The 288,358-nt window shown below is 29.3% G+C and overlaps 2 protein-coding genes across 2 annotated transcripts; one reads left to right on the top strand and one right to left on the bottom strand.

The window, feature by feature from the left end:
- The first annotated feature begins 80,005 nt into the window (after positions 1-80,005).
- On the top strand, positions 80,006-213,683 carry LOC147067097 (octopamine receptor beta-2R-like). Its single transcript, XM_085954269.1, has 3 exons — positions 80,006-81,031; positions 211,792-211,903; positions 213,470-213,683. Exons 1-3 carry the CDS (start codon positions 80,068-80,070, stop codon positions 213,681-213,683), a joined length of 1,290 nt encoding a protein of 429 aa, XP_085810395.1. The 5' UTR covers positions 80,006-80,067.
- Positions 117,675-120,110, bottom strand: LOC147067098 (uncharacterized). Its single transcript, XM_085954629.1, has 3 exons — positions 120,037-120,110; positions 118,297-119,637; positions 117,675-117,779 (listed from the first exon to the last, which is right to left on the bottom strand). The coding sequence occupies exons 2-3, from the start codon at positions 119,620-119,622 to the stop codon at positions 117,675-117,677; spliced, it is 1,431 nt and encodes a 476-aa protein (XP_085810755.1). The 5' UTR covers positions 119,623-119,637; positions 120,037-120,110.
- Positions 213,684-288,358: the final 74,675 nt, after the last annotated feature.

The raw sequence follows: 288,358 nt of genomic DNA, 5'->3' as shown, positions 1-288,358 counted from the left end.
ATAAGAAGAATGTGAAAGGATAATTATTGACACTTCAAAAAACGTTTCTAGCTATTTCATAATGAGAATATGGTAATCTTAAAATATTATAATTATAAAATATTTGTTATATTGTCTATTGAAGTGTTTATAAGAATACTACAATTTTCATATGTTATAATGGGTGAATTTTATTGAAATTGGATTATACTATGGTTTATAGATATATGGGCGTAATCAAAACTAGTTTATATTCAAAGAATGATTACAAAAGCAGATATTTATTGCGACTATATAGGGAAAAAATGTTGTTGTAACCACTTGACTGTTGAGTGTAACTGACATGGGAGGTTGTAAATCATTTCACTTAAGCCTGTGGTGTACAGTAAAAGTCTTTTATCAGCGCCCCCAGCGATGTAATAAATTCGTATTTTGTTATTGGATAGGAATTTTATGCATTTTTTGTTGTGAAATTAGTGTTATAAACCGTTAGTGATTAATGTAACATTGTTTTTATGTAGTCTGCGATCACAATATTTTTGGCATCAAATTAACGATAAATGGGGAGTGATTTGAGACACAGATAATTAAAAAAAATACTAATAAGAACACGTAGGTACGTATTATTCAGGTTATATGATAGGTGTATGGTACTTGTTATATGAAAATACTATTTTTATTCACAGTCATTCATTTTGTGGCTAAAAATAATACTTACATGGTATTTTATTATTATATGAGTGAAATATAGTTGGTAGTTAAGGGGGGACATGCTCGTCGAAGGTCAAAATTGAGTTTTTATTGTATTTTCAAACCATGATCTTGGACACTTCTTAAACGTTGTAGATGATCTATTTATATAATTTTGAAGCCTTATTATCCTTTATAGTTATTTTAAACATTTGATGACTGCATGAAGTATTTTTGTTACATAAAATAGTATTCTTTTAAACCTCTCGCTCTAATGTTTTAGAATATAGTCATATTTCGGTACATAACTGTGCAGTGATGTTAAGATTTTTTACATTTATTAATTTTTAAACGCATTTATAAAACCATTAGCATAATTTATTACGAGATAATTTTTGTAAAATATTCACGATAAAAAATTATATTGATAATCTCTGTGATCCCAAATTTGACAAGAGTTAGGCATTTTATTATTCAAAAAATCGGCAAGATTAACACATTTGAAGATGATTCTAAAGATATTTATTATAAGCTATGTCTTTGACCATTCAAGTGTGATAAACATCTTATGAATAATGATTGCTTTATAATCATTATTGACCTAAGAATAAGGTAGTGTTTTTTTGAAATACTGTCACGTTGTGGATACGTACCTATACGTAATTTGAGAGTAGGTAAATTCTCACCGATAGAAGAAGAAGCAAGATCGATTCTCTTTCACACAAACCCCCACCCCGCGGCCGTTGCTGATACCTACTTGTACTTTGGCGGACAGGAGGGTTGCACCTTTATCGATCTCGTTCACTTTTACCCTGACTTCTCAACTGGATGGATCTTTCAACTTAACCTACTTTTTGTACATGGCCGGACGGACGCCGGCCACATAAAAATCAGTTTTTCTTTCACTTTTATTGAACTTTTATTAACATTAATTTCTAAAATTCAGTGTCTACAATTTGAAGGGATGCAGAGCAGATGAGTACCCTATTATTTTTTATTTATAATGTTTTTTGTAGAATAGCATGTCTTCGCATAAAAAAGATCACCGAGTCTCCTTAATTTCAATTGTTATACTTGTCAAAATAAATTTAATGTTTTTTTTGCCTATAATAAACAACTATTGTTATCTCTAAATCTAGTGTTTTCTTTATTTACATGGTATTTAATTATGTACACACTTAGACAGCACTTGGCGCCCTTTTTATCAATTCAATTTTATCACACACTAATTATAAGTCTCTTTTATACATAGTTTCTCAGTCTATTTAAATTCCTTTTTTTACATATTTTATAGATGCTAGTTCTCTGTTAATCACATACAATTGTCAGCGCGATCTCATGGCCCTGAATAATTCAATTATCCGATTTTACTATTCACGCTAATCTAATCATGCTCTACCTTTAACTTGCAATTTCTACAATTTATATTTTTATTCACACATTCTCTCCTCTATTTTATTCAATATTTATTATCCATTTCATAGCAAATATTTGATTGTTGAACTATTTTAACATCGATTGTCAATTATGTGTGATTTTTCAGTGGAACTTGTATTTAATTTAATTGAGGCTTTCTCAATTGTTTTATTCTCTTAAATTATTTCTTTCATTCTTATAAAAGGGATGATACGTGATCTTTGGCTTGCGGAGATAGATATTTTAATTACTATGTTAGGTTATTTTGTAATCTATATTTTTGTATATTTATTTCAGCAGTGCTAATTTTTTCGCTTAGATATTTTCTATGTTGTATTTTTTTACTAATGCATTATTACATGTTATCATCATACTAGTTTTTAATCAGTGTATATATAATTTTGTTGGGAATATTGTAGTTTATAAGGAGACTTATAATCTATATTGTTAGGTTTGTTAGTCAGAAAATTTTCATGTCCGACGGCATTTGACTCTAGTTATTAAATCTGTAATAGTATTTTTTCATAGTGAATTGTTAGAATTATGAATATCAAGAAAGTCCGTTGAAAAATGGAATGTTTGACAGCAAATCCTATCTAAACATAGTTTTTGGTTCTGTGTTTTCTCAAATTTTGGTTAGAAACTATTTTAAAGATGCATTAGTTTGTATTCTATAAATAATGCTAGGTTTATATATTTGTTCTTAGCCAAAACTACTTAATTCATGTTATGTTAAAGTTAGTGCTTTGTATTATCTTCGCTTGATTATTTATATTAATTACATTGTTCGTTTATTTTCTAACATCCAATTAAAAGTACATAGATAATATCAATAGTTCAGTGAAATTCATATAGGTAGTTTTGTTTGTTGAGGCCGTAGATGCTTCGAATGCAGATTTTTAGTTTCTCCACATGGCACTGCATTTTTACTGTATATTAGGTACGGGGCAGTTCGCATCTTTCATTTCAATCTTACCTTTCGAAGTGTCAACATCTAAGAACTTAATTGTGTTATACTATCTATACCTACTCTTTTATATATTTTCTATACTAGCTTCCATTGTACTCGTGCTTAGTGTCTACAAGTGGTTTGATTTTTGGTAAGTTTTTGAACTTTTATTTTAATCTTATGTTTGAACTTTATATTCTTTTCAGCAATTATTTTTCATAAAAAGTGTATGGTTTGTGGATAGCTTGCGGCATTGTTCATTGCAAAATCTGCTTGGTAGTTATTTTTCTGGTTATTAGTTATTATTTTAAATCAGTGATTGTTTTATATTATTGAGTGTCATATTAAATTAGATAAATCTTCTGTTTGAATAAGTTTAATATTTAAAAGTTTCAATTAAAACTTAGTTATTAAAATTTTAATCAATTTTAGCGTCAGTGAGGGTATTGTTTAGTGATTTGCAGATAAGAATATCTACTAGACCTAGTCTTTTCTCAATTAAATATTAGATGAGGTTATAATCAGAATTAATTTCATCGTCTATTATCTTTTCTTGCTGATATTCTATTATAGAGCATGATCAGTAGGTATTAATATATTTTTTTAAATATCCAATTTGTTACAAATGTTTCTAATTTGACTTTTAGTAAGTTTCAATTTAGTGGTAGATTTGTCTACATTTAATTATATTAGGAATTATTGTCATCGCAAGCTTTATTTAATATAATATCATGGTTAGATAGCTTTGTTGTAATGACGGATTGTCAATTCATTTTGATTATTTTTCTCTTATAATTTTTACTCTAATTTTTTTAGACAAACTATGTAGGTAGGTAATGAATTTACTTTCCCGCGTAAGTCTCCGAAAATCTCATTCTATTTTTTCATAAAGTTTTTGTTGTTAAGGCAATGTTAAAATTTAATAACCGTCATTTTTGTCAAAATGTGTAGTTATGAAAACATTCATGTAGGTATATTCCTATTACTTCCAAAAACCCATTTCAGGTATAAAACCTTCTTAACATTTTGTTGCAAGTAGTTAGGCAGGGACAAAATAGAATTATATAAATATAGCAAACAAGGTCGTTACCTACTTTATGCATTTCAGAGTAATTTGAAACCGTCATTATGTATTTTACCCTTGGTTTTTTTTTCCACACTTAACAATTGTTTAGTTTTTGTATCTCTCACTTAAATAATATTATTTATCTGCTTTCCAATTATATTTACGGCACTTCGGAGAAAAATTCTTTGAATTCACCGCATTTATTTGTTATTGTTTAAAATCTTTACCATTTCTAGGTAGTGGGTTTATTTTTATTAGCCTATTGTCACATTTAGCTCTAGACCCTCTTAATTGCACCTCATTTAGTTTTCGACTTTTACAACTTTATTGTTATTGCTTTCTCTAAATATTTGAAACGGATGTGTTTTTATTTAAAATGCAGTTTATTTTGCACAGAAACACATTAACTCAAGGTTTAAAACCCTCGGTTTTATTACGGGTATTTCTTAGCATTCTGGTTTTGTATTGTTTTTATTGCAGTTCGGAGAAATTTGCTGCATTTTTATTGTTTTGAACCACTTAATTAGGTATCGATATTTTATTATATTGTTTACTTAGACCTTTTTTAATTACCCCTATTTAGGCATTCGGTTTTTCTTTTGACCATATCCGATCCTAATGGATGTTATGGGCTTTTACAAAACCCAGTTCTTGTTAATGTTTTATTAATATTCTTTTAAGCAAATGTCTTTACATTTAAAATACATTAATTTTATCTACCTAGTAAATACATAAACCTTTGTATTATTCCTAGTAGATTTTAAATTGTTTTTTGTAAACTTTAGTAACTTAAAATAAGCTAATGGTTATATTTACCTACTGTTCAATAGATACTGCTCAGTATAAAGTTTCAAGCATTCTCATTACTATTAAAAAAATATAATTATATTATGCAGTGGTTATACCTACTTTTTGTAACCACTATACTCTGCTTACAATGATTCTCAGGAGAGTTTTTTTTCTTTCTCTGCATTCTTATTAATTATCATTTAAAATACAAGCGTTTTATTTAATTTTTTTAATTTGCTTATAGTTTATTTCTCAGATGGGAAGCTATATAATGCTACAACATTATTACTCGAACACATCTTTTAATTTTATTCAATTAGAAAGGAAATAACATGAATATTTTTTCAGATAATTATTATGCCGCGTGGGCATACATACCTCTGACTCGATTGCATCATATGGGATTCTGATGAATGCTTCAAAGAGGATTTTAAAAAAAATCGAGATTGTCTTCTTCAATCTTGGGAGGACAAATGTCTGGTCTTCGACATACCTTCTTCAATATATCACAGAAGATATAATTGAAAAGCTAAGTAACTGGTTAAATCATCACTATTTCTTTTCAGATGTTATTAATTCGTTGCCAGTGATTAACTTTTACTATGTTAATCTTTAAAATAAAATAGTTGCAGTTTTTAATCTTAAATCTGAAATTCATCACTACTTCAACAACTATTTAAATAAATACTTACTGTAGTTTTATTACGTCTGCTTGATTTTTTGAATATTTTCATCTTTTGATTAAATTCTATTACAGATTATTATTCGTCATCTTTCATACTTGACTTTGCTCATAATTTTATCATAATTATTCTTTCAATTTCAAGTATCGGAGATTTTTTTTTTTACACCTAAAGATTCGTAAATTTCTCGTTCATTTTAGACAATTTTACTTATTATTTCAATATTTTTTAATTTTTTATTGATTATCTCGATTTTTATTTTTCGACATTAATTATCGTCGATTAGAACCTCGATATAATTTTTCAGTAATATTTCAATATTATTTTTTTCTATCTAGATTTTTATTACTTGAAAACGATTGTCAATTGTCTAGGAGCGAGCTCAGTATTAATTTTTTTTCAGATTTTTTTATTTTTTTTTCGCACATTTTCTTATATCTCTACAAGCTTATCTTGTATATTATTTTGTTTTTACTCTCTAGCACTCTCTGTGCAATTTTATTATTTTCACGTAAAATATGGTAGAGCTCAAATCGTAAAATTTGAAATAACTACTTGTTATTTGTTTATAAAAGTTAGATACTTATAAATTAATATGAATGTCCACTCGTCACAAAGAGACATCATATACAGGAAGAACTTTGTGCAATCATCAGCAGCTTATTATTTTTCTAGCAAACTGGCGCCGAGATTCATGGAAAACGTTGTTTTAAAGAAAATTTCGCCTTTAATCTACTTGCTTGGAGATAAAAATCTCAAACCAATAGGGAAATTTCATATTAAAGATATTGCCAAATCAGCATAATATTTTTTAAATTACTATTAATCTTTTCATTCAATCTAAATATAACTTATTTTAATTGCACATTACTTTTAAATTTCACTTTTTGTTAAAATTGTACAATACAATTTAAATGATTTTGACAAACTACTTTACATTATTTTTTTTTCTTAAAAGCTAAGATTCTACTTAATTGTGCTTGTTAATATTGCTACCATTTTCTTTCTTTTTTTTCAACATAATTTTACTTTTGGGTAAGCTAATCACTTAGTTTGCATTTATTAATCTTGGAATTACCATTGTCACTCAAAGACAATAGAAAATTCTTTTTTTTTTCAAACTCATTTCGAAGGGGGTGATTCTACCCATTATCATGTCTAGAAACTAAGTTTATTCTTATCTATATCTATGTTAATGATTCCAATGTCATATATTTTTTTTTTTTTGCAAATTTTCATGAATCATGATTAATTATGCTCTTATTATATATCGAAACTGATATTTACAAATTTGTTACTCTATAAAACTTGTGTTTAAATTAGGTATGATGATTTTGTAATTTTGTATTGTAAATAATATACTTAAATGACGTATGACATTTACTTTTTTTTTCTCTTTTCCAATTAGTTTTATCTTTTAGTCTTATACGTTACATCTGATATCGAGATTTCTTTTGTTCAAAATAAAGATCAAAATAAAATCTTACAAATTATATTATATGTTTTCAAATATTCTTTCAACATGTTGTGACAATTTTAATCTACATAATTGTTTTATCTCATTCAAGGTTCACAACTACAACACTGAAAAGCTTTTATTGGATGAAAAGCAATGTCGGCTTGCAGAGATTTGTGTCGCAGTATTCCAGTGGTCAACAGCCAAATGCAATCCTGTTTTTTTTTTAATTGTGTCTATTACTTTATGGTTGAGGACGTTCAACATCTTCAATCTTAAGTTTTGCTAGGTTGTGGTCATGAGGGCTTTTACGCAAATGCTTGCAAGGACAATTCAGTTTTCACGCTAAAACATGTTTTTTCTTTCTTTTTTATTTCTCTTTTTACAACTGTACTGTGTACAGAATTTTTCTTGTAATTTATTGTTACTTGACTATCTTATTTGTTAAATCAATCTGCAAAATGGTTTGGTTTCACTTTAGGGTTATATATTTTTTATTTTTAGTATTATTAATTAATTTTGTGAAATGAAAATTGAGCTTGTATTTGATAGGAAGTAAGTGTTAGTGACTATAAGTTCAGAGGTCTAGTTTTTTTTCAATCTTACTCTATTGTGGATGATTTCTATGCAAAACTTTAATTTTCATACATCTCCATACTCTCTTTAACTGCCAAGTCGCGGACATTTAGGATTGGTCCTTTACTTTGTAGTTTATCTGTGTCGCTCACAGATACTTTGATTTGGGTCGGGAACATTTAGTGAGGAGCTTTACCCAATCACTCTATTTAGTCATTAGTCTTATGGCATGAGTTTCATAAGCTATTGCACTACTATTCTTATTTAAGGTTGAGAAGAAGCAGATCTTATGAATGAATTTGTCACGTAACGGGCTCTAAATTCAGAATGTTTTCTTTGCATGAAAGCATAGTGGTTGGCTTGTCTAGCTTAATTCTCGAAACATGAGTAAATTCTTTGTTTTGTTATGGATTTTACTTAAATTAGTAATTATCTATAGATATCGTTGGTGGTATCTAACAGTAATTTCGCACTAGCTTACGATGTAGTTTTTGATGTGGCTGTGTTGCAGCTCTCGTTTATTATGATTTCTTAATAGATTCGTTTATTTTGTAATTCTCGCACATTTTTGTTCATGAATGGTCTCACATTAGGTTAATTTTAGTTAGTAAAAAAATGAGTCCAAGAAAGGGCATATTTGTCGTAATAAGAGAAGTCTCTTTGTTTTTCTTTGCAAGCTTGATGTCCACTTCTACCTTGCAGTAATTAAGTTAGAATTAAATGTGAACCTACCCTTGGTTGTCTCATGTAACATGTCAAATGATTTGTGCATGGAACTTCTGATGGATATACAATGAGCAATAATTCACAGTTATGTGACTTGTATAAAACTTAGTGTACCCTTGAAGAAAGAATTGTTGAGGTGTGGCATCAGGAGAGCATTGAAACGCAAATAGCAGACATTAAAGCCAGAGTTTTTTTGATTAGATTTTTGTTTTTTTGTCAAGAGTAATCGTAATTTTTCTTTATTATTAGTTCGCTAATAAGCCTAATATTATTTGTTAGTAGATTCATGTAGAGAAATCATGGTAGACAGATTTGTGACTGGATATTTCTTAGTGCATCATTTTTCTAAATAACGTTTCGTAGAAGATTTCCACGCATTATCACGCTGGGTTAGTATCCTCATGGGATAAACAGAAAAGTCTGCATACTGATCTGAAATTTCAATTGTATTTAGTTTAAATTATAAATGTACGGACTGCTTACAAACAGTGAGATAGTATTATAACCGTTGAGTGAAAACCTTGAAGTGAACACCATTCCAGCAACTAAGAAATTCATGGGAAGTAGAAATTTTATTTGTGGCAGTGGCTTGTATTCTTTTTATGCATTTCATTGTACTGCTTCAATCTTTTATGTTATTATTTTTTCCACCTGTTATCCTTATGTGCTTATCGCAGGATCTACTGGTTATTAATAACTAATCTTTAACGCAATAATTGACTTGGTCGCTTTCTGTTTTCTTTTATACCAACACAATTTTTTTGCACTAAATCTCACTAAATCAACTTCCCAAGAGTTATCTTATCTTTATCTATGCATTTCTCTTTGTAAAATATTACTTATATTATCAAAGAATTGTAACTTGATACTTTACATCTTTAAACTTTTATGTTGTATAAGTCATCATTATTATGATGTTGCTTGTGCAATACTAGATTTTGTATTATTTTAAATATCACATTGTCTACTTAATGTAATTAAAATGATATTGACGCGCGTGTTTGAACATGTACCGTTTAAAAAAAAATAAAAAAAAATTCTGTTAGGTACATGTTCAAACACGCGCGTTAACATAATTTTACTCCCTACTTTAATTATAGTTTGCCATTTTATGGCTACGGCCGTATGTTATAGCTTAACTACTAGGGAATGACAAAAGAAATGGCGTATTTCAAAAAAACACTACCTTATTCTTAGGTCAATAATTATTATAAAGCAATCATTATTCATAAGATTTTTATCACACTTGAATGGGCAAAAACATAGCTTATAATAAATATCTTTAGAATCAACTTCAAATGCGTTAATCTTGCCGATTTTTTGAATAATAAAATGCCTAATTCTTGTCAAATTTGGGATCACAGAGATTATCAAAATAATTTTTTATCGTGAATATTTTACAAAAATTATCTCGTAATAAATTATACTAATGGTTTTCTAAATGCGTTTAAAAATTAATAAATGTAAAAAATCTTAACACCACTGCACAGTTATGTACCGAAATATGACTATATTCTAAAACATTAGAGCGAGAGGCTTAAAAGAATACTATTTTATGTAACAAAAATACTTCATGCAGTCATCAAATGTTTAAAATAACTATAAAAGATAATAAGGCTTCAAAATTATATAAATAGATTATCTACAACGTTTAAGGAGTGTCCAGGATCATGGTTTGAAAATACAATAAAAACTCAATTTTGACCTTCGACGAGCATGTCCCCCCTTAATTAAATATATATTTTTTGAGATGTAGTTTAAATAACATATTGAAGTATTATAGAAATGATTATTATTTTTAAACACGAGGCTCATTTTCATTTTACTGAGCAGGTCATGTAGGTGCAAGTTAACAGAGTCCCAAAATATTGGACAACACTGACAATATAGACAAAAATAAAACTAAAAATGAGGTGGCCTAAAAATCATATTAAAATCTAGAAAAAAAGACTGTTGCGATCTGGAGATGTAAATCTGAAGTTATCGAGCTCAGTAAGAAGATACACATTTAAATAATAATAATATAACGTCAAAAACAATATAAGAATACAATTCTCATCTGTATTATCTAGGGATTGCAATACCGGTATTTAAAAACCGGTATTTCGATACCAAAATACCGGTTTTAAAAATCAGAGAATACCGATATATTCGGTATTGAAAGTGGATATGAAATGTATTAATTAATATAAAAGGTTAAGCAGGACTGTATATTTTTGTTAGTCTGGTTTATTTCCATTTGCCTTGGACCTTAGAGACCAGTACGAACACGTGCAGATTGGCAAAATACATTATTATATTATAGGTAGGTACCTAATTTCCTGATTTTAATTTTATCCATATATTTTCACCAGTCACCAGCGGGTCTTATAAATTGTCAGGTCTATTTTTAGATGTACCTATCTGAAATTGCGCTTAAATACCAACCGACTGTTTGTTTGTACATTCATTAGAAACCTCAGCCCTAGTAGGGAATATTAAATTATAGTATAGGTAATACGTAAATAGTAAGTCTACTATATAATGGACTTGCCTGTGCCTAATAATTTGATGTTTATATACTCAATAGTAGGTTATGGAATAATAGAGAAATATGTATTTTTTAACAAAAAAGTGATCAATATTGTGATCAATATTGTGTTTGGTTTTACTTTTTATGGGATAAAAGTAAAGAAGTAGTGAAGTGTAAAAAGTGTAACGAAACATTAGTTGGAATTACCTGTGAGGTATACCCAAGAACACTTCGTAAAATAAATTTATTGAAAGATCATTCGAAGAAGAAAGTACCAATAGTTCAAGGTATTTTTAAACATCAGTATCTCTACCATAACTTGCCTTCACCTATATTTACCTATTATATTATTACATACATATAATATATGTCATTATTTAGATATTTTTGCTTTAAAATACCTACAGATAATTAATATTTTAAAGAGATTTTTATATCTATATTTATTGTTTTCTGTTTTTTTATATTTTTTAGGAATACCGGTATTAATGCCGGTATTCAATTAGCAATTCAATAATTCAATTCAATTAGTAATACCGAAATGCCAGTATTGATATTGTCATTCAGTATTGTAATCCCTAATATTATTCAAAGAAATAGATATTACTGCAGTCAAATTGATACTTATATTTTATAAATATATATTAAGGGGGGACATGCTCAGCGTAGCTCAAAATGGAGCTTTTGTTTTATTTTAAAAGCAAGATCCTGGACATACCTTAAACGTTGTAGATAATCTATTTATATAATTTTGAAGCCTTATTATCCTTTATATTTATTTTAAGCATTTGATGACTGCATAAAGTATTTTTATTACATAAAATAGTATTCTTTTAAACCTCTCGCTCTAATGTTTTAGAATATAGTCATATTTCAGTACATAAATGTGCAGTGGTGTTAAGATTTTTTACATTTATTAATTTTTAAACGCATTTATAAAACCATCAGTATAATTTATATCGACATAATAATAGTGAAATATTTACGATAAAAAATTATATTGATACTCTCTGTGATCCCAAATTTGACAAGAATTGGGCATTTTATTATTCAAAAAATGGGCAAGATTAACACATTTGAAGATAATTCTAAAGATACTTATTATAATCTATGTCTTTGACCATTCAAGTGTGATAAACATTCTACGAATAATGATTGCTTTATAATAATTATTGACCTAAGAATAAGGTAGTGTTGTTTTGAAATACGCCATTTTTTTTGGCATTCTCCAGTGGTTTAGCTACAACATACGGCCGTAGCCAAAAATTGACAAACTATAATTGAAGTAAGGAGCAAAATGATGTTAACGCGCGTGTTTGAACATGTACCGTTTAAAAAAAATCGGTTAGGTATATAAATAATGTAATGTAAGTATATTAATTATTTGTGCTAAAAAATCTGTAGATTTATCTGTGAAAATGAGCAGTGTTATTTGTGATATACAATATACATGATAATCGATTAGATTAGATTTTCCATAGTCTCGAGTTTAAGAGTTATTGTCATTTTCATCATATATCAATGACAAATTTAATCTACCTTCAAGGACGGCAAGTTCATGGTCATAGTCTGCATGTGAGTGGTGGAGTTACCACTTAGTGCTATCGACCGAAAACAGTAATAAATTAGTATTGCGAAGAGGCCTCGGGATAAATATATGGAGCCATTTTGGAATAATTCATGACTAAATTGCTGGGTATATCCGTTTGCTTAGCATAGCGATACGCAACTATAGATATTTTACATACAGTATTCATAACCTTAAAGACTAATCTATTCTTTTTTTATAAGTACTTCTAATAATATAAATAGATAAAGTTGACATTCTCTTAAGATTCTGACAAGTTATATACAGAATATTTTCAAATACTTATATATTTTTATTCACATACTTTTGGTGTCAATAATTTTAGAATATAAAATCAAGATCGGTTCAGTTTTCGGTAAACAAATTTCTCATCTGGTTTTTGTATAAAGTTTGTTTAACACTCCCGTTGCCATGAAGAACTCGCACTTTATTTAGGCCCTTAAATCATGGATACCCCATTTATTATTATATACAGAAAAATCTACTTTTAGCTATTTGTAGATAAAATGCTTATGCGTAGAAATAAAAATGCACAAGTAGTTTAATTGAATGTTTTCTATATAAAATTAATCAATTTCCAAAGTCTGATCGATATTTTGATAAGACAGTGATAGGGCTATGTAAAAAGATATACGTTAGAGAAACCCACATAATAATTTTGTAAAGTGAGACACTATTATAAAATGTTATTTGTTAGAACAGCAAAAGCAATTTATGTGTTTGTTCAATTTAATTATATGACTGATGCGTTCGTATAAAGCCTCCCATAATATAACGAACCTTGAAGTTTAAAATGGTCAATGCATCTGACGATAAATGCCAAACTAACCCTTAATGTAATGTTATTAGTGTTCATTTTATCATGTTAACTTCGCTTCATAATGCATTTATTCCTAAACACTTACCGAAAATTCCCGGTATCTCGGGCAGGTCATAAAAACCTTTTCACCCAGATTTAGAAGAATACAAACCCTTATTACAAGGTCTGTAAAGTTTACATCAGTTTGTGGAACATGTGCATTTGAAAATATACCTACCTCGAGTGACCTGCACAAAAACGCACAGCAAGCGGTCGGTTTGCCTTTGTGCCTATGAGTACTTGCATATTCTACCTCTATAATAAATTATATTGCAGTTATAAATTACTAATAATAACTTATGCCCGAAAAGAATATATAGTCAGGACATGCATTTCAAATACAACTAGATAATCTTTTGTTTATGAAGTATGTAGGTATACAATAGTCCCAAAAAGTATTTTTAGTATATTCAATAGTATACACGACTTTCTCGTGGTACGAACCACTATGCTTTCTTTCAGTTGGTGTCGTCTAATGAATAATTGCTTACTTATATTTATTATTATCTTTTTTATTTTATACAAAATAATATAAGTGAGTTCATGTCTAAATAATTAATTATAGTGAACCTGTTGCATTTACATATAGGTATTATACTATAACATTAACTCCATGTTATTATGTCCCTGAATTCAGTGAATTTTAGTTAGGTAGGACTAATACATTTAAGATTACCTACTAATTATTAATTTTGCTTTTAATGTCATAAGTACCAAATAATATTATTTTATTATAAAAATGTTATCATACTCAATCTGATGTAGGTATAAACATAATATAATATTATTTCTCTGCACCCCATGTCTGTAAAATCAATTCATTTTATGTTGGTATAGCATTTTGGACATAGTCCGTACATAATGGTATTGACTAAATTTAATGTAAATTGCAAAAAATACCTCTATCACATGTATAAAATGTTTTTATGTATTTTGTATATATTATGTAGGTAATGTTATTCTTAATATTTTGCATTTCAGAAAGTGAGTATTTTTCTTAGAAATATAATAGTAGGTAGTTTTATTATTTCGGTTGTTTTATATTATAATATAAAGTTATGAGTCACCATTTAAATTTTAATTAGATAATATTATGTAGATATATTCATTTGTAGTTTGTATAATATGTTATGCTTAGAGAATTAAGTTAAAACGTAGTACAATGATATAGGCGTAATGGGAAAACCACAGATTTAAAAAAACCCCGCAATTTAACTGTACCTCCACGGTGGTGTGGAATTCAGTACAATTTTTGAAGTAAGGGGTCTTTCACACCATTATCTTCTACCTAAGTAAATCTAATGATTGTTTTATTATATGTAGGTAAGTATAATGTTTAGTATCTACAAAAATACACAAGTATTAAATTACGGTTCCTATCAAATACATCAGTGATTTCTAAACGTAATGTTATTACGCCTCCTTTTTTAAAAAAATCGAAACTTGGCGCCTCCCCCCTCTATTTCATTAAATAATTCAGACACCTTTTTAAATAGTCAAAAATGTAGGCACTAATACAAAAATGAAGAAAACTTAAATATATAAATAATAAACAAGGTTTTACTACTTATATTATATTTATTCATTTTTAAATTAATTTGATTTTCATGCGATTGATGTGTAAAAAAGATTTTGCGAAAAGCGAGCCCCTAGGCCAGGATATTTGTCGGGCCCACCTCCCTATATCTGAGGTTAAGGGCAGTGTGGTACTATAATGTAGTGTTTCCTAAATTATACACATACACGGGAGTTATCATTACATATATCAATCATGATATAGGTATCACATCAAACGTACAACTACCTACATATTTAATATATCATAGTTTTGAAATCAAATGATTTTTTTTTCTATTAGAGTAAATTTGTGAAATAAATAATCTTAGCAAACTATCAAAGCGCTCAGTAAATAGATTTTTGTTTGCTTCAATATATCTGGCGCAAAATCATTTAAAAGTGGAAACATGACGATTTTTTTTTTAAATTTTGATTTCCAAAGCTCCATTTTTTATGTATGCCTTCACTTTGTCTTTTTAAATCAGTCAATGCATTAGTGGTCCTTGCATTGATTTATTCACTTTTTTTTTAATTTTAACTAAATAGACAAGTTTGACAACAGTTATCACTCGTAAACAAATTTGCCTCAAATTTCAATATTATGATTTGATCCTTGTATATCATTTTTTCACGAGATTGCCAGCACACTCAACAATAGTATAGAAGTGAGGTATTAAAAAATTAGTCTTATCTTCAGACAGGTTTACAAACAACGTTTTTAAGGACTGTTTTTATGTAGTTTAAAACTAGCGGCAGTTTTATAAACTTTATTTGCAAACTGTAATCATGACGTGGCTTTATTTATGTAAAACTTTTCGTGCCTCCCTTCGCAACACTGCGCACCTACCAGTTTGACAATATATAATATGTATGAAAGTACATTTTTATGGAGATACAATATATTTATTTTAACATAGACTAGAAAACCTCTTGTTATGAAATTCTCGAAAGGTGGGTATATTATAGACTTACTACGTGCGTATAGATACACATAGCGTAGTGATTTAATTTTTATAATGTGTAATTATTTCAGCATAATAAACATAACATTAAATAATTTTAGTGGAAACTATAAGATTGGATTATTTTTGTTTTTAATTATTCTTATATAAATATTTAACGTGTTTTGAAATCCGATTTTTAGGAATACTTAATTACATGATACAATAAGATCAGTGTTTTCAAATTATATTATAGGTGAGATATTCGGCTTCGCACAGGGTTGCTTAGTGGATACATTTACCTTAGATATTTAAAAAATAATAATGAAATTATCTTTTTAATAATAAAATATCTGTGTAATACAATATGACAATATGAAAGTAATTCTAATAGGAGAAAAGGTCAAACAAAAGAACAGTAAATTAAAATCGAATCCAAAATATGCAAACGTTATTAATAGTATTAATATGTAGTAAAAAATTCAAAATTGGATGGAACAAACAAACAACAAACTTTGTATTTTATTTAATACTAACCATCCCAGGTGTGCGAACAACAACTGAGAAAAATTTCATCGCAATCTGATGAATGTTATAAGAACGCATACGAATAGAAGAAGAAGAAGAAGATAATTGTACTAATTTAGAAACCTTCGCGGGTGTTGGCACAATTACCGACGAAAGTTTTATTGAAATCGTATAAATGGAATAGGAACGCATACAAATAGAAGAAGAGGAAAAATATTGTTGTACTAATTCAGAAACCTTCGTAGGTGTGGGCACAACAATTGACGAAAGTTTTATTGCAATCGGACGAATGATATAGGAATCATACGAATAAAAGAATATAGAATAAAGACGATGAAGAAGAAGAAGACGGTTGTACTAACTCAGAAACCTTTGCATGTGTTAGCACAACAACTGACGAAGGTTTCATCGCAATCCGATGAATGGTATAGGAACCATATGAATAAAAGAAGATATAATGAAGAAGAAGAGATAGTTTTTCTAATTCAGAAATCTTCGCGGGCATGCGCACAACAACTGATCAAAATTTCATCGCAATCGGATGAATGGCATAAGAACGCATACGAATAGAAGAGGAAGAAAATGGTTGTACTAATTCAGAAACCTTTGCAGGTGTTACCACAACAACTGACGTTGGTTTCATCGCAATCCGATAAATGGTATAGGAACCATGCGAATAAAAGAAGATATAACGAAGAAGATGGTTTTTCTAATTCAGTAAACTTCGCGGGCATGCGCACAACAACTGATCAAAATTTCATCGCAAACGGATGAATGGTATAAGAACGCATACGAATAGAAGAAGATAGAATAGAAGAAAAGGTTGAAGAAAATTGTTGTACTAATTCAGAAACCTTCGCAGGTGTGGGCACAACAACTGACGAAAGTTTCATTGCAATCGGACGAATGGTATAGGAATCATACGAATAAAAGAATATAGAATGAATACGGCGAAAAAGAAGAAGATGGTTGTACTAATTCAGAAACCTTTGCGGGTGTTGCCAAACCAACTGGCGAAGGTTTCATCGCAATCAGATGAATGGTATAGGAACCATATGAATAAAAGAAGGTATAATGAAAAAGTAGAAGATAGTTTTTCTAATTCAGAAACCTTTGCGGGTGTGCACACATCTTCTTCTTCTTCGATGGCGCTACAGCTCAAGTCAAGCCCTGGCCTCCTCCACCGCTGTCCTCCAGCCGGAACGGTCCTCCGCACGTCTTTTCCAGTTCCTGATTTTTAGTATCTGGTTGGCATCTTTTGTAACCCCATCGTGTGCGTGGCTTTCCCACTGGCCTTTTCCCTCCTGGGTTTCCTTCGAGGATCTTCTTCGGTATCCGCGACTCAGGCATGCGCTGGACATGGCCTGCCCAGTTTAGCCTCTGGATTTTTATGAAGTTGGAGAGTTTTGAATCTTGGTATAAGCGGTATAGTTCCGTGTTGTACCTAATTCTCCACTCACCATCATCATTCATGGGTCCGTATATCCGCCTAAGGATCTTTCTCTCAAAGCAATCCACCATTTCAGCAGCTTTCACATTTAGCGTCCATGACTCGCACCCGTAGTGCACACATCAATTCACCAAAATTTCATCGCAATCGGATGAATGGTATAGGAACGCATAGGTCAGACAGACAGACAGACTTTCATTTTTATGTATAAGATATAGTCTATAATCTGCGCGCAAGTGCAAGCAATAAGTTGACAAAGTCTTATCGCAATCGGATGAACGGTATGGCAGCGCATAAAATACGAACAAACAAACTAACAAATATTGATTTTTATATTATAGATTATAATCAGAGAATCGATATTGCAAAATTATAAGTATTTTTTTTATATACTAGGTTATACTTGGGAAATTATCTAAAAGTAGGTAAGATATATCTATAGTCTTAGAGGTATAGACTTAATACGTGCGTATAAGTTCAAGTAGCGTAGTGATTTATATTTATTAATGTGTATTATTTCAGCATAAGAAACATGATATTAAAATATATTTAGTGGAAACTATACGTTCAATCGGAGTATTTTTCTTGATTAATTGTTCTTATGTAAGTATATTATTTTAATGTGTTTTAAAATACGATTTTTAAAAATACTTAATAACATGATACAATAAGATCACAGTGTTTTAAAATTATATAGGGAATCGATATTGCAAAATTATAACTATTATTTTATGTGGTGTACGTGATAACGCAAGTCCACACAGATGTTATCCTACCTAATAACATCCCTCGTTCGCTTCGGATGAATTAGCCACCCCCACTCTCCATGAAATGGCAGCGCATGTCGGTTGTTCCATTTAAAACAGACCGAGACACGCCGTGGCTTAGATATGACGTACTTTTATCGATGTCCGATATTATACACGATTATAAGATAATTGCATGTAATATACACAGAATAAAATGTTAAACGATGACTTAACAGTATTTAAAAACATACTTTACCTTTTGAAGCAATCAATTAGCTTTTAAAATGCCTTAAAATGCCAAATTTCTATCGGGACACTGAGTGGACGGCATGGGAACGGGCGTAATTTTTTTACCATGGTAAGGGAAAGGTTAAAACAAACAACAATGGTCGTGGTTTGTATTGTAAAGTATGTGGACAAAGTATTGTATACATTGTTTTATTTAATATAAAGGATGGTTTTCTACCAAGAGTTGACAGTAAACCACAGTAAACTAGGTAACTCATAATTTACCTTCTCACAAGGAATGTGCTAAAATATAAAGGTAGTAATAAATTGTTTATTTCAGAATTATATATTTATATTATATTGACATAAATGTCAATAATGTTGTTAATTTATGCCTATATTACATTATTTCAATATTTATCAACATTCTGACAATTTCTGACATATTTTGATAGTTTGATCTTGATTGCATATCTATTGAATATTAAATTTATGCTATTACATAGTTAAATTTTAAAATTACACTTCCAAAGCTATATAATAAATCCTTATGAAAAATTAATTTTATCGACCGAGGGTACTTAGTAGAGCGCATAGTAGTAAGAACCAGGGGTGGATCTAACCATCCGAGCCCTCTTCACTACACCATTTGGGCGCCACCACAGAAAAATTACATATTATTATTTTAAATGAAACAAAAATATACATTTTTTTAAATTGACGTAATAATAAATATCATCAGAGTAAGTACTTCTTTACTCATAATTTTTTATTGCTCAAATTTTTGGGTTATCAATATTAGATGACATGAAATAGCTCTAATACGAAATTGATTGAATGTTTTCTCTTTTCCAAATCTACAACTAATGTGTTACAAATGAAATGTTTATATTTATTATTTTTGTTTTCATAATATTTTTTTTCTTGTTTAAAAGGTTCCGAAGTCATTGGACGTATTTTTATGCTTTGCTATTCATTAATTGTATTTTGAATAGTATGTGTAATTATTTATAAACTCAGTTAAATACATTGTATCTCTTTTTAAAGTCTTTTATTATAATTCGACAAAAAATATTTTGAAATAATATGATAATTTATAATATGGATATCCATGCATAATTAATGATAACTTTATTGAAAAAGATTTAGTTATTTTTAAATATTATAAAACATATAAATGGGCCATAGTTTTGCGCACACTCAGGGTACCAGTAAATCTGACACTGGTAAAGAATATTAAGTTATATAATTGTTTTTTATTAGTAATATGGAAAACATTTGTATTCGGCATGAGGTGTGGTATTCATGGTTATGGAAGAAGAGTGCGTGTCTAAAACAGTGTAGGAGTAAACTTATTACTGCTGCTTTCATTGAGGTGTTTCTTCAATACATAATTACTTTAGTTTACCTAGCACGCCATTCTTTTCAAACCTCACGAGTTATTGGTAATTTCGTTATTTAAGTATTTATGCTCTACATATTTACACTCGGCTGGTACTAAAAGTTCATATAAAAAGATAATCATACATTTAAAGACATATTTAGTAAACTAAATAAGTTTTAAAGATAAAGAATGGTACTTAGATAAAAAAAACTTTGACATGTGAGTAGGAATAATTTATGTAGTTGATACATAGCTCAAATTTCAAACCTTTTATACATATCGATACCTTTCTTAGTCTATATAGAAACTATTCAAAATATCTTGTTCTGAGATAATGGCGTTTGAAATATTTAGACAAATTCTCATTTCAATGTTAAAACCTTAATTTTTGACGGAAATGTGTTTATTTTTTAATTAGTTACAACCCATATAATTGATTTAATGATTAATATTAGAAATGGTTATTTGATGTAATGACCCGTTGAAGAATTTTTTATTATTTTGTTAAATTATAAAGAAAATACCCTTCTACATCGAATGGTATTATTAACTCAAAACCTTGAAATTTCGAGTTGTTTCCCTATAGAAATAGGGTATCGATATAATATTTTTTTTTACAGCAAAGGCTTTTATACAGCGAAGGTTGTATTACTTCATTTTTTTGACACAGATTATCAATTTATTAAGTATTCGTCTTCATGAATTATTTTATGGCATTTTTAATACGTAATACGGTTAAAAGAGTGACTATATTATTATGACCACCAGCTTATTATATAAAACAATTGCAAAAAAAATACCTCTAATATTATTTGTCAAAGTTTGGACATAAATCAAAATGCCAGTCATGCTGTATATTTTGTTGAGATTTTCTTTCATTTTAACATCTTAACTTATTTGTTGCTATATCGTACTCAATTTTTAATTTGAAATAAAGTAATTGAAAATTGTTACAACATCTCGATGATAATAATGTCATGTTAGTAGTGATCAGTTTACAATATTTTTACCTTTTTTATAATATTTATTTTCAACATACGTGTAGTGCACAACAAAATATGTCTTGACAAAACAAAACTCTATTGACATGGCCATTACAGGTATAAAAGCTTTGAACGTAATTTTGGAGTATATATGTATACTGCAATATACGTACAATCCATTATTGTGTGCGGCCGTTCGTGAAAACTGACAATGATTTGAAATTGGATTCGACAATTTCCCGCAAATTTCGTTCGTCGCTAAACTCGTGTTTGCAATTCACCGCGGTTTAGATCTCTGAACAAATGAACAAAATGTGCGAGTTCAATTATTTACCTTTCAATTTTAATTTAATATACATGAATGACGCTTTATATAGACGCCAAGAATCAAACATAAGTTTTCCAATAATGTTAAGAAGATACCATTTATATACCCAGATTTAACGCATTTACGTATGGTACAATAAATTTATTGGTATAGCGAGTCTGGCTGATGTATCAAGGAAAACCGTGATAAACGATTCGGAAATCGAAAAAAAAACGACCATGGTCATCTTTAAATCACCAAAATATTGTTGACAGTCAAGCGGGCTGCCAATTACATGATTGCGGTTATGCCAAATGTGGCAATTTTACACTTTGTACGCATAACTTTGAGGTACTTGGCAATGTGCATAAGGTGAATCGCTTTGTTTTTGAATTAGCCGATCACTCGTGTGAATCTATCGACACAAGCCATAATAAATAGTATATAATTTTCCTCTTACATAGGTATAAAAATATACTACAAAGGTCGTACACATAGATGATGAGTGTGAATATCCAAAGAACCTTAGTGGGAGTGAAAATGGGATATTGTACAGCGATGACAACGATTCCATGCACAGTTGTGATATATTGACGATAACTATATTGAAAATGATGATAAAGTAAAATTCTATATCTTAAATAAAGTTATGATTAATTGCAGGAGTGCCACTTGGATGAAAAGATTAATAGAAATGAAAGACAGTAATCTGAATCTCGCTAATGTGTAACGTAAAAACCTTGATCATAGACAAACTACTTTCAAACGTCTAAGAAAAGTCACAGTTTTGAATCCTGTCAAAAATTTGTGATGAATCACATGTAGCGCTCATAATAATTATGTATTATATTTTAAGTAACACAATATTCCGCAATGTATAACAAATGAAAAATAACGACTTGTGTTGACTATTGCGTTTCGCCCTCTAAATTATGGCAAAATTAACCGAAATTTTTTTTTGGTGAATTGATTATTTGACTACAAATTACAAAAACATTTGGTGCCCTTGCTGCACAGCCATATGAATTACGTTACTGGTTTCACCTAGGGCGGCAGGTTATGAAAGTATGGTGAAGTAGGCAGGTTATATAAAAGTATGGTGCGGCAGGCTGGTAATCAAGTTGCGGCAAAACTACCACGTTAACATTATTATATTATATATGTACGTTGTAATGACGATCAAAAGGCCAAATTAAATCTTCCGTGATGCCTTGCATTTTTTTTATCGCGTCGCTATTTCTCGTAAGTTGTCGGTTATTGTAGGCCTACTTCATTCAGTTGTATTAAGTAAGTATTAGTAAGTATAAGTATTGTATGCTGATTTCTTGTCCCTCTTTTTATTTTAATACCTCTATAAGTTTCACCCTATATCAATACTACAAGAACGATCTATAGGCCGAAGGTTATTCATGAGAGAAAGCGCGAGACGTGGCAGTGAAATGGCGTGACCTGCAGCATGATAGAGTGAAGAGAATGAGTAAATATTGTTAGTTTGATCATATTATAATAAATTAAGACATATATAAATTTCGAACAGTGACGAAAAATGCATATTTATTGGAAGGACTTCTTATTATGATAGTAATTGACAAAAACTTCTAAAGTGCCACAATAATAATTTTGCTAAAAAAAATCATTATATCTGCCATTAATGTCTCAGTAAATAGCGGTTTGTACTAATTACGTAGGTAGATGCATACTGTATTATTGCTAAAAAAATAAACGATTTCCTTTTTACCTTGTATACAACTTCCGTATTTTTACACAGCATTGTGTATTTTTTGTATGTGATTTCATTGTTACAGATTATGTTCTTGCATGATTCTATCTGCTAAGGATATTCATTTACAACTAGTAAAATCTATAGAGTTATATCTGATTTTTGATAATAATGAATTTGATTAAATCATAATAACACTATTATGCTAAAATGACTAATAGAGAGCTATAATATTTAATAAAGTCAACATAAAATATTGCAATAAAAATACATTTTCTAAAATAAATTCAGGAGAGTTAAGTGGTGTAATAGATATTCATACAGAATATTATTTTTAGTTAACGCCAGATAATTAAATTTGGATACATTAATAGACACAACAAGGTCAAAACATTGTCTAAAAAGTATTGTATATGTAAATTATAATTATGTCAGCAGCCAAAGTGGTGATTTCAAATAATTTAAATGTTCAATTTTGCAGTAATTTGATTTTTTCATTCCGTCCATGTCTAATCCTAATAGGATCATATAGGCTCTCCACAGAGACGAGGTTTGTATTAACAGATTATGTTTTTTTTTAACGAGAAATGGATGTCAGCCACTTGCTCAACCTATTAGGTCCATACTCTGACTCATACACAAATTGAAAAACAACATATGTACTTGCCAGACCCAGGATTCGAACCTGGGACCCATGACGATATAGGCCGACGCTTAAGCCATACGGTAAATAATAACTAGACACTCATTTTGTAATGTATCTTCGTCATTGGTTTCAAAATATTCCAATGTAATTACTAATTAGTTTCGCCATGGAATATAGTATAAAAACTTAATTTTTAGCATGACTGTCAATTCAAATATTATTTAATGGGAAGATATTATAATAACGGTATAATATAACGTAGGTACTATAATATACCTATACAATATAATAATGATAAATTATTGTAAGATATAAATCAAATATGGATCAGTATATATATTTTCGGTAATAAATAACATTGCAAAAATATGATATGGTTACCGATATCAAACAATAATTTTGTATGATTGTAAAAAATATTATTACTTTCTTGGTTTTCATGCATCATTTCATAGTCAAAAATAATAACAAAATATCATATGACGGATTACTAGAAATAAAATATAGAATAAAATAAGCTGAGTATAAAACACTGTTTTTCAATATAAAGGTTCATGATGTTGACGATGTATAAAAAAACTGTGACAGATATAAGGATAACGGATTGACTTATTGTTCCTTGCGGATAATATACTTTTTTTTATTTTGATTGATGAACACAACATACAACTTACTCCAAGTTATCTACCTACCCTTTTTATCATATTGGTGTCAACGTTTTCTATTATGGTAAGAAAATATCACACAATCTTTCGTTCTGTTATATGGCTTGAAATTCTGTATATCAGGGTTGGCGAACCTTTTTACGTATGCGTGCCAAAATATTATTTTTCGACTGTCTGAAGTGCCAGCCAAGTTATTCATGGGAAAAAATTAAAAAACATTTTTTAAAAATGCTATTAAATTTTTTTTAAATTACAATTATTGAGTTCTGGAGATTACATTTTTCAGCGTGTTTCTAGCCGAATGCATATCTTTTATCCTCTGAATATGTTTTTCCTTGTTTTCAAAACTTTCAAAGAGATCGTGGAATCATTTTAACGGCACGGCTTCCCCGTCACCTGATGAGCTCAGTGCGATAATATTATGTGACATTAAACGTAATGCTTATTCATGAAGAGTATTTGCCTGCTATTTGTCATTTAATTTATGCATGAATTTCGTTGTTTCCGATTGCGCATCGATTGGTAAATATTATTGGTAAAAATAATATTAAAAACAGAAGAGTCGTAATTATTTTTCAATATATTATTATATATATTTAAGTATTTGCATTTTTTTTTAAATTATTGTACTTAGTTATTTTTTTCTCTTCAAAATAAAACATTCGCGTGTCATGCAAAATCACCTCACGTATCACTAGTGGAACGCATGCCATAGGCTCGCCATCACTGCTGGATATTCACGTTAAGGCGGAGTGTAACGTTTTAAGAGTCACCTTCAATTTAATACAGTGTACTGATAACTTTAATTTTAACTATCTATGAACATTAACATTTTGGATTTTTTTTGAGGATTGATGAACAAATATTAAATTTTAAACATGAATTAAATTGGAAAATGTATGGTTTGGGATGCTACTGTAGTGAATACACTCACGGCATATCACCTGAATAAATCAGTTCAATTGGAAATTTAGCCTATTTGTATTATAGGTATTGTTGTTGGTAGGATTGGCTTAAACGTTATATTATACTCGTAATATTACCTTCAGGTCCGTGACTGAGTGCACAATGGACGTATATATATCTAAAACTTTCTCTCAACAATTGCTCTTACTCAGATTTTTTGCATCTTTCTATCTAGACGTCTGTCTAGCTTGACCGGGCGCGTTCTACGATCTAAATATTTAGTAGGATTATAGAAAGCTCTAGTTTTATTGCATATAATATTGAATTTATATAATATCTCTATATATATAAAAATCTCGTGTCACGATGTTTGTGGTCGAACTTCTCCGAAATGGCTCGACCGATTTTTATGAATTTTTTAATGTATATTTGTTAGATATGAGAATAGGTCAACAAGTTTATTTCATATCGCTAGGTGATTAGGGTATCTCTATCCAGAAAAATTTTCTTTTTATTTTCTGACAATTTTTTTTTTGTATTTTTTTTTATTATTTGGCATAAAAAATACCTGTAACCCCAAATTTTCACTCTCCTACCCCCACCCTATCATTTTTTAATCGCGATTTTATTATTTTTGTATGAACAAATTTAACCGTCGTTCGTATTTCAAACAGAACGAAATTATTTATGTTGTTGAATGACAGATGGCGCTACGTCCGAGAAGAATTCAAGAGAAGCGTCGCGTCATTTTGACATTTCATTCGGCATATTACAACGCAGTGCGTGCAAAATTTTGTACGATTTATTTTAATTTATCTATTTTTATGTGCGTGTATTACAGTGCACAATGCCAGCAAGACGCAAGGGGGGCCATTTGGGCCGTCGAACGAATAAAGCAACAGACATGCGAAATAGTAGAGCAGAAAGAACAGACGAACAAATCCAACAAGATAACAAAAACGTGCGTGTAAGCATGTTGCAATTGCGTGCATCTCAATCACAAGAGGCACGAGCTGAACGAAATCAACAACGACAATTGGAACGGAGCCAAGCGCGCCGGTTCGTAGTTAACACACGCAGAGCAAATGACCGACAACGCCTACAAGTACATCGAACATTTACATCCACTTCGTTCCTTCGTCTCGCATTCGAGTACGAGCCAGATATTGAATATTCCGCTCATCCGAAAGTGCTGATTGGTGCTATGGACAAAGAATGTCCCCATTGTCATGCGCTCAAATTCAAACATGAGTCAGCCGGGATGTGTTGCGCATCAGGAAAAGTGCAACTACCAGAAATTGAGATACCATCAGAACCATTGAACGGCTTGCTCATCGGCACGGTTCCAGATTCAAACCTGTTCCTGAAGTCCATTCGCACATTCAATTCATGCTTCCAAATGACTTCGTCCGGAGCAACAGAAATAGTTCACAACACTGCGGCAAATGGTCAACGATTCCATTCTACGTTCAAAATCAAAGGCCAAGTATACCACAAAGTAGGCTCATTGCTGCCAATGCCAGACTAACCACATACATTTTTACAAATCTACTTCATGGGCGTGGCGGTGAGGACATCAATCATGTGGATGCACGTTGTGGCTACAATAGCCTCAATTCGCCCAATGCCAGGCGCATCGTCGGCGAACTGGACGCCCTGTTGAATGAGCACAATGAATTATTATAATTCTTCAAAGCACACATGCATGAATTGCAAAGTGACAATCACGCTATTGTCATCAATCTTGATAAAACACCAGCTGGAGAGCACGTGCGTCGATTCAATGTGCCTGTTGTTGACGACATTGCTGGAATCATGGTTGGCGACCGCACATCGACGCGAGAAATCGTGATTCAAAGAAGAAACAATAATCTGGAGTTCATTGCTGACACACACCGCTCATACGACGCTCTCCAATATCCGCTAATTTTCTGAAAGGGACAGGACGGATATTGCATAAATATTAAATAACGAGATCCTGTCACAGGTTTTTCATTCATTATGAACATCATTACTCATTTTGAATTGAGAAAATGAATGGTTGATGTTTTTTTGTTTTTATCGGCGGTCATCGTCTACAGCGCTCTATTCCTCTTTCTGTCATAGATCCCATCCCCACACACTTACGATACATTCGTTATTTTTTATTTAACAACCAAAATATTCACTAGAAATAATTTATATGGCAGAACAACGTTTGCCGGGTCAGCTAGTAATTTATATAAGTAGCAAACTTATCATTCTGTTTTTTTTTGTATGACCAGAAAGTATCGTAGTCTATCTCTAAAGAAACTGATATTATGTAATATTATATCAATAAATTATGGATGCCTACCTCAATATTTTCGCTCAGAAAAAGTCGCTAAAAAATCTTTAACCGACACCACCGGTTACAAATCGAAAAACATCAAAGCGATTTTGAAAGAGCCGTCGAAAAAATCCACCAATCACTGATCGCAAAGCGTTTCCGAGCGCCATTTTATTATTCTATAATGGTTTTTCTACCACCAGTAAAAGCTGAAATATCGCTAACCCGTTCCCGCTGGAATTGGGATATGTATGACCCTATTACCGACTGTATTTTCTACCTCTTTCCTTTATGATGGCATGGGTACAATAATCACGCATGTTCAGTACATATTTCAAAGGAAAAAACATGTTTATGGTGGATATCAAAAATCCATAGCACTAGCAACGGACGAAAGAAAATCATCAAGATCAACCTTGAAATCTATAATAAACATAATGCTTACATGTCAAAATTGGTTGCCATCGCTTTTTGAAGATTATTTTTCTCTTTTACTGATTGTAAAAATAATATGAAACTATTTTCAAATAAAAGTAGTTTAAAAATATACATCCTATACTATTGACGTTCACGATATTCAAAGATTAGGTCAGAACTGGTAATCTGGCATCCCTATAAGGAGTTAAATTCAGTAAAGTAATGATATTTTAGTTTTTATTTTATTTTAAGGTAAGCTTTAAAAACTGTAAGTTGTAACTATTTACCTGTCAATAGGTCTCTGGCCAAATTTCAAGAGGGGAAAACGAATGTACGAGTATCATGCCATTTTCACCCGATGGGATGGATCGAAGATTGGGCCTGTTACTGAAATCGGCTCGATCGTTATCACTTCTCCAGTTTAAATTTGTTACCTCAATTTGTTTTAATTCCGCTACAAAATTGATAATTAGACTTACTATCCTATGCATGCATAGCATCATAATAAACAAACAACGACTTAAGACCCCGTTCTATAGAAACTTAATGATTTATGACATATGATATATATGATAAACTTTATGACTTAATTTTTTTTTGTAAGGTGAATAGGAAAAGTTTAGACAAGTTCCAATATTTTCATTAGAAATGGAGGTAAATATTAATTGCACATTACGTGCACGTATCTAAATAGACTTTTTAATGAGTATTAGTTATTAGTAATCTGTTCAACGCAAATGTTATTAATTAGAATTGTTGAATAACGACTATAAATTTATTAATGTAGATTAACATTGCTTTCAGGTTAAAAAACTATTTTAGAAATTAATATAAAATAACTTAAAATTCATAATATGTTTTCATTGATAAGCAGCAACAGCAGGATATATATTTTCAGTTGGTTTTTAACCTCATTCAAGGTTGTTTTTATAAAATTTGAGTAAATTTCTGTTATATTATTATATATTAAATTTAGTATAAAGGAAAACCACTTCACTGATTCGAATCTCTTTAAATATTACAATAAAATCATGAGGGTGACTATTATCTCAAAAAAGCTTACGTGTTTATCTTTAATCATTTTTGTGACAGCAGTATTATTACATTAAAGAGGAACAAGCAAAAAAATGGTGACATCTTTTATTTAAAGACTTTTTTAAATTTTATTAATTTTGATGACTTTAAATTATTTTGTGTTTATGATCAATCATCTCAAGGTCATAAGTTAAAAATTTTTTCACATAGTAAATGATAAATAATTGATTATTATTAAAAAAAAATGAGAGATCTAGCAACAATCTAACATATTATGCTTTATTCTTTTTATATTCGACATAGCAGAATTTTGATTAGAATATGTTTATTATTGAGAAAGTTCTTTGTTTCATAATTGGTCGTAATATATTATTATAATCAATAGTAAGTTGTTTAAAAATATATTCTGCAAAACCACATAGACTGCAAAACATAAATAGTACAGTTTATCTTAAAGGTGACTTAAAGCTAACATTGTCTCTAATATGGTACGCGGAATTAGAAAACCATAAACCACATGATTTACTTAGTCTCTAATGAAACCAAGAGTAATATATATATATATATATATATTTGTATGTGTGTACATGTTTGTCATTTAATTAATAGTAATATTTGTCGGATTGTGGTTAAGTATTCCACATTATTTGTAAGGGTGTATTAAAAATAATTGGATTTAATTTATATTGCCCAAAACAATGAATAATTATTAAAATGTCATTATTATTTTTTGTGAAAAATATTATTGTAATAAAACAGGTGGTAATTAATCAGTAATTAAGAAAATTGTTGTTGGGCTGAAAAAAAAAGATTTATATCACTATTACTATAATTTAATCCCATAAACGAATAATGCAATCCTAAATAAAATGCCAATATTTACAACCCTATTTAAAATTAATACATCTATTTTATATGCTTATTTTATCATTTCTAAACAAATGACTAAACAACTAAACATGTTGAATTCTATAATGAAATTCACATTTTCGCGAACCATAAATCACAACATTTAAATGGTAATTATGTATTTAGCCAAGCTTAAAAGATTCTTATTGGTGTTGACAACCCTATTGAAAAAAAATGTAGTTAAAGTCTTCTTCTTCTTTTTTTCTACTCGGCTTGGAAAAATAGTAAAATGTAAATAGGATATGTTTACTAATTTTAATTAAAACTGAGGCACTGTAAGATAAGAAAATTCAACTTGTAAAGTAGTTGTATTTATTTAGTGTGCCCTAAAATTGGTTCATAGCTAATTAAGATATGTAAAAAATAGGTTGTGCTTTAAATATTAATGTAGAATATGGTGTCCTGATAATATTTGTCGAAGAAATTATAAAATTTGTGCTGAATTATTAGAATTAATGCGATAAAAAATTAAGTAAAAAACATCAGAAAACGATAAAAACGGTTAAGGTCTAAAATGTTTAAAACTGTATTCTATCATAAAGTGTTTAAGGATTAAGTTATACATATATTTAATTATACATACCATGTATGTTTAACCGACGTTATACGAGATAATTAAAATATAAATTTTATTTAAATTATACATAAAATTTAAATACCAAGCCACTTTTTTTAAATATGAGGGTGATATTGTTTTCTGTAGTTTTAAAATAAAGGTGAACTAAATTCCAAAAGTGTCTATTTTCAAAAAATCGTTAGTAAATTTTGTAACAAACGTAAATTTAAAACAAAAAAATCAGAATACAGTAAATTTTTTAATTTTCGTTTAATTAAGTATATAGAATTTTGAAATAAAAAAATAAATTTAAACATAGATATGAAAAAGAAAATATTAAAGTATATAGAATTACAGCTATTGTTAGTATAGGAAGGTTTTGGTATGTATTTTTTTCCGTTGTATGGATACGAATTGCTAGGTTTTTGAATAATTCTTTTTCTAATTAATGGACGTGTTGGTAGTTTTCTACTTAAGGGGGGACATGCTCGTCGAAGGTCAAAATTGAGTTTTTATTATATTTTCAAACCATGATACTGGACACTCCTTAAACGTTGTAGATAATCTATTTATATAATTTTGAAGCCTTATTATACTTTATAGTTATTTTAAACATTAAATGACTGCATAAAGTATTTTTGTTACATAAAATAGTATTCTTTTAAACCTCTCGCTCTAATGTTTTAGAATATAGTCATATTTCGGTACATAACTGTGCAGTGGTGTTAAGATTTTTTACATTTATTAATTTTTAAACGCATTTATAAAACCATTAGTATAATTCATTACGAGATAATTTTTGTAAAATATTCACGATAAAAAATTATATTGATAATCTCTGTGATCCCAAATTTTACAAGAATTAGGCATTTTATTATTTAAAAAATCGGCAAGATTAAGACATTTGAAGATGATTCTAAAGATACTTATTATAAGCTATGTTTTTGACCATTCAAGTGTGATAAACATCTTATGAATATGATTGCTTTATAATAATTATTGACCTAAGAATAAGGTAGTGTTTTTTTGAAATACGCCATTTCTTTTGGCATTCCCCAATGGTTAAGCTACAACATACGGCCGTAGCCATAAATTGACGAACTATAATTAAAGTAGGGAGTAAAATTATGTTAACGCGCGTGTTTGAACTATATAAATAGGCTTCAAAATTATATAAATAGATTATCTACAACGTTTAAGGAGTGTCCAGGATCATGGTTTGAAAATACGATAAAAACTCAATTTTGACCTACGACGAGCACGTGGGCCGTTAATACTACCTCTCATAATAGCACAAACAAAACGAATCTTGGCATCTTTTGATGCATGTTGAAACACCAACACTGTGTCGGTAGATGGAAAATATTTGCCGGCCATGGGTCACACAACGCATATGTAGCTCCTTCACAATGGTGGGCACCAGGTGACTACGTACATTTGTCTGACTTGGTGAGAGTAGTGGTTTTGTGTAATCATTTGATTTGAAAGAATACTTGTGAAACACTTTTTCGTATAAAATAAATTGAAATGGTGGCGCCAGCAATATTCAAATATTATTACTATATTGTGTTTCAAATCGATGTAAATTAAAAGTATTGTAAGAGCTGGGTACTTTAACACTCTCTTCAACCGAATAGAAATACAAGTTTCTATCGAATAAAGCTCTTTCATTTGAGGGCTGTAGAAACAAAAATGACTAATTCAAAGTTAATAGCAATGTCTTTCTTATAAAGTAGATATTTTAATAAAATTATTTTAATATGCTTAGAAGATATACATAATATAAGAAAAAAATTATACATGTTTGTTGACATACCATCATTTTACGAAAACGAAAACTACCGTTTTTATAATATGACAAATATTGAAGTACCGATTAAATATACGAAATAATTCAGAACTGTCAATAATGTCAAATTAGTTAGAAAATATCTACGATATTTATTATTAAATTTATAGAACGTTACAGAACTATCAATTTACTATATTAGAAATCATTCACTTAATGTCTAGATCTTGAGTGAAAGATACAAACCAATGGTGATTATTTGATATAAAAAAAAAACACAACCAATACGGGGAGCCTTCTGAAATAGCCCCTATTTATAAATGATATGCATCGTATCGTCTATATTATTATACAATGAAGATTATTTGATACTTGACGCTTAACATGTAAAACCAAATGTGTAGGAATCCCTGAAAATCGTTAACACACGAACCTTTTTCTATGTAAATGTAGATGTCGCTTGCCAATCAAAAAGACGATCAATCACCGAAGAAATAAGAAAGAGGGGAACAAGATCAAGTGTACTTACGCGAGACACTTACCAAGAAAGGGGATTTATGTTGATTACATTTTTGGAGAAAAAATCATTTATTCTGAAAACTGTATCTAAAAAAGTATCCCATTGGTTTGAAAAATCTATAGGTTTTTTTTTATATTAAGTTTTAATAAAAATTATGACGGTAAAATGTGTAAAAATAATTTAGGTATCGTTATTGTACCATAAAATAATCTAATTATTATCATCATCAGCCAAGACCAACCAAGATAAAAGATGAGGTTTCATTTTAAAATACCATTAGACATAAAAAACCTCTACGTATCATAAATTCCCAAATTTTCAAAAAGTAGCTCTTAAATAGATATTAAAATATTACTTATTTATTATAAAATTAAATTATATTTACGATCCCTACAAAAATTTAATTAGTATTGATTGTTTGAAAACTCAGAGGCGTCCCTTATAATTATTTAGTCGTCATTTTAAAATATTATATTTGATACTGAGAAATAAACCAATAAAATCCTTACATAATTATATTATTTATTCTTTTTCTTATTTCAGGATCGCGTTTAAATTATTTTATTTATGTAAGGGTTTGCTTAAGGAAAACGTATTATAAACACTTTATTATAAGATATTTTAAACACAACAGAAATAAATATCATATTACAAGCTATTCGACAACAAGAAATCGTTGAATTTTTATGATTTTTAGGTGCCGGATACTTAGGGTGTCAAATTTCAAATAAGTGAAATACAGCAAAATACATTATCCATTCCCCTCGTTAGATGCCCTGGATAATGGGTAAACTATTTGGATATCCATAGGAAAATACTTAACCTACCGAGACTAATTGGAATTATTCAACTAACCTTTTTCGGCAATGTTTTATAGTAAAAAAATCGAATCTCAGGGTATAGAAAATATGTTTATGCTTCAAACACATATTTTAAAAACTATAGCTGAGGTAGGAAAGGTGTAGCTGAAATGAGATATATTTATTAAAATTAGAAATTACAATAAGTACCTACTGAATAACTTGTGAGTAAATTAAAAAAAAACTTATATTGTTTTTCAATGTGTATTATAACCCGGAGCATGGACCTAATACATTGTAAAAGTAACTTACATGTATTTCTAGTACAAAATTAAAAGTCTGTGAATCCTTCACCCCGTAGAGACCCATATGATATTCTTATGAGCGACATGGTTAAAAAATTAAATATGTACCTAATGCTTAATTTCTGTTTGACTGGATTATTGTTGAATATTGTATTTTGTACTTGTAATTAATGCAGAATTATTTTATGCCCATTAATAAAAAGTGTGCAATATTATACGTAGATTAAATAATAGGATTGTGAGATTTTTTTTATTGTTAGAGTTAAGTTAAAAAAGGCTTCGTTAATTTAAAAAAAGTTCAAAGTTTTATTATGTTATGTTTAAAAGTTCATAAATAATATAATAAAAGTAAAATTAATTAGGTATTATGTACTCATAGGTATATGAAAATAGTCTTTATATCAAAAATTTATATATTTTGTGTTCTTTTCAGTTGGTGCAAATAAAAAAAACTGTGGAAATCATTCAAAACTAAAGGTAAGATATTTCTTTTAATTGTATTAGTTTGTACTTACTTATATATAATTTAATTTTTATGATGCAGATAAACAATCAAAAGATTTAGTTTTTTATTCGGTAAGAAAGTGATCTAAATGTGACAATTAAAAACATCAAATGCTTTAAAATGTAAACTAATAAAATAATGATATTTAGAAAATCTTATTTTTAACATTATTTAGATAAAAGAGAAGTGAAACCACGCCAATGTAAGCAGATTAAATATAAAAGCTTTTAAAAAAAATGCCGGAAGATAGATGCAAAGATGAAAATTAGTTGCTAAAATAAAATTATGAACAGTAATTTTAATATTGGATGTACTAAATTACACTCATTCATTTATGGAACTACAACCCTTGGCGGGTCTTGGCCTCCTTAAAAAACTTTCTCCATCCTAGACGATCCAGCGGCGATATTCTTTATAAATAAATTATATATAAATCTACTGTGGCGCAGTGTATATTATTATCTATGGGCGCAGACCAGCCATCTTAATTTCGGCAGCGCAAAATCTTCTCTAGCTCTCAGGGGTTGCGTACATAGCCAGCCTTGTAGGTATATCCTACTGCATTCTATGAACGTGACCGATCCAGCGCAGTCTTTACATTTTCATACGCCACGTGATCTTTTCGCCTCTATACAGTGTGTACAGCTCTATTAGCTCATCCCAGCATTATAGCTTATATTATAATATGCATATATATATATATATATATATATATTATATACTACTTAACCAGTATTTTATCACATTAAATTAATATAACTCACATAATTAAGTAAATAAATACATATGTAGGTATATATATATTTATATTGTTTTTTACACATCCAAATACCGTATTTTTCTAATATTGTTAGACAGAATATGCAAAAGTCGTACCAAAATAGATTAGTTTTTATTCAAATATTTTATTGAATATTTCAATGGTGAACTTTTTTGTTTTTCCTTGACAGATCTGTAAAAATGAAATTTATTCTCAATTTTCGCTGTGTCATCGAGTGTCACTGCCATGTGTGCCATATAAATTTCATTTCTTGGCAAGCTTCATATTTTTATTGCAAAATCCATTATTTACGATAAATACAATTTGATACTTAAGTGAAATAAGAAAAATATATTTTAAAACAGTTTTGATGAAATTGTATTTGTGCAGATTATCTCGATCGTAATAAACGTAAAAAAGAGAAACTAACAGTATATTATATACTGCACTAGTTACAAATATTTATTATTTTTTAATCATATTTCTCCCTAACCAATCTCCAATTCTATCTTTTCTATATCATTCAAGAATAATATTAACACAATATTATATTTTTCAGTTCATTTAAATTAGCATAAATTTTTTATTGCAATTGGATGTATCGATATTTTGTTAGTAAATTTAATTGTACTCAATAGCATACTTAAATTGTTTTAAAAATAAGGTTTTATGTTATAGATATTATAATATACCAAACTCAAATACAGTAGAATTATTATAAAAATCAAACCATTATAATGAAGACACGGACATGCCTGCTTAATTAAATAAATAATACTTATATAATTATATAACCCTGTCATTTTGTCATCATAGTTTAATAAATATTATGTTGGTAATTAGAGCATTATCGATATATGTATCATTCAATATGTAAATTTATTACCTATAACAATACTTTTTAATTATCAATATATTACATACAATTTAAGATTGTTTTATTCTTCATTGAACACATATAATTCGAAATCCTCAGAAACATACCTATTCTTTCAAGGTGTTCCAAATTTTGTAAAGTTTATTTTGATAGCAAGGCTATGTAATGTTCCATGTCATATCATAGTAAACTTTGGTAGTACCTACAAAAATGAATGGTTTATTCGAATAGTCAGAAATTTCGTTTAAAATACTTCACACACAAAGTTCGTTGTAGTTTGAATTGTGTCTGAAATACGACTATTTATCTTAACGGCCTCAGAAGTCACGCAACGCACGTTTGCCGTATAAACTCCATCCCTTGAAGTAATTTCTAACAATAGACTCGAAGACGAGGACTTTTATACTTGCATAACTTACAGAATTCCAAGTCTATGGACCTTTATTAAATTTTCTAGATTTTATCAATGAAGTGAGTTGATGAACGTTTGCAGACGCATGTTTTAATAGTAATATATTATACTGAAATGTAATCAGTTGGTAATATTAAACAGCTGCCATTAAGAAAATTCAAAAATGAAAGTTTTACTGTATATGACCTGCTTTCCCTTTCATCATCCGACAAGTTTTTAAATCGGTTAAGTGAGTATCCACCAAAATGGTAAAAAACACTGGAAACTATTAAAACAGTGATCCAAGTACAACCTATCTGAAAAATAATATTATTGGTACCCATGCACTAGAGCGCGTTTATTCAGATTATAATTATTTTAATATAATATAATAAAGCTGATACCGTATACTAACTTAATAACGCTACAGATCATTAGTTATATGAGCAATTGTAAAACCGACCTCCAGGCTATTCCATATTTGATTTTTTTAACCGGTTCAAGTATGCATTTTTCATATAATTACTAGAATAGCTTTTCTGTATAACTATGTGAGGCTCCAGATGTAACACTCATTCATAACTATTGAAAGGTTTGCGTTGCATCGTTTTGAAAATCAACGCAAATAAAAACAATAAAGTATAATAGCCTTTTCTGATCCTGATTTCTCCCTTTTTAGCTAAAAGAAAACCATCAAGAGTATCAACAGCTTTAAATACTTAGAGGTCAAAAATTACGGAAGATAGAATTTTGCAAATAGAGCTCGCTATTCTAATTGAAATGGCAAAAGCAACATGCAACTCGTTACAAAATTTCTGGGACTGTACTCGATTAAAACGAAATACCGCCTATTCAACGTTAGAGTTATGACGGTGTTGCTTTACAGTAGCGAGTCATGGTATAATATAAAGGCTTTGAGCAAGCGTCTACGGAGATTTGATCCTTTAAGAATAGAATTTTGCTGCGGATACTGTATGACGTATGTATAACCTCATTAATGGCAAAAATGTGTATTTGGACCAAAAGTCTGTACTTAATGACTTGAACAAGTGGTTAACATACTGTATATTTAAAGCTAATGATTATAATGATTGATTAAACTTAAATTCTGAATTGTATACAATCATTTTCGTTGATTAATTATTGAAATATAGATAGTTCTACTTTTGATTCTATACAAAGCAATTAAAATAAACAAATGAATGATGTTATCAATTGTTTTAAGTGAATGAGAAAGTTTTTGTACTTTCGGTTCAAATTGATTCTTGACTAATAACAAGTATCGTGTATTTGGCACCAAATATAAACTTTTAAGAAGAAAGCATAATATAACAATATATTTTATGTTTCAGCAGATGCTGAAATGTAAAACAAAAAGTTGTAGCATGAAAAGTTTAACGCGTTACATCTGCATATAAAATGGAAAATATTTTTTAACTGTTTCAACGATGTTATTCAACACGGTGGGAAATTTGTTTTCTTTACAAGTATTATCCATTTGTTATTTTGAATTTTTTTATTATAAAGCATTTACATTTTTTTTAATGGAAAATTGAATGGTTTGAAGAAAATAACCCAATATAAATGTATTCCAAAACCATCGATTAAAGAAATTGAAATATAGGGAATGTTGAATATTTACAGCTTATTCCTTATTTGAATCAATTAATGAATATATACATTTTTAACAATCAGTTATTTTTATTATTTAAAAGTTTATTATTTTCGTAGAAAAATTAGACCTTCCCGAAAACATACTTGAATAATAAAATGTATCATACAGATGGATTCATAATTGTAATAAAAAACGCTCCGTAGTATTGGTATAAATAACATAAGTATCTATGGCATTACAAAACAACCCCGTTCTACTGAATAATTTATTTCACAACAAATAAAATTATAATTAATCAATAATTCAGATTGAATAATATCATTTACAATTTGAATAATTCGAGTTTTCTGCCAATTAAATTAGTCATATCAATAGATTTTACTTTTTATTTATTGATTTACAAATACAGTAACTGTAAAGTTACATACACGATAGCTGAGCTTACAATGCCGTGGGTCTTGGGTTTGACTCTCGGGTCTGGAAAATAAATCCCATGTTTTTCAATGTGTGCTTGAACACTATGGACAAAATAGAATATGGATCTGTTTGGTTGCGCAAGTGGGTAATAGCCATTTCTCGTAGAAACAAAAAATTGCTAATACAACTACCACTCTGTGGAGGCCCATATTTTGATCTTGTTAGACTCGGACATTTAAAAAAAAGGAAAAATATTTGTCATTAAAAATCATTAAATCAATATAAGTATGTGTCCCAAAATTTATTACATTTGTTTTTACTTTTTTTGTGTTATTGAAAAACAAATAAAATAGTTTTGTAATCAATTATTGAACCGCTCAAAGAATGCCAGTTTGTGCCAAAAATACTTTGCATCAGCGTCTTCCATGCCATATTATTATATCAACAAAAATGAGTTATAAATTGTAATTAACGTGAATAGTGTTATAATGGTAGAGTAATTATTATTGAACTTTTTGATACCAGCAGTGAATAAGTTTAAATTGGTTAATACGTTCGCCGGATTTCATAGCCTCAGACGGTTCATTAGTGTAATCCAAATACAAAAGTGTAGATCAACATCTCAGCAACTTTGCAAGATATGAGGCAAAATATAATAGCCACTCGTCATGGAATTTATTGTAGAAAAGGCTGGAATCTGTGTGCACTCCAATTAAGGATATTTTGTTTCATGCTATTTTTAAAACTAAAAAAATGTTAAATTTGCATATTATTTCTAGTTTACAGTTCGACTATTTTTTCCAGTTCTCAAGTTAAAATAAATAATATAGGTTGATGAATTTATTATACACTGATATATTGTATGCGATCAATTTTTTATATATATTTTTCATGACAATTTCAATAGCTGTATTGTTATTTTTATGACTTACTTAAATGACTTTTTACTCGAACGATTGTAGAATGAAAACTCATCTTGATATTATATTTAGTTATCTGGTAAAACTTGTACTGTATGAACGTTAGTTTGTGTCTACCTTTAAATTGGTTGTTAAATAAAAGATTTCGGTAGGTATGTTATATGAAAAAAAAGTAAGATTGATGTATAAGTCAATACATCAACATTAAAGCGTTTGATTTATATAATTATCAACATGCTTTGACATTTGAAAAATATTAAATACAACATTTATTCAAAAATAGAAAAGAAGGGCAGATCAAAGTGTTTTTACCTAATGAAATGAGTGAACATTTCAACTGATTAGTGAAACGCTTACTTTTTGAAAAGATTTCTGTTTATTGCGTACCTACCTAATAGAATTCTACCTTTTTAAAGTAAAGCTTTTGACTCTCCCACGAATGGCATTGTAAATATTCTAAACATTAACATTCTCAACACTTATAATTTTACATTGGGTTTCATCAATATATATTTTTAATATATTATATAAATTTTGACATTAATTTTCAAATATAGTCACATTGTTAATAAAATTGATGAAAAATCATATTAATTTAAAATACAAATAAAACGGTTTTTGAATTTTAATTTTTTACTAATAGCTTAAGGTCTTATTTAATAAAGGTCTGTATTATATTTATATACGTGAGGTACCTACATTATAATTTAAAAACTTAAAACGTAAAAAAAAAAGTTCGTTGTTTTACCCATCTTAAAAGAATGATCAAGTAAAACTGGACACGACTGCATGTGAGCAAGTCAGTGGATAAGTTTTGAAAAAATATATGTGTTTTTTGTCGTTTTGTATATTACGATCCTGAATTATTATACTTGTTTAGAATATACAATATTTTATGTCATTTCCAACGAGATGTAAAAAATAATTCCTTATTAAATAATATAATGCTGAATAACTGCTTAAAAAAAATCGTGTTAAACACAGATCTGAAGCTTACTTTATTAGAAATATTTACACGTATTTTACCAAGGAAAAAAGCGAATAATTGACAAACGAAGAAAGGTTTTGAGAGGAAACTCAATTTTCCCCAATATTCGTCAGCGAATTGAAACAGTATAAAATGTGATTCCTAACGTTTTCCTTTACACATTTTTTTAAAAATTATTTGAAATTATATTGATCCATACAATATAAACATATAATATATAATGAGTCATCTTATCTAAAGCAGTATGTAATTAACATACAAAATTTGAAAACACAAATATATGACTACTAGAAAAAATCTTTCTGAAAAAAAATACGACATCCAGTAGGATTTGTACCTGCGTCCACTAGATTGGCGTCAATGTGTCTACCGACTAAACTATGTGCGTCCCATTGAGTTTCGACAAATTTAACTAGTAGCTTTATTATACCTCTCTGAAGCGCTTCACAAATTACGCTATTTTTGGCAGACGGCTTTTGTATTTTAACTCAAAGTATTCATTAACTTAATAACTAACCAGCGTTAGGATTTCTCCAAATTTTAGTGATAACCTACTTACACTAACATTTGAAGATCGGTGCAATTATTATCAATATAATCGATATGGTAACTGTTTGGATTTTAATTATATCTTTTGTTTACCATTAGTAATTATGATTTTTGTTTTTATGTACGAATAAAATAATGAAATAGTATAGTTATTTGATTTTTTTTAAGAAATCACTTAATACACTGTTCTATTTTGACATTTACGTATCATTGTAGAAGCCAGTCTCAGCCTTTGAAATGAGCTTAAAATGCCGTAACACATGTAACACTATAATTAGGTATAAAAATATAACAAATAATAATCGTAGAAATCGAAGAAATTATTAAATTTAATAATGTTGTACCTATAAGGTAAATTGATAGCAATTTTCATGTTCATATACCGTTAAAAAAAGTAAACCAAGTTTAGTTCTTTATTTAAAAGAGTTTTATTAAATTACTACAACTCAAAATTACTTAATACAAATGAAAAGTGCTTACAATAAAAAATAATTTTTAAATAATTTTACGTAAACATTTTAGAAACCGTGAATCACAACATAATACGTAGAATATAAGATTCTTATTTTGCGTTCTTTATTCCGTACAACGCCTGTATTTTTTGGAAAGTGAAATATTTTATTCGTCAAAACAGGAAGCTTGGTTATATTAATTCTATGGTTATTTTGCAGGACAAAGTATTATTGACACATTTAAAAATGATTTGAGTTTATTTTATTTTGATGAGTGATGCAGGTTAGTGATTAAAATAAATGGCACGTGTATTTAAAATGTACACAATCGATGATCACTCGGTGAAAAACTAGTCGAAAATATCTCAGCCTGTATCAACAGTTTTTTGCAGTCTGTAATAGTAACAAATATTTTCCTACCGATATTTGTCGTATTTTAAATTATTTTTAACATACTGTTAAATTAATGCTCAAATATTAATCATTGTATTATGTGTGATGTGTATGATAACGTAGAGACTGATAATTATATAGTAAGGTAAGCACTTCATGTAACAACAACTAGTTAAAATCGTCGTAATTAACTAAGATACCCGTAGTTTAATTGAAAAATCATACTGACGCAAATCCAGCAGATACAGGTTCAAGTTCCGTCGGGTGTTTTTTTCTGTGTGTGTATATGCATGGTATGTTTTCAAATTATGTAGGTATATTCAATTATAATATAGTCGGTAGTTTTTGATAAATAGAGGAAGTGAATAAAATACGGGATATGCTATCCGTAGTGAATTAACATAATATTCTGATAAACAATTGATGCATATGCTTATATCACGTTTTAATTTGACCTGTTATCGATTGACTACTAAGGACGTGCAAACATATTTACGACCATGACTTTCCATCAAGTATACAAATATAAAAACTGCCGATACAATAGAGTGAGGTATAGGTTGTATATAACGTAACGTTGCATGTTGTTCTATACTTGAAACTCCGGTCAAGATTGACTGATTATTATTTTGTCAAGGTGACTCGACCGAAATTGAAGGACATTTCTATTATGAATGCGAGCGAATTCATTGAGCTTTTGTATGCTTTTCTGACATTTGAAACAAATGATCTCTGAAAAAATTAATTAGTAAGATACATATTACTTATCTACGAGTTTGATGCTTGAATTTTACTAGTAGGTAACTAAATTGATACTTCATATAATATCAATAAAGTTATCATTGTTGGCTTCTTCCAAAAACTGGTTTCTATCCCAAAAAGACATTTAATCTCTTATGGTGCATTAAAGTCATCTCAATCTCGATCGTCAAACTATGCACAATATACAGTCCGTCTTGCTAGTGGCTCCTCTGGTATTTTATTAACTTATAAAGTTAGTGAAGTCATTGTATTAAAAGATACCATTTTAATATCGTACACTGATGAAATACTAAACAATCTAATAAAAAGATAAAATTGTCACTATTTTTTTCCAATTTTTTTTAATTATAATTAACTGTAGTACTTATATAATTATAGAAATAGTATATAACCTGGTTCAGGATATTGTTTTTTTTCTTTCCCTAATATTTATAGACAAATACAACCAAAAAAGTGTTGGCGATCCTTATAAAACACTAATTTAGCCACCAAAATTATGGGTAGATTATCAAATTACGAAGTATCTTTGTACATAATTTAAATTTTGCAAATTATTTCTGGGTAGGTACAAAAGATTTTTACTAAGTAAGCAAGTTAATCCTTATTATTTAAACCGAGCCAAATTTAAGCAAAAGAAAAAACAATAGACATTCTTAGCCGCTCAAAATGGAGGTGATTATTTTGATTTAATTACAAATACAGGTGAAAGGAAAGTTTCAATAGATTTGGGTAGCAGGGGCACTTAGTCGATTTGAAAGAGATTTACACTCTCGACCGAACAACATTATTTGGATGGAACGGTGTTTCGAAAACAAGTACCAGAAGTTTATCCTTCAAGTTTATTATTATGTCTTATAATGATAAAATATGAATAGTGATTGGATGAAATGATAACTATTATATAAATGGAGAATATTATTTTCCGTTATTTGCAAAGGTGCGTATACCAACGCAAATTTTGACACAATTGATATAATTGACAATATCACTAAGAGAATTAGTGAGGAATATTGTAATAATACAATTCTCTTGGAGGGTCTCTCGGTACAATCTTGTAATTTCAATTTAAACAGATTAACCGAACGACGGTTAATACGAGAACATACGAAATAGACTACGAAAATCAATAGGAAATTTAATTAAAATATTTAGGAAGTAATGTGTGTCGTAAATGTAATAATATTATAATCATTAAACATGAGTTAATAACTAGATCATTATTATTATAGATTACTTTTGATCCTACTCATGAAGCCGTGAGTCATGACTTCAAGTCAGTGACTATTAAAAATGCATATTATTTATTTTTTCAATATGTATAATATTTTGATTCCATGCAAGAACCATAGGTGGTCCATATGGTATGCTTACCAAAGGTGATTTTTTCACGTTTTTATAGTATTATGTTCACTAATTTAAGGCAAAGAGTTTTTGACCGTAGAGAGAAATTTGATAGTCTAATGGGGGCGTTTTTATTTTTTTTTATTTTTCGCTCATTTAGTTGGTGGCTCTGACGCTTTTTTGTTACATATCACCCAGATTCACTCTACCGGCAACTTTGCTATAAAAAAAGTTTCACCTCAAAAACATTGCAAGAATTCAATTGAAATACAATACAAGTATAGGGTTGGCGTGTGCAATTTACGGTGAAAAATAGTTCTAGTGGATTAAAAAGTAAACTCAGTTCGTATTAAATAGCTACACGCGGCTGTGTTTAATTTAAACCGGATTTTTGGCGATTACGATAACGATAAAGCCCTGGCATTGTTTTATTATACTAATATTAAGTTTACACCTATTATTAAAATGATTATAATGAACTACTAACCTTAAAAATATTGCTTAATTACGTATAAAAATGTATTTAATCTATTTATTGGAACTTATGGTATAAAGTATTATTTTTCGTATACTTTTGGTTTTCTTTAAAAAATCTTACTCACCTGAACATATTCAAATAATTAAATAACGAAAAGTTTATTTAAAAGAACTTTTTGACGTGAGTTTAATTATTATGTATACTTTTCAGTTCTGTTCTGAAAGATTTATTTTCAATTAAATACACATACACTTGGGATTAAACTGGCTTGGATTTCTTGAGTATACGTTCGGTAAACATAAATCAAATGCAAATTATCTAACGAAGCATACAGCACCATAAGTTTTAAGTAACGTGTGCTTTAAATTGAGGTAATAAATTTACATTCGTTATTTAGTTATCTTAATAATATTACAATATTGCTTATCTCGTTCGTGAATATACCCTTCAAAAAGGTTGAGAAAATTGTGTACTCAGTGAAAAAGGATTGTATGGTTTCAGAAAACTTAGAAGTATAATATATTACCTTAAGTCGTATAAAATAATATTATACGTACCTAATTATTTAAAGCATTACCTTTACGATACACCATGATGCTAGTGTATATAACATTTTCCGATACAAATTGCGTAATTCATGAGATCGAAAATAATATTACACTTACAATATGTATCTATTGTAAATGGTATTTATTTGTGTGTCAGTATACCATTTTATTTCTGTATTACTTATTTCAATCCTATATATTATGATGTAATAATTTACTATTAAACCCGTTCACAGTTAGATATTTTTAGCCAATAGAGTTTGCCTCTATTAATTTCACGACGCCTTAATCACAATGAGTAGTTTTCGGCTTCAAAAGAAACGGTAAAACAATACAAGTTGAATTCCTTTTCCTTTTGGCATTAGTAACTAATGTCTTTAGTAAGACCCATTTTCCCAATTACTTCGTTATTAGTTAGTTCGTTGCTCAGACAATCGTATAAGCCCCGTAAAACATATAAATTATTATCAACATTAAAATCATGACACAATAAATAGTAAGGCTTTCCTTCTACGTTCTTAATATTTGTTCTTAACATTACTCATATGGGTAAAAGGTTACAGCTACGTTTTCTATATCTAGTTGGGTTAGTTAAGATTGTATGAAATTATACACTTAACTATAAGTATGTAATTTTTTTATATTGAAAAGCACTGATTTTAAAATCTAAATCGGTAGTCATATGCTTAATTATATATAATCTAATATAATATATTTTTTATATATGGTTTTATCATGTTAAAAACGAGCCTTCATTTTCACTCGACCCGCTTTGTGCTTCCCTTTTGAATATTTTACATTGGCTATAATAATATGATACGTTTCATCGTACTATCTTTTTGAGCGCATCTATGATTTCTCTTCATATCATCAACTTCTCAGAAGTGAAGCCAAAATATGATTATATCCTATTCTCGCTAACATCTTTACGATAAATTCACAAAATGATTACAATATCTAGGAACGAATACGAAAAAGAACATAGTATATAATTAAAAAGATTGATACTTTTTAGTACATCAAAAATTTGAAAATTTACTATTACTTTCTATTATTGGATAGAGTTACAAGTCACAAAAAAGAAGAATTTTACAACAAAACAAGAAAACTCAAAAACAATTTTACACAGTTAAATACAATACTAATAGAAACCGTTAAACACAGCGTTAAACACCGTTCGACAGTTAAATACAATTAGAGACTGACAAGTTTAACGTGAGGCTCCGTTGTATAGCTGCCGCGTTGCCGGGGAGCCTCACGTTAAACTTGTCGGTCTCTACTGAAAGAGATGGTTTTAAAATAGGTAGTGTTTTTCTTAACATAATGGCAATGTGATTTTAGATGATTCCATTGTACTCGGTACATATCAAAGCAAGCGTTTTTTGTATTCCTATACTGTAGCCATTTTTGGCTTTTTAATAATTTGAAAATAACTCACGAAAACTAATTTTTTAACAATCAAACGAGTTATATAATGTTAACTAAAATTAAAATTCAGTCATAATAATACATCAGTTAAAAACCTTTACTATAATAGTCATTACGCTATAAATACTCAGCATATTATTTCGCTACGTAAGTACATAATAAAAATCCACCAGGTATATTCTTTCATACAATTTAAGTATACAACTTCATATTGTGCCGTGTTAACTGCTAACCTTGCAAGCTCAAAGCAAGTCCGGCAGTATCATCATATCATTTCGGCTTGGCCGCGCAAAATATTGATTTTTGAGTCGAGCGTTCGAGCGCCGGTTTATTTATTTCACGATCGTTTACTGCACCCCATTCATAAATAGCGACTGAAGCCCTAAGATAATGATCGGAATTGACCTTTAACACTTACGAAACTGATATAACGAGAAAGAAAATTGCTTACCAGGCCAATCAATAGCGATTCTACATAATTCTACATACATATCAGATTTTTTTTTAAAAATGAAAATAATATATTTGGAATAAAATCTACATTATGTTTCCAGTATATTTTAGAAAATCAGGACATCAAAACACACATTAAAAATGTTTGTATTTATAACACAAATGGAATAATTAGAGCTTAAAATATTTATATGTATTTGATATTCCAAACATACCTACGCACAAATATGGGAGAATGCTGTACATAATACAATGTTGATTTAATCAATAGGTGTTACATGGTGTCGATGTTCACAAACAATAAATTATCTTTATACCCATAGGTATGATCACACCGTTTTTTTAATTTTGCGCCACGCCATTTGTGTCAGAGAAAAATACTTTGTAATCAATCATCACAAATAATGTTTGTAGGTACATAGTGAGAATTGTTATATATTATATGGGAAGTATTCGCTATCCAAAATTATATTCTACCGTTTATACCAATCTTACTCTGTCGCGTTTATGCAAAAGATGTGCCTAGATTTAAAGTGATTAAAATGTCTTTAAACTTATGACCAATAATACAGCGGGATAGATTGGGCAAAAAGATGAGCAGTTTCTTCGTCGTTACATTCGCAGTTTGAACGATCATCGGAGTATCCTCACTTTTTCATATTGTTCTGATTCTAATTATTACTCTGTTTGAATTCGATTAACTGTCCTCTAAACTGAAAAAACCTGTCTCCCCCTTCTCATAGGGCACCATTGAAAAGATTTTGATGTCGCATATCTTACTCCACTTAGCCATTCTATCTACCACAGACGGCTCAAAAATCTTCTTGGATGACCTACGGAAGTTATTTCAAATATTTTAGACATACGTAGGTATGCCGGTGTATGTCTGTATAGTATGTAATTTTTATCAAATATTTGGGCATTGCGCTGTACATCGGCGGCTACTCCTTTACAAACATCCAGTAGTGTGACCCCAGCCAGAAGGTGCACTTTTGCCACAGGAATCGGTTTCAAGCAACCCGCTTGTATAATGCATCCAAATTTCTCACATACCGTGCGTACAAATATCGCACATATTCATTATTAAAACCAGAATTATTTAAAACCAATAAATCGCATGTACTTATAATAAAGTAGAAATAAGATCATGAAGTACCTACGGATCTAGCTTTAATAAAAATAGACTAAAAGTAAATTATAATTAATTCCAATGTGTAGTCCTAATATTATTATATATCTTTATATTTAGGGTTGGTGTCTCTTCGTATCATTTGCCTCATTACTGAGGATATTGATCACTGAAATAACAGGCATTGTCAATAATCTCACCATTCCTTCACTATCTTTGTCTTTGTTGACGACGCTGAGTTTTCATTAAACTCTACCTCAATATTATTATCGTAAATAAGTAGTGGTAGTATAATTAATTTTCTCTCTTTACACTATTATATGAATATGGTAATATTAATTACGGATGATTTGATTATGTTACTAATTGATTCGGGGAAATTATAACTGATGTATAAATACATAAAATATTTTTATAAAAGAGCTGTGCTTTTTTATACTCAATTAAAATTATGTAAATATAGAGCTCCTGAAAACATCGTATCATTCAAAATAAATTAATGTGTTATAATGTTAGTGTGTTTTAGAGGGTAAATTTATTATTTGCTCGCAATTTTCTGGTCAGTTATTTTCACAAAACAGTTGTTTTAAGCATAATTTTCTCTAACATGAAATTATGTTTGAATACCTACCTAATTAAATAAAAAATATGTGTACCTACAGTTTTATCTTTTTAATATACATTAACGAATAAAGTTGTTTGAGAATTATTTTTATCTGCGATAAATCAATGTTAATGATGAGAAAGTCAAATTTATACAGTTTTTCTGGGAAATAGTTTTTTTGTGCAAAATTAAAGAAAAAAGAAATAAAGTTATTTATATACCCCGGTAAGTTAGTGAGTAGTTTTTTTAATAATTTTTTCACATAGCGTGATCGAGTCGCCTAAACTTAACGTTTGTACCTACACAACACGAATGGCAATTCTGATCAGTCCTTGGACTTAGCCGTTAAATTTAATTTAGTTTTGAATATAGGCACATAAATATACTGATATTATGTGATAAAACTGAGGTTTTGGTTTCTCTACTATGAAATATTCTCTAACACGAAGAGCTCGGGATTGGTGAATGATAGAGAGTTCACTTTGATTCATCATTGTTGAGCTTATGGCGGTCTAGTGGTTTTTGATACCAAAACAGCGAAAGTTATTGGAGAAAAGCAAAAAAAAGAATCTAAATATTTGGTAGACGACTAAATAATTGTGAAGATTTAGATTTTGGAGTGAATTTTGAATTAGATTTTTCAAAAACGAAATTATTGTTGAAGAAGTAAAAAAGCTTTCGACACTGATTGTGATCGGAATTTTGTGCATAGATCGGTAAAAAAAATCTGGCAGAGATTAACAATAATTCTTTGGCATGCCATGCACTATCATAGATATATATTTTTAATAATCTTGCATATTAGCTTAAACATATTCACCAACCCTGATCCAATGTACATACCTAATATCTTTTCGTAAATAATAAAATATAAAATTTAGAAAGACGACCAAGATTCAGAAAATTAAATATACCTAGAAACAGCTTTTAGAATAAAAAAAACTTTCTCTATTTGTTAACTAATTAATATTCTTATTGTACTTGATGATGGCTGTTGAGATATTATACTTTTTGAGAATGAAAATATTTTTTAATTATACTAATATGCCATATGTATTATGAAGGTACTGGTTATAATACATATTTAAAATCTTGTGGGAAATAATACTACATGCAATTAAATAACAATACTATGTACATTGATTTATTTATAATTTATCACAATTTAGTTATTTTATATTATGTGATGTTATTAAATTATAAAAATACGTTATAATTATAACAACCTATATAGTTTAGGAAATAATATTGAAGTATTTGTATACCTAAAAATATTTTAAATAACATTGAAACCATAGATATGGGTGGTTTTGTTATTTTTCAATTCAATTCAATTCAATTCAATTCATTTATTTTTTTTAACATATTGTGGACATTACAAATTATAAGTTTAAGACGTTCACAACATGACATTTAGAAAGAAAGATATATAAATATAACAGTATTACATAAAAAAAGAGATATATCAGTAGATGAATTAGATAGGTACAAGGAAGTACACCGGATGAGTTAAGCAGACCCTATTTTAAGATTTTATAAAACAACATCCACCTAAACTCATTCTCACGTAGGTGGAATATATCAACACCCGAAGCAATTTCGTTGAACATAGTTATCACTCTCCCAATTGGCATTACCAGTGGCAGTTGGTTCTGTACCTTAGTCGCCTCCCGTAGAGATTATTGACAGATTTTTATTAAGAGATATTGATGTTAGCCATTTGTTAAAACTATTAGGTCGATACTTTCGATCTAGCCATCCATTGAAATTATCATGTAAATTTGCCAAAATGTGATTAATTATACAAAAAAGTATAATATTTAATAACAAATAATGTAAATAATAATTATTTGCAATATCAAAGCTTGTTATAATGATATTTGGAAGATTCCTGACGCTAATCATGTTACATCTTTTGGCCGAATATTAAATACATAGTCTAGTTATTAGCAATAATTTTTATGACTCATCGATGAAACAATAGCTTAATGCATAGGAGCACTCACCCGGCTAGTGAATGATGTGATTTTGTTTAAAATTCGGTAGTTTTTCTTAAGATTTCATCTAATAAATTTAGTTCTGATAAATTTATATATTGTTAAGTTTCCTTCTACTTTAATTCTGTACCTCAGAGGCAGACGGATGCAACTCCGTTTTTGGGGAAAATGATTTATTAAAGAATCGTCATTCTAAAGGTTTTATTTATTAGAGACAGAGAGATGAAAGTCCTAGTTGCTATCATAAAAAAATAGGCATAATATCGTAAAGATGCAAATGCCATACCTACCTTGGAAGCAGAAAGATGCAAATCCAATAATCCACTAAGATAAAAATTCTCTCAAACCGTCTGCAATATATACTAGACGAGAACCAACCAGGAGAACAAGCTTTAGAGGATGATACAGCACTATGGACCATATCCAAGTCATCAGAGAAATCAGAGCGGTAACAGGAATACAAGCTGCCGCTATCCATGGATTTTATAGACTATAATAAAGCGTTCAATTCCATAAAGAAATTTTCAATACACAATGCACTCAGAAATCAAAGAATCCCCGGGCGCTATTTAAATATTTTCAATAATATATACAGTAGCGTAACAACATCTCCATAAACCATCGCGCATTTCTTATCAGCAAAGGAGTCCGACAAGGTGATACAATCTCACCTAAACTATTTACAGCTACCATTGAAGACTAATTCAGGCAACTTGACTAGAATGACAAGGGTCCCCATAAATGGAGAATACGTGAGTCATATGCGCTTTGCCGATGACAATACATAGTAGTTTGCTCAGACTGCTAGAAGACTCAGAATACCTACCTCCAAAGCAGAATGCAGGAACTCGCTGAAGTAAGAAACAAAGTAGGCTTGAAAATAAATGTATCAAAGAAGAAAGTCATGTTCAACTGCTTTGCGGGCCAAAAAGAGACCCTCATCAATGGCATTCAGCTCGAACAGGTAAAAAACTACATCTATCTGGCACAACAAGTGTCTATAGATGGATGTATATTTGATGAAATTGTTCGCAGAGTAAAGCTAGGCTGGAGTACTTTTGGCCACCTGAATAATTTATTCAAAAATGACCTCCTACTGTACCTAAAGTGCAAAGTGTTCAACCAGTGTGTGCTTCCCGTAATCACATGCGTGTGAAACATTAACCCTAAGTAAAAGAGAGATCCAGAAACTTACAGTAGCACAACGTGGTTGGATAGGTGCATGGGTAAGTGAGGCGTAGGCATGAGGTGCGAAAGGAAAAAAAGAAAAAAGAGGAGTGAGTGAATAAGGAAGCAGACAAGAGTTTGCGATTTAATAGAGTTCATTAAAAGTCTCAAATAGAGATGGACTGGGCACATAGCTCGAAGAAGAGACAATCGTTGGACAAATTTAGTCATCCAGTGGTATCCAAGAGGTACAAAACTTCCGCAAGGTAGACCTAGAGGCCGCTGGATCGATGAAATGATAAAGTTCTGCGGAAAAACTTGGCAACGCAACGCACAGGAACGAGAGAAGTGGAATCAGCTTGGAGATTAGCGAGGCTTTCATCCAGCAGTGAATAGATTCAGGCTGATGATGATGCTGACATAATAAAATTAAAAAAAAATGTGTTTTGCTTTGTTTTATTTATATCTATAATTTTTTTTAACTTATAAATTGTTTTATTTTGGCTAGGTAAATAAGATACAAATCCACATTAACAAAATATCTTTAGAGGCAGAAGGATGTAAATCTACACTACGTTTTTTATTTTATTTTTTTAGATATAAAATTGTATTATATTTATTCATTTCTTACATATTCTAGAAGTACTTTAATTGAATTAGAATACAAAAAATAATGATCATTCTATGTATATTTTCTTGGAAGTTATTTCCATTATTGGAGTATTCGTTTAAAATAAAAATTGTTTTTTGGCTCTCCTGAATAATTGGGTATTTGGGACTTGCATCCGTCTGCCTCTGAGGTACAGATATTTACTTTCAATATATTTACCCCATTTGTTGTTAAAACGTATTTTTCTGTATTGCAAGTTTTCTTCATTACTAATTAGAAATATTGCATACTTAATAATTCTTGATGAAATGTCATTAAATAAAATAAAAAATAATATATTATAGTAAATTTACGTGTTAATAATAATAATGGTTGGTTTCATCGCCTAAGAAGAATAATTGTCAAGTGATATTTTATGTCAACAAACCTGGTGATATACGTAATTCAAGTACTGCATATATTTCAATTTAATTACATTTGGATAAGTATAGTATATGTAAATGAAATCAAATAGTATATTTATAGCTTGATTTAGGTGCACGATTCCACAATATTAATCAAAAGCTTCTTTAATCTAATGATTCTCTTAAGCAAGTAAGCAGTCTAGCTATAATTTCTACGTCACTAATGATTAATTGAATTAGTATAATTAATTTGCGTTGAAGTATGAGTGACATTCTCTTAGTTAGACCAAGGATCAGCAACCTTTTTATCTTCGAGAATGCAATATAACATTAAGATCTCTTCATTTTTGATATTATTTTTTATGAATCATTTTCCTATTATCAATATTACTATTTTTATAGAGTTGTCAAGTTTTGGTCCATATTTATATATTGAATTGCATTGTAATATTATAATGACTCCCAGAAATGTAATATATTATCGATAAGTTTATTATATATATATAAAACATTTTTTTTACATTTATCCATGATAGGATTTTAAATTACAAATAAAAAATATTATCAAAATTTTATCAATAAATATTAAAGCATTGCTATTAATTATAATGATCGATTAAACACATCACAATCGAGTGCACAACCATTTATTGCGGTGACCATATTGCACATAATAAAGTGATTTTTAAATTATAATTTATTTCTGCATTTATAGTTTTTAAATTATCATGACAGGTGTAGTTAAATTGTAATATAATATTATTTATAATGAAGATTTGCGCAACGAATAGTTCAAGCACATTAACTCTGTTGAGTACGTCGGTGTACAATAAAGTATAATTATATTTCCATTTCGTAAAATTTAATACTTTGTACTATGTTGATTTTGTTTGACAACTAAGAATGTTGATTTAACATACTTAATTCAATTTTTAATGAAGCGTGTAACAAAAAGTATACATAATATTTTAATTTGAAAAAATGTCATGTCTTAACATATTGTGTCGGGAGTGCGAGCATAATATACCCATATGAATAATTTATAAAACAACATCCACCTAAATTCACCATCACACAAATGGAATATGTCAATATCCAATCAATTTGGTTATACGCAGATATTATTTTATCAATCATGAACCGAATTTGGGTGCAATAAGGCATCTACTCCAGCGCATGTGTGACTGCGGGACCCGCATTATCAACCCCTGTTTTAGATTCTTCTACTCTAATATTATGAATGAGAAGAAGTTTGTTTTAGACACTTCGGATAATTTCTCTAATTTTTTTATATGTGAAAATTCGCTATGCATATATCAAAATGAAAACGCATTGTCAAAAACTATTAGGCATTCACTTAATATGAACGGTAAAATAAATCGTGAACAAAATATTGTAGGATCACGTTCTCTCTTAAAATATATGCTCTCGTATATGTCAAAATTTAAAATCAAACAAATATATAGGTATATATTTTTTAAATTTAAATTTTGGCTACCACTCTGGTATTTTATAGACTTCTAAACGAGAAAAGGACAAGTTTTTGGCATGTCTACATCTCTAAACTGAAATCAATAATGTTATACCTACTTATAATATATTCATAAATATTCTTTTCAGCTATGAGGCCCAATGACAGTAGTGTAGTGAAATACTATGCTTTGTAAAAACATAACTTTATTGTCACCTCACCGGAAATATAGTCTAGAGCCTTACCTAGGTAAGAGCCCAGTGCCTTACGTACTGAACCACAAAGGCCCGGATAATATGCCAAATTATTATACCAATATTCATACGTTTATACAAAAGTGAATATTTTCTGCTACGCCTTTAGACTATAAAGTAATTGCTATTTTAATTATGTATAATACAAATTGTCTAGCACCTCTTCTATTAAATGTCTCAGATGTCAGACTCAATCTATATACACAGTACCTATATTTAGTCATACCATAACCTTCTAATATTATCGAATTCACGATCAAATGAGAAGTGTAAACTATTGAGTACCTACCTACATACAAATATAATGGCAAAGATACTAATTCAGTGGCAATAACATCAAAATACGAAACCATTTGTTAAAGCCAAAATACAGAGGAAAACGTGACAGAATACAATTTTTCCTCATTGTTACTTGTATAGAAAAAGTAACGAAGGTAAAACTGAAAAGATCGCAACACCGCGGCGGCATTTTATTCCAAGCACGTAAAAAATCCATCTACGCCTAAGGAACGTTGTATTTTGTTAGGGAAAAATGACATTCGGTGAGATAAAAATATCTCGATTTATATTACTTTGAACCTATATTTTTTGTGTGTGAAAGCAATTACCTACTCGAAACAAATTTTTGCAAAGAATCGGTATGCTAAAAAAACGAAAATCATGATGTAATAAAAAATGTTAAATTCAGTAGGTATACTTAAAAGAAATAATAATAATATCAACTTTCTTTTATATTACACATTTTCTAAAGTTTTTAGAACAATATTAGTATGATAAACTATTTTGTTTATCCAACGAGTAATTCCCAAAATTTGAGAATGTAATAATATTAATTTGAACTGAAACTGATTTATTTGAAAACACCTCCGATAATCAATTTGCTAGCATTTCTTTATTAGCAATTATTGGAAGTCCATTAAGACAAAAAATTAAAGAGATCCGTACTTTGTATTCAATGTTATCAATTATTGGTAGCTTGACTAAAACTAGGTATAAAAGCCGATTTCCAATATTTTATGGGAATTGTTAAGCGCTTAATATGTATTTAGGTAGGACGAGTAAAACTCAATAATCACTAAATCACACTGGCCGGAATCTCATATATGTGGGTTCGTATCCCACCCGGCGTCTATCTAATATATCTCTGAAATGTTTTCAAATAATAATAGAAATTGGTATGGTTTAGTAATTGGTATGGTTTAGTAATTGGTAATCTTAGATAATTTAGTTGGCAGGACTGTTTGTAAATAAAAATAAAAATAGCGATTAGTTTGCTTTGTGATTTTGTTACTAACTGATGTAGTATTGTTTTCTATTTTATGTGGTTGGTTATCTAAATATTATTAAAAAATAGATTTATTTATTAAAAAAATACTATTGTACCTACCATTAATGAAAGATATTTTTTTTGTCTGTGATATAGACAAACAAACTCTCAGAGAATTTATGTAATTAGTGTGAACCTGTATGAAAATGAATCAGCAATGCAAAATGACTATTATAGAAAATTTACAGCCTACAGACCTATTTTGGTTAAATCTTTATAAGGAAGGTTTTCTAAAAATAGACAGTCCAGTGAAAATGCCATTTTCATTAATTTCTATACACATGACGTACTAATCCAATGCTTTTAATAGTAGAATTCTTTTAAAATTCACCATCGAATTGTTTAGAAGGACTGATATTCTATAATTAATTACAATCTTTTTAAATAAAGCTTTTATAATTTTGGTATCTTAAGTGATATTTGATATTAATCAAAAGCAATTAGGTATGTTTTTACGATCCATTGTATAATTCAATTTTATTTATAAAGTTTAATTTAAAAAAATCTTTATTACTACACGTGTTACCAGTAAATGATATCAATTCAATTTTAAACGAATAAAAGGATTCTTTTATAAAATTTCCTGAGTAAACATTATTAATTTCTACAACAAAATGACCTATATCAGAATTCTCGATTTCAAAGAGAGCTCTTAGTAAGACGTAAAATATCCCAAAGCTCTAATGAACGTTTGATTATTGTACAAATACAGCTCAATCTTTTCATTCTCGAACAATATCGTCTGACAGTGTACTCTTGTAATGAAAATATCTTAAGTTAAGGAGCTTAAAGTGAATGGCAGTGATTACAACAGTTAAAAGTTTATTAAGTTCATACATTTTTTTAAATTGATAAATTGTGGTAAATGTTTTCTCAACTTAATAAATTCATGCTTTGAATCCTAATAGACATAGTACAATTAATTAATAATATGTGAATTTACAAATGCACGGTTCGAACATACAAAATATTTTTGTTTCACAGATATTCTGCAGCTCGACCATCGCGGGGTATTTATATATTAAATATATAAAATAAATATTAGCTATGGACCGAAGTGAAAGCGAAAAATTAGGAATTTCGGGTATCTTCGCGAGTTTAGCCTAGATAATCTGTAGACTTTGTAGGACAACCGTATACGTATGTCATTATGATATTATCTTGTTTCTTCTCATCTTAGAAATTAACGATTAATAACCACAAAAATATATTATTACCATAAAAGACTATTGTTGTAAACGTCATATTGTTAAAATGAAAGCCATATTTGGTACATCAGGTGTCCGTTGTTATAATACTTTTTCAAATTGTTATTTTGTTATCTTCAATTTTCATCAAATTTAGCAGATTAATGTAAAATATATTTGGTAACATATTCAATAGGAATTGTACATAACTTCTAAATTTAGAAAAATTGTAATATTTTGCGTTCCGTATTTTCCTATATATTTAATGATATTTTTATATATTATTATTCCGAAATATGATTTTATGCACATGTATTTTCATCAGCGGTCTATCAGTATTTGGATATTTTCAGATAATAATATGTTAAATCTCGTTCCACTATCAAACCATATATTATTTTATAATAGAACTTTATTATTATTAAATGTGAACAAGCCAAACATGCTTTAATTATATACTACTTGATATTTCTATTAATTCATATTTGATTTTGTCACAATCTTAATAAAATATATCTGATATAAAAGAATAGATTATTATTTAACACGAAAGAAAAAAATTCACTTCATTGTCCGTAAAAGTGAAGTATAATATTGTTATCTATCAAGTCATATTTTTTCACGAAAAATAAATATATTTTAGCCAGTGCTTATACCACGTCAATCATCTAAGAAACCCCTGAAAACTGTTTAGAAATTTATCGTGATCGCCATTTTTTTTTCCAAGAAAAAATCGGAGATGTCACCGGTGGCACAGATTGAAAGAAAGGGTCGCGCAGTAAAAAAGTTATTTGTATATACAGAAAAGGAAAAACTGTCTATTTTTGTCATTGCAATAACAACTGTAATATATTATCAGTTTCTATAGGAAACCATGCAGTGATATTGAAGCACTAGTACTCATGTTTTATATGAAAACTATTAATAACAATATGAAGTAGGTAATAGATTATGTTAAATTGTATCAAAGATTAACAATTTGTTTCTGTTTAAATAAATTATTCACAGAAAGAGACGGAATCATCTTTAGTATTTTATAAGAAATATAATATATATTTGTATTAATGTCACATATTTTTGAATAATAAAGTTTTGGGAGAAAAAAAATGTTCCTAAGCAGAGTTTATAGACCTCCAGTTAAATATTATTATTATTAATATTTTTTTTATTAGTTAGTCATGAAACTCATTGAATTCATATGCACGTACATAGGTACAACAAAATATGTATTTCTTTATCGAGACGCCGGATTGACCGCGCACACCATGGTTTTGTGGCGGCTGTACTAATCATTTTACTATTCTTAGTCTATTCTTAGGTTTTTACATGGTGTATGATATTATAATTTATTTATTTTTTAAATTAAAATGAAACAGAATTAGTACTACATAATTATTGAATTGCTTATATAATGAGAAGAGTCGGGTTTATCATATTAGAAGTTCATTAGAAAAAAGGATTGTGCAAATAGGTAGTAAAAAAACTTAAAAACGTATGTAATATTGTATAATTTTTGATCTTTTTGATAAGCAGTATTGAAAAATTATAGAGAAATCATTGTAAATGAACACCCACGAAAACATAGTAGCTACGTGTCAGGTTTATAATTTCGTGGATCCTAGGATCAAATCCTGGATCTGGGAAAGTTACATGTTATTTCTTAATGTGTGTTTGTACCGAGAGTATGGAGCTAATAAGTACATTTTTTTAAGTTAGGATTAAGTATTATATTTATGAAGGGAGGGAAAATTTGTTAGAAATGGTGTATTTTGATAATCGCATTTTTTACTGGACTTGAATTAAAATGTACACAATTTGGGACAGCTCATAAAAATATATATTTTGAAATAATATTGGTATAGAGTGGGGCTAAACTCGCATTAATTGGATATCAATTAACGTGTTTTACAAATAATGCTATCTGTGCCATTTTTTATCACGAAATTAACTATAAAAGCTATGTGACTGTAGTGTTTTCAAAGAATTTTTGTTAATATTGGCAACCATTAATAATTAAAATAATAAATCATTACCAATAATTATATAGCTATATTATTCATAGACTTTGCCAGGATCTCATGAAATTAAAGTTTTTCAAACGTACCCACTTACCGTTACTAATATTTTTTGTTAAAACAAATATTAGATCGGTAAATCATGTTAAATAAAACAAGAAACGTTAAATTAATGCTCAAAAAATTGTAGAAAATTATCTAAATTCCAATTCTATTGTATATTATAAATAAAATAAAAATAGTGATGGATTCCTTTCATCTCGTTAGCAGAATTATTGCGTATATTTTTATTTCCACGGCAATAAATTGAACCACCAGTATATAAGTCAGTCGATAAACTCGAGGGAATTTACTCACTATAGTCAATAGTCTAGAATTCTTTTTCGTATGATTGGATAGACTGGAAAGTTAGTCCACATAAAATAAGTCAACATGAAGTAGTTTAGAGTCATCGATGTTTCTTTTTAACTATTTGTTTTTTGTTAGATTGAGTGTGATCAGAAAATGAAGTGTATAATGAAACTATGAGTAAGACTAACATTTAATTTTATAAGTGAAACCTATATACAAACCAACTTAAAAATAATATACCTAATATAAAACGTATTTACAATTAAATAGTTGAAAATTCATAATTATATGAGATTCGTGTATGTTATGGTGCCTAATTATATGCAACTTACTTATTTATAGTCACCGGACATATCGTGGGCATAAAGTGGGCATAATATCGTGCCTTTTATCTTGGTCCAGCACCATGTCCCACCCTTTTATAATCAGATCTGCAGCATATAGATTGCGTAAATCTTGCAGTAGAGCTGCATGGTAAGATGTAGTCAGCGTATCCACGCAGCTGTGGCATAAGGCCGACAAGCATCGCCCAGTATATACTTAAATTTAGTAATCAATTTTTTAAATAACTCAACTAATAAAAGTAATGAGTATGTTATTTTATTTTAAAAATGTTAATATTATATTATACACTAAAATTATTGTAAAACACAAATTATGTGAAAGGAAATTGATACTTACATCATTTAAATTATACAATATAAAATTAATAAATAATATAATATAAAATTAAATCCATCTATATATCATAATTAATAAATAATATAATATAGGTATGCGAATACATAACTATATATTATACATCTGAGATAGTATAGTAGGTGATATAGAAATGATTCCTCGAATAAAGAGAAAACTTTGCGGTAAAAGTTAAAGTCAAAATGAAGTAGAAACTATTGGCACTAAAGTTATATAAAGGTGGAATAGGGTTTCGGCCTATCTTATTCTCAAAGGAACGCGATCGACCCAAGCTCATTTAACTAACAAATACTTAAGTTTAACTGAAATATACCACAACACTTTTTTATCAGTTTCAGGTCTCGGAATTGGTTTAGACTGGTAGTATTTACTTTCATGATATTAACAAATTAATAATTAAACATTGAAAAAAAACTGGGCAAAGAGATTACTAATTGTTTTATTATTTCTATTAATAACCTTTTTACTAATTTAGTACTTTTCTCATTCTATTTTTTAATGTCCTTAAAAGATGCAGATTAGAGGTTTGTTCTGCAGATCTTACTTTAATTTTTGTTAATTGCTTCCTTAAATCTCTTTAGAGTGGCAAAATAGAAGAAAAACAAAACAAAAACAACACATTTAGGAACAAATATATAACACAAATCAATTAAATTTAAAACAAAATATATAAATTATTTTAACAAGATTGCAATTGATAGAGATTTCGGAATCATCTTAGTGCATAATGCTAGTAACTTATGATACACTAAATAAAAATACTTAGTATGTAATTTGGAAAAACTTCAGAAATCATCTAAAATAGAGCAATATTCTCGACCAACTAAATTACCGGCTCGAAACTATGCAAACAATGCAATATATTCACTTGGGATTTTATATAAAATTTCGTTATTATTGATAGTTATCTTTTGTAATGTTTTAAGATTTAAGGCATACTATCTGAGGCTGTCCCAAATTATTTAGGTTTAATTTTGAATAATACACTATTCAATTTACGTGTTTTGTTCAGTCACAAATAAAAAGATAATCGTACTGAAAAATACATTCTTTCTATTGTAACATAAAAAAAAAATATTCGACCGTCCGGTTTATTAAAATTTACATTTCGATCGCTGGCCGGATCTTCACGCATTTTCATCTGTATGCAAAGCGTTTTTATGAATTGAGAACAGGAAAAGATTTGAATTACAAATGTTTTTTTGAATTGCACAATGAAAATTTTACGACGTGAATTCGTGTTTTTACTGTTTTATTACCCGTATGAATAATGCGTAACACAACTCATACAAAAAAGTAATTTTGTAGAATGTTAAAAAATGTATTGTATTATATAACACATACAAAGTTCAAAAATTAATTCAGGAGTAAGTATAAAACTATGTATTAGTATTAACATAAAAGAAGATTAAACGTGCCGGTAAAAAAAGTGGTAGGTAAGACAATGAACAAAAAATATGATTATTTCATTTGTCGACTCAACGTTGTGAGTAAAAATAATATATACCTAGTTAAAAATACATAATTTAAAAAAGGTCAATTTCATGATATTTACTAGGCAAGACTCCTGCATCAATCAGTAATAATTAAATATAGCTCGTTTGAATGAAAATAGATTTACTGATGGCAGTAAGTATTGTCTAAAAATTCAATGAATAGATACATTTTTGACGTCCATATGTACAATATTTTTTGATAATATGTAAATTTGTCACATGTTATAGTTATACCTAGTAGTGTAGTGTTTTTTATATGCTGATGGTTATAATGATAAATAAATTACCAAATTCCAATTAAACGTGTTACCAAAAAATACAAAATACATGATATCGCTGAAGGCTTAGTTGACACGTTTTCTTTTTTGTTTTGATTTTTTTCCATTGCGTGGGAAATGTGGTAATAATATTTTTTTAACCAATTGAAATGAGGTTTCGTATATTAAAATAACAGCAAATGTTTCAACATTTCACATAAGTTGTGAGATGTGACAGCAATATCCTTATCGTAGAGAATAGCACAATGTAATCACGCCAGGATAGAAAATAATATCTTTTTCTTTGTTCATTTGAATTATTATCGTTGTGTCATCAATCAGAGTAGGTAATGAAAAGTCAAGAGGGCTGAGAACAATATCCGGTCGAGCTAGACTTTTACCATTATGAGGCCTCTGTGATGGACATTTACAGTTAAATAAGCTTTTATATCTACTTTAAGTTCACTAACAAATATCTAAGAACGCATGAAATTTAATTAAATAATATAAATACACTATATTAGTGTGAAGTTCGATAATTTTGAGCGCACATAAGTCATAATTGGACCCCCGTTCAGCGAGAGGAGTGGTGGAATACTCTCGATGTGAAGTTAGGACTAAAAACCATTACAATAATCAAATGATTGTAACCAAATGTAATTCGTGCGCACCAGAAAAAATCGTAACTATGCATATTAAAGGTTCAATTATTAGACTAAGTATGAAATTTAAAAAATACTCATTTATTTTTGTACCATATCCATTCTTGGACTTCGGCGGTTCTCCCTCTCCGTCACTCTTTGTAAATAAATAGAGATAGCGTGTTGAGCTCCATCCAGTCCATGAGCTTCTTGAGCCTCAACGTTTTTTTTCTACCAAAGTCTCGCTTACCGCAGATTTTCCCTTTATTGATAACTTATACTTCTAGTTCACATTAAACCAAGTAAGGCGAATGTACGCTGTTACTATTGTGTAACTAATAAGCGACATATGCGTTGTATGGGTCACAGGCGGCATATTATGTTTGTCGTACTTTGACACAGTGTCGGTGTTTATACATAAATAAAAAGGGTGCCAACATTCATCTTACTTGGTCCATTGTGAAGAGATAGCATTAGATATATTATGATAATGGTTACTTAAATGTAATACAATGAATAATACATTGTTTTTTTTAATGCTCATTGCACAGAAATACAACATATACCTACAGTATTGTGATATACTGAATTAAAGATATTTTATACAATTGAATACATAATGACCTTCTTTGCCCACTTAATAGTGGAGAATGAGAATACTACACAGGTCTTTGTGGATTCCTTCATTTTTTATACATCTTCTAGGGTAGCCAGCATCCCATAGTTTTGACGTAGATACCCTGTAGATGCTATTTAGCGGCATTTAGTATATCAAAATTCAATTGGATTAATAAATAGCAGGTTAGGTTGCGACATAGCACGCGACTGAGCCAAGTCCAATGACGGAACTTCATCTTTAATATGATGAAAGACTGCACGAGTCACTTTATTATCTATAGTGATTACCTTTAGTCTTCGTAAGGTAACATAACTACATACTGTAAAACAGTGTAGTCAGACTACATGCATTGAAGACAATTGTTATATAATATTTAATAAAATCTGAAAAAATATATTTTTTAATTAATTGTGCACGCATCTTTATATAATAATAGTATTAAATTTAAATAATAAAATACTGAAAGCTTGGTCTTTAGTTATCGCATTAAATATTGCTACGAGGGTGGGTCAATAATTCCTTAGAAAAAAGCATTAAAACAGTTTTTATTTTTGTATTTTTTTTTTATTTCTCAACATAATCTCCTTGGAGCTCAATACACTTGGTTAGACGTTTCTCAATTTTTTTTAAACCGTCAGAAAAATAAGTTTTCGGAAGGTCCTCAAAATAAGCATTTGTCCGATCGATGACTTCTTCATTTGAAAAAAAAACGTTGTCCACTTAGCCATTTTTTTAAGTTTGGGAAAAGGAAAAAGTCACTGGGGGCTAAATCTGGCGAATACGGTGGGTGGTCGACCAATTTGAACTTCAATTCTTCAATTTTAGCCATTGATCGTAAACATGTGTGAACACGGGCATTGTCCTGATGAAAGAGGATTTTTTTCCTGTTTAAATGAGGCCGTTTTTCTTCAATTTCGTTTTTTAGCTGGTCCAATAAAGATGCATAATAATTCCCTGTTATTGTTTTTCCTTTTTCCAAATAGTCAACGAAAATAATTCCACGTGCATCCCAAAATGCAGTAGCCATAACCTTACCAGCTGATTTTACGGTTTTCGCCTTCTTTGGACATGGTTCGCCTTTCGCAATCCACTGCTTTGACTGTTCTTTCGTCTCGGGAGTATAGTGGTGTATCCATGTTTCATCTACAGTCACAAAGCGACGAAAAAATTCATCCGGATTGCGTTGCATGAGCGACAACAGGGCTTTAGAGGCCACTACCCTATTGCGTTTATTGTCGACTGTGAGCAAACGCGGCACCCATCTTGCAGAAATTTTTTTCATGCCCAATTTGTCATGTAAAATAGAAATGACGCTACCTTTTGAGATCCCTGTAACCTCAATTATCTCACTCAACTTTAATCTTTGGTCACTTAACACCATATCGTGGATTTTATTGATCATTTCTGGTGTAGTCACCTCTACAGGACGTCCTGAGCGTGGTTCATCCTTTGTTGATGTACGACCACGTTTAAATTCATTTAACCAGTTATAAATAGTTGCAAGTGAAGGAGCAGATATGCCGTGAACTAAATCCAACTCATTTTTTATTTCCTTTGCTGTTCATCCTTTGTTGATGTACGACCACGTTTAAATTCATTTAACCAGTTATAAATAGTTGCAAGTGAAGGAGCAGATATGCCGTGAACTAAATCCAACTCATTTTTTATTTCCTTTGCTGTTAACCCTTTTATATTAAAATGTTTAATAACAGCTCTAAACTCAATTTTCTCCATTTTCCATTTTTCCATTTTCCACAAGCAATTTTTTTTTAAATGTACGAGAAACACACAACAACCCGACCAATCTGATTGAAACTTCGCAGCATACTGAATCGGTAGTGCCGCTGCATGAAAACAAACCGCTTACAGTACTAGTCGCGCCACCTGTCGGCTTTTCTAAGGACTTATTGACCCACCCTCGTATTTTAAAATATTTTTAATAACTAACGACCACTCACACTCATAACTACACAATAATGTTAAGAAAAATACAGATTTAAGCTACGTGTGATAAAATAACTACATATTCCAAATTTTAAAAGTGACTGTTGATTTTTGAAAATGTAATAATAAAAATAAATTTAGCAGTTGACGGTTTTTTGCTACAGCTACGCTGTTACAAAAGTTTTTCATCTTATTAAATAATGTAGATAACATAACTGCGAGATTAAAATATTACCGTTTACGATTTTTCATTCTACAACGGTGAAAGAAAAAAAGTTCTTCAAATTGTATTTTACCATTCGGTTATGACAAGTAAAATATAATTTTAAATTTAGAGTCATATCTTTATTGCTAGGTATAATGATATAATAAGGAATCATTATATATCATTGTTTCAGAAAAAAATAATTAGTTTTTCAATTTTTACACTGTAATATGGAAACCTGACTTTATAAAGCTTTTTCTACAACTAGTATGATAAAAAAACGTAATTTTCCAGCGAGACATCTAAAAAATATGTAGCTGGAAATATACTGGTTAGAAGATGGAAAAAGGATTAAATAGTAAACAGTATACCCATTTAATGTTTTTTACATTAAAATATCCACATTAGAAGCAGTTGATTGAGAGATTCCAAAAAACAATTAAAGTCAATAGTTTGGGCAGGAAACAAAAGCGTCAGGGCGAGACAACGACGAGAGAAATGCTTGGAAAAATTCGAGATTCTCGAGAAATCAACGTTATTATGAAATTAAATCTTCTTGACAAAAATTATGTTTGTTTATTGTGTGTGTTCCATTCCAGAAATTCAGAGAAATGAGAATTCTCGAAATTTTGAAAAAGTGATTTCTCGAGATTCGGGATTTTCTCGATCACAACCTGTAGATAGGCTCGTAAAGCTCATAAATATAGTGACGCCATCAGATCCGAGTATTGTATACGGAAACGGAATATGTACTTGTAAGATTTGAGGATCGTTGATAATTTGTATGCTTATGTTCACATAAGCGTACAATATAATATATTCATTAATACCAGATAGAGTTGTAAAATTATTGCTGTAACGAGAATTAAACTTTGTATACTATAGTGATCTCGAGAAATTTAGCCACGGTACAGTGTGTTGGCAAAATATTGTCTTAGAATGATCTATCATCTTTCATACATATTTCGCTCACATCGCTTGTATTCTACGACAAAAATAAAGTAGGAAAGATGATGCTATTACATTTTCATTTGACATTTTTTGCGTGTCATAAACTTTTGTAACCGGCAAAGTGTTTTCTTTATATGAAAAAAGTTATTTACGGCCTGCGGGGTAGCGTAGATGTTTCAAATTCTAAAGAAACAAATTTTGGTTCATTTTCAGAGCAATTTGAGAACTACAAATATATATTTATATTTTATCTATAATATATCCTTCGCAGTATGAAATATTAATTTTCACACAGCGACATTATGGATACCAGTCGCTTAGTATAATAGTCAAAAAAAGTTTTATTGAAAACAATTAGTGTTTTTGGACTATCGACTTTTTGGTTTCAGAAATTTCAGGTCTTTGTTATCAATATACCAACAAATCTAAATTGTCTTGAAAGATTTCAAACTTTGAAATCTTTACATAAGTACATAATCTGTACCTACTTAAATATATTTTGCAGATTAATAAATATTACATACCATTTTCAGAATTTAGATAAAGAAATTTAAAAAAAGTTTCTTTATATATAGATTTTGTATATATTATTTTATGTATAGATTTCATAGATTTTGAGCTATTGTAAATATATCTGTATTTATTTTATTAAACATACATAAAATATCTTGTTTACAGTTTCAGCACCTAAGAATAAATTCTTTTATTATGTTTATTCAACCGAAGATAAGTAGATGCTTCTTAACTTACAAAAATATCGAAATTTTCCATTAGTAAACATTTTCCAATAAGTAAGCACCCTTACTTACTGATAAAGACGTCAACAAAGGGAAGGTTTCAGCACGTACATAAATGCTTTTAAGCTTTATTCGCTGGGGCAAAAATTTTGCTTACCCTAATTTAGGATCGAACCCAATTATTCAATTATCCATCTTTTCGAATCATCATGTGAACCTGCTTTAGTTTTCTTAGTCAAGTTATCGTTAAAAGAGAATATTTTTAGAGGTGAAACGAAATACGTCATATCATTATTATGAAGGTACTCAGGAACTCAGGTATTCCAGAAATAATAATTTTCTATTTTTGAGTAATAAGTATTTAGGTAACCATTTTCAGTAAGTTAACCTCAAAGTAGCAAAGTAGTGCAATACATTCTACATAATTGTTTTAAAAAAACTATAAATTAGGTATCGTTTCCAATGATCGTTTATTAACATTTTATGAAATTATATTCATATTTATTGATGTTTTTTAGAATAATTATAAGTGCAGTTTTATTACAATCGTGAAGATCTGCCATGTGCGCAAAATTTCAATTATAATTTGGGTGCATTAAATTTAATAGCTCTAAAAATAATAGCACAGTCGATGGGTCTGCATTAAATTTATACAGAGTTTTCAAAACTACATTAAGAAGATATGATTTTTAACAACTAGGATAATGTTGACGTAGAGCTAATGAGTTTACTTCCTTGCTTTAAAAAAAATAATGAAATAATCTAATATAGTAACATTGCCGATGCCCTTACCGTATGGAGTGGAGATAGCGAGAGACTAGCGACTTGGTTGGGGGGAAAATGATCAGAGAAAAAGAACACCATTTTAAAATCCTTTCAGTATTTACTAATATATATATTATATATATATATATTATATACCTTTGTAATGAAACAAATGATATGCTTTTGTTACATTGGTACCTAAGTTATAAACTTATTTTTTTGGTCGTTATCACGTTTTTCATCTTTAAAAATTGTCAACTGATGATATTATAATAATAATATGTCACCTTATGTTATGAATGTATATTTTTACAAAAAGTCTAAATGGCGAATGAATGAAATTCGGGAAATTCATGCTGTTCTTTTGAACGAAGTTTTGATGAAATTCATGCAAAAGCAACCATAAAAAGGTGCCTTACAAATTGATCGGCTTCCGCATCAGGCAAAAAAAATATTAGTTATGAAAAGTTTTGTTTTTAAACGAGGTTTTGATTTTTAATTCTGAAAATAAAAATAAATATGAACTTTATAAATAAGGAAATGCAATAAAAAATCGACTTCTTTTCAATTACTTAATATTACTTAATATTTTTTATAAAATATTTTTTTTTCTTTAATGTAATACATAGTTACAAACAGACATATTTCGTAATATATTGTAATGAGAAAAGCAAACAGATTACCGATAATTTTATTGAAAATTATTAGCTAGGAGGTACTAATAGTACATATTATATCTACTATTTTTAATTTGAGTGTGGTTACTGATGGATTTTGTCATAGGTATAAATTACATTATTTATCGTTTTATGCTATTTATTCTTGTATTTAAAAGATACTGTATTTAGAAAAAAAATACTTTTGTAATGAAGTATAGAGTAGAAAATGCTAAACCGCATATTCTACGATATTAAGAAAATCTTTCAATTCATGGCCTTGAATTTCACACGAAAAAAGTTGATTCTGGAAAAAGAAATACGACTCTGGAGAAAACAAAGAAACGACTTGGGAAAAAAAATAAAACAAATTGTTTCACGTTTCCGAAAATTACAGATCGCGATTAAAGGAAGGCTCACAGCGTGAAGAAATGTTGTATGAGAACAGCATATTCGATAATCTGAAGAACATAAAAATATTGTACACAGTAAAAACTTTTTGCAATATTGGTTCGACTATGTGTGTAGAAAAGTAAATACACACGTAATAAATTATATAATGAAACAAAGATCGAAAACATCCTTAAAAATATTTCAATATAATAATATACTCACTTAAAAATAGTACAATAATTGTATAAAATAATTATTTGTATATTTATAACGTATATAACGTTATAAGTAATGTATATTATTTTATTTTTTAATCAAAAATTGTACAATAAATGGTATATAGCATCTTCGCTATTTACCATTAAATAAAGTATACTTATTTCAGGTTTATAGTGTAGTATACTGCCCCCATAAGCAAAAACATAGCTAATGGGAAAAAATGAAAAATTAAAGTAAGTATGAGGTGACATACTAGATAAAATTCTGAACATAATTGCATAACAAAATAAACTGGAAATCATTTATTTTAATATAGAAATCATCATAATGTGTTCACTACTTTTGCAAAAATGTTAGGCTTTTCAAAACAACAAAACAGTAAATAATGATTCATAAGCAAAAACACAGCACATCTATCGATTTGCTGTGTTTTTTGCTTAAAAACGCTTGCTTACTGTTTTTTTGTTTATGATTCTAGAATTTTTACACAAACGTAATACCGCATGTAACTGGTAATAATGAGATAACCTCAAATTAATCATTCACTTACTTCATATCGCCCTACATTTTTATTGATATTTTAATACTCAAATGTGATTAAGTTCTAAATTGGATTAAGAATCGTGAAAAAAAGAATCTCAACTTTATTTTGGATAGTATGCAATTGGATAAACTTGATCAAAATGCTGCAAAATCCAATGAAATTATAATGGCAAGTAAAATGCTAATGACCAGTTCATTACTTTTTAATAACCACATTTAAATATCATGTTAATTATATCTAATGGCCAACTACTGCATACGCGCCAGCCCATTGTTAGCACTAAATGGGTTATTAATTTTAATCTTAATCTATCATAAAACATATTTCGAACTATCTAGTTTTATTGAATTAATTATATTTGTACTTATGTCTCTGAACATTTGATATTTAAAAATAATGCAAACGGAAATTCCTCAATATTCCTTTTTTCCAATGCGAGCCGCATAACTGCTTCTACGTTTACATCTGTCAACTGGCTTCGATATTTGTTTTTTATGAAGTGCATTACACTGAATAATCTTTCACAGTATACAGTAATAGGAAAAATTGACAATAATAACTCATTTAGTGCTGACACTGCGACTGGCGCGTTCGGCGCGACTGGCCATTAGATATAGTTAACATGATATTTAAATGTGGTAATTAAATATTAATTAACAGGTCAGCAGTATATGGATCATTTTTGAGCGTGGAAAGAAAGTCATATGTATTCAACCAATTTCATAATTTTATAAATACATTTTTGAAATATTATTCTGTAAAGCGCTGGTGGCCGCATGCGGCCACCAGGGCCACACATGAAAACCACTGGTGAAGACCCTACATGAAGGACATGATGATTGTCAAAGCCGTCAGAGGCAATAAAGGAAAAGAAGAAATGCATAATTCAAAAATAAGGAAGAGTAATGCCTACAAATAGGATGACGTTTTGGGAGTCTTCCCACCAAAACTGACGGATTTTTGTATATTTAAAAATACATATTGTCATTCCAATATTATTTAATAAATAACATACCATTACAAGTATTTAATTTTTCAAAAATATCCATTACAATTTAAATTATAAGCAAAAAAACATATTTACTGTTTTTTTCCTTATGAAACTGACATTATTCCATTCAAAATCATAAAGAAAAAGACAATAGTGAAGTTTTATAATTAATATTTTTGTAATTTTGCCATTTTTATGTAATCAAAATATCAATTTTTAAATAATCTATTATAAACCGAAACATTTATTAAAATTGATTAACTTTTAATGAAGCAGCAATGAAAAACATGATAACCTCTCTTTTTTCAACATTGAATTTTGCTTATGGGGGCAGTATACATATATAACTACAAAAAAGAAAAAAAATATCATTCAAAAAATCTCTCAAAGTTTGAGTAAAAATATCGCACGCTCAATAATAAAGTGACATAACTCAAAATTTCGAGTTTTTGGGTTATAATGATAAACCGACTTAATACAATACCATATATTGGGCTAAACTGTAAAAAGACGGATTCTTTCAACGAAAGAGTGAGATACCAATACATGGGTCTCTTTCACACTGCCCGTTTTCATCACCTGTCTGCGTAATAAAGTGACTCACTACTGTTTATGGCGTTTTTCTAAAAAAAAAGGTAAATTTAACATGAATATTTCATGCTAAAGTACTTATTAAGTAATTATTCGTACTTATGTCCCCTTTTTTACAAAAAAAATGTTCAAATTTATTATGACTAATTAAGACATAAGTCGATATAATACAAAATATGAGATATACATTTATGTTTTATTTTTATATGGGTCGTTTTAAAATTTACAACGTTCAAAACAATTTGGAATATTTTGTAATAAATTTACCTAAAATAATACCTTTTTTTCTAATCCCTAAAAACAATTTAATCAACAAATACTATTATTGAAATTACTTCAGTATATATCCCAATTTAACAAATTATCATTATAAGCAAAAAAACTATGGTAACATTTAAATAAAACACAAAACACAAAAAAAAAACAAGTAAATCTGTTTTTTGGCTGTCCTGAAAAAATTGCATTTTTTGGATTAGGTCACTTTATTATTAAGCTTAAACATAATGAGCAAGTTATTTTGTATGGATCGTCATTAGCAGGCCCAGATTTATGCTTCATGGGTTCCTGGGTTAACCTTCCATTTACGACACTAATAAATTCCATCCGTTCCGATAATGTCACCTTGGGTTACCATACGAGATGGACATTTTTACGGTAGGTAAAAGGAAAATTCGTATTTTGGCAACATAAATAAGTTAATAAATTAGTAAAACCCACGATGGCCGAGCAGCTTGAGCATTCGGCTATAACGTCGTAGATTCCAGGTTTGAATCTTGAGTCTGGAAAAATAGATATTGTTTTTTTTTTAATTTGCATTTGAGACAGAGTATGGACCTTATAGGTTGAGCAAATGGCTAAAATCCATATCTTGTAATAACAAAAATCTGTTAATAAAAACCTTTACAGTACATGGAGGCTAATAATATAGTCTTATTGGGGTCGAACATCATATTATATAAAAAAATGTCTAATAAGGTTTTACCAGCATTATTTTTGTTTTATCTTTAAAATGATGAAAAGGTATCAAAACCGAATTCATACGAGTAATTCTATATATTCTTACAGCCAACCAGTCATAATACTATCTTGATCTCACGCCTTATTTTAATATCTCTTTCTCACAACTGAGTACGTCGCATATACTTTTTAAATTATCTTTTTTGTTCATAAATGAATGCGATGCTTTGTATGCAATGTACATTTATAATTATTTATGATAGGCTACTACCAATTTTATGTATTTACTGGATAATGCTATCGATTTTTAAAATAATAACACTTTAATTACCCAAAATATGAAGATGACGAAATGCATAGTAGATGATATATTTGCAGTTTAATAATAGGCTTTGTAACCTAACGTGACATTACAGTAACGGGAGTATTAATAAATTTTGGGGCTCCTAGAAAACAACTTATTAAAACGTATTCATAATCCCAAAATCATTCTGGTAACTACCTATCATGTAAGAATTTATTGTCATTGGTTACACGTTGGCTAATGTTGTTGAATAAACATTTTTTAATTAGTTATAAGTAAATGATTTTTCATATCATACATTAGTGCAAGGTATGCCTACAGAGAAAAATAGTTCTCAAAGCTATTAGAACGTTTAGTAACGTTGCTAGAGTTCGTCTCCCATTTTTTGGACTTTTGAAATTATTTGAACTATTTTTTTCTGTTGGGCGTTCTTTGTTAATAAAATTGTTCAAACTGATTCCCCAATAAATCAATTTCATAATTTTATATTTCAGTCTCCAAAGCTTCCGCTAATTTGGCCACCCTACGCTATAACTTCTTCAGTCTTGTAATAATTTTTTCTTTGGTCATTGGTTCTATAATACTGTGTAACTATTGACCACCCATTGTCAAAGATACATCTACCAAATAGAATGCCTGGCGATGTAACTGACTATTGTCCGGCAACTTCATCTTGGCTACGTGGCAAATCTGTGAACTACGTACAGCTAATCGAACTTCCGGTTTCAAATTAGGAACGCCCCCAAATTTTTCATTACATTTTTGACACTTCGTATTGGACGCATCTATCAATTTACGTAATTTGAAGCTTTTTATATTCAAAAGATGTCTAACACAATACGAAATGATGTTCAAATTATTATCAGTAAACTTTTGATTTATTGCGAAGAAGAAAAAGAGTCGTATTTAAAAGGTGAGCCTATACAATACTTTCAACAAGCCCATTTTACGGGTTCCTGTCATGTCAGGTATGTCAAAATTCAGTGTTGTAATACTAGAAATATTTCCCCAAATACTGGAAATTATGTTTGTATATTATAAAGTTATGTGTATCGTAATCTATTTTATTAATATTTTTAGACGTATAATAATTAAGTATAAATGATCATTAGTTAGTTAATGAATTGTCCTATTTTTTCCTAATTTTTAAACCGATAAGTAGGTACATATTGTTTTAAAATTTATGTAAGGTGGATATAATTTAATTTATAGAAAATTATTTTCACAGTATGTGTTTCTACAACAATTTTACTAAAAATACGATGTAAAGACATCATTTGTAAATTATAAAACATGTGATTGGGTCATCAATATAATATTGAATATGTTATATCTTTCACTTCTACTTTTTTACTCATAATTTGTGTTCTAGTTATTTAATTAATAAATACCTGCAGCAATATTATCAGTTAATGTGGGTTCAATGATACATTTCCTTCCAAATTCAATAATTACGCTGTAATAATTAACCTAATATAATAGTAATAATTAAGAGGTGAAATTATTTGAAAAAAAATTCTATTGATATTTATTGAACAATAATTAGACTTATAAATTAATGTACTTATAAACTTACTGAGAATAGAATTGATATAAACTTAAAACCTAATTTCGCGGGATATGTTTTCTCAAAAAATGACAACACTGTGAAATATTCTATACGCGATAAGAGCGACTTCCTGTTGTTGCCTAAATAATGTTGTCGTACAGTAGATAAAATCAGACATGTAGAACGTCCGTGATCATCCCAACATTCTGATCCAGTATAAAACTGATGAGAGTATTTTAGATTTTTACCCATTTTTGATTTGTTTCTTGCTTTGATTTGTAAGTCCTTCTTCATCGTACTAAATTTAACTACGTTTCTTAATTTTATAAAATGAAACCGGAGGTTGATTGTAAGACGTTTATATTCATTAGCCGCCATTTTTCATATTATACTGCTAATTGTAAGCATGATTAGGACTTTTATTTCACCATTAGCATTTTCTAATTGTTTACATGTTTGCAAAAATAACATATTCTATTTGCAGTTAAAATGTGGTTGAGACGGTTTTTGCAATTATCTCACAGTGACGGAACATGGAGGTTACCAACTTTGAAACTAACTTCCTGATTTGGTTTTACTTCTGAAATCCCTTAACTTAAAGTATTTTGGTAACCATAGTAGAATTTGTATTGTAATAATATATAATGGGAATTTTAAACAACCTACATAATATTATTTTTATAATAATATGTAATTATTGATAATTCATAAACGACAAAAAATATGTATTTTTTTTATAATATTGGTTGATATTTAAATGGAACACATTGTTATATTTTCCACTGATAGTATTTGAAAAATAATATATAATTTTTTTAGAGTAAAGCACAGACAAGGATAGCACATAATTAATAGTAGAACTAGTCATAACTGTCTACATTGAATCAAATACGTAAAATATTTAATGTATTCACTAATAAATTGCAATATCAATAATCATTATTGCGATCGTAATAATCATTACAGCCTTTACTAGAGCTTAAAGGCTTTAAAGTTGTATTGATTACTGTCTATTTACTATTTAATTGCGTGTGTTCAAATAAAAATAATATCATTGTTATAAAATTACATAGATACTACCTGTATATTATTTTAGTTGCATGCTTTATTTACCAGTTGCATGATCGTATAAGTAATTTATAACGGCGAACCAATTAAAACTTCAGAAGTACCTAATTTTTATGGAAAAATAAAAAAAAAAGTTTATTAGCATTAAGTAACTATAAAAATATAATCGTTGAAAAAAGGTCACACATTATAATATATAATGGAACGTTATTATAATATATTTATATACCTAATTAATGTTGGTTTAAAATATAGTTAGATTGTTTACGAATAGCAAAGTCTCAAGACATTTTTTTTCCAATTTGATAATAATAATATATTGTGTATATAGTATATAAATTTTAGAGGTGATCCACTTGAATTCAGTTAAAATCAGAATAAATATAGCATATTATGTTATTATCATAGTCCTTACAAAGGGGGCTGTCAGGCCTGTAACTTGGAGGCCCGGGCTTGGCATGTTGGCCAGTGAAGTGTTATAAGCAGAAGACAAAAACGACTAATATTTACTTTCGTTTTGTCCATCCAACTATTATTTTATTAGGCACATTAAATCATCCCCTTGAGTCATCTTTTTAACTAATTTATTGTATCTAAAATTATATAGAGCAGCGTTTTTCAATTCAATTTAGTTGCGAAATAAAAATTACAAGATTTTTTTCTTATTTATGATATCAGGCTCTTTCTTTATCATCATAAGGTATTTGAAAATCGTTTTCCAAAAAATATTTCGACTAAATCTAAATCTTATAATTGGTTCCCAACCCATAGGTCACGTGATTTCTAGTGGGTGGTTATTTACTAAAATAATATTTTTATACACTATTAATTTATTTATTCTCTGAATAGTAAATTTATTTCTCGTGTATTAACATTTAAATGTACGTAGCTACGCGACTTCTACTACTCATTCTTTGATTTTTGATTATATTATGATCGTTAGGGTTTCGCGGAATACCAGTTAGGAAAATGCAGCTATAGAACATCACATAGCCCTTAGAAATTGGTATGGGGGTGGGGGGCGCTAAAGATCCTCACCTTGTGGTCCGTGTCAGGCTGTGGGGCCATAACCTATATAATTATATTATAATTCAAATTTTATATTTTTTTTTATTGTAATTATTACTAAGATTGCTTCTACTATTAATTTAATTATTATGAGAATAATCAATACGTAATAATACAAAAACAAAACTATTTAAAAGACAGAACTAGTTGGAATCGAAGTATATATTTCATTGTTCGGGGGTGAGTGCTCTCGTATCATCAGATGTATTTCAAACTTTAACAGAGACAACTAGCTTTGTGATAAAAAAAAATATAGTCATCCAGTGCTCCTCAAAAGGTATAAAATATCCGAAAGAAGTAGAGCACAATGGATTAACGATACTATTAAGATGTACGAAAGAACATGGATATGTAACATGCAGGATGGAGACAATTAAAATTCTTCATTTGGCAGTCGATTGATCCAGGCTGGTAAAAACCTGTTAATCTTTAATTGTTTTACAATTAAAAAAAACATTATTATTTTTATTGCCAGAATAGTGGAGAATTATGTCGATAAAATATTATTATTATTGAAGAAATAAATTACTCTCTATGAAGTAAAAGAATTCAAGTTGGAGCGGCGAAAACTTCCGAACTTTTAACTGTTAAGAATGCTTAATGGTTCCGAGAGACATTCCGTTAAGCTAAAAGTTGTTTATTGACGCGAAAGACGCTATTTTTCATAAAAATATGAATTGAATTCACGAATTAATAATAATTGAAAAAAACATTTTTTAGAATAATTTGTATTGAAAAAAGAACTATAGAAAAAATTATTAAAATATTTTTTGTAAGGCAGTTTTTTATAAAAAAAAATATTTATAAATTCATCGATTATTATTAAATATATATTCAAAGGTAACTTTTGTTATTCATTATGTTTGAAGTAGATACGTATATAATGTAGCGATTGAAAATATTAAACGTTTTTGGAGTTAATCTATAGAAATTTAGGTACATGATCAATTGTATGTACTTACTGGGAAGTAATATTGGGGCGTGTTTAATCAACTAGCTTTGGGTGAATAAATTCAGGATATCTGATTGAGGCTACTCGTGTCTTAGTAAGCCGCATTATATGTTTAATCAGAGAATTTTCACTAAATATATATTACGCATTTGAAGCTAATAATAACAGATTGTTTATTTGTTAGGAAGTAAGACTATTTAGACGCTATAATGAGAGTGAATTAATGTATTACAATATCTTACTGTAAACATTTACCATTAGCTTAGTTTAGTAGTTTAAGTATATAATATTATAAGCTATTGAGCAATATATTTAGAAATTGCGATAAAATTTACACATATTTAAGAGATAATGAGAATTTTATCTTTTACTATGTTACTAGATGAAAAACTTATCCAAGAACGGATGACAACTATATATATATATTTATATATATATTTTTTTAATTAGTAAGAAATGTATGCTGACATATATAATTTAGAAACGTCCCTTATGTGAATTAATAGAAAATATTAGCTGTTAGCAGGTATATGTCTAATCCCATTGTCATTTTTTTAACCACAAATGTCTTTTAACGATTAATAATTAATATGGTCATCCAAATAACCAGTATAAATTAATTAAAATATTACATCATAATGTTCGATCCTAAGAGAATCATATGGGTCTCTACGGAGTATAGATTGTATTATCAGATTTTTTTTTTACGAAAAATAGATATTAGCCACTTGCTTAATCTATTAGGTCCATACTCTGGGTTCAATTACACATTGAAAAACAGCATGTAAATTTTTCAGAGATTGAAACCCGGGACCCACGATATTATGAGCCAACACATTACCGTTCAGCTCTCTTCGGTGCGTTATTTCTTCTAAAGCCTTCCAATAAATATTTTTAATGCTTTGAAAAAGATTCCCTATGATTTTAACGGTGAGGATGATGTTTTAAGTCACAATAATTATTAATAACTGCACAAATTTTCATTCTTATGAATGTTAACATAAACATAAATACTATTGTTAAATGATATTATTTAGTTTGCTTTAAATTGTAATCAGATTAATTCAAAACTAACACCAATAATTCAAATTGCGTTCGATAATATTCAGTCAAATATGTAATGTTCACAAAATCTGTTTGGATGCTGAATACGTTATGAGATTTCAAATGACTAATCAATGAATCGCATTTACGCGTTAATAAACCAACATTGGTTATCGTAATTAGTACTATCCAAACACATATTCATTATTCGAAATGGTATTCCTGGCATAGGTTTAGAGATAGTAGTTACTTGTATTATGTTTCGAATTTATCGAAAATTAAAATCTCGGCACTGTTATAATAACACTGATTCCAGATGTACCTATTCATATATATCTTGCGAATATCTGCGTAGATTTTGAATGAAAAAAGACAATACAAAGTTTGTAAGAACGCTATAATTCTGGTATAAATCCGCTGTTTAAATATTTTTCACTCGGTTTTTTATTGGAACAAAGCGGCGATAACAAATTAAGTAGCATTTAATAACCATACTGAAAAAATGATAAATAAAATATTATCTGTAATCAAAACAGAAATAGAAATTAACTTAAGTAATATCATGTATAAGATATTAAAAAAAATCATTGGTGTTTGCAATTCACTCATAGTTTCTGAGAAATTGCATTTTTTTCATTCTGAATCTATACACAGTGACGTCCCGTAGGGGTAGGCAGGTCATGCATTGCATAGGGGCGGCGCATTGTAAAGGGCGGCAAATGAAGTTACGGATACAAATAAAACAAAGTATCAATATTTCAGTTTAAAAATAATCGAATCATAAAAATCCCTGTCAACATAACTATTATTGTATTGTACTAAGTATCCACTGCGATAAATATTGTAATCGCACATGCAAAATTTTCACGATTTTTCAAACCTATCAGTGCGACAAACCTCCACGCACATAACACCACCAATGTTTGAGAGTAGATTTCGTAGAAATATTATTAATTTCAGTATTTATGGTGTGTATGTTCATTTAAGATTTTTGGTGTAGGTATTTGTCTTTTGAGATAGTAAAGTTAGCCAAAAATGAATACTGCTGATAATAGATAAGTAGGTACCTAATACATTTTCAGACAGTTTGGAACTAACAATAAAAGGGGATGGCACTCTAAGTTTGTTTAAGGGCGGAATTTTGTCTAGGGACGTCTCTGTCTATATATTATATTATATTATATTGTGATTACGTATATAATATATTATCTTAAGGCGAATTATAAAAGAAAAAAATATGTAAAATGACATCATTTATGATTTCTTTTGTATACTATACGTTTTTAATTATCTATTATCTAATGTTTGATTAAATGAATTATAAAATGTTTTTTTATTTGTTTTCAGATGATGATGCTGTGACAGTGTAAAAATATCAATCATTAACAACAAACTATTAGGCCATACAAATAAATTAAAAATAATACATTTCGAAGTTCAAACTGAATTTTAAATTATAAAATGAAGATATTTCAAGTGTGAAAATAAAATCTGCGATAAAGAAAAGTTTAAAAGTGGTGATTAACTAAGAATCTTAAGTGATATACTTGGCATTTAAGATGGTGTTAGAATTGCAGAAGAGAAAGTATTCTCCTCACAGATAAAATAGTAAACTTTATTAAAAATTCCCAAAATGCTAGTTAACCTTTTGACCCAATTCCAAACTACAGCCACGCTCACGACAGACCTTTTGGTGTCACCATCACCTACTCTACCCTACAATAACTTTACATCACAAAATGTAACAAACGTTCTAGCGCCATCGAGCGCGTATGAATTTCGATCTGCCTCAAGAAATGTGAGCCCTACTCACTTTGACCCTCAGCATAGCTATAGCAACTCCTTACTAAACGCTACTACTGTTGAAGTTATAAACCCTAATTGGACAGAATTACTTGGATTAGTATTAAAAGGTTTTATATTTGGGACTATAATAATTAGTGCTGTTCTTGGAAACGCTTTGGTTATCATATCAGTTCATAGACATAGAAAATTAAGAGTTATTACCAATTATTATGTCGTCAGTCTGGCAATGGCTGATATGCTTGTTGCCTTGTGTGCTATGACATTTAATGCAAGTGTTGAGTTAACTCAAGGAAAGTGGCTTTTTGGATATTTTATGTGTGACGTATGGAACTCTCTCGATGTGTACTTCTCTACCGCGTCTATTTTACATCTGTGCTGTATTTCTGTCGATAGGTATTACGCTATAGTGCGACCGTTAGAGTATCCAATAACGATGACACATAAGACGGTTTGTTTCATGTTGGCAAATGTTTGGCTTTTACCCGCATTGATAAGTTTTACTCCGATATTTCTCGGATGGTACACGACGGATGACCATTTAGTATTCCGAGAAGAACACCCACACATATGTATATTTGTAGTGAACAAATTGTATGCAATTATTTCTTCGTGCGTCTCATTTTGGATACCTGGAATTGTTATGATAACGATGTACTGCAGGATTTATAAAGAAGCTATTAGGCAAAGAAAAGCATTGTCTAGGACAAGTTCAAATATATTGTTGAATGCTGTCCATATGCAGCACACTTCACATGCAATGCACCATTCACATCATTATCTCCATCCTAGCGATGGTGATATTGGATTGACGATTCAACAGATCGGTCAGCATACAAATTTAGGAAATGTAAGCCCAAATTTAAGTGCATTTAATGAAGCTGCTGTGGAAGAAAAATCTGAAGAAATAGTTCCTACAGAGCCTGTTGTGAATTTTAGTGATATTCTTGAAGTGGCTGATTTTTGTGCGGATAATAAAGAAGTCAGTCCTCATAAGTCTGTAAATATTAGCACGGATACAGCTTCCAGTGGATACTATTCCAGTGGTTCCAGTAACAAGAGGAATTCCAGTGTTGGAGTGACTGGAACTCATCGGAATAGCAGACAGAGTACGAGTTCGGCTAGTACAGCAGCTGGTGCAACATTGCAGTACAGAGATTACTGCAAAGCTGCTACGGAGTTGAACGCAAATGGTGAGATACATAAAATCTTATTATTATTTTATGCACAGTTAAAATATTTATTAGCGAGTTTACCATATTTATATTTTAGAATCCAGGACAAAATAAATTATATAATTTATTAAGAGCAACATTGAAACGTGTAAGATATTAATCATTTGATTTCGACCTCTTATATATACTTCTTGCTGGCTTAGACACTAGTTAATTTTATTAACAAAATATTAAACCTTCAACTAGTAATGACATTATCTTATCTATGTATTTATCTACAATAAATTTTGGTGATGATAATGAATATAATTGAGATATAAGTAAGAGTACTTGGTAATTTAGTAAATATACTCCCTGGCTGAACTAAGATTATACTAGAATATTTTAAAATTTAAATATTAGAAAAAGTTGAATTAAAAGCCTGACCTAACTGTAAAAAAATGAATGAGGATAATAATATATGTATATATCTAATATTCCGAAATGTGTGGTATGATAACAATTATTAAATACAATAATTAAACTTTATTAACTATGTGGATAGTTTTTAAACAGTATCGTCTGATACCACATTAGAAAAAAAATAACGAAACTTTAAATCCTGTTAAGTAATAAAATAAATAATAAATTTAGTTTTGGTTTGTTATTTTTCTAATAATATGTATAACAAACACAATGTACAAAGAAGATTTGGTAAATTAAACAACGTTATTTATTTGATAAACGGATGAAAATAAAATTAATTCATGATGTAGAAAGACTATACTGCTTAGAATAAACACCCTGTTTAAATATTTAAATTTAATAATCATTTAAATACGGCGCAAGTTCATTTGATAAATTTGCGCAAGGAATTATAATAATAAGATCTCTAGGAGTGTTTGTATAACGCAATCCTTTTTAAGGTCTGCACGCCTTTTGCTCATTAACTTGACTTGGTACGTGCCCCTTTTATCTGGAGGTTGCTCGTGACCTACCAGCTCATTGTTCCCAAACATTTGATTGTCTACCATGAGACAGTTAATCTCAAGCCAAGGGATTTGAAAAAAAAGTAGTTTTCGGTACTAACACAAAAAACCTTTTAAATATATTATATACATTCTTTTGTTAACGAAAAAAATACTGTAATAAATTATCTAGGTACTATTTCTGCACAGTATTAATTAACAATATAACTATCCTTATTAACAATACTTTACAATAATTAGATGAGAAAAGTTATTTATTATACGATATAAACTATTACATACCTAGTAACCTACCTTATTACTTACTATTGGTTATATAAAATATTTTTTTGTTAATAAGCAAGCATATGGATTTAAAAAAAGTGGAGAATTGATTACAAATAAACGTTATTCAATACATACAGTGGGTTGTTTATCTAGATAAAACACAATTTAGTACCCAATAGTAAAACAGTCGCATGCGGTGCTATTTTACTTCAAGAATATTAGTATTTTATAAGTGGTTGTGCAATAAAATTTTTGATTATTATTTGCCGATACTTAACAATTCCATAATTAAAGTGGATTTATTCTAAAATATAAAAAATCGCTAAAAATACACAAAATACTCTTAAATTTACCTCGAACATTTGAAAATGCTACTGTATAGCATCACACTGCCCTAATCTTAGCAATAAATAGAGGGCCCCACTAAATACCCTCAGATATGTTTTCGCTTCAGGACGTGGTGGCCATGGCAGCCACTCTCTGTAATGCTCAAATTAAGACAAATACAGTTTTTATTTTTAATTTAAACAATTATTTAAGTTTTTTATTAAATAAACTATATTATAATATTACAATAAAACTTATGATATACGTTAAACCTCCTCAAAAGTACGTAATTGTTTTTATCCGTATATCGCAATATATGGGTGATGGAGAGAAGCCCTTTTATTTTTAACCTACTCATCTACTAATTACGGATACATATATTTATATTTTATATATATATATTTTAAACTAATATATTAAATTATGGAAAAAATATTTAGCCAAGTCAATGTTAACTACCACTTGTCAAGAATCTTATACAGTGAATTCGACGTGAGAAGTAATTCAAAGTAGAACGTAAGTTTATAGATAATAGATATAATATACTATAGTCTGATATACTCGTATGTAGTATTATAGATTTATGTATACTAAATAAATACGTGGATGTACATAAGATTTTCATAATAACAATTGATTTATTATTATAGTAAAATAAATAATTTACTTTGTTTCTAGGCAACCATTATTAAAAAAACAAAAACTTATAGCAACTATAACTACATCACAGTTTAACTTTGAAAGAAACTTAACAACTCTGAATAAATTTTAGTAATATTAAACTAAAAAGGATTTGAGTACATATATTTTACATATTGATGGAGTGCTCTAATCATTAAGCTACCGAACCAAGTATCTTTATTGTAGATTATTCATAAGATTTACATAGCTGAGCATAGTTCTCAATTCCGTCAATAAATGATAATCATCATTGTAATGTGCATCACCTCGTTGATGTACATTGCAAACATAGCTGCCATCTGTTGACGAAATATCCACATTCTCCACAAGTACATCAAACAGTACACAAAATTTATGGTTTATTATATAATATATTATAAAGTATATATGAATCAACGAGTTTTTTTTCACTGGTTCTACAGTCTGATGTGGATTTTGGCCGAATCGTGACGAAGTTTTTGGATGTTTTTTTATTAATATACAAGGCCTCGTACTAAGCTTCACTCGAAGTTATTATTTGCAGTTAAAGTATTTTTACTGTTCCATATCCCAAGTCTTCTTAAATTATAAATATTATTTTAAGTTATATTTACTTAAATAAACAATGAATGTGTGGTTTGTTCTCTTGTTCAGAGTGTCAAAATTTTAAAACTTTTAACCATACCTAAAATTCTTTTGTTCAAAATTAATCTTTCAGCACTTGAGGAAAAACAACCATTTCAATTATTCACACCTGTCAGTAGATTTTTAAATTTTCCACTCATTATATTGCTACACCATAATATTGACCATGGGAAAAGCATTCTGTGAAAAGCGTTTTGTTAGGTTTTGTTGCCACATTGAATACCCTGTAAGTCAGAAGTAATTGTCATAGTAAAGGCAAAGTGAAAATGTTTCTGCCACTCCGTGTCTAACTACCTTATTACTCTTCCAACTCATAGTATTGATAAATTGACTATCCCTTATTAATAATTTATCATAACTAAAAAAGCGATTTGGGATTGTGTCAAATCATGAAAAGGGTTTTTGGTAAAATGAGATGTTTGCTTTAATCTTGTCAATAATAAATTTTTTCTTGAAATTAATGATCATGTTTTGATAAAATTCAACAGAAAAGATAACATGTTGACCGTTAATGATATTATCATTTTATCATTGCATGTTTGCTATACTTTGTACCAGAAAACCGGCTTACGTTCTTTCAAGATTTTAGCTTTTCCAATTATTTTGTTCTTAGAATAAGGTTGATTATCAGCATTTTGGAGATACTGTCTTCGATTATTACACAATTATTGCAGAATTATTGTAGATTATAATATTATCGGTAATTTAAAAATTTAAATGTAGATATTTTTGACGTTCATACAATTTTATCGTTTTGTTACTAAGATTAACGATTATTGAAGGATTGTAAAACTGAGTAGGTATTTACTTTCATATATATATTTTTTTAATATATATATTCCATTTTACTGTTTTTTATTATATTTATTCATAATATGATAATATATGAGCAACTTAAATTTTTTATCATCATCAAACCATACAATTAGCTCAAACTATTTGCGTTGACCTACATATCGGTTAATGAATCTTCAGTAAAAATATCCTAAAGCTTATGGTTTTGAAACCTTTGTGTTTCGGATAATAATAAACGTAGTATATTATAGTACGATAAAAATTATATAGTAATGAAATAGACTAAAATTTATATAGTAATATTTTTTTTTTAAGAAAAGTGTAAAGTTTAAAATAAATATCGTTTTACTATATAATTAATGTATTCAAATCTCAGATGTCTCAAACTGGGGATTTGTGAATAAATTGGGTCCACGAATATCTAATAATTTTTGTTGTACAAAACTGTAATCAATTTATTCTAAACAAATTTCAAACTTTTCATTCAAATTAATAATTGAATAGCAGGGACGGGAAAAGCCCAACAGAAAGCTTTAAGAGTCCCTAATTTTAATTTAATAATACGAATTCCAGTTCCAATCCTATTTAATATAAATTGGGTTGAAAACAGAAACAATGCAATAGTTGTAATTGGTTTTTAAAAAAGACAATATTGATTATTAAATCCCACATGACTATTTTTTTTAATATTCTATATTTATGTATTATAATACTTTTAAAATTGGGAGAAGTCACAGAAATGTAAATATTGGTACCAATTTAATGAAAAAACCTTTGAACAAGTATTTTTTGAAACCATATCTATCGCATGTTAGGTGAGTGATTTATAAATTAAGCTATCAATTTAAGTACTATACATATAAATTATAATCTACTAATTGCAAACCAATTCTGATGTGTTTTCAAATTCCACCCATAACAATAACATTGATTACCATGTTTGTAATTTTAAATACAATTGTGAGATTAAAAACAATATTTTATAATTTAATAAAAAAAATCTAATATTGTGTGTATGATTTGACAGCTTAGGATTAAAAGAAGCTTGCGCTGTTACAAAGCACTCAGTCTTAAAAATAATTTGGTAGTTTTTTTCAATTAAGGATTGATGTTGGCTCTAAATACTAAAGCTTATACATCGTATATAATTTGATTAATACAATATGATTGACCATTTATATACCTACCTACTCATTTATTATTTAAAAGATCAATATAATGATCAATTTAAATCTTGGAGTTATTACATATAGTGGATAACTTCAAAGGTTTAGGGTATTTTACACTTTTTGGTGTTAACGTTTTTGTGGTAAAACTCAATTAAAATGGTTTTTCATCAATTATAATACAATTATACGTATGTTATATACAATTATATTTTTGGATGTGGTTTAGTTCTGCATCTGACAAACTATTATGGGAGTATTTATTTGTTTTCTTTCACCACCTGATAAAAAATCAATTTTCAAGTTAGAATTAGCGTTGACGTATTTCTGTTTTTTTACCTCACTTAGTTTAATAGATGCTCTCTCCTACACATTTACATAATATGTTTGTTTTTCATGTGATATAGACAAATATATTAGTTGATTATCGATGACCAAGCGACGACATGTCAGCTTATAAAATGTCGTGGATGTTGTTGTTCGTCACTTTCCGTCGGGATCACCATTTTATTGTTAGTTCTGCTAAGTTTCACATTGTGGTTACAATAATTTTATAGTTGTTTATAAATGAATATAATACACATTTTATTAGGAACACACGGAACTATATTTTTGGATGATATCCTTATTGTTTTACTGGTAAGGACCGACTTTATTATAAATTTAAATATTGAACATACATAATTTTGAAAAAGACTTCTGAGAAAATATATTATAACTAATAGAAAAAATCTTTTTGAAAAAATTAAGACACCCAGCAGGAATTGAACTTGCATCTTTTGGGTTTACGCCCTGTTGCATTTAGTATGTCACCTCGTAGCATATTGGATAATGCGTGGACGGGGCGTAAACCCAAGAGATGCAGATTCGATTCCTGCCGGGTGTCTTACTTTTTTCAAAAAGATTTTTGCTATTGGTTATAATATATTTTTTCAGAAGTCTTTTTCAAAATTATGTATGTTCAATAATTGAAATGGTACATTCTTATATCTTGGCATTATTCGTTGAATAAAAGAAATAGTTAATTTAAAATTTAGATATATTACATATTGTAGTATTATGTTATATAATGATTTAAGGCTAAGTACTTAGTTTTATATAACATTCAGATGGACAAGTCAGTTTGTGTCAACTGTTCGGTGAAGTGTGACTTTGCTGTCGACCAAGAGAGTTAGTTTACTTTTATTGACGATTTATGTTACTATATGGAGTTCGAATCTTGGGTATGGCAAATCTAAATGTTGTTTATTAATGTGTGATTGTACCTAGAGTATTGGCCTTAATATCTTGAGCAAGTGGTAAACATCCATTAAATGGTTTTCGTAAAAACAAAAATCTGATAATCTCACCCTCCAATCTGTGGAGACCCTTATTATGATGCTGTTAGGATCGAACATTACATATGTAATACTATTTTAGACAGTTTTACTCTAGACAGCAGCTATTTAGAGCTATCTAAAACCATAAAATAGTCAAAAATCTAAACGTTAAAAAATTCAAAACTTAATAAACTATACTTTAATAATAAATATGACCATACAATATAATGTAATAATAAGATAGGACGCAGCAATAAATTCACATTTTATTACATTTTTTTACAATTGTAAGTTTATCTTTGAGCTAAAAAAACTTTTTAATGTTTTCAGATACATATTTATTAATTAATACAGTTGAAATAAAATTGTAGATTATTAAAAAAAATGTCTCAAATTGCAAGCTTCGTATTTTTTCGCTAGGTGCTAGGTGGGATTATGGATCCCCCTTAATCTATCTCGTATTCTTCATATAGTAAGCTGTTGTTTATTGACAACTAACTATGCCACTGTTAGGCATATTTTAAAAACTATACCACTGTTTTGTTAAGGAAAAAAAATAGAAAAACACAATACAATCTTATTTTATATCTAGATTCAGACGTTTAAAATGTTGAGTCTGAGTTTTTAAAAATTAGTTATCTAAATCAATTAAATATTGCAGTAGTAATAAAAAAAAAACTAATAAATCATTGTGCGTATTGATTTCGTTATAATTTTATAAAGAGGTAAAAGTATTTTAACATGATACCTTTACTAGCTCTAAAACTACTGAGAGCCAATGTCCAAACTATAAGATTTCTAATAAACAGAGTTAAGTAACCTTGTTACTTGTCACAGGAATGGAACTTTGCTCAATCAACACACACGTACACCGGCTGCCTTGTGTAATTATGGATTCCCTCTTGCAAGGTATATAAATCATTTGACTTGCAAATTATTTCGGTAACTGGATGTTGCTCATGCAAAACTAGTAACACCTAATCAGAATTATTCATCAACGATGGAATAAATCAATTGAAACCATCTGGACGTGCCAATAAAACAATTTTGTTTTCTAGGAAAGGTTTCGTGTAAATGGAAATAATTTTGTCTTAATAAAGTACAGTAAAACTCAGAAATTTTATTAAAAAAAGGCACACAGATAATATGCCTATCAAAATTATATCATAATAATATCAATTTTAATTTATGATGTGCTGCTTGTGTAGTAATACTTAATTTTCTGTAAAATATATATTAACAAACATACAATAATATAATATTAAAAAAGAATACAATTTTAATAATATTTTTATGTCGAGTGATAATTTTTGTTGTGTTATTAACATCAAAGATTTACACTGAGAATTATTAAAACCAAAATAATTAGAAAAAAGGATGTCAGTGAGTATTAGTGTAACATAGTATATATAAACTATTATTTATAAAGCTCTTAGTTTCCTAGGTGTACTTATTTAGTATTTAAAAAATATTTTATAATGCCCTGAATACCTCAAAAACTCAATACATAGGGTGTACTATTTTTTTTAATTTGATTTATAAGCTTATTCGATATCTCAGATACTGAGATTAACAGCACTCATGTGTTTTATTGGTTATTTATATAAAAATGATTTTTAATTTACTTTTATTTTTAGTTACAATACGACTAAGATTGATTACATCAAGTTGCTTATATTTTCAATGATTTCAAAGACATAGAGGTATTTTGTTTTATAAACGTATTGAGATCTGTAGTTTTATAATACATTATTGTAGATACATAAAATGTTAAAAAACGTATAAAACTATAGACATTTAACATTATATTTTTTATGTTAAAATTAAGACATACACTTTATTGGATTTTCCTTTGAATATGGCAAAATACAACAAGAGGGAATTCTTAAAGTTGCTTTGCTTAACAAATTGTTCCAACTCTATGTTGATAATACACCTTTGGGTAAAATGTCACTCAACATTTTCTCCTACAGCAAAGAGCTTTTGCATTATTTGACAGGTTTTCTCTCTGCGAGTGAAAATTCTTTCTCACCTTAAAGATATAAAAAAATAAAAAAATGTGGTAAGACAAAGGCGTACTAAATTTTTGACTGAATTAAGGACACCGATGGTTAGACAAGTAAATTAAGTAATATACTCTAATGTGTACATATTAGTAACGGAATAAATAAATGTAGGTACAATTAAATATAATTTAGTGAAAAATTAATTTAAAAAGTAGTTTTATTAAGCAATAGGTATCAGTGGCGAAGGGTGGAGGTAGGCTGTTAAGATTCGCTATAAATAGTTCACACTAAACTTTTTTAGTCATATGTATTTGTTTTTATTGAACTAAGACTACAATTTACAGACGATGTTAGTTAGTTTTTAAAAATCAATTAAACCATGCCTAAATGAAACCATAATAGTTTTGGTCTAATTTGGGCAATATGACAAAATTGAGCACACTTTTTCTTTCATAGTTATTTGTTTTCGTTGGATTAAAAATACATATTACACATTTTGTTGGTTATTTTTTTTAATTCATTAGGCCCTGCCTAAACCAAACTATAATAAATAAAAAATATTATTCTATATATAAAATATTCAAAGTTATGTATGATTTAATTGTATAATGTTAGATATTTTATAGATAGACATGTATTTTTTGACTATTATCTATTATGGCTTGGTTTCTCAGGGTTTAATTAAATTTTAAAAACTAACCAACACTATCTGTAAAATGTAGTCTTATTTCAATGAAAACAAATATGTATGTCTGAAAAAGTTTAATGTGCACTGTTTATGACGGATTTTAACAGCCTACCTCCACCCTTCGCCACTGATAGGTATATAAAAACATTAATGTAATGTTAATTTAAAATAAAATAATTTTAATAAATAAATTTCTGGTTTTAATATACTTTTTAATTAAAAAAAATATTTTTGTAACTATCAAAAAATTATTTACTTTTGATTGAATAGGTGGGTATCTACATGACTTTATTCATTTTTGACATCAAGTTTCAGTAAATCATATTTTTAAATTTAACAATTTTATCATTAGATATCTCTAATTACTATTTAACTCCACCTTAAGTAATATGATACATTTGTAACATTGTACTTTTCTCAAAATAGTATACAAAAATTCGAATTATTTATGAATTTTTTATTTTTTTATTTATGTTTTATTATTTTTTATTTTTATTTTTGATTTATGAAAAAAAATATGAAAAAAAAACTGTGTAGGTTTTTAAAAATGTAGATTTACAATAACGTATATTCTATAAACTTTAATAACATATTCGTTCCATTTTTTCAGTTAACCATTAAATAATTTAAAGATACATAAACCGTTCGAATAATGTTTGACTGAAAGCTAAACAGACAAAATTATGAGAATAAATTTTAAATAGACGCTCATATTGGCTGACCGCAAATATATGTATTTATTCTACGAGCTTCGTATGTTCAAATAGGAACTTTTGAAAATATATACCTTGAACAATGTTAGCATTATCTCCGAAGAACATACAGTCATTGTAGCAAACAGGTTATATCTATATTAAATATAATTATTAAATAATCGTATTTCAAGATGTATACATACATATATTTATTATTAATTATAAAGATTTCGTTACTTAAACTAGACGTACGAAAGTAAATTTTATTATTAACGGCCCACATGCTCAGCGTAGGTCAAAATTGAGTTTTTATTGTATTTTCAAACCATGATCCTGGACATACCGTAAACGTTTAAGATAATCTATTTATATAATTTTGAAGCCTTATTATCTTTTATATTTATTTTAAACATTTAATGACTGCATAAAGTATTTTTGTTACATAAAATAGTATTCTTTTAAATCTCTCGCTCTAATGTTTTAGAATAAAGTCATATTTCAGTACATGAATGTGCAGTGGTGTTAAGATTTTTTACATTTATTAATTTTAATCGCATTTATAAAACCATTAGTATAATTTATGACGAGATAATTTTAGTAAAATATTCACGATAAAAAATTATATTGATAATCTCTGTGATCCCAAATTTGACAAGAATTAGGCATTTTATTATACAAAAAATCGGCAAGATTAACACATTTGAAGATAATTCTAAAGATACTCATTATAAGCTATGTCTTTGACCATTCAAGTATGATAAACATCCTACGAGTATTGATTGCTTTATAATAATTATTGACCTAAGAATAAGGTAGTGTTTTTTTAAAATACGCCATTTCTTTTGGCATTCCCCAGTGGTTAAGCTACAACATACGGCCGTAGCCATAAATTGACTAACTATAATTGAAATAGGGAGTAAAATGATATTAACGCGCGTGTTTGAACATGTACCGTTTAAGAAAAATAAAAAAAAATTCGGTTAGGTACATGTTCAAACACGCGCGTTAACATAATTTTACTCCCCACTTTAATTATAGTTTGTCAATTTATGGCTATGGCCGTATGTTGTAGCTTAACCACTGGGGAATGACAAAAGAAATGGCGTATTTCAAAAAAACACTACCTTATTCTTAGGTCAATGAAAACTATGCTCTGAAACGAAGCAGCAAATCATTCTTCAATTCGATATAAATCATTACTGCTGGTAACTAATATACGGTCAAATATATAAATATATGCCCAATTACTGTGGCTACAAATATATTTTCAAAGTATCGAAGTGGTTTATCAATTTTTATTGAATAATTGTAGATTAAAAGTGGATATATATTATGACTACCTGATTATTTGAATTAACTTAGTTTATTATATATATATATATATATATATAGAGGTATATGTTTTTATTAGAAATTATCAAATGCATAATAATCATTGAATACATTTTAACCAGGCCATGCGATATCACAAAAATATAATATTACATTCGAGTTGGGGATTATACAATGGAAGGACTAGCCGTAATAATAAACTTAATCGCTATATGCAATATTATGAGGAGTCAGAATGCTCTATTGTTGAAAATAATCGTATATAGATTTTATAGATCTTTCAAAACAGAGAACTTCTATTGTGAAGTTAGTCTGCATTTTTCTTTTCTAAGATTTTTACATTGAGTGGCAAGACATACAAATTTCAAGCTCCGTCACACTTTTCATGTTAAATTTGTAATTATATTTTTATATTGAAAACGTCAATAAAGCACAGAACTTGCGTTGTGAAATCAGATTGCATTATTTTTGTATAATATATATTATACAACTGAAAAAAATAATTGATTGATATTGGCATTGAAAGAATTTGTAAAAAAAGATTGATTTACTATTCATGAATTACAAAAACTTTCATATAAAAGATTCACTCAGACTTAAAATAGCTGTCTTGAAATACAATACGTTAATAAACCCGATGTTTTTTCAAATAAGTTTTGAAATTGCGATTTTTTTTTCACATTAAAATATTCCTGAAGAACCACGCATGGGTACCAAAAAACGACATATTGTTTACAGACCTCTGTATTTCATATGACAGTGTCTCATCTAATCCATCACGAATTGAAATCTCTTCAATTCAAGGAATACAATTTGCGATGACGTCTTTATTAAAACACACCCAAAAAATTTGAAATTTATGTGACGAAACCTAAATGCAATACTAACTTTTAAAATTACACCGAGTTGATTAATATTAATAATACTGTCAAAGTTAGACACTTTAAGCACCAGCCAAATTACACTTAAGTGCAGGCATTGCCCAGAGATATTCACATTAAACAAATTTAAATATTATCTTACGTGAGAAGTTCGGAGTTTCTACATTTCCCGAGGCTTTCCGTTAAAAACAGAAACAGGGAAATTTTAAGTACACGTATTTAAATGGAGTAATACTTATGATATAATATTTACAGTTCGTATGGTGTGAGTATTAAGTGCTTGTTGTAATAAATTATCACGACTGCCATGTTAGTTGTTTATAAAAACACTATGAAATGCGTAACAATGACAGAAAAATCTCATTGGTAATTATATTTCTCCGATGTACCTATATGTTTTTAATGTTATCGTCTATCTTAATATTTACGAAATATTTCAAAATATTTTCAAAAAACCTAATTCTTTATTATGAAATTATTTTTTATTAAACTGTAATCACAGAAACACTAAGACATGTTCATATCAACAGTATCTTTCAGACGTCTAAGTCTTACATAAATACGGCAGTTCCAAAAATCCCAGTCTATCTCCAATCGTCGTCTATGTTCTCAGGTTATACCAGTATTTCTCTACAATCGATTGCATACACTATATATTATGGATAGTAGTTTTTGGTCTTCTAGGAAGTTACTATTCAATTAACTTGAAGAAATAGAAAGCAGATTGATATTATTTTGTGACATTCATAGTAAGTACCTAACTCAGAGGGGTCTAATCTTGCTTATTTTTTGTTTCCTTGTTTATTTGTTTATCACATCTTTGTGTCCGTAGAACATATTTATTCTTAAACTTCAGCATATTATGGTTAATCTGAGTCTTTGTAAAGTATTGCAAAGCAACTCATGATATACCCGTATTTGAATACCAAAGATCCTTGACAAATCACTTTTTTGAAGAATATTTTATAAAATATTTTAGAGTGTTATAGTAGGTATCGAATATAAATGATAATATCATGATATTACCTGTGTACAGGTATATATAGTATTTTGCAGTAATTCTATGTGAACTTATCAATATATTTTGTATACGTGTTATAGAATAACATTAAAAGAAATAGTAATATACAATATGTATTCTCATGTATATATAATAAAAAAATTTACTCTGTTTATGTTCTATCTGTCTATTTCTCTTAAGAAAAAAGTCTGAATTGTGTCGGATTTTATTGCACATTACACATTACACATTAGTAAACAGTTTATTGAATGTACCTTTATAAATAATATGGATAGAAAAGTCACTTATCATTACTCTTAGAAACCGTCCAACAATGGAGTACTTCAAAATAATGGTAATCGGTTTATTAACCTCACCACTCGTTAGTCTTCGGAATATTATTAGTATTATTACATATCACAAGCATTATGCAAAACAAATATTATTACTGTAAAGTACCTTTAAATGTCTAGTGTAAGTGCTTAATATTATTACTCTGCAAAAGTTTGCTAGTTAGTACCTTCATAGCGTTAGATAAAATGGAAAGATGATAAGAAAACGTGTTCTATTGTAACACAAAACGTATTCCTAAAATAAATACAGTATTTGTTATGATTCTACTATTTTGAAATCCTATGATTTCAAATAAATACTTAACTTAATAGTTGTATTAGTAATGACATAACAAGAAAGTAAGACCAGAATCGAGGCTTTTTTTTAATCGAAGTCGAGCGCTTTTTTCTAATTTTTATCATTTTAATCCAAAATGTAAAAACATTTTCGAAGTTTTTGAATGATAACAAAAAAATCGAGCAGTCCTGAGCGGATCCGCAACTTCCACGCGTTACCCCAGGGTGCTGCAGGACTCATTTTAAATACGTCTTCAGAATTATTTTAATTATATTACCTTTTAAATAACCTATTTGTAAATAACTTACCTTAATAAAAATATTAACTAACTTAATAAAAATACCTTTTAAATAACATAATATTTCATTCCACTTCGGAAAGATACCAATTTAAGCCAATTGGGATATGTACCCACACATTTCAAAATCCGAGTACCGTGTCTTATTGTTTAATCTATCGTACTTTACTAATAATTACAAAGTCTCTAAATAAAGTATTTTGAATCTTCCGTTATTATTGGCGAGAATTATTAATTTGTAATTTTTAAATCAAGGCACTAAAATACATAGAATCTCATAAAATACACTTGCTTATAATTACTAGTAATCAATGAAATAATTGCAAGTAAATTATTAATTTCATTATATTTTTTTTAATGTTACCAAGAATTCGTCTAAAATATAAACTGAAATTAAAGTTAGAAACAAGTGAAATAATGAAAAGAATGAATGCCAAAAATATTGCATTGGATTGTAATATTTTTTAATTTATTATGTTCGGCTACATTACAAAGTTTTGTCTTTGGAAACAGCACTGTCATTATAAGTATTTGAAATGATTTTCTTTCGTTACATTGTTTATATAATTAGAACTCTCGATTTAATTTAAACGGCAAAAAAGTTAGATAATACAGCTCACGAAACAAAAGAATCGGATTAAAATAAATCTTTGTCGTCGACACAATCTGAAAAGAACAATGCTTATCTCTTAACAAAGTAATTTCATTAGAGTTACTTATCAAACGTCTCTTTCTTTATACAATGTCACCTGAAATATTTCTCAGAGCTGTTTTGGAAAATTGAAAATGGTCCATACTTTTGATGAAATGAGTTTAACTAAATCAAAGAAAGCTTGATAAGCTTGATAAATAAACTTTTGAAAATTCCAGAAATATTTTTTTAGGAATATAATATACTAATTATTGTATTATACAGTAAATAGAAATCAATCATATATGCCGCCATGAAAGAACTAAATATATCACACATGCTCGTGAATATGGTCAAATTAAGCATGTAAAGGGTTGAATTAAGTATGAGGGTCGAAAATAAACTATTATCACCTATACTTACAAAACGGATGCACTAGCCTGCCGAATATTTAACATGACCCTTGAAAAGATTATACGTGATGCAAAATTGGAACCCAATAGCATAATATTCCATAAATCAATTCAAATATTGCCATATACCGATGATATTGATGTCATTGCACGGTTCACAGAAGCCTTCGAACACTATTTTGATATCCATAGGTTTCTAAAGAACAAGAAAACCAAAATAACTTTATATAAAACTCTTATGCGTCTAGTATTAACGTATGGATCAGAATTCTGGGCACTCAGCAAACAGGATGAGAGAAATATGGATATCTTGTATGAAGAACTGTATACACAATGGGATTGAAAATATTACGTGGCATATGAAAATGCGGAAACTGCGCTGGATCGGTCACGTGCATAGAATGTCAGAGGATATAACAGCAAGACAGGCAATGTACGCAATTCCCGAGGGTAAGACAAGACTAACTGGAGAGCCGAAAATAAGATGGCTAGACTACGCCACAGAATATTTAAGAATGCTCAGTCAAAGCAACCCGATAGTGTCGGCGCTCGATCGTCCAGGATTGAGGAAATTTTTGAAGGAGGCCAAGACCCGCCAAATGTTGTGCTATAAATGAACATTTTTTGTTATACATAACTTATTATTATGTAATAATAAACAATTATTTTAATAATATAAGCAACACTAACTAAGATTAGAAATCTTTTTTTCGAAATTATTTCTAATATTTTTGAGTTAAAAATAAAATAAGAAAAAAATCAAAAATGTAATATTAACATTTATATTGTATTATGTATAATGAATTAAAATAATATGCATTAAATAGGTATCTACACAATTAATTATATACTTAATATTATTATCTGTGGAATTTTTACTGCTCACAATACTTATTTTTCTTATTATAAAATAATATTAATTTAATTTGTAGTCTTCAAAAAATGAAAACAAAATTACTATATTCAAATAAATAATTATAATATACAGCGCCAATCAAGTTGTATAAAGAATAAGTTTTTTGAAACTCGATTATTCTCATATTTTAATGTACAATTTTAATTATTATCTATTAATCATTCATAAATTACTTATATGGCATTACATGAACCCATTGTTAAAAGTACTAATCAAAATATATATTTTTACAAAATATATTCTAGGCGAGTGTAACGCATTTTCATCCGAATTTATCCATTCGACAGCGATATTAAATGAATGCTTATGCGTTCAGAATACGATATTTTGTGACAAAGAACGGGAAATATAGAAAATTTTACTCACGTAAATTTAAAAACAGTAAAAAATCTATAATTGATTTATCAAAAAAAATCATGACATTATTGAAGAATACTTTTTGAATATTAAAATCCAGGCAAAGATAATATTATACAGATATATTTATAATAGTATTCAAAATACAACGTAAATCATGATACTCGTATTACGTTAAGGATTTTCAAATTTTCTTTCATTATCTAAATATTATGGAACTGAATGTATATATTATCTTAAATTTAATCAGTATCACAATTGAGTTGAGTAAAACAAATACACTAGAATGAAAGGAAACCTTTTAGACAATCTATCCGAAGACTTTATGGACGAAATCTTTATTGACGAGTTATTGTAAGCTTTGTTAATGTAGTCGTAAAAAAATAATTTGTTATTAAAAACATTTATTCTTAAATAACTAAAAATAGGAAGTCTTTTTGAAATTTCATTACTGAAGTATTACCACATTTCACTAAAATCATAATTAATTTCATATACTGTACGAAAACATCTTCTTGGCTACGTTTCCAGGCGCTCTTATTTACTAAATGGGAGGAGCTTATAATGGAATTGCGGTAAAAATGGGCGGAGCATGTTAGTTCACAGTTTTAACACTTAGCCAAGAAAATGTCTTCGTACAGCAGGATATATTGTGCTTTACTTTAAGCATAGGAACATTCATTCATTTAATAAATTATTATTAAAATTTATTTTTATATTATACTATAAATTTGCGTTAATTGACTACATTTTAAAATGAGTATTGGCATTCTGATATGGTATATTATTATTTAATGATTGTGTACTGCAATGGATATTAGAAGCAGTGAAACAAATATCCCGAAAAAATATTTCAATATTTTAAATATCGTTTTTATAAAATGATAATAATAATAATATTTTTATCAGTACTCATTCGGTCTTGGTAGGTACCTATCTACGAAGGAATTCCTCTCTGAAAGAGATTATTGTCAGCTGGCTGTGGCAAGTTTTTCCGACACGAAGAAAAACTTTTTCATTTCATAAATATTTGAGCACTTTAGTAACAGCTTTCGAAAGTCCAAAAGTTGTGAGTCAATAATCAATAATTCTATTCTAAGTATTTTTAGAATGTTACAAAAAATATTATTTGTTAAAATTTCTGTTCTTCAGTCATTGGTTTGATCTTTTTATCTTATAATATATAATTTCTAATTAGTATAGGACTAATTTTTTATTCGGATGTAATATCCCAAACCAAAATGGAGTTTTAGTAATATAAATGCTAATGGATACTTTACACTATTTATTGATAATGTTATTTGTAGTTATATGTGAAGAAACATCTAATTATTTTTCTACTAAAACTATTAAGTATATATATTTACCTTTCATTAGTATAGTGTAGCCTAACAATAGCCATTTAAACGATCTCTCGTTATTATTATAGATCCCAACTAGATACCTACGAGTAACATAAAAGGGTCAAGTTTTTTTATTAGAAAAATCTTGAAAGAGGAAATCTCTTTGTACTCAAAAAACACGTATAAATTTACAGTATACGTAATAAGTGGTTCCCACAAAAGAGATTTCTAAAAGTTGAGCTATGATCAACTAATGGGGGGAAAATATATTATGCTAATGTTGAATTATCAGTTATGGGTTATTAGATTTTGCACTAACAAAATAACGAACTGTAATATTTAATTATTTAAATAACAGTACGATAACATAATATAATGAAACAATATTAAAGTATGCTTAATATAAAATTATTTACTAAACATATTTTACTGGTGCTCCCTTTATTAAATCTAGGTGCGAATTGAATTAAATCGTCAAAACTTCAAAAGGTCATAGCCAAAAAATATATATTAAACGTGATTATTTTATTAGTCGATATTTCACCAACTGATGGATATTTATATCGACTTTGCAGTTCACATAATATACTCATTTTCCCCAATTATTATTGACGACATGATTTAAAAATATGTAGAAATAGACAAAAGCTTATTTTCGGGAGATCAAGTTTAGCATATTATATTTACAGTACTTTGCTTTACATTGTATTAACCATACAAACGAGAACTACGAGTAAATGAAAGCTAAAATAATAAGCAAAATGTAATTATTATTTAAATTAAGAAGACAGAGTATTCATTTGTTTTGTTGTTATAACAAAGGATTAGAAAAAAATCTGTTGTTTATTTGAAGCGAAGATTAAAAGGATTCTACATTTTTACGTTACATTTACATCTGTGCAAATCTGTTTTTTAAATGAAAAAATAAACAGCATATTTTTAAACGGCAATTTGCCTTTTAAAGTATTTATCAAAAACAAACAAAAATACTAACCTTATACAATCACCAAAACATGAGAAAATAGGAAGATTTTTTAACTGGGAGTGACCATTACTCATTGAATATGATCACAGAATATGTTTAATAATAAAAATTACGTTACATTTTAAATTAAATTACGTCATAATCATAGTTGAAGGCATTTATTTGCATTTTGTACCGTTTTCAACTTGATATTTTGTGTGGTCATGGTATTTTTTATTTAATTGAAAATTTTTATAAGTGATAACCCAATGTACGCAATTGATAAATTATAGCATTTTTGTATTCATGAAAACATAATGTATAATTATATGTCACATATTCCGACCATGTTTGATCTTAATAAGATTATATCATATTATATTACTATTATAACTTAATAGGAAGAAGAATTTTATCAATATATAATAATATTATATAATTACATAGGCTACATCCTACAACTTTGATGTATAAAAAAGCTTTCAGCACTGTAGAAGTTCATGTTCAAATCGATTATTTTATCGAACAGGATACATATTATGTGAAAACTTGGCTTGAGTTTTGTTCAATACTCCAATCTGATCTTATATTTTTTAAACACGCAATGTTAAATATGCTGAGCCTCTTCGAAGCTTTTCATTTCGAAGTATGAGTATGTATTTGCTTTCAAAATTTATAAAAAAATTGTAAATTCTATGGGTAGATTATAAATCATACAATGATTAAATACGTATTAAAAATTTAGTAATCGCAAATCGAATACAATGTCTGTGTTTACTATTCAGTATTTAACATTGTATTACCTTTATAATATTTAATAGTTCTCGAGAACCACGGTAAAACTTTTCTGAAAAGAAACTGAAATTTCATATAAAATGAGAGGTTATGGGAAAAAAAATCGATATGAGATATTAAAAAATATATTTAGGACTTTATCATTAGAAATTATAAAATTAATTACATATTACAAATAATCTAAATGTGCAATATATATATATATATTTATATCAATCATTAATTAATTATTATTAAATACTTACTAAGAAAGCTTAGCAGGCCTTGGCTAGCAGGCGTTGATGTATTGGCCACCCAGGTTTTTATTGCTATAATAAAACTCAGCAATTATGACAGTCATATATTTTGATTACATGAAATTTATATTGTCATGTGAAATTTTCAAAATGAGCAGCTTAAATCTCCATCACTTTCACTGTTCATTATTATTTTTGAAATCACAATTTATAAATGTTGTGATTAGTAGGAAACCTCTATATAATTATTTTTGGTAAAGGCTGAAAATTAATATTAACTGAAATCTCCTAAAAATATTTTTAGCAAAATAGCCGAAAAGCTCGTAAAAAGAAATATTTACGACATATCATGCGTTCGACAAAAAAGCTTCGTATTAAACCACCTCCATGACAAAAATTATGTTAAGTATCTCTATGACTACATAGTAATTCACGAACCAGAATGTATTTTTTATTTTTTCCATGAGACGGACACTAGCGTCAATGATTACATTTAATGAATCGGAGCTATCTTGGTCCGCTCCGGTCCATTTCATACCATGCACCTACTTCAATCATTGCATCTTCTTTTATTCAATAGCGTTGAGTAGGTTTTTGACCATTAGGTTTTTGGTTTAAGGTATTTGACAGGAGAGTCAATATTGATGTGAAATAAATCGCATCTATGTGAAAAATAAAGGATGCAATTTTTTTAGTTTTTATAAATATATATTAATTTATTTTATTTTTTTAACTGTCAATTCATGGTGGAACTGCATTGTATTGTTGTTTTTATTTAATAAAACGAAATTTTTTTGCAGTACTTATTCCACTTTTAAACAATATATTAGAACCGGTTTCGTCTGCCTCTGAGGAGTTATATTAAATAAAAACAACAAATAGATATTAAGTTGAGGTCGCGTCGATTTTTTGCGTGCTTTGGAACAATGTTGAAAGTTAAAAGTTTCGAAAGAAAAATTCCATCGAATTTCATAGAGCATTTCTTATGCTAATGACTAGGTGAGTTGATCAAGAAGTATCTTTGAAAGTTGAAAAGTTTTAAGTGCTGTCATTGTCCGAATGCCATTTGCGCTTACCTCTTTGCTTTTTTGCTGAAACAAATACTTTTTTAATGTAAAAGATCATTATTATAAAATACCGCCCTAAAAAATAAACGACACTGAATATAATTTAGTATTTTAATTAACCTTGTGGTGTCCCGTTGAATTTTGAAATAAGGGATAGTCGGGAATGGGACGATTTGGCACCGCAAACTGGCCTCCGCCGATTGGCCTCCGGTAATTGGCCGCCGGTACAATCGGACGCCGGCCCAATTGGACGCCGACCCAATTCGACGCCGACCCAACTGGCCTCCGGGAGATTGGACGCCGCACAGTTGAATTAAATGCGCAAAGGAATAAACGTACGTTACGATTTGTTGGAGTAAATAAGCAAGTCAGTTTAATATGCTTCTATCTTCTCAGTAGGTGTACCTTATATATTTCGCGCTTGACACATTTTTAATATATATTGAGAAAAATTATTATGCCTGATGATGTTTATTAAAAGAAAATAATTCTTCCCTCGCTAAAACTTAAAGATGTGCATAATCAAATAATTTATTGTCTATACATGGGTACTTATTTATATTTACAACAAATATTTAAAATAATGTTAGATGTTAGAATGAAAATTACATTATATTTCAGCGTTTTATCGACTTAATATTATAATAAAGCTTAAATATGTATATTATTATGCATAAATGCGTATTTTAAGATAGTATGAAATTACAAACAAAATATTAAGTAAGTTATCTGCTAAGTATAAATGTTTCAGTAGTTTGATTGATAAACTACTTAGGTACTGGATGCCGGATGAAATCCCGAAGGCCGAAATCCCGAATGCTGAAATCCCGAATGGCCAAAATCCCGAAAAATGAAAAAATACAAACATCAATAATTGCGCAATTTTTGCAAGAGAGACAAAAACCCATTTTTTGTGGAAATATAAAAAATGTAAAATACAAACATCAATAATTGCGCAATCGTGAGCGCAATTTTTGTAAGAGAGGCAAATCCCATTTTTTCGGAAAATGGGTTTTTCTGATTGCGCAATTTTTTTCAGGAGAGACCATTTTGTAGAATGAATGGATTTTGTGCATCTTACAAAAATTGCGCAATTCACGATTGCGCAATTATTAATATTTGTATTTTACATTTTTTTTATATTTCCACAAAAAATGGGTTTTGTGTCTCTCGCAAAAATTGCGCAATTATTGATGTTTGTATTTTTTTCATTTTTCGGGATTTCGGCCTTCGGGGTTCCGGCCATTCGGGATTTCAGCGTTCGGGATTTCGATATTCGGGATTTCGGCTTTCGGGATTTAGGCTTTCGGGATTTCGGCCTTCGGGATTTCGTCCGGCACCCAGTACCTAAGTAGTTTATCAATCAAACTACTAAAACATTTATACTTAGCAGATAACTTACTTAATATTTTGTTTGTAATTTCATACTATCTTAAAATACGCATTTATGCATAATAATATACATGTTTAAGCTTTATTATAATATTAAGTCGATAAAACGCTGAAATATAATGTAATTTTCATTCTAACATCTAACATTATTTTAAATATTTGTTGTAAATATAAATAAGTACCCATGTATAGACAATAAATTAATTGATTATGCACATCTTCAAGTTTTAGCGAGGGAAGAATTATTTTCTTTTAATAAACATCATAAGGCATAATAATTTTTCTCAATCTATATTAAAAATGTGTCAAGCGCGAAATGTATAAGGTACGACTACTGAGAAGATAGAAGCATATTAAACTGACTTGCTTATTTACTCCAACAAATCGTAACGTACGTCTATTCCTTTGCGCATTTAATTCAACTGTGCGGCGTCCAATCTCCCGGAGGCCAGTTGGGTCGGCGTCGAATTGGGTCGGCGTCTAATTGGGCCGGCGTCCGATTGTACCGGCGGCCAATTACCGGAGGCCAATCGGCGGAGGCCAGTTCGCGGTGCCAAATCGTCCTAGACCCGGGATAGTCAGGGGAAAACGCAGGCCAAGATTATCAAAACAAACCATTTAGTTGAAATTATTTCGACAAACTATTCTCACGATTAGCTACTATTACCTAACTATTTTCGAATTAAATATTGATCAGCTTACAAACTTATTTTTTCAAAAGTGTATTTTTTGCAAACTTTATATTTACTATCACCATCTTTAGACCTGTGATAGATAAAAAATTCTTTTAATTTATTCAATTGCTCTCATACTTAAATTTAAATAATGGTTATTCCCTTTTCTCTAGCGCCATCCCTATCGAAGATCGACCACCATAAGGGCAATGTTTACTCTATCTTAATATGACACCCAGAACAGTTTAGTGAAGATGCACTCGTATACACCATTGAGGTTATAAAGCCATGAAATAGGGCGTCTTCCTATACTACGTTTAATGCTAATATTTTCTTGGATAATGAGTTGGAGAATATTGTACATGTGTCTTTTCATAATGTAGCTGAGATACTGTAGTTCTATCGTATTGAAATATAGAGTTTTTTGGTTCTTTAGGTACTAACTTACAAAATTATTAAAAAATGAAATTGGTTGATTGATGGATATTTATATATGACTCTTGTTTGACCTCATACAAGATAGTATTATTATACTGCCATGTCGATTTTAAAAACCTCTGGAATCTTAAAATAAAGGAAAGTAATTATAGATACACCAGAATGTAGGTGAATGTTAAAGTATTATAAGATCTGTATCTGGTTGTATTGCCAAGAAGAAACTTACCTGATAAATAATTAAAGATACACTTTTTATTGGCAATAGCGAAGAAAACTAATGCATTTTAAGTTGTTGAATGTAGGTGAAATTATGCAAATCCAAAATATGTATATTTTTTTTTGAAATTTTAGAGAATAATTAATATGTCAAAGTTGGAATATTTATTATTGAGTTGTAGCAAATTAATTATAACTAAATTTGTGTCGAAATCCATTGATACACTTAGTTTCAGTGGTATAGTTGTAAGTTCTAAGTAATCTATAACTGATAGATCTTAAAAGTAGCTTAAATATAATAAGATATTAACAAAATTTTGTAAGTTACCAGCAATAGTTAAAATGAAACATTAAGACATGTCTGTGTCAAGTGATTTTGTTTGAAGAAAAAAGTTATTTTATTAGATTTTTTTTCAATGTATAGTCCAGTTATCTAATTATAATTAAACTATGTAGATATTTACTGTTCATCAATTGAGAAAGTGGAAAATAGTAAGTGTTTTTATTTATTATAATATTGGTAATCAGTATAACTAACTGCGCCTACATAAGTTTTTTAAAATTTTGAAAATTAGGTCTTGTCTTCAAATACTGAATTATTATCACTATTCCAAGAAAAATATTTAGAGTATTTTAAATACATTAATATAAAAATGAAAACAGTATATCTATGTTCATGTGACGTAATTCAATCTTGGGAAAAAACATGTAAGTATGTAATGATGTGAAAATTATACTTACCTCATTTTTAATATTTTTCTGTTACTTGTATACCTTTAATTCACGGTAAGTACAACAATTAAATATAAAACATAATTAAGTTTATGTCGTTAAAATACATAAATGCCTAATATTAAAAAATGAGGACCGTATCCTACAACAGGTTGTAAAATATGAATCGTGTGAAATACAGGCTAAACTAAAGGAGCAATTTTTCATTAGAATGAGTTTTTTATGCAAAATTGTGTATATCCAAAACGAAAGCATCTCATTCAGATGAAAAAAAAAATATTCAGTGGGCATTTTTTTTAAACTGTCTGCGGAAAATTAAGAGTCCTCACAGTACTGCAAGATGACTAAGTGACTTCTCTATATCATATAATAAAACTGCTTTTGACAAGTTAAACGTGGGCCACAAAATATATTATTTAGTGCGCAAAAACTTAATATTGCTTACAAAAATATTGTGTAATGTATATGATAATATATTACCACCAACAGTCACTATTTATTAAGTAAATTATTTCAAGCTAATTAAAAACGAATTCTTATTTTCATAGCAATATTGTTATTATTTAACACCATGTTCAGTTATATAATCACTTAGGTATATTCATTTATTACAGAAGACACGGTTATTCTCAAGATGAATGTATTTTTTAATTGATGTTTACGTCATGCGATAAATCAAAGAAAAACACGCAAAACTACGAAAAATATTATTTTTAATTAAGATTGAAGACGCCAAACCAAGGTCAAATTTAATCAGTTTTTTGTTGAGAATTTAGAAATGATCAGTCTATGTAGGGTATTTTTTCTCTTCTACATATTTGGTTACGCAAGTGTACGAGAATCACAATATATAAAACGCCTCTAACGCTTCCGCTCAAAAGATTTCTACGATTTTATTAAATTTTGAGCGTTTATTCAGGATATGTTATTTTATTAACGTTTTTCCTAATAAAATACCATGTGAAAAAGTTATTCCTGAATGATTAATTACTGTGGAATTTAATACATTTACAGACTTATTACCTTGTACAGTATTCTGTCTTTTTCCTTTTCTATCGCACTGGAGTAAAATTGAACAGCAAGTTTCAATCAAAATCTTCCACTGTGCTTGATCGTGCAAGTTGATATGATAATTGCTTTGTCCATCACTCGTAGGTTTCATTACACTTCGTCCATTTAGAAAAGTCGCGGTCTTCCAATGCTTAGGAGTACAAACTGTAATATTTATCAAGCATCATGAAAACGGTAAGTTTTGATGTTGGTGCCAATATTTGGCTCATAATAAAGCTCATAGTTGTGCCAAATTCAACATATGTTATCCTTAAAGGAGGAGGCAGCAATCTTCCATAGATTTTCTATCCTGAGTCCTTAGACTTCTGATCTACATTATAGAACTGGTGAAACGAGGATTTGTAGAAAAATATCTGTTATAGTCCGTTATATGTGGGAGAATTTAAATTTGTTTATATAAATTATTATAATACGAGTATATACGGTGGCCGCGCGGCATAAGCGTTGGACTACAAAGCCGTGGGTCCCAGGTTCGAATCCTGGGTCTGGCAAGTACAAAAATTGTTTTTCAATTTGTGTGTGTCAGGGTATGGACCTAATAGGTTGAGCAAGTGGCTGACATCCATTTCTCGTAAAAAACAAAATCTGTCAATACAAACCTCCACTCTGTGGAGGCCCATATGATCCTATCAGGATCGGACATGGTCGAAAAAAAAAAAAAAGTTTTTATTGCTGTTTACAATTATTTGTGTACAATATTTTGAACGTTTCCTAAAAATATTATAGATGCGATGATACTATAGTACATAGTTTTTCCGTATATCCATTATTATTAGTGTGTAGTTTTTATCGTAATCTTTATATATTGATGACTTGAAAATATTATAAAAGAGTAGGTAGTTAGTACTACAATATTTATCTTATGTGTATTCTTATTATCGTAAATTTATGGTTTCAATTGGTTATTGCGTCGGTAGCGGTTTAATTTTAATTCCTTTTAAAAGGTTTTATAGCCAAATTAAACCATTTTATGTTGTTATGGTGTTGTCAACTTATGTGTATATAATCTTTTAGGTACCAGTATATAAAATAATACCCAGTGGTTTCTATTCACCGAAAGACGTGTATTCTTATTTATTGGTTTGCGACACTTTTTACTCGATTTTTATTGTATACTTTGAGTATTGTGGCCAACATGTATCTCTCAAATTAGAGTATAGTGACATATTATATAACAGTTGTAATATAATGTTAAGTTTATTGTTGACGCGATCGATTTAACTGCATTTGATGCGGATCGGTTTTGTGTCAGTCCAGTAGTTTTTAGTATTATTTTACTTTTAAATTAATTCAGATTTAGAACTATACATTAAAATCTAGATGAAAAATGAAATATAAATCTTATTAATTATAAATGCGGGAAAATAAATTATTAAATTTAATGGAAATAAGTATGTAGGTAGATATTTAAATAGTATTTTAATATTAATATAATATGATAATGTTTATGGACTTACGTATAATTTTGTATTTTATGTAAGTATGTATATACACACAAAATTTTATGGCCGCCCTCACAAATTTCGTACTAAGCGGTGGTGAAAAATTCAAAATAATTAACCCATAGCAATTTCACCCTACGTTCTGATATTTTTGCGCAGTAAAATGCTGCTTAATTCGGAGCGTAATAATACATTTTTCATGAAATGAACGATGTCATAATTTAAAGATATATATAATGCAAACAATATGGATAGTAAGTTATTTCCATACATTTATATTTCCTATATCAAGATATTTTTCTACATATACGCGATTTATCACAGCGAATTAATTTTTGATAAATAATATGATGACGTCAAACTCATTACAGAGTTTTGAAAGCTTATGCTCACATCCACATTGTTGAATATTATCATCGCAAACAATATACGAAATGATTTGCAAGGTTTGAATAGCAATAACTTATGGGAGTCGCTGATAGTTAATATGATATTATATCTTCGAACCGCAGCACAATATTTTTCTCAACTATGTTTTAAAAAAAACTCTATTTTTGTCTGACGTGGTATTGTATTGTATTTATTAAATTTAATCGAGTCGTGAGTTATTTATGTTAAAAAATAATAATATTTAGCACTAAAAATGTATAGGTTTACATTTTTGAGATTAGACTACGCGATGTAAATTATAATAAAATTTAAGATTTATCGCCACATTCAATCCAAAATATAAAATCTTTTAGATATCATTATTCAAAGATTATTGGGTTTTATTCTCAAAACACCTTCGTTTATAAATTATCAAACATCTAATTTATATATTCACTTTAATGTTTCAAAAACATAAAAAGTACATAATATTTCTTTATTATTGCCATATATTTCGGAAACATAAATTTTAACATTGATACTTATGTATTTATTTGTTTTTATATATATATATAAGTATGCATTTGTTTTGTGACAGATGATCTGATATCACGTTCACATTTCATGAAAAGAGCTTTTAGAGTGTGAATTTATGAGGGTAAAATGAAATTAACCACGTATGGCGTCAAATTAAATTAAGTTAAAAAAAAGTTACGGAAAGCTCAAAAGCTGCTACATCAGAATAATTTGTAGCTTATTTAAAAATTTTATGAAATAAGTTTTTATAAAATTTTCAGACAAAAAAAGTGTAGTAGTAGTTATTTATCCCGATTGAAAAACAGCCTAGTAAACAGATCTAGTAAATACACAGATGGAGTATTGTATACCAAAATGCCAAAAGAAATAATCTGATTTGAGAGTCGTTGAGAATGTCGGAATACGTTACTGTGGACTTTTTTTTATAACGATTGATTCATCACAAGATTGTGCCAGTCAATTTAATCGGAAGATTAAAAATTGTCTCATTTTTAATCGATTTATTCTTTGTGCTTGGTATAAAAGTAACATTGTATGAAATTATAATAATGAAAAACCTAAGCCTATAGGATTTTTTTGGAAAACTTTCTTAATTGATTGGTTTATATTATGTTTTATAATTTTCATAGTTGTTCAGATTCCGTAATTATGTTATGTGGTGATATGAAAACTATTAGTATTTTTCTTAAATTTGAATATGTTTTATTCATTAATTATAGACATTTACTTTCTTTGTTTCCAAAAAGTTGTTTGGCAATAATCATGAAAATAGTAGAAATTAATTCCTTCATTTTTAAATCCACAAATCTCGGCAAAGGCAAAAAAAACATCAGCATTGTAGAATTTGGGATATCTTATGACTATTTAAACATATAAAAAAATGTTTGTAAAGTTACTTATCATTTAAAGTTTTTGTATTATATGTATTTGCATATATACCATGAGTCATTAATTTATTCCAAAAAATCATTACAGATTAAATTTATTCAACCAATTTTTTTGATATTTTTAGTTAATACTTGAGTTACATAATATTTTAAACTCAACGTAGATACAGTTGCATGACTATTATTTATACTTCTACTATGTATCAAATGAAATATTTTTACAAATTTTTTTATTAATTAGGTGCATACCTACTCATTTTATTATTTTACAAGTTATTTATCGTATCGTATATATATGGCTAAATGAATATTAAAGGACATATAATTATTAATAAAGATATTATAAATTAGTGAATAATTAGGAAAAACACAACATAGTTGAATAATCTAATCGAGTAGGCTATAATAAAGTCTTGACTATTGAATCTCTTCCTAAACGACATTTTTTAAAGTCAAACTGATTGAAATTCCATCAAAAATATTACAAATTTTTAATGAAATTTAATTAAATGCTCGTTTATTTTTCCAAATAGATAAAACTCAAACTTGATGGATTAAAAAGTCAAAATTTCCTTTGAAAAATGACTTTAAAATAATATCTTAGTCAATACATTCTAGCCAAATCATTGCTCAGTGGTACGAAACAGGGAAGTGTTTTATATTATATACCAAACTATGAAAACAAAAATTAAAATTACTTATGTATTGTTTAAATACCTACATGAAAGTATTTAAGATAAGGTTTTTCATATTTCGATATTTTAAAATTTTTCCTATTGGTCGTAAAATTCATTCAAATGTATGTTATTTTTAAATTCTATTTTTCTTGTAGGTATAATTAGTATTTGTTGTCATTAGTAATTAAGTATTTCCTTTAATCTAAGTCATGGCTACTTTTTTCTATTTGTATACCTACCTATGTTGTATATTACATTGTATTTGATGTATTGGGTAATCGCTATAGTGTTAAATTACTCTTTTTTCTAAACAAATAAATAATCAATGAAAAAAAATATTCAAATTAAAACTTTCGACAATAATTTGTTACCACTATCGCTAGAGACATATACTGTGAAACATGAATGATGTTTAATTGACCTTTTATCTTTCTTACTAAAGTTGATTATAAACTACTATTCGACTGATTTAATTTTGATTTGGTCATATATATGAAAAATAGAACACTAATATTTATTATGACTCAACCTTACTAGATTCGAGCCTGTCTGAAAAATATAGAGTGAAAAGTTCACTGATAAATTCAATAAAATGAATACTCGAGTACTTTGGAATATGTAATAACTTGAGTAACTTAATTATTGAAATTAAATAAACACATACGTCAATCTATGATATACACGTCCTTGAATTTCATTACGACTAAGAAAATTTTAAGCTCTGCAGATATTTTACTTTAGAAATATTGAATTTAATACTTAGTTAGTAGTTACAATAGTGTGGACTTAAAACTATTTAAAGTCTTTTATATTCAATAAAATGAGAAAGAATTAGTTGAAAAAATTTAAATAAATTTATTTTTAAAGTAGGTAGTAAAATAGCCTACGTATAATAAAGCGATTTAAAGAAGGGTTGACATACAATTTGCCGAATGAAATAACGCTGACAATGATATTCATGACGTCATAAAATTGTTGGTTTATTATGTGTATGTTTTTAAAATAATGTTTTATGAGATGTGCGACCTCTGTTCAAGGCAGCATATTTTCGAGAGTACAAAACTAAGGGTGGGTTCAAACCCTGGCGACGTCACTCACCCCCCAAACCTCCACCATTGTTCGGTCCGCCACTTTGCGAAAGCATTTTACTTCATAAAGAAAATTTATGAGGCTTCGCTGCCATACAAAAGTTGTTGGACGAGGATTTTCTGGGATTTATCGCTCTGCAGCTAACTGTAGATTTTGTGAAAAAATAAGTAGCCAAAATGAAAAGAATATTATTGTATTAGTCATCGGTTTTTTTAATCTGTCACTTGATCGAGAAGTTTTATTAGATTGCAAGATGCTATTTCCAATTGTTCGATTTAATGACGTATTCAGTATGACAATACATAAAATCTTTTATATAAAAATCAATACAAAATGTCTAGATTGTACCTACTAGTATAATAATATGAAAAAAATAAATAAACGCGGACAGATAAAATACGGATATTATCTTTTATTACTAATATACATATTATGTATATTAGTAATTTGTATCAATTTATGTCGTTAGTTAGTTTGATGATTTATTTTATAAAAAATATGAATAAGTAGGTTAACATTTATTTCTAATGTATGTTTATTCTGTTTGATAATATATATTATTCTTATAGGAAAAGCATACGTTATATCGATCATATCAAAGGGTAAATGACACCATGGTAAATAATATATTTCACACTTAAAACTTATTAACCACTAATAATAGTTACCTATACCTACTAATACAATTTGCCAGTGTGTGTATATTAACTTAATACCCATCACTGAACTCGTGGTTCACTTGTAAATTGCAGTATGTATTTTTCCAAATGTAGTTCTGTAGAGAAATAACACAATGAAACAAATGAATGGCTAATAACTAGTACTTTTATTTACTTTTTGGAAGAGTATAATAGAATTTTTTAAATGCTGGATATGATTTTTTATAAAATTTTATAAACTTTGGACTCTCTATTGGACTCGTACCGCTCCACCTCTTTTCTACAGTGGGAATTTTTTATTTATGAAATGTAGACTCTACCATAGATAAAGAACTGGCCGTAAAACATTTGTTGTTACTTATATTCAATATTTTTATATGTAATTATTTACGGTGACATTAACCCTATTTATCATAATATATACTTAAGCTACTTGAAAGTATTGGTACAAAAAGAAAGTAAAAAAATAAATTACAATACTTCCCCCTCATTCATGTATACAATATTATCCAACTTATTTAGAAAATGTGAATGAATAGTGAAAAGATTGAATAAAAATTGCGGATAACGTCATGACGAAGCTTTTAGAAAGCTTCTGGCACAGAGGATAGACGCCGCGACGCCTAAGTGGCGCCGCAATCTCTTCCGACGCCATTCAGAAATTTCGGCGCCCCCTAAAACTCAATCTGCCGCACAACTAGTCGTATCTTGCGCATTTTATAAACTTGATGCTGCTTTGACCTTGATCTCGGTTTGCCTGCAACGAGAAAAAGTTTCAATTTACTACTGTCATTATGAAAGAGTTTATTTTAATGCACATAACTATCATATTGGTAATTTGTTACTATTAAGATGGAATATTTAATATTGTAACTTTAAAACAGAACATATTATTGACCTCCACATAGAGAAGCTTAATTTTTATTTACATTGGATTTTAATTTGGAAAAAAACACGAATTCTGCTGCATTTGAGCCCGCAGTATATGAATTCAAATCCAGAAACTGTTACTTTTCTACTCTGGGCGTTTAGGCATTAATACATATATATTTTTCAAATCTAAAATAGGTAATGAAAATAATATGTTTGCCAAACTCGCTTTGTAGTACGTACTTAGATATGAAGCGTTAAAGATAAAACAAAAAAAACGCGAATACGAATGATCAGTGCCAATGCTTATTCCTTATTTAATTTCATTAAACGGTTACAATTATACTGAATCAATACGGATAAACCATAACACACATTGACAACCAGATTATCGTCTATTTCAATCCAATACCAAATATGAACAATGAAATTGGCGACGAAGATACTGGCTGGCTCACACGTGAAGGCTGCTACAGACCGGTCAAGGGCAGGGGAAGGGGATATAATTTTACAAAAGGGTGGGTAAGCTACATTCCCGCAATCATAATATTTCTGGATGGTAAAGGGGTATTTAACCAGTAGTAAATGAAGTAATTTTACGCAATATGAATTATGATTTATTTGTTGAATTATAATATTATAGATTGATAATATTATTTAAATCAACATTGTGCTCAACCAAATTTTCCCAAGTCAGACTATTATCTATTTGGTAATAGATAGAGACATCTGATTAAATGAAGTTTTAGATACTTGGGGTTATACATCGTAGGTGACTGAGGTGCTCCCCATTAATTGGAACACCTTTTTTTTATCCCAATCAAGTTTCCTAAATAAGAGTAGCGGTGAATAGTTTAGGTGAAAAGGTATCACCTTGCCGGACACCTTTGTTAATGGGAAATTTACACGACCGTTTGTGGAGTTTCACGCATGCTGTGGCATCACTATGTTTATGTAGCGTCTGGAAATTTCTTGGTTGATAAGGGCGACTATAATTGAGAATTTTTTGATGGAATCAAATGCCTTTTTTGCTCGCCGAAAGGATGGCCGCTGGACAAATGCCGTCATCTGGTGATACCCAAGGGGCACGAAACGGCCACAGGGTCGCCCTAAAAGCCACTGCATTGACAAACTGGTAAAGTTCGGCGGAAATACGTGGCAGCGAACGACACAGGACCGAGAGAGTTGGAAGAAGCTTGGGAAAGCCTTCATCTAGCAGTAGATTGACCCCGGCTGATGATGATGATACATCGTAGGGGATTGTACTTCACAAATGGAATTTTAGAAAGTGAATGGCTCTAACAATATTTAAACTCAATTTTTTAATGTATGGGACTTCGAGTTGTACTTAAAAATCAAATGCCACCAGTTTAATATTTGCTGTCTGACTGTACAGTTTTATACATTGCAAAGAATCAGAGAAACCTTAGAGAATAAATGATTGCTACGGAAACCTTAAGAACGATAAGATCTGTATCATGTATTCTTTTGTCACGTTTAAAGCGAACCCTCAATCTGGCCTACCTTTTATGCAAGCCAACAGTGTTTCCGGTGACTTATTAATAATATTCCTAAATTGGTTACGGAATTGTTAATTTTTTTATAGTTTGCTGTGTTAGCTTATGCACTTAAAGTAATAAAAAATATTTTTTTTTATCAAAATTCTATTTTCAATATTTTAATTATTAAAAAGTGTACCTATTTATTGTGTCTGGAAGTAAATTATTTAGGTATATTTTTTTGTACTAATAATTTTTAAAAAACATAATAATCAAAATTAATTAATAATCGGTAATCGCTTGGCTGACAAAACATGTGAATGCCGCGCAGCTGAGTACTTGAGGCTCCATATGAATATAGAAATCCAAAAAGTTATTCCGTCGCTATTTTGAGTAAGTTCTCTTGAGGTATCCAGGGCCTGGATGAGATATTTTGTATACCTGGCATGTTTAAAGTTACATAAAAAAATTATAATATATTTTTATTTTCTATTTTATGTATCAATCATACTAACTAAATGTTACATTAAAAGCACTCAAATAATTATTAATAATTGTCTATATTTTTATTTAATAATAATTATTACATACGATATAAGAATGTAACATTCTTCATTGAATTTTTCTATGGATATTATTTCAGTCGATTTAATATAATTGCTAAAGATACTCACCTTCATTACGATATTAGTTCAAGTTCCATTTTTGGTTTCATATGATGTTTCTAATGTGAGCATTTCTGACATTGTTTCAAATTCAATATGCATAATACGAGTATAATTATAATAGTTATAAAGCAACCAGTATATTATTTGATCGTGATAATTATATTAAAAGTGGTAGTCAAGATATAAAACCCCTGAATTATCATATTATTGTGAATGAGAAAAAGAACGTAGGGATGATAAAGTTTTGTGATTTATCGTTTCTGTAACCTCCGTTGGACTGGGTGCGACTGCGTGCTGGCTTGTTTGTTGACCATTTATGGGATTTTCCCGGGAGAGATTAGGTGGAGGACTAAAATATTACATACTTTTAAAAAACTACACGATTTGAGAATTTAAAAAATTCTGGATTTATACATTACTATTGATAAATATTATAAAAATATGTATTATACACAATCCTTTAGAATAGAGATTATTATATCGCATAGCTTAAGTATAAATAACTAATACAAAAGTGCTTAATGACGTTAGTTATTTTATTTTTTGTACTATTTCTACATTTATGTATTTATTTCAAAACCGCTTTAATCCTTTAATTATCACAATCAGATTACAGTGTTATCAACAAAATAACCCAGGGATTGTGATATTTTATGAATAGTTTTATCATAATAGTGAAGTATTATAAGTTTTTTAGAATATCGACTAAATGATTTTGGAAAAATTAATGAATTTTTCTAATTTTAAAATATCGATTTTTCTAGAAAGTATTAGTGAATATAAATAACTTGAAATCTTTTTATTTACATCAATTTGAGCTTTGCTAATATAATTGCATACAGCTGAATTCGATATAAATAAAAATATGTATTGTATACACGTTTTAATTTTTTTATAGTAGTATTTTTAAATTAAAAAATTATTTATTACCTTTTAACTCAAACTGCATTGTAATGATACAAATATACTTAAAATACAATGACGTGCTAATAAAACTATAACTTTATACGATTATTTTTCAACTAAAAATATTGAAAATTTTGCCTGGATAGGTATGTCTTTAGTCTTTCGATTTTATTATATTTTTATGACATTTAGACTAAAAATAGTAGGATTTATATGAGATTTTAGGATTCGGATACTTCTAGTTTCACGATTCTAGAATATAAAAATAAATTTACAATTATAGAAAAAACGTGCAATTGAATACAGAGATCGGTATAAAATATAATAAAAAGACGCAATAAATGTAAATTAATCATAATACATCAATTTTAATTTATGGTGGTCTTTAATCTCAATCAATATAATTTAATAATATGTATAAAAAACAAGCATTTTACGGAAACACCAAAAAATAAAAATATTTTTCGTTACAAAATAACATCATTATACTACGGAACGTACCCTTTAAAATAAAGTTTGCATAAAAAATATCATCATCAAAGCATACACAACAAATTTTTTATCTGTTTTTGTTTGAACACATTATACTTTGAAGGTTATTTTTAGTCATTGACAAATCGATTTCAGAAGCATGAAAGTTGCAAGACTATAATGTTGGCGTTCAAAAGCAAAGGTTGTGTTCAGGCGCCGCCTAGTCTAGCCTTGTATTTTTACAATGGCATCTATCTACCCTTGAACGTTGCAGCTGAAAATTCCTGAAAATCTTCAAACCGGAAACTGTTAAAAATAAGAAAACAAGACGCAAATCTTTTGTTTCAAAAGTAAACATTTCACTTTGTTTTATTATTATTTGTTCTTTCTTACACTATTATAAATTAATTTAAATAATATCAGTGATATAATATTAACTTTATTAATATAAAAATAAAATTAACTCAATCATTTATAATTATAATATTTATTCTATTTTTGTTCTTGTAGTTTATTTTTATTTTTATGTATTTTTGTAAATCATATTTTTATTTTGATAATTAATATCAACCCTTGACCAATTTCTACCACATAACGAAACCGCTGAAACAACATCGCATGCGTCAGAACTTAAAAAATCGGTGTATGTACTTATGCACGTGCGTTAGAAGTTATACTTCTTTGGCGTAACAAAACAAAATTATTGGACGAAAACTCATCTTTGCCATACAGCGGTTATAATAGATTCAAAGTGCCCATGATGAATTAAAATTATTTAGCAACTCAACATTCACAAAATTTATTTATTTATTGATAGGGTGAAGCACCCAATTATTGGCACTTTAAGGGAACTGAGCAGTTCAAGTTCGCACAGTATTCTATCAATTATCTTACTAAGTTCCTATGTTTCTGATTTAAATAATATGTTTACTTAACTTTTATTTGAATACTTCCAATAACACTTTTGTATTGTGCATATGCACACAATTGTGATATTTCCTGAGTTTGGCCCTTACTCCAATTATTGGCATACTTTTTCCTATTATTGACACAACCTTTTCCAATTATTGGCACAGTTAATAGAGATCCAAAAAAGTGTATTAATCATGCAAATTAAACACGTTTTACACTAGTATTCATACATTTATTATTAGGTTACATTATTTTTAAAAAACCTCAAAAGAAATAATGATTATATTTAAATAAATTCAGGAACTAATTGAGATCAAAAATTCTCAAAAAATATTTAGGTGTCTAAAATAAATTACGTAAGTTCTTATGATGTTAACCGTTTAAATATTTAATCATCATCATTTAAAATGGCTTCAAGTTCTTCCACCGTGTATGATTTCTTACGACTGCTTAAAATTTTATCAAAAGGATCTCTAATCCCATCATTTTTCTTGTCTTCATCAACTATGAGATTCGAGACTTGTTGGTTAACTATTGGCACCAGAGGCTTGTTCAATCTTATATCGGCCAGTACTTTGATTCTTTTCGTTTCGGGTATCATATTCTCTTTTTTTACATTAGGTTCTCTTTCCACTTGACATTCTCTTTTAGTTGTATTTTGCACAGGTCCGAACTGCACTTTCTTACTCTGTTTATTTATTAACGTTGCTGCTGTTTTTTTTGTAAGGTTTTTCTTTTCTCCTTTTTTAGTTTTCACTTCCTTTTGTTTTTGGATTCTCTCCTCTTTTCTTTTCTTGACTTGTTCTTCTTTAAGACTTTTTTCTCTCCGTTTCTGGGTTTCCTTGCTTTGCCATTCGTCTGAAGTTAAGACAAAGGAAACTCTTCCACTTTGTTTAACGCCTTTTCTTTGAGGTGTTTTCGGTTTTACTAAAACGTCACTTAATTTTACAGGGGTTAAATATTCTTTCTGTTGACTAATAATATCCATAATCTTGCATTCTTTAACTACATGTTCTTTGCACGTTGCTATTAAACCACTTTCTGGAATCTCCATTTCGTTTTTATCTAAAGTAACTAAGTCACTTTCAAGCAAAGTTTTGTGTTCTTTTCTTTCAAATTTGTTTTTTCCCATTTCTTCAATAGATTTCTGCACAGTAACTAAATCAAACTGTGAGTTATCAAGGATATCCATAAATAAAATTGGCATCTCTTCTATAGTGATTTCTTCTGTAAGGTTGTCCTCATGTAATATTTCTGATTCTTGGTGCTTTTCATCATGTTGGAAATAGTTCAAAAGCTTTTTCAGGATTTTGTCACTGTCTATTAGAAAGTCTTCGGTAAGAGTTTGTAAGGCATTCAATTTTTTCTCTCCCACTATGTTATAAAACGTATCTTTTGATAGAGACTTTTCTTTGAAATTGTCATTGTTCTTCTCTTCGGTATTTGAATTTTCAACAGTTTTCTGACGTGCTAGGCATTTGCTAAAATTGATTGCATCACAATTCCATGGACATAAACCGGTGGTTCTAAAACCATTTATAACAGTAGAAGGCTTAATGCCGTTTACGACAGCTTCCTTGAGCACAGGAACAAAATCTGTTTTTGTGAGTGCAGCTAAGGGGTTTTCACGCCTCCACTTCAATACACTTTCTTTCCAAGCTTGCTTAAGTGGCCTGAATGCTGAAACATCGGCTGGCTGCAATAATCTTGTTGCGTTTGGATATAAAGCTACCAGAACTATGTCCAAGCTTTTACACAGTTCACTCACTTCCAGAGAGAGGTGCGTTTTGTGTCCGTCAAAAAAAAGTAAAACGGGGAGTTGTCTTTTTGTTTTCAATAGATAAGGGTGTAAAACGTTTTTTATATAATCATAAAATACCTCTGCCTTCATCCATCCCGAATCGCTCAAACCAATACCCCAGTCTCCTGGCACATTTAATGTTATATCCTTAGGCAACCTTTTATTCGGAAATATGATCATTGGAGGCGTGGTATCTCCATTGGCAGAAAACGTGAATAGAACTGTTAGAGCAGATTTGGCAGATGCATGGTCTACTTCATAAACATCCTTCTCACCTCTCATTGCAATAACCTTTCCACTTTTTGGGCATAGCTGAAAGTTTGACTCGTCACCGTTGAACACGCGACTTGGATCCGAGATAATGGTAAAGTAACTGTTGTCTTTTAAGTAGGTTTCAATTCCAATGAACCAGTTTCTTATATCTTGCTCTGACACTGCCGCACTTGATGCTGTGACTGCCTCGGGTGCACGTATACTTAATCCGGGATGACGATACAAAAAGAGTTGGTACCATTTATTACCAGGTATTCCATCTTTGAATGGATTCTTTCTATTTGCTTTCTTTATGAAATGTGCAACACTCAATTGAACATCTAGTTTTCTTCTAGGGAATCCTTTGCGGCAACAGTCTTTAATCCATTTCACCAAAGTCTCTTCCTCGTTTTTGGTTAATACTGTACTTGGTCCTGGAAGGTCTTGATGATCTACTTTCCGTAACCTGAACTGAATAGTTCCTCTCGGTACATGAAAGGTTTTTGCGGCCAGTTTTTTACTCATACCGCACTTTACAGCCTCAAGTGCTTTTACCAAGTTATCATGGTTGTATATTTTTCTTTTTATTATTGTGTTGTCGAGAGTCTTCTTCTTCTCTTTCCTCTTTTTCACATTAACTGGATCCATTTTGAATACTTCAGTCTGAAAATAAAGACACAAGCTATAATTTAACCCTATTATTGGCACAAGCCAAAACCAATTATTAGCATGGGGCTAACATTTGGAAAAAACGAGTGTAACATATTTTTATCAATGGAATTACTTAGAACCTTAATGATTTAGGCTATAGAAATTAAAATCTGTTAAAAATAATACTTTATCAAAATAACCAATTATTAGCACATGTGTCAATAATAGGAAAACTACTCAATCACGATACCAAATGTTGGCACCCTTTAAACATAGACAACGAACAATTAACCTTAAATTAAATTTTAAATTCAAATGCCTGGCTCTATCCCGCAATCATTTAAATCGTCAGTTTATTGATAAACACTTAGATGTAGACAACATAGCAAGGCTATTGAAACATTTTCTTACCGTGGCAGAAAGAAAATGGCGGAAAAAATCACAAAACACAACGGAGCACTTTTGACGCACTATTTTCTCGCTATTTTGTTAATCCTGGTGTGATGAATGTTGCTTGTCGTAAACAATATTAATTGCTAAACACATTTTTTATACTTGGCAAACTTAACTATGCTTACATATCTTATATTTTTACGTTAACTTGAAGGGTGCTGATAATTGGTGGAGTGCCAATAATTGGGTGCGTCACCCTTTATAGTTTAACTCATAAATAATACTTACATAAATATAGCCTCAAATCTTGATACACAAACTTTACAATGAAAAATAAATATACACTTTAATATAAATAAAGTTTTATGAATATAAATTAACAGTGCAGAATGTTTGTCTCCAGAAATTTGTTTATAAACAAATATATTTTTATGACACAATATTGGTTATGTTTACAACACGTGCTCTTTACTTGGTTGTATTGAACGACTAACTAAATGAAATTATGCGCATGCGCATATATCCTTGACACCGAAATCATAAATTATGTGTTACATACGCCAAAAATACACTCTGATCTGTTTTCCCAAACGCGCCAAAAGAAGTATAACTTCCAAAAAATACTACTCTATCTGTGAAAACTTTGCTGATTGTAATATTTTCACTTTTCTATTATACATAATATTAATTAAACTATAGTGGTTTGTTTTCACAATACAAAAATTGTAATAAAAATGAGATGTTTTTAATAATTATATATACTTAATTGGATAAAGTCGGTTACGTTATAGTGGAAAACGGCTTTACGTTTTCAATTTTCAAAATATTTATATTTCATATAAGAACGAAACGTCTGGTATTTGGTATTTATAATCGAACAACAAATTATACTAAAAATATATGTTATTTTTAGTATAATTTGTTGTTTAATTTTTAAAAATTTATGTTATAAAAATACTTTATGCAGTCATCAAATGTTTAAAATAAATATAAAGGATAATAAGGCTTCAAAATTATATACATAGATTCTACAACGTTTAGGAAATGTCCAGGGTTATGCCTTGAAAATACCATAAAAGCTCCATTTTTACCTACGCTGAGCATGTAGGCAGTTAATATTTAATTATAATATCATGGAGACAATTATTTGATTAAATAAAATAAATAATGAGTAGATGATAGTTTTTTGAAGAAGTTTGTTCATATCATATCAGAGCTTACAATTTTTCTTATGGTAAAGAGTATGGAATGTGTATCTCAGTTAAATAAATTTATCAAATTTAATTTACTAGTAGTTATTGTCAAAAATTGTATTAATTCATAAAATATTTGTATTATTATGAATTTCTGTGTGAGAAACCTATTGTACGTTACATAACATTTAATGATGTAAATTTTCCACCGTGTTTTCTCTCCGTTAGTCCTTTCTTTCACTACCGTAAATCGATTTGTCGGGACTTCCCCGCTATCCATGGACAACATTTGGCGCATGAAAAATCAGCGGAGAGCTTGGCGTAACATTCGCAATGAAACTGTTTGAAGGCTACGTTTTGGCGCCAAAAAGTCTCGACTGGTCTCGCTGGCAGTGCCATCTACGTAACCTTGATCGCTCCAATCGAGATACGGAAGAAGCCCAAAACGAAAGGAAAGTTTATTTTCGGAGTTGTGGGAATAACAATAATATTCATCATTACAATGGGCATCGGTGTATATGAAAAAGTTTCATATTTCAATAAAAATATTATGAGTATATTATTATATATTATTATGTTAGTAAAAAGAAACTTGTTTACACAGTTATCCATGAAAACCTTCGTATATTATTGATAAATATAACTTCTTTAATAATATTATTTTAATTAAACAAAATCTGTACAAAACGGGAGTAAGCGGGTAAATTCTAAATTAAATATTTAACAAAATAGGTAAAATATGGTTAAATTATAAAACAATATCGTTATAGTTTGTTTGTATAAATAAATAAATGAATAAATTATTGTATAATTAAATATAAAATCATTCCCCTGACAAGTTGTTTCTTGTGAAGTTACCCACTTATTCACGGTTGGTACAGAAATTTTGTCACACTAAAAATAAATTGATTTAAATATAAAAAAATTGTTATTTTGGAATAATTACTAAGCAATCAATAGGTACAAATAAATATATTAAAGGTATTATATGTAGGTATATTGAATTAATTTTGAGAAGCAAAAGTTTTAGGTACCTAGGTATTATCGACATAAATATACTAACTAAGCCATATTTAAGAATTCACTCCATGATTTCACCCGTATTGGAATAGATGTCAATATAATTGTCTTGGCATGAGTCTAGTATCAATCTCCGTAAAAAAAACTATTGAGTAGTCATCTCCATATTATTTACTACATTTATTAGGCCGGGGTAAATATTGTAAATAAATGGTGTTTAGTAAAGGGATTGACGATTAAAAAATATTCTGGTTTCCGCAGTGTTAAAATATCACGGAGTTTAATTTAATCATAAGCGATGTGACATTACGGGACTGTCACACCAAGCATAGCTGTGTGACTTTATGTGTGTTTTATGATACAGTATTTCTATTTCCTTTGTCATAAAATAACTACCATAATATCAGTTGAATAATTCAAAATAAACTGGTGAAAAATAACTATATTAGAATGAAAAAATCATAAAAAATATCGATTGATTTACAAAAAACTAATCATGTTAGTATTTTATGATATCAGTAAATAAAGAGAATAATATAATATATAATATAACATATTATTATGTTCTGTAAAAGTTGATAAGATTTTTTTTAAACAGAATTGTGGATAATATCATCATTATAATATTTACTTTTGAATGTAACAGGTCAAGGAAATTTCTAGATGAAAGTAAACTTGTTTTCCTTTAGTAAGTAAAAATGTTTATGTTCCAAGGGTTACTCATGAAGGCTGCCCATTAATAATATTTCACTGTCCATGAAGTATGAAGAAAATAACCTGTTTTCAAAACAAAGCCATTAATATTATAATTCTTTATCTATAAATTTTCATATTTATCTGAGTAAGCTAATATTCGAATCAATATATTATTTTGATTAATATTATTCTGTATAGAATTTTATAATCTGAAATTTAAAAAAATATAAGTATAATTTATTTATTTTATATTAGATCGGAAGCATTTAAATGTAAAGTACAAAATTTTATTCCCAATAAAATATTCATCATATTTAGATGACAAAGCGCCTGTACACGTGCATGGATTTACTTGCACCAATAGTGTGTATTTTAATCTTAATAATAACTGTTTACACGTAAAGGTGCTGACTATCTCTACAATCTCATTCTTCAAGTGCAAGCGAGACGAGATGTTGCCATTGCATGGTGCTATTTGACAGATACAGACAGGTAGATAATTGGTAAACCTTAAAATGTTCTTTGTATTGTAGTTCGTATTTCTCCCGGCAGGTTCGCCACTATTGCTCTACTGCGCATGCGCACCGCCAATTATTGCGTGAAAATTCAGAATCTTCTAAACGTTTTTGATCCATACATGCAATTTTGTTACTTGCACAATAATACGTGTTTACACGTTCATTTTCTTGTTATGGCCGCGATAATACGTACTGTCAGCAGTAAATCAATGTACGTGTAAACGAAGAACTATGTTCAGTATAAATTTTATACTGACTTCAAAAATTAATTATTAGGTACTTGTTGCATTGCGACAAAAATCAATATTACTATTAACGGATGGTTTGGATTTATTATTACATCCATAGCGATATAAACTTATGTATTCTCTAAAGCAATATCCATGAAATCGTTGATAAAGAAGATTTTTATTGACCAATTCAATCGTATACGATAGTAGCTATATAATTTGAAAAAAATAAAAATCAAAAATTTTCAGATATTCATAAAATTGAACCAATTACAAAAAAGATTGCGTATCCTTTTGTAAGTGATTGGTTATATGGAGAATATTCCGATAGGTAATTTATTGTTGTCTCAAATTTTGTATGTTTGGTGATAAAAGAACTTTTTTATAAAACAGTACAAGTATGTACCTACCTGATATTAAAAGGACTATTTCTATGAAAATGTTATGCCTAAATTTATATGTACTTCCGTTAGTACATGTCTTCTGATATGAAATGTATGAATAATAAATAGGAAATAATTTCACCTAACTATGTAATCAATTACTAATGATAACTTATAATATAATATAAGCGTTTAAATTGTTATCTGCTTTAAAATTCTATGCTCTGTGATTGGTTTTTAATTATTTACTGAAATCTAATAACATTTTTTTTATATCACATATTGAATTACAACACCTAACTTTTTGAAATTACGAACTACTGCTCTATGTTCGTAGTTTTGAATATAAAATTTTAATATTATATTACCCATATACTATTCCAACAATGCTTTCGTACTTACGTCAGAAAGAAAATCACATTTCACATAAACTTCAATTAAATATACTTGTTGATATAATCGAATTCTAGTTTGCTGATATAATATAGTGTTACTCGGATATTATAATATTCTTTTGTGCGGTGTATAATTTATTATAATAATGAAATTTCTTTAGAAGATAATACATAGATAGCAGAAGTCATAAAAACTCAATGAAATATCCTTACATACTTCAACGGAACAAGAGATAAATCCAGTTATAAACGTTAAATTCAGGAACCGTACTTAACCTTTAGTTATACTAAGCTTTTCAAAAAAAGTATAAAATCAGATAAAGTTTATGTGTGTCCTTTAACTTCCGGTTTCTGCGCGATGTAAACATCCGGACAAAAAGGACATCCATGCCGTAAATCATGGAGCTTACATGGCTCAAAAAATATTTCACAACAATGAGGCCTGTATAAAAGGAGCGTTTTATTTTAGCAAGTTTTTAGGGCATGTTGCATTTAATTTTAAGTAAGAGCTTTTTAGTTTCGGAAACATATTTTTATTCGGCAACTTTTTCAGGCTGGTTACTTTAAGTATATGTGCTACCTTTTTCGTATGCTTTTTATTGTTTTTTGTCATTATTATTTTCTGATCGAACCGATAGATACGTAATTGGTAAAATTACATAAATACTTTCCTCAAATATCTAGTAAATTAAGAAAAAAATAATAATATAATTGTTGTTTTTAAGTGTTACACCTTTTACTATTGTTTCTATATGGCGCTGTACTTTCTGTCTTTTCACCTTTCTTTATGGAGGGTTTTTTCCAGCTTTAAAAATATATACAAAAACCAGATTGTTCTGATTCTTTTATGATGAAAAACGTTACGCATTGAATAAATTGTTTTATGTTAGAATGCCTACATATTCTTTAATATTTTATTGAAACTCAACCTCTGAAAGGTTATTAATAATTCAGCAAAATTGTAAATTACAATTTTCACACCCGTCCAAACAAAACAATGTGATGTTATATTGCGAGATTCGCAAGTCCACATTGATTGCCTCAGGCTTCATATCTGACGGTTTTGGTTCAGAAATTTATCAAAAATAATCTTTTTTCATGCTGTTCTTTGTTTGGTTTATTTTATAAATATAGGATGTTTGCAAATCTTAAATATTAGCCATCTGTATATCTTTTATATTATCATTTTAATTAAAATGTGTTTTATAAATTATTATTTTTGATTAAAAATTGTAACATTATAATCAAAATATACTTAGCGGGAAGGCTTATTTTATTATGATCACTTTATTTTTGGAAAAATATCTTGCTACTAGACCTTTTATATTTTCGTTCTAGGAAAAGTTATTTGATAGACTGTGGAAAATTTTAGCCTTAATAAAATCACAACAAGTAGATAAAAATAAAGCTTAATTGTTACATACGAGTATTTTAATTTTTGTATATTCCATAAATATGAATATATTCGGTATATGAGTTAAAAAAAAATTCCGCTGATGAAATAAACATTAATTTTATTGTTCTCTTTGTTTTGGTATTTTAAGTTCAATAAATAAAATAAAAATACTATTCTGACTCATTTACGTATTTATTCAAAAATTTAAAGGAAAAAAACTATTTTCGCTATTTGTACGGAACATAATGGTCAGACACAGTGGTGCACACTCTTTCTTGAATATTAATTTATATTAATATTGCAGTGAATACATCTTCTTCTTTTTATTGTGCCCCTATCGGAGGTCGGCCACCATCAAGGCGATCTTAGCTTTGTCGTCTGCTACCCGGAATAATTTAGTGGAGCTGCACCAATCACGGAGGTTCTTAAGCCACGAAATAATACGCCGTCATCCGCTATGCTTACCATTGATCTTTTCTTGAATAACAAGTTGGGGAATACTGTACTTTTGTCCTCTCATAATGTGGCCGAGGTACTGTAGTTTTCTGCTTTTGATACTACGTAGAACTTCTCGGTCCTTCCCCATTCGATTGAGAACTTTAATATTTGTCACCCGGTCAGTGCAAGGAATTTTGAGGATGCATCTATACAGCCACATCTCGAAAGCTTCAAGTCTCCGTGACATCTCTTGGTTTAGCGTGGTTTAGTGCATAATAGTTTTATTTAATAAATCATAAAATGTCCTTGGGTGCAATTATTGAGGGCGATCAATTATCAGGGTCCGATGAACAGATGTCTTTTCAAAAATAAATAAAACCATGAAATATTGGAATTAAAAACCCAAAGAAATGAATTTTATGGAAAATATGAATGTGTTATAATAGTGCCTTGTCCTTTCTCAGAAATGCAATCAATATGTGTTCACGATCAAATTGGTGGCATCAAAAAGTAAATTGTTTTAAATGATATTTAAAATTATGAATAGGCAGGGCTTTTTTATCATGTAACGCGATGGAACGGCGTTCCCGCACCATTTTTCACGGTAGTTTCAAAACCAATTAGATAAAACAATATTCGCACTTACATAGTACAAGTTAATTTTCCTGAATCATCTCACATGAAAAGACATATCCTGAAAAATTATCGCGTTTGATAGATATATGCATTGAATTCTTATACCATTTCTTCAAGTGAATGTAAACGCGAATTTTTGCAAATTAATCTAATTATTACCCCGATAAGAGCTTCGTTGAAGACCAAAATAGTTTCGGGACCTTTGGTCATCAAACTCGTTGGAACACCTTGACACTATTCGATCCTTCAAAATACGTTGATCGGTGGTTACTCGGTCGAGTCAAGACATTCGCTATAGACTCTAGCACTAAGAAAAGGAATCGAGACGCTTTGCCAGAAGAGAATTGGACTGAACTTTGGAAATCACCACAATCTGACAGAGTTCTAGTATGGAGGATCGACCAGATAAGTGAGATAAATTTGCTCCAATAGTAAAAAAAATTGCCTGCGGAACTAATTTCCTTCAGGTGTATTAATATTTTAAAATTAATTTTAAAACCATTTAAAAAACGCTACTATAGAGCGTCACACTGCCTTTAACTTTAGTGATAGATAGGGAGTTCGCCATAGATCCTAGACTGGGGGCCTGCTTCAGGTTGTGAGGGCCATGGAAATCACTATATACCTACTTTTATTCAAATATATGATGTTTTTACAACATTGGTTGTTTATTTGTGTTTGTTTAATTTTTATGCGCTTTGTGGCATAGGAAAAGTTGCTTTAAATGATATTTGAACATAATTTTCTTTAGTAGGTAAGAAGTTTGGCAAGAAGTGAGTTCTTTGTTTAAAAAAAGCCCTGTGAATAGGTATAACTATTATATTCCGTTACATAAGTAGATATTATATACCTAGCACTTTTTTAAGTATCCTTTAAACAGCATGCATACCATGCATTTAATTTTGTGTTTACTTAATATTATATATTTAAATATATTCAGTAAAATTTTCCATTAACTAGAGTTTACAATTCAATGAGAAAGAATAATTTTTATGATATTATCATGAAAATATGAAAATTTATGTAAAGATTCGGCAAATATACTTAACGATATAATGTCAAATGAATTTACAAATAAATGAGTAATAATGCACATATTGTAAGAAGAATAAGATGAAAAGTGCTACTATTACCATGAATATTTTATGGTTTCATTCCCAATTTTAGAAGGATGGTATTTAAAAGAATACTCTTCCATGCTATTCATATACTATAAATCAATATCTTGAAATGTTGATTTCATGGACAAAAAAGAGAGGTTGTCATAATAACATAATTATATCATGTAATATCGATCATTATATAGTATACATTCTGCAGATTGTTTAGGATTACCTCCCAAAGATTCTTCAAATTCTTCATTTTCAACCGTATATGGCACGTGTGCAATAATAAAAATTATGGATTTTTTTTTAAATTTATAAAGACTTAAGTAGGTACTTTTTTTAGTATTTTTTTTATATAAAATGAAAGTATTAACATCACCCTTGGTATTAAGTGAAAAAATATTCTTTCTATACGGCGTCATTTTTTACACGGAGATTATTTTGCGGGAGAGCGCTGTCACGATCTTCACAAAGATAAAATAAAATGACTGGTGTTATATTTTTGCCGAAAAGCATTTCTAATGTGAGTTTTTGCTTAAAAATATATTCTATGCTCTGACATATGTTGGAAATATACTTTAATTGCTTTTTGAGTTACATTATGGGTTGGTATTGTTAATGTGATAATACTCAACCGTGTTTGTAAAGTATGCCGAAAACAAAACGAAATGGAAGGACTCCAAAAATGAAATGAAATAAAGTGCTACCTTCAAATGATAACTATTGTTATGATATTTATCAATCCATTGTTTTATATATGTTATGTTTTTTGTTTTATAGTAATAACGTATAGTAGAAAATTGCGTTGTGAATAGAAGCGTTATAGGGAGAGAGAAAATAATTTAATATTTAGATTGCAAGAAATGAAAATATAAATAATATTAAATTCTACAGGTTTAAAAAAAATGGTTTTGTCGATAGCAATTTCAGTTGTAACACCATTGTCAAGACTATTCAGATAGGCCGTATGCCTTTGCTTTAATACTATACGTATAGATAGAGACATAATACATTTTCTTATTCGTTCCAACAATATTATGACTGTGTAACATCAATACTGTGAAAATCCAAAGTTAGATTTTTTATAGGATATCAAAATTTACAAAGTAACCCACTTAGGGTTTTCAAAGTATTGATGTTACACAGTCATAATATTGTTGGAACGAATAAAAAAATCTATTCTGTCTCTATCTATACGTATAGTATTTAAATTTAAGCGAAGGCAAACGGCCTATCTGAATAGTCTTGACAATGGTGTTACAACCGAAATAGCTATCGAAAAAACTTTTTTTTTAAAAAACCTGTAGAATTTAATAATATTTATATTTACATTTCCTGTAAAATGGAATTTTACCAAGTAAATGCTAGCTCAATTAATTATTAAAGATTGCATTATATATATATATAACAGTTGAAAATGGCAGGTTTTCATAAAATAGACGAGGAGGTTGCTTCTTCGGAAAGTATAAAAGTTGTAGTAATCGTATTTTACACAATCTGAATTTAAACATCAACCAAAGAATAAATATAAAAATATAGAGTAAATAATATGTTTTTATTTATTTTGTTTAAATCCTACCATGGTTATGGACAAATAATGTATTAATTTATTTAAATAAATAAATAAAAATAATAATATTTAATTGCCACAAGTTTATAACCCAATTTTTCATTGACACTGATACAATGAGGAATGAAAATTAATAATGGTTTTCGTTGTTGTTTTACTTATAACACTTTTTGAAATATTATACATATCTATATGTTTATCGATTTATTGACAAAATATTTATTTTAGTTAATATCTTATTACATAAGAAAAATAATGATATTCGATATTGTTATGATTTATTTTTTATGAATTATTATACAATTTTCCTATTAAGTACCAATATTATTCCGTAAAATAAACAACCTAAATCGTTTGTCAATCAGCCCAAGGGTGGTGTCGATATAATCTACTTATCTGAATTATACAAACTGCTGGATGCACACTGAAAACATCAAAGCCGAGGCTTTGGAAAGATTGGTTTAATCCGGGGCCAAAGAACCAAGCAAGATGCTTTTAGACTTAACATCACAAGGGGGAGACATTTTGTCAAGATAAGGACCGTCTGGATTCAATGATTTCTCCATTCTGGGTACTCTGTTGACTGTAAACGATAGAAGCAATGAGATAAATGTTTACATTTATTTTCGTTAGACTACTTTAGCTAACAGGAAGTATGCAAAAGAGCTTAAATAAAATTTACAATACATTTTATTGCGATTACCTTAAAATGTTTATCTTTATAATACCTAGTCGTGAACCAGCATAAGCATAAATAATGATTGGTTGTATTAAATTTTATATTAAGGTATACTGTTATAAAAATATTACTATTATTTTTTTTATAATTTAATACCTACTTATGTACTTGAAAATATTCAAGAAATAAGTGGTGTTTGATATATTTCTTATGTTATAGTCATTCTAAATTGTAATGAAATTAATATGTTTAAATTAAAATGAAGCATAGTACTATGACACAATGGAAAATCATACATAATTTGAAAACACCTCAGATATATATATAACCGCTAGAAAATATACATAAAAAATTACGATATATAGTAGTATTCGAACCCGCACCCATGTACTCTACAATGTCTTTAAACAAATAATGAAAATTTGATAAGTACGATATATGATCAGGTTTGAAAATCGTCCTTTAAAATGAAAATAATATCGGTAATTTAATATAAAAAACTACATAATGATGATTACAGACTTTATTGTTTCAATTAATATATTATTTCAATATTATATTTAATCGTATCATTTGCTTGTAGGTGATTTAATCAAAATTTAAATTATGTCAACAGCAATTTTGCTTGTTGTTGCAAAAACAATTTTATTGATGAATTTTGCTATGAATTTAAATACCAAAAAATATTTTTATTAAAATGTCCTACTATTATTATATAATCGGATACCCAAGAAGTAAACAATCACATATTTAAAATTTGATAAAAATACAATCTACTGTGACGATGTGTGTGGTAGTATGATGCTTAGAAAATGAAAATGAAAAACCTAATACCAATTTAATTATAGTTAAGAATGAAATTTAATTAAGTATAATATACGAATACCTAGTATAAAAAGTGTATATTATGAATTTAATTTTTTTTTATAGTATAGGTATGGTCGATAATTATTAAAGAATAGTAAGTACAATGTCTACATTAATATTAAACCAGAAAAATAAATATGTATACCTAATATAGTGTACTTATATATTTTTTTCTTAAGACTTAATGACAAAACGGTATAAAATATTTTTGGATGTCTAAAACAAGTTAAGGGGAGTATTAGGCGACTAGAAACATTTGGTGATTGAATTACGAAACATGCAATTTAATAAAAAAAAATTGAAAATGTGTTGGGTGTTTTAATTATTTAAAAACATTAAAATTAAATATAAATGTTAAATTATTTTTTTGATTTTATGAAAATAAAATATGCATTTGTTGAACGTTCCATTCCATTGAAATGCAGTTTCATAAATTCTCTAGGGCATACGAAGAATTTTTAACAATTTTATTGATAGCTATAATAATGTGTTTTTTGAAATTAAAAAAAGTTTTCTGGAAAATAAAAATGTGTTTAACTTGAAATCAGTTTTCTTGATATTTAATCGAGTTTTCTATTTTTCGGTAGGATTTATTTATGCCAACTGAAAACATAACATATTATTATCAAGTGTAATTTTTACATTTAAAAAGGGTGTGATCATTATGCGACAATTTCGAAGAAATGTTTAAAATAGAAAACTGGTGGAATATTTTATAATGTACTCGTAGATCCGGTCAGCAAATGCAATGAAATGTATAATACGACAATAAAGTAAGAACTTGAGGAAATCGCCGACCATTTTTTTTTAATATATTCAATAATGTAAGTCTTATATACCTAATTATTACGTAATTAACACGAATTTAAAATAAGCAATAAAAAATATTTAAATATCACATTACAAAATAAAACATACCTTATTCGTGATGAATTTTTCAATCACCGATTTAGCGGGGTTGTTAGAAATTGTTTTATTTTTTTATTTTATGCATTTAAACAATATAATTTAATTAGTATACTAAACTAATACATTTATCAATTTTTAGGTAACATGTTATTTTTCGTTTAATGTACCTAATATGAATCTGTATTTATTCAACTTTAAAAAAAAATATTTTCTCTACAAAACATAAGCATTTGCGCATAATATGCGCAATTATATATATTTGTATAATATGTGAATAAATAAATTCATTGAGTTACTTGTTGTAATCATAATATAATTGTGTGTATATTATTGTTTCCTAATAAATGTTGAACATATCAGATTATATGATATTATATTATTATATATTTGTATTTTATATATTTTTTCTTTCTACTATTATATACCCATTCTTATTCAATAATACTGGAGAAAATATTAATATTATTGTAATATATTCAGAAATCACACTCTGGTCAACTGAGACATGGCCATGCCGAGTTATTTCCAAAATAAATTCGTCTTCAACAAAACGTGATGTAACAGATGGCACTAATAGCAATAGCTTTCAATTACACGCAAGACTTGCGCCTTCGCTAATTACGTAAGCCCCGAGCTTTCTCGAGATATGGAGAGAATGAAGCTCACCCATACAAATCGCGCAAATTTTTTATGTTTGTTTTCCAACTGCTTCCAGTCACGATAGCTTAGACTTATTTATGTTTAACTCGGAAGTCACCGTTAAGAGAATTAATCACAATTTATATCCAGTTCCAAGAATAGAATATAATACACCAATTGAAATGATTCTCGCGTAAATATAATATTTCTGATTTTTGCCTTAACAAAGAGTGCAAATATTATTTTTATTTGAGAATAAATACTATAATAAAGAAATTATATTTCTCCAGTAATATAGAATAATATTAGTGGCTTGATAAAATTGAATAATTATTATATGCCTTGGAAGCATTGAAGCACATTGTAGGTGCGGTTTTTTGTGTCCGTTTATCTAAATAGTTTAAATAATAACAGTTCAGCGAACAAAAAAATATTTTATGCTTGTAATACTAATGAAAGTATCCTAAAAACATTATAAAACAGCATAAACATGTAATATTTTCAACGGAAAATCTGTAGTGGAAAACTACGTATATAAACGGGAAATTTCATCCCATTTTTTCCATTTAACTTCAATATATTTAGACGTTCTCTATAGAATAAAGTAGTTTTCTTAAATGCATTAATTATAGAAGATAAATATCGACAGTTTGAGACGTTAATATAATAAATATTATATTATCATCTGTTTCAATAAATTGGATGTTTAAAGAGATATCGAAGCGTGTTGTTCTTTTATATACAATAAATATAATACTATAAATCACTATTTGGTAAAAAAAAAGTGTTTATAATAAAATAGATGCATTAAATTGTCATGTATCATTTAAACCACAGATGTACTGTATGACTTATGAATAAAAAAGTATGTATTTGATATTTTTTGACTTTTTAAGGACGTATAACAAATCTTCTTTGCGCCCAAAAGTGTCACGAAGTGCGTAAAGAGAACTCTAAAGCTGTACAAATTTGTATTTTCTGAAAATCTTCTGTTTACGGATCATTTGTTTACTGGTTCAGTCATGTCCGTAATCCAATTATTCGAGCAAAACATATGTGACACTGTTAAAAAAACATAGGGTGCGCCATAAAACAACTGGTCTATATCATGGACATTGCACTTTGGTAATTGTGAGAAAATAAAAATAACGTGTTGTAATATTGCGGTGAGATGTCAAGCAAAGTTTTTATTAAATATTTATATTTAAAATAACAAAAAGTGGGTACTATACAATTATATTATAAGTAAGTATTGATTAATATGTTTTTTTTAATACAATTGTCACAGTATTTACGAAATGGAAAATTAATTGTAAATATGAATTATTAAAAATAACAGTTACAAATTCTAAATATGTAGATTAAAATATTGTGTTTTATTTAAAACTTATAAAATAAAATAAATTAAATTAAAAATAATCAATATTACCTTATTATAATTATAATTATATAAGACAAATTAATTTTAATGGTGTCAATGATATTTACCTATTTTAATATAAAACTGTAAAATTGTTATTTTTTTATATAATTGTATTTTTTCATGTATGGGTATATATAATACAACTACACGTCCTATCTATAAAAAAATCATTAGCTACAATATTTGTGATTTCGTCTGTTTTTATATTATATATTTATAACAATATAGTCGTTTATTTTTGTCAATAAAACAGTAAGTAGGTACATAATATATTGATTAATTCGCTTCAGCGTAGTGAAAGTACGATGTCATCTATTGTGAATTGATGCTATATCTTATACCTATTTAACTACTTTTAATCTTGTAGCTGGTAGATTGCCATTGTAGCACCCGTAAAGAATAAGCAAGACTCGGCCATGATAATGATTTTTTTTTAAAATATTTGTAGTAAGGTAATGGATAAGCATTATTAATGAATGAGAATGAATAGAGCTTGAGATAAATATATCTCGCACAATATTCCGTCATCAAATTTAAAAGTGCAATAAAAAAATTATTAAGTACATTTATTTCAATATTATACCTATTTAATGTAAAAACATATTAATCATTGATATTTTATGAAATACTTATACAAAACTCTTTATTTTACTCCTTTTAAAGTAATTCTGTTTATATAACAAATTAAAAAATATACTTAAACACAATTCAAACAAAAAAATTAGAATAAGTAAAGATTTAAAAAATATCGACTCATTCTGTATTGTTCTTTAAATAAATATCTTTGGAAAAATATACTTCAGCCCAAATGGTGGGCTTGTCGATAGAAGAGTACCTGTGATTTTAGATAGGTGGTTCCATCTATCAAGTGTCTGGCAGTCTTGTGTGAACATTTATGTTAGAAATTTTGTACACATACTTGGTATGTACTTAGTTAATGAAATCATACAATAAGAAAATTAAAATATTTATGGGTGAATGAATATTTATTTTTTCATACAATAAGATAATAATATGTATTTAGGCAACAATCAAAAAATATAATTTAGTTATTATTATAATAAGTATTGTAATCATGAACATAATACTTTATCTCAAAATTTCAGTATTATTATTTTTTATATTTCAGAATTTCAGGGAATATTTGTGCCAATTGATTAATTATTGAAGTGTTGAAAAATGAAAAATTAATGATTAAAAAACGTAGAAGTTATCATTTAGTAATCTTATTATAGATTATTATATATATTAGGTTTGACCAGTTAAACTATTCAAGAATCATTAAGGCATTGATACGTTAGTTTGATTCGAGATTTAATATTGATGATCATATTATTTACAAATTCATTATTATAATATTAATTTGATACGAGATATACATACCTGAAATATCAAAAATAAATATAATAATCATGTAAATAATTGATAAGAATTTATTTATTGACTTGTTTAATATTTTATGAAACATTTGCTATTTTCTTTTATTGCTATTATTGAGTTATCAAAGTGGGTTATTTGTATATCATTATATTATTATATATATTATTAAATATATTATTGTAACATATACCGTATATTTCAATATCGGAAATAATAATTATGTAGATTTATGAATTTTTAAATACGTCTAGTATATCAGAGAAAAAAGTGAAGCTTACCTAAAAGCTGTGAAACACATACCGGCAGGTTTTATTGTGTGACAAAGGCAGAGAGGTCACAAAAAGTCTGCTAGAATAGGAAATAAAATCTTTTTCTAAGCCATAAAGGCTGTATCCATGTGAATGAAAAATTAATTAAAAGGATTTTGGCTTTTCTTTATTTACACAATCGTCTTGATTACACCAAAATGAATGGGTAATTACTGTGGCTTACTTTGTTATTCAGTTTTAATATATAATTAATGAGGTATTTCATAAAAAAAAATGTTGATCACATCACATAACGCCTTATTATTATAGATAAACATATCGTATCGACTGAGTTACCAACTGAGAAAATAAATCTAATATATAAAAATTAATATTTGTTTGTTTGTTTGTTCGTATTGTATGCGCTGCCATACCGTTCATCCGATTGCGATAAAACTTTGTTAACTTATTGCCTGCAAAGAGTATAGGCTATATCTTATATATAAAAATGAATGTCTGTATGCCTGTCTGTCTGTCTGTCTTTCTATCTGTCCCGTATGCGTTCCAATACCATTCATCCGATTGCGATGCAATTTTGGTAAGTGGTTGTATGCACATCCGCAAAGGTTTCTGAATTATAAAAATCATCATATTCTTCTTCTTCATCATTATATTTTCTTTTATTTGTATGGTTCCTATACCATTCATCTGATTGCGACGAAACTTTTGTCAGTTATTGTACGCACACCCGCAAAGGTTTCTAAATTAGAAAAACCATCTTCTTTTACTTTTTCTTCATTATATCTTTTTTTATTCGTATGGTTCCTATACCATTCATCCAATTGCAATGAAATCTTCGTCAGTTGTTGTGGTAACACCCGCAAAGGTTTCTGAATAAGTACAACCATCTTCTTCTTCTTCTTCTTCTTCATTATATCTTCTTTTATTCGTATGGTTCCTATACCATTCATCCGATTACAATGAAACCTTCGTCAGTTGTTGTGGTAACACCCGCAAAGGTTTCTGAATTAGTACAACCATCTTCTTCTTCTTCATCTTCCTCTTCATTATATCTTATTTTATTCGTATGGTTCCTACACTATTCATCCGATTGCGATGAAACCTTCGTCAGCTGTTGTGGTAACACCCGTAATTTTTATATTCTTCTATTCATATGCGTTTCTATTCCAATCATCCGATTGTAATAAAACTTTCGTCAATAATTGTGCCAAGCCCCGCAAAGGTTTCTGAATTAGAATAACCATCCTCTTCTTCTTTTATTTTATCTTCTTCTATTCATAATGAAACTTTGGTGAGTTGTCGTGCGCATGCCCACGAAAATTTTTGAATTAGATAATCATCTTCTTCTTCTATTCGTATGCATTCCTATACCATTCATCCGATTGCGATGAAACTTTTGTCAGTTGTTGTGCGCACACCTGCAAAGGTTTCTAAATTAGTATTATATAAAATACAACGTTTGTTGTTTGTTTGTTCCATGCAATTTTGATTTTTTTTACTACATATTAATAACATTAATAACGTTTGGATATATTGGATTCGATTTTAATTTAGTGGTCTCTTGTTTGACTTTTACTCCTATTAGAATTATTTTCATATTGCCATATTGTATAACGCAGATATTTTAATATTAAACAAATAATTACCTCTTATTATTTTTTAAATATCTAAGATAAATATAACCTCGAAGCGACCCTGTGCGATGCCGGGTACTTCAGCTAGTGTTATATAATAAATATATTATATTACCATGTCCTAAGAAGATCATAATATAGCTGTCCCTTAGGCAGAGTGGAGGTTGTATTAATTATTTATAGATTTATATATATTTTTTACGAGAAAAATATATGTAAGCCACCTCAACCAAATAGGTCCATACTCTAGTCAACACATATAGAAAAACAACACGTGAATTTACAGATACTGGATTCAAACCCGGGGCTCACGTCAATATGAGCCATCACTTGGATAGATAGATACACTTTTTCCTTACTAATATCATATAGACAACTACCATATTTTACAACGTTTTTATTAGCTCGTATTCTTGTTTGTCCGGTGGTTGTTTGTCCAGTACAAATCTTGCAATCGATTTTTAACTAACTTTCCGACTAGCTAGACATTTTAAACTTTTAGAATATATCATAATACGATGCCAATATTTTCTTTTAATACTTTTATCCATCTTTAAGCAGAAATGAATCCATTTTCAGTTAATTCTGTTTTGTATGTTTCGGAAAAAAATTCGTTAAAAGTAATATTTACTACTCACTATTATTAGTTGATAAGTGGGTCCTAGCAACTAAATTATTAATATATACGTGCGTTACTACGGAAATCAATATGAAATGTCAAAATGACATTTCTGTATTCTATATTTATTAATACATAAAATTGTCAAGTTTATATGATTCAACAGAAAATTTAAAAACGTGGTATATAAAAAGTTCTTTTTATCTTGTAATTATTATATAAAAAAGTTAAATTACACATAGGTTTATATTATTCTTTAATTAAATTCGGATGTTGTAGTTCATTGTATTTTAATAAAATTTCATATAATATGAATTGGATAAATAATCTGATTAATTACCTATTTTTTAATGAAGACGCGTGAATTGATATATATGCCTGATTGACCAAGAGTGTAAAAAACAACATCAATAAGCGGTATCGCATTTAATTCTTCAAAAATAATGTGAATAATCATGATACATCTCCTTGGAGCTGCGATGTATAACAGCTCTGTCGTTTAGAAAATTATAACATTGTAATGAAATTAGATGGACAAGGATTACATTTGTATCTAAAATATATACCTTTATCCCTTTTCATGAACCAAGTAAAACCACAGTGGAGCCTGGCAGACTGGCACATAAAATGTATAGGACATGAATGGGATTTAACTTGATATATAAAAGGTTACTTCGAAATGAATTCAATGTAACTTGAGTGCTATGAAAAAATAATATTACACAATTACTAGCAATCAAAAGTAAATAAAAAAGGGTTTTTATTTCCATCAATTGAATATAGATTGACCGGTGAGAGTGATAAATTGTGTACGATTGCAAAATAAATCGGATCGTGGTATAATTATTTTATGACAAATACATGTTTTTATACTTAAAATATAATGTAGCAAACATTTACAAATTGAGTATACTTACGAGGTATTTGAAATCAATATATGTGTCGCTAGATTTCAAAATCAGCCAAGTCCATAATAGATGAATAGGAGAAAAACAGCTTTTTTTTTTCTCAAATACACAGTCACAAGGGTGAAAGTTTATATTATTTCGTGTATAGAATATTTAAAATTAATAAATTCCACATTTTGATAATGCAGAAATGTTAGAAAGCAGTAGTTCTTCAGCAATTCACAAAAAAGTCAAAAATACCTAAAGGTGGACTTGGCTGATTTTGAAATGTAGCGACACATATACACAAAGTAAAATTTAATGTATACCTACTACCTACACTTTGATATAAAAAAATATACTTAGAAAAGGTATAAGTATATAGTAAAGTATTGAAATATTTGTATCATCATAATATGTTACGGGTACCTACTAATAGCGGTGGCTTACATATGGCACGATTTTGCATGGCACGCGAATATTTTATTTTGAAGAGAAAAAATATACCTATACTAATAATAAATAACAGATTGTATTGTATAAAAATAGCAAGGAAATACTCAAAAATAAGCATTAAATTTAATGTAAATATATATTTGCATAGCTCGGTTCTTAAGTTTTATGCGTCACATTTAATATAATCGCACTAACCTCATCAGGCGACAGAAGAAGCCGCACCGCGAACCTCTGATTTTGTTCGATTCGTCTTGAGACCACTGTAGCGAGAGAATGCTTCATCTGATCGGAACATTCTGGTGCTAATTTATGCATGAAGAACCAAACTAAGTAATACAATAACAAACAATTTTATTTCTACCCACGAAAATAGCTGTACCAAATAAGAAATAGAAACTTGTTGTAGATTGTAGTAGTAATTCTGGCAGACAGTTTCAAAATTGGAAAACCGAAATGTATGGCGTAATTAAAAAAAGTAATAAAGCTATTTGAATGCTATTTTTTGTGAGTTATTAGAACATTATCATTTTTTTAATAGGATTCTTAAAAACTACTTTTTTCTCCATGAAAAACTGCTCGGCAAATCAGACAGTCGACAAATAATATTTGGGAAATTTTGGCACGCATACCTAAAAAGTTTTGCCAACCCTGACTTACAATAAACTTTGGTAGATCTTGGCTTTCTCCAAAAACTTTTTCCACTCTAGGTGATGCATGATTTTCCAGTCGATTTAGCGGATATTTCTTAAATTCTTATTGCGCAGTCTAGCCGTCTCAGTTTCGGTTGTCCGTGTTTTTTCTTACCCTCAGAGAATGAACACATCGCAAGTCTTGCTGGCAACTCCTGAGGCATTCTATTAACGTGACCAATCCAGCGCAGTTTTTTAATTTTTATATGCTATGCGATATTTTCGTCTCCATAAAGAATGTACAACTCCTCATTATACGATGATTTATTAATTAGCTCTATATTCCACTGCAAATACTATCCGCCCTCACGAACATTTTTCGATAGATTTTATTTACGAGAAATTATAGTCAGCAATTCGCTTATTCTATTTCATCCATTAACTCTAATGAAAAACAATATCTAAATTAAGCATAATTTGTGGGATATTTTATTGGAATATTTTACACCAATATATTATTTTTTACTTCTAAACTACTACCTAATTCACTACAGTTTGTTAATGATAAAATCATTATATGAGATGATTTAAGGTTTTACATTTTAGTAATAACAGATATTGTGTCACGTTAGCTAGAGTGCTGTATTTTTGGATAATAGCCCGCCTGTACATAATGATAATCTATAAACTCTCTCACTTACTAAAGCAATTATGTTAAAGTTTTTGACATATTTTTGAAAATTTTGGGTTGAAAGAAAAACTTATTTACTTATATATTGTGTTCGGTGTAGAAAATATTAAAATATTTCTAAAATATAATCATTCTATACTTTATGAACATTTAATATTAATTGATTTTTATTTTTATTGGATTGGTTGATTATTAGGTTGAGAGATTTTTTTTATATAACGTCAATTCAATTGATGACTCAAAATATCATAACAAATAAAGTAGATATCTTCGTATGATTGATCTAATTTATTTATTCAGTTGTAGGATAAACGGGTATAAACTTTAACATAAAAAAATGTATAGAAATAAAACCACATTATGAATATTAATTCTAATCATCCTTGAGCGAAAAAACTTGATTACATAGCGTTTAATGCAAACGCGCAAACGTATTGTTGTATATGCGACAGTTTAACAAAAAAATCAAGGCGCGGTTTCCAAATGAATAAAATCCATACAGTGTCACCAAATCCACTGATTTTGGCAGAGTTAATACAGACGATGAACATATTGTTAAGTGACGTAGCTGTGAAAAAATGCTATGATCGAATACAATAATATTATTTATGGTAGGTATATAATAAACTGTACCGTTTTGTGAGAGCTACTCGTAGAATACTGGTGTTATTCTTTTCATTATACTGGTATAGACTATTGTGCACAATATTCTCTTTCTAGCGCATTGGCCTTAATTTGCTAGTCATTAGATTGACAATGCGAAGTAAATAAAGTGGAACACGTCCAGACTTGACTTGGCTAAAGCTTAAAGCTCTTATTCCATTTGGAATGAGTTTTGTTGAGAAAAAACTTGAATAGAGTGGCGTGGAGAAAGCTCTTGCGCATACTTAACGTGAATCATCAGACATAATAGAAAATGGTTGGACGTGTTTGACAGGGGTGTGTTCTGGAGCTTTTTATCATAATACTCTCCGGTGAAAGAGTTTTTTTAATTTCTCCCGTAGATTTTATAACCAAAAATAGATACCGAAAGAATTTCCGAAATATGTATTTCTGCTGACGTAAGTATCCGTTACTTTGTGAATGGCATTTGTGTAATAAGAAACGTGTGTGTGTGATATTTTTTTCACATATTCAACTTGTACGTGATTAATTTGAAAGCAAAGCTATTTTGAAAATATTTCCAGTAGGTACTTATAATCTAAAACAGTATAGTCTGGAACAAAATATTACAGACAATTACAAGCACAAACGCCTTTTGTCAATTAGAGAATATAACGTTAAATCGAGAATATCCGGCACTTTCTAGATCTTAACTGGTACAGTTCTCATTATAGTATAACTTTATTGCTCAGAATAAGCCCCATAAAATTAATTAAACATCATTATTATAATCATGCTATATTAAGGATAATTATAGAATCTATAAATACATACACTTTATGTAATGAAACTGGTTAATACTTATAAGAAATAATGATTTGAATTATCTATTATTTTTGCAATAAATATTAGTAACACTAAAAATAATAATATTTGATACATTAAAAAAATATATATTATATTTTTAGTAGAATGTATAGCCAATTATTTATTAATCGGTGTCTTTAGTTGCTTAAACTTGTAGTTTTACTGTATAATGAATATTATTATAGATTTTTTTTAATAATTATTTTACCGTCAGTAGAAAAGCATGCCTCTAATGATACCTAAATATTAGGGTTCAAAAAGGTTTAATTTTTGTTATTATAAATTATCTACAAAAATTATCTCGTTAATAACGTAATATTTTGGTGCCATCTAGTATCAAAAGTTGGCGAACAAATTGTAGTACATGTCCCTTAACTGGGCCAGCTGTAAAAGATTACTAATTCATTAAATATTGAGTTACTTTATATGATTGTGTAGCCAAAAACTTTTTGTATTCACACCTGCTGACCTTTACTCTTCCCTGCATTATAACCTGGAGTAAATCCTTAAACGAAAAATGCAGTTTATGTAAGCAGTTTTTACTTCCCATAATTGTATATTATGCATGTGTAACATTGATTATTAATGAAAAAAGATTCAGAAATGTACATTTGTACAACATGGAATAGAGTAGTGGATGTTAGGCATAATGCATAAAATTAAAACATGCAAAAAAAATTCAAATGGAAATGGATTATGCGGGACACATAACACGTTTAAAAGATTATCGCTAGCCGAATCTAATAATTTGGTATTATCCAAGATGCAGATATAGTCGCAAAAAGTAGACAAAGCTGGGTCGCAGATACGACTGTAACACGTATGCAATGCAATATTTTAATTGTTTGTATGTAGTTCAAAAAGTCGTCGCTCTAACGTATAGAGCCCAAACTATTTTACATGTTGACAATCACTTTTAAATCTAGTACAGTGTCAGTGACAGACCATACAAAAGTGAAACTGACAACTACGCATAAGACCGAGAGACATGAGTCAAGTTGGGGAGAATTTCATACAACAGTAAATTATTGATCCAGTCTGATAATTATAATATTTTATTGTGACATTCTTATAGACATAAAAACCTTTGTGATGTATTATTAACTATTTAACGTTAAAAGCCGAGATTAATCGAATTCCGAAGTCTACGAAGCGAACTAGCGTAGCGCGTTCAGCGTACCTCCACAATGCAGAATTCCTCTATGTATCTACGAATATACCCGTTAGAAGCACCTGCTACGATGGCCTACATTATCCTATATCAGTGGTTTTCAATCAATGTCTCGCACTATAAGATTTTATTAATAATGTGAAATGTATAATGCTACGCTTTTGAATTTATATTATTATAAACCACCTCAGAAAAATATAACACGTCCTATTCGAATTATTTTTAGAAAAATATTTGCAACTGTGTTTTATACAGGTTATCGATGTAATCGTTAATCATGCCAATTATTAATATAAATATATGCGTCTGAGATGTTATAAAATTTACTCTGTCAATATTGTTGACCATTTAAGGCCTGATGAGAATTAATAAGTTAAGATAGTGACAAAATGTATAATCGTATTAGAATGTTTTAGCAAATACTCGGTAAAATTACTATTTATTACAAATATATTTAATAAGGTTACCGCTATCAAAATTGTTCGATAGTATTAGCCACCTTTTGGATTATCCCCTGTAGCTTTGTGTACTGCCTTTAGGTTTGCCAGTTTAGGTATTCTAACCCTCCTGTCAGTATATCTAAAAGGAGCATATTATAGGATAGTGGGGTATTTTCCCTTTTTATAATATGGCCTGCTTAACGAAGTCACGCCATTTAAAAAAAAAATATAAAGGAAACAAACAATTACATATTGATTACAAAAATTTAAAATATAATAATGAAAAGTTATTGCAACCAGCAAAGTTTCCGTGTATACATTATATTATAGTTAAGCCTAACAAGATAGAGAGTAATAATAACATAAATATAAAGAAATTACATAAGAAAATTACATGAGAAAAATAAGGAAGAATAATGAATAATTAAATTATTTACAAAAAAAGTAACATTAAAAAAATATAGATATATATATATATATATATATATATATCTATTTATACAAAATTTTGGAGAAAGCGCATTTAAATGAAACTTGAAAAATATTTCCACGTGTGAAACGTCTACTGTAAAATGCGTACTGTTTGTGGTTGCACTTTTCTTTGAATTATTTGACATTGGTCAAAATTAACTAGATAAAGATATGGTAGAACTCTATTTTAGTTTTTTAGGCGAGTTTTGATCTTAAATTCTTCTGTATACTACAGTAGTTAGACATTAATATATTATCAAACATCTATAATTATGTATGTTACTATGCCTTCCATGAGTCAATCATATCCTTTATTTTTTGTACATTATGGTTATGTTATACTATGTTTCAATTTCAATTAAATATAATACATTTTTGAGACGGTATTCATTAAGAAAGATAATCTAGTTATGATGATTAAGTAGAAACTATTACAAACTGAAACAATATGTAGAACATTTAAATTCAATAGATGTTAAGGTAATGGTTTTGTATATCGAAATATGAAACAATAAAAATATCATTAAAAGCATCACTGGTTAACTAAAATTCCTTTAATGATATATCGATGGGCTAGCGCACAAAATGTGTTAAGCGTACGATTGCTTAATTAGAGTAATGCAATCTTAAAGTTAACTTCATAATGACAATTATTGATTAAAATAATTGCATCCATAGTATTAATATCAATTGTCGTAATTGTCGTAATTGTCGTAAATAGTGCTGAACAGATATAAATTGAAAAAAGTCTTAGATTATTTTTGTTAATAATGCTCACTTAACACGCTTATACCTTAAATCGCACTTAACACAAATGTGCGCTAGGCCATCGATATTATTACGTAAATGGCAGATGCATCGATGCATCATGGAACGTAATTATTTACTAATAATATTGGCTGTCTTCAAACAATAATGATGTAATAAACTATTTTTTTATTCAACGAATGAGACAGAAAATACATAATTTGGAAACATTTCATGCATATACACACTAGCAAAAATCTTTTTGTAGAAAAAAATACGACACCCAACGGGACATGAACCGTTATTCACTAGATTTACGCCAGTGTGATTTTCCAATTAGGCTACGGATAGCGGATGTCAGTTGGGAATTAAGGAATTGATTGATTCCTACCATAATTTAATATACTAAAACTGATAGCCAACATTATAACGTAATTCGATTTATGTAACAACTGCTGGTTAAAATTGTTGTTATTAAGTAGGATGCCCGTAGCTTGGAAATGCACCAGCAGCGAATGTAGGTTCAAGTACCGACGGGTCTCGTATTTTCTTTCTACAAAAAATATTTTTCTAATGTGTATAATATGCATGAGATATTTTCAAATTATGTATGTTCAATAATGATGTAGTTGTGTAGGTGAATATGTTTTTAGCATACTTTGGAATTTATAATCATAAGAAAAGTGAGACTCAAAAAATATGTTCTTAATTTTTATTTAATACAAACCCAATATAATATAACAATTATTATGTTATAGAGATAATTTGAAAACTATGTAATGATACTTGGTTACTCGTATCAAAAAAATATTCCAGGTATTACGTATATTTTGGTTATTATTCTATCTTTTAAAAGAAAGACGTCATGTCTGATGAGTTTTTTGTTGGTTAGCTCTGTACTATGCTATATAGTGTATATCGTATACTACAGTAGTATTTCTACCTAAACAGTTGTGTGCGCGTTTGGAATCCCAACCCGGGTACCGAAATACATTACGTAATACGTTGCGATTTCGTAGCAATGCGGGAAATGATAGAAAGACTTTTTTCGAGACAAAGAAAATTTACAAAGAATTTAAAAATATCGTTTTGATTATCACCGAAACACAGAATTTATGGGTCGACTATTTTTACATTACCTTAAGTAAATCTTCTTTTAGCGTAATGTTCTTTTCATTCTCATATTAAGCGTAATGTATCACCCTTTTAACAAATGAAATAAAAAATGATGGTGGTCTTACAATAGAAAAAGTAATATGTATAATTATTTTTGTTAGTATTCAGTAATATTTATTATATATTGATCAGAAGAGTATTAAAATATTAGTCATATAGACAGCAAGACGTAATTTTCATTTTTCTTGTTTTTATATTTGTTTATAATTATTTTGACCTTTAAGTAGGTGTTTGTATGTTGGTTTTTGATAGTGAAATTGTGTTAAAACCCAAAGATAATTACAAAGTTGATAATATCCATCAGCTGAAATCGATTTGGATTAATAGCATAACGATGGTCTAATATTGACATTTCGTAACAGATATTCAATTTTTTACAAGGAAATAGAAATATAAATTACAATTTACTTTATTAAATTAACGATTTTTTTTGTTAAATTTAATTTATTTGTTTTAATACCGTTTTAAAAATTGAACTTTTTTTTACGAAATTTTAATATTTGACCATTAAAAAATAGTTTTATAATACCTAATATTATAATATATTTAAGACCATTGTAATATATCGCCATTTGTATTTCTATTTGTTAAACAATAATATGTTAAATGAACCAAATATTCTACTCGTAGTTTTTTGTATGATTGGTGGTTTTTTGTGAATATATTGGAATAAATATTTACGGAGATAACTTTGCAATTAAATTTAAGTAAATACCTACTTATTTAATTACTATATCTATCTAAAAACTACTAGGTGTCGACCATGAGAGAGGTATTTTATTACCTAGCCCCCCACCAAAGTAGTAATACAAGACATCATACTAGAATCCTGCACGCATACCTAGAACTTTTTGTTCGGTACGCCATGGCATGGTGGAAGGTGAGCAAATTTAATAGCATGTGCTAAATTTTATTGGTCTTTTAAGTCTTAAAAAATATATTATATCATCATATCAATTTTCGTATTGCTGAAAAACCATTCGAATGTAACAAAAGTTTGTACCAATTTCAAAAGACTTCAGTTTTCCAAATTGAATAAAGAATAAAGCCTTGTAGGCTTTCATTCAGAGAATGAAGCTTTCCTAGAAGATTTAAGGTAGATTGAATTTTGGCTGGTACATATTATTAAATTTATATATTATAAATATTTTTAGATTATAATACGCCTAAACAACGAAAGAAGATTAAAGATAAATCGGCATTAATGAATTTATGAAAACGAATAGTAATGTAGGTAATGAATATTAATTAAAATATTATCTTATTCAATGAATAAGTGAAAAAACGTTAAAAAATAATGTTATTTATCGAATATATCTACATAATATTGGTATGGAACAAGGCTTGAACCCGCATCTCACAAAACCACAAAAGATTGTCGCCAATATAAATAAATACAGTTGCATCACTAGTAGTTTGTTAATTTTGTCATGATTAGGTATGCCACAGATATTTTAATTGGTAAAGCACGTTGATCAGAATTCAATTGATACGGGTTCGACTTATAGACGCTCTATACCAGTTATATTTGAAAAATATTTTTCAAATTGGTATTTATTTTTTCAGGTGTTCCAGAAATGGTAGGTATATTATAATAACATGGAATTGAATTAATATATTTTCAAAGGGTTCATATATACATTTAATGAGCAGATAATTTTATTAAATATATACTTTTTTTAATTACTCTAAGTAGATACATTGTGGAAAGTTATGGTGTTTTTGGTGCATTATTTCTGAAGAAATATGTTACCTCTTCCACTTGTTTTATCCACCTACCTATAACAGATATCACTTCTTTCATCCGTGGTTGTTTTATTATATATGTGATAGTAATACAAGGTAGAGAAGAGAGACAGAGAGAGAAAATTGAGAATTCCTTCTTGATGTAGTATAGTGGTAGTTTTAATATCCTTTTGGTACGCTTATAGTCTGGAGTTTAAAAGTCAGAGGAGATCTTAATTTGGTGATTTAATATTTTTTTATTAACTTTACTTCTATAGTTCTGTATTGATAGTGTTTATAAAAAAAATATAATTTAATGCGTGTCATTTATACAATCACCAACACACTGATAGTATTATAGCAGTCAGTGGAAAAGCGTGAAGGTAAGCTGTTAAGATTCGACATAATATATGTAGAGGATTAAAATGATAATAAAAACGTTTGACTGACAAAGTTGAGTGTGAACTATTTATGTCAGAGCTTACAAGCCTACCTCCTCGTGTCCTTGTTATATTGTAAGATGATGAGACTGCCATATGAATTACTATAATGAAGAAAAAACACGGTTTTGTGAAGAGAATTTTCAATTCAGTAAAAACTAAATGTCAGAAAATATTTGGATTGACCTTCATTATCCCCCAAACTATCAAGCAAATTGCTTATTAAATAACATGATGATATCTAAGTATTATTAAATTTTCTATCTCAGAAATGTTATAAATAAAATACTTAAGTTGATTAGCAATTTGTTTATTAAATGTGATTCTTTCGTTTAATACTATTTAAAGTACTTTGGAAGTGTTTATAGTCTAAGGTATTTTTTTATCGCTGGAATTTTCAGTAGTGTTAATAGCGTAGGAAAGTTATTTAATTATTATTATCAAGAAGATGTAGATGAACAATCACAAATTAATTCGCAAATAAAAGTACGTATAATATATTAAAAAAGGACAAACATAAAAGAAATTAGTGCTGCACATGTATAGAATATAATTTTTTGGATAATAATTCAACCACTCTAAATCGTTCTGGAATCGCCATACAATTTTGTAATATAATATTTAAAAACAAAAAAAACTCTCTCTCGTATTTAATCCAATCTCTTTTGCATATTCATATTATACATTTTCCATTTTACATAAATATTGATTTGGGCCAAAGTTTCGAGGGTTGCGCTATCTTAACAAAGGGAGAGTTCGAAAGGGTGAGTGGAAACAGCGTTAACGGCCTACGGTTTTCACACCTGTTAACTCAAAAAGCTTTTATCAGAGAATAATGGAGAATATACCAAACAAATTGCCGCTTGCCTCTAAAGTGAATCATTACAATAGACCAGTATTCTATGTCATATTTTTCAATGTCATAAATTATTTGAGCAATAAATCAATTGACTTAAATAATTATTAGATTCAATAAAAAGTGTTGCAACTTGAATTGCTATTATATAAATAAGACATGTACAATTTTATTTTCTATCAATTTATACAATATGTTAGGTGGCAGGAAATACACATTAATTTGATGACCATATAAAAGATTAATGTAAGTTTTTATACAAAAAAGTACATTTTATTGTTAATCAGCATTAGCAATTATTAATTAATTTGATCTTGAAAAAATGTATACTTAAATATATGGAATAATATATAAATTCTATTTTCAAAATTATCAAACCAGTCATGAATGCTCCTAATTAAAAAAAATACAAACACAAGCTTTAATCATACGTACCTCCTTTATTTCTTACCATAAATAACATCACTCGATATTGTGGATTAAAATAATTGTTATTTGAAGTTGGTACTTTTAAAGTGATTCCCAATGTGGGGCGTACGCCCCACCGGGAGGCAATTTGAATGTTTTGGAGGGCAAAAAGGTCATCTTGAAAATAATTTGAAGACAAAGCATAGCACAAAGATTACACTAATTTTCTTCCGAGTTGTACATGTAACATAATATACATATTAATTACTTACGATAGTTAAATTAAAAATAGTATTGACCATGTGCATTTTCATTTGAAGCAATTCATTTTTTTTTCAGAATTAGTTAGGTAATAATAAGATTTTTGAAGTGTTGAAGTGGGGCTTGGCAGAAATAAGGTTGGGAAACACTATTATAAAGTAATATTTATAAAAAATATTGAATCAATACAATTTACAGTATTTAGTCAATGTCATAATAATAACCGCCTTTGAAAGAGCTTTATTAAAATTATTTAAAGGTATTTAAATAAGTTTGACAAGACGGCACTAATCTTTAATAAAATACAACGACTAAAATACTTCAATGATAAAGTAAGCATTTTGTATTACAAAACCCTTTTAAAAGATTTATGGTGTATTTTTGTACTCCATAAAATATTCAAGATTCGTTTGATTAGAAAGGGATTGAATTAAAATATACTTCGAGCGAAATTTCAATTCACCTCAATTAAGTAAAGCGAATAATCGACTAACAAAATTGGCAGTTTATAATTTGGGCTTATTTGAATTTTTGAGGCCAGAGTAATGTTGTGGGTTGGTATTAAATTTTGTAAGAATTATAAGCTAAATTTAATGTGATTAGTAAAACATTTTTACTTGGCCAACATTGCAAAATCAACGTATAAAGCCAGGTCAGGGGACTTTATATGGTTTACAAAGATACATATTTTGAACACATACGCATAAAAGCAATATTTTATCGTTGTATTTTAGCGGTTTTCCTGCAAATATCTGTTAAGATTCGACATACATAGGGCACACTTAACTTTGTCAGTCATACTCATTTGTTTTCATTGAACCAAGAAGACAATTTGAAAAATGTGCTGGTTAGTTTTTTTTAAATTAAATTGAGCCTTGCCTAAGCCAAACCATATTAGTTTAGGTATGATGTGGGCGATCCGACAAAATAATGAATACTTTTTCAGTTATACTTATTTGTTTTTGTTGAATTAAAAATACATATTACGGATGGTGATGGTTAGTTTTTAAAAGTTATTAAGCCCTACCTATGCCAATCCATAATCGATAGAAAAATATTCTTCTATCTATAATTTTTTTTTGACAATTAACTACTATGGCTTGGATTAGGCGAGGCTTAATTGAATTTAAAAATCAAGTAAACACTATCTACACATTGTAGTCTTAGTTTAATGAAAACAAATACGTTTGACTGACAAAGTTTAGTATGCACTATTTATGTCGGATATTAACAGACTACCTCCACCCTTTGTCACTGATATACATTAGTCTACTCTGATTTAAAAAAAAAGCAATAAAACAACACTCAAATATGTTTATCAGATTCTTCCTTGAAGAAAGTTGCAATCAAGATATAATAGCCATATTTACAGTTTATTTAAATACTTAGATATATAATAGTATTACGTTATATTAAAAAAAATGCAATTATAAAAAGTAATACTGGTCGATGTGTATTTTACAACAGGTTTACCGAAGAAATATTTGCTTACATCCTCACAAAAAATAGTCTACTCTAAATAACTGTAATAAATTGAAGAATAATTTTCCATCCAAAGAGTCTACGTTAAATAAACGCTACAGACAGGTTTTTATAAAAGGTCATTTTTCAAAAGGGTTTTTTTTAGACTTTTTTTATAAATTTTATTTCACAGATGAATTGCATTCATGTTATAGGAAAACGTCGTATTATACCTATAAATTATTTTATTTATCTCCAATATTATATACGAGTTATATATATATATATATATATATATATATATATATAAATATATATTTAATTTTACAAAATATTATATAACTTTTTATAATTATTTATCCCCCTTTTTATCATTATCCCCTGTCAGAAACACACGTACTACTAATAAAATATATTTTTTTGATGACCACGATTTATACAGACATAACGATAGGCATACTTTATTAAGATAGTAATAGTTTGCAACTATTAAATTTATTTAGAAAAATACATTGCTTCAATTTCGAATAATAATTACTTCAGTTTGAAATTTTTTAATGATATTAAAAATGTATTTATAGTAGTAGTTACGTTAATTAGAACTGTTATTATATATATAGTATATTAAAAAATTTCTTAATGCCTACATGAAAAAAATGTGATGTATACGAGGCATAATAATATACACAATATTATATACATGAGACATGACAAAGAATTTTCAATGCCGTCTCACTAAACGTTTACATCCTGCATTTTTAATGGGCAGAAAGCTAAGTTTACACTAACTTAACATTTTTTAAGGATTTCCTTGTTATAATTTCTTATTTTATTTTCCTAAGATAGGTAAGTTTTTTTTTAAATTAGGTTAGCTTTAAAGTGGCTAAATGTTACTGCTCACGATGGCCGAGTAGCTTACGCGCAAGCATAAAATGTCTTAGGTCCCAGGTTTGAATCTTGAGCCTACAAAATATACATATCGTTATCCAATTTATGTTTGAAGTCTGAGTATAAGAAAGTGGCTAACATCAATTTTTCGTAAAAAAAAAAAACCAAAAAGAATCTTGATACATACAAACAATACTGTGGCAGAATGGTAATCAGAAATGGTCACACAATGTCATCTTTTAATATATTAATTGATTAATATACTATATTAATATAATATACTATGTATAGTATTTTTATGGCTACACTGTATTGTCAATATAATTTAACGAAACTAATTGTGTATTTTCAAATTCCTTGACACATAAAAGCAATATCCTGTTTATATAATTGTAGTTTTTATACTAAATCGATCAGTATTAAGAATGTAATTTGATGTATCTTATAATATGGCATAATTTAGACCATGACTATTTTTAAATCATTTGATATTAATTACAGTAATTTCATATATACAAAAATACAAAAAATTCAAGTGTTGTAATATCCGATATAATACATATTACTAATCTTAAGTATTATGTATGTATTAACTTCATTTGGGCACTGTCAATATATATTTTATTTGTATTTTAAATGTTTCTTAATGTAGGATAACATAAAGTTACTTATGAATATTTAATATAAAATCTTTATTAAACAATGATATTAATTACTTCTATGAGTATTAAAGAAGAACTTATATTTATCTCAAATAATACAACAAGTATGAGAATAAATTGAAAAGTCTTGCATAAAGTATAACCCATGCACTTTTCTTGTAACGTGTGTCATGTCGTCACTCGCTACGAATCACGTGACACGTGAGCAAGGACGCTGCATTTCAAGGTCATACACATGACGTCACGCGACCATTACTGATGAATAAATCGATGAGTATTTTTTACGTGTAAACACTCGAGCCTTACGCTCTTGAATTTTTTAATCACCTCGATAGATTCGAATAATATCGCATTTTGATTGGATTTTCACACATTTCAACTAATGATTGTATTAATTATCATTTTAATAAATAAGTCTTATAAAGTGATGGTATTATTTTATAACCTAGATAAGCCTTTATTTTTTTTTAAACTATTATTAAAAATATGCGGAGGTGCTGGCAACTTTTAATAATAATAAACTATAAAACTAAATAGCTGCTAATGATTGTTTAATTAAAATACAGATAATATTATGTTATAAGTGCATTTGATAAGATTAAGGATTATGTAGTTGTTTGAAGTTTTCAATAGCCCATTTCTAATAGACATTAAAATTTTTATATTTATAGACTATACTTATTTTTTAATTATAATAAACCAGAACCAGTTCCATTTTAAGATGTTATTAATTAATGATAAACAGTGTAATAATACATAATTACATTATGATTAGTGATTGATGACAGCGAATAAGTTGTAAAACAAACTGATTTTGGTTGATCATAGATGTTAAAAAAAATATCATTATCATCAGCCGGGGTCAATCTACTGCTGGATGAAGGCCTCCCCAAGCTTTCTCCAACTCTCTCGGTCCTGTGTCGTTCGCTGCCACGTATTTCCGCCGAACTTTACCAGTTCGTCAATCCAGCGGCTTTTAGGGCGACCCTGTGGCCGTTTCGTACCCTTTGGGTACCACTGGATGACGGCATTTGTCCAGCGGCCGTCCTTTCGGCGAGCAATGTGCCCCGCTCATCTCCATTTCAGCTGTTTGGCAACGTCTATTACATCGCGTACTCTTGTCTGCTTCCTAACCCATTCGTTCCTCTTACGGTCCTTTCGCGTGATGCCCAACATGCACCTCTCCATGCCTCGCTGTGTGACTCTTAGTCTTTGGACATCTCTCGTGTTGAGGGTCCATGTCTCGCAGCCATACGTGAGCACGGGTAGCACACATTGGTTGAACACCCTACGCTTAAGACATAATGGTAGGTCACTCTTGAAGATAATATTCAGACGTCCGAAAGCACTCCATCCCAGCTTTGTTCTTCGAGCAATTTCATCGTGCAAGCAATTTCATCGTCAAAAAAAATATAATTAAATTAAAATATATGAAACATTAATAAGCGTTGTTTTATTGTATTATAACTATTATGTTTGTCACCCGAAACAGTATTAAAGAAAATAAGCAATAATGTTTTCAATAATATATACTTTAGTACCATATAGTTTGAGTAAGAGCAAAATGCTATTTTTATAAATAAAATAATTATTTAGGTAATTTTAAATAGTTACTTGACAATAACTGTCAATTTAAATAAAACGGTATTTAATCGGACTAATTCCAATTTTTATTGAATATTAACATGACCGGTTTTGTCGGCCTCAGATTTAATTTAGTTTGACTATTTTGACTAGTTGGAAATATCCATCTGAGGAGGACAAAACTGGTGCAGTTAATATTCAATAAAAATGGAATTAGTACGATAAAATACCATTTTTACCATGGATTGAGCGTTAATACCATAAACAAAATTAACAATAAATTGTTTAAGAATTGTTATTCCCTTTGATTGCAGTATTTCAGTCATATAATAAACAAATAAAATGTGTGTTTTATTAAATATTCTGATACCTAGTAATAAAACAAAAAAACTTGATATTTTCGAGATTAGATTTTTTCCAGAAATTGATATTGCTAGAATATAATATGCTAGACAGATGTCAAGTTAGTGATTCTTAGTACTTTTACTGATGTCGTACATATCGTTTGTTAAATCATTTATCCCAATAAAAATATATCAAAACGAAAGTATGTAATCATGCTAGATTGTTTTTGTATATAATTTAATATATTATGATTATTAAAGTTTTTTAAATCAAGCGCTATAATCTTTTCAAAATTTATAATATAATTTTAAATTAAAAAATTGTTTTCATCATTTACGTAAAATACTAATACCAAATGACTCATTTCAGCAACGAAGTGACACATTTTTATATTGACATTAAATACTTTTTAACTGCACGAAGTTAAAAATGAATTTGTTTACATAAGTATGTCAATAAAATATTATAGCCTTCACATTGGTCTAGAAACTGTTTCAAAGCGAAACATATTGAAAGTTAAAAGTAACAGAATTAAAAAAATACTCTACGTTTTTATACGTTTGAATTTTATGTTGTAATAAAATTTTGCATATTTTTCTAAGCCGTAGTTTTCTCCAGTAGGTATATATACTATGCTGATTATTTTATATCGCAAGATAGCTACATGCAAAATAATTGTGACTTTATACGTAAAAGTACGAACATTAAAAACGACATTGCTAAATCGCTAAATTTAATTTACGAACGAATCCATTTTTTTCATAAAAGGTTAAGTAGAAAAAAAAGCATTCAAATGGTCGGGAATTTGAGAGAAAAAAAAGGAAATCCCATTAATGGCTCAAACAATTGATGATTTATGTTCAATTTTATGTTTCTGTATATTAATTTATATATATAATCCTATACAAGACGTACCTATAGGTAATATATTATTATGTAACGTTATGCATTATATCTAGGCATTGGTATAATATGTGAAAATATATGTATACGATCACTATAAATTATATTGTGTCAAATCTAAAAATGAAATATAATATAGTTAGTTTAACCCATAGCTTACGGGCCGCACAAAATTGTGTTTTTGCTAATTACTTTTCAAATGAAAATTAACACGTTAATTACAAAATCAATTAAAAGGGCCTTTTAATTTTTATTTAATTTAATTTAAGGGATTTGTCATCATTGCATTATTTCAGTCAATATTTTTCTAGTGAAACTTTTTTTACGCACGATATCAATTTTCTTGATAAAGTGAATTCGGCTGATGCCTAACGAAAACTGTCATAAACAAATCAGAAGTCGAATAACAACATATTGGGTTTGGCTGGTAACAGCCGACCAAACTTTTAGTCAACATCTAGCTGCACTACAAATTTCATCATTAATGCAGTGGCAAATTGGAAATATTAGTGGTGATTTCACTTTCGCGATGATCACACGCGACTATCGTACAAGTAAAATCACTGGCATTTGAATGTCCACATTCAATTCAGTTTTCATAATCGCATAAGTACAATTATGCGAATAATACACACAAGGTACTATACAAAATGGAAAATGGTAGACGTGGTGGACGGCGTAAATTTGTAAAGAAAATTTTCAACTATAACAAAACACGAACCGCCAGGTGATATTTACAATAATTATACCCCATTTACACGTGCATGAATTTACTGCTGACAGTACGTATTATCGAGGCCATAATGAAAAAATGCACGTGTTAACACGTATTATTGCGCAAATTGCAAGATTGCAAGATTGCATGCATGAATCAAAAAAGTTCAGAAGCTTCTGAATTTTTACGCGACAATTGGAGCGTCCAATATATGCGCCTACACTAAGTAGTAACTACACTGTGCAGAGAGTCATTTTGAGGTTAACCGATTTTCATAAACTGTCAAATAGTAGGTACCATACAATGACAAAATTGCTTCTCACTTACTCTTGAAGAATGAGATTTTTGAGACAGTCAGCACGTTTAGGTGTAAAAAGTTATTATCACGATAGTACGAGTATAAAAAATACACACTATTGGTGCAGTAAATCCTTGCACGTGTACAGGCGCTATTAGTACATTATTCCTTTTTAATCATCAAAAACTTAGTTTGTGATACACTTAATTATCTACCTTGAGTATTTTGTGTTTTAATTTCATGTACAAATGTCACGAAGGTTGTGGAATTGATAAGTAACTTTGTGAGTATATGTAAAACCCTAGTGGAAGTCGAGATGGGGTAATTAGTTTCAGCTGTGAAATGAATTAAATACACAAAACTATACATTGACATGTGCATTTTTAATGAATACAAGACATATTATATTAATGTTTTGTGTGTTATAGTGACATGGATATTTAAAAAAAATATCAGTGAAGACATTATGATTATTACAGACTTTATGTCACATTTGATCATCAGAGCAAGACAAGTAAGTACTAGATCGCGCCATTTCACTTAATTCCGCATCAAACTAATATAACAATACCTTTAAACTATATTGCATTGTAGTACTAGTAATTTTCAACAATAAAGAACATTATATATTTAAATTTATTTAAAACAGTTGAGCAAAGTGTATTTTAGTATCTAGATTTAGGGTAATAAGTGTAATAATACTGTTTCATCAGACCGTAATTATATATTCTTTGATTAACATAATATTAGGTACATACATTGATCATAACAATTAATTTATTATTGCCTAACTTTTAACAATATGACATCCCACTCTATAAAGTACATTGCGTAAGATAAATATCTACTTATCTAAAAATATTTTATATTATTATCTTTTTGACTTCTTAATATATTTCATATTTTAATATTACAATAACCGATTGTGGCCAGTATAATATTATAAATATAATTATTCATGAACTGTCAAATTAATTATACTTATTGAACGCTAATAGGTCTGGCTGAGGCCAGATTAGATGTCTACCTCTCGTACCTTTAAATTTCAATAGAAGCAGCAGACATTTCCCGAAGCGGTCGAGTGCACTCGTCTACGGCTATTAAGCAAACACTCAACATTGCTACGGAGGGCGGTTGTCAAGAATCACTTTGTCGCAGGGGCATTCGTGGTCTGGATATTTACATTTCAAAGACTACGTATTTAATAAATTGACATTTTCAGTTGTAGTATATATAGGTATTACATCTCTATCAGTAGCTTGCGGTAACTTTAACATGTAGGATTGCTATTGAAAAAATAAAAATACTATATACACGTTATTGGCTACGTATTAGATCAGTGGAGCACAACCTATTTGGAAGAATGGCCAATTTATCCATTTTAGAAATTTTCACGGGCCCGCAGTGGGAAAAAGTGGTGAAAAATAATCAATATTATACTAGCAGTGTTTCCCAACCTTATTTCTGCCAAGCCCCACTTCAAGCCTTCAAAATTCTCCATGCCTCCCTATCAACATTTTATAGTTACTTAATTCTGAAAAAAATTAATTGCTCCAAATAAAAAGTGCACATAGGTAAGTTTCGTAAGTAAAATATGTATAATATTACATTACATGTACAAATCGGAAGAAAATTAGTGTGATCCTTGTGCTATAAATAGTTTGTATTCAAATGATTTTCAAGATGACCTTTTTGCCCCCCAAAACATTCAAATTGCCCCCGGTGGGGCGTACGCCACACTTTGGGAATCACTGTACTAGACGACTTATACATTTTATATTAATTAATAGTAGTTACATATTGGTGATGAAGTTTTTGTTATTTTGGGCCCCATGCAGCCCACGGGCCATGGTTTGTGCATCACTGTATTATATACTTGTTTTAGGATTTGTTACTAATGTGTTCTTGATTGGCGGATGATAATGAGATAATATAATATATTAATTACATGGTATAATTAAAGAGTGATATTTACTATTGCGATATTCCAAAATATATATGTAGGTACTATTAATAATATAGAACTTTTAGGTATAGTTATAGTATATTTGGAAAAATATTAAGTCGCCATAATCATTATCAACATCAGCTGGGGTTAAATAATTGCTGGATGTAGGCATCCCTTAGTTCCCCTGACTTTTCTTGGTCTTTAGATTTTTGCAGGAATGTACATCCACCGAACTTATGAGTTCATCTATTCAACGGATTTTAGGGCGTATTTGTGGTCATTTAGTGCCCCTTGGGTATCATCATTGTATAATGGAATTTGCTTAGTCGTCGTCCACTCGCCGAGCGACATGTTAAGCTTATTTCAATTTACTGTCAATAGTGACCTCTGTAATATCCTGTACTTCTGTCTGCTTTCTTATTATTGGTTTCGTTTGAGGTCTTTCTGTGTTATGCCCGAGATGCTCCTTTCCATACCATGTAGCGTGACTACAATTTTTTTAGATTTGTCCCACATCAAGAGTTCATGTTTCACACGCATACGTCAGGATTGGTAGCATACATTGGTTGGACACTTTACGCTTAAGACATAATAAGAAGTCACTTTTGCCCAAATGCACTCCATGGCAGTTTAGTTCTGCCACCAATTTTGTCATACATATCACCGCTAATTTACATTATTGTTTTCTGAGATAGACCTAGTTGCCAATTTGCTCGATTTGAGTGCCAGTGATAAGGATCACTTTTGGTTCAGCAAAGCAGCTAATCATAACTTTTGTCTTCGAAACATTTGTCTATAACCTACTTTACGACTCTCATTTGCAAGGTCCAGAATCTTGTTTTGAAGGTTAAAGACAAACATATTATCTGCACAGCGCATGTGATTGAAATATTCGCCGTTAATGATGACACTGTTCTCCCAGTCAAGTCGCATGAATTCTTCCAGAGTAACGGTGAATAATTTCAGTGAGATCGTATCGCCTTGTCGGATATCCTTTTTCATAAGGAATTAGTAATTGATACATATTGGAAAATTCATATATATGAGATCACACATTTTCCCCAAAACAATATCAGCCAAGAAGTTAAAGCCAAATAAATCCTACTACAGTTGATTTACATTGACATTTCAGATCAAGTCTTTTCAGAAAACTGAAATATAGGTGCATAAAAGCCTTACTAGGCCCATATTGATAAATGAATCGAAATACTAAGCCTTTTTGTCAAATGTTTGGATATTTTTTAATGAAAGATATTGGGAAAAACTTGGAGCCGTTTGTAAGTAATATGGCAGGGGGCGAGAACCTCTAACTGTATGCATTATACGACCATCTCTGTATCATGTAAGTCGTGAAAGTGGAAAGAATCTGTTGGCCAAGCCATGTCTTAAGGATGAAAATAACTAGCGATTTTAGAGGCTCATCTTCAATAGATTAAAAAAGAAGCCTTAACCTCGGGTGTTCGACTGTGAAGACAGAAACATAGATACTTACGATAGACATCGGGCATAAATGTTCACTGCAGGATGCCAAGACCCATATGACTTTAAAATGATTCAACCATAAAAATCATTGAAATTTAATCAATGTATAAGTATTATATTTTATGAAGGACTCTTTATGGATTAATTTACTTTAAAATAAATTCATTATTGACATACCTATTTTAATAAAATCTATTTATAATTATTATTGGGTACGTCATAGTTTTTTTTATGTTATTGCGTGTGTTGATATAAAATAAAACTAAATGAAAGAAAACATTAACCGGTAATTTAAGTATGCGAAGATTACATAAAAAATACACATACAAACCGGCCGTAGTGTTAAAGAATTCAGTTAGGTAACGTAAAAAATAGCGTGACTTGCGCCACTTAATGCTTGCGGAAAAATGAAAAACTATCATGAAATTAACCTTAAAAAAGGAACCACTTGTAGGGTGATACTAAGATTAAGCTGTGACCTCTGACCAATGTCGCGGGGCCTGGACATTTCTTTGGTACATAAACGGAAACTAAAATTCGAGGCTTTGTTTAATTTCTTGTTTTCAAGGGGAGGTTTTGTTATGGCCGGCTTGACACGCATGCAAAGGTCATTATTATTTTTATTCTCAACTATCAAAATTAAGTCCACATATTTGGACTGTGCAATTGAGTTGTGTGAATGAAAAAACTTAGCGGAAAATAAAACAAATTTTACGATTATATCAGTTATTTTTTAACAATCCAATCATATATATTATTCTTTGCTGACATTCTATTAAAATTATACTATCCACAAGGGCGCCTACTATACTACTATTTGTATCTTTAAACCCTTATTAGGTATGCATAAAAATTGATAACTATTAATTTTTAATTTAATTTGCACTATAGACATGATTTAGATACCTACAAATGTGATTATTTATTATTGAAAAAAAACTCACAATACTTATAAGAAAAAAAAAATCATTGAAAAAAATTGAGCCAATTGGGATTTAAACTCACATCTTTCATTTTTCGGGTATTTAATATTATGATATAATAGCTATGCTATTTGGAGTTCTTCAAATTTATTCAAAGGCTACCATCTTTCTAATTAATCAGGATAGTTAATATTACTAACTTAATTATATATGTCATTAGGTATTACTGACTTTTTTATACATGATAATATTTTTATAGGATTTGACTGCTGACTAGATAATTACTTTTTAATTACCTCATTTAAATAGCATGCTAATCATATCGAATGGCCACCTAATCGTTACGCGCTGGGCGCGTCTTTAGCGTATGTATTAACACAATGCTTACGGGCCCTTTTAATTAATTTTGTAATTAACGTGTTAATTTGCATTTGAAAAGTAATTAGCAAAAAGACAATTTTGTGCGGCCCGTAAACATTGGGTTAATATTATTATGTATGAATCTGAAAATTCTCAAAATGATAATTTACTATTATCTTTATTTAATCACTAATTTTATTTTTAACATAAAATATTGCGATATGAGTATAGATTTGTGCTATAACATTGTCAGTAGCATCACGAATTTAATAATTTATTATTGTAAAAAAATGAAAATGATTTTTCCTCTATAAGTATCGGTGAAAAAAAAATAGTTTGAGTAATATTTAACAACTATTATTTCCAAAACACAACGTCCGAATTCATGAGTAAATTATTTTTACTGTTGTACCTATTCAGGATTAGGGCATTAACCTCAATTCCAAACATTTACGATTAGTATCAACATTTGATATTGAACCTTCTATAATATTGCTACCACTAATTGATAATCAATACTGGACTTTTCCATAATATGTGAATTATTTTTTCGTATAATATTATAACATTGGCCATGGATGTTATATCATTTCCAAATTTGGGATACTGCAGATATTTTTCTATGACAGCAAAAAACATAATAGTGAAGGAAACAAAAATATGTTTACTAGTTGGCCGTCTTCTAATAGAGGTTACATCTTAGTTGACCTAGTTCAAATTATGTTATTTAGTTATCTCACAACGAATTACGTGCACTTTAAATATTCAATAACATTTTAATGTTAATATTTTTACTAACCTTATTATTTTCGCCTTTAGACTTACATAATAATCTTAATATAAATAACCAACGGGCTTTATTACAAATTATTCTCCATACTGATGACAAATCGTCGTAGCTTTAAAATGTGTGGTATAAGAAAAGCAGACTCAATATTTGATCATAAAGTCTTATTCATTTATTAGCTAACTAACATACAGAGAAATGTTACTTTATTGTGTAATAATTATATTATAATATTATTATTATATTTTATGTACATTATACGTATTGTAACATAAATTATATTTTTTGTTACTGTTCTACTCCTCATAGTCGATTGAATACTATGGTAGTTAAATACACCTTATACAGTCTACACCAGGGATGACCAGTGCGTCGATCGCGAATATAATTATATATTGTAGGTACTATTTCTTGTTCAAACGAGTCAAAACTAATCGACGTTCTAGCTCTTAAAATTCGCTAGGTAATTCCTATCTCTTCTATTACACATTATTATCAAGAAATACACCCATGCAAAGAACACAAGTGAAGAGAACTTCGAAGAAATTCTATAGGAAAACATTAATAAAATAAATGTAAATTCCTATACTCGCAATTTGACGAGTCGGTAAATTACACGGATATTGCACAACTATGCGTTTTTATTCGATTGGTTTTTAAAGACATTTTTGCTTCAGAAGTATAACTAACAGTTTTACCAATAGAGGAACGATCCAAAAGAGAAGATATATTTAATACATTTAAGTCGTACTTATATTAATCGTAATCGATTTTCTATTCATAAACTAGTATCGGTAACGACTGATGGAGCTCCTGCTATGGTTGGGAATCATGTTGGGTATATTACTTTATGTAAAAATGAAGCCTGATGGGAACCCGGCGTAGCGGGTCGACCAGTTAAATAAGAAAACATAAACTACAAATTTGCTCGAATATTAAAAAAGTCGCCTGCGGTGCTATTTTACTCAAAGGATATTGAAATTTTAAAATACATGGCTGTGTGATGCAATTTGATGTGATATGAGTATTGATGTAATTAAATGATAATTCATATTGTATAGAATTTATTTTAAGTATGTTTCCTGGCTAAGGGTAACATGTTACTTGGCTTCTACAAAATTTCAAATTTATTCGATATACAGGTAAATTGTGTAACTATGTCAAAATTACAGTTAATAACTTTACAGGTACCTACTTAATTTTTTTGGAAGTGAAAGACATCCAGATTTCTAGATTTCAACCTTTCAGGCTTAGGTTGAAATATCTATTGGATACAAAATCACGCATTTTGATTAATTCCATTGTGTGAGGTAAAAATGTATAATATTAAACGCGTATCTATTTTTGGTATAGCTTAAAGCCATGGCAAATTTAATAAAATATACTTGTGTGGAGCCAACAATTTTTTTTACGCGATACGAAGTATATGATCTGAAAAATAAAATACCTGTCATGTCTTTTCAATTCATTGAATCGCGCGAATCATTGACAAGAACATCAAGCTAACACAGGATTCTGTTTGCCAGGAAGCTTTTCGCTTTATTTTATTTTTAAATCTAGTTCAGCAATAAAAGAAATGTTACACAATATATTATCTTTTTTATTTTATGAAATCATTTTTCACATATATAATATAATTTCCATGAAAACTCATTTGCAGTAAATGGAATAAATATTTTAGAGTTAATTCTTATATCGTATACTTATATATTATAAAACTGGAATGCTAAAAAGAAGAAAAAAATACCTATCTCTTACAACCGTACATTGTTTGATTCAGGTGATGTCTTTACTCTGATGTTTAAGTATATTATATAACAGATATATTTTACAAATTCATATTTAATTCCATGTGGGCTCTTATATTTTCTATATAATAGTATAGAAATACGACGGACAATATTTGTGTTGCAGAAATAATATCTTCATGTGAAATTCGTCGTCAATGATGTAGGTATGTGACTGGAAAGAAAACCATTATTTTTACGCTTTGTTGTTAAAGTTCAACTAGATATTTTAATTTGAAACTAATAAAAAGAATTTCAATTTATAAAAATCGATGTTTTTTTTTAAATAGATAGAAAAAATATTAAAACTATGAATTAGTCAAAAATCTCTTAAATAAGACATAGAAAACTTAATAAACTAACTTTTAATAATAAATATAACCATAAAATAATATGTTATAATAAGATGAGATCCTTTAACAAATTCACATTTAATATTTTTTTTTATAATTCTAAGTTTACCTTTGACTTAAAATAAAAAATATTTTTCTATTTAATGTTTTCAGATAAATATTTATTAATGAATATAGTTTAAATGGTAAATTATCAAAAAAAATGTCTAAAATCGCAAGCTTATTATTTTTTTGCTAGGTGCCTCGTGTAGGTAGAAATATCAACTTAAGGGCATACATACCCAATATAATAAAGGGAAAAATTCAGATAGTAGGATTTAAATTAAAATTTCATATAGGTATTACTCGTGGAAAGTTGTAGATAGTACCACTGCCGCACGAAATAAAATAATTATTTTTGTCAGCAGTTACAATATTTTATAATTAGAGTTTTATAGATATTATGTCTAAATATTATGATTATTATTACTATTAAGTATTATCAAACTTTTTTATAAATAAAGTAAGTTTTTGTTAGACTTTGAAGATTATATTTATAAATTATTTTGTTTATTATTCGTACCTATATACTCTTATGTAAAAAAAAAAACTATCGAGTGATAGTTTCAGTAAACTAAATCCTCTATCACCGGAATTATTTAACGCTCTCGAGAAATACAGCGATTCCCTTTTAGCTAAGAAACAAAACTCTTATTTTCAATCTACTGCAAAATAACAATACAAAATTTATCTACCGACATATTATCGAGCATTGAATGTTCAATTTACAGCAAGGTGGATTTATGGTGTTAGTTATCGACATTTTGGGTGTGAATGTCTATTTTAAAAACAGGGATAATAAATTATAAATTATGCGGTATTTATACGTATAAGTATAGCTTTTGTAATAAAAGGGTTTTCATATATATGTCGCTGAGTTTCAAAACCCCATATAACACATTTTCATTTTGTTGAGAAAATCAATAAAAACTTCTCAGTTTATGGATAAAGGGATTATCGATGTTTAAGACTTAAATGTTTGGTTATAGCGGCTTTTGTAAGTTACATAGTGTTATAGCGGTTTTTGAAATACCCATTGAAGGTTAAAGCGTATTTTGTTAGGGACATTTTTGACAACTTAAAGTCGGAATCTTCCATTGGTGGCGCGTGGTAGGATGAAAAAGAGTTACATATTTTTATTTAATAAACGTTTTATTCGTTTAAAATTAGTATTATAAGTAGGTAGATGTTCTGAAATAGCATTTTAAAATGAAAAAAAACATTATCATCTTGTTCCTATATTACATAAATACAAATTTAACGGAAAAATTTAATATAAGACGTAATTTGCAATTTACATAAAAACACTGTATGTATCGATCTCACAAAAATAATATAAAATAATATATATATATTGGTTTTAAAAAATATGAGTGACGCGGTACTCTCATAATTTGACTGCAAACATGTTTCATTCATTTATTTTATATTTTACTTGAGTACATTAATTGTTTGCCTTCTTTATTTTTCATAACTTTTTTTATAAGTCGATAACATGTAAATAAGTGAGTCAAATAATCTGTCACCGCGCTGAGCCGTAGCATCACCACTTGAACGTGAAAGGTATTTGTTATACTTATAAAGTAACTAAGTTATTATGTGTAATAAATTATAAAACATTTCGCAGCAACTACACATTGATGACATACAAGTGCGGTTTGTGAATAGCGCCATTGAAAAATGCTCCAAAATATAATAATTTACATGGTTTATCGTCGCGCATTAGTACCTGACCAATAAATCGGTTTTATGGGGTTTGGTGCTCACATGTTATGAAAAGTATCAAATTTAATATCAGAGCAACCATTTGAATAATACTGTAGAGCTAAATATTTTCTTTAAAACAGTGGCGTGCTTGACAAACAAACTGTTTTCTTCACAAAATCATACTGAAAATATTCTAAATAACATAACACTGCCACTGCTGAATATGACGTGATAAGTGATAAGGTGATAACGTTTACCCATCAAAAGATTTTTATAGAGTTTTATACAGAAAAATAAACTTATTATTATAAATTATAAAAATATATTAGAGAAAAGAACAGTTTTAACCAGTTCATAATTGAGTTACACACCACTGAAAATTTAGACGACCCGTGCATTTTTAACACATTTAGGTCTAATTTAAATTACCGTTTACGGCGTATTTCGTTGACTTTCAAAGATTTTGGTTAGCTCAATCTCTTCCCAGCTTTATTAACTGGAGATTTAACCATATTTATAAGTTTGTCACACATTTTAAGACTATACATCGTAAGAATATCAAACCAAAAAAACAGCACTCCTACCGCAACTCACAACATAAATGTACTGGCGGCCATGTTGCATTTCGTCTGATTCTCGCTTCTTATTGGTCAGTTGTGTTATAGAGGATTTTGAATGTAACACATAGCATTATAGCGTGAATTTATTGACACATTGATTTTCTTTCATAAATGACAGTCAATCGTAGCGGATTTTTAAAGAGACAATAAAATTTTCATGTAGAGATTTTAATAAGGAATCCATTGATATATATATCTCAATTATTTAAAAAATGTGTTATAGCGGGTTTTGAAACTCAGCGACACATATATCGTCACCTCAATACTACAACTAGATAACTCTGATTTGGTAATTGTTCGAAAAATTAAATTTAAACCTTCACTTGATTAACATAAATTTAGGCTATAATTATTATTTAAAATAAAAATGGAAACTCGTGCTTAATCTAATTGGAAACAATTGATTAAAGTTTAATTAAATGAAAAAATATTTTAGAAATTTTATTGTATTTATTTAATGCATTTATGGTTTTAAAGTTATCTTATATTTTCAAACACAAAATTAATACAGTTCCCCATCACCCATCTATAACTTTTTTCAGACTCTTATTACTTGATTATATACAATAATACATTGCATGGTTATTTCAGTTGAAACATGATAAATACATACCAGTATTACATAGTAACAGAGGTTGTTTTAATAATACATCAATGTAATATCTTATTTATGACACAAAAACGCATTTTAATTATATTGTGTTCACAGGCATGCTCCATAATATATAATAAAATAGTAGTATGTGTGATACTAATACTAATAAGTAGTTTATTTTATCTCAATGACAATCTTGGATGTCGAATATTCTGTTCAAGATTTTTTAAAGAACTGTCGACGAGAAAAAATGTCTATCGATTGAATATTTTGACAAAATATAGAAAAGTCTTCATTATTCCGTGTTCCAACAATTCCGATGACTGAATTATATATGGATTAAAATTCGATGATTCAATTATTTTTCTTTTTTGCAAAGTCTCAATTTATAAACATTTAGTTTTCTTTAAACTATAATAGTGTCGAAATAAATCACACGTAATGTTTACCAAATATATAAATATCATAGCCACGAGATATAAAATAGTTCGTAGAATATATTATTAATATGATATTTATATAAATATTATATAGAGAGAAATCGGTAGATAGGAAATTCCAACAAATAATGATAGAGATGCTATTGTAATACAATATTATTACTGATATCATCATCATCATCATCAGCCTGAATCTATCCACTGCTGGATGAAGGCCTCTTCAAGTTGCTTCCACTTCTCTCGGTCCTGTGCATTGCGTTGCCACGTACTTCCGCAGAAATTTATCATTTCATCGATCCAGCGGCCTCTAGGTCTACCTTGTGGACGTTTTGTACTTCTTGGATACCACTGGATGACTAGATTTGTCCAACGATTGTCTCCTCTTCGAGCTATGTGTCCAGCTTATCTCCATTTAAGGCTTTTAATAAACTCTATTACATCGCAAACCCTTGTCTGCTTCCTTATCCACTCATTCCTCTTTTTGTCCTTTCGCGTTATGCCCAGCATGCACCTCTCCATACCACGTTGTGCTACTCTAAGTTTCTGGATCTCTCTTTTACTTAGGGTCCATGTTTCACACGCATATGTCATCACGGGAAGCACACACTGGTTGAACACTTTGCGCTTTAGGCACAGTGGAAGGTCACTTTTGAAGACATTATTCAGGCGGCCAAAAGCACTCCAACCTAGCTTTACTCTGCGAACAATTTCATCAAATATACATCCATCTATAGATACTTGTTGTCCCAGATAGATGTAGCTTTTCACCTGTTCGAGCTGAGTGCCATTGATGAGGATCTATTTTTGGCCTGCAAAGCAGTTGAACATGACTTTCGTCTTTGTTACATTTATTTTCAAACCTACTTTGTTGCTTACTTCAGCGAGTTCCTGCATTCTGCTTTGGAGGTCTTCTGAGTCTTGCGAGAAAATTACTATGTCATCGGCAAAGCGCAGATGATTCAGGTATTCTCCATTTATGGGGATCCCTTTGTCATTCCAGTCAAGTTGCCTGAATAAGTCTTCAAGGGTAGCTGTAAATAGTTTAGGTGAGATTGTATCACCTTGTCGGACTCCTTTGCTGATAGGAAATCTGCGCGATGGTTTATGGAGATTTACAGATGCTGTTGCGCTACTGTATATATTATTGAAAATATTTATATAGCGTCCAAGGATTCCTTGTTTTCTGAGTGCGTCGAGTATTGAACATTACTTAATCGAATCAAACGCCTTCTCATAGTCTATAAAACCCATGCATAGTGGCAGTTTGTATTCCTGGTACTGCTCTATGATTTCTCTGACGACTTGGATATGGTCCATAGTGCTGTATCCTCCTCTAAATCCGGCTTGTTCTCTCGGTTGGTTCTCGTCTAGTACATTTTGCAGACGGTTTGAGAGAATTTTTGTGAACGTCTTGTAGAGAATAGGGAGTAGACTTATTGGACGATAATTTGCTAGGTCTTCTCTGTCACCTTTTTGTGAAGAATGACAATGCTGGCATTTTTCCATACCTCTGGGACATCCTCTTTGCATATGCAGGCTGTGAACAATTGTGCAAGTACTTCATTTGCATCCTTTTCTGCTTTTTTGAGGATATCTATCGTTAAACCGTCTTCTCCGGGGGCTTTCCCACTTTTCATGTAATTTAAAGCATGGGTTACTTCCCAGGATGTAATTTCGGGAGTATGGTCTTCCGAATTTCCATTTCTCTGAAGATCTAAGTCTATAGTCGTATTGTCAGTGTCATCACTGTAGAGATCGCTGTAGAACTCTTCAACTCGGCTTAACAAGTGTTCCCAATTTCTGACGATAGAACCATCTTTTGCTTTTAGTGCTGTGATTTGACGTTTTCCTATCGACAAGCATTGCTTGTTTTTGTTTAAACTTCTGCCTGCTTTCACAATTGCTTGTATGAGGTTTACATTGAATTTACGAAGGTCTTCTCTAATCTTCCTTCGGAGGGTTTTGCAAAGTGATGAAAACTCCATATCGTTTTGTGCCTGTCTATCGCTCTTGGTTTTCCTTCTCTGCTCCATAAGATTCAATGTTGCCTTCGAAAGCTTGGTGGAAGGTGTAACTTCTGAGCTTTTTACGCCTGTTTTTTCTGCACATTGTAGAATAATATTCGTTATATCCTCCGCGTTGGATAGGAAAACGGTTTTGTTCTCATCTAAGAAAGCCGATAGTGCATTTTTGAGTTCATTTTGGAATTCAGTATTGTTCTGCAGGTATACGCGAGCATTTGACTTCTTCTGCAGTTTGGATCTTTCTGATTTGACGTTCAATCTTATCTTACATCTCACCATCCGGTGATCACTGCCGGTGTTAAACTGATTGATCACCTTACAGTTTAAAAATGTATATTTTCTGTCAGTGAGGATGTAATCGATTTCGCTGGTCCTTCCTGTCGGGCTTCTCCGCGTCAATTTACGTGTAGGTTTATGTTGAAAAAAGGAATTCATGATGTGAAGATTGTTGGTTTCAGCAAACTCCACAAGCATGTCCCCTCTACCATCCCTTGAGCCATGTCCGAAATGTCCGACCGCTACGTCATCTCTTTGGTATGATCCAATACGTGCATTGAAATCTCCCATTATGATGTTGAAGTGGCATTTACTTTTATTTTTCAAGGATGTTATTTCCTCGTAAAACTCTTCCACTTTTTCATCAGGATGGCTCTGTGTCGGAGCATATACTTGCAAAATCTGAATCCGGTACCTAGCATTGATTTTAAGTATCACGCTTGTCACCCTGTCAGAAATGCAGTTGAACTCGACTATGCGGTCCCTCCAGGCTTTGTTGACAACAAATCCAACACCGCTCGTGCGTCCTTCATCGGTTCCTTTGGAGTACAGCACTTGTCCGCTTTGTAAAGTAATAATACTCTCACCTTTACGCCTTACTTTGCTGAGTCCGACAACATCCCAGTGGATATTCCGGAGCTCTTCTTGAAACTCTACAAGTTTGGCATCGCTGGACAATGTTCTTGCGTTATATGTAGCAATGGTCATCTGTTGGCAGCCTTTTCCGGGTCTCCGGGGATTGTTAGCACCCTCTGCCTTCCTTCGCTGATCGCTGCCGTGATCAGTATCAGGTTGGCCTCCGGAGAATGAGGGCCGGGTTTTAGAAGTTTTTGTTTTCATATGAAGGTTTTGGATATAACACACCACGCTGTCCAGACGGGTTGGTGTGTGGTTTTTCTGTCTGGGTGATCCTTCCCGTAGCCAAAGGTCTCTCGTTTTAAGGCGCCAGAGTTTCACCTTGCACCCTTCTCTATTAGCTACAGATATTATGTTGGGTTATACAGCACATTATCTGCATTGCCCGGGGGACGCCACGCGGAGGCTAGAGATAGGATTTGCTGACTTTCTTGGACAGTGGCGTCTCAACATTTTTTAGAAGTATACCTATTGGCATCAGTATACATCATTGAGGCCATAGTCAGCCTTTGCCCACCATACTGATATATGTTTAGAATATTACCTATATGAATATCTTTATTTATTATATTATTAGGTAGTAAGAGAATATAATTATGTGTGAACTATTAATATCATTTTCTAAAAAAATTCTTGTAAAAGAAGAAGTTTTAAATTATTCAAATAAAATAGCTAATCTCTCAACATACAAATATTTTTCATATTAATTCATATGAGTAACATACAATGTTATATAATTAATTATCTACTTGTTTATTGTGTGAAATATAATACGTACGTAAGTTTATATTGATATTTTTTTTTCCAAATGGAAATTCGTATAATCGTATATTGTTTTTTAGATACCATCGTATATTATTATTTCTCCTTCATTCCTCAAATTTTCAAACACGTTACAGAGGCCAGTCTCAAGGGTTTTTTTCATTCTCGGAGGAATACACGGTAATAATCCAAAAACAAAATACAATAGTAAATATCCGTGAAAATCGCAAACAATACAAACATCTGATATAATTTATAAAAAAATGAGATTAGCTTGACTTAAAACCAACGAAAAAGAACACTAATAACATGATAATGATTTATTAGTAATAAGTTATATAATATCTCATTAGGTGTTTTTTTCTTATACATAATTTTGGCATGAAAATAATTTGCTGGGTGTGATGGATTTTACATAATGTACGGTGTTTATTTAGAAAACCTCTCAAAGTAAGTGATATAGTAGACGGAGTATTGTAATGGTAATATTACCCTTAGAAATCTCTCCATCATCCATTTCAACAATGACCGACATTTTCACATATATCCTTTTTAATGATAAATTGGGATTTCCACGCATTCTCAGAAATCTCACACGTTTCAGAAAAGTTACATTGAAATATGTGAAAACATTATAATGTAAGGAGGTCCCAAACGCGCGTTCAAAAGCGTTTAGATTCCATAAAAATGATTTATTTTTCATCGTATTCGGAAATAAATCGGTTTTTAGTAAACGCCAATTCATTTTTTTACATGGATAAAAAGTTTGCGGTTACTTGTTTTTATTTCAGTGTATTTAAATAGTATTGTAAAATAAGACAATTATAACCAAAATTAAATTATTTAAATATATTCTTGTAAATATTCACTAATGACGCCACTATAAAACAGAAAATGAAATATTATCGATTTAAACAGATTTAGACCTGAACCGGCAATATGGAGAACTATATTATTTACTATACTCATTAAATGTACCTATTAAATAATGAAAATAAACGTTAATAAATTGTTTGAAAAATCAACTGTAATAATAATAATATGTAAAATATATTTATTTTATGTTATAAGTATCATATATTATTATGACAAAAAATAGGGTTTTTTTTTTAATCAATTCGCTTGACCCGTAATTTTAGATTTGGTTCAATTTTTTTTTTTTAAATACTTATATAAAATTTTATTTATTGAGAAAGAGTATTACGGCATTACAGCGATTGGCCAATGCGCCATAATACATAATTTATACAAAATTATAAAAATGACTTAATTACAAAATAATAACCAGTATAACAAGAATGTAGAAAAGACAGTATATGCTTATGTAGATATTAGAGTAAAATGATAAATACAATTATAAATCTAACCTATTTAACACGTCCAACAACATGACATAGTTAATAAAAAACAAATCAACCTTAATGGTGCCATCAAATAAGTTAATCGCACGACACACAGCATCATGAAACATCACATCTGTTCTGCGACGAGGTGGGTGGGGATTGGTGGGAACATGAATATTAATATTTGCCAGTATATACGGATTGTAAATGAGCCCACGAAGAAGTAAAAATAAATGCTTTAAAAGAGCAATCACTCTTCGGGTGGACATTCAAAATTGGATTTCAAAAGTGAACGCATAATTTACTAACCATATTTTGAAATTTGGGAATTTTTTCAGGCAAAAAAGTATTACACTGAAGATATTTTAGCTAAATTTTGATATATCTAACGGCATGTTAGGTATATAAAGTATATAGGTATAAAATATAAAAAAAATTAAAAGCTGTAAAAAATACTATCATTTTCAAGTTTTAAAATATAAATTATATAATAATAATATATCAGTTTCTTTTGATAGTGATTTGTAGATACATATATTTTGGTAACCTGGTCATATGAGTATCTTATTAAAATTGAAAGAATTTTGCATTAAAATTACGAGAGTTACTTTCAACAAATCTCAGTTTTAAATGATTTACTATTTTTAAACAACATTTAAACGAGGAATATAATATAATAATTTCTTCGTAATCAATTTCTATTTGCATGTTTTGTTAAGCTTTAAGTGTCCTTTTATTAAGGTGAAATCTATGTTAAAGGAATTTACGGAAAATGAAAGTGCGGAAGCTTCGGAATTTTAGGTCTGAATAAATAAAGGATAAAGGGATGCGGATAAATGGGTTAAATAATAAGTGTCCCTTAAAAATAGGGCCGTCCTTGTATGAACAACTGGGGGTTATTAAGGAAGAAATGGGTAAGGTCTATATTTCATTACAAGTTGCGTGGATTATTACTATGACTATATTATTGTACAATACCCATTTATTTTGTACGTTGTAAGAAACCAATATAATATATCAAATTAATTATATTGCCACAGTTCTGATAAAAAATATGTTTCTTTAATAATAAGGATATATTGCATCAATAAATCTCATTTCCATCGGATTTAAAAAGCTTGATATTCCTGTTTATTTGTCAGTAAATACGATAAGAGAACCATAGAAAATTTTTGGAGAGAGTCATAGAGATTGACGTGATCAGGCTTAGAGACGTGAAACTCTGATAGGTGTCCAAAGGTTATACGTATCTACCAGTAAAATCTTGTAAAAATCTATAGTCCTATCTGTGAGTATGCAGAATGTGATAACACAAAAATCATGAACTCTTTTAGCTTTTAACGAACATGACGTCGCCGTCGCGAATGTGTGTGATCCGTTTGTCATAATATGATAGTTACGGATAATCAATTACGATGAAATGTCTCACGTTTAGTGGGCCAAAATCAAAACAAATGTGGAATTCTCCACATTTCTCTGGACGGAAACTATTTTTTACTTCATAATTAATAAAAAAAAACATGGGGTATATCGACTATGAAGAAGAAAATATATAGAGATGGCAGCTAAACAAATGAGAGCAAATAAAAAAATAATCCCATCTGGCAGATTAAGAGTTTCTTCTACATTTTTGCGCTATATTTTTACTGCAATTTATATACGCTAGATGTATTAAATTAGTACATAAAATAATGTATATTTTCATTATCACTATTAGAATAAATGAAAAACTGTAGGTGGATATCGGTGGTGTTTGAGCATAGCCTGACAACTATTTTTTGGTCATTTTATGTTAAGAGTAAAAATTGAGTCAAAACCTTTTTTCAAACCAAAAAGTTATTTCATTTGAAATGCTCAAAACGCCATGGTAGTATTATAATATTGTGATGATATGTGAAGAAATACAGCGGTAAGTTTGGTCAAAACATGACCAAACTTATGATGAGTAATGACATTATTTTACTAATTATTGTCTTAATTATATTGTCTAATATTCTTCTTCAGTTATTTATTTACAGTGTTTTCTCAATGTTAGACAAAAAAATGAACCGAGATTTATGTGGAAAATTCAAAGCTTAACATTGTTATCATGTAAATTTAACATTTTGCAGTTTACAGGATATGTCCAAAAACAACAATTATTTGTCTTCAATTAATTTAACTCAAATTCAGTTATTAGTTAGTGGATTTTTTTTTAAATTTAAATAAACTGGAGTCTACTCTTCAATAAACAAAAAGTATAAAATATACCAAGAAATACGACGTCGACTTATCCATAAATGCAAGCAACGAGTTTCGCGCTTCGTTCTTAAAAGATTTGCTGAAGAAAAGTATGTTTTAATGTACTTATGGTGGGTTATACTGCTTACTGAAAATACTCTGTCATACCAGTAGGTGTTCAGTGTCCCCTGATAAATGTTCTCGTAAAAATACATTAGTCACTCTAAGTTGAGGTAAAAACCAGAGAAGCACGTAATGATTGTCATTTTGGTAGCAGATTGCAATGACGTAACCAGATGTTGTTTTAAACCTCTGCAATTTTTCACAGTATATTTTAAACACGTATAAATGGCAAAATTTTATAAAAATATTTTTTTTTTCTAAAATCGTTCAAGAAAACCTTGGTTCATAGAATGTAACGTAGATATATGAAAGTGAAGCTGAAAAAAATGTTACTGATGCTAACGATTAAATTATCCGCAAATCATTTTGCGTTAAAGATGCAATTGTGGCAAAATAAAACATTGGTGGTCGGAGAACTATTTTCCAAAGAAGTGATTCAGACAAAAAAATACTCAAATAAAAACGCCACCCATTATGTATGCGTACAAAAACTTTTTTTGTACAATAGATCAACATTATTTAAAAAAAAAAAAAAAAAGAATAAACAAAAAATCACTCTAACTAAAGGTCAACACCTTGTTTATAGCCGCCATTTACATACTCTTAATGTAATGAGATGAAACATGACTATACAACCTACCATAGATTATACTGTCATACTAAGTACATATAAGTTATCTAATAAATTGAATCGATATTTTGAGATTTAGACGAATTTCATTTTTGTGTAGGTACTTAATATTATGATATAATATATTATCACTAAGTTAACAACACGACGGGCCCTACATATTCTGGTTAACATCCACTAAGATGACACCCTTTGGGAGATTAGGTCGGAACCAACTTCTGGTGGTTACTTCAACATGTTATCATGCAAATGAAAATCTCCGGTAAACGAGGTTCTGGTAAAAAGAAAATCGAACTGGCACATGAGCCTCAGAGACTAGGCTGAACTCAGCATTTTACTATCTATAGTAGAGACGGACGGAGAGCAAATATATATATTCATTGTTGAGGTTCGATAATGGATATGACACAAAAAGAAAAAGACAAAAAATATGACATACTATAAAATGTTCTGCCACTGAGCCATTCCTTTTAGCGGGCCTGTGCACTCCATACCAGCTGCATTTATATCATTATTAATTATTGTATTCGTACGCAGAATAAGCCATTTTGGGTGGAGCCACCTTATGTTGTTGGTTATTAATTGGATTCACCCATTTCCAGCTGTACCGTATATAATGTAAAATATTTTGATGGTATAAAATAAATACGTCTAAAAATCTACAATAATATAATACTATAATTTATTTTGTTAATAGTTTAATTTAACTTGTGATGTTTATTTAATTAATTTGCGGATTATTGTAAATAGTAAATTTTGATCACTTTATTTACCTACCGCTCTGTGTACTGATACATAAAATTTACTTACATAAACAACGCCTACAGAACCGTCACACATAATCCCTTTCCTGAATTAATTCAAATAATGTTTATTGATGGTTTCTGTAGAATCGAGTGATTTGTTACTTTCTCGTTGAAGATTTATTATTACGAAATTGTGTTAATAAATTAGATTCAAATAAAATATTATAAACAACATTGAAAATATATTCTCTGCTGAATGATTTTGAAATATTTTTTAAATTAGCTTAGCTTTTAATTCGAGACGGTTAATAATATTTTTCTGGAACACCTAATATCACGACGTAATTAAAAATATTCTGGTGAAGAAATATCTTGAATAATAAGATGTAATAAAGATACACTGTTTTAAATAAACATTGTTTTGCGGATATTCATAATCATCTTCATCATCAGCTGTAGTTGATTCACTGCTGGATGAAAACTTCAATAGTTCCTTCCATTATTTTTAGTTCTTATTTTTATAGGCTACTGCGTACTTTAACCAAATGAGATAAAGGAAGAAGCCTTACCTAATGTACCAAATTGAACACTCACCAAAAAATGACAAACTAAAACCATATTTTTAAACGATTTATTTTTCTAATACTTATCGTTTTTCTTGCTTTTTTTATTTAATGACTTACTTGAGACTAATTTACTATTAGGGATATGATTATTTAATCATATCACTAATAGTAAGTTTTAAACCCTTGTCAATTAACAGCAGCTTTATCATAATAGCCTCTTTAGCTGTATGGTAAATGCAGAATTGCAGTATGTCGATCTAACGGCTTTAATGGTAGCCCTGTGAACATTTATTTATTCTTGGGTACCACTGTATGACTGTCTGTATGACTATATTTATCCAATGTTTATCATCCCACCACGTAATATCGGGGCGCATTACAATTTTATAAGCTAAGTGACCTTTATGATATTGTGTACTCTTGTCTATGTAGTATTGTAGCATGAGAATTATTTATTTCTAATGACAGTAAAATATATTTTTAAATATAAATATGTTTTTAATACATAGTAAGCTTATTATACATCATACAATAGTACTTAAAATATTACTGTTTATATACTGGGTGTAAATAATGATGAAAAACACTCATCGTTAGGAGCGTGTTCACTCTATTTGTTGGTAATAATTATTCATACTGAACGAAAGCCTTCATTAGCAAAGCTTCCGCCGGATATATAACCTAAACTTCGTGTTAGCAAGCGTTTAATAAATCTAGACATTAGCACACATATTTCCATATGTAAAAAATATGTGATTTTTATCCAAAATGATTAAACATAAATTATATTTTAAGTACCTAGCTATTTATTTAAATATTTTATATTCCACAATTATATTTTAAAAGTACGTTGAGAAAAGAGTACCTAAATATATTTATTATTTCTTACTATTACATTTTTTTTTGGTTAAACTAAGCGAACTCGATTATTTTTCTAACAAAAGTCACACTGTCATAAAAAGAAATAATAATTTAAAATTGGAATATAAAATGGCATCCAATTTATTTAACATCCTCGAGAGAGTCACTTAGAAAATTATTGTAAAAGCAATTACTCTTTCACTCTCAATACTAAATTTATTTCAAAAAGTTTTTCGATTGCTTTAAGGTAGAAAAAAATTACTGTCTTGCATTTGATGGACACAAAACACAATTTCTTTAGAATTTGAATATTAATATGATTTTTGTAGACATTTTAACCACTCCCATTATACTATATTATATCAGTACCTGGTACCTAGGTACTTATATTTTTTATCATTATAATCACATGGGGTTGATCCGCTGATGGACGAACTCTCATACTTATCGGTCCCTAGTTTTTCGGTGGCCTATATATGCCGAACTTTATAAATTCGTCGATCCAGTGAATTGCAATGCATCTTTCTGGTCAGTTATTATCCCTAAGGTATAACTGTATCTCCATTTATCCAATGGTTATCTACTTGTCTGTTCATCAATTTGGCGACCTCTATCACTCTCTCTCTTGTCAGTTTCTTTATCCTTTGGTTTATTTTATGGCCCTTTTGCGTTATGTTCAACATGCACGTTTATATGCCACCTATGATATGTACATGAAATATCACTACTAAATTTCTCAAAAATATATATATTTGAAAAATCTAGAGAAATAAAAATCGTACCGACTACCGAGTGAGATGGGACCTCTCTTTGAAAAATCTTTTAATCCGAAAGAGTGCTTTTATTCATGAAGCTATGGATTTGTCTTTGATTAATGCAAATTATTATTTATAACTACTCTATATGAAATATTTTAATTTCGGTAGAGAAAATACTATTATTTTATAATTTATAGTAAAGATCCTGTACTCCTTTCATCGCTTTCTATCATTTTCCTAAGTATATTTTGATGGTTTTTAAAAATAATTTTTCTTCAATAAAAAGAATCTAAAATTTATAAATATACTGTAAGTGTAATATTCAGTATTGAATAAAATAAGTATTGTCAGTACAGATACTTATACGAATAACTCATTTAATTTTGTAAGAACATTTTTTATTAGAGCAATAAGTAATACTATTTTTAATTTATTTACAATTGCGAAATAACTGTTTTCTGAATTAACCAAATTGATAAGAATTAATATTGGAGAAACTTTTGTCATGTGTTTTAAAAACCGTCAAATTTAATTATAATGGCTGTTTCAATTCGTTGTTTGTTAAGTATTAAATTCATTAAATTAATGGTTTAGTAATAGTGGAGAAATAATACAGTTTGAATGGGATTTAAAGATTTGCATAAAAAAAAGCTTTGGGATAAGTTAACAAAGCTGTGACATTGTTTAGTATAAAAATGGGAGTATTCCTAACAAAACAAGATTATTGGATTTGCATAATTCAAAGGCTTTTTTATTCAGCAGGTCAAAATAGAATAAACTTGCCACCCCTGGAAAAATTTAATTTGAACACAAAATTGAATGGTTTTTGTATAACGATTCCAATTCAAGTATTATTTAATATTTCTGTGAAAATTTTTATTGTAATTTAATGTGATGTAATGCTATACAACCAGTCTAGAAGCAGTAGTAGGTAACCACGTAGAATCAATATTTTTGGTTATTTTATGGTGAAAAATAGTCGTAAAAAGTTATTATATTGTATTTTACAACGAAATATTTAATATTGAAAAAATAAAATAATTTTTATTATTGAGACGTTGATTTTGTGATATAATATTTTTCAAAAGTTAAATTAGAGTTGTTATGCTAGTAATAATAAATATAATACTGTGGATAATTTCCTATTTTTATTTTACATATATAATTCAAACTACTGTAAGACTATTGAAAATTGTAAAAAGTATATGTATCTGACAAAAATATCTCAACTCAACGTTTTGACAAAATAACATAAATAAAAATGTGCATTTCACTCAACGCCAAAAAGCTTTTATCAACGTGAAATACTCACATGTTGGGTTAAACTTCAATCGAATGCACTAGACATGTAGGAATAACTTTTAATAGTATGTGAATTTATACATTTTTATTTAAATGCATCTCTACAATATATGTGCAATTTATATGGAGTGATTTTCTATTATATTATTGTATTATTATAAGGTATAAATAATAGTACGTCGGCATTGAATATAGTATTTAAAATCATTTGTATTTATTTTTTATTTGTATTAATTTTACTATAACTGAATCATTAACATTGAAATAAGTTTCAAGCTACAAACCCGTCTTACATACGTTCGACTACAACAGTATAACTACCAATAATACCGTTGACCGTTCCAACCGACAGTTTTAAAAACCATTGTAATAGAGTTATACCACGTAAACTTCAGTTCAATTAATATAATATTATATAATATATAAAAATTCTTTTTTGGTTTTTAGTTTTATAAGACGTGAATAAATGCATTTGGTGAATATTATGCGAGCACAGATATATTAGCAATCTAATATATAAAAAATAATATTTGTTTGTGGGTTTGTTTGTTTGTTTGTTCGTTTTGAATGCACTGCCATACCGTTCATCCGATTGCAATAAAACTTTGTCAACTTATTGCTTGCACTTTCGCGAAGAGTATAGGCTATACTAATATATAAAAATAAATGTCTGTCTGTCTGTATGTCTGTCTGTCTATGTGTCTGTCCCGTATGCGTTCCTATACCATTCATCCGATTGCGATGAAATTTTGGTAAGTGGTTGTATGCATACCCATAAAGGTTTCTGAATTAGAAAAATCATCATCTTCTTCTTCTTCTTCATTCTATTTTCTTTTATTCGTATGGTTCCTATACCATTCATCCGAATGCGATGAAATTTTGCTAAGTGGTTGTATGCACACCCATCAAGGTTTCTAAATTAGAAAAATCATCATCTTCTTCTTCTTCTTCATTCTATTTTCTTTTATTCGTATGGTTCCTATACCATTCATCCGAATGCGATGAAATTTTGGTAAGTGGTTGTATGCACACCCATGAAGGTTTCTAAATTAGAAAAATCATTATTTTCTTCTTTTTCTTCATTCTATCTTCTTTTATTCGTATTGTTCCTATACCAGTCATTCGATTGCGATGAAACTTTCATCGGTTGTTGTGGTAACACCCGTAAAGGTTTCTGAATTAGTACAACCATCTTCTTCTTTTTCTTCATTCTATCTTCTTTTATTCGTATGGTTCCTATATCATTCATCCGATTGCTATGAAACCTTCATAAGTTGTTGTGGTAACACCCGTAAAGGTTTCTGAATTAGTACAACCATCTTCTTCTTCTTCTTCTTCTTCTTCAATATATCTTTTTTTATTCGTATGGTCCCTATATCATTCATCCGATTCCGATCGTCAGTGGTTGTGCCAACACCCGCGAAGGTTTCTGAATTTGTACAACCATCTTCTTCTTCTTCTTTATTATATATGTATTCTTTTATTCGTATGGTTCCTATATCATTCATCCGATTGCGATGAAACCTTCATCAGTTTTTGTGGTAACACCCGTTAAGGTTTCTGAATTAGTACAACCATCTTCTTCTTCTTCTTCTTCTTCTTCATTATTTCTTCTTTTATTCGTATGGTCCCTATATCATTCATCCGATTGCGATGAAACTTTCGTCAGTGGTTGTGCCAACACCCGCAAAGGTTTATGAATTTGTACAAACATTTTCTTCGTCTTCTTCATTATATCTTCTTTTATTCGTATAGTTCCTATACCATTCATCCGATTGCGATAAAACCTTCGTCAGTTGTTGTGATAACACCCGCAAAGGTTTCTGAATTAGTACGACCATCTTCTTCTTCTATTCTATATTCTTCTATTTGTATGAGTTCCTATTCCATTCATCCGATTGAGATGAAACCTTCATCAGTTTTTGTGGTAACACCCGTAAAGGTTTCTGAATTAGTACAACCATCTTCTTCTTCTTCTTCATTACTTCTTCTTTTATTCGTATGGTCCCTATATCATTCATCCGATTGCGATGAAACTTTCGTCAGTGGTTGTGCCAACACCCGCAAAGGTTTATGAATTTTTACAAACATTTTCTTCGTCTTCTTCATTATATCTTCTTTTATTCGTATGGTCACTATATCATTCATCCGATTGCGATGAAACTTTCGTCAGTAATTGTGCCAACACCCGCGAAGGTTTCTGAATTAGTACAACCATCTTCTTCTTATATTCTATCTTCTTCTATTCGTATGCGTTTCTATACCATTCATTTGATTGCAATGAAATTTTGATCAAGTGTTGTGCTCACGCCCGCAAAGATTAATGAATTGATAAAACTATTTTCTTCATCTTTTTCTTCAATTCTATCTTCTTCTATTCGTGTGCGTTCTTATACTATTCATCCGATTGCGATGACATTTTGACCAGTTGTTGTGCGCACGCCTGCAAAGATTTTTGAATTAGTACAACCATCTTCTACTTCTTCTATTCGTATGCGTTCCTATACCATTCATCCGATTGCAATGAAATTTTGATCAAGTATTGTGCTCACGCCCGCCAAGGTATCTGAATTGAAGCAACCATTTCTTCTTCTTTTTCATCTATTCTATCTTCTTCTATTCGTATGCGTTCTTATACCATTCATCTGATTGCGATGAAATTTTTGTAAGTTGTTGTGCGCACACCTGCAAAGGTTTCTAAATTAGTATTATATAAAATACAAAGTTCGTTTAATCCAATTTTGGTTTGTTAGTGCATATTAATAACATTAATATCGTTTGCGTATTTTGGATTTGATTTTATTTTGTGTTCTTTTGTTTGACCTTTACTCCTATTAGAATTATTTTCATATTGATATATTGTATTACACAGATATTTTAATATTAAAAAAATAATTACCTCTTATTATTTTTTAAATATCTAAGATAAATATAACCACGAAGCGACCCTGTGCGAAGCCGGGTATTTCAGCTAGTTAAATATAAATATATCGATAATAATAATATTAACAACAGATGGTGTTCGTTTTAATTGTAAGTTTTTTTTTTACATGGAAATTTGTATTTATATAATTTCTTAAATTTCTCATTACTAACATGTTAATTAAAGTATATATTCATATTATGCGGCTTGAAATATAGACGTAAAATATTAAATTAGTGTTTTTGAATACTTGAGTTCTTAGAATTTTGTATTATTGATCAAATCTTGTCACTATTATTTACTTAATTCTAAAATTATAAGTGTAAATTTATGATTATAAATTTGTTATCAGATGTGCAAAATAATGCAACAATTCTTGATGACATGTGTGGTATAATGTGAAAGTAACGTGGAATATATACAAATATCATTTTGTATTTTATTTTAATTATTAAAAATTCAGTCATCTAAAAATCATTAGTTTGAAAGGAGTATAATTTTTTTTTAACTTTTTAATTGCTATTTGTCGCAAACTGACCAACTCTATAAGTATTTATTTGTTTTTTATGTGCAATAATGGAATATCAATTATAATCTGAATAAGAAGAAACAATAAATTAGCTATCTCATTAAATGACAGCGATTATCCCAGTTTGACGATGGGTCACTATGTCCGGATTTCTAATTATAGACGTTTCATAATTGATTTCAATTTCATTTTTTTTTTAAATTTTATTCTATCATATTAGTTATGTTAAGAAAAATATCAATGTCAATTATACGAAAATGGATGTTTTTTATTGGATGTGTATGAAATACGTTATAGGTATTATATAAATATTTTTATTGAAGAAAAAATATAATATGTCCACTTCATATAATACAGATATAACTTAAGCCGCACTCAGTTTGATTACATTCATATTTATAGTAAATACCCGATGCTCCCAAATAAATCATGTAAAAAATCACATTTCACTTCCTCATAACTTGGCATATGTAAATTTTCGATCTAAAAAAGATATTCATGATATCATCTGCTAAGTGAACTGGAGTAAGGGTACATAATGCAGGCAGTGCCTCCAGTGACGGTGAGGGTTCATATTGATTTTGCAAGCTTTTTCTCGTCTGTGGGTTACTAAGGTGCGCAGCATTACCCCCAAACATCTCGGTTTGTGTAACATTGCCGCATTTCGATATTCCAACTTCAATGAGATGTTATCAGAGTAACATTATGGTGATAACTTTTTGCTTGCTATCGTACCACACGACTTATAGTGTATGAAATAAGTAATATTTTAAATAATATTTTGAAAAAAGTAAACACGTTATTGTTAAGTTATTTTAAAAATATATTTCAGATGAATTGTATAAAACAAGATCTTTTAACTGATTTTTCGCTGAAAGTTTGTAGAAATATATGTATGCACTTTATTATCATCTTCAAATTTATGTATTTATTTATCCATATAATTATAGTGCATTACAGATTATAAATTCAATATGTTCACATAATGACATGGAAAAACAAATAAACACAAGCAGTTTTAGCAAAATAATATAAAGAGTAAATACAAAAACTACATTTAAGTATACCAAATGAGATAAGAATCGAAAATAAAGTTCATCTAAACTCATCATCTCTTAGGTAGAATATATCAATATCTGAAGCAATTTTGGTTGAACACAGTTATTGCTCGATCAATTGGCATTATCAATAGCAGTCAGTCAGTTTAGTGCCTTGAGAAAACAAATAACTGGTATTCCCGATTTTTAAAATAGCTATTAAATTGAAATAATTCAACGGTATTTACGCATAACTAAAGGAATGTTAGCCGGATAAGGTCACGGATAGTGTGCCTATAAGCTCAAATAAAGGATATGAAGAATATTATCTTTTGAAAAAGGAGCCTTTTGAACCCTCTCCAGTATAAGGTCACTCCTAAGCTTGCTTCAAACTAAGGAGTTATGATGAACTTTTAATACCGTAATATCCCAATTATATAAATTACTAGCTGAAGTACCCGGCTTCGCACAGGGTCGCTTCGTGGTTATATTTATCTTAGATATTTAAAAAATAATAAGAGGTAATTATTTTTTTAATCTTAAAATATCTGTGTAATACAATATATCAATATGAAAATAATTCTAATAGGAGTAAAGGTCAAACAAAAGAACACTAAATTAAAATCGAATCCAAAATACGCAAACGTTATTAATATGCACTAACAAACCAAAATTGGATTAAACGAACTTTGTATTTTATATAATACTAATTTAGAAACCTTTGCAGGTGTGCGCACAACAACTTACAAAAATTTCATCGCAATCAGATGAATGGTATAAGAACGCATACGAAGAGAAGACGATAGAATAGATGAAAAAGAAGAAGAAATGGTTGCCTCAATTCAGAAACCTTGGCGGGCGTGAGCACAATACTTGATCAAAATTTCATTGCAATCGGATGAATGGTATAGGAACGCATACGAATAGAAGAAGAAGACGATGGTTGTACTAATTCAAAAACCTTTGCGGGCGTGCGCACAACAACTGGTCAAAATGTCATCGCAATCGGATGAATAGTATAAGAACGCACACGAATAGAAGAAGATAGAATTGAAAAAAAAGATGAAGAAAATAGTTTTATCAATTCATTAACCTTTGCGGGCGTGAGCACAATACTTGATCAAAATTTCATTGCAATCAGATGAATGGTATAGGAACGCATACGAATAGAAGAAGATAGAATATAAGAAGAATATGGTTGTACTAATTCAGAAACCTTCGCGGATGTTGGCACAATTACTGACGAAAGTTTCATCGCAATCGGATGAATGATATAGGGACCATACGAATAAAAGAAGAAATAATGAAGAAGAAGAAGAAGAAGAAGATGGTTGTACTAATTCAGAAACCTTTACGGGTGTTACCACAAAAACTGATGAAGGTTTCATCGCAATCGGATGAATGATATAGGAACCATACGAATAAAAGAATACATATATAATAAAGAAGAAGAAGAAGATGGTTGTACAAATTCAGAAACCTTCGCGGGTGTTGGCACTTATGAAGGTTTCATAGCAATCGGATGAATGATATAGGAACCATACAAATAAAAGAAGATAGAATGAAGAAAAAGAAGAAGATGGTTGTACTAATTCAGAAACCTTTACGGGTGTTACCACAACAACCGATGAAAGTTTCATCGCAATCGAATGAATGGTATAGGAACAATACGAATAAAAGAAGATAGAATGAAGAAGAAGAAGAAAATAATGACTTTTCTAATTTAGAAACCTTTATGAGTGTGCATACAACCACTTACCAAAATTTCATCGCAATCGGATGAATGGTATAGGAACCATACGAATAAAAGAAAATAGAATGAAGAAGAAGAAGAAGAAGAAGATGTTTGTACTAATTCAGAAACCTTTACGGGTGTTACCACAACAACTTATGAAGGTTTCATAGCAATCGGATGAATGATATAGGAACCATACGAATAAAAAAAGATAGAATGAAGAAAAAGAAGAAGATGGTTGTACTAATTCAGAAACCTTTACGGGTGTTACCCCAACAACCGATGAAAGTTTCATCGCAATCGAATGAATGGTATAGGAACAATACGAATAAAAGAAGATAGAATGAAGAAAAAGAAGAAAATAATGACTTTTCTAATTTAGAAACCTTTATGGGTGTGCATACAACTACTTACCAAAATTTAATCGCAATCGGATGAATGGTATAGGAACCATACGAATAAAAGAAAATAGAATGAAGAAGAAGAAGAAAATAATGACTTTTCTAATTTAGAAACCTTCATGGGTATGCATTCAACCACTTACCAAAATTTCATCGCAATCGGATGAATGGTATAGGAACGCATACGGGACAGACACACATACAGACAGACAGACATTCATTTTTATATATTAGTATAGCCTTTACTCTTCGCGAAAGTGCAAGCAATAAGTTGACAAAGTTTTATTGCAATCGGATGAACGGTATGGCAGTGCATTCAAAACGAACAAACAAACAAACAAACCCACAAACAAATATTATTTTTTATATATTAGATTGAATTCCGCAAAATTTGTTTTTAGTCATTAGATTGAAATTGTGACTTAATAATAGTGTTAATTAAAATAAATATCTCATAAAAAACTAATTCCGTATACATTAATATTACCAATATTATTCTTTTGTAATATTAAATTATACCAAATCCTAATGAATGGCAAATAATTTCTGAATAGTTAAAATTGAAATCGAATTTTTACTAGCAAACCTCAAGATGATCGTTTGTGTTTGTAGTCGATGGTATTTTTTTAGAATAATTAAATTGCGCAAATAAACAATAATAATTTAATTATTTTTTTTTTTTTTTTTTGTGATTTTACCGAGGCTTTGACTGCGACTCGCTGTCATATCGCCTCTTCTCTTCTAGAAGGGGATCCTTCGATCAGGTCCTCACTCCTATTCTGTTAAATGGCTTTATAATTATTTTGTCTAGCTCTTCCATCTTTCTTTCTTTCTTCTTTAGACGCCAGTGTTTTATGCACCAGAATCGCTCTCCTCCGTATCCATCCCTTCTGTATTTTCGATACATCGTGTAATCATTGAATTTCAGATAGTCTAATTCAGACCTCAGCCAAGTCTCTGAGATTAATGCTATTGAAATTTTTTGTCTTATTAAGTAGAGTTCTATATCATCCTTTTTTTGCTTCATACTTCTGGCATTCCATTGTAAAATCCTAATTTGTTTTTTACTATCCATTTTGCTCCAGAACCTCCCCTAGAATTTCCTTTAAGTGTCCTTCTTTGAATTGTTTGCATACCCAGTCCACTGCTTTAATTATTAGTTGTTTAATGATCTGCTGCCAGTCTCCCCCTTTCAGCAAGACTTTCATAATTTCTCCCATCGCGTTAACCTCTGTCTTCCCCTTTGAATTTTTCTTATTTTTTGTAGGCTTTACGCTACTACCTGTAGATATTATTGTTGAGCCTGAAGCTTCTACCACCGCTTCTTCTTTCTTTTTGTTTTCCTTAGTTTTTTGAATTGTTTCGCTTTCATCTCTTTCTACGATTTTTTTTTGTTTTAATATGTCAGCATAGCTATTATTTAACATATTTTTTTTTGCTTCCTTGAAAGGTATGTTCATTTTTTTCATTGCTTCTTTGCAATTCTTTTCCTCTTGCCACTTTGGGCATTTTTGGCTGTTTGCCGCGTGGTTACCTTTGCAATTGATGCACGTAATTTCCTCATTTTTTTCGCAGGTTTTGTGGTTTTCACCACACTTAGGGCACGTTTCTACTGTACGTCCGCAGTTGTTCGCGATATGCCCATATCGCCAGCATTTGTAGCATTGCATAACCCTGAATACATACGGTTCTACAGCAAAAGAGACTCCATATATGTAAATTGTTCTCGGCAATATTTTCTCCCCAAATTTAATACTGACTGACGAGGTCTTTGTCAGCTCTCCTGTATCACCTTTTCTTGTCAACCTCTTAAGGTTGATTACTTTTGCATCACTTTTGATTTCCATTTGCAGTTCTTGGAGGTCCATATCAATATCGACTTTTCTTATTACTCCATAAGAGCAGGAGTCATTCTCTTTGGTCACAAAACCGAGATCTTTGAGTTCTCCAGCTTGTTTCACTTTATCTGCTTCTTTTTCGTCTTCTACTTGGATGTACGTCTTTAAATTTTTATTGTAAATTTTCTGTACTTTTACTCCTGCCTTATGCAGCATCTGCGCTATTTTCAATTTTAATGGAATTTTACTTCCCGTCGCTATCATGACGATGTTTTGGTTTCCCTTTGGAGTGACCCCAGAGTCTCTTCTGGGTTTTTTTCCAGAGGTCACCGTCTGCCATTCTTCTTCTTTTTCTCCAACCACTTCCTCTTCATCATCGTTTCTTTTCTTCTTCGTTTTTTTGGTTTCATTCACTTCCATCGTGGTGTTTTCCATTTTATTGCTTTTGCCGTTCACGCGGTCTTGGAATTCGCGCAACAGTGTGAACAAAACACCGTGTGGACAACCCCTCGCTTCACAGCGTTTGACGCACTCCCCGCACAAAGTGCACTATCCGTGCAACAATAAATATTTTTCACTTTTTCTCAAGCACTGGCACTGATTGTCAAAATCACATGGGACCACACATGTTGAGTTTATTGTCAAATTCATTTACAAACAATATTATTTTTGTTGTATCCCGTATTTATAACCGTTCGCGAGTAACCATGCGAATAGCGTCCCGAATACGCAAGCGAAGTTGTACAACCTCACTCCACCGCTGTTGGCTTCCGACTGAATTATTTTTTAATGTATGCTATTTAGCAATAATTAAGGTAGGTGCATAATTAATACTCTAGTAACATGTAACACTGTAAGTTACATAATAATTATAATATTGTATTTTAGATTGTTTTCCTATAAAAATTGTAAATTATTGTAATATTCCGTAGTATAAATCATTGCATTGTTATATGTAGTAATAAGAGATTTTAAAATAAGAACAGGTCTTTGGAGATAAAAAGAATATTTAAATTTTGACCTATTTTGTTAAAAAACAAAATTTTTGTATAATAATAATTAATTGTGTCAAGGTGAATGCTTTAAATAGCAATTAAAATGATTGAAAAATCTGACAGAATGTAAGGGTCCTCTTTCAAACGCGTCAAGCGTCAACCCCAAAAATCCTCTTGAGATAATTTTTTCACTGGAGGTGAATCATTAATAATCATTAATTATTTCAAATTTATGTTTATAAAACTCTAAGCTCACTAAACCTTTAATATTATAAGCGATGTACATTTCTAAAATACTACATAGTCTATTTAAGAGTAGTTTTTTAAAAATTAGATTTGATTTTTTAATGAATTGTACTTCCTTATGTTGTATTTTTTTTAATAATAACTTTTCTATAGTATTTATTATATAGTACAAGCTGAAATACCCGGCTTTGCACAGGGTCGCTTTGTGGATACATTTATCTAAGATATTTAAAAAATAATAATGAGTAATTATCTTTTTAATATAAAAATATATGTGTAATACAATATGGCAATATGAAAATAATTCTAATAGAAGTAAAGGTCAAACAAAAAAACACTAAATTAAAATCCAATCCAAAATATGCAAACGTTATTAATAGTATTAATATGTAGCGAAAAATTCAAAATCGGATGGAACAAATAAACAACAAACTTTGTATTTTATATATTACTAATTTAGAAACCTTCGCGGGTGTGCGCACAACAACTGACAAAAGTTTCATCGCAATCGGATGAATGGTATAGGAACGCATACGAATAGAAGAAGATAGAATAGAAGAAAAAGAAGAAGAAAATTGTTGTACCAATTCAGAAACCTTTGCGGGCGTGAGCACAACACTTGATCAAAATTTCATTATAATCAGACGAATGGTACAGGAACGTATACGTATAAAAGAAGATATAATGAAGAAGAAGAAGATGATTGTACTAATTCAGAAACCTTCGTGGCACAATAACTGACAAAAGTTTCATTGCAATCGGATGAATGGTATAAGAACCATACAAATAAAATAAGATAGAATGAAGAAGAAGAAGATGAAAAAGAAGAAGAAGAAGATGGTTGTACCAATTCAGAAATCTTTGCGGGTGTTACCACAACAACTGACGAAGGTTTCATTGCAATCGGATGAATGGTATAGGAACCGTACGAATAAAAGAAGATAGAATGAAGAAGAGGACGATGCTTTTTCTAATTCAAAAACCTTTGCAGGTGTGCACACAACAACTCACCAAAGTTTCATCGTAATCGGATGAATGGTATAGGAATGCGTACGGGACAGACAGACATTATTTTGTTTATATATAAGATATAGCCTATAATCTTCGCGCAAGTGCAAGCAATAAGTTGACAAAGTTTTATATCAATCGGATGAACGGTATGGCAGCGCATTAAATACGAACAAACAAACAAACTAATATCGATTTTTATATATTAGATTAGATTTATATTATAAAAATATTATGAACTTATTTATTCCTTCCAAATTTCAGAATCATAATTATATTTTCGTATACGTTGTAGGAAAGAGCAACTTCTCAATTTTAAATAATAATTGCCACATTGACCCTAGTTCAAGGTTTTGAGTTTCGATGCATAGGAGTTTTTCATAAAAATTCAGAAAAACTTAAAATATCCTGTGAATGAGTTATAAATTCGAATTATCCTTTCCGGGTTCCATATTTTCTTCAATTATATACGGCAATGTTTGGGTCCCTTCTTTGCTAAACTGTAAAATGTCAATATGCGTTGGTAAATTCTTTTGGACTTAATAAAAAGGTAAACACCTTTTCTTAAAAATCAAGGATTTAAAATTGAAATGAAATGTTTTTCAAAGTTTCTAAACGTCATTATCTTAAACCATGGTTTTTCATATTGAATGCTCGTAGCATCATGTTGGTATTTACCTTGTGCACTTATTTTTAAGAAATAAAAACTCCATATAAGTATAATAGTTTTATACTATACAAAACGTTTCAAAACAAAATTATTAAATTTACAAATACTTCGAAAATGGAAAATTTTGTGGTTTATTTAAAAAAAATAGTTCGATATAATTTTATCAATCTTATTTTATAAGGGATTTAGTTCAGTAAAATATACCTACCTTACCATAATTATCATGAAATGTCTATTTTTTAATTATACTCAATGTTTATATAATAAGATATACCTACACTGTGTTGCGAGATAAATAAAATAATACCTAACGTAAATTTGTCTTCCTTGTGGCTATTGTGTAAAAATTAAATTAACGAGATAATAAAACTTGTTAATTTAGTAGTCACCTGTTGAAATTTTCCCTTAAGATGGTAATTATTATCAAGTGGTCTCAAAGAGTAATAATTAGGAAGTAAATATTTTTATAGCAGGCGAGAAAAGGATTTTGCTCGTTAAGTTAAAACTTTGAGACAATTTCGCACGTTTTAATAGCCAAATTAATGGTAAATCAATAGTACAAGATAATTATTTATTATTATTTAAACTAAAAAATGGAATATTTACATTTAAGCAGCATTTATTTTTAAGTATTTTTTATCAATAATATGTTGATCAAAAAAATTCAAGTTTCATATCCCTTATAATAAAGTTTGATCTTTTTGTAGATATTTACCATATATAAGTTGTCAAAATCATTATTTTGTATGTAGGTACTCTTTGTATTACGTTTTAATGATGTCATTAGATTAAAAGTTCAGAAAAAATCAATTTATCATACATTTTGAAACTAGATAGACAAGATTGTACAATGAGTTTTTGTAACGCTTTTTACTAAAGTCGTCGCTAAAGGTTCTCTAACAAAATATATGGAAGTATAATATCATTATATTGTATGCATTCAAAGATATGTTGCTACATACATTACGATTAATCATTGGTGAATGGAAAAAATTAAAAGATTTTTTATTCAGACATTTTTTGATGTTGAAACCGGACATATTGGATATACATTTAATAAGTAAGTCATTTTAAATAATGTCCAATAGTAGATCAGTTACACGTTAAACATATAATATATGTAGATACTTTAAGTAAATATGATATGTTGAATGTAATTATTAATAACACAATTTTTTATTGAACGTACTTTTTGAATCATTAAGTAAAGTATATAAAAAAAATATATTTAAATCGACTGTGGAATATATACCTCTTTGGTGTATGATTCTTTTCATATTTTTTGTTACAATATCAAAAAAATGATAATAATCTAATTGTGTGTTATAATGTAATAAGACCATGTTTAAAAAGGATTACTTGTGTATTGGTGGAAAATATTTAGAACTTTACTAACATAACAAACAATTTTAACCAAAACCGCTACAGAAAATTGGCCAACGTGTGAATAAAGTTTTCATGAAATTATTAAAATTGTTTTGTGGGGTCTAAATTGAACGAAAAATAAATGAAAACGCTTATTGCACACGGCACAAATTTCGTTTCGCTGTCAACTTTTGTGTATAGTGAAATTATTCTAAACCATAAACGTGAGAAGATTTTTAGATAATAAGTCCCAGCACACCGCTTTACAAAATGCGGTTATGAATATTGAGTCTTAAAATTTAAAATAAAATTTATCCACGGCCGTTAACATGATATATACATTTTTTTACCTACGCTATAAGAGAATTAATAACAATCAAAATAAGTAGGCACTATAAAATGGAAAAAAATAAGTGAAAAATAGTCTACGCCTTTACAAAAACCATTTTAATTGAAAATTGACTTTAGAAAGGTTAATGGTTTTTTATAAAATGAAAAATATTATTCAATTCATTATATTATATTATTAAAATCTTACCTTTTTGAAGTTGATATTATGTAAAGATTATATTTAAAAAACTTGACATTCGTTACATTTTCATTATAGATTAGGGTTAGTTAATGATACAATAAAAAAAAAGTCTGAAATATACAATTATTTTAGTTACATAAGGAAAAAGACTTATTTTGAATTATATTATTAACAGTTATATCAATTTATTTATTTTTTGTTTTTGTCCTTCTTGTGCTCCCCAAATACAAAATACCTACAGGTCATGATCAAGATAATCTACAGTCTAATACGTGTTACCTGTAACTGTTATTCTTGTACGATGATTCTTAAGCTTTCATCTTATTCTAAAACGTTTACCGGTGATCCTCTTCTCTTATACAAGTCAATTTGAATACTATATAGTTACAAAATAAATAAGATGTTAAGATATTAACACCAATATGATTTATTAACTAACATGTTACTTGATTTAATATTTTTTTGGTTTTATTTTTTTTATTAAATCGTTCCAAGTCAAGTATATAATAATATGTGTTTTACACATGGCATGAATAAAATATAGTTCAACAAAAAAAAACAATGTACCTACATATATTTATTATCTGTTTATTCTAGAAATCTGTATTTAGCTTTTAGGTTTCATGCGTGTTTCAAATACGCCTCAAATTTAAGCAAAAAACCTTAACTAAGCAGGCTATCGACATATAAATAGGGAGTCCAAATTTATTGTAATTTACATAAAATATAATATAAAATGATAAGTAAAGACTATTTTGATTAACTATTAGCATACTAGTTGGTGTGAATTCTATTTTATGACTAACAAGACATAAAAATGGTGTACAAGATGTGATAGAACGGATGTGGGAGTAGGGGCCAATATTTTAGGTTCATATACTCGTATGTAAAAAATAGGAGAATATTTTTAGTTCCCATGTGGCCGTCTCACCTTTGTGACGTGTCAGTCAGAATATTGGAGTCGTAAGTCATATTATATAGGTTATCTGTGTTGCTATATTTGATAATACGGATACTTATTTTGTTCAATCAATGTGAAATTTCATATTTATCAAATAAGTAAACACACGCAGTTCAACAACTTCACTGTAAACCAGGCATAAGCAACTTCAAGTAAATTTTGATAAACAAAACTGACACCAATGTCAACTGATTTTTGGCTTCAACTTGAACAAACGTAATATATTTGACAAATGATACTAAAGCGTTATAAATAACTCAATTTTTGTCTTTTAGCAACGCAAAAAAATACTAAATTTTTCATTAGCCGTGTAAGTTATATATTTTTGGATTTTTTGGCACTCGTCGCTATCGTCGTACTGTTAAAAGGGCATACTGCGCGACGGTAATCAAAAATTACGCCTCAGTGTAAAACGCGGGAATTCATACCATTATACCAGTTAACTCGTCCATGGCCTGACGCGACATACATCCTTTGACGAGTTTAATCGGTTCTAAGTTAAATCGAATCAAAATTTCAAATATATTATATAGGTAATATTTTTGAAGAAAAAATACAAAATTATCATTTTTGTAAATGTCTGAAATAATGGGCACACTATTTTTATCACCTTCCACTAATAGCGGAAGCAGACTGAATTTTTGGCCTGGATTTGCGTGCGTAAAGGTTTATTTTGGTCCCGATGTCGTGCGGATGTCAGATAAATTTTACTGGTACAATATCTCAGCCTAACTTTATGCTGCTAAAAGGTACAGCCTTGTATGAATAAAATTAATTCTAAGTAATAGATCACCGATAAACATATTATTTTCTTATAATACCTATATGTAGTCGAAAGTAATGATATTGATTAAACAAACTATTTAGATTGAACACATCGTTGAAGCTGAGCGTTGAACTTTAATTGATTACAGCATTATAATATTACAAAATATTATTATTAAACAAGTTTTATTATATTATATCCAAAATTTTCCATTTTTTTTTTCAAAATTCATCTAATACAAGGAAACCTTTTTTAATTTTTTTTAAAATCTTTTCCCTAGATAGTTAGTTACATGTATTATAGATTTATTGTACCAACCAATAGCTTAATAATGTTGCATAAAGTTACTATTTAAGTCGGTGTATTTTTAAACCTTTTTGGGTTGTTAATAAAAACTAAAATAGTTTAAAAAAAACAGATTTCTTAGTTATAAGGTTAGTTTCCAAAGTTTGTTTGCATCATTAATCGTATTAATTAGTCTTAAAATAGAAATAATCTAATGTTTTTCTGCCATGTGTTTAATACAGAAACATATTTTTTCAATTAATATGATTAATGTAAATATATAGAGAATATTCGATACTATATATTATATACTAGGTATATTATTTATCACCTCCTTCATTCAGTATTTATCTATATAAATAATAATAGTTCTAACACCAGCTGCTTATCTTTATATTGGTATTGGAGTTCTTCAGTTTTCCCGGAAGTCTTTTTGCAGGAAAATCCCATAATGCTATGTCATGATTTACATTTTCAATCTTGCTAGATAGTTCTCTCGGATAAACGCCTTGTATACAATCTCGGATATGTATATTATTTATCTTTAGGCGATTTATATCAATTACTAAATTGTAATTATAGATAAAAAAATATTTTACTTTAAAATTGAAACTGAAAACTAAATTGCAGATTTCTTTTAAATAGGTAAGAACATAATGCTTACTCATTAATTATTGAAGAACCTATATTTTAATTAACGATAATTTGTGATATAACTGTCTCGGGCCTCTACGCACTGTCAGCCAGGATAACGTGATTGTCAGCAACCAGAAAGTTTGACTGGTTGCCGCAACCACGTGCGTGAACGCTGATTTCCTTTCTTATGCCTCATGGTTGCTACTTATTTGGTTGCCGGTGACTGGTTGATAGTACGTAAGAGGCCTTAACTGGTAAACATAGCAGGGTATTTTAGAGATATAAGCTTTAATAATCGGTAAACTTTGCAGGAAGAATATTTATGTCATTATGATGGTGCCTTATTTTTTCTTATATGAATCTACGTTTGATGAATTCCTAAATCTTATTCAAAAAGCCAAATAGTTCCATTAAAATTAAATAATATCTGCGAAAAAGACGTTTTTTTAAATAAATTGTTTTTTGTAAACATGACTATTATAACATTAAATTGAATGTTGACTTAAAATTGTACAGTATAATATAGTTGGATAATTTTATATTAGAGTTTGCAATTGACTTTGAATTGCATTGCAATCAATAATTATTTTATATTAATAAGTATATATTATGATGATGTAATTTATTTTCATCTTAAAGTCTAATAAAGAAATGCTAAAATAATAGTACACAGAAATGTTATATCAACAACATGATTTTTATAATTTCTCTCAGTTACATTAGAAATCTTACGTCTCAATATGTATACAGAAATATGAATTTGTTATATAATTCTACAAGTTAATGAATACGGATAATTATTAATTATATGGAAAAAAATTATTAGTATGTCGAAATAAATGCGGTCGTAAATTTGAAGTTTATATAAATCCTCGTTAATAAGCTTCTCATGGGACTGCTCATTGTTTTTCCTCAGTAATATATTATACGAGAGAGAAAAAAAAATGTAAAAAGTTTCCAGAAACAATCACATATTGTATGGCCTTTTCAATTGTTTCCACGTAGCAAATATTTACCAAGCTTACGTTTCCTTTTTTATATGGACTTAGCGCCAGTGGAAAAAAATAAACATTCAACAATTTGAAGTATCCAAGGAATAAAAAAAGAAACTACGCCGCACCTTGTGGTAGTGCGTAACAATATAAATAAGTAAAAGATCGCAGGCAGTGATTTTTATATTACCAAGGAGGGATTGACATACTTATCTATATAAAATTAGATTCAGAAAAGTATGAAAAATACCTTGATACAGTTTGTGTACAATTATTCTAAAATCTCACTCTTTTAAAAATAGAACATCCGATTTATGTCAATATTGAGATTTTTATTGGAAATACTTGTATATCATCGAATGTCTTTATCTGTGATTTTTTTTTAAAACATCTCATTTCAAAAATTAATCCAAAAGAACCACTTAGTCCATAAAACGGAAAAATTACATACTTAATCGTAAATATCAAAAATTATCGTCTTTCATATCATGATTTAAAATTCTAAAGTCCATTTAAAACAAATAGATAATAGAGATATTTTATATCTACTAAAAATATTCTGGATATACTAGGTTTACAGGATAAACTGGCATTAAATTCCAATAATTCTGTATGTCTTTTCTTCGTAATAGTAGCCAAAACAATTTTTTTTATTTATATCTAGGGAGATTTCACAGGAATAATTCTTGAAATATTTTATTAACTATATAAATGTTAATACTATCGACCGAAGGTACTTGATGGAATTTGAATATAAATTTTAATGGATTTAAGTTTTGTAATATTCCATTTGAGTCGCTTTTTGCGAACCAGGTTTCGTCTTTCTGCATCTTCAGTTACTGTGTACACTCACCAAAAAGCAAAATACACACTGACAACGAATACGTCTACGAATACTAATAGTAATTGTTGTAAAAACGACTCAAATGGAATAGTACAAAACATAAATCCATTAGAACTGTATAAATGTTAATAACGGCTATGTTGTTAATTCTTTGCTGTAATTACTTAGATAATTTATATATATATATTTAATTTACATAAATAGTTGTTAACCCGATCAATTTGAGTGTCATTGCTGAAGAAAGCTTTTGGTGTAGCAAAATCTATATCGTTACCCTTTTCTTTGAACAGAGAACAACAGGTCATGGAGGTATTTTATCATTGAATGCTTTGTATAGGAAATCAAAAGTTGTTAAAAAATAATATTTTTTAAATTTCATCCAACCATGGTTAGTACCCTTAAAAATATATATTATCATAAATTATAATGTAGTGCTTCCTACAATACTCTATTTCATAATAACTTCTATAAACAACACTCTATTTTGAAATATCCTGCAAAGTAAGATAGAATAAGTTTAAGGAATAAAGGAGGTAACTTTTGTTTTGAAAGTTTTGATATATCTACACGTGCTTCAAAGAAAATAGCTTGTATGTAATAGTAGTTATAGATATGTGCATATATAAATGATGGATTCATATAGCATTTTAATTGATTCATATAGATTTTACGATAGCTATAAAATTTTAATTGATTATTATTTTCCATTTTTGATGAAAGTAAGCTTTGACTACTTAAAAAAATAAATTATAATAATATATGATAAAGTATGATTTGTGTAGAAATCTTGAAAACTAGAACCCCGAAAAAAAAACACTTTATTCTCAACAACTAGGTACCTACCAAATTGCAAAACATACTATTTTCTAAAAATTAAATGCAATACAATAGGTATATATATATATATATTATATATTGTTTTGTCTTATTTTCCTGTAAAGTAACTATTCGGGATTTTGGCCTTCGGAATTTAGGTATTCGGGAATACATATTGGAAATTAAATAATTTTAAATAACCTCAAAAATATATCATTTTTTATGAAACATAATATTTGCACCAGACTTCAACCCACAACCACGGCATTCCGCGTGCTCTATATTATCAAATTCAGCTATTGATATTATCAATAATTTCGCCGATTTTTTCTAAAAATATGCGTTTGATATGTTACTTCCATTAATATTAGGAATTATCTTTTGTAATTTCCGATTTTTTTTAAAATCCCGTTTGGCATGTTTTTTAGATCATTTTAAATGTGTACCTATATTTAATAAGGAATGCTACACAATCAAAATAAACTTGTGCAATATTCACATGGTTTATAATAAAATAAACTTTGTTGATTTAATAATACATTGTTATAATATATATATAACGTCACCATAAAATCAATAAACTATGAAACCATACAACTGATATTTCTGCTCTGAGTCAAGTGAAATGAAAAAGCCCTCCAAGTCATGTCAGGCATCACTCTCTTTTGTGCAAACAATGGGTGTAGCAAACAAGAACCGTTCTGTTCTATTCTGAAGTGTCCTATACCATTGTCCGATTAACCTTCCTTTTGCGTTGTGAGATTTCAAAGCTTACATACTGTATGGAAAACTTTTATGGCATGGGAAAATATAAAGCTTTTTAAATTATTTTTTACTATGCCTTCTATCATTAGTACTCACGAGATTTGTTAGGCTGCATTTTTTGCGTGTCACATAAAAATGTTTCACTCTTATACTTTTCTTCGCCGTGTCATCATTAACGGCTACAATTTCTCAAAACTAGACGTTAAAGAGGTAGCACATGTTTTGTAGCTTGTATTTTAGTGTGGAGTGTCCAACATGAAAATATAACTTATGAATTCTATCGGTTGGTTCTATTAGTTGATCACACTGTTATATGTCAAGTTTCAGAGTATACCTAGCAAAGCTAATGAAATACCTACTAAACTGTACAGGTTGATAAAGGCTACTAAATAATATCTTTATAAGATGATATTACAATACCTACATAATTATACTAACTTGATAAACACAAATGTGGGTCCAAGATACGAGAATACAACGATGAACCCACACTCGAATGTAATACATAAGAAGTCAATAAACTAAATAATATGATATTACTAAACTATATAAAAAAGCGGCACTTGCTCACGCTCTTCCTTATACCATATTTATATTTCCTTGTAACGCATATTTTATGTCCTCTGTTAATATATGTGCTTGAATTTCTGTTTAATTTTAACTATAATACTTTAACTTTTGTGAAAACGTTATTGTTTCTCGATCATCTTCTTGCCATCTAGTGTAAACAAATCCTTAAAGGTAAATCACCTAATAATTACCTTCAAGACGATGGTCTTTAAACAAAACAACTATGCATACTACCTAGGAGCCGCATATAAATCTGGTTTTCGGTAAGAATACAAAGGAAGAAGAACACCATCCTTTTTCCTTTCAACATAAATCACTTGATTCCTTTGCTTTATTCCCTGAGGGACATAACAGCACCACGAAACATAGTAAGTACGTATAATTGAACATATAACATACGAGTACATTCAGTTTTAATATTAAGAAGCCCGCGTAACCTGTCATGACTTTTGTATTCGTATACTGACGGCCGCAAGAGTGAGAGAATAGGAAATTGTAAATCTACGTGCTTTGAAACAAAGCTTAGTTCAATTACAGTCATGAAATTAGTTATTAAGATAGTAAAAAAATAGTTTGACGCTGAGTGTAATGAGTCATGAGTGCCCAAAAGAAGATCAAAATGAGTGATCTCAGCCAAATTTAAAATACTTTTGTACACGTTGAACAAATAATATACTAGACGAGTATGGTAAACTACTGTCAGTTTTGATACTGGTTAGTGGATAACAACTTAATCAAAGTTTGACATGCCATGTATATGCTTTGCTTTTCGCGATCCTTGTAATCTCTATTACCTAGTCATTATATAGTATATTAATATAATATTACTAGCTGACCCGGCAAACGTTGTTCTGCCATATAAATTATTTCTAGTGAATATTTTGGTTGTTAAATAAAAAATAACGAATGTATCGTAAGTATGTGGGGATGGGATCTATGACAGAAAGAGGAATGGAGCGCTGTAGACGATGACCGCCGATAAAAACAAAAAAACACCAACCATTCATTTTCTCAATTCAAAATGAGTAATGATGTTCATAATGAATGAATTATCTGTGACAGGATCTCGTTGTTTAATGTTTATGAAATATCTGTTTTGCTCCTTCCAGAAAATTAGCGGATATTGGAGAGCGTCGTATGAACGGTGTGTGTTAGCGATGAACTCCAGATTATTGTTTCTTTTTCTACCTAACCTAACAAATATACTTTAAAAAATTCATAAAAATCGGTCGAGCCATTTCGGAGGAGTGCGACCACAAACACCGTGACACGAGATTTATATATATATATATAGATTACCATTTTAATCATATTTTTTTAAACGTTTGTATAATAATAAGCTATATTCTACGTATATAAGATACATTTAATATGTTGAAAATATACGTAGTACTGATTTAATTATATGTATGTCAGTGTTTTACAGTATATGTCAATTTATTAGTGGTTTTTATTAAAAAAAAAACACTTACGAGTAAAAAGCAAATGTAAATTATAAGATCTAATAGATAATGTCGTCACGTCCATGTAAAGTATCCGAGAGAGTGTACGAGATCTAACGCATATTAATTCGCAAAGCTTTCTATCAGTAGTCCAAGTACCACTGAAAAGCCCTTTCGCCTTTCAGCAAACACTTTCAGGGGGAAATATTTACAAAGCTTTGGTTGCAAGAGAATCTTTTATTGATTCAAAAGATTTAAAAAAAACTTAATCAGGAAAACGGACTGTGAGATTGAATAATATAATAATCTTTTAATTAAACGTTATGTCAATAATATGAAAATAACTAAAACGTGGGTAAGATCTTTGTATAAAAAAACTTTATTTAAGGGTACAATAATAATATAAATTAAATTATTAAATATTGCAGTGTACATATTTATAGGTACGTATATGTTTTTATGATTTTATTGATATTTTAATATAACACTCTATACTATAGTAACATTCATTTATTGAATTGGCCACTTATGGGCAGTAAAAGACGATACCTCACTTAGAATAAAGAAGAGTCATCTAACAGAACAAAGATAAAATATGAGGTGGATATGTAAATTTGCATATACTATGATAATACGATGAGAGCTTCATAATTAAGGAATGCTAGATACACTAATGGAAACAATCTAGGTAGAGAATATTAAAGAGGTGGATTGAGTATGTGGACGAGAACTTGTTCAAGATAGAGAGGCATTACAATTTGAAAAGATTAACTCTGCAGAGAAAATGATTTTAATGATTACAAGATTAAAACTATAGAATAAAATATTATTAAATAGTTTTTAAATATAATAATTTTCTAACATTATCATTTACCGCAATATTGTAAATATACCTATAAATCTAATTTTTTTAAATAAATATGTATAATTTAGAATATATTATGCGTAAAAGAAATATAATATTCTTTTTTCCTTATACCTTCTTATGCGTATAAAACTTATACCCGCTAAAAATAGGTAGGTACTGTGACAACGGTTTTTTGATCGAAGATTGGTTTGCCTATAAGAAAACGTGACCGAAATTTTCCAATCAGTTTTTTCTCACTTGATTCAAAGTTATCTTGACATATCATTCAAACCCTTAGTAAGGGGTAGAATGAAAAAGGGGCCATAGATTTTAAACACTGGTTATTATTAAATCAGAAGCTTTAATTATTCAACTTGATATCTGATTAGTTACGCTATTTTATGAAATACACAATATTGATTTCATAATATTAAAATTATCGACTGACGGTAGGTAGTTGATGAAATTTTAATTAAAATAAAAAAAATGATACTAGTTAAGTATTTAAAACATGTGAAAGGTATGTATACCTCCGTTAAAATACTTTGTATCACGTAATTGTTTTATCGTTTTACGTTTGTTGATAATACTCTAACATTTTTAATTTGTTTTTATTTAGTATATTTGGTGACATGTCTGATTACTAAACTGTATTAAGTTTCCAACATTTTACCTAGTTCCATTGTTTATTAGCAATGAAATTTCAATATGCCTGCTAAATATATAAACATTGGGAACCTAATGTACTACAGTATTTCTAAACACTAAGTTTCATACTTGTTTATTTACTTAATGCTAATATTTTTGGGTCTTTTTATTGAATTAATTTCTTATATAAAGGAGAATTAATTATTTTGTGTTTTGGTATGAATTAGTAAATGCACATAGTGCACAAAACACGGCTCATAAAAAAATACTCAAAGAAATACTATAAAACATACATAATTAATTATAATTCGGAATATTATGTAGATGAACAGAACTTCATATAATTTAATTTGTTAGTGTTTTTTTAAATTAAAATTTAAATTTTATTCGAAAATTGTGTAAACTGTAAATTTTGTATGGAAAATTTTTATAATTAAATATTATAAATTATCTCTAGTACTGTGAAAATTTGTGTTGATACAATTTTATTAATATTAATACGATGAATCAAAATACACAAATTGAGAAAAAGTAGCAGTCAATAATAAAGATTAAAGTTCCGGTTTATGCATATGTACATATTATGTTTATATCCCATACGTCTGTTCTAATAGTAGAATATTATGTATATTAAAATACGTAGTTAAAATAATAACACACAAAAAAATATTTTCGTTGTTCGCTTGTATGCAGAGCATACACGCCATGCAGACTTCCAATTAATATAATATTAAAACATTTATAAGTTACCTATCTATTGTAAAAGTTCAGTTTTAGATATTTGATATAAAAAGATTATGTGGCACACAATATGTGTAAAGCCCTTAGTCTTTGCGAGCGACGCCACAGCGGTTACGTTTTCGAATTTTCCAATATATCTTGAACAATTCGACGTTAAATTTATTCCCCGAAATTTGTACGTCAATCTTAATGGTTAGTTATCGAATAAATTGCATTTTAAATACGTGATATCCATAAATAATATCAAATATATATTTAAATATTTTGGATGTCTTCAGATAAGTTGAAATTGAGTTGTGGTGGAAGGTTTAAATTTGTTTATGCTTAAAGAAACTTAATAAGTACATACGTGAAAATATTATTCAGAAGATATAAACACACAATAAACAACACCAAACGATATAACGTCGAAGAACGACTCGTTTTGTTTTATTATAATGATAATAGTAGAAATATTAAGTGTGTTATATATTTCGGAGGAATATATCAATCGAAGATGCTCTGATCAATGAGTATTTGTGCAGGCCGATACAGTGTCAAAATATTACATAGATTCAATTAATAACACTTTAATTATTGCAAAAATAGTTTAATTATGAAAAGAAATGATAACGTTTAATCTGGTGTTACCAGTGGCAAATGATGGAGGTAGGCTGTTAAGATTCGATATAAATTAATAATGCACACTAAAATTTGTCTGTAATATTTATTTATTTCTATTGAACTAAGAATACAATTTGTAGATAGTCCTGGTGAGTTTTTAAAGTCAATTAAAGCCTGCCCAACCAAATCACAATTTTTTAGGTTTACTATGGGTGATCCGACAAAAATAGTGAACACTTTTTAAGTCATACTTATTTGTTTTCGTCGAATTTGTTAGTTAGTTTTTTTTTAATTATTTATTAAACTCTGCCTAACCAAACCATAATCAATACAAATACTGTTTATATAGATAGCCTTTAATGGCATAATTTTACAAATTTTATAGATACATGAATATTTTTTACTATTATCTACTATGGCTTAGATTAGACAGGATGTAATTGAATTTGAAAACTAACAAACACCATCTTCACATCGTAGTCAATGAAAATAAATACGTTTGACTGACAAAGTTTAGTGTGCATTATTTATATCAGATATTAAGAGCCTACTACCACGCTTTGCAATTTAGTGATACTATTAGTCACATCTGCACAGTCCATTAAGAAACATCAATAGCTGAGAATGATTACAAATACTTCTGCATTTAATCAAGGAATGAATATTATTTAATGATATGCAAACTGTCAATCGAGCGATTTGTGCAACATGTTATCAAATAGCATATTTGATTGTTGGATTCTTAGAAAACAATAAGCAGTGCGATGAGATGCTATAATTTTATGCTCTAGTTCAATGAAAAATTTTATGGATATCTCCACAATTTATTTCTTTACATTTTATTATTTGAGATATTTGATATTCTGTAAAATAAGAAAAATTCCACTTAAATTTAAATTCACTGTTATATGATACCTATTATAAGCTTCTGGTGATGGTCGAAGACAACATTTATTACAAAAAAGCTGTTGATACAATTTGGAATTTTAATTTAATCATGTCAAACAATGTATAATTATGACTAAAACAATCTTAGGTGAACTTTTGTAAAGTATAAAAAAATAATAAGTGTGGCAAAAATAATTAAAATCATTCTGAAAGCAAAAACATGTTTAACGAAGAGTTAAGGTGCTCATAATATGAAAATAAAAGTAGTATACTTTTCATGAAAGCGCCTAGGTCAACTGAAAATACATTCCTAATCAACTTTCTCATTAGAAGGTAGATTATACTCATAATTGGATTCATAGTGGAATCTTCATGCATCGCTGCCACTTTTATACTAGTAGTTGGATAACTCGCACTAAATCAGTACACCAATCGTATTCACCTAGAAAAGTCTGTTTAAAATATTAGGAAAGGTACAAAAAAAAGCAAATATTTAAAATGAACGTAATGCAACTTTTAGGAATTATATATCAATGATACACAACGATAGAGTGGAGACTCTGGGTACGAAAAATGCGATAAAAGTTAATGGATTTTATATATACGAATTATTTTGAATCTCTTGAGCAAGGGCGGGTAATGCAAGGGTGTTCGGGGTTCAAAACACCGAGTGACAGGATTCAGGAGGCGGCAATAGTTCGAAAATTAATACATTTTTTATTTTAATAATTCTATTCAAAGTCGCTTGAAAATGAAAATCATATACATAATATGTACACCATTTCAAGAAAAAACAATTTCTCTAACGAGTTTGTTTTACGGACCGTAAAAAAGTAGCATGCGTCGCATTTTTTTTGTAAATTAATAAATATATTTTTATCTAATTGTGTTTCGATCGACCGCCTATACCGCATAGGTATCGATTATTTTAAGTTACTTTACGTTATAATTCAGAATGTTATATATTGAATATGTAAAATATATAATATTTATTATATTATGATACCATTAAAATAGTTGTTACAATTTATTTTACTTTGTTATCTTTCAATTTTTTTATTTGTTTGTTGGGAGGGGCGACAATAATAATTGTAAGTTGGTACCCAGGCCTCAGCCATCCTTGGTGTGGCCTTGCTCCTGAGAACTTATTGACAATGAAAAATAAGTATGTATCACAATGTTACAAGTGATAAATCCACAAAACTCAAGCATATTCATAGCTGAAAATAAGTTCACAAAAAATCTATCCTCGAGTAACTGAACATTTATTTATAGATACAAAATATGATGACGTATACATTAATATACGTCAATGCAAAAGTAGACCCTGCAGAAACAAAACTCTGTATAGTAAAATAAAACAATATGTATTTTTATTTCGTTCAGTAAAATAATTTATGGTATAGTGAATGAGTGAAAAATGGTGGAATAAATACACAACTAGCAGGAACAAAAACTTGGGTGAATCTGAGTAATAAAGCTAGTAAGTTAAAAATGAAATCTAATAATATATATCTCACGTTACCTACTCTCTATGCTCTGCAATTTAATGGTATTTTCCTCTTGGGAGGTCAGATATCACGGAGTCCATTTGTCCTTAAAATAACTACCCTGCGGAAATCTACAATGCTACCTTTATAGTCGTATTAGAGATTATGACTATTTTAAATGTACTGGGGACTTGGAGATAATTCTTTCATCTCATACTTGGAATATACCTAATAGATGTAACCAAAATTTGTCACCGTCATCTCTATATATATAAAAATCTCGTGTCACGATGTTTGTGGTCGAACTCCTCCGAAATGGCTCGACCGATTTTTATGTTTTTTTTTATGTATATTTGTTAGGTATGAGAATAGGTCAACAAGTATATTTCATACCGCTAGGTGATTAGGGTATCTCTATCCAGAAAAATTTTCTTTTATTTTTTTGACAATTTTTTTTGTATTCTTTTTATTATTTGGCATAAAAAATACCTATTACCCCAAATTTTCACCTTCCTACCCCCACCCTCCCATTTTTAATCGCGATTTTATTATTTTTGTATGAACAAATTTAACCGTCGTTCGTATTTCAAACAGAACGAAATTATTTATGTTGTTGAATGACAGATGGCGCTACGTTCGAGAAAAATTCAAGAGAAGCGTCGCGTCATTTTGACATTTCATTCGGCATATCACAACGCAGTGCGTGCAAAATTTTGTACGATTTATTTTAATTTATCTATTTTTATGTGCGTGTATTACAGTGCACAATACCAGCAAGACGCAAGTTCGCAATTCGAACGAATAAAGCAACAAACATGCGAAATAGTAGAGCAGAAAGAACAGACGAACAAATCCAACAAGATAACAAAAACGTGCGTGTGAGCATGTCGCAATTGCGTGCATCTCAATCACAAGAGGCACGAGCTGAACGAAATCAACAACGACAATTGGAACGGAGCCAAGCGCGCCGGTTTGTAGTTAACACACGCAGAGCAAATGACCGACAACGCCAACAAGTACATCAAACATTTACATCCGCTTCGTTCCTTCGTCTCGCATTCGAGTACGAGCCAGATATTGAATATTCCGCTCATCCGAAAGTGCTGATTGGTGCTATGGACAAAGAATGTCCCCATTGTCATGCGCTCAAATTCAAACATGAGTCAGCCGGGATGTGTTGCGCATCAGGAAAAGTGCAACTACCAGAAATTGAGATACCACCAGAACCATTGAACGGCTTGCTCATCGGCACGGTTCCAGATTCAAACCTGTTCCTGAAGTCCATTCGCACATTCAATTCATGCTTCCAAATGACTTCGTCCGGAGCAACAGAAATAGTTCACAATACTGCGGCAAATGGTCAACAATTCTATTCTACATTCAAAATCAAAGGCCAAGTATACCACAAAGTAGGCTCATTGCTGCCAATGCCAAACGAACCACATACATTTTTACAAATCTACTTCATGGGCGCGGAGGTGAGGACATCAATCATGTGGATGCACGTTGCGGCTACAATAGCCTCAATTCGCCTAATGCCAGGCGCATCGTCGGCGAACTGGACGCCCTGTTGAATGAGCACAATGAATTATTGAAATTCTTCAAAGCACACATGCACGAATTGCAAAGTGACAATCACGCAATTGTCATCAATCCTGATAAAACACCAGCTGGAGAGCACGTACGTCGATTCAATGCGACTGTTGTTGACGACATTGCTGGAATCATGGTTGGCGACCGCACATCGACGCGAGAAATCGTGATTCGAAGAAGAAACAATAATCTGGAGTTCATCGCTGACACACACCGTTCATACGACGCTCTGCAATATCCGCTAATTTTCTGTAAGGGACAAGAGGGATATTGCATAAACATTAAACAACGAGATCCTGTCACAGGTAATTCATTCATTATGAACATCATTACTCATTTTGAATTGAGAAAATGAATGGTTGATGTTTTTTTGTTTTTATCGGCGGTCATCGTCTACAGCGCTCTATTCCTCTTTCTGTCATAGATCCCATACCCACACACTTACGATACATTCGTTATTTTTTATTTAACAACCAAAATATTCACTAGAAACAGCGTTCGAAATGGAAAAATTTACGAACCGGAGCGCTCGACAGTTTTCTGAAGATTTTTATATAGTAAAGTTATCAAAGTTTATATGTTTTTTTTCATAAAAATAAGTGTTAGATTTTCTATTATATGGCCTATCCAGCTCAGACGGTTAAATTATCTATTCCGACGGAGCGAAAATTTTACTGATTTCACGAATAGGAACGGCGCTCCGGTTAATTCCGGTTCATTTCGAGCCCTGACTAGAAATATTTTATATGGCAGAACAACGTTTCCCGGGTCAGCTAGTACTTTATAAAAGATTTAACACTTAGTACATATTTTTTGTAATATGAGTGATTCCACGAGTAGAATATTTTAAATCAATATCTTAGAAAAAATATGAACTATAAAATAATACGAAATTATTATAGTTCCTTGTTCTTTAAAGAACAAAACATACAATGTGGTACAATTTATTACTCATTTATATTTTAAATCGTTTTAATTTATTGATAAAAATCATTAAATATTCAATATAAAAAGTCAAATGTATAATTTCAATGTTATAAAATAACGTTATTAAGCCAGAGCACACTGAAAGTTATATTATCCTTAATCGATCTATGCTCCAGTCGGATTTTTTCTTCTAAAAATAGTTGCTAAAAATATGTTTATTCCCAAATATATTAGGTATATTGTACCCATAGTTCCATATCTATAGTTCTGCATGGCACTCTATGACATTATAAACAATAACTTTGTATTGACTTTTATTTCACCTCAAATAATGTGTATTAATTTGAGTAGGTACCTCTTTTAGTATAGTTGGTTCAGTACGTCATTGACGTTAGCGTACTTTCGTATAACGTTCTTATCTTATTTTATTATTTTATGGTTATTTGTATCATTAGAATTTAGTTTATAAAGTTTTCACTAAGTACCTATATCGATTTTTTTTGAATAATTCATAATTTTATTGTTTTGTATTTTATTTAAAAAAATATATAGCTTTTTCTAAAATATAAAAAAATGTGTTCTTAAGTAAATAAGCGTTTGCTTAGTCAATGACAAATCTTAAAATTTTTAAAGAAACAATTCAATGTATCTGAATATTTAAATAGTTTCAGAACCATTTTATAAGAACTTGAACATTTAAAACGCATTGTATCCTGCCCTTCAAAATAAAAAGACAGTGTTTTTGCTTTTAGTGAAATTAGAACCAAGGTTTCAAATCATCCTTTCAATTTCACTAAAACCAAAAACTGTCTTTTTACTTGCAGGGCAATATAGTTCTTAAAAATAAGTATTTTGGTTAGATATACTATAAAAGGGTTGCTTAATTTTTTTGACAATATTAAATAATGTTTTTCATTACCTTCGCGGTTAAAGTGCCCTCGCTATTATTTTAAGTGCCTGGTAAGTGTCTATTAGGTACCTACTTGTCTATAAAACTTTTCTTGGCGAGAAATTCAAAAACACTCAATATTTTTAAGTCTATCTCATTCTGCGAAGTTTTAAGTAGCTATACATTCTTATCTTTAATTAAAATTTGTGTATACTGCTAAACATTTTTTTGAGATAAAAACTAAAGTGACTAAAATAAAACCAAAAGTTTTCTTATTCTCAATTAAAACCTATTTATAGGTATTATGAACATAATTGAATAAACATATTAAAATTTATATCAGAAAATAGTTGCATACTACGTAATATAATTGTTCAATGTATCTTTCTTTAAAGAAATAATAAAGAATTGGTTTAATAGCAGTTTAGTAATATTACTTTTTAAATTTAATTATTTCAGATTATCAACACAATAACAATAATAATTATATTTAATGAAGAGTGCTTGCTGTATTATATTCACAGTGTACCATATTATAATGTTGAAAAATAAGGTTTAACTATATATGACTTTACATTGGGTTAAAAAAACTTTTAAAATAAATAACAACTTAATTATTTTTTTTAATATTAGGAACCAATGTTCTGCAATACCTAATAGGTTACAGTTAATAAGATTGAAATTTTTACTACTTATAAGAGTTCAATTTTTATTTATGGTGGCGTAACACAATTTTGTAGGATAAAAAATATATAACAGGATTAAAAGATCGTAAATACTTGAAAACGATAAAAAATCTCATCTGATATTATAAAATAAAGGACACGCTGCGGCTTACAAACAAATTTTGTTTATTCAATGACCAAATTTTTAATAAGATTAGTCATTTTTTGCTAAAAGAAAATATCGGTAATGTATAATACTGGTTAAAATTTGGTCAAATTTAATTAAATATTTTTACGACCTACCTAAAATATATAGCTATATTTACAATAAAATTAATTACTTTATTGATTAAAATCTATGAATGTGAACGGATATATTTTAAGTATTTACGTTTGTTGAAGAAAACATTCATTTAACAGAGCGTTAATTATGAAAGTTTACATAACAAAGTACAAAGGCTAATGGAAAAAAATATAGCCAAGTTACTCATTAATTGCCATGCTGTTATACTTAAAGTATCATTTACCTAGGTTGCACTGAGAAAACAAAATATTAGGAATATATAAATGCACAATCACAAAAAAATACGAAAAACAAAACGTTAGTTAGAAATCAAAGGAAACTATCTAAATAGGCTGCCATCGCCACAACCATATTATTTTTTTAAGTGTGAGTACCTACATACTTCGGTACCATTTTAATTAAATGAATGGGTATCTTGTACTAATACTATTTTTATACTAATTCTAGAAAAAATATAAGTTTAAAAATGAAATAGTAATTAAATTAAGTATGAGCAAAATTTTAACCGTAACTTTATAGGTATATTTTGTTTACATATTATTTTAATGTTGTATTATAAGTGCTGGTAATATATATTTTTGTAATTATGTGTTATAAGCTTTATGTTATTTCGGAATATATTATATTATATTTATATTGGTAAAATAAACTATGTACATAATACGAGTACGTAAAATCAGTTTTATTTAAAATATGTACCTATAAACTAAAAAAATTATAGTAAATAAGTCATGTAACATAATAAATAACTAACTAAATAACTGAAGAACTAACAATTTTTTTTTTGTTATCTATTAAAATGTAATATAAATTCATTTAATCTAATTAATGTTATTTATTTTTTTCCAGGAACAAGTATCAGACAACAAGCAAAAAGCTGGAGAGCCGAACATAAGGCTGCCAGAACCCTTGGGATAATTATGGGAGTTTTTCTCATATGCTGGTTACCATTCTTTCTATGGTAAGAAAAAACACGCATATTATTTATATGCTATTATAATATTACATAATCTACAAATAGCTTTGGAAACTTGTTACCTAGAGCAGCATCGGAGTATAGAATTAGGCATAGAATCGTGCCCTTTTTTTCGGTCCATCGTCACATGCTGTGTGATACCTTCAGTGTGTATATTTCATTTATGTAGCATCGCTACACGATATGAGAATCAATGACAATCGTAATAAAAATGCTTTATTTATATATATAAATATTTTATTGGTATAAACAACCCTTTCCGTCTATGAAATTTACTAATAAATTAATTTTCTTAATTTTTTAAATTAATTAAAATTTTATTATATTGCTCCTCGTTTTTTTAATAATACAATGTTCACCTTCACCTCACCTACGTAGTTGATTCAGAACATTAAGCCTTTGTTTGTATTTATATGAAAGTGTAGAGATCTTAAGTGATATAAAAACGGGGAAACATTGTTTTCTATTTAGATTTTTCTACTAAAAGCTTATACCTAGATGGTTTTTGAAAAAAAAAATATAAAAACGTTTCAAAATATTTTTAGATTTATCTCAATCTGACAGTAATAATATGACTTAAATACGATGAACCATTTTAAACATATTTTTGGATATTATTTTAAGTAACTCTTTATCGCTAAAGTACCTACACTATGATAAATTTATTTTCTAAAGAATAACCGGAGAACTTTCACAAAAAAAATGAAAAGGTAGTTTAATGTTTAGGTAGTTTAAAATGATAAGAATATCACGGGTAAACTGATTATTTTAAATAAAAATATTTTTTTCTTGTGAAAAATGAGATTTTCTTTGAACTAGCTTAAAACTTTAATTTCTGTAAGCTTTGTAAAAGTCTACATCACCATTATTTAGGATGTTTTTAAATTCATCACCATCTATTATGCTGTCACACAATAATATTGTATCAATAGAACTGCTGACCAATACTTTGATTTTTTATTATCTATTCTGGCAAATAAAAGTAGTTTAGTAGATGATTTGTTAAAAATATTTAATTAAAATATCATATAGATTTTAGTATGCAGTAAAATAATCTATTGAAACGTATATATATTGGACAGCTTTATATAGAAAGCTAATAAGATACTCAGAAAAACAATCGGTTATTTAACTATACAATATAATAAATAGAGAGAACCGTTTTTAATTATAAAATTCATATAGAAAAAGTAATATGAATATTAATCAGACTTTAGTCAGAAATATAAAATGAAATAACTATTGGCTGTGATTGGCATGATTCTTATTTAGGAATCAAACTTTAATTTACGTTACAGCTAAAATATCTAGCTTAGTTAATTTTCCGTAAACATTAACGATAAATTGATTAAAACCGATTACATTGATTCGATATCTAGAAAAATGATAGCTAGATAACTGAATTTTAAACTAACGAAAAAATCCTGAATATAACAAAGTTTGAATCTATCATATTAATTAGTAGTGGTCCACATTTTAATTGAATCGATCACAGTTATAATGTTTATTACATATTTCATTTCACTAATGGAAGTTTTTTTTATTTTTAAGGTATGTGATCATGGCTATATGCGGAGATGCCTGTTCGTGCCCTGATGAAGTTGTCGTCATGCTGTTTTGGATTGGATATTTCAATTCAGCCCTGAATCCCCTTATCTATGCCTATTTCAACAGAGACTTCAGGGAGGCTTTCAAAAATACCTTGCAATGTGCTTTTCCCTGCTTCCAATGCTGGAAAACAACGCAAACTTTACACTATGTATGAGTAAGGACCGAACAGTAAACAAAGCTAAAAAAAGCTTATGTTTACTATGAAAATTTTATTTTTGTGACATAAAAATATAATAAAATGAATCTTTTTTGTGGACAAGAAAAAACAATATTTCTTTACGAGAAAAACTTTACTAAAACAGAATAATATTTATTAATATAAATTAATATACAAATGCATTTTAATATCGGCATTAGTATAAATCGTATCAGAGACATTCATTGTACATATAAAAATAATGAGCCAAAATAATATAATAACATTGCAGTTATTTATTATAAATACAGTGAATAAAAAATACATTAAATAATATTAAGATTATATCATGGATATTATAATCTACAATGAATGTAACTACTGTTATTTCACTATCATTACCACCGAAACCAAATATATTTTTTTAAATTCACTCAAAATTCGAATTTTATGAAATCGGCTATTAATAATAAATTATTAATTTTGTAATATTAAGGTAATTTAAAATCAGCTTAAGTAGGTATATCAATTCAATTTGATATTTTTTGGGAGGTGGCCAGTATAATAAATTAAACTTAATACAATAATAAAACGTGTAAAGTGTGTAGAAAAAATAATACAAAGACTTATTATTTTATAGTGCTTTCTGAGACTCATTATAAATAATAAAATTACTCGTAGAATATAGGTAGCGATTTGTAAGATATATTTATTAAATTGAATGTCAGTCTTATAAAAAAAATAACAAAAATCCTGATAAATTGTTTGTAGGTAAATATTCTTGGAAATAATAATACTAAATCCATTTAACGTACATAGCAATAGCTTACCTATATTAAAAAATATATGCTTACATGTACGTACGTTTTTTATATATATATAATCAAATATTAATTGTCAATTTAGAATCAAAGCTTTTCTGTTCTCCTGTGTATTTAATACTGACTCGTGATATATTGAACATTTATTGTTTTTAATTACAGAAAAACAGATGTGAAAATTATTTATCTATTTATTATTAATTTATTACAAAGTGGCATTGAAAATTACAATCAAAGGATAATTCATAGTTTATAAATTAATATTTTTTAAATCTTATTTAATAAAAAGTTTTAAAATGATAATACCACTCACGGTAACTGTGTTCTTATCGTCAAATGCGTTGTATTTATTAAAAATAATCTATAATAAAAAATAGTTAATGTAAGTTAATGTTTAAATATGGTGTTGTTTTTATTTAAATATTTTAATTTTAGTGGTAGTTTTATAATTGTGCGCGGTAAAAATATAGATTCACTTTGAAATACTTAAATTATTTACGAATAATTATTGTAACATTCAATGAAATAAAAAGTGCAATGTATGATAATATTACTATCAATGTTTATTTAGTGTTTTTTTTTTACTGAATTTCAAAAGATTATATTAAGCTTAAAATAAAAATGACCTAAACTTAAGAAGAACATCGAAATTTAAGACTTGTTAAAATCATTTATTTAAAATATTATCCGAACCGTAGACTTAGGAAAAATATTAATGCCTACAAAGAATGATAATTTGTAAATTCAGTCAGAATAATTGGTTAGTCTCTTATAATTGTATTAAAATACATGTAATAGATAAGCATTTTATATTATCTACATTCATAAATAAAAGTCCAACAAGAAAATAATAAATTCTTACAAAAATAGCTACCAGTCAACAATAATTAAATCAAGCTCACATAGTCGTAGCAAATTTAATGATAACTATATAATTATTAACATTAATTATGTAAGGCCTTATAACCTTTAACGTTTTACACTTCTGATAATACAAACGTATCATCATTAATTTATAGATAGTTATGTGAATATTCATACCAATTTTCACACTATGAGTACATACCTAATACCTACGAAGGTTAACCTATTATCAAATACAACATCGTATTATACTTGAAAGAATGTGACATAAATGGTGTAACTCAATAATAATTATTGATACTGATAAAAAAGTAATTATTTCAAGAAGCCTACCAACTATTTTTTTTTTCATATCTCCAAGGCAAGTATAAATTTTCTAAAATAATTTACCCATAAAGAAAAATACGGTCTAATACATTAATACTTACTAAAGCCTTCCAAGGACGAAATGCTGACTATCAATCCGGACTTTGGAAGAAGTCAAATCACGCAATGGGTTGTTACTTTTTTATAATATATTGCATCAAATAATACTATTTCTGAATATTTTATGTTTTTAAACCGAGTTAATCTTTAATTTTTCAGTGTTAATTATATTATGCTTAAATAAATCATGTAAAAAATTCCAAAAAACTTATATTTATTTTATATTTATCTATTTAACTTTTATACATAAAAACATAAGTAAACATGGTATAACATTAATTAATAATTATATTTTATTGTTGTTAAATACATATATCTGTATTTTCTTGAAACTTACATCAATATAAAAATATCAAATATTATTTTATACACCATAATATAATTAAAGACTTATTATTATCTCAAAATATTACTAATTTTAAGACATTAAGCAATATTAGTAGAGACTATATAATATTTCTATAAATGTTTTTATTATGTAATGAAAACTTTTATATTACTTTTGTACATATTCAATTGAGGTATATAGAATGCTTTGAATTGTTGTTCCCATAAAATAACAAATGAAAAATAATTTTAAGGACATAAAATAATATAGAAATTTAATTAACGTTGAAAATGTAATCTACCTACATAATCGAGCCTGTTGTCAAAGAATAGTTTTAATTTCCAGTAAATTTAATGATATCTGCGTAAACAGTAAAGTTTTGTATTCATACTATAATAGTATTTTTACATTATATTGTTATTTTTGTTTAAAATAATTGAAAATTAAATTTAATTCAGATAAAACGAATTTGTTTACCCATCAAATTTAAAGATCAATGTCATCACATCCATTGAGTAAATAATTGTATAAAGTATATACAATACAATGAAAAACAGATGGGACGTGCTATAATATATATTATTTATATTTTTATGAAGTGCTTAATGACAATGACTTTATGTCGTAATATATTATTAAACATAAATAATTAAAGTATTTTTTTGTTCAACGAATAATTCACAAGATTCATGATTGTAACACACTTTATGATTTATAAATATCTCAGGAATACACCTATTAGAATAAATACTTAAAAAATATTTTCAGTCACTTTAGTAACATGGCTAATAGTAGATTTTACTGTAATTAGATATGGTGCAGTTAGTAAATTGGTAAAACACATTAGGCAAAATCTGATGGATGCAGATTCGAGTCCTGCCTTGTACCTATATTTTTTATTATGGATTTTTTTATAAAATATAAGTTTCTGATATAGTTCAATTTTATGTATAACCAATCGATAAGTTTAGTATCTCATTTTAATTATAAAATACATAAGTGGGCATATTGAAACAATACATTAGTATCATCTACTTCCATTAAAGTAATATTTTGATTTCATTGATATCAACTATTTTTTACACAACGTTAATGTGGTTGGTGTAATAAATTAATGTTTATCAAATATTTTAAAATATTTGAAATTTCAATGAAACTGGATGTTAATCTTAAACATAATATTATATTTAAAAAAATATACATGTTAACTCAATTTTTTTTTTAACATAATAATATGTTCACATGCTTATTAATTGGGTAGGATTACTTAATATTTTGAATAAGCAAAGGTTATTTCAAATCTTTACCTAAAATTTGATGCGTCTATAATAAAGTCAAAACATAACAAAAAATTGTAATTGCATAATCTATTGTAATTTTATACAATATTTCATTGTAATATATTGCATCCAAAATCTACCAACAGCATAATAAATCAAATATTAATAAACTCTATGACTTACATAAACCGATTTTATTTTGATTATATTTATTGTAATACAGGGTCTGTTGGCTAGGAAAGATTTCAAATTGTTCTGATTAGATAATGGAAAGTCACGATACAAAAAAAAATCCTACAACTTGCGTTCGAAACATGTAAGGACGTATCAGCTTGAATTAGTATAATTTTTTAATTTAATAAAATTATTTACCTAAATGTATTAAATATGCAAATTTAAAAACGATTTTATTAAAAAGTGCATTATGCAATATAAAATTTATTATATTCCTATAAAACTCACATAAATCAGGTTGTATTATATTATAATTTATTTTTGTATAGAGAAAATTTTAATTTGACAGATTTATTTTAGCATATAGCTTGTAAATAGTAATATTTTATGCAACTGTGATGACTGTTAAATAAAAATGCATAATTATAATTTTTGTAGTGAAAGCGTTTTTATTTAAAAGTAATAGTAAGTTATAAAGTAATATGTCTATTAAATTGTCTATGACTAGTTACAATTATTAGTACAAGAGCACGATTACTAAAAATATGAAATACGTAATTTTGTGAATGAGCAGAAAATAATATTATTGTAAACGTATGTAAATAGCAATAATAGTGATGTAAGTAAATGTGATATTGAAAGAAATGTGTCAGTTAGGAAATGTGTACACTTGTTAATCTTATACATTGTACTATAAATGAATATAATTACATACATTATAAAAAAACTTTATCGTTATAAATAAAAATTTATAATAGCATGAAATATTTTTTTACATTTAGTGTATAATAATTATTAGTAATTTTCAATGTTTCACTATTACTAGAAAAATCAGCTAGTGATGGGTAGATTGTCTCGCTATACACTAGATCCAGCTTGCCGCAACCTGATAGTCTTCGCAGAATATCCGGCAAACATCAACTGTTCTTATTGATAAATAAACAAACGCAATGCATATAACCGAGAGGAATAGAATTAGCTCGGAGATGCCTTCATTTGGCAGGTCATTATGACGATGCTATAAATATGCATATTATAATATTACTAGGTATTAAATCGTGTCCATTTCGATATTAGAGATTATTAATATCGGTTGATCATGCGATGTTGAACGGATAAATTACGATACAATGTATAGTACATACATAGTTACAATTTTAGAGTATATAAATCCAAGTAAAAGTGTTGCTGGAAAGATTGATTATCATAATCATTTATGGCACTACATCCCTTGGCTGGTCTTGGTCTTTTTAAAAAACTTCCTTCGCCCTGGAAAATCTACCGCCGGGCACTCTCCAGTTGTTTTCACATCCTTTTCGAATTCGTAAATCTCCTATGGCGCAGTTCAGCAATCTTAATTTTGGTAGTCCGGGTTTCTTCTTGGTCGTGGGGGCTGGGTACATAGCCCGTTTTGCGTATATATTACAGAATTCTATGCACAAGGCCAATCCAGCACAGTATTTGCATTTTTATATACTTCAAAAATTGTTAATTAAAATAATTATTGCTATGTTACCACTTTTTTCTTAGCTCGTATTCTTGTTTGTCCGGTGGTTGTTTATCCAGTCTCAAAACTCATCTAATACCAGAAAATCTTAAAAAAAATCTTAAATCTTTTCCCTACATAGTTAGTTACATGTATTAAAAATCGTACCAACCAATAGCTTACTAAGGTGCCATAAAGTAACTGTTTAAGTCGGTGTATTTTTTACCACGTTTTTCTTAGCCCATATTCTTGTTTGTCCAGTGGTTGTTTATCCAGTACAAATCTTGTAATCGATTCTTAACTAACTTTCCGACTAGTTAGACATTTGAAACTTTTAGAATATATCAGAACACGATGCTAATGAATTCTTTTAATACTTTTAGCCATCTTTAAGTAGAATTGAATCCATTTTAAGTTAATTCTGTTTTGCATGAAAAGTTATTTCGGAAGAAATCCGTAATCCAATCCACTATTATTAGTTGCTAAGGGTGTAGTCTTAGCAACTAAATTATTAATATATACGTACGTTACTATGGAAATCAAAATGACATTTCAGTATTCTATATTTGTTTGTTGCAAAATAGCAAAAAAAAATGATTTGTTGACAATTGTCTTATTTCTCCTAAAGTCTTAATACATATAATTGTCAAGTTTATTTGATTCAACAGAAAGTTTAATAACGTGGTATATAAAAAGTTCTTTTAATCTTGTAATTATTGTTTGTTACATCATATTTTTTATTAATAAGTAGTTTTTTTTCGATTTATAAAAATTAAACAACGCCTTTATTTGAATATACCCACCGCGAGTGAAATATATCGCGGCGTGATAATCGAGTTATTATCACCTTGGTTACTGGTGTCTTAAAAACAGCAACCGCATTATCTATCTTATTTGCTATCTCGTTACTAACTTGAGCGGCACAGTTCTGTCGGACAACCAGCTACTTATTTCAAAGTAGATGGTCCTCAGGGTCAAAATGTTTCTAAATTAAGAGAACCAAAAATGTAGTTTGGTGACAGGCAGCTTTAATTTTTGGCGTTGTGGGGCTTACAACAAATAATAATAATAATTGTGTTTAAACTTTTTAAATGTCTCATAATTTTGTATTATAAGAATTCATCTAATAATGACGATAAAACATTGAAAACCAGCATATTATATTTTATACAACTAGAAACCTACGTTTATGAAATACATACCTACATTGACATCGTTACATTTTTTTGTAAAGAAAACTGTGTTTTATAAAAATATTTTCTGCTTTTTGGATGTATAAAGGCGCTTGCAAAATAAATAACGTACCTATTTGAAAATATAATATGTTATATTATTTCTCGTAAATATATTAAAAAGAACATTATATATCAACATATAATATGTTATATTATAATATTAAGAAACTATATATAAAGAATTTATTTTGTTGTATTTGTTTGTAACACATTGTAGTGGTAGTGGTGAAGAACGCCTCGGGCTACTTCTACTTAAATCCAGAGTGCAGTGTATAATGGCAGAAGATCTTAAAAGGTATTGATGTCGTTTCATCCCCTACAATGAGAAGACTAAAAAATATTTAAAAAATCCATGCTTAGAGATTTATAAACTGTAAATTTAGTTCACAGGGTTAAATTTTACAATACAATAGGTAACATTAATTATATAGATATTCAGAATATGACACCATTATAAAAACTATATTTTAAAATATTCTTATTTCTTCTTATTCTTCTTCGGTCATATCTGCCCATTAGTTGGAGCATATAGACACCACGAGGTGCCTCCAAGAATCCCTGTCGCTTGCAGTCATCTTGCATCGTTCCTGATCAAACCAGCTTCCTGAAATAGGTGACGATATTTTTTATTGTGTTATTTAATATTATAATCCGTGTTGTACAAACACATGAATTATCAATTTATTTTAATCATTTTATTTAAACCTATTCTGACATAATTTTCTATGTTACTACCACATTATAATTATTTGCGAATAATATAAGAAAAATAATATACTCATTATATTATATCCATGTACGTAACTACATAAAATATTATATTTTTTGGAATATTTACATAAAAAAATATATTTTGACATTTTTTAAACAACATACCTAAATAGTGCATTATATTTATATTTTCAGACAGTAAATGGGTGAGTCGAATAGTTATTATGAACATACAATATGTTAATTGCTTCTTATGATATCTCACGATAGCATACGAATAGAATTTAAGTCCACATAATATAATATCATGTCCGTCTCGAAATAAACTAACACATGGGTTTAAAATACTATATTGTCAAAGATAAAAGTCAACTAATTTTAATTATTTATTATAATAATAATATAATTAATTTAGTATTTAATGTTATGTTCAACGTATGTAAGAGAAATATAATAATAACTCTGTAGATATTAATATTGCTTTGAATGAATAAGAATATGTACATTAAATTGACATACAACAAATCGGCTAGTAATACTATAGTTTTATAATATGCCAGATATGGGACAAGCAGCATATTGATTGCACAGTGCAACGGATGTGGGTCATCTCTAGAGCTATTTATATGCGCCTTTGCGCCCCGGGACGATGTAAAACTGCAACAGACGACATAGAATAGTAATTAAATAAGATTTTTTTTTAAATTAAAATTTTATTTGCTGACAATTAATAAATAAGCGTTAGGTTACACGTTACAAAAATACAATTTCCATTAGCGATTAAAATAAATTTATTTAATTGTGTCAACTGTCGAATTCATGGTGGAAATGCATTGTATTAATCATTTTAATATACATAACACAATGTGTTGAACTGAATTCTCTTTTATATAATTTTATATATACATACTTTATTATATAATATATATATATATACATAAAAAAGTGGATTCAGTACAAAAAAATGTGTTCTACTAAAATTATTATTGATTAAATTAAAAATTATTTAATATGTAGTAATAATATATTATACTAGTTATATTTATATTGTCTGATTATTTATTGAATTAAAAAAACTACTAAACTAATATGGATAAAAAATATATAGTTAATATGGACGAAGATTACATAATTAGTAGATACTTACTTAATCCTAGTACACATTGAATAGCCTTTCATCTTGATTGTAAATATCTCCAGAGAAGGTTTTAGGCAATAATAATAATATAAGGTGACAATTATTATGATCGGTTTATTTCTTTATCATGTATATTTATTTATCTTCTTATATTTCACGTAGCTTACGCTGTAGGCCAGGGATAGCGAACCTTTTTGAGAAGTGGGTAAAATTTTGTTCGTTATTTTTTTAGTACTAGCTCGTGGGTCACTAAGTTACATATTCCAAAATATAGCCACAAAAGGAAATGGCTCAGGCGACTTTTTTCATTAGAGAAAAATTATTTGTACCCTTCCGAATACTAAAAAATAAAGAAATAATAATAGTATTTTTCGATATAGGAATAATGTATTATTTAAGTACCAAACTTAATTTAAAAACAAAATAAACGCAAATTTATCATTAAAGTCACTTTAATGAACTCGGTTACTATCCACTTGGATGAATGTTCATTTAATCTGACAAATCCAGTCCTGAATTTTTATCAAATTGTTTATATAGCAAATTACACACACAGTCGTTTTAGTCTTTTCAATCACACCATATTTATTAAACCATTTTGTTTGATTTGGTCTGGAACTTGTATCGTTTGTTTTTATTTTTTTTAACCGCCGACATAAGCTACAACTAAAAATATTTATATTTAGAACACAATAATTTGAGATTAAATTTCTTATTAACGTACTTGATATACATATACAAATATGTAGATGAGAAACTTTAATAATAAAAAATAATAATAATGTTGAATTATTAAACACTTCTAGACGCGTAAGACAAGGCTGTCATTTAGTTCAGCACTGATACATCTCTCCGTTCTACGATGCAACGAATATGTATGCGCGTCAAGTTTATGACTAACTGTCATGAGTCATAAACGCTTCGCAACAAAAGAACGAAACACGAAGTTTTACGACCATGTACCTCATACATAGGCGCAGTGATACGATAGAAAATTAGCTAACATTCCACATAGAAGTATTTTTTTATAAATTTGACATTAGATATATATACTTGTGTTTAATATTTTTGATTGACTGTTCTCAGTTTTATGATATAAAAAATAAATTTATAAAAATCAACGAGTGGGTCATTTAAAAAGTCTGTGTGGGTCAGTGTCTGACCCGGGGGTCATAGGTTCACCATCCCTGTATGTAGGCGATCGCTTGTGTTATATCGGTTCAAAAAACTATAGTCGGTATAACATTGAAGTACCTATATTTATTTGTAATTATCCATTCTGCCATAAACAGAAAGAAATTCTATTAAGTTTTACACATTCTTTGAAGTTTATTTTTATTTACATCAGTTTACGCTGAATTAAATACATACCAACTAAATATATTCACTTCAATATAATATATCGATAAAAAAACTAAAACCTTTTATTAACATTATTATTTCATTGGAGATATTGCTCTGAATAGTCAGAAAATAATATATTATATTAGTATAGTGCTCTAGTAGGTATAAAATATTACTATATTCATATAATTATTATTTCAAAGGTCCTAACGCTTTATTTAAACGAGTCTATTATTTGATTATAATAACGTATATAAGTGACAATATTATTAAAGTCTTTTAAAAAATAGCAACAAAGAAAACTTTTAGGTATTGGGTGGTGTTATTATACTTTTTACACGTTTCCGTTTCGTAAAAAAAAGTTTTAAGTATGGTCTTGTGACCACACCTAAAACTTTCGCATTTTTTAATAAAAATATGAACTTGCTGAGCAATTTAATATATGAAAATATAAAGTGCTACATCACAAACTATTGTTATTTTTTAACTGCTATACACAATACATCAGTTTTTCTCATAATTTTATATGAAAACGTTTCAAGAATTAAGGTAATTTGATCTACGGTAAGTGAATGAACAAAGTGTGTATATACTAGTTACCTACTTGACAAAGATATCGTAGGCGTTTTTTCCAAAATAAATCATTAAAATATATTCGCCTTATTTAGTTTCGTAAAAATACTTTGATGTGGATGATGATAATGAATAGTTTTTTTCTTTCAAATGTATTTGTTATTTAAAAATATTTTATGACCCCTTAATCTCTAGATCACTTTGTGAGACGTCCTAAATGTTATTTATTGCACTAATATATAGTATCAATCACTACAAAGTTCGCGGTATAACTCATTATTAACCGTTAATATTGTTAAAATTCTATTAGAAATAGTCAACTACTTTCCAATCGGCCATATACCTGTATATATAAAAATATTAAATTTACAATTTTTACTCAAAAACACCGAAAAAAATTACATATATTAATAATAGTGAAAAAACAAACTTCTACAAAAGCAAAGCATATCGTAAATTCGTGTCATGAAGGGATATACAATGTTTTTTTTATTAGTTATTGGTTGTTGGCCATTCAAGTATCTCATTACAATCTATTACATCCAATCCTAGGTCTTGATGTTACCTAGATCCAGGATCTAATTGCGATCTTACATTCCGAAGTTCATTACACTAATTTAGTTGTATAGATAGTATATAGTTATATATAATAATTATTGTACATGCATAACATAATTCGGTGTATTTAGTGATCATATATTATAGGTTTGTAGATTCAGTTAATATCACATTAATGAATTCTGTATATATATATATTTATTAATGGATAATTATAAACAAATAATCATATTTTTTGGTATTATTGCATGTTATATTTAATTTAAAATATAAGACTGCTTTTAAGTCTATAATATAAATATAAATTAAAAATACTGTGTCATACTACAACTGTGGTTCCTGCAGTACGTAGATGGCTTAAAAATCACAGCGTAGAGAGTCGTAAGAGTAGCGTGAAAGAGAGTCGGCTGCGTGACTGTGGAAGTGGCAAGACCTTGTGCTTGCCCTATAATCCAATACTGAATAGCAATAGGGTGGTCAGTCAGAAAATATAATAAAAATATATGCTAACTAATACTCATAAACATCTATAATAGTAGATTACTACTTTTTGGTTAGGTATAATATTAAAAGATGAAAGTAAAGAATCGTGTTAGAATTAAGGGTAGTATTGATTTTCATTTGAAAAGCTTTTAATTTTAAGCAAAAAATACTTATTTGTAAACTTTTTTTAGTACAATTCCCGTCCCCAAAAAAGCTTTGTTGAAAAGTTTCAAGTAAGTACGGTTGAAAGCTCAATTGAAGACGAAATGGTTGAGAGTGTTTATTTGAAAGTGGTTCAGATTATATTTCTTGTATATTTTATATTTGTGGTGGCAGTCAATAATACGTATTGAATAAGATATTTTTATTTTAAGTATTTTCCTTATCACTTTTGTCTTGTTAAAAATAAATACTTATATAAAATTTTGGAGCCATTGAAAGTTACTACCAGTGGATGTGAAAACAGCTCATTGTTAATTTTCAAATGTTTACCAAAGTTAAGTGATGGATACTGGATATATTAATGGCATATAAGGATGCAAATTAAATGTGTAATAATCTATCATTAACATGCATAAATCTAATAATAATAGCATGCTAGTAGCATATTATTATATCAAATTAAAGTTTATAAAAGCCATCAAATTATAAAAAACAGCCCGTCGTTGTTATCGCCTGCTGAGGTCGATCCACTATTGAATGAAGGTCTTCTATAGATTCTTTTGATTTTTTTTTATCCCTGATTACTTGCTGCTACGTATATCAGCCGAACTTAACCCATTTGTCGATACATTGTATTTTAGAGTGACTCTGTGGTAGTTTAGTGCCTCTGGGGTACCACTGCATTTCTTTAGCAATTATCCACTCAACATATCAACAGCTTTGCTAACTCTATCATATCGCATACTCTTGTCTGCTTTCTTATTAAACGATCTCTTTTATAGTATTTCGACTCTATACTCGAAATACACATCTTTCAAAAAAACATTGTAAGTTAATAAATTATTTTGTCGTTTTCAGATTAAGTTTCAATATTTATGACACCAAAGTATGAGTGAATTTTTTATTACTTCTACATAGATTTAAGGACTTTACTTGCTTACGTTGTATCGTTGATATTTTTATTATACTATTGATAAAGAATAACCAAGTAATTAAAATTGAATGAATATATATATATGTAGAAGATAAAGAAAATAAAGAAATAAATATATTATCGAATGAATATTTTAAATTTCAAATTGTTATGTTAGATTAGGTTACCTGCTATATTGAAAATTGTTTTCTTTTCTAATATCGCATTGATTTAAATGCATGTTTATATTATATCAATATTTACATATTTCGAAGAAAATTATCTGGCGTGGTGCTAAAATTCTCAGGCAATGAGTGTTCAAGTATACTTAATTGTTAAGACTAGACTAGCGTTGCATACTAAGCAGCTTTAAGTCTTAAGTACTAATTTAACATAGTAAGCTAGTTTATGAAGACACGTTGCTCGTTGAAACAAAGGCATAACAATTTATTTTTCTATTTTAAGCTCAGATGAAATGTTAAGCGTATCAATTTACGATTCACAACTGAAATTACACGTAGTTTAAATATAAATAGGTTATAATTTATACTATATTTTTAATTACATACATAAAACATAATATATAACACTAACACTCTTATTACAAAATATGCATTATTAAATATATTTAACTTGTTCTACACTAAAAATTATAAAAAACATTATTTTTAATATTATAATAATATTCTTTTATGGCGTACTAAAACCAACGAGGTATCATCAAAAGTGCACTATAATTCTTTTTTAAAAAGAAAACAAATTTTAAATTTTAAACTGACCTATATACCAAGAAAAAATAATAGATAATGAAAAATAATAGGTGTGAATGGATCCACAGAGGTAAAAATGGCATAAGAGATACAATTCCTATCCGAAAGCAAACGCAAACACTTTGAAGAATAATTTTAACTTTTTTGGTAGTAAAAGCTACATGGCTTCAATCGGGTTTTCTTCACCAAGTACGTAAGAAGACCGATAATTACATTGAATGTGCTCTGAATTTAGATTGTTATCACTATTGAAGGAGCTTGCGTGTAGCGTTAGTTTGAAGGGAAATAATTTGGGATTAGATGATAATGATTTCGTAATATGCCGAAAAATATATAGTATACTACGTACCTATGTAAAAAAGTATACTTATAAAAAAAAATATTGAAAATAAAATAAATACCTATATCGTTATTTTTACTGTGAATAATATAAAACTTCTGTGACGACTATTTAAAATGCACCAGTGTAATCCAAAAGAACGCTACCAGCATTATCGTGTTCTGTGCATGTAATACAAGTGAGTGCTTGAACGCATGAAAATGAATAAATTACATCTTTTGAGATGAATTTTTTTTCGCGTGGAGAAAAAATGCAATGGCCGGAGAAAATACGATACCAACATTATTTTTTGACGTCACAACAGAACCTGCTGTCATAAACTCCCGGTCATATTTTCATGATTCATGAATTTGAAAACATCCTCAGTTACATGGGTAAGTATCTGCAGGGTAACTTGAGTCGGGAACTTAAAAATAATATTAATTTTTTTACATGAACGAACATAATATATTATTATAAGTACAAAGCTGTCATTAAAATATAATTATACTGACGATGTTTATAAATTAAACTTATTGTTAATACCTCAAACGCATTTTTTTTTGTTTTTTTTGTCGTAATAAGGTAATGTAGAAATGGCATAGTTTATATAGCATATTGACCGGAATCTAGTGTGGGTTAAATCTGTATAAACAGTTTTTCAAAACATTATGTATATTTCTGATAACTGTGTAAATGAACAATTGTTTGTACATAACGAAGAATTATTTAATAAGTAAGATTATTATCAAGAGCACACAAGTATTTTTTTAATACATAATTCATCCTTACTAGCTGAGCCAGCTGGCTCTCGCCAGTCTGTCTCGCTAGGTCTTGCAGACGGCTTGGTGGTGTTGGTATAATTGTGAAGTATGCATAGACGGCACCATAGTTTTCCTTTCGGGATGGAATTTCATTCACCTCAGACAGTTTGACATTTCGCTGATTTGTCAGTTTTACGATTTGCAAGTCGTCACTGCCAACATAAATTTGGGGTCATATGCGTAGTCTATTCTGGAGTCTGGCTTTCACAATATCGTCTGAAACCACCTCAGGCTGATAGGCCTAGCGAAACAGCTAGCAATCGCCGATTCCTACCAATGATATTTTAATAGAATATAATAAGTTTATATATTGCACTTTTTCATTCATACTTATTTGTTTTCGTTGAACTAAGAATACATATTACACATGTTGTTGGTTAGTTTTTTATAATTCATTAAACCCTGCCTAAACCAAACAGTAGTAGTTAAAAATATTCTTCTATCTATTAAAACAATCACTGCTGAACTTTTAAATACCTTTTAATTACCACATTTCAATAACACGTTAATTAATATCTAATGGCAAAGTACTCCAAACGCGCCAGTCGCGGTGTTAGCACTAACGCAACGTCTTAGTGTTGTGTGCAACTCAAACGTATAACCAAAAAAAGACATTGTCTACGAACATTTTCACACACGGTTATACGTTTGAGTTGCGCAAAACGCTCAACGCTGCGCCAAACGCTGCCACTCAGGACGTACACCTACGTGGGCGAAGTCGGCGCGGAGCGGAGCGGCGCTCACAACTCAAACGTATAACGAAAAAAAGACTGTCTACAAACATTTTCACACACGGTTATATGTTTGAGTTGCGCGCGCCGCTCCGCTCCGCACCAACTTCGCCCACGTAAAACACCCCGTAAATGAGTTACGCCCACGGTGGCCGCGCGGCTTAAGCGTTAGGCTATAGCGCCGTGGGTCCCAGGTTCGAATCCTGGGTCTGGCAAGGACACATATTGTTTTTCAAATCGTGCGTGAGTCAGGGTATGGACCTAATAGGTTGAGCAAGTGGCTGACATCCATTTCTCGTAAAAAACAAAAATCTGTTAATACAAACCTCTACTCTGTGGAGGCCCATACGATCCTATTAGGATTGGACATGGTAGGATAAATGAGTTAATATCCTTACAGCGCTGACGGCACAACTGTTGTGTCCGTATTAGATGACCATTAGATATAATTAGCATGTTATTTAAATGTGGTAATTAATAATAGTTTTTAAATACGAATGACTAATACGATAGTGAATGAGTTTTAAAAATCCAAAATGATGTTTTTAAATATTTTGTAGACAGATGCGTATTATGGCTTGGTTTTCCCAGGGTTTAATTGAATTTTAAAAATTAATTGACAACATCTGTAAATTGTATTCTTATTTCAATGTTAACAAATACGTATAAATGACAAAGCTTAGTCTGTACTATCTATAGTGGATCCACCCTACCTCCACCCATCGCCGCAGCAGGATAGTCTAATTAATCATACATTTAGATTATTGCGTTACAATACGTTTTATTTATCCAATGGGGAAGATTCCATTAGATTGAAAAAATGTAAAATCTATTACATACTCGTAATAACCACCCTGAAGGGGTGTGCCCATATGCTTTGCTTCGGAGCAAAAATGGTATTTTATTTTTAAATTAGTAGGTTTTTAACAATATTACTGAATAAATTCCAACATGCTTAATTTATTATTTAACAAATTATCTGGGTGAGGAAATAAAAATGATATTATTTTTTTCACGTACAAAAATGGAAAAGTAGTAGCTACTTACTTATAGTACCTACCTCATTATGGTATAAAATAGTAACAATTGACTACTATTATAATACTATTTGCCAATAACTGAAAAGATATAAGCGATGTTACGGATAATAAAGAATAAATGATACATAATGTCATTTTTACAATATTAATAAGAAGAAACATCATTGCAATTTAATAATTATTAATTACATCGCGAATTAAATATTATTCGTAATAAACGTGACATGAAATTCATTTACCTACCTACCTAAATGTAAAAAGAATACTATTACATAATATATCAGGATAATCAAGGTATCTGAAATTATTATCATTTATCATATTTATTATCATGGATAGCGTAGTATTAAAGTCAATTAAAATTCTCCATTATTATTATTAAAATTCTCCATTATTATTATTATTGGCAATGAATACACATATAATATTGCAATAAATGTCTATGCTATTTGAAATGTCACATTACTGTTCGATGTTTTCTAGGATTTTCACAAATTCTAAATTTGAAAATATTCTGACACGTCAACTAAATAAGCGAAAGAAAACAATTGAAAATCAATCATATTTCAAGTTGACAGATATGTGGCAGTGAAGTAGTTTTAGATTATATTTTCGTAGTAATTAGTGAGGAAAGATGTATTTATTTCTAGTTAAAACTCAATAGTGCGCCAATGTGCTACTTACAGATTTGAATAGATTTGTGGAATATTAATTTAGATATTTTGCAATATTGATTATTTAAAAAGTATTAATCGACATTATAATCAATTTGAGATACACGGACTGCAAGATGCGAAAATGTATGGTGACGGATATAAAACGCGATTTAAAAACGATAGTATCTGTGATTGTGTCGAGTTTTATCAGATTGTGCCCGATTCAAATGGAAGTAGATTCGGGACTCTAAAAATTGAAGTGAATTCCTTTAATAATCAACAAAACGGTGTTTAAATAAAAAAGTTAACGTATTTTCCAAAATTTCTTAGGATAATAATATATAGGAGATAGGAGATAATACAAAATAGGTCAAAAAATATACGTAGGTATTCAAAACAAAAAAAAAACGATTTTTTAAATTATAGGCAAAGACCATATCAGCTCGATAAAACAACGGATAGTAACGAAAAAACAAATCTTTAAAATCCACTAAGAACCCATTTCAAGCTTTACTTAAGTGATAGATATGTGGTGGAATCCCAATTAGTTCAAGTTTCTTAATAGGATTTTCATAATAAGTATGTCTGATCAATAATTATGGATAAGTAGATAAACAAGAGTACGTAAAGATATCACACAGCTAGGCATGTGGACACATGTTGAATTGTTATAGTCATACAGAGGTATCTATGGGGTAATAAATTGGCACCGCTGTATCAAGAATAAAAGCAATATATGAGTAATGGTAGCAAAGATAAATGAATTAATAGAATTAATATTGATAGATTTGCATAATAATAATGCTTACAAGAAGTTCAAATAATATATTCAAAATTTATCAGAAACTATACCAATAAATTAGTGCACTAATGTTGGTTAGACACATACACAAATAATATTTAAATATGACCAAACGGCCACGGTAGGGTGAGTAAACTTACAGTATGAGTGGGGACGGCCTACCTAATCGGATAAGCCGGGATTGAGGTGGGTCGTTCCAGTAATAATTCTCATAATCCACGGTCACAGCACTGGAATACGAAAGATGTAGATGCTTAATTTGGCTTTATGCTAGAGTAGTTTAAAGGGTTGTTGAAACTATTAAGGTAGGCTTATTAAAAATGGTATATATGTAAATTAAATTATATTTATATGATGTCATTATAGTTTTTTTTTATTCTTACTCTTAATTATACTACCTACTATTACTAACTTAATCATTTTTTGAAGGTTTTATTTTTAACATAAAGTTTAAATTGAAATGTTTACTAATGATTATCAAATTCGTACCATAGATTTTTAAAACGCCAAAGCAGTCATTTAGTTTTCTGATTTATACCAAAATTGATATTTGTATTTAGTATTGTTTGGCAAATCATTATGAAGAGGTGCACATTTATACTGCGTATACAAATTGTAAAAATGTATTTTAACAATAATGAATCTAATCGAGCTACGTTTCGGGCATTACGAGAAATTTATGGTCAAAATACTCGACCTACAGAGCTTATTAGTTGTAATTTAATTAAAAAATTCGAGTAAAATGGTAATGTTTGTAATTTAAAAAATCTAACCCGTCAAAAACTTAAACGTGGGTACTGCTGAAAATATCAATATTGTCAATCAAAGTGTGAATGAAAATCCAGAACAATTAATTACACGTCGTTCTCTAGAACTTCTTTCTTTTGGGACTAAATGGAATATTCTTCAGAAAGATTAACATTTAAAAACGTATAAAATATAGTTACACAAAACATTAAACCATGTGACCATTTGGTGCATCAAAATTTTGCTGATTTGGTTTTAGAGTAACTTGAAACAGAACCATTATTTAATTAAATTAAATTTTATTTTTATTTAATAAAATTATGCTAATTTTTGGTTAAATGGCTACGTAAATAAACAAATTTCAGATTTGGAGTTATAAAAACCCGCATGTTATTCTTGAAACAACTCTACATCCATTCAAAATTATTAGTTTGGCGTGGTTTATGGTCTGGAGGTGTAATTCGATCGTATTTGATTGAAAACAAAATTGGCAATGCAGCCACCTACTGTCAATGTAGAACGCTACAGAAACATGAATACAGATTTTTTCTGGTATGAATTAGATGATTTTGAACTGGATGACATGTGTGTCTAAGAAGATGGTGCAACATGCCATACAAGTCATGACACAATCAACTTATTGAGAATAAAAATCAGTATATATATTTCTTTTTTTTATAAACCCTATATTATAATAACACTGCACAGTATTGATTACTTTCGATACCACACCATGGGAGCACAGTGAAATAAAAATGTAAGTTTTCCCCAGTCCAGCTGTATGTTCAGTTTATCGCTATATTATACCTGCAGCATGTAGACCATTCTTGTAGCATTGCCATAGGGTAAAATAGAAGTAATAAGAAGGTACTAAGAAGTCTTTGATATTACAGATATGGCAGACGAAAAATATTAAAATTCGGTAACTATAAAGAAAAAATATTGTGTTCATTTTCACTACAATGCGACGTAGATATTGGTCGTATCTCAAAGAGGTTTAACAGATTTTTCACCAGAAACGGTCGTTGACCATTCTTCCAATCAATTTCATCCATGCTCTGAATATAAACACACAATGGAAAAATATCATGTGAATTTACCAAACATGAGACTTTAACCAGCGATTCTCGGCTTCAGAAACGTTCTGCCACTTATCCATTGCACGTTCTACAGTTCACTTACAGATATACTTAAATCAACACATTCCAATTAATTTTAAGTAAGTAAACTGTTTTGTTTATTTTTTAAACAATATACCTTATTATGACGTCTTTTATTCATCTATTTTATGGTACGACATGCGCGAAAAACATTTATCTTTCAAAAATATATTTTAATTGTAAAACTGACTTTATGTACCTATCTAGATTATATTTAATTTATTGAAATAATTGTATTTTTGATCCTTTATCAACGCTATAAAATGTTTTTTTCATATTTTAATAATTTAAATTACTTTTTATTTGGTCATTTCACTTATGAAACTAATTTATTATCGTCAGCTAAGTCTAAGTTTAAGTTTTGATAGCTTTTATAAATATGTGCACTCACATTGATTAACATCTCATCGCCCAAGCTTTTAAAATTTAAATAAACGCATTTAAATCACCATTTTATTTTCTAGAATATCAAGTAACTTTTAAAATTTGTTTTGAGAAGAAATACAAGAGTTTTATGTTAACGACTCTTAGTTTGTGAAGTATTGCACTAATATATTTTTTAAGTTTTTTAATGTCTGATTTATAATATTTTATTTTTCATATAAAATATTTAAACATGGCGCCCGTATGCGATCCAGGGGTGATTTTATGTCGGGGTTTTCTTTTCCGTAGCCAAAGATATATCATTTTGAGGCATAATAGTTTCTCCTTATAAGTTGTTCTATTAATTATCATGAAATAGTGGATGATTAATGATGATTATATTTTATAATGACAAGTGGTGAAGGGTGGATATAGGCTGCCGAGTTCTAGTATAAACAGCGCACACTAAACTTTTTCAGTCATCCTTATTTGTTTTCATTGATCTAAGAATACAAATGATTGCAGACAGTGAAATATATTATGATAGAGTTTTTATAATATAAAACATATGAAGGGTACCTACAAACGTGTGAAGAACATGTTGTCACATTTTTGGTTTTTTAAAACTGGTAATGCAGTCTTGTAGATACAACCGATTACTACAAGATGGTATTTTAATTTTGACATTGACAGTACCGAATAGTTAAAACATTATAGGGCATTGAAAATTATCATACAGGCGAAAAACAAGAAATTTAATGTCCATTTCGTTCAGTGTAAAAACATGTATTGTCTATGGTCTACATTAACTTCAGACTTGACACTCTTGATAGGAATCATAAACCAAAAGTCTCCCCCTGTAAAACGCCGGACGAACGGATGAGCTATCTTCAACGCCAGACAAAAACCGACGCCTTTTAGAGTAATTAACTTTAAAGTCTCAATATCTCAGTGTGAAATTTGTGTGACATAACATGTCATGTTCTTCTCCCGTACCCTTAATGTTTTAAACTAAAATGTATCTAGTAATTAACCAAAGTTTTTTTCTGGTATTAGCCGTTTATTTAATAATACTACTTATTAAAAATTGTAATAGTATATAATTAATAATGTGAAGCATTGACTACGAGTGTCATATCAAAACACAAAATGGCATATTTTCCAAAAATACCTTTTTTGAAAGTTCATTTTCTAAATATATATTCTCAAACAGTGTGCGTCAGATAAAAATGCACATCGGAAAAATTCTCAACCGTGGCGAATAGTTGGAAAGGTCTCGTCATTCACGGGCCATTAAGATAAGTAAGGATCCAAAACATCGTCCACCTGACTCAATGAAAGGTCATTATACGTAATAATTTTAAGTGGTTTCACTTGAGAGAAACTTCACAAAGTGATATTGAATATAGCTTAATTATACATCTGCATAAACATCAACCCTTCTAAGTTTGCTACTATATGAATAATTAAATAGGTAATATTATAGTAAGTAAAAGTTAGGAGTATTTTAATGTATACGTATTATGTTATATAGTATCGGTGTGATATTCTTCTTTCGCGGGACCTTATGTCTGATAGGCTTCCTTATGGCTTCATCCCTCTTCGTGTTCACCAGCAAGCAGTGTTTATGTCAGTAAAAAACCAATTATAGAAGCTCTATTTTGTCTTCTGCGACTTTTACAAGACCAAATACTACTAGTTTTTTTCAGATTCTCATCCTCTCCGCTCCTTTGTATGACTTAAAATGCATTATATTATTAAGATAATATAAATATGTTTTTGAATTATGTGAAATCGTGTAAAGGAGTGACATTCAAAGTATGCGTCCAGGGATACCATGACTGATACTCAGAAGCATAGCAGACCATTAAAAAGGGACAATTTCAGACAGTCTTAATTCAATGCGCTGATCCACGATCACAATGATGAAAAAAAATTGTACAAACTTCTGCGATTTTACAAAAGTACAATGTTCATTACAGATCCTTTACAAATACATAATATGATTGTTAATATAGACAAAACTCATTGATATTAAATTGTACATAATATGTATAATTTAATATCATTATGGTATATTATTATGGTGATAATTATATTATACCTAGATATTAGAGAATAGTAGAATTACCAGGAATCACAAAATTAATGGGAACTGGCTTACCTACTCTACCACGTATGTTATAACTGGGTACGGATTTCTAGCATGGATAAATATCACGAGTTAAATTTGTTATTTGAGGATAGTCGGCACGCTTTTTATTCCTTGGGTTTTATGGTCATATGGCTATAGTCATAAAATAATAAAGATAGACGGGCTTTAAAAGCTTCGTGCATGGCAACTGGGTTTTACATTTCGAACCTGTTCTATGAGAATTACAGACTAATTCAATGCAAAATTGTACATATTCGATTGACCCCATAATATTATAATTTATAGAAAATAATTAACGTATTAACTTTGATAAAAAGTTTAGAATGTATAGTGAAAGTGGTAAAATTTATAAAAAAAAGTTTTAAGTGTGTTTATTTGATGTTAAATTTTGTTAAATCGTCTGGTAAGAAACGTAATAAATAGGATGGTGGTGATATTTTTAGGTCATCGTATAACTAAACAGTTGTAAAATTACTGCAATCATTTAAAAATCTAAATTATATAGTTTAACATAATTTATTATCTATACACATATCTATGCTTATTTATAAAGATACAAATTTCGTTATCGTATTTCTCACTGTTGATAACGGTATTCAAAATCTCCCCAGCGATCTCTGCATCTTCGTCAATCGTAAAACATGAATGTATTAAAAGGTACCTAGTGTACTTCGCAAACGATGGACGCTGGGGACCTCTCAATATTTTCAATACCAGCATAATACAGAATGTGCTGATGAAAACAATAATGTACCTATATATCTTGTAGCCCCGGGATTTAACATAGTATGAACATATAATGAAAACTCATTCTTTTATGGAAATAGAAATCGAGATAGAACTTGGCCGCCCCAAGTCGACTACTCTACACTGTTTTATATTCCACTCTTATTCTCTAGTCTATTATTGACAGCGATAGCAAGATTCTTTGTGAGCCATCAAGCAATCAAAATCTTCAAAGCCAGTTTCCTTTTTGGGCCACTAAAGGTGAGACACTTTTTAGCCATACGTATTATGGGGATAACGCAGGTTTTTTCTTCTTCTAAATATGACTTTATTGTAAAATGGAATTCAATCAAATAGTATAGGCGTATAAATGAAAACATGCCACTTTGCAAACGGATTTTGAGTTAGCTATTGATTAATAATCTCTTTTTCAAACTGCATAACTTATAATCATCATACCAATGCAAAAATGACTCTTTATCATATACAATCAACTGGAAAAAGTCGAGTCAAATTCAAACTTGCCACTGTTTCTCTAGCTAAAGTGCAAAACTTACACACTATAATTTGGTTTAAAGCTCAACCAATCGGAATTTTGATTTCATAAATAAACAATATGGCCGCTGTCATTCCCGCGAACGTAGCGTTGCTCTTGTTTCTCCTACTTTAAAGTTGTTTATACGTGAATAATGGAACTTGACATATCGCCAATGTTGGAAATCAATGCAAGAAAAAGATCAAAGAGAAAGAGAAAAAAGAAAATTGGAAAAGGAATGTAAAAGTAAAAATGACACCTCACACATTAGTAAGATGCTAAAATGCCACTCTTATAAACTGATGATGATGATGATGATAAACTCAACTGCAAACTTGCCACTATGTATCACAATAATTTTGTAAATATTTCGGTTTTATTGCTGTATTTTCAAAATATTATTATGCAAATATTAACTTAGAGGGGATAATGAGTAATTGTATATTTAAAAATGAATTTATTTATCTACAATACAACGATAAACCGTTTTTTGTTGTTACTGAAAAATGGTGAAAAGTGTGAAGTGGCACGTTTGCATTTATACTTTTCAGTTGCGAACTAATTTGTCAATGCGTTAATATCTTGATTATCGATTTTTGGAAGTTACTAAATAAATATATTAATTTAAAAATTTTGTGTAGAAACACAACTGAAAGAATTTAAAAAGTCATTGAGAAATTTGCAGTCACCGTGTGATGTGTAATAAATCTTATTTTTATTCAATGGAGACTATCGTATAAAGATAAGAAAAACATCAGACAAGCTTAAAATTTAAATGATCTATTATTAAAGCACGAGTCTTAAAAAAAGTTTTCTTGTCAAAGAATGCTTAATACACTGCTTAATATAAATATTAAATACAAGTAAGTGCCCTAACTCAAAAGTCTATTCGGATTTAACATTGTATCTACCAGAATAAGATAGTCTGGTTTCCAGTAAAGTAAATAAAGAGAAGAAAATGTGACGACCGTTTTTATCCTTTGCATTCTTTTACTGTATTTTTACTGAATTATTAAGCACCACGAACAATTAGATGAGACACCAAAAGGAAACACAAAGTGAATCCAATAAATAAAAAAATGTCTTACAAAGACTGTCTTAGTATATAGGTACTGTAAGTATATTTGTCAATAGCATTAATTATGTAGAGTGAAAGCCCTACCCTTTTAAGAATATAAATATTAAACTACATTTCAGTATAGACGGAGAGCTTTTTTGAATGGATACATTTATTAAAAAGGTTTACGCGGATATTCAGTAACCAAATCTAAAAAGAATAATTTATAGTCACCTATTATATTGTAATTGTAAGCAGTGAGGCAATTGAAAATGTTTAAGAAAAATATAGGTACCTAGTTATCTTGTTATAAATTATATGCGATAAATTTTATCGCAGATAATGAGAGGCAAAGAAACCCCAATTATTCAGTGATTGTTTTCTCATATTTTTTATACGTGGAACAGTAATAGCGTTTCAAGTTTTACTGCACGTAATTACTTATACTGGAAAAACCTCAGTTGCTTTACTCTACATCCTACAATTTACTTTAATTTAAGGGAAAAGGCGATTTTCAGCCCAATTTATAAAGCAGTAACAAGAACATGCTTTTCAGAACAATTTATGTATATTTGTATTCATGTAAAGCTTTTTTTAGAATGAAAATGAATGAGATAGTTTACATTAAATGTTGCTGGTATAAAAATAAGTAGTTTGATGCTGGATTGTTCGGAGCTTATTGATCATATTAATGTTTCTTAAAAAAATCTTTTTTTTTTTACATAAAATCTGACAAATCGATTGAGAAACTTTTTCAGGGTAGTTCTTTCTAAAACTAATATAAATATTTGATATATTATGTATATAGAAATTTAGATAATATAATTTATAATAATATTACACACATACAAAGAACCTTATTTTAAATATATTATCATATCCTTCAGTTTCATGCTGTATGGGTTCCAGCCTCCTGAATAACATTGCCAACTTAGCTTTTTTTCTTTCCAGATCTAGCATTTTTAAATAGGAAATATTTATATCTGGCGTATGGCATTAAATCTAGCGTTTTTAGACATCGCAAACAGCTTAAAACATAAAGCTAGAATATTACACTACATTTGTCGTAAATCAACATGCTGGTATAACGTATTTTATATCTTACTAGAAAAAATACCAGGTGGCAGCGTCACCTTTCAAAATTATGATGATACACTCATTGCGTTCTGTGTGTTCAATACGCAGACAGTGTAGATAATGTGTTAGTATGCGTCTGTGGGTGCTCTGCGCTGCATTACAGCAGATAAATCACGACAAATATTTATACATAACATGTTTAAATATAATATTATAATTAATACACTTAATGTTACACATAAAATGACGACTAAATTTCTTACCTGCATTAACAAAATTTTAATTTCTTTGACCTATTTTAATAGTTGTAAAATGTAAAAACGATGTTTATTTGAACAATTTTTTCAACACATTTTTTTTGAAATAAAGGTTTCTAGACACTCTGTGGCTAACCATCTTGGCTGTTGGCATCTGGTTTGTTGATGGGTACCATAGGAAAGTGTGAAACAAAAGCAGGCTATTTGATTATTTGAAAATACAAATCTCTCGAAGAATATTTAGAGCGGTTTAATGAACCCAAAGGTGGCACACCCGTACGCCGAGCTCTTCAAATGAATTAAGTACAATGAACTTACTATGTTGAGAATGCAAAAACTCAGATAGGCTACCTCGTTATTAATATGGTGGATTTTCAACTGTCAATATGGTTTATAAAGGAACTCTGGTAGGGTCTTGGTCTCTGGACCGCCCGTGTAGGAGATGAGCGGATAACACCAAGAAGCATGCAGGCGGGTTGAGTATGAGGATAACCGACCAATAAGAGAGTGCTCAGGATAGCGATCCTGAAGGATGGTTGTGCAGTTGACCATAGACCAAATTGATTATAGCATCAGTGTACGTAAGTAATTAGATATGTATTATTTAATAGTTTATTGTTTGAATTAGCCAAATATATAAATGGTATTAATCACACTTATTTACCTACTTAAATATGAATAAAATATTAATTATATAGGTAATTTATATTTAATTACAATATATATATATTTAAATACATAATTAAAATAGTTACGTTCTTGAAATCCAAATAAATTGTATTTTTTGTAAAATAATATTATCATCATTCTCATGCAGTTAAAGAATAAAATCACGATTTTAATATCGAATGAAGGGCTTTCTTCGAAAATGTCTTAAAACAATACCTCGGAGATTTATTTTACGGGTTAATATAATCTTTGGATTCAGTTTTGTACTAAAATGATAAAAATAACAACGTCTGAGCACTCAAAATAGAAACCTTTACAGCTTTTCAAGGGACAATACGTCAAAGGTTCATTGACTTGAGATAAAGTTATCGATATATTATGCAGAGACGCCGCATGTCATTTGTTTAATATGATAGAAATATTTTTTGATTCATTTATATTTTTTTTTACATTATATTATAAAATATTAGATTAGACAATAGGCATTCAAAATAATTGTTGTGATTTTAGAACATCAACCATTCGAAATAATCCAAAAACAAAGTGATGTGTACTTGTGTGATCTATACAAATATAATTTAACAACACAATTTATTGAATATTAAATAATCGACTATTAAAGTGCCGTATTCATAGTTTATACCTTTATTTAATTAAATATAATTTAAAAATATAAATGAGTTATTATTACACAAATAAGTTGTGGCATCTACTGATGTTATAATATGTAAGTGAAAATAAATTAGCGAAAATGGTGCGTAATTTAGTGCATAAATTAAACGGTCGGGAAATATTAAGATAAAGGGAAAATTTCATAAATATAAAGACAATGCTTGCTTCCTTCGGGCAGAAGGTAGAAACTTTGTAGTATCTTTGGAACCATTAATATTAATAATATGAAGTCTAACCGGAGGAGAAGATACAATTTACAATGAGGTATGCGCGTTAGAAGATAGCCGTCATAAAGCAACGTTAATGCCATAGAGAAGGGTTGTTTAAAATGGCTAGCTTCATATTATACGTGGCTAAAAGAACCACATACCAAGAAGCTACTATTTTCAGGAGACCTGAACGTAAAAGATAAATGAATGAGTCAAATCTAAAAATAGTTCACAACTGAATATAACCGTACCCTGCGTAAAGGCTTCGTAGATGCGGTTTTTTTAGTGAAGGTAAGATTCTCACAGGGTTAAATAAGATTAATTAGTATAAAGAGGTAAATAGGTATGTAACTTATGTTTTCTATTCCAAATTTCCCTTAATAGTTTGACGTTATCTAAAAGAACTTTTTTTAGAAGGTAGATAATATTATCCCATACGTACACGATGGCCAAGTGGCATATACGTCGGCTTTTAATATCGTGGGTCCCATGTTTGTATCTTGGGTCTGAAAAATATATATATTCAAAAGTATGGACCTAATTGGCTGAGCAAGTGGTTAACATCCATTTCTCGTAAAAAAAAATTCTGTTAATACCAGCGTTCATTCTGTATACACCCATCTGAAATGGTCAAAAGAAGAAAGAAACATATTATTATCCTAATCTTCTTTCGACCATGTCCGATCCTAATAGGATCATATGGGCCTCCACAGGGTAGAGGTTTGTATTAACAGATTTTGTTTTTACGATAAATGGATGTCAGCCACTTGCTCAACCTACTAGGTCCATACTCTGACTCATGCACAAATTGAAAAACAATATGTGTACTTGCCAGACCCAAGATTCGAACCTGGGACCCACGACGCTATAGGCCGACGTTTAAGCCACGCGGCCATCGTGAGAGTACCTAATCTATTGGGTATTTAATATTTAAATATTAAAAAATGGATTAAAATAATATTTGCAAAGTAATCGATACATCGATGGACATTTTTTTTATATATTGTAGTTGGAAGATTAAAAACGTATGTTTAACATTTTTTTTTGTATAATAATTATTATCAATAAAAGGTGTTCTCTGTATATGTATAGTACCAGTTAATGGTTTCTGTCTAGCCTTTAAAGGAAAAAAATCAAATGACATTTTTTTATATATAATACAGATATTGATATTCTGTAAAATAAATAGTGTCACGTCAACACTCAAAGGTGTTTTATGAGACCATAAAGTGTTACGCTAAAACCGACTGGAATCACTTGTTTCACTTTACTAAAGCTGGATTGAATTCTAGATATATTTTTATATTGAAGAGTGAATTTTATTGCACATATTCAGTTCAATAAAACAAGCCATAAATTCAATTTTTATCGTCAGGTAAAAGAAGATTTTGACGCCATATAATATATATATATTCGATACCCAGTTTTTATGTATAGGGTAACAACTCAACATTTTAAGGTTTTAAGCTAATAATGCCATTCAATCTAGGAAGATCTTTGCTTTATAATTCAACAAAAAAATCTAAAATATCTTCAACGGGTCAGGAAATCGAGTAACACTATTTTGTTATTAATTATTAATTCAATCATAAACGGGAATGATTCGTTGATTATTTGATAAGCTGTAAAATTTGATTGTGTATTGTTAAATGAACTAAATAAAAAAATAAACACATTTACTTCAAAAATCAAGGCTTAAACATTGAAATGAGAAATTGTGCAAAATTTTCTTATCATTTCATTTCATTATCTTAGAATGAGTTACTTTGAGTTGTTTCTCTATAGAAATATGACATTGAATGTATACATAACTAGAAAGATATTGAACCTATTTGAGGTCTCGGTGAAGTTGTTTTCATACATGTTGTTTTTTTACGTTAATATTTAATTTATAACTGATTTTTAAATTAGATTATTAATAATACGTATAAATTATTTTTATTAAATGAGGGTGTCTAATGATATCGTTACAATAATTAACTTTATAAACTCTTTGATGATGAGCCAAACTCAATAGATTTATCAAAGCCTACTATGGACCGGCCACCTGATACATATGGATGATAAAACACTGACTAAACTCGATATAAAGTCGAGTGGATTGAAGACAAAGTGAGGGAAAGTATACGCAATTGGCTCGATGTTTTTTTTTATATCTTACTATCGTTGAGTAGAAAAGAGAAAGACAGTAGGCTAGAGTAGCACAAAATTAGATTATTTATAATATTACATTGTTTACTTTATTCAATAATAAATTGGTAATGGTAATGATTGGTATAAAATATAATTATTAATGATTAATAAGATTGTTGTAGGCAAATAATGATACAAAAAATATGTCTCCAATCTTCATAGGTAACGAATTGAAATAATACCTATCTGAGATAAACTAGCTCTACTACACATAATACCATTGCCAATTTTTAAGAGTAGTATGATATGTAGAAGTATGATAATATTATTAAGATGTGATATTATTAGGTGATGCTTATATAGTATAGTGTAACAATAAGAGCTGACAGTTTTAATATTTTTGTATATGTCACCATTTTGAACTTTTGTCACTCTATTATTTTTAATTTAACTTACACAATCTAGAGTTATAGGTAATTATTTTTTAAGCAACATTATACACACAGTACAACAACGCGCACAACTCGTAAAAAAATATTATCAACATAATTGTTCAATTACAATAATTTTGCACTTACAATCAAGTAGGTATTATCAATCAATATAATTTAGAACTATATTGGTAAAGTTATCAATTGCTTAGTTAAAAATATTGATGCAGTGAATCAGAATATGGCCGATAACCTAAGAATATCAATTCTACGATGTGTCCAGAAATTAAAAAAATTAACAAGCTTTGTATAAAAAATTATGCGATGAAATTAATAGCGATGTGAAAATTTCAGAGGGATATCACTCCTGAGCACAAGTTATAAGGTATTCACAATGATCCTGAAGACAAAACTGGAAGCTTACGCGGAAAGCATAGTAAGTGAATACCAAGCTGGCTTCAGGGCAGGAAGGTCTACAACGGATCAGCTCTTCACAGTTCGCCAAATACTGGAAAAATGCTGGGAATTCGATGTGGACATTTATCAGCTCTTTATTGATTTTAAGCAGGCATATGACAGCATCGACCGGAAAAAACTATTCACTGTCCTTCTGGACTTTGAAATCCCACTAAAACTAGTCAGGCTTGTTAGAATCACACTGCTGAATACACTCTCTCAGGTGAAGGTGAATGGCCATTGAAGTTAAAGTCCCTCCACCAAACCCGCCCCGTACCACCCTCGGTCTTAATCGAGAGTATCACGGGACCCGTCAATTGGTGATGTGAAGCATCTAAGAATTGGCCTGAGAGTGTCCTGGGAGAAGATGCCCAAGACTTAGATTGCTACGCTTAAAGTGAGCTCTGACTGAGTTTACTCTAATGCAAAGTGCCAGGGAGAGAAAAAGCACATGGAAATTACTAAAAAGAAAATGAACCTACTTGTTTTTTAAATTAAAGAACGAAGCTAATCATACAGGCAGCAGTGAATGGCCAACTGACGGAGGGCTTTGAAGTATCTCGGGGTCTTAAGCAAGGAGACGGATTGGCCCCCGTGCTGTTCAACTTAGCCCTCGAATCCGCTATCAGAAAGTCTCAAGTGAACAGGAACGGCACTATATTAAGCAGACCGAGCCAATTGGTTGGCTACGCAGACGACATCAACATGATGGGTAGATCTATACAGATTGTGAAGAAAGAATTTGACCACCTCCAAAGGTCCGCACTAGAGATTGGCTTAAGAGTAAATGAAAACAAAACCAAAGGCATGGTACAAAGCCGACAAAATCAGAGTAGGCTAGGCCAAATCTCCAGTTTTGGAAACCATCAATTTGAGGTTGTCAACTGGTTCACATACCTGGGTTCCACTATTACAAAAGAGAACAAGGAACTGGAAAAAATAAAAGCCCGAATAACCGCTGCAAATAAATCGTACTTCTCATTGCTGCCCATATTCAAATCCCGAAATGTCCACAGAAAAACTAAGACGCGGCTCTATAAAACCGTCATACACATAGTCGTTGCATACGGGTGGGAGTCATGGACGCTAAATGTGAAAGCAGCTGAAATGGTGGATTGCTTTGAGAGAAAGATCCTTAGGCGGATATACGGACCCATGAATGATGGTGGGGAGTGGAGAATTAGGTACAACACGGAACTATACCGCTTATACCAAGATACAAAACTCTCCAACTTCATAAAACTCCAGAGGCTAAACTGGGCAGGCCATGTCCAGCGCATGCCTAAGTCACGGATATCGAAGAAGATCCTCGAAAGAAACCCAGGGGGGGAAAGGCCAGTGGGAAAGCCACGCACACGATGGGGTGATAGTGTTGCAAAGGATGCCAACCAGCTGCTAAAGGTCGGGAACTGGAAAGGACGTGCGGAGGACCGTTCCGGCTGGAGAATAGCGGTGGAGGAGGCCAGGGCTCGACTTGAGCTGTAGCGCCATCGAAGAAGAAGTATAAAAAATTAAAACTAATAAAAACTAAAACAAATTAACTGCTGAAACACCCCTTATTTATAACAAACAAAAAACGTAACTCTACCGTATATTATAGTAATACTGCCAATATGGTGAAAATATTGTCCAATGAGTGGATAATCTACAAAATAACTACGGTCACACATAACAGTGTTAAGAGTCACAAAACCTCCAGGGGACCACTGAATTGACTAATGTATTAAGTTTGCAGGAAATAAAAGATGTGAGTTAAGAAAAAGTTTTATCCAGCAATATATCGATACTGGCAAAGAATTATAAAAATATCCTCTGAAATATTAAGTCGTTGCACAGATAATAGCATAAATATTTTTGGGGTGATATTGTTGAGGTTAGAAGACTGACGGCTGTTGAGTGGATTGAATTTGATAGTTTATTTAGTGGATAAATAAGTACAATCACAAGTGCAAAAGTCAAAAAGAACAAGATAATACATAGTAAGATATGCTCAGTCCGAGGCACAAAGATAGAGAGTGCATTTTCGATCAATTGTAATTAGCTATAAATCAATCATCATATAAATCAATAAATTGAAGTACCTACACGCAATTCAATAATACTGAACAATGCATATTCAATGCATATTCAATCAAATGCGGTAAGTGATGTATATCACAGTTGGGCAATGCGCTGATTATCGCGTTGCTGCAATACCGCAGCGTTTGCTGACACGGACTGGAGTTGTTAACTTCCACATACTTTTTTTGAATACTTTTAAGAATATTATATGGGCCTCCACGGAGTGAAGGTTTACATCAAAAGATTTTTGTTTTTACGAGAGACGGGTCTTAGTCATTTGCTCAACCTATAGGTTCATACTATTGACTACAACACACTGAAAAACAATATGTATATTTGCCTGACCCAGGATTCAAACCTGGGACATTAAATGAGACCGTCCATATTGGTAACAAGTTGCTAGCAACCTCATTTAATTTCGATTAAAATATTTTTTGGTAAAACAAATTTTGGTAATTATCGAGAAATTTAATAAGGTTGCCAGCAAATTGTTGCCAGTGTGGACACGGTATAAACCGATGCATTAACGACTCAGCCATCGTGGGCGGATTATCATATATCTGCTTTTTTATTTTTTATTATATAGTTTACTACGTGGATAATATTATAAATATAAATAAAGGATTGATATTTATATAAATATTCGTAACAAAAAAGTACTTAAAGATGAACATCGGCTATGGAAAATCAATTCTCTTAAGCTCTTACAACTTTTATAAAGTACTTACACGATTACTGTTTTGAACAAAATGTGTTGTTTCTTTCCAAAATTTAAAAGTGAAAAAGCACAAAAAGCTTCTTGAATTATTAGAAGTTTCAATGACCTGGTGAGTGCTTTGGATTTACAATCTGTTATAAAACTTTCACTAATACTCTATGAAGGTATTTTTTTTAGTTTATTTTTATATAATTTATCAAATTGTTCGTGTAATAATAGTTTTTATGTCGTTACGACGATTTATGCCGATTACTATACGGTATCTAATGATGTAATAATACAAAAAACTAATAGGTACCAAAAAACCAACTGTATAAACATAGAATTTAAAAAAAAGAGTGTTATTGAAATATATCACAAGAAAGTATTTCTGCCAAAAGAAGTTGATGTTAAAAGTATTATAACATTATAAGCAATCAGCTCATTAAAAAAAATGGAAAACATTACAATATAGAATATTAATATGTCTTATATATCTAAATAAACAAATATACGGTCATAACTCAAATTTTATATTATGATGATTACGAACACAGAAGTAAACTCATAAATAACCAAAGACCCAAGCGTCGAACTAAGAATTACAGAATTACATGGAACACCCTAGGAATTGAAATGGCAAGGGTCAGGAGTTAGCGCAAAGCTAACTTGGAGGAGACAACCCCTCTCCCCCGCCCCCGCCTAGGGATATCACGCCATTGATAAGAAAATGACGACTAAAATATATTATTTATTGTATTGTTGAATTTTCAATAAATTGATACTGATATTATTACAAAATAATGCATATAATAATTTTGTTCTTATTGTATTAAGAGAAAATTATCTAGTAGGTACGCTCTATGGACTAATAATAAAGGCTTTACAAAAATATATTTCATGAAGAAATCTATTTAACAAAATTTATGGTAAGCTTTAAACAATACCATTTAGACTTAAAATTTAATCTTAGAATAAGCTGCCTAATCCTGTCTTACATTGATTAATTAGTTTTGTGCAGATGGCTTACATTATTTATTACGTAATAAATAATAGATGAGAATTTATTTTAAATTGCTAAAATATTCAGTTGTGATTTTATTTTCATAAAATACTTTTAAGATGCAGTATCTACGCCATCTTTAGTTATTTGAGTAAAAATATATTGTACAGTTAACGTTCTTATCATCTTATTCCGAAATTGTAGCCTTTTTCACTACGGTGAAACTGCAGATTTCTATGTAGGAAAACTTTGAGCGTGAAGGCGCTTATTTTCTTTACCCTTACATTATTACATGGTAGATGTCACTGTAGTTCTAATAGAAGTTGTTATTCAATTCGTGGAATGGTTGTACTATTTTGTCATATTCAAATTATTCTTGATTATTATGAATATTTTTAACAAATATTATATAAAGTAGTATTTTTACAATTAAAATAAATACATAATTACAGATGGTAAAAAAAATTGAATGACAAGAAAAGAAACAAAACAAGGGTAAAATAAAACTGTCACATTTTTATTTATATTTTAGTAATATTTTTCAAAATCCCATTATCTATCATCCGATCGAAAAATTTAAGTCAAACTGAATGTTCGTATTTTTAGTATCTATATCATTATTTAATATTTTTTCCAAGAATAAAAACAAAAAGGTTCTTTTCTGAACACAGAGAAGGCAAAGACCCATCAAAAGTGTCACAGGCACGATGTGGTGTTACCTTTACGCTGAACTGTCATAGTAAATCTTGGGGATATTCGTTTTATTTTATTTTCCTACGTCACGTTTTGTTAAACCGAGTAAAACATTTTTTTGCCTAACTTACTTTGCTATTTTATTGGGTTTGCTGACTAGACAACTCAATGATAAAAAATAAACACAAATTATTTTCGAAATATTTTTCTTCATTTATACGTAGTATTTTTGTAATAAAATATCAGTACGGTACAAAAAAATATTACATTTTATCATATTGTTATACATCTATATTATGTATATGTATACCTTTTTATAAACCATGAGTTATATTACTTATTATATTACCATGAGATATATATTATATCGAATCATAAAATTAATTTGTCTTACGGTTTTTTTGGTGAAAGTCTAATAGAACCAGCTTTGCGCTACTTCTTTAAATTTTGCTAGAGTTTTCAAGACCTGTCAATAAGAAAACACAAAAATATTTTATACCTTTTCAGACCAATAACATTCCCTCCTTAACAGGTCTTAAATGTGACTTAATGACGAGGCCGTACCTTTAAAATACAGTAAAGCACCATCATTTTTTTATGCCTGAGATTGTCTCATGAGCATTTACGCAATACTGAGATCATCAAGTAAGTAACCAAGTGTGTTTTGACAAAATTTACCGGGTTTTAAAATTACAAGTGGTTGTGGGAGATAAAAGTCTAAGGAGACAAGACATATAATGGTAATATACTATATTATTAAAACATGTAACTACTAAAGACTGGAAAATAATCCTCATTTTTTTAATGCAAAAAAATTGGGCTTATTGCAACATATGTCGCGACTCGCGATGAATTTGGCAGCTTTTTGGGAATAGATTTAAATGACTCTTCTATTGCAAGAAAATTTATTTCATTATATTTATAGGGGTTTATAATAGTGGTTTGTATTATGTAAATATTACATTGAATCTTATGGTAAATTTACCAATTGTTTTTATGTCATTATATATTTTTTCTGAATAAATAGTAATAGAGAACTCTATTGTGGTTTTAGATAATTTGATTATGTGATTAACAGTCGATTAACTTTATGGTAATAAATTAGAGATCATGAAACTATATCAATATCGTCGAAATATACTAATAATTGAATTGTTTTATAAAATATTATGCCATTGATAATAATATGTAACTTTGCATCACGGATGACTTTTCAATGGTTACTTTGTATAGGTACTAAATATTTAGAAAAATTATGTAGGTATAATCTATAACCAGTAACCTTACTAATCAATGAACATGAAAAGTATAAAATAAGTAGGTACAGAATAATTGCAAGTAGTGGTAATTCAGCATTTATAGCGTGAATAAAGTTTACACAATCGTGCCTTGGGGAAATAATGTTATTTCTAAATGACAGAACACGATAACTACTGACAAAAATAATAATATACTATCGACATGAATAAAAAAAGTTATATCAGTTTTAAGATATTTTTATGTTGGGATGAGAACTTTGTAGAGTCAGTGAGGTTAAATAAGTTTGTTTTTGAATGTATACTTATACTTTTTTTATTCAATCTCAAATACCAATGCCCCAGAGAAAGAAGGACAGAGAGAAACAATATAATATTATCGTATTAAATTTTCTTACACATTTTCTTAAAATCACTTATATTCTTTTTTCATTTAAAGATTACGGTAAACTGACATATTTTTTTAAATTAAATAAGTTGAATTTTGTAAGAGAAATGATTAAACAGTATCTAACTCAAATTAATATTACTGGACCATTTGAAAACACAAAATATTATTAGAGCAACATAAAATTAAAATTGTTTTCGTATAAGACCGACCACATTAATTTCAGTGTAATATCACTTTCATTCGATACTGACAAAGTGATAAGATTCTTTTTTTATCATACTTATATTTTTTCATAGTACATACAACTATTTTACCGAAAATATTTAGCATTAGTAAGTAAAACGAAATTTCTTAGTAGTAACTGAGTTAGAATAAATTATAAGGCTCCACTTCTCAACGGCATCCTCCCTCCCGTCCTTTAAATACCTCCGAAACTAGACCTCCCGATCCTTAACAGAGCCCTTACCCTCACAAAACGACATCGTTAATTAATGAACGTTATTTAAGTTCAAATATCTCAAAAAGTAGATCGACTATAATTCATCTTTTATGTCAGGAATTCTCTAATAAAGGTATTGGATCGACAGCAGATTTATTAACAATACAGTTTTTTTAATACAAATATAATGATACCCATGTTTGGAAAACCGGACCGTCCCCACAATAACAAAAAAAACATCATTTTATTGTCACCGCATTAGCACCTACGTACCAAATTTCAAGTCTCTGGGAAATAGACTAAGACAGAGCTAGACTGACAAAATTAACAGAAAAAAATTAGAATACGTCGCGGATTTTTGGTCATATTTTTTATCATATCTAATTTATTATTACATAGATATATTTTTAGTACCAACTATATCTTAATAGTCTAAATAATATTAATAGAATAAATTGCAATACGTAGTACAAGGTTTCACTTATTGTAGTATTAAGTACCGAAATATGATTAAGTATAATAATGTTTTATGATAAACTAGGTATTTTTTTTTGAATAAAGATTTTTTTTTCATAATTAATTATTCATATCTTCAAAAAATATATGATTTTTAAAATTTGTTAGTATTATATCTGAAGAAGTAAACTTCTAATATATAAAACAATTATAAGGCCAGTGGTCACTTATGGCTGTGAGACTTGGTGCTTAACTCAAAACGAAGAAAACAAATTAGCTGTCTTCGAGCGCAAAATACACCGCAAAATCTTTGGACCCATGTTGGAAAATGGAAACTACAGAATAAAAATGAATCACCAATTGGAAGAGCTGATTGAACAGCAAACAATCATAAGATACGGTAAGTCCCAAAGACTACGATGGGCGGGACATGTGGAGAGAATGCCTGAAGTTAGAGCGCCAAGGATCATGACAAAGTGGCTACCCCAACGGAAGAGACCCAGAGGCCGTCCAAGAAGTAGATGGGCTGACGCCGTAGAAGTGGACTGGCTTCATATAGGAAGACCCGGTAACTGGAGAAGTATGACGAGAGACCGGAGTGAGTCGAGAGTGGTTGTGGAGGAGGCCAAATCCCACCCCGGGATGTAGCGCCGTGGAAGAAGAAGAGAAATATAATATCTGTATTATTGTATATTATGTATTAGTTGAAAATGCCTCTTTGAGATGGACGAAAACGTTCCTGACTAATATAAAAATAAGTGGAACCAGTATTATTTTTTATTAATACAGTGTATTTCCACAAAAAATTACATATTGTTAAAATATAAAAGAAAAAAATCTTCATAGTATTGTAATATTTGGAGTTGATTTTTTACAGTTATTTCTTTAAATAATATTGTGGAGTGTTTATTGGGCGATGAAAGAAAGTAATTTTCTTAATTTTCTACCATTAACGGTAAAGGCAAAATTTATTTTCTTTCCTTGCTTCGAAAGGCAATATCGTTAGGTAAAAAGCACCTTTTGATAGTAAGGCATTAGAAATTTCATCAAATTAAATAATTTAATGTCTTAATGCACTTAGTATTAATATAACGACTGTGAAATAAAATCCAGTACCTAGTGATTTGTTACTAAATTTCTTTATCATACAAAATGCAGAATAAAATCTATTAAATATTACCGTGTAAAGATAAATATTAATTATTATTAACTACAATTTTAAATCCAGACAAATACGATACCCAAAATACAATGTTGTTAAAGTAATAATAATCTTATTAATATTATTGTCTTTCAACTTCATTTAAATGGAAAACTTAATCAAAAATAAGATTTATAGTAACAAAATAATATATTAAATTATAGTTGTTAGACAACGCATATTGATAATTAATTTTAATAACTCGTAAATAATAACGTTATAGCTACAAATGAGATGATAAGGCCCAACTGGTACTTGTAAATTAGATTTGTAAAGATTTATTATAGTGATAAAAATATTAAATATTCCTTTGAAAGTTCTTCTCCAACGCGATTTATATTCATGTATCATGATTAAAATCCCTTGTGTACAATAAATATTAAGAGAAAATAATCATATTATAAAAATTTGTTACGATCATAATTATTATATTGAGATAGTGAAATGTCAAAGAGACAATATACGATAGTTCGAACATATTTAAAGAAAAAAGAATCTCGACTAAATATTAATATTCACATAGAAATATAATTGAAGCAACTTTATATTATCTTGATGAGTCTGATAATAAAAAACAGTATATACTTATATCGTATAGGTTAGGTCAGGGTTTCCTAAACTTTTTCTGCAATAGAACACTTCGCAAACTCGGAAATTTTAACGGAACACTTAGTTTATTCTGTATGATATTTATTAGCGCAGTTAATCGTTCTACCAAGTTTGGCAACTGTCGTTAAAATGACAAGACTTGTCAGCCGGTCAGTTAAAAATAATATACTCCATCTTTTTCATGCGCATGGTGTGGTGGTCCTCTGTCTGTACCTAGATCATGGTCCCGACATCCCGAAGCGGGCCCCCAGGCTGGGATCTTTGGCGGGCCCCCAACTTATCGCTAAGGTTGCATATTCCAATTGTTGTTCGAGGTAAAATTAAGGGAATTTTTAACGATTTTTTGTATTTTTAATACACCTACTTTTGTGTTGATATGCACAATATTATGGACATGTCAAATATCGTCAATAATCAAAAATTGTAAATATGGCAAAACCACATATTTTTAAATGTTAGTATGCTTGAAGCGACATTTTTTTACTATTAGTGCATGTTTGTGATATGTGTTTATCTCACTTGGCTGATCGATTTCTCACCCCAGGCCCCCCCGTAAGCCCAGGCCCCAGGCTAGAGGCCTTTTAGCCCCCCCTTATGGGAGCCATGACTTATCTAGATACTTGACGTCATAAGCATCAGTGGAGATTGATCATCAGTCGCCTTTCAATATGAAGTAGATTCTTTAATTATTTTAGTTTTACTTATTTTACTTCTACTTAGTAGAAGATCTTTAAATGTGTTGCAGTGTATAAAACCTTTCCAAATGGTCGTGGAACACCTATTCAGGTTCGGCGGAACACTGGTGTTCCGCAGAACATAGTTTGGGAATTCCTGGGTTAGGTAATATAAAATATAACAAATAAACAATGAATAATATAAATATTAATAGACTTTTAAACTGTAGTATAAATAAATAATTAATTATAACTACTAAATAACAATACTTTAGATGTATTTCGGCTTTATAAATTAAATATCATATTACCAATGTGTTATAAATTAAGTCAGCTAGTTTCCTGAGCGGAACACACCTTTTCCCTCAATTAAAATAGGTAATACCTGCCACTATATTTGGTAAACAAAAGTTTTGTTGTATGTCCGGCAGACGCATTTTTTAGTTTTGTGAGCGTCAACTTTACATATATGAATCAAAAAGATGCCGAATCTTATGCATGTATAAAATAATTGAAATTGTTTTACAAAATTTCGCAATCCTTGTTAATATACTTACAGTTATTTTTTTCATTCTTGATAGAAATCACTTAAGTTTGACAGTTACAAAGGATTAATTATTTAGTAGGGTAATTAATATTATACTTCAATTATTTTTTAGTTGATGCGATTTATTATGAATAATTATTATATTAGCTTTGATTACTCGATTTCGTTGATTCGTCGGAGAAGAATCTTCTACATACTATTTATATTGTATAAGCTTTACGACATTTAAGTTGATAAGGGTATGATGTGACTTTAGGGGCATAGCAATTTTCAGTTATCAAAATGGATTCGATGATTTATTAGTTATGATTTCAATATCTATATATAATAATATCGATAGACTTGGTCTTATTATTTATATTCCATGGTAAGTAACTGACATATTTCCTCAACTCCTGGTTTTGAGAACATAATATATCTTCATGTCATAATCAGGAAGCATCAGTGTCACAATTTATCAGTTTAATACTATTTTATGAAGTAGTAATAATGTTTCATATAACATAGTAGTCGAAAAGATGTTTATCAATTAGTACTGATATTATATTATTATAGTAAATTTACTATTTATTAGAGTACTTACCTATAAATTTGTATACAAGTATAACGTGTCGATATTGTTCAATAAGTATTAATATATTATAATATACTTACTTACTTAGAAGTTTGCTAAAATATTTTTGAGAAACCTTATCAAAGTAGGTACCTACTACATATATATTAAAATAAGCCTTTAGCAATTGGACGGATACAAATTATATTAAAACCCGCTCTACTAATAAATAATCTGCCAATGAAAATGTCTCACTTTTGAATAAATGCTAATAATTACATTATCTGACATTCAAATTCCCTCAATATTATATTTTTGAGTAAAAATAATCCTTCATTCTTAAATCTTCGGTATATTCAGTCAATAATAACAGTAATACAATAAATTAATAATCAGAATATATTAACAGGATTTTGAAGTGTTTGCTGCAAGTAATATTTGATTTAAATTAATTATTATTGTATATTAAAACATTGAATAATATTATTTATTATAAAAAAAAACCGTAAAATAATATTTCTTACTTAAAATTTTATCCTTATTGATGCTTAATATTTTTACCAAACTGAAAATTATTATTCAACTTACGCTTATTTAAAAAAATGGTTAAATATAATATAATATAGAAAGGTTTCATATATATTTCATATAAGCTATAATACATTAAGCCTTGGCTACACTAGTTTTCGGAAGCCCTCTATCGAATACACTATCAATGTAAATAAATAATCTTAGGGACATTAGATATGACGCGGGTCAAAACCGTCATTGGGGATATTAGGATTATAAAGTAGTGTCTCCACGGTGTCAACCATATGTTAAATACCATAAATTCAAAATACAACCAATCTATGTATCTTGATTATTTTTCTTCGATGACGTCTTGCCCTAAAATAAGTCCTGGTCTCCAAAATTATTCGATTCCATTACATTCTGGTTCTACGATACTTTCCTCTAGTCGTTAACTATAAAGAACTTTATGGCATTTCTACATATTTTCTCTCCCCAACGAATTATGGTTCTTGGGAAGAGAAAATATTATTATATTAAACAGTATTATTCTGTACAAGTTTCTTCGTTTCTGGGGATCAATCGAGCATCTTTTTTGTTATGCAGGAAACGATCAGTCGTTGCAAGTATCCCACCGGCCTACGTATGCTTATTTGGAGATATTTGTTGTAACTCTTTTAAAATCAAATTGTTTGTCTAGGTGTGATTAGTAAATTATATAGAGGTACTTGATCTATGTTTTTAAAATAGTACTTATTATAAATAGCAAACTGCAAAAAACATATAAGCTTCTGTAAAAAATTGATGTGAAGACTAATAATTTCAATAAACAAATTTAGTACCAAAAATTGTTCTTTGTCTGGTTTTTATTAGTCTTTTACATATATAATATCTACAAATCTATATATATTGATAAAAATATCTGGTTTTGATTGTGATCCCGTATTGTTTATAGAATAATGCATTAATAAGATTTGTAAACTGTATGTTCACTTAGGATTTTGAAATTCATTGAGTATCAGTAAAACGTTTACCTACTATAATTTCCAAAGATTTAATTTATAAGTTTATATTTGTATTAGATAACTTAAATAACTTATTTGATTATTCGAAGAAAACTAGTAGCACAAATGCCTACCTGAACCCCAACATGACAGTAATCATTATAAGAAAAATATCTATATTATCAATGGTTCTCATTTTTATTCTTGATTTCTTAGTACAAAAGGTCACAATTATTATCATCTCGATTGTTTCCAGATATTTTTGTTCAAAGGTTACGATATGAAAAAACATGATTAATATTTTGTCGATACCAGAATGTTTTTACGAAGATCTTTTTATAGTATCAAACAATTCATTTTGAATTGTAATTATAATATTGTGTAAACTAGAGACAAAGAGACTATAGGTGAGTGGATAATATTGTTGAGAAAATGCCGTGCTTCAGAGACAACATACAGTTATAAGGCTTGACTATCTGCTGGACTGATAAATTAAATCAAGTTTGATGCAAATACGTGGCAGTGAGATTATAAGGTAAGAGAAAACTTACACAATATAGTTGTGGATCAAACTTGTGTGTTGAAGATGTTATCCTATATCAACTGATTTCCATGTCTGGGAGAGAACACATAATATATTGGGAAATTGCAATGTACCTACATATTAGGTATACCGATAGAACATTGCTTACGTTTAGACATATTTTGCGTATCGGTAGAATGATTTATTAGAATGATATATGAATGGCGTATAATCTAGTAGGCTTATAAATACAAAAGTTCTATTCTAGACACAATAACTCAAAATAAAACTTGAAATAGTGTGAAATATCTTGAAATAGATGAGAAAATTTTACATACTTGGGTAAAAGTTTATAGTTCTTTTTTTTGAAGCACGCCTATTTATAATATAATATCAAAAATAAATTATTTATTCAAAGAAGAATACAGTATAAATGACGTAATCATTTTATTTCATTTGATAAAGTTACAACTTTACACCACTTTACTATTGAAACTATCAAATTAGTCAATTAGATAAGTAATTAACAATATTTTTATTTTATTTATTTATTTTAATATAATATTTTTTTGTTACAGACAGCACGTAGGTAATTTAAAAATAGTATTATTGATTAACTATATACTATATTACTTAAATATATGGGTACTAGGTATACAAATATCGGGTAGAAAAATGATTCATAAAACTGTACAAAAACTTTACTCGGTATTTTGCAGTGGGTGGCCAATTTTGAATACATTAGTACCTTAACTTGACAGAAACGTTTTTTTAATTTAAAATTATTACCCAATTAGATGTCTAATATGCCATTACTTGCTTAACTGATAAGAAACAAAGACATTTCGCAAAACTTTTTCAATTACTGTAAGGAGAAAAAAAAATCAATTAACAATAAATAACAGAATAATAGTATCCTGTTTTTCATTGGGCTTACCGAAGTGTGATTAATTAGTGACATAATCTATAAGCGTATATGAAAAATAGACAGATTGATCCAAAAAAATGTAAAGAAATGGTTAATAAATTTGTTACATACACAATTACTGAGATATATACATTTTATAATCGATGCTCATTCTATTCAAGATTCTCTTCCAGTTGTCCTCAGTCTCTCCGATCTATAATTCCCTTTCTGAGTAACATTTTCAAAGTACTAAAGACTTCAAACAGATACTTGAAAGTCTATCTTTTATCTTTAGCTCTTCAAGAAAGGATTTGTTGGTACTTATGGCAGTTCAAGCCATTCTAAGCATACACTTACAATACCACATTGCAAAAATATTGGTCTCTTTTCGATCTGTTATTTTTATTGTTGTATAAAATATATTTCGAAGAGAACATAATCTACATGCGATGCATTTTTAACTGTTAAAACTGATGTTATGCTTCTGTCTATTTATTTTCCAGTTGCGAATGTTGCGATATCACATCCTAATGGTCTGAAACGTCATATTTCTCAGCAGACCGAGAATATTTCTTAAATTTAAGTTTATAATAAAACTAAATTAATTCCATAAAAAAATCTTACCAATTACATTGTTTTTTTCTAATTTATTATGTTTTTAAAATACGTGAAAAATTATGTTACCACTTTTGCTCATAATCTGAACATATGGACTGCCATAGAGTGAAATTTATAGTAATAGAATTTTTGCGGAGAACGGTTGTTAGCATATCGTTCAACACAATGAGCACCGAACCAACAAAAACGGATTAAATAAACAAAATACATTTTGTGCAAATGACGAGGGAGGGGGGTTAAATCTGCGACTTGTATATTTAAAGGCGAGTGCTTTATTAATTACGCCAGTGTGAGTGTTTATTTACATACTTAAAAATTGAGCATTATTTTCGATTAAAAAACAAAACTGGTAAGTACTCAAAAATATTTTAAATAAGTAACATAAATTATTATATTTAAGGATCTTTAATACTTTATAAAGTATTAAGTTGCTAAGTCTCAAAATCATGTTATGGAATAATTACAATTTGAAATTTGGCATTGCCTCTAAAATCAGGCATAATGCTTATTTCTTAATTTTTTTTATCTTTATGTACACATTCTATAATATATTGGATGACTTTATTTTTTAACATTACACATTTATATAAAAATACCTGCTATCTTGGTATGGGAGTGTAATTATAATCAAAAATCAAGGAACTAAAAGAGTTTCTATGCATATTAATCAAATCAAGAAAATGGAATATCTATAATATTAACAGTTCAAGATGTTTCTATAAATATGATAAAAAATGACTCACAATTTATATTTAAACATTGATTTACGAAATAGCAAATCATAAATAATACTGTTTTACAATAATGATAGATAATTAGGAATCTTGGGTATGGTAGGTACATTAGATAATTTTTCTCTGACATTAAAATTTAGTATGGTAAATGTGAACGCGTCAATAAGTTCGTCCTTCATTTGACTCGGATTAAACTGAAATATCGAACGAATTATTTTTTTTTTTTTACTTAACAATGGTCATCTAGTGAATTAATCTTTGAAAGTTTGGGACAATAAAACAATATGCAGTATATAGGAACTTCTATGCTATTTAATTATTTTACTCTATGATAAAGAATCTACACTGTACATATAGATGACAAAAAATACTCTTGTAGAGTTTACATAATATTATGTCTACAAAATAAAACCTTTTGTAAATCGGGCGGTGTTTGATTTTTTGGCCAATCTGTTCAAAGAAAACTTTTCGATATACGATATGGGAAAATCAATGGATATGTTGTGATAGAAGCTCAAGTTTTTCCGATCATTCCTCGCCAAACTATTCTCATGAGAGTAGTTTTATTGTAGGATTGCTTTCTATCAGAACGGCTATATCCCAGGGTGTATATAAGGCGGATTCGGAAACTGTGATCGGGTTTTGTGAATGCGGTACATATATGGCACTTAAAAAGACGATATAAATGTTTTTTGTGTCACGGTCGTAGTGTGCGAGATGATTTTTTTTTGTAAAGAATCTGCCCTTCCAATATAGCTACATACCTAGTCCATATCAAAAATCTGTGACCAAGTTTATATTTACAATATCGGTCGACGATTTCTTTTCATTAGAACATATTGATTTTTCTTACCGAAAAAATAAATTTTATATTTTTCACAGTATAAACCGACACCGTATAAGTGAAACTGTAGCGAAAATAAGTTTAAGGAGTTCGATTATTTAGAACGTTATCTTCAGCATATCAAAAGTGCACTTAGCTATCATTGACTATGTAGAGTTTATTACAAATTATTAATATTATCAACCTAGTGTACTGATAGAATCTGAATTTTAATTCTAATGGATTTAATTTTTGCTAGTCTGACATTTTGGTACCACCATTGATGCATTCAGTTTACCGATTACAGATTATACCTATTGTTATTTATTATTAGTAGGTACAAAAATAATATTATTATTTCTAATTAGTTAACTTTATCAAATTTCCAATACGTTACTTAGTGCTATTGTATCCCGGTAATGACAATTACGCGTATCTAGTTATCTATTAGGTACAGGTTTTTACAAAAATACTGAAACTATTCACAATTTGTTTTTATTTTTTTAGACTTGATTCTTTGTTTAATAGGTTGGTAATGAAATTTTTGTATTAATTTATTATATAAGTGAGAATTGGCTGTGTTCGTTATCATTGTGCATTAACCATTGCTGAGTGCGCATAGTGCATGGAGATACCGGAAGGCAAAAATCGGGTCGCAGAAAACAACACAAATGGACAAGTATAAAACTTACATCCAATAGAATTTATTACACATTAATTCTAACTGCATAAATAATTGCGAAATTTAATATAATCCGCGATGCAGAAGTGGCAGGATGTTCGCTTTTGTCTCGTGTTTTGTGGGATCTGATTTTAGTTTGTCAGTATGTATTTGAATCGAGATTACAGTTTTATGAGCGAATGGTTAACCACCCATATTTAGAAACATTCTAAAGAGGCGGTTAATATCGACAATGGCTTATAAAACCAGTTTAAAAGAATATACTCACATTTATGGCTTAATGAAAATTAATTATTGATGGTGTACTTACATAATGGTCTTTGGTCTACAGTTTATTTAACCACTTTATTTAGTAAGTAGGTAATAGTTTTTTTTTTTTTTTATCTTTATTATCCATTATTATTTTTATTATCCATTCGTTTAATACTTTTAATGAAAAAATAAAAACTATTTGTGAATTTTATCTAAATAATAATTCATTATTTATTATATAAGTTATTTATTAAGTATTTTAAAATATGAAATTTTTATTATAGTATTTATAGCGATGGAAATATTTTTTATGTAATAAGCGTTTAAAATTTTCAGAAAACTTTGAGCATAGCGATACATTTTGAGGTACAATTTAACATTTTGTATTTACATTGTATTCAATCAATGATCGAAATATTGAAAGTCTTCCAAAGAAACATTCAATTTTAAAGATTCACATAAAAGTTTTATGCTATCTCGGTCTCTATAATCAAAGCATTGAATTCGCAAGCGTTTGTATTTCACAAAAACCTCGTTAAAACTTGTAAAAGCTATCTATTTAACGAATTTTGATAGAAAGTTTAACAAAACCTTAATTTAAGAAAGTTTAATCAGTATAAGTACCGTACCCAACGACTAGTTTTAATAATGTGAGTATTTGGTTTTTTTTCCATTTGTATTTAGTACCTATCTGATTTATTTTAATCGTTTCTTTTATATAATACTAGCTGAAGTACCCGGCTTCGCACGGGGTCGCTTCGTGGTTATATTTATCTTAGATATTTGAAAAATAATAAGAGCTAATTATTTCTTTAATATTAAAATATCTGTGTAATACAATATGGCAATATGAAAATAATTATAATAGGAGTAAAGGTCAAACATAAGAACACTAAATTAATATCGAATCCAAAATATGAAAACGTTATTAATGTTATAAATATGTAGTAAAAAAAAAATCAAAATTGGATGGAACAAACAAACAACAAACTTTGTATGTTATATAATAATAATTTAGAAACCGCACACAACTGACAAAAGTTTCATCGCAATCGGATGAATGGTATAGGAACGCATACGAATAGTATAAGAAGATGATTTTATAATTCAGAAACCTTCGTGGGAATGCGCATGACAACTCACCAAAGTTTCATTGCAATCGGATTAATGGTATAGGAACGCATACGAATAGAAGAAGAAGAAGATGGTTGTACTAATTCAAAAACCTTTGCGGGCTTGCGCACAACAATTGGTCAAAATTTCATCACAATCGGATGAATGGCATAAGAACGCATACAAATAGAAAAAGAAAAAGATGATTGTAGTAATTCAGAAACCTTTGCGGGCAAGTGCACAACAACTCACCAAAGTTTCATTGCAATCGGATGAATGGTATAGGAACGCATACGAATAGAAGAAGAAAAAGATGGTTGTACTAATTCAGAACTCTTTGCGGGCGTGCTCACAACAACTGGTCAAAATTTCATCGCAATCGGATGAATGGTATAAGAACGCATACAAATAGAAGAAGATAGAATAGAAGAAAAAGAAAATAGTTGTAACAATTCAGAGACCTTTGCGGCGTGAGCACAACAGTTGATCAAAATTTCATTGCAATCGGATGAATTGTATAGGAACGCATACGAATAGAAGATAGAATAGAAGAAGAAGATGGTTGTACCAATTCAGAAACCTTCGTGGGTGTTGGCACAATTACTGACGAAAAATTTGTTGCAATCGGATGAATGGAATAGAAACGCATACGAATAGAAGAATATAGAATAGAAGAAGAAGAAGAAGAAGAAGATAGTTGTACTAATTCAAAAACCATTGCGGGTGTTACCACAACAACTGACGAAGGTTTCATCGCAATCGGATAAATGGTATAGGGACCATACGAATAAAAGAAGATAGAATGAAGAAGAAGAAGAAGAAGATGGTTGTACTAATTCAGAAACCTTCGCGGGTGTAGGCACAATTACTAACGAAAATTTTATTGCAATCGGATGAATAGAATAGGAACGCATACGAATAGAAGAATATAGAATAGAAGAAGAAGAAGAAGAAGATGGTTGTACTAATTAAAAAACCATTGCGGGTGTTACCACAATAACTGATGAAGGTTTCATTGCAATCGGATGAATGGTATAGGGACCATACGAATAAAAGAAGATAGAATGAAGAAGAAGAAGAAAAAGAAGATAGTTGTACTAATTCAGAAACCTTTGCGGGTGTTGGCACAATTACTGACGAAAATTTTGTTGCAATCGGATGAATGGAATAGGAACGCATACGAATAGAAGAATATAGAATAGAAGAAGAAGAAGAAGAAGATGGTTGTACTAATTCAAAAACCATTGCGGGTGTTACCACAACAACTGATGAAGGTTTCATCGCAATCGGATAAATGGTATAGGGACCATACGAATAAAAGAAGATAGAATGAAGAAGAAGAAGAAGATGATAATTTTTCTAATTTAGAAACCTTCATAGGTGTGCATACAACCACTTGCCAAAATTTCATTGCAATCGGATGAATGGTATAGGAACCATACGAATAAAAAAAGATAGAATGAAGAAGAAGAAGAAGATTATGATTTTTCTAATTCAGAAACCTTTATGGGTGTGCATACAACCACTTACCAAAATTTCATTGCAATCGGATGAATGGTATAGGAACCATACGAATAAAAGAAAATATAATGAAGAAGAAGAAGAAGATGATAATTTTTATAATTCAGAAACCTTTATGGGTATGCATACAACCATTTACCAAAATTTCATTGCAATCGGATGAATGGTATAGGAACGCATACGGGACAGACACACAGACATACAGACAGACAGACATACATTTTTATATATTAGTATAACCAATACTCTTCCCGCAAGTGCAAGCAATAAGTTTACAAAGTTTTATCGCAATCGGATGAACGGTATGGCTGCGCATTAAATACGAACAAACAAACACACAAATATTAATTTTTATATATTAGATATAATGTATATTATACAATAAGTCAATAGGGAGACGGCAGATCACGACACTAAAAGCGCAAGATGGAAGTATCGTGCGTAACTGGGATCATCTACTGGACACTGTTGTAGAGTTTTACAGCGCTCTATACAAAGATGACACTGACATCAATTCAGATCTTCCGGTGAACGGAGAATATGGAGATCCTCTTCCCGAGGTTACTACCACAGAGGTGGAATATGCTATAATGTGCATGAAAAGTGGGAAAGCCCCGGGAGAAGATGGGCTGACTATCGATGTTCTCAAACTGGCCGGGAGGACGGTGAGCGAAGTGCTCGCACGTCTGTTCACGTCTTGTCTGCACGAAGAGAACATTTAAGAGTCATGGAAAAATGCCTCCATTATTATTCTCCATAAGAAAGGAGACACTGAAGATCTGAAAAACTATCGACCTATTAGTCTACTGCCAATTCTGTATAAGGTTTTCACGAAAATACTCTCAAACCATCTCGAAACAATTCTAGACGAGAACCAACCAAGAGAGCAAGCCGGATTCAGAAGAGGCTACAGTACTATGGATCATATACAGGTCGTCAGGGAAATCATAGAGCGCTACCAGGAATACAAACTGCCATTATATCTTGGTTTTATAGACTATGAAAAGGCGTTTGATTCCATCAAAAAAGTCTCAATTATAGACGCCCTTAGCAACCAAGGAATTTCCAGACGCTACATAAATATATTGAACAGTATATACAGTGATGCCACAGCATGCGTGAAACTCCACAAACGTTCGTGTAAATTCCCATTAACAAAGGTGTCCGGCAAGGTGATACCATTTCACCTAAACTATTCCACGCTACTCTTGAGGACTTATTTAGGAAACTTGATTGGGAGGAAAAAGGAAAAAGGAAAGAGGAAAATTGCTCTCCAATTAACGGAGAGCACCTCAGTCACCTGCGCTTTGCAGATGATATTGTTATACTCTCACAAGACCCGAAAGACCTCCAAGGTAGAATGCAAGAACTCGCGGATGTCAGTCAAACGGTCAGTCTAAAGATAAATGTCTCAAAGACAAAAGTGATGAGGAACTGTTTTTCGGACCCTGCGATTATCTGTATTTCTGGCACCCAACTCGAGCAAGTCAGCAGCTACATCTATCTTGGACAGCAGGTGTCCATAGACGGAAGCATGCACGATGAAATTGCTCGAAGAACAAAGCTGGGATGGAGTGCTTTCGGATGTCTGAATAGTATCTTCAAGAGTGACCTACCATTATGTCTTAAGCGTAGGGTGTTCAACCAATGTGTGCTACCCGTGCTCACGTATGGCTGCGAGACGTGGACCCTCAACACGAGAGATTTCCAAAAGTTAAGAATCACACAGCGAGGCATGGAGAGGTGCATGTTGGGCATCACGCGAAAGGACCGTAAGAGAAACGAATGGGTTAGGAAGCAGACAAGAGTACGCGATGTAATAAACGTTGCCAAACAGCTGAAATGGAGATGGGCGGGGCACATTGCTCGCCGAAAGGACGGCAGCTGGACAAATGCCGTCATCCAATGGTACCCAAGGGGTACGAAACGGCCACAGGGTCGCCCTAAAAGCCGCTGGATTGACGAACTGGTAAAGTTCGGCGGAAATACGTGGCAGCGAACGACACAGGACCGAGAGAGTTGGAGAAAGCTTGGGGAGGCCTTCATCCGGCAGTGGATTGACCCCGGCTGATGATGATGATGATACAATAAGTAAAGAAAAGAGAGTAACTTAAATAGCTATAATATGTTAAAAATAGATAATATCTGTTCGTGGATTTCTTTATTCTTTTAAGTCCATGTCAGTTTCTTATTTTGAGCATATTATTTATACTACGTGGTGCCTATCGGTCGGTTTTGCATGTTCCCAAATCATATGCTTATGCATTTCTTCATTAAATCATGACTAAACTATTTTTACTTTATTTTAAGACATTGCACGGTTTTAGTCAATTATAATAATAAACTAATTATTTCACATAATATTAGAACATAACTTTTAATTTATAATGGATTTAAGTTTGGTACTATTCCATTTGAGTAATTTTTTGCAACCCGAGTTTCGTCTTTCGGCATCTTCAGGCACTATGTGCACTCACCAATAGGTAAATACACATTGAATTTATCTGTTCGTGAGTAGACATAGTGCACGAAGATGCCGAAAGGCGAAACCCGGGTCGCAAAAAACAGCTCAAATGGAATAGAACAAAACTTAAAACCATTAGAATGTAAGCTCAAATTACATCAAGTACCTTCGGTCGATAGAATTAATAATATTTTTTATTAAGCCCACTTATTCGTAATTGAAATATTATAATTATGTTATATCGATTAAATATTGTATATGAAATTTTTCCAAATGATATAATAGTTAAAATAATTTATTGTTTTCTTACTTTAAATTGTTTTGTCCCGATTTAATATTTAAGATTAGGAATCAAAATATTATTTTCTTCTTCTTTCTTTTTATCTTCTATTAATAAGTGACCTTTACTTGGTTTGTTTCTTTGCTTCATCGGATTCCAGGTTTTGTATTTCTAATGATTTTCCTAAACACAGTCAATCCACATACTTCATTGTCTACCTCTAAGTAGTTTCTGCTAGGAGAACCTGAACCAGGAGAGTCCTGACCGATGGTCGTCTGCTATTAGTAAGATTTTTTTTTCAGTGTATCCCACCCATCGTATTTTCTTTGCAAATTTTGGTCTACCTATTACATTTTTAAAATACAAATAATTTGGGAAATATATTTGACGTTTTATATGTAGGTATTTAATTAATCAAAAGCGTATACAGAAGAATGTAAGTATTAGTTCTTTAAATCACTGTGACAACAGCGGGCAATATCGAGTAAAACAGGTCATTGGGGCATACCCGGTTAACTATTAATTACAAACCAAGAAATGGGAAGGCAAGATAACTTACAATGTTCGCCAAAACAATTTATGTTCACAGGAAACATACAAGTTTGCTACAGATTGTTCAAGACCCAATGATAATCACATAAATAAATAATTATGATTATGTTAACAACTCTGTAATGATCATATAGTTTCATTGGTAATCATACACCGTTTCTATTCAACAGATTATGTTATATTACCATAGTAAGATACAAAATACTACTACATAGGTAACAATTTTTTTCTGCGTTTTACGACTATTAAAATTTTCACTATGTTGTTGCATAGAAATGAAATTTAAAAGAATATCAGACATTTTGCTATTTTTAGTTTTATCCCCTACCTAAAATTATCCACATAATATTGTATTAGTATGGAATGAAAAGTAATGCATTTTTATAGTGACGAATTAAATGGATAACAGTACGTTTTATGTTTATTAATGATAGTGATACAAACTCTTTGATAAAGCTAAAATTACCATCGATGTAAATTCTGTCATTATTATTCAATCCACCCGAGTTTCAGAAAATTGCTCTGCCAACTACTTCATACGAAACGTTTTATTAATTGTAATTCCTACATAATATAGATTATTTCACCAGTTTTTCGGTGGGAAGTAGTGGAATTGAATTCTTTGTCGCCCTTTCCTTCTTGTAAACCTTTAATATTTGTTTGGATTATTAGTGCAAAATAATATGTGCTCTATAACTGAATTTACTATTTATGTAGATTTTTGTTATCAATTATTGCATTAGCCATTATGATTGATATTGTTTTCGCTATTTAAATGCAAATTAATCTGAGAAGAAGCAATATTAACACAGGTATAGAACGATTTTACAGTGGCTCAATGACGCCACGCTATGTGCATGGTAAAAACAATGCACCACCTCTTCCAAGGAATTTTCTGGTTTTGCCTCCAAGCTCTGTCAGCTTGGCATATTAAAATCTTCGATTTGCTTATGTGGATACCGATCACATCCTCTGGCAATATCCCCATATGTCGGTTGATAGGGAAGAGCTTCTTAAGTCGGTCCGACCTTCAGTTGAATCGGTCAGCCGTTACAACTTCGTATCTACGAAGGGTTATTTCTCAGCCTTTAAAAAGTTTGCGGAATTTTACGGCGAGCCAGAGTTGACCGTAATACATTATATCGAATTAGGAATCACGCACATTCTAGTGCACATCAACCAAGATCTTGGAAAGTTGCTCTTGGGATACATTCAACACAACTTTGAAGGTCATCTATCGTTCATTACGCCACGATATACGCCTGCATAACAGGTGTAGAAACATGGTGGGTGGTGGAGGGAAAAGCAGGAGGCTCAAATTGGTATGTACCTACTGCCATCATTAAATTTTCAAAAAGCATATTCGCAGAACAGTGTTGGTTTCAATTAATTGGATAAATAAATAAACTTATTTATAATTAGATGAAAGTATTTTTGAGTCAATCAATTATAACTACCTACCTTAATTTTATTTTATTTTCAATCGTGTACCTCTTTGGTTACGAAATAATGATAGGTACCTGAATCTGAAAAAAAAAACAAAAGATTGACTGGAAAACTCCAAGTCCTTGGAGATTGCATAATATGGCAGTCAAGTGCTCCATCTATTGAGAAAATATGCAGTTTTAAAAATGATCTAAAAATAAATATTTTTTTTTTTGTACTATGTAGAGACATTTCACAATAAGAGTATTAGTATAATTGCACAGAACTGAAAAGCGTTCTAGTGAGTACGGTATCCCGCGCTACAATAACTAAAGTATACCTACCTATCAGTAAGAAAGAGTAAAGAAAAATGTCTGCAGTTAATAAACTGCCAGATTAAGAAATCTTTTTAATTAACGAGAGTAAAAAATAGAATGCCAACCACAGATGACTGTACCTATTAAGAATTCTTTTAACACAAATAAAGTCAATATTATTTCGATGTTGTTTGTCCTGTATTTGTAATTATTAATAGTTATTTTTTCTATTATTATGTCATCGAACAGTAACGCATGACGTACTGAACTAGAAGTAAATTAATGTAGCAAATAAAACTGTGGCTCATATTTCTTACATATATAAGACGTATAGTACTATATCGAACTATCGAGTACTTATTCAAGTCTTATTTGTCTAATAAATTAAATAAAAAAGGGAAGAATTTTATTAAAAGAGGTAAATATGTTGAAGAAAATCTTCTTATTCAAAGATGAAAACTGTATTAAAAAATTGACTACTAATTTTCATAGAATCTTTTGGTATGAGGTTTCTTCTTCCATATAAAAGTCGCACTTACATTAAACTGAAATTATCTTCAGCAATACTTAAAGTGAAACCAAACAAAGCTTCATCTTGAAGAAGATTCAATATTATCAAAAAGAGACGTATTTTTATAGCCCAATTTTACTAACTATACTTGGAAAGCAGTTTTCTCCGTTTAAAAAAATGGCGATTATCTGAGATTGGTATGCAGAACCGATATTGTATTCCGTTCAAATATTATTTGTATTTAGATTGTTACTAAATACAAAGGTAAAATTTAGAGCACAAATAGGTTAGCATACAGTCTACGAAATACGCAACAGGTCTATGAAATCTTTAAACAATAATAATATAAAAACATCGCTATATATTATTAGCAATTAGAAAATAGTTACATAATATACTGTCTTTATCTCTTTTCTTAATCGATCCTTTATGGCTGAGGATTACGACCAATCTGAAATTCAGTCATCTTTTGGGCGCTCTCTCTCATTATTTTCTCTTATATCTTATTTGCCTCGTAGGCTCCGTCCAGCGTAGGCGCGTTTGGCGGAGCGTTGAGTGGTGCGTGCAACTCAAACGTATAACCATATAAATGTATAACAAAAAAAAGACATTGTCTACGAAAATTTATACACATGGTTATACGTTTGAGTTGCGCGCTCCGCTCAACGCTCCGCCGAACGCGCGTACGCTGGACGAGTGCTTAGGATAGAGTAAAGGCTGCCCCCAGAAAGCTCCTTCAGTTGGTCGATCCAACCTTATGGGAATTACCGGTTACGCTTCCAGCATTTGGCATTCCCGAGTAAACTCCTTAACTCTCGTGAGAGGCGCACTACTAAGCGGGCAGCGACTTGCGCTGATCTTGCTTACCAAAGCCTACCGCACAACTTCTACTGACGCGCTTGCCGTACTCGCGGGGGTGCTATCCCTCGATCTGCACGTCTAAGTCAGAGGATCGATCACCCTCCTCTTGAGGGGGATCAGCGCAACACTCGCCGGTGTCCATCTGACACCATCGCAGAGATCTGAGGACGTTCCTTACAGGAAGACTGTAAGTGACATTGTGTACAAGACCGCATTTGCGGCATGGCAGGCGAGGTGGACCGCCTCCCCCAAGGGGCGGCACACTTATCATTTTTTTTCAGACGTATTCTGCAGGCACCAAACTAGAAGACTCCAACCTTCGCACTGGATTAGCCAGTTCCTCACTGGCCATGGCAACTTCGCTGCCAGACTCCACGAGTTTGGCTTGATAGTAGATGGGCCGGGTTGTACTTGCGGGTATGACCACCAAGATGTTGAACACATCCTCTGGGATTGCTCGCTTATGGAATTTGAACGAGCGGAGCTGTTTGCCAGGGTCCGTCCTCACACGGGCCCAATTGGTCATGGAGATCTGGTAGCAACCGAGGCCAACTTTCGGCATTTGAGAAATTTGCAGCGTCGTATGGGGAGCGGGATAGTCCCGACTCCTCTGTAGACTCATCCATTTTAATTCGTGACACTCAATATGCGGGTACACAAAGCGCTTAATGTCAGCGGACAGCAGAGCCAGTCCAAAAAACAAACATTTTCTTTCTTAACTTTCTTCTTTAACACTACGGTGCATGGTTGCAGCATCAGTCCCGTGCGGCTCCGTCTCGGGACGGAATGGGCACTTAAAATCACTTCTTTCAGACACGTTTAAAGCGTCATAGAAAGCGGCCGTGCATATCCACGGTTGTGCATATATGACGGGTGATGGTGGGCACTATATTAGTTGGTCGATTCAATCATCTTTTGCTCTCTTTCGCTTAGAGTACATCCACGAGTCAACATCGTACAAAATATGGGCAATACTAATGTTTGTACAAGCATAATTTTTGTAGAAATTAAAATTCAAGACATGTCAATCTTTGTGTTCTATCTTATTTCTGCTTCAAATCTGCCATTTCCATTAATAGTCGATCCCAGATATGCAAACTCGTCCACAATTTTTAGATTTTGGAGTGTAGGTAGGTACTTGCTGGGAGTAAAAGGTTAGCCCGGTCGATAACCGTTAACTTAGTCTTATTCATATAAATAAAAAGACTATATGAATAATAATATTATTAATTATATTATTTATCAGTTATTGAGGAACTGAGAATTAAAATGATTTAAATCTATTTTTACAAATTTGACTGTGTAAATCAACTTCAAAGAGTCAAATGAGGAATTGTAAATAATTCTAAATAACTTTAATATAAATAAAGTATCTTTTCAAATGACTCATTACTATTTTAAGAAAATGTATTTAAACGAATTAATTATGTATTTAAGAAGTGGTCAAAGACATGCAAAATCAATTAGATTAGATACATTGGTATAACTAATATATATATATATATATATAGAACACGCGCGTTACCATGATCTTACTCTCTACTTTATTTATCGGTTGTCAATTTATGGCTACGGCCGTATGTTGTAGCTTAACTACTGGGAAATGCCAATAGAAATGGCCTATTTAAAAAAAATAGTACCTTATTCTTAGGTCAATCATTATTATAAAGCAATCATCATTCGTAGGATGTTTATCACATTTGAATGGTCAACGACATAGATTATAATCAGTGTTTTTATAATTATCATCAAATGTGTTAATCGTGCCCATTTTTTGAATAATAAAATGCCTAATTATTGTCAAATTTAGGATCACAAAGAATATAAAATATATTTTTCTATCATAAATATGTCACTATATAATGTTTACTAATGGTTTTGTAAATGAGTTTAAAAATTAATAAACCTAAATAATCTTAACACCACTGCACATGGATGTACTGAAATATGACTATATTCTAAAACATTAGAGCGAAAGGTTTAAAAGAATACTATTATATATAATAAAAAAACTTTATGCAGTCATCAAATGTTTAAAATAAATATATAGGATAATAAGGCTTCAAAATTATATAAATATAATATTATCTACAACGTTTAAGGAATGTCCAGGGTTATGTTCTGAAAATACCATAAAAGCTCAATTTTGACCTACGCTGAGTATGTGGGCCCTTAAGATAACGTATATACCCATTTAAATCTGCATAATTAACTCAAAAATGATAAAAATGTAACTTCCGCACTTTCAGCTCTAAGGTACAGGCACTTTATCGTAGGAGATTATTACCAATATTTTTTCATATACAATAATATTGTGTACATATTACTACATATTATGTAGTTACATGTATTAAGAATCCCACTTTTTTATTAGCTCGACGTATTCTTGTTTGTCCAGTACAATTTTTTTCTTGTTTATCCAATTTAAATCTTGCAATCGATTTTTAACTAACTTCCCGACTAGCTAGACATTTTAAAATTTTAGAATATATCAGAACACAATGACAATGCATTCTTTTAATACTTTTAGTCATCTTTAAGCAGAATTGAATTCATTTTCAGTTAATTCTGTTTTGTATGGAATGTTATTTCGGAAAAAAATCGTAAAAAGTAAAACACTATGATTGGTTACTAAGGGGGTCCTAGCAACTAAATTATTAATATATACCTGCGTTACTATGGAAATCAATATGAAATGTCAAAATGAAATTTCAGTATTCATATTTATTCAGTATTTCTATCAAGTATTTATTAAAACATAGAATTGTCAAGTTTATATGATTCAACAGTAAAGTTAAAAACGTGGTATACAAAAAGTTCTTTTTATCTTGTAATTATTTATTTATATATCACTTGTACTTATTTAAATCTCATCCCTTAATTAATGTATTAATTATTAGGATTTTTTTATATAAAAGTGATGCCTACCTATTGAAAATATAAGATGTTTTTCTTTTGTTTATTAGCTTGATTTACTATTTACTAGATTTATTTTTTGTTTGGTTAAACGATGTTAAGTTAAAATAAAACATAGTCTGGTGAAGCTAACAATGTTATTCAAATATTATGTTTAAAATGTAATTCAATAATGTTGATTGAATGCTTCTGTTTTGAAAGACGGGTAAGACTAACCAAAGTCCAAAATCCTAAATAGGATGGGTCAGGATTTGCGGCGAACAAGATAAGATTTTGAAGGGCTCGTCTGTGAATACATAAGGTCAGGGGTCGCCAATTAAGGTCCACTTACAGGCGTGGTGAATTATTTAATGCGGTCTGCGGCCCCTCATTAAATCCTACCCATTCAGACAAGTTTAACTCAGTTGTTAAAGAACAATTATTTTAATCTGGCAACTTTGAGTAATTTTGAATTGTGCTCGAAAGTTTTAATTAATAACACTAATTTTTTGAGTTTTTATATAGATCATGAAAAGAGATTTTAACTAGTTTGGTTTTTATGACTGCAAAATTATACAATTTTTCATTTTGAACAATGCAAAGGGAGTACCACATAAATAAAACTTATTTTCGTCTTTAATTATTATTATAGTATCATGACTTGTTATAATGAAAATGATCAAATAGCTTTTAGATAAATAAATACATAACGTACATAACATACAAACTTACAATATTTTATTAATTTCATCAATGCAATATTGCACAATTCAATAAATGTTACATATTGAAAAGTGTTACAAAACGTACTTAGACCATTTTTCATTATAATTAATTATCAATAAGTTAGCAATATTTAATTTTTTCTCATTAATTTATATTTATTTATTTATAAAACATAAATTTTGGCCATAACTCAAAGAAAAAACCAGAATTATTATCTTAGATATAAAAGAAAATAGTTTTGTGTGGTAAAACAATCACTATAATACATATTGTTAGGTGACACACTAAATTATGCATAATTTATTTTTAATGTAATAAATTTATTTGACAATTATTTTTTTTTTACCAATTTTTGGATATTTACTAATTTGATATTAACTTCACTTGGATTTTGTATGAAATGTTTCTGATGACTTGCATATTTCTCGTATTCCTAGACTTGTGATTTGGTCCATGGGCGGTAGTGCATTAAAATATTTAATTTTTTTTTAATTTGAGGGTGGTCCGGATCTCTAAGCACTGATTTCCAATATTTTGAAGTTCTTCTATAAAAAATAACTTTTTGTAACTGATACTTTTCACTTAAACTGACATATTTTTGGTGGTCGGTTTTTGTGTTTTCGATCGACGATAACTAGTTTTATGTATATTTACGCGCAATATAATTGACTTCTATGTAATCTAATATATAAAAATCAATATTTTTTTGTTTGTTCGTATTTTATGAGCTGCCATACGGTTTATCCAATTGCGATAACACTTTGTCAACTTATTGATTGCACTTGCGCGAAGGTTACAGGCCTATTTATGTATAACAATGAATTTCTGTCTGTCTGTCCCGGGTGCGTTCCTATACCATTCATCCGATTGCGATGAAACTTTGGTGAGTTGTTCAGTGCACACTCGCAAAGGTTTCTGAATTATAAAAATCATCTAAAACCATCTTCTTCTTCTTCTTCTCCTTCATTATATCTTCTTTTATTCGTAAGGTTCCTATACTATTCATCCGATTGCGATAAAACCTTCGTCAGTTCTTATGCCCACACCCACGAAGGTTTCTGAATTAGTACAATCATCTTCTTCTTCATTCTATCTTCATTTATTCATATAGTTCCTACACTATTCATCCAATTGCAGTGAAACTTTCGTCAGTTGTTATGCCTACACCCACAAAGGTTTCTGAATTAGTACAACTATATTATTCTTTTTCTTCTTCTATTCGTATGCGTTCCTATTCCATTCATTCTATTGCAATAAAACTTTCGCCAGTAATTGTGCCAACACCCGTGATGATTTCTGAATTAGTACAACCATCTTCTTCTTCTTCTTCTATTTGTTTGCGTTCCTATACCATTCATCTGATTGCGATAAAATTTTGACCAGTTGTTGTGTGCACCCCCGCGAAGATTGCTGAATTAGTACAACCATCTTCTTCCTTTTCTTCTATTTGTATGCGTTCCTATACCATTCATCTGATTAAAATGAAACTTTTGTGAGTTGTCGTGCGCACGCCCGTGAAGATTTGTGAATAAGAAAATCATCTTCTTCTATTCGTATGCGTTCCTATACCATTTATCCGATTGCGATGAAACTTTTGTCAGTTGTTGTGCGCACACCTGTAAAGGTTTCTAAATTAATATTATATAAAATTGTTATATAAAGTTGTTTGTTTGTTTCATCCAATTTTGATATTTTTTACTACATATTTATATTATTAATAACGTTTGCATATATTGGAGACGATTTTAATTTAGTGTTCTTTTGTTTGACCTTTACTTCTATTAGAATTACTTTCATATTGCCATATTGTATTATACAGATATTTTAATATTAAAAAGATAATTACTTAATATTATTTTTTAAATATCTAAGATAAGTAAATGTATCCACGAAGCGACCCTGTACGAAGCCGGGTACTTCAGCTTGTATTATATAAAGCATACTATAAACATAAACATACAACATTAGTATACGGTTACATTAGTTTTGCTAGACAAGACACACTCAAAGTTGCACCAAACGAGAAAAATCGATGCAATACTGTTGATATAACTACAGTACGAGAAGAGAACTATAAAAACAATCACATTAATATTGCTTCATTTCTGCGCACTCAATTAAAACGGGCATATGCGCATATTTACAAATAAATTAATTCACTAATAGTGATATGCGTAGTAGTGTATTGCGTAGTAGTGAAGAATTAGGAATACATTTGCTAATGTATATAATATAATATACTTACAGGTAAGTTTACAATGTGAATTTAAGAATGACATTTTAGGGTATATAGGGAGTTATTTTTATATAAAAAAAAATAATATTTTTTTCATATTATTAAATAAAGATTATAATACATTTTGTTTGTGACACAGTTCATCTTGTGTTTTATCAAATCAACATATCAAAAAATGTCTCATTTTATGTCTTAACAAAAAAAGACCCTTGGTCTAAGGATTATATTAGCTACAAGTCAATCTCTCGAAATTTTCAACAAGGTTGCACTGAGGTATAAAACGTCCATAACTTTTTAAAGTTCTTTATTGAAAAGTCTAGAATCTAGATTTTTTAATAATAATATTGTTTATTAAAAGTAAATGTTTAATAGTGGCAAAACCAAAGTTGAAAATGCCCACACATTTATTTAAGTATTTAAGAAAACACAAGTTAATATAATTATAAGCTCTGTTTTAATCTGAATTAAATACACACTTGTGGAAAAAAACTTATGAATTAAAACCTATTTTATGACAATTACAGATTTTTTATAACATCTAATAAAATAATGATAATATTACAATTTAAATTAAGCTTTGATGAATATGTATTGATAGAAATTGAATTGGTTTTCATAAACCTGAATTCATCTTTCGGCATCTTTTGAGTTTTTTTGGCTACCTATGTAAATATAATAATAATATGTATTTTTAAAATGTAGCGATTATTGTTCATATTAAAATATTAGTAATTTTACGTAGCCACTGGGAAATACGACAATCTTAATTTTCTTTCAGTTATTATGTTCAAGGAGCTCGTGAATCTTCAATCTTTTACAAATAACATTGTTGACTTAGTATAATTTTAAATTTAAATTTAAATTATTGTATTTTCTCTTGTAAAATGTTTGGAATTGTCATTTGTTTGTGCTATTATGCGTATAAACGTCGAAAGATATTCCCACTAAACTTTATAAATACAAAATTGAAATCTATAAAATGCAGCAAAGAAATTAAATATGTTGTCATAATATAATATATTCACTCCGTTAGTAATATATTTTATTGAAATGGTTACAAATAATCATTATTGTCAGATGTCATGATTATTAAATAAATGTCAATCTAATTAAATCTCTGTGCCAGCGGACGAAAGTTTGTGTTGCATTTCATTAAATATGCTAAATTAATGTAGCAGCAGAGTTTAACCGGAACATAACAAAACTATCAACATTTAATTTCACAAAAATATGCTTAAATATTATTTTTCTTATTAGAAAGAATTTTCTTTGTAAAATTAGTGTACAATGCATAATGTTTTATGTAAGTATGTATAACACACAAGTATTTTTTTACAAATTGAAGATACATTGATTGAATCTATACACATTTTAAAAACATAATATCTTAAAACGTTGTCATAAATTTTCATCACATGGATTACTAACTAGGTTACCAAATATTTAAGATTTATTTAGATTAATAATAATATGTTAAGTATTGTTATTCAAAATAATTGTTGTAATAGGTACAATTATTACAATAATCTCAGTATAATAAAAATTTTAACTAAACTATAGACACTCTTTCTGAATTATAAATTCAGTGCGAATATGTATAGTTCAAATGAACTCTATCTATATATACATTAAAGATATTCAATAACTTTTTTATATTAAGTTGAAATTGGTATATTACTATGAATTGGTGAATAAATAATTCCAAAAACTACATTCCAAAGTTGCTGTTGTATTTTAGTAAGGGAGTTTGTTTCAAAAATATATGAGAATAATGCTGAATTGTAGTTTTCAAGAACATTTTCAACTTACAGATCGAGAATACCGAATTAACGCAAACTTTTCAAACTTCATTTTACACAGGTATAGATATAACTTAATTAGAAACAAAACTATGAACACTGTCAACAGAGTTATTTGGCTGATGGTCAAAATTCACATCACATCATATTGAAAAATAAAAACTTTTTTATATAGCTACCTGCATTCATCCAAAATCATTATATAATAATTTTATGAAAAGTTTGTTTTAATAAAAGATTTAATTGTTTACCGGTCATTAAAGATGTTTTTTAAGAAAGTTACTAATTCGATTTAGTCATGTTTAGTAACATAATAATAATGGTATGTAATAATTGCTAATTGTTGTTAAATATTTAATATCCACCAATAATAACTTCGTTTTACAGAGCCGGTTGTCGTCCGAGGCTGCTGTGAAGGTGTTGTGTTAATCTGTTTCGTTTAAGGAGGCAAGGTGATTAGTCCAGCGCTCCCGAGGCCTGAGTCCGGGTTTTTATGTCGAGGATTTCCTTCCCTTAGCCAGAAAGCCAGTTTTATGGTGCCGGTCACTCGCCCTTCGCCCCCTGCTGTTATCTACAGCTTACGCTGCATTGCCCGGAGGTCGCCGCGGGGAGGCCAGCAGATGGGACTTTCTGGCAGTTTGGCATTTTCCAACTTTTGCTATGAACACATCTACTGGCGTCAATGTGTCCACCTGGGGCCAACCAGCCGTTGACCATAGCTTGCATTCTGACGGTGCTGCTTTACGGAAGCAAATCATGGCACCTTACAAAGGCTCAGAGCAACCATATACTGAGCTTCGAAAACAGATGTTTGCGATGAATACTGGGTGTGCGGTGGGGTATGACTTTAGGAGCAACGAGGAGATAAGAGAACGCACCAAGCAACCTCTCATCACGCTGAAAGTGAAGAGGCGACGTTGTATCTGGCTCGGCCACGTGCTGCGGATGCCAGAAAAGAACTTCAACCTGGTTTGCCTGTTCTTCAAGCCGACTGGATTCCGGCGTCCTGGAAGGCCACTAAATACAATCTATAGAGTGTATATGGCGGAGCTACGGCATGCTGGTTTAACCTGGAAGCAAGCAAGAAGCACTGGCGAGCGATAGGGATTATTGGAGGCGCCGCGTGGTGTCTATATGCTCCAGTTAAGGGACGGATATGGCAAAAGAAGAAGAAGAATAATATATGTAGGTAATTTTTTAAACGAAATATGTATTTACGTCCAAGGCATGTGTATAAAATAATATAATATAATGATCTCTCCATCATCATATTTATAATATAATAAGAGTTGAGTAAGATTGGTGTGGGGTAAAATATATATTTTTTTATTTATTGGTTATTTGGTGGGTCTCTCATGGTGGGATACTCAGTCCCCAAAAATATTCATATTGTAAACTTTTTTAACGAAATTACGTTTTATGCCGAACAAAGCTGTGTGATATGTCTCATGGGAGTGTCTGTCGAAAGTGTCTGTAACTAATACAAATATTGTAAAATTTCGTGTTTTTTTTTTTTAAATTTTTGGCCATAGGAGGGTTAGACAGGCACCAATAATCAAAAGTCCACAGCTGGAAAACATCGTTTTTCCTTTTTTCTTATGCAAATTTAACTGTGGATGTGCAATAATTATCAACGCTTGTAACAAATTAAATTATGATGTTGTTAGTTTTATTCTAACCGAGTTGAAAACTAACGAGCAGCTATGTAAACATTTACAGTGTGTATCACGTAATCCAAAGTTGTATGAAAGTTATTATTAATACACATAATTTAGAAACATACCGACATATTAGAAAAATATTTAAAAAAAAAAATGACACAGGATTTGATCTGGACTCGAACCTGTATCTAAAATTTCAGCTAGCTACGTCCTACCTATTTTTTATGAAATTACATTGCTCGAAATAGAAAACTTTACGAACCGGAACGCTCAATATTTTTTCAAAAAATATGTGCAATATTCGATAAAATAACTGTAATACAAAAAATATCTCAGTTTTACATAATGTACTTTATAAAACATTTTCATCACCATATTCGCCAGAATTAGTTGTTTGTGACATCAAAATATATAATAATATAAGTTTACGAAATTGTTTACAAAATCATAACATTAATGTACAAATATAAATATATAAATGTATATGAATCTAATAAAATTGGAGTAGGAAACATAAAAATACATAAAATAATGAACAAACCAATACAATTTCCTATTGGTTTCGTCAGTAGTTTGAATAAATTATAAATGTATAATGAAGTGTAGATGGAAACATGAGTGAAGATACCTTGTCGTAATTGATTTTTGGGTTTTTACCACGTGTACATCTTCCTTCTTTCCTCGACATGTTATAATATTATAAGTATTATGTTTGATTATGATATTATGATATCTCTCTTGATAATGGCCTCTGCAACTAGCCCGAAACGTCGACAAAAGAAGGAAGAAGTCCTCGCGGTGAAAACCCAAAAATCAATATTACGATGATAAACAACCGTGAAAGTCTCAAACAGCCTTGTAAAACCAAGACACATGATACTTTATTCAAAGCCCTGATTTTTAGTAGATTGGAAATATTTTGATAAAAATATTTTTTAATCAAATCAAAATCCAACATGTACGAAAAAACAAGAGCATCAAGCATCAAGAGCACAGTATAAACATCATAATAAATACATTTAATACAATTAGGTATTCAATTAATACACAAGTTTTACGAATATAGCATTCTTTATTAAATATGCATACTTTTAAACAACCTAAAACTTAGATTCTTCGACTAGCTCTGGTGTGGTGATTTAGAATCATAGTCACAAAATAAATAAAAGTGTTTCTTTGGTTCATCGAACTATCCAAATCATTTATTTTGTTATTGGTAGGAAGTTGAAATGGAGTGCCACTGGTTTAAAATTATCTTGTTGCTTAATTCCGTATTTATTAATATTATTTACTAGTACACTTCTAATTATCTTGTTAAATTACACACTCAAAAAAGGGCCGCTCATTGGAGCGCCGCTAGTTTAAAATTATTTTATTGCTTCATTTAGTAATAATTTATATTATTTAATATTACTATTTTAATTATCTTATTACACTCAGAAAAAGCACCGCTTATTGGAGCGCCGCTGATTTAAAATTATTTTATTGCTTCATTCCGTAATTATTAATATTATTTACTATTAATGTTTTAATTATCTTGTTAAATTACAAACTCAGGAAAAAAGCCGCTTATTGGAGCGCCGCTTTAACATGAACCCTTGAGACCGAAATGAATATAATCATAATAATATTTATTTACCAACTCAACATTCACAAAATTTATTTATTTATTGATATATAATTTTACCCATAAATAATACTTAAATAAATAGGTATAGCCTCAAATTTTGATACACAATCAATACAATGAAAAATAAATATACACTCCAATATAAATAAAGTTTTATGAATAACGTTAGGAAATTTAACAGAAACTAATTTGAATCCGTCTAACACAACGACAAATATTTCAAAGTATTGCGCAACCCGAATGCAATATAAATTATAAAATATATGTGTTACATCGCGGATGGTGACACGCAAAAAATACACTGATCTGTTTTCCTAAACGCGCCAATAGAAGCATAACTTCAAAAAAAGCTTAAAAATGATATATTTACCTGCATAGGTTGAATGAGTGCCTAGACATTTTCCAGTGCCTTTAAGTGCCAGGCAAATCAATAATATTTAAAGCTTAGTAATAAATAGGTGAAAATTGTAGAAGGCATTGTCATTTCTTCATAAAAAATCTACCTGCAGGGTTTTATGCGAGCCTGAGATATTTTTTTTAAAATAGGCAAATCAATAATATTTTAAGCTTAGTAATTAATAGGTGAAAATTGTGGAAGGCATTGCCATTTTTCATAAACAATCTACCTGCAGGATCTTATGCGAGCCTAATACATTTTTAAAAAAATAGGCAAATCAATAATATTTAAAGCTAAGTAATAAATAGGTGAAAATTGTAGAAGGCATTGTCATTTCTTCATAAAAAATCTACCTGCAGGGTTTTATGCGAGCCTGATATATTTTTTTTTAAATAGGTAAATCAATAATATTTTAAGCTTAGTAATTAATAGGTGAAAATTGTGGAAGGCATTGAATCCATTTTTCATAAACAATCTACCTCCAGGATCTTATGCGAGCCTAATACATTTTTTTTAAATATGCGATATGAATATTATTTTAAGCTAGGTGAAAATTCTGACATTTCTTTATAGACAATCTACCTGCTGGGTTCTATGACAGCCTGATGCATTTTTTTTAAATATGCAATATGAATATTATTTTAAGCTTAGTAATAAATAGGTGAAAATTGTAGAAGGCATTGCCATTTTTCATAAACAATCTACCTGCAGGATCTTATGCGAGCCTAATACATTTTTAAAAAAATAGGCAAATCAATAATATTTAAAGCTTAGTAATAAATAGGTGAAAATTGTAGAAGGCATTGTCATTTCTTCATAAAAAATCTACCTGCAGGGTTTTATGCGAGCCTGATATATTTCTTTTTAAAATAGGCAAATCAATAATATTTTAAGCTTAGTAATTAATAGGTGAAAATTGTGGAAGGCATTGCCATTTTTCATAAACAATCTACCTGCAGGATCTTATGCGAGCCTAATACATTTTTTTTTAAAATATGCGATATGAATATTATTTTAAGCTAGGTGAAAATTCTGACATTTCTTTATACACAATCTACCTGCAGGGTTCGATGAGAGCCTGTTACATTTTTTAAAATATTGAATATGAATATTATTTTAAGTTTAGTAATAAATAGGTGAAAATTCTAGAAGGCATTGCCATTTCTTCATAAAAATCTACCTGCAGGGTTTTATGAGAGCCTAATACATTATTTTAAAATATGCAATACCAATATCGTTTTAAGCTTAATAATAAATAGGTGAACATTCTAGAAGGAATTGCCATTTATTTACAAACAATCTACCTGCAGGGGTTTTATGAGAGCCTAATACTCTAATAGTCTAATACTAATACATATTTTTAAATAATAGTATGCGATATTATTTTAAGCTTAGTATTAAAAACGTGAAAATTCCACTAAAAATTCCACAAAAGCCACTACCATGATAATTTAAAAAAAACTATTTTCATTAATTGATTATAATAAATAATATACCAATATGCACCTATGTTTTATGAGTGCCTATTACATTTTCCATTGTATATAATTATTATTATTATAAGAATGACGTGAATTTTTGAAAAGTGGATTGATTGCGATGTACCTTACGTCCTTCTATAATCTATTCCCATAATACCAGGTACCCTAAATAAATTATGTATTTTGTGATTTTGTCTGCACGCAAAAAAACATTGTTATAATAATATACTATTATCTCATATTGTTTTATTAAGAAAACGGAAGAGAGCAATAAATCTAAAGGTGCTTTCTTCAATAAAAACTTTTATTTTTTATTATTAGACACATGGGTTATCTAGAAATGCATTATTGGGAAAAAATATACCTAACTCGATGCATTTCTAAGAACAAAATTTTAACTTGGCTAATTGTGGCACCCATTTGTATCGACATATTATGTAGGAACAATAATCAGGGATTTTCAATCAGTAAAATCATTGTTTAATAGAAAGATAATTATTTTATTACCTTTTCAAAATATTTTGAACCGGAACGCTATATGAAATATTCTGATAAGGCTCGAGAATTTTAAGAGACAGCTTGCTATCTTCTAGGATTCCATAGGAGAAGGAACGCTATATTCGAGGATTCCACGAGACGAAACGGTATTCTCGAGGAATTCACGAACCGGAACGGCGCTCCAGGCGTTCTGCTCTATTCCGAGCGCTGTAGAAATTATATCTTGTCTTACTTGGGATATGGTCATAATTAAACTGGCGGCAATATTGTAACACTCCTCCCAGTACACAGGCAAGATCATTCCGGAAAGTAACGTCATGCAGCTAGCTGAAACGAAGAAAAAACAGCATTCACATTCACCAATGCAACATTTTGCTATTTTACCTGAGCTGTCCATGTCTAATATAGTTTGGTAAATGTGACAGAGGTTTTTTATACCAAATATTTCGCATCGATGTTATGTGTGGAAGTACTTTAAGTTATGTCATGTGATTTGTGGATAACAACCAAATCACATTCGACGCGTTTCAGTCGATACGAGTTTCTATGTTCGACCAACTAGTCATGCAACAGAAGTGCTTCAAAAAATATTTTGTTAAAATTGGATAGTTTATTATTATTTATACCTATACTAATTTATTCTCGCTATTTTACCGTGTCACAGTTCAGTATCAAGACGTAATTTAAGCACAAAGTCGCACAATTTTCCTTGGTCCAGATCACACCTGCGGCACAAATACCATCCTTGGAACGTCACTGCTGGGTAAGGGATGGTAGACCGCACCGCCAAAAGTCATTCGACAATCCTAATATGGTACTTTCGATGGTAGGTAAATGTTTCAATCAAGTGAAGCACCTTATTTTCATGCAATATATATTTATTTATAAATTTAATTTAAATCAGTTTTCTATGAAGCTATATTATAAATTATTAAAGATGACGGAACTGAAACGTGACATATTTGAGAGGGAAATACTGCGAAAGATCTGCATTTTATGATGATCCCCCCGAAAGTTGGGTGACCCCGTTAGACTGACCATGTTTTAATGATGGAAGACAATCAACCACAAAACAGGCCAGTCTTTAATAGACCAGAAAGGAAAGAAAGGATTGAAATACGTAGAAAGTGGACATTGAAATATTTACAAAAATACATAGCATCACCGAGGCAGAAGCGTTGGAAAGAGCTCAAGGATGGAGTAAGTGGAGACGTTTCCTGGAGATAGATAAGCGGTGGATGAATTAACAGGTTTTTGTTTTTTTACGAGAAATGTATGTTAGCCAATTACTTAATCAATAAGGTCCATACTTGGGATCCAAACACACATAATATGGTTCGATGTATAATTCGACCGACGCGCTAGCCACTCGGCTATAGTGAGTTATAGAGTCTACTGTACTATTAAATATTTAGAGTAGAAACCAATGTGAATATACAATTATAGTGGATTTATAGTTTGTTGAAACTAAAAAAAGTGATTTATTGATTTTAACGTATTATGTAACATCATAAAACAATAATATACTATTGTAGATCGTATCCATTTTAACAATTAATATCTTATACGATTTTTTTCATTAGGTATTCAACTTTAAAGAATTTACCATTTATGTATATTTTTATTTTCCTAAGCCACATTAGTATTGGGTAATTTAATTAAGTAATTTATATGAACAGTATTTAACTTTAAAATTTTAAAATAATAAAAACAAGTAAATAGTTAAGACCGGTGATTCTCAAAATATGGTACCGACATAAAATTGAAGAGGTGCGTGGTGGAACTTTAATTTGGAAAACAATATTTGTCACAGCTTAAATTGTGCAGGTATAGTAATTTAATAATATTATAATTCTCCATATTTTTTTATTATTTAAAAAGAGGTGTGGTTGGTTGTTGGTAGAGAATAAAAAGTAAAACATGAATATTAAATTGATCAGGGCATGCAATCGCACTGTCACGTGGACATGACTATTAGTGAAACTTGAATCTATAGAATTTATAAAATGGATTTAAGTAGAATGTAAAAGATGCTGAATAAACAAGTTTTGTAGGTGTATAATATATTAATAATTGGGGCGCCAAGTGTGTTCTAAATTATTTGTATAACATGATGAAATACTGTGGTTTTAAATAAAACACTATAATAATTAGAGTTATTTTATTATTAGAAGCTATAACACAATATATTAATTTAATTAAAACAAATAAAAAGATAAAAACATGTAATTTACTGTCAATGGAGACTCGTGATCAATGTTTGCAAAGACAAAGAAATGATAAAAACATTATAATAATATAAATGTGGATACCCATATGTTCATCCGTGGATTATCACTGAATCTACATATAAAAAGTTCAAATAATGCTACTTGTAATACTGACGTTGAATTACTAACGTTGTGTACCGGTCGAGCGGCAACCGTCAGGTAAACTATTTTTCAAAGAGATTCGTCCATCTATGCAGCCAAGGTTTGAGTGAGTCCAAAGAAAATAAAGCCCTTCTTTTCTGCCGCAGCGTTGCAGTTGGTACAAAAGAGAAGACCAATCTTGGGTCCTTTTCTACTTTCTCATCCTTATAATTATCTATTTTGAGATAAAGTATATTTACAAAGTAACAATTTTATGTTGCTCTTATAATATTTTATGTTTTTAAAGTGTCCAGTAATATTAATTTGAGTTAGATACTGTTTAAACATTTCTCTTAGAAAAATCAACTTAATTAATTTGAAAAAATATGTCGGTTTACCGTAATCTTTAAATGAAAAAAGAATATAAGTGATTTTAAGAAAATGTGTATGAAAATTTAATATGATAATATTTTGTTTCTCTCTATCCTTCTTTCTTTGGGGCATTGATATTTGAGATTGAATAAAAAAAGTATAAGTATACATTCAAAAACAAAATATTTAACCTCACAGACTCTACAAAGTTCTCATCCCAACATAAAAATAACTTTTTTTATTCATGTCGATAGTATATTATTATTTTTGTCAGTAGTTATCGTGTTCTGTCATTTAGAAATAACATTATTTCCCCAAGGCACGATTGTGTACTACTTACCTACTTATTTTATATTTTTCAGGTTCATTGATTACTAGGGTTACTGTTTATAGATTATATCTACATGAGTTTTCTAAATATTTAGTACCTATACAAAGTAACCCTTAAAAAAGTCATCCGTGATGCAAAGTTACATAAATTATCAATGGCATAGTATTTTATAAAAAAATTCAATTATTAGTATATTCCGATGATATTGATATAGTTTCATGATCTCTAATTTATTACCATAAAGCTAATCTACTGTTAATCACATAATCAAATTATCTAAAACCACAGTTGAGTTCTCTATTACTATTTTTATTCAGAAAAAATATGTAATGGCATAAAAGCAATTGGTAAATTTACCATAAGATTCAATGTAATATTTACATAATACAAACCACTATTATAAACCTCTATAAATATAATGAAATAAATTATCTGGGAATAGAAGAGTCATTTAAATTTATTCCCAAAAAGCTGCCAAATTCATCGCGAGTCGCGACATATGTTGCAATAAGCCCTATTTTTTTTGCATTAAAAAAATGAGGATTATTTGCCAGTCTTTAGTAGTTTTATGTTTTAATAATATACTCGTAGTATGTTACCGTTTTATGTCTTGTCTCCTTAGGCTTCTATCTCCTACAACCACTTGTAATTTTAAAACTCGGTAAATTTAGTCATAACACACTTGGGTACTTACTTGATGACCTCAGTATTGCTTTAATGCTCGTGAGACAATCTCAGACATAAAAAAATGATGGTGTTTCACTGTATTTTAAAGGTACGGCCTCGTCATTACGCCAGATTGAAGACCTGTTAAGGAGGGAATGTTATTGGTCTGGAAAGGTATAAAATATTTTTGTGTTTTCTTATTGACAGGTCTTGAAAACTTTAGCAAAATTTAAAGAAAATTTGCAACTTAACAATTTCTACAAAAAATAGGAAAAGCAATATGAAAAAATATATGTTCCGTATGGTTATTTTGGACCGAGAATATTTTAATTTGTAGGTTAAAAAGAGAATAAAATATCTCAATTGGTATCTCGAATTGTCATCAAAAGTAGGGCACACAACAACATTCTTGTCATTAAAGGATAACTAGCATGTTAATAGTATATTTGTATGAGAAACACTGATTTAGATATATAATGTTATGTACTTACTAAGAGCTTCCATGGCATCTACGTTGTAAATGAACTCATGCATGTCGAAGTAAATACACTACTCCTAAAAAAACCGTTAAAAGCTCGGGACATGACTAATGTTAATCCTTTCAACAAAAAAACACTCCTTAATCAGGTTTCCTATTACGAAAAATCCAAAAAAGCTTCATACACGACCTTTTGGCAAAAAAGTTTATGTTTCGATGCTTTGCAACCTTTTCCAGAGGCGTGGCGTAGCTTGAGGGGCAAAAACAAATAAAAGGTCTGCACTGGAAAGTCCAGCGGGTAAATATTTGGACAGCTGTTCACACAGACGGCTGAGTTGTACTTTTACCTTTTCTCTGATACTCTCGTGGAGGGAAAAAATTAAATATTTGTTGACTGGTAAATATTTCTTGACGCACCGCCACTGCTAAGAGACTGCCAAGAGTATGCAAAGAATAGACAAATCGGGTGATTTTATTTTATTTATGTTTTTTTGTTATGTTAACATTATTTACAGATTTTTTGCCTGTCATGTTAGTGATTCAATTTAAATACGTCACGGACATTATATAATTGCCGAAGATTACTATTTTTCTAACTTATTGCCATAGCGCAGTTTGCATAGACTCACATGGCGATTACTACTGTATTACGAGAGGATCAAATGCCGTTTGTTCAATGCATGCATACTACATGTGTGTCCCTCTATGTTTTTAAAACGTGACTTACTCTGATCTTACTGAATCTTTGGGGTATATTGGTATGAGCTCATTACAAATGCTTGTGTTTGTGAACTGTTACATAAGACCTCGGTGATGGATGTGATCACAAAGAAGCTCTTCACGTAGTTTTGACATGTCTTCAGGATGCTGCCAAAGAATGCAACTCATAGATTCCACCGCCGAGGCCCACCTTGCATCACCCTCCAATGGTGCTACAAAAGCGATCTACTCAGGCTATATATTACATAGCGAGAGTTATGTAACGCGACTTTGAATAAAAAATTTCTTATAATTTAATTAAACTACTCTTCATATCTTCAAGAAATAACTCTACTTTTTAAAATTTGTTAGTAAAAATATCTGTATTATTGTATATTCTTAACTAGTCGATAATATTCATTTGAAGCGGATAAAACCAGTCCTGATTAATAGTAAACTAAGTGGAATTCTTCATCTGAATACGACGAAGACTAGATCCATGTGCAGTGCT

Source organism: Rhyacophila brunnea, unplaced genomic scaffold (genome assembly GCF_057557595.1).
Source record: "Rhyacophila brunnea isolate RB1 unplaced genomic scaffold, BYU_Rbru_1.0 scaffold_4, whole genome shotgun sequence".
NCBI lineage: Eukaryota > Metazoa > Arthropoda > Insecta > Trichoptera > Rhyacophilidae > Rhyacophila > Rhyacophila brunnea.
The sequence above is the reverse complement of the archived record's forward strand: the minus strand, read 5'-3'. Positions and strand labels throughout refer to the sequence as shown.

Bases quoted from the DNA above. Each gene is read 5' to 3' on its own strand.
- LOC147067097 (XM_085954269.1), top strand. From the start codon at position 80,068: ATGGCTGATATGCTTGTTGCCTTGTGTGCTATGACATTTAATGCAAGT. The intron at 81,032-211,791 runs GTGAGATACATA...ATTTTTTTCCAG, and splicing joins TACGGAGTTGAACGCAAATG to GAACAAGTATCAGACAACAA. The intron at 211,904-213,469 runs GTAAGAAAAAAC...TTTATTTTTAAG, and splicing joins TGGTTACCATTCTTTCTATG to GTATGTGATCATGGCTATAT.
- LOC147067098 (XM_085954629.1), bottom strand. From the start codon at position 119,622: ATGGATCCAGTTAATGTGAAAAAGAGGAAAGAGAAGAAGAAGACTCTC. The intron at 117,780-118,296 runs GTGGGAGAGAAA...TCTTAACTTCAG, and splicing joins AAGATACGTTTTATAACATA to ACGAATGGCAAAGCAAGGAA.